The 288,358-nt window shown below is 34.1% G+C and overlaps 11 protein-coding genes, 1 long non-coding RNA gene and 1 pseudogene across 20 annotated transcripts; 5 read left to right on the top strand and 8 right to left on the bottom strand.

Annotated features, from left to right (window-relative positions):
- Positions 1 to 11,018: 11,018 nt before the first annotated feature.
- On the top strand, positions 11,019 to 16,204 carry LOC126706248 (glutaredoxin-C4). Its single transcript, XM_050405588.1, has 4 exons — positions 11,019 to 11,278; positions 12,776 to 12,849; positions 13,416 to 13,514; positions 15,913 to 16,204. Exons 1-4 carry the CDS (start codon positions 11,103 to 11,105, stop codon positions 15,987 to 15,989), a joined length of 426 nt encoding a protein of 141 aa, XP_050261545.1. The 5' UTR covers positions 11,019 to 11,102; the 3' UTR covers positions 15,990 to 16,204.
- A 940-nt stretch (positions 16,205 to 17,144) lies between these two features.
- LOC126706889 (WAT1-related protein At5g64700-like) lies at positions 17,145 to 22,639 on the bottom strand. Of its 2 annotated transcripts, none has more exons than XM_050406464.1 (6): positions 22,322 to 22,639; positions 19,867 to 20,017; positions 19,332 to 19,662; positions 18,800 to 18,961; positions 18,433 to 18,585; positions 17,145 to 17,510 (listed from the first exon to the last, which is right to left on the bottom strand). In XM_050406464.1, the coding sequence occupies exons 1-5, from the start codon at positions 22,404 to 22,406 to the stop codon at positions 18,502 to 18,504; spliced, it is 813 nt and encodes a 270-aa protein (XP_050262421.1). In that variant the 5' UTR covers positions 22,407 to 22,639; the 3' UTR covers positions 17,145 to 17,510; positions 18,433 to 18,501. The 2 variants fall into 2 exon arrangements, with proteins under 2 accessions (XP_050262421.1, XP_050262420.1); XM_050406463.1 differs by having other exon boundaries at positions 19,955 to 20,017.
- An 18,109-nt stretch (positions 22,640 to 40,748) lies between these two features.
- LOC126705841 (uncharacterized) lies at positions 40,749 to 42,543 on the bottom strand. Its single transcript, XR_007648439.1, has 3 exons — positions 41,451 to 42,543; positions 41,174 to 41,287; positions 40,749 to 41,007 (listed from the first exon to the last, which is right to left on the bottom strand). It is a non-coding gene; the product is annotated as an uncharacterized LOC126705841 (long non-coding RNA).
- A 13,441-nt stretch (positions 42,544 to 55,984) lies between these two features.
- LOC126705839 (protein NRT1/ PTR FAMILY 5.4-like) lies at positions 55,985 to 65,540 on the bottom strand. Of its 2 annotated transcripts, none has more exons than XM_050405055.1 (4): positions 65,000 to 65,540; positions 64,640 to 64,869; positions 62,554 to 63,095; positions 55,985 to 57,451 (listed from the first exon to the last, which is right to left on the bottom strand). In XM_050405055.1, the coding sequence occupies exons 1-4, from the start codon at positions 65,082 to 65,084 to the stop codon at positions 56,380 to 56,382; spliced, it is 1,929 nt and encodes a 642-aa protein (XP_050261012.1). In that variant the 5' UTR covers positions 65,085 to 65,540; the 3' UTR covers positions 55,985 to 56,379. The 2 variants fall into 2 exon arrangements, with proteins under 2 accessions (XP_050261012.1, XP_050261013.1); XM_050405056.1 differs by having other exon boundaries at positions 55,985 to 57,448.
- A 47,251-nt stretch (positions 65,541 to 112,791) lies between these two features.
- On the bottom strand, positions 112,792 to 113,328 carry LOC126704653 (uncharacterized). The gene has a single exon (XM_050403686.1). The coding sequence runs from the start codon at positions 113,326 to 113,328 to the stop codon at positions 112,792 to 112,794; it is 537 nt and encodes a 178-aa protein (XP_050259643.1).
- A 2,612-nt stretch (positions 113,329 to 115,940) lies between these two features.
- LOC126705840 (WAT1-related protein At3g30340-like) lies at positions 115,941 to 120,109 on the bottom strand. Its single transcript, XM_050405057.1, has 6 exons — positions 119,772 to 120,109; positions 118,803 to 118,865; positions 118,285 to 118,615; positions 117,114 to 117,275; positions 116,873 to 117,024; positions 115,941 to 116,197 (listed from the first exon to the last, which is right to left on the bottom strand). The coding sequence occupies exons 1-6, from the start codon at positions 119,972 to 119,974 to the stop codon at positions 116,074 to 116,076; spliced, it is 1,035 nt and encodes a 344-aa protein (XP_050261014.1). The 5' UTR covers positions 119,975 to 120,109; the 3' UTR covers positions 115,941 to 116,073.
- A 30,331-nt stretch (positions 120,110 to 150,440) lies between these two features.
- LOC126706526 (uncharacterized) lies at positions 150,441 to 151,317 on the bottom strand. The gene is made up of 2 exons (XM_050406048.1): positions 150,905 to 151,317; positions 150,441 to 150,785 (listed from the first exon to the last, which is right to left on the bottom strand). The coding sequence occupies exons 1-2, from the start codon at positions 151,092 to 151,094 to the stop codon at positions 150,664 to 150,666; spliced, it is 312 nt and encodes a 103-aa protein (XP_050262005.1). The 5' UTR covers positions 151,095 to 151,317; the 3' UTR covers positions 150,441 to 150,663.
- A 5,283-nt stretch (positions 151,318 to 156,600) lies between these two features.
- LOC126704652 (uncharacterized) lies at positions 156,601 to 157,605 on the top strand. Its single transcript, XM_050403685.1, has 2 exons — positions 156,601 to 157,305; positions 157,465 to 157,605. The coding sequence occupies exons 1-2, from the start codon at positions 156,601 to 156,603 to the stop codon at positions 157,603 to 157,605; spliced, it is 846 nt and encodes a 281-aa protein (XP_050259642.1).
- Positions 157,606 to 162,257: 4,652 nt separating this feature from the next.
- Positions 162,258 to 162,794, top strand: LOC126704651 (vinorine synthase-like). Its single transcript, XM_050403684.1, has one exon. It carries the CDS (start codon positions 162,258 to 162,260, stop codon positions 162,792 to 162,794), a length of 537 nt encoding a protein of 178 aa, XP_050259641.1.
- A 2,242-nt stretch (positions 162,795 to 165,036) lies between these two features.
- On the top strand, positions 165,037 to 236,203 carry LOC126707597 (lysine--tRNA ligase, cytoplasmic-like). Of its 5 annotated transcripts, none has more exons than XM_050407324.1 (18): positions 165,037 to 165,209; positions 166,217 to 166,314; positions 167,071 to 167,146; positions 171,100 to 171,168; positions 171,288 to 171,453; positions 171,546 to 171,639; positions 172,539 to 172,624; positions 173,521 to 173,645; positions 173,724 to 173,786; positions 177,462 to 177,587; positions 177,699 to 177,981; positions 178,095 to 178,191; positions 178,281 to 178,437; positions 179,079 to 179,222; positions 179,326 to 179,394; positions 179,485 to 179,628; positions 235,830 to 235,881; positions 236,015 to 236,203. In XM_050407324.1, exons 2-18 carry the CDS (start codon positions 166,229 to 166,231, stop codon positions 236,188 to 236,190), a joined length of 2,013 nt encoding a protein of 670 aa, XP_050263281.1. In that variant the 5' UTR covers positions 165,037 to 165,209; positions 166,217 to 166,228; the 3' UTR covers positions 236,191 to 236,203. The 5 variants fall into 5 exon arrangements, with proteins under 5 accessions (XP_050263281.1, XP_050263279.1, XP_050263283.1 ...); XM_050407322.1 differs by having other exon boundaries at positions 165,042 to 165,209; positions 166,200 to 166,314; XM_050407326.1 differs by lacking the exons at positions 235,830 to 235,881; positions 236,015 to 236,203 and adding exons at positions 179,746 to 179,797; positions 200,643 to 200,684 and having other exon boundaries at positions 165,042 to 165,209; positions 166,200 to 166,314.
- LOC126707602 (protein transport protein SEC13 homolog B) lies at positions 189,286 to 267,238 on the bottom strand. Of its 3 annotated transcripts, none has more exons than XM_050407332.1 (3): positions 267,204 to 267,238; positions 191,149 to 191,191; positions 189,286 to 190,472 (listed from the first exon to the last, which is right to left on the bottom strand). In XM_050407332.1, exon 3 carries the CDS (start codon positions 190,467 to 190,469, stop codon positions 189,564 to 189,566), a length of 906 nt encoding a protein of 301 aa, XP_050263289.1. In that variant the 5' UTR covers positions 190,470 to 190,472; positions 191,149 to 191,191; positions 267,204 to 267,238; the 3' UTR covers positions 189,286 to 189,563. The 3 variants fall into 3 exon arrangements, with proteins under 3 accessions (XP_050263289.1, XP_050263288.1, XP_050263290.1); XM_050407331.1 differs by lacking the exon at positions 267,204 to 267,238 and adding an exon at positions 200,726 to 200,760 and having other exon boundaries at positions 189,286 to 190,484; positions 191,149 to 191,190; XM_050407333.1 differs by lacking the exon at positions 267,204 to 267,238 and adding an exon at positions 200,736 to 200,752.
- Positions 265,310 to 267,262, bottom strand: LOC126707603 (protein transport protein SEC13 homolog B-like; annotated as a pseudogene).
- Positions 267,263 to 276,031: 8,769 nt separating this feature from the next.
- LOC126704650 (uncharacterized) lies at positions 276,032 to 278,472 on the top strand. Its single transcript, XM_050403683.1, has 3 exons — positions 276,032 to 276,691; positions 276,778 to 277,295; positions 278,278 to 278,472. Exons 1-3 carry the CDS (start codon positions 276,190 to 276,192, stop codon positions 278,470 to 278,472), a joined length of 1,215 nt encoding a protein of 404 aa, XP_050259640.1. The 5' UTR covers positions 276,032 to 276,189.
- Positions 278,473 to 288,358: the final 9,886 nt, after the last annotated feature.

Raw genomic sequence — 288,358 nt, 5'->3', positions numbered from 1 at the left:
ATACCAGTCAAGTGGTAGAATAGCAATTGAAAGGGCATTGACAAAAAAAGGTAGACAAATATTATGGACTCTCATAACTGCAAGAAATGTAGTGAATCCTACCCATCCTTATTTGTGTAGAAAAATGGTACCTATGCATCCCCTCTTAGCTCAGATTCTCACCATCATGCTATTGCTTCACATCTTTTGGCTGTCCTGGTTCAATGTGAAAGGAGTTGAAGATGTTTCAGTAACCTAAAAACAAACACAATACAACAACTAAATATATAATTAAAGAAATACAGTATGGAGAAGCAAACTTTACTATTGTTAAGCTCTCTAATCAAAATCTAAAAAAATGCAATACAATGAAACAAACTATATAACTTTGTTAAGCTCCCTACTCCAAAAGAATTGAGAAAGATTTACCTTATCTTTAAAGTTTTTATTAACTTAAAAACTAATGGTTAATAACTAAAATTATAGTATTAATAAAATATTTAATGAGACTATCTTAAAATAATTATTACACGCAACGCGCGGGTATGCGACTAGTGATTGTTAATATTTAATACACATGTATACTTGAGTAAAAGAAAAGAAAAGAAAAAAATAAATTCCTAATCTGACAAAACTAAAAAGCGGTGGAAAGGCCTAGCTATATGCCTATATATGAATCTCTCTCCTCCCCAAACAACCAAAACTAAAATAGTATTATGGTGTTGCAAATCCAAAGCTAGCATTTGGAAGCAACTAATTAAGAACACAAAATAGGAGAGGAAAAAAGAAAAAAAATGGGTAGTTGTCATTTGCTGCACTTGCCATTAGGGGAGTGCATCACAACATTCAATCTAGAGGATGCCGTGTGCAACCATGGCTTTTTCATGATGGCTCCAAACTCATGGATTCCATCTACTAAAACTCTTCAACGACCATTACGACTTGCAAACTCCACCACCTTTAACGACCATATAACTTCGTTAAGCTCCCTACTCCAGAAGAATTGAGAGAGATTTGTCTCATCTTTAGTTGTTCAAGAAAATTCAACGTCAAACTCAAGAACGGGTACCAACCTTTTGATGTCAAGAATCATGACAATAGTCTCAACGCCATTTTTTAGCAGCACCCCTTTTGATGTTAAGCTCTCTAGTTAAGAAGTTATATAGTTTGCTTTTCTATGCTACATTCCATTTATTAGATTTTCATTGGTTGTTGTATTGTTTTTGTTTTCAGTGTATGTGTATATATGTACTATACTTCTCTTTAAATGTTAGAAAAAACATTCTATGAAAATGAGTTGTATCAATTTTGTTTTCAGTGTGTACTATACTTTCAAAGTAGTACTATACTTATTTTTAAGTGTAAAAACCATTCTATGAAAATGAGTTGTTGTATTGTTTATGTTTTCAATATATGCATGTATATACTATGCTTCTAGAATAAAACATTTTATGAAAAATGAGTTGTTGTATTAATTGTTTTAGTTATATATATATATATATATATATATACTATATTATACTATATTTCCAAAATAGTACTATATTCTTTTTAACTAAAAAAAAAAAAATCTATAAAAATGGGTCTTGCATTTAATGGAAAATCCACAATATTATTGCAATCAAAAAACCATTGCAATAACATTAGAGTCATTGTAATAGTTGCTACAAGGTGTTGCAATAAAATTTAAGGTAATAAGTTTGATGCAATAAAAAAATTTGTTGCAATAAATTCCAAATATTTTAATAACAATTTTGATGCTATATATATATATATATATATTGTTGCAATGAATTAACGTTTCGAATATCTTGTAGGTATAGTCTATTACTTCAAGAAATACCATATAAATATATCAAATTATTGTGCCCTATTAGGGGTGTTCGCATTAGGATCGAGCTTGGTATTGCACCTAGTGCAATTACCTTATTCTCCTCTCACAACATCGTTTTAATATAAAGCACAATTCTAAAATTTCTAACATATCTAAAAAGTAGAAATTATATTGCAAGAACAAATCATACTGTAAAACATAAAATACTTTAGAACATATAAAGAATAGAAGAATATAAAGAAAATGAATAAGAGAGAGACATATTTAAACCCACTTATTCAATAAAATCCAACCACTTAGACATAATATAAACTTCAACAGATAATAGTTAGTAAACTAATCAAACAGTAGAACAGTAATTCCACTTCATAGTCAAAAACTCAAATAAACTTGAACAGATAATAATGCATTGTACCAGTCAAGTGGTAGAATAGCAATTGAAAGGGCATTGACAAAAAAAGGTAGACAAATATTATGGACTCTCATAACTGCAAGAAATGTAGTGAATCCTACCCATCCTTATTTGTGTAGAAAAATGGTACCTATGCATCCCCTCTTAGCTCAGATTCTCACCATCATGCTATTGCTTCACATCTTTTGGCTGTCCTGGTTCAATGTGAAAGGAGTTGAAGATGTTCCAGTAACCTAAAAACAAACACAATACAACAACTAAATATATAATTAAAGAAATACAGTATGGAGAAGCAAACTTTACTATTGTTAAGCTCTCTAATCAAAATCTAAAAAAATGCAATACAATGAAACAAACTATATAACTTTGTTAAGCTCCCTACTCCAAAAGAATTGAGAAAGATTTACCTTATCTTTAAAGTTTTTATTAACTTAAAAACTAATGGTTAATAACTAAAATTATAGTATTAATAAAATATTTAATGAGACTATCTTAAAAAAATTATTACACGCAACGCGCGGGTATGCGACTAGTGATTGTTAATATTTAATACACATGCACACTTGAGTAAAAGAAAAGAAAAGCAAAACAATAATTCCTAATCTGACAAAACTAAAAAGCGGTGGAAAGGCCTAGCTATATGCCTATATATGAATCTCTCTCCTCCCCAAACAACCAAAACTAAAATAGTATTGTGGTGTTGCAAATCCAAAGCTAGCATTTGGAAGCAACTAATTAAGAACACAAAATAGGAGAGGAAAAAAGAAAAAAAATGGGTAGTTGTCATTTGCTGCACTTGCCATTAGGGGAGTGCATCACATCATTCAATCTAGAGGATGCCGTGTGCAACCATGGCTTTTTCATGATGGCTCCAAACTCATGGATTCCATCTACTAAAACTCTTCAACGACCATTACGACTTGCAAACTCCACCACCTTTAACGACCATATAACTTCGTTAAGCTCCCTACTCCAGAAGAATTGAGAGAGATTTGCCTCATCTTTAGTTGTTCAAGAAAATTCAACGTCAAACTCAAGAACGGGTACCAACCTTTTGATGTCAAGAATCATGACAATAGTCTCAACGCCATTTTTTAGCAGCACCCCTTTTGATGTTAAGCTCTCTAGTTAAGAAGTTATATAGTTTGTTTTTCTATGCTACATTCCCTTTATTAGATTTTCATTGGTTGTTGTATTGTTTTTGTTTTCAGTAATGTGTATATATGTACTATACTTCTCTTTAAGTGTTAGAAAAAACATTCTATGAAAATGAGTTGTATCAATTTTGTTTTCAGTGGGTACTATACTTCCAAAGTAGTACTATACTTATTTTTAAGTGTAAAAACCATTCTATGAAAATGAGTTGTTGTATTGTTTATGTTTTCAATATATGCATGTATATACGATGCTTCTAGAATAAAACATTTTATGAAAAATGAGTTGTTGTATTAATTGTTTTAGTTATATATATATATATATATATATATACTATATTATACTATATTTCCAAAATAGTACTATATTCTTTTTAACTAAAAAAAAAAAAATCTATAAAAATGGGTCTTGCATTTAATGGAAAATCCACAATATTATTGCAATCAAAAAATCATTGCAATAACATTAGAGTCATTGTAATAGTTGCTACAAGGTGTTGCAATAAAATTTAAGGTAATAAGTTTGATGCAATAAAAAAATTTGTTGCAATAAACTCCAAATATTTTAATAACAATTTTGATGCTATATATATATATATATATATTGTTGCAATGAATTAACGATTCGAATATCTTGTAGGTATAGTCTATTACTTCAAGAAATACCATATAAATATATCAAATTATTGTGCCCTATTAGGGGTGTTCGCATTAGGATCGAGCTTGGTATTGCACCTAGTGCAATTACCTTATTCTCCTCTCACAACATCGTTTTAATATAAAGCACAATTCTAAAATTTCTAACATATCTAAAAAGTAGAAATTATATTGCAAGAACAAATCATACTGTAAAACATAAAATACTTTAGAACATATAAAGAATAGAAGAATATAAAGAAAATGAATAAGAGAGAGACATATTTAAACCCACTTATTCAATAAAATCCAACCACTTAGGCATAATATAAACTTCAATAGATAATAGTTAGTAAACTAATCAAACAGTAGAACAGTAATTCCACTTCATAGTCAAAAACTTAAATAAACTTGAACAGATAATAGTGCATTATACCAGTCAAGTGGTAGAATAGCAATTGAAAGGGCATTGACAAAAAAAGGTAGACAAATATTATGGACTCTCATAACTGCAAGAAATGTAGTGAATCCTACCCATCCTTATTTGTGTAGAAAAATGGTACCTATGCATCCCCTCTTAGCTCAGATTCTCACCATCATGCTATTGCTTCACATCTTTTGGCTGTCCTGGTTCAATGTGAAAGGAGTTGAAGATGTTCCAATAACCTAAAAACAAACACAATACAACAACTAAATATCTAATTAAAGAAATACAGTATAGAGAAGCAAACTTTACTATTGTTAAGCTCTCTAATCAAAATCTAAAAAAATGCAATACAATGAAACAAACCATATAACTTTGTTAAGCTCCCTACTCCAAAAGAGTTGAGAAAGATTTACCTTATCTTTAGCTGTTCAGGAAAATTTAGTATCAAACTCAGGAACAGGTACCAACCTTTTGATGTTAAGAACCATGACACAATCTCAACGGCATTATTCAGCAACGCCCCCATTTGATGTTAAGCTTTCTAGTTAAGAAGAAATATAATTTGCTTTTCTATGCTACATTCCTTTTATTAGATTTTCATCAGTAGTTGCATTGTTTCTGTTTTCAATATATGTGTGTATATGTACTATACTTCTCTTTAAGTGTAAGAAAAAACATTCCATGAAAATGAGTTGTATCAATTCTGTAAAGCCAGAGATTGAGTTCAAGGTAGATGCTACACAACATGTAGCTTAGCTATGAAACTATGAAACTACATGTAGTATAAGTTTGTTACAGTTTAGAGTGTGGGTTTGGATCCACGTTCATGTCCACGTATGAACAATGCACCAAGGCATATGAGTAGTAAAAAAAGAGTGAACAGTAATTTTTTACATTAAAAAATTATTTTGCTACAATGTTTTCAGTTTTTAGCAAAATAAGTTGTATTCAAACGGACCCAGAGTCCAAGTGTTAGCATCCTATGCTCTTGTCTACGTGTCATCATCTGAGCTATGTTAGTTAGGGTATTCCACATTATACGGAAGTGGTTAATCCCTATATATTGGGGTCTGTAACCGATATTGAGGCATTGAATCAGAACTGATATTTTCTCCACAAATTCTCTATCTCTCTTTTCTCTTTTCTCTCTGTGCTTTTCTTCTTTCTTGTATTGTTTTTGGTTTCTCTTTAGATTCTATTTTCAATATATGTGTATGTACTAAACTTCCAAAGTAGTACTATACTTAAGTGTAAAATAAAACATTTTCTGAAAATGAGTTGTATTGTTTCTATTTTCATTATATGTGTAAGTACTATACTTCTAGAATAGTACTATAATACTCTTCATATGTAAAAAAAAAAAGGTTCTATGAAAATGAGTTGCTGTATTGTTTCAGTTTTATATATATAATACACTATACTATATTTCCAAAGTAGTACTAAATTCTCTTTAACTACAAAAGTAGTTTTATACTTAAGTATAGTACACTTAAGTATAACATTCTATGAAAATAAGTAGAAAACGTTAAATTCTCAATGCTACATTCCTTTTATTAGATTTTCATCAGTTGTTGTATTGTTTTTGTTTGCAATATACGTGTGTGTATGTACTATACTTCTCTTTAAGTGTAAGAAAAAACATTTCATGAAAATGAGTTGTATCGATTATATTTTCAATATATGTGTATGTACTAAATTCTCTTTAACTGCAAAAGTAGTTTTATACTTAATATAGTACACTTAAGTATAACATTCTATGAAAATAAGTATAAAACGTTAATTTTTTTTAATATATTTAGAGTTTCGTGTCTTTTCTAACTAAATAAGGGTCCTAGAGTCCTTTCAAGTAGAGTTTCTTTGTGGAGTTATATTGGATAGTGAATAGTGAAAATGAAAAAGAAAACTAGAAAGAAAGGTGTCTCTTTGCAAGCTTTCTCTGATATTTATTTCAATTTTCAACTCTTTTCACTAGTGTTAGGGTTTTTTGTTGTTACGGTTTCAATTCCAAAAAAAACTATATTTAATCTATTAGGTTCCCCTTTTAAGATTCTGTCATGTAGATTTTTTCTCATTGGATAGGAGTGTATTTTTTAGTTAGGTAGTTACATGACTGAATGTTAACAAGGGAACCTAAGGAAGAGTACCTAAGGAAATTTTTGTCCTTATTTTAATGTGATGTCTGTTGAATGCTGGGCTTGCTTAATGATTAAACATTAATAGTTTTGTGAATTCTGGTGTGCTAATTTGATGCCTTTGCTCATTGTTGGGTGTTGAATTTGGTATAGGAGTGAATATAATTGCTAAGATAGTTTATTTCTTGTTGTTTGAATTGGTCTTATTAGATGTTGATTGGTGGGTTGCATGTTGATATAAAATGTTAAATAGTTTGTGACTTGGGGTGTACTAGGTTGATAATGTTGCTCAGTGTTTGGGTGTGGTCTGGAAACCACGGGTGTGCCTCCAGGGGTGGATCACTTGCGTCCAGCATGCATGGATGCGCCATGTGGCCATCGACGCGGTTGCACATGCATCTATGACGAAACTTTTTTTTCCCTTTTCCGATTCGGTTCGAAACAGGCCTTGATTCAGTTCAATTTGGGGCAAAATAAGTTTTTTAAAAAAAAGTAAAAGTAAAAAAATTCGGCAAAACACACTGTTTTGACTCTAGTTTAAACTTTAAAGAAAAAAAACACTAAAATCTATCTCAAATTGTAAAATCTATCCACAATTGCTCTAAAATCTATCTACAATTGCTCTAAACGTATCCCGCCGCACCTGCACCCGCACTTGCACCCTCACCCTATTTTTTCAAAAATTTTCGATTTGTCGCACCGCACTCGAACCCAAATCCGCACCTATGCTTACTAGGGTGTGGTATATATAGGAGTATAATATATTTGGTCTACTTTGGGCTTGCCTATTGATATAAAATGTTAAATAGTTTGTGACTTGGGGCGTACTTGGCTAATATTGTTGCTTAGTGTTTGGTATGTTATAGGAGTGTAATATGTTTGGTCTACTTTGTGTCACAGTGCTCTGATTGTGGGAAGTGCACTGGTGTGCTTTCCATTGTAAGCCAAATGGGAATGCCACTAGCAAATGGCATTAAGACAGCCGTCATGGAACTAGACATCAAGGGGATGGTACCCGTTAATGAGTTTGACACTGGGTTCTTTTGGAGAGCTAAAGACAAGGTAAATCTCTTTCAACTCAGCTTAATTCTGCATTCCTTTTATTATTTCTTTTACATGGATTGCTGTATTGATTTTTCTGTTTTGAATATATACATATATATCCACACACATACTCCTCTTTGGGTGAAAAAGGTAAAAAAGAAAAAGAATGAATTCTGTGAAATGGACCTTGGAAGTAACTAGCTATTTTTTGTTTTCTGCCATTTTGTCAATGTTGAGGGTCTAAACCCTTTTTGCTACCTAGACTATCTGTTGTTAAGTTCATTTTTATTACCTAAACTTTATCTGGTTGGATTTACGGTATGACTTGGTTTAAAATTTTAAATATATCTTAACTCTCTTATTCAATTTCTCTATATTCTATTCTAAAGTATTTAATTTTTTACAGTATGATTTTAATCTTGTAATCTAATTTCTACTTTTTAGATATGCTAAAAATTTTAGAATTGTGCTCCATAAAAATCCGCTCATTACCTAGTGAATGGAATTGTTATACAATTCTCGCGAGCAAGTTAATGTTTGTATCTCAATGCTCAAGTGATGTACGGCTGAGTTTTGTATCAATGGATGCAAAGCTGTAGAGTGCAAATCCATTATTATTTAACTCAGCAAAAAAAAAAAAAAAAAAAAAACCATTATTATTTAGGATTAGTAAGGTTATGGATTATTTATTTTATTAACAATTTCTTTTATTAAATTATAAATTGTTATATTAGGCAAGTGCTAATATAAAGTTTCAATTCATCATGTACTTATTCTATCTTCCCTTTCTTTCAGCTGACCTAAACTAAATTATTCTTTTCTTAAAGCATAAAAAAAATAAAAAAAAAGAAGTAGAAAAGAAATAGGGGGATTCTTCAAGAGGAAAAGTTTTTGCATGTGAACATTTGTAGTGTCTAGAAATATAGTTGATGTAAGAAAAACTTGAGTAACTTCCAAACAAGCAACATTAAAGTAGTGGTGGAGCCAGAAATTTATCTTTAAGAGAGCCATATATAAATTTTTTGTAATTGTTGGAGCACCTGTTTGATGTTCTTAGTAATTGATTAATTAAGAAAAGTGGGTATCATGCAGTAAATGGCTACTTTGTTCACATGAGGTAGATCCATGGGCAACAAGCCTAACTTTGCACACCGATAAAATATATGTCTTGTAGTGGCTGTAGTGGTGGTGGTGGCTGTGGTAAGTGTATGTCTTGTGGTGGTTGTAGTGATGGTAGTAGCTGTGGTTGTGAAAGAGGAGGAGAGAGAAGTTGAAAGAAGTAATAAAATGAATATTATATTGAAATAAAATTTTAAAATAGATAGTCTGATATGGGTGATTTTAGAAAGTGGTTGTGTAAAATAAAAAAAAATAGGTTCTTATACTAAAATAGATAAACAATTTTGCACGAACTAATGTGAATGCTCTAAGTTGATCTTGACTTTATAATTAGCCTTAATTGTTACTAAGCTAGTATGTGTATGTGTTAAAATATTTAGTATTCTAATAAAAAAATAGGTGTAGTTCAAATGTAGTTAATACTTTTCCTTAGGTCATTACAATTAAGTTTTTCATTTTTTAGTGACATCATACACACACACATATATATGGATAATTACAGATTATCTCCTGGAGGTTAGAATTGAATTCACTTTGCCCACATGTTTAAAATTTGTCACTTTATCCACTTGAGATTGACTCCATTATGTAGTCGTTACCTACATCATCACTTTCATGGTTTTTTTTTTTTTAATTTATAAATAAAATAAAAAATATAAATCAAGATCTAAAAAGAATATTTGTGAAAATTGTGAAGATTTGGTTCAAGAATAGTCATCGTATTTTTTAATATTTTATCCCCAATTTGGAGAGAGACAAAAATGGTGGGGCCGGTGGAAAATCTAACAAATAATGGAATATCAAATTTTCTTCTCTCCCTTTTCACTTAATCCAAACAATGGAATATCAAATTTCTCTCCCTTTTCCTTCCCCCTTTTCCATTATCTTATTTTTATTCTCAACCAAACATAGTATAAATCTTAACATGCAAAAGGATATTTTGTGAAACTTGTAAGAAAATTTATATCCAAAATATTTATTCTCAAACTTAAAAAAAAAATGATTTTTTTTCTCTCTCCAAAATCTCTAAAAACTCAATAAAGCTTATGTTTAGCTTATTCAAACTCATGTTCAATTTTAAGTTGTCATGCTTTTACCCAATGTTTGAGGTTCGAATTCCCTTCCCCCTCCCCATTATCTACCTATGTTAATTAAAAAAAAAAAAAAAACAGAAAAGGTTTTTACCCAAAGTGTAGGTGCAGCTTGAAAATTTTGCAAACTTTGTAAAATCTATGAGAAGAGAGATACCACACCCCACACAATAATGAAGTCTAAAGGCCATTTTTAAAAAAACTATTCATTGGTTTGTTCCTTTAAATAAAACACTAGTCATTTTGATAGCAAGGGTGTTCCCTGGGAGACATCGGCTAGTTGTTTTAGTCATTTAATGTATCTAAAGGTCGAATGGTAAGTTTGACCAAAGTTTTTTTTTTTTTTTTTGGAGAAAGAAGTTTGACCAAAGTTTAGAACACTATAATTAGGCCAAAATATTGTTTTGGTCTTTAAATTTTATCAAAAGTTTTTTTTTTTTTTTTTTTTTTTTTTGTCTTTTAAGTTTAAAAAATTTGTTTTTGTCCTTGATCTATTGAAAATTTTGTTTTTTCTCTAAATTATTGAAAATGTTTTATTAAAAAATTGTTTTTGTCCTTGATCTATTGAAAATTTTGTTTTTTCTCTAAATTATTGAAAATGTTTTACTTTGTGTCCTTAAATTTTTTTTTTAAAATATTTTTTTTATCCCTAAACTTTGAAAAAGGTTCTTTTTAGGTCTCTAATTTTGTCTATAAACTATGACTAAAATAGAACTTTATTTAGAGACAAAAGATAAATTTTAGGCAAAGTTTAAGAATCAAAATAATATTTTATCCTTAACTAAAAAAATTAAACTATTATTTATAAAAAAATTGTAAAAAAAAAGAATGAAAAAAACGAAAAGAATATAAAAAAGCCAAGACTTCCAACATATTCAATTAATTAATAAGAGAAGTACTATTTACTAAGTCCACGATGTTTTTACAATAAATATTAAATGATAGAGTATAGTTTTTTTATTTGAATTCATTGTTAAAATAACTTTTTTTTGTCTATTAGTAATAGCAAGTAACAACCTGTTATACATGTATTATAAAAATGTTATAAACTTAGCATTTATCAATTAATAACTACCCAAAAAAAAAAAAAAAAAACTACCGAGAATGAAAAACTATGAATTAAAAAAAAAAAACTTTATTTATTTATTCATTTTTTAGGCATAAGACTGCGTAGCATATTTGTTACTCATTTCATTTCTGTTGGTGTTTAGACTTTTACAGAGACATACTATCCTACACACAGAGAGACAGAGAGACAGATAGAGTTTACTTCAATGGCGGCCGCGAGAACCACAATATTGTCAATTTTAGTAATAACAACAGCTGCATCTCTCTGGTGTGTTTCATCGTCATCATCATCGTCATCTTCAGCTGACGCTGCTGCTGTTGAATTTGTGAAGAAGACCGTTTCTTCCCACAAGATCGCCATCTTTTCCAAGTCCTATTGCCCGTACTCTCTTTTACTCTCTCTCCCCTCCAATTTATTCTTTGTAATTCCAAGATCTTACATATATATATATTTGATTTCATTGTACGTATGTGTCTTTCACTTTTATTATATTCTATTGCTCTTATTACAATACAATTCATTTTGGTTTCATTTTAATGCACTGGAAGAACCGGGATTTATTTCAACTAAGATTAAAAGATATAGGTTGAAAACATAATTAAAAATGTGGGTTTTAATTAGCTCAACTGCTGAAGTCTCTTATTTTCAAATAAAAGATCTGGGTTTGGATCCTGTGGAAGAACCAGGATTTATTTCAACTAAGATTAAAAGATAAGGTTGAATACATAATTAAAAATGTGGATTTTAGTTAGCTTAAGTGGTAAATTCTCTTGTTGTCAAATAAAAGATCTGGGTTTGGACCCTGTGTACACAAAAAACTGATTGCTGTCTTGGCAAGGTGATTAAGAAAAATCATCATAGAGCAGACGCTATAGCCATAGGTTAGGAATTAAAATTAAATAAATAAGGAATTAAGCAACAATTTCTTAGGCTGATAAACCCACATTATGTAAAAAAAAGGTTTGATTTTGAGTTAAGATTGTTCAGCGAAATCCTGGGGATTTTAATAGCAGCAAAGGAGGGAAGAGATTGGTTATTCAAATATTTTGTTTGCTTCTTTTGTGTCGGTTTGGAGATAGAGAAAATCAAAGCAAGAGTTAATCAGGGGGACCTTTTTGACACAAACTTAAATAAGGACTAAAATGAAACATTTCAAAGGATGAGTACCATTTTGAAACATGGGGCAATGAGGATCAATTAGATCCACTTTTCGATCAAATCCTGTATAATTGGTAGTAGGAAGCATGGTCTCCATGTAATTTTACGTAGAAATTATTATCTTGATTTGTCCATGATAGGGTCTGTTCAATAAAGGATCATATATTATTTTTGGTAAATGTTCTCTTTAGTCTCATTTTTATCTCTTCTAAAATGTAATTCTCGGCCTTTCTATGGGTTATGAAAGGCACTGAAGAATGAACTTTTTACCACAATTAACTGCAAAATATTTTAAAGAAAGTTCAGCAGATTCTAAATTACCAACATCTAAACAATTGCAAAGGATATCAAATAGAATCATAAATGCTATGGACTTGCTATGCATGCCTTTTGAATTGTAAAACTAAAGTGAATTGATTCTCTCTACTTTACACCTAGAAGCACATAAAATTTCCTTCAAATGTTATTTAATAGCTTCTATCCTAAGACAAAGAACTTATGCAGTAATTTTGAGATAAAAATATTGTGTATACATAGTATGATGAATGTATACGTATTTTGTGTATGTTTCCGCCAGTGAGTAAAGTGAATTTAAAGCCAATAAAGGATTTCAACAATATTGCTTGCATGTGCAAGCTAAATAATTTATATTTATTTTTTAGTTGAATATTTCATCTCCTTTTTTTCACTTTTTCTAATTTTCCCCTTTTGGTAATGCAGGTACTGTAGAAAGGCAAAAAATGTTTTCAAATCATTAAACCAAGTCCCACATGTTGTTGAACTAGATGAGAGAGGTATGTGTGCAAATACCTTACTGATCAATGGTTGGTAGAAAAAGGAAAATAATGAAGGATCTTGTGTATAAGAAGCTGGTAACAAGTAAAGTAGAACCAAAGGCATACAATTAGTAGCAATTAGCAAAGGTTATTGAATAGACTAGCAAACTTTTCAAGTTATATTAGTATGAATTGCTCATTCTTGCATATTAAGTTCCAGTTTTGGTTTTTAGGATTAGCATCTCAGCACTATTTACTGCAAATATAATGTAGAAGCTCAAACTTATTTGGGGTTTTATGCATTGTATTTCCATTTCTGATTTTTTAATTTCTGTTCGTTCTTCTCTTTGATTTACTTGTATCTGTTTCAAGTGCAGTGGGTTTACTATCGGAAACACATTGCACCTTTCCTATCAATAAAACTTCTATTACCTATCAATTTTTTTTTTTTTTTTGGTAGAAGCTCAAACTTGTATTCTGATAAACAAAGTTGAAAATTAGTTGCTCCCATTAAATGAAAACTGTGTAATTGTGTGTGCCTATGTATGCGCATGGTTTGAGTATGTTCACTCTGTATCTTGTAGATGATGGCTCAATCATTCAGGATGCCTTAAGTGAGATTGTTGGGAGGCGCACAGTACCACAAGTGTTCATAAATGGAAAGCACATTGGAGGTTCAGATGGTAAGTTTGTTTTCTTTCAGCAACAAATTTATACTGCCTTTGTTTGTAACAGTTATATTTAATTTAACAAGAAATCACTGGAAAACCTGTGATCTATGGACATTGAGTGTCATGTTTGTACACAAACACAGGGTTCTGACTTGATAACCCAAAAAAAGCAGGAGGCAGGTAAATTCAAAGTATAGGAGTTGTCTTGTGAAGGAAAGATGGTGGGCTGGTTGTATTCTGTGGTAATTGGGATGAGTGGATTAGGTTTGTAACAGCTGTTTTGATTTGTAGGTTCTTTTAATACAGAAAAAGAGAGCAGTTGCACAGAGATTAGAATAGACTAGACATATAGATGGTAAAGAGATAGAAGGAAGGAAAAAGAAAAGGAGACTAGAATAGAGCAGAAGAAGAAACTAAGGAACCTGCCATAGAACTCTGAATTTCATAGTTAAGCTCTAAATGTTTTGAGTACAATTGATCATAGTGAAAGGCTCTATTAAACTTGGTTGGCTAGTCATAAACTTCCACTGATAAAGCTTAATTCTTAAATAAAATATAAAATAAAAAAGCTAATAAACTGACACAGTCTACAAGAAGCTTAGGTTCATGTTTCAAGTTTGATGTGGGGCCTCATGGGCATCCCCTTAGGCTACTGTACTCATTACGAGGTCTTTTTTTTTTTTTTTTTTCCTTTGTACTAGTTAACTGCTAGATTAACTTACTTAGTGTTCATTAGTTTTAAGAGTCAGTGAGTGTACACCATAATGATCACGATGTTCAGTTCTTTCAATAAAAGTCTTATTATCTATATATATATAAAAGGAGTCAGTGTTTCGTAATTTTTGAAGTTCTAGCCATGGGCTGTGCATTTTGCCTCAGTCAGGGTCAAGTTCTTTTATAGGTCCCTATCAAAGGTGAGCCAACCCCTTGTCTAGCACCCCTACAATGGATGCTCAGTGTGAGGCACTTATAGTATGGCACTGGCAATATGTGCCTAGCCAAGTGACTCATGCAAGCTGCCAAGCATTTCTGGTGAGCATCATGTTATAGTACAGTTATGTTTTGTAAAGATACAGTCACCTAGGCTGATAAAGTTCTGCATGAACAGTACGACTACGGTACTCATGAGTAAAAGCTCAATAAACTAGGTTATTTGATGATAAGTCCTTTTATAGAGTGCTTTATGCTGGAGGTATGTGTTCTTTTCCGTGGTGGTGGTCTTTCTTCTCCTTTTATTAAAAGAGAAGATTTTTTAATATGGACTTATCTTACTTATCAAAAGAAGAAGTATTTGGAGTGTCAAAGTTCCTACTAAAGTAGCTTTTTTTTCTTCACTTGGACAGCTGCTTTAGGGGAAATTCTTACAACATATAACTTAAGAAAAAGAAATACAGTTGTTGTGGAATGGTGTTTTATGTGCACAAAGGATGGGGAGTCTGTTCATCATTTACTTCTACATTGTGATATTGCTAGAGTTATGGTCTCTAGTGTTATGTTCATTTGGGGTGCAGTGGGTTATGTCTAATAGGGTGGTTGATTTGTTGGTCTATTGGAAGGGGCACTTTGCTAGTCACCACATTGGCGATATTTGGATTACAATCCCTTTATGCATAATGTGCACTATTTGGAAAGAACACAAAAGCAGGAGGTTTAAAGGACTGGAACGTGCTGTGACAGATCTTCAGCTAATGTTTTACATTCCTTGTATGATTGGATGATTGCTTTAAGTTGTCATTCATTTTCTAATCTCCTTGACTTACTAGATTGTTGTAATTCTAGTTGATTTGTGATGCCTCTCAAGTACACAACCTGTGTACTTGGAGGTGGTCTTTATTCACTTTTAATAAAATTTCTTACTTATCAAAAGAGCCCAAGAAAGCAAAACGAGGACAACTTCTAGGAAACAGTAGAACTGTAGTTACACAAATTTCAATACTGTCTAGGAATTAGACTAAGTTGCATGTGGCACCACACATGTGCTCTTTTTTGGCAAAACTAAAAATGACATGGAAGAATTTCAACTAAGCCACTCTCGATGGGTGAATCATACGGACTTGGCACTATGTATATGTCTGATTGCGAATTCAATATATTATTAAACATCTACATGTGTTTGGGTAGTTTTTGCATGCATAAGAACCATAAATAGTAGTCACAGTAGAGATGTTGAAACAATTATAACAATAATAATTAATAACTACATATAACCTTCTAAACAAAAATCGTTACACCCTTGCAATTATGTTGCTTTATAAGTTAGTGTCCCTAGCAATTCTTTTGTTAGTGTCCATTCAAATGTTGGACATGGCTTTGACACGACTCCATGTTGTTAATTGTCCAGCATTGCCATACTTTCAATAGAAAAGTGCTCTATAACTCAGTATGAAACTCATTGATGTATTGATTTCAGATACTGTTGAAGCATATGAAAGTGGAGAACTGGCTAAGCTTCTCGGCATTGAGGTGGAAGGAAAAGATGATCTCTGAACCAAATCATTGATAATAAGAGACTTATAGACTTATAGTTCATTGTGGAGTAAATGCAGATATGCATTAGTGCTTATATTTTCTCTCTTTGTTTCAAGGGTACAATAATGACTTCGCATTTTAACTTGTAGTCTCTTTTGTTCATCATGTGTTTGTAAGTCAAGCAGGATTGCTACTTTTGTGATTTTATGTTATTGGGATAAATTTAGTTTCAATTTCTCCCATCAAATTTTACTAGGATTGGAGCAACAAGCTTGCAATAGTATGTAATGGTGGAAAATACTAGCTCAATGCTTCAAGTAATCTTTTACAGTTTCTTTGTTCTAGAATGCTGGCATTTCAAATTAGGGGTCAGTTGTGCGCGTTAGGCTTTCAGAATCCTCAAAAAATAAAAAAATAAAAAAAGAAAAAAAAGAAAAAGAAAAAGAAGAAAGGCTTTCAGAATCCTCGTATTTGGTTGATATAGGGACATAAATTATTTGCTAACTATTTTATTCCTACATAGGATTGATGGGCTTACTTTACCATGGTGAAAAGATGTGTAAGCTGGACTTTCTGTGTACCGTAGGTCCTGTCTATTAGCATTTCTAATTCACGGAATTTAGGAAAGCCTATAACGTATGAAAGTTCAAATTGTCTGCTTTTTGCCAAAGAAATTATAAAACCCAAAATAAAATTAGCTATAATGATTTGAATTAATTACTTTCTCAAATGTCACCAAGAGTTTTGTGATTTAGTGATACTGTCTGATTCTTTTTATAAGGGGAATTTGTGTTCAAATCTCGTTTCACTTGTTTGTAAGAAAAAGAAAATACTATCTCAGTCCCCACTTTGGACAAGTTAAATCTCAAAACTACGAAAAATTATTATTATTATTATTATTATTATTATTATTATTATTATTATTTCTGATAAACCAAAAAAGCATCTTATATTTATAATATAATGCATATTACATATGCTCTTTATATAATATTTTCCCCTTACAACAAGTTAGGGTAGGAGCATATGAACGCATTAAACATATACTCCCTAAACTAAGTAGTACCACTGAACCATAAGTCTCTTCTCTATATAATATTATTTGGTCATGAATTTTTTTCAATTCCTTCCATTTTTGTCTTGTATGATTGTATCCGTTTATTTTAAATCTAATGACATCAAAATATTATTTATCACAATTGCTCAACAAAATTATAATACAAAAGTCATTATCAAAGCTTAAAGTTTGCTATTTTTGGAGTTAAAGATAGCCCATCCACTATGAGATGGAATGAACAGAACAAAAAAGAAAAAGAACAAATAGAACAATCTGCTTTTCCATATTACCAAGTCACTTAGCCATAGGAATGCCATGTGAATTACAGCTTCTTGTTGAAATCTGGCTTCTCTCTCGTTCATGGTTGAATTAAGGGAGAGTAAACAGAATCATCAGTCACAATTCCTTTGTTGTCCATGTCATTGTTTTTTGCCCAGACAATTAGGTACAGGCCAAGTATAACCAAAACAGCTCCGACGATGCTACAACACAAGAAGGAATCAACAAGCAAAACAATTTAAACGAAAAAAATGGTCTGCATCTTTTATTTTCTTACTTAGATTGGAAAGTTGTAAGGTTTAATAGAGTAATACCTAAGCACTCTTTCATATGCTAATTAGCTATTAGAATAAACTTGCCACTAGAAATAGGCATCAGGTTGGGGCTATACTAGAGGCATGCTTTGCCCTTTTGCAAAAGTGTGTTAGGAACTAGAGATCACTTGCATTCTCAGTGCTCTTATACAATGTCAATTTGGAATGTAGTGCTAAGAATATGTTTGTTAAGCAGGCAAACTGGTTTTTGGGATGATGAGCTCAATTGGTGCTTCTAGATTATAAAGAGTAAACTTGCTTGGACAAATTCTTAATGTAGATTAAAAGTGAATCTGGTATCTTGTAATCTTGATTCTAGAGTGACATACGTTAGATTAGATTATCTGTTAGGTAGTGTGTCTAATATGTACATAAAGATCTTCACTATTGGACTCTCTGGTATTAATCTCCACAACAAATTGGTGTTGGAGCTTCGTGATTATTATTATGCAATTAGAAAGAATGTTCAAAAAGAGTTCAGATGCTGGCAAGAATCAATAACAATGCTTGTCAAGAAAATCCAGTGAGGCTGTGTTAGCAAGAGCATGCTTCCAATGCTTGCTACTAAGGAGATTTAACATGGCTAGTATTAGGAATGCATTCTTAGATAGATGAAAAAGGAATGAATCCTCTAACTAGATCCTATTAACAATAAATGCTTATGTTAAGATCTGTGGCTCAGATTATGAAAAAAATAAATCCATGCCAGTCCTTATTTTTCCATTAGCAGTTTGACCATGTTATAGTGGTAGAGATATGGGGGTCACTAAAGAAAGGGGACATACACTTCAGTGCATCACTATAGACATACCTGCCCAAATATGCAGAATTTCCCAGTACAAATGTCTGTAGAAAAAATGAGAAAACCACTAAAAGTGGGTCAAATGCTGATGTGAAATACAGGACCCTTCTTCTTAATGGACCAAGTCATCACATAATATGATAATCCCGTCACCACAATTCCCTGAAATTCCACACACATGATCAGTGATTTGTTTTGAAGAATGAAGATGAAAATTGTATTTTTCTTGGAATGTAGCACACTTACCTACTAATCTTAACTGTTCATCTAATATGTATATATATGGCAGTGTCCTATGTTTAACGATGGAAATTAACTAGCTAGCCATGGTACATTTGAAAAAGAGTATAACTCTGTAGGTATGTATATGGCTTACTCCAAGTAATATGGTAACCAAGACAAGCCCTTTTTCCCACTTTAGATCCCAAGATGACCATGATATCACAAATGCAGAGACTACGGCAGTTTGGATGGTGCCAAATAAGCTCATCATTGCGGTTAAGGATAGTTCTGCTGGGTAAAACTGAATGACCTGACCCTGCAATACTACAAGACTACGTCATCCAATAAAACAATGATGAGTTGAGTGTGAAAAAGATGCATGCTTTTGCGTGACAATGTTAATCTCATCATATAAATAGTCCTGTCATCGAGTGCCCTACATGCGATCATTAAGGTAGAATTTCCAATGTAATCAAATAATTTTTTCTATGCAATTGAGCCACTTTCAATAAAAAAACCCAACTTGTTAACTATTGCTGTTTTCTAACGTTGGGGATTTGTTTTATTCTCCATAATGATTGCCTTAAGACCACCCGTTAACATACTCCTTATATAAATACTCAAAGTTTGAAGTTGAAGTAAAATCATTGATCAAATTACAAAGAGTTTTATTCTTTTCTTTTTACCACCAAAATATTGGAAAAGCTTTTTGCAAGTACGCCAACAATTATCATTGTGCTGCCAGTGACAACATCACTGGTTGCTTGAATGTTGAACAACATAGAGTTTAACACAACTGGCCCCTTCCACAACAGTACAACCAATGCCCCGGCAGCCGAGAGTGCTAAACCCCATATCTTGGCTTGCCCGTAGATGCTCCAACATTTGAGCTTTTCTTGATGGAAAATGAGGGCCATTACAAATACTAGTGAGGGGATCAAGTTCAGCCCAACGCTTTGATAGGTTGATGCAACAAATTGCAGGGACATTGTGAATAGCACTTGGCTAAGAGAAATCCTAGACACCAATTTACAAAAGTTGAAAATAATTAACCATATTGCTCAAAGTAGGACAGGAGTTAGCTTTCAATATGTCGCATCACATTGGTATGTTTCCTATAATGATAATTAAACCAAAAAATGGTGCAATCTTTCATGAAGAGGTGTGCCAAGTGCCAAATTTGGTTAAATTGAGCTTCTGTGGAGCAATTAGGCCTCTTACCATATGTGTAAAATTATCAAGTGATCTGAACTAATCTGATCTGAGAAAAACTTCAAGCTTGTAGAACAAGAAGAAGTGTTATACTTACTGCAACAACCCCAACAGGAATGCATAACATAGTATCTTGATGGAGAAAGGAGGCCTATTGTTCCTGCGACCAAGGACAGCTAAAGGCTTAAAACATGGACATAAATCGAATACAAATAATAAATTTTCATGTAATAAAATAGCACCAAAGGTATGTTATTTTATTGTGAAATAGTATTTTATTATTTTATCTAATATTATTTCTATTATTATAAGTTACTGATCATAGGCAATGCTTTAAAAACCAGACTGTAGAAAATACTAAAACAGAGAAGTTCCACATTTTGTTGCAACCATGTGGATAACATGTATCATTTAGTTTATGTATCCGAGTGTCTTTTAATTATCATTAACATCCAATCAAAGTTGTTTTGGTATTGTTAGTAATTGATTGGCCAAGGAACTGTTTCCAATTTTTAGATTTAATGAATTAATTCACCATCTTCAAAGTCCTGGGTTCAATCCCCAGTCACCACTTTACTTCTCATTTAAATTTTGGAAGAATTGTTGATTTAACACCTATTATGTTTACACTCTAGGTGACAAAAATTAACTTTTAAGATCTGTTAGAGATATATTAGACATATTAGCCTCAGTGGCAACTCCAGGAATTTTGTTCAGGATGTTTCTTAGGAAGCATAAATTACACAATTTTTTTTTTTTTTTTAGCCTTTAGGTAATTAGGTTTGATTCAATATTATTAATTTTATTCCGTTCCGGCTAGAAAATACCATGCCGGTAAACAAACCGGAACAGTAACCCACCCTATTCCATTTCGGAAAAATTTTTGGGTCATTCCGGTCTATTTCAGGTGTTTCGGTAAATACCAGCCGAAATTCAAGATTTGGTCGGCATGAAGTTTGTGCTTAAAAAAAAAAAATTGTTCTCAAAACTAGAACAAATTTGCATTCTGTAAACCAAAAAACCTCAAGAGGAAAAAAAAAAAAATGAAAAGAAATGAAATGAACAAAGGTACTTGTACAGCTAAAAAAAAAATCATATTGAAAAATTTAAAACTCAAAACTTGAGAAGAGGCAATGCCGCACTGGTATTGGTAGAAGACACAGACGAACAAGGAGGAAGGCAAAACGTAGATGTAAAAGTGTAGATGAAAATGTGATTAAATTTAAAAGTATGAAGTGTAAAAATCAAGAAGACAGAAGATGTGTGTGGTTAAGAATAAACAAGAAAAAATAATTAAAAATGAGAAGTAAATAATATATGTCTGGTGAGGAAAAATAATACTGTAATAAAAAATAATAAAAGGTTGAAAATTGTGTTGTATTGGACAGTGTGTTGAGTTGAAGAAATCAAACCACTGCCTAACCTGTAGCAGTTCTATTATAATTTTATTTATTTTATTTTTTATTTTTCAGATTTTAGTTCAAATTTTTTTTTTTTGAGTTTTTCATTTTTGCTTGAAAGACTCCAATATATATATATATATATATATATATATATATATATATTTTTTTTTTTTTATGAACTCAAAACGATAGATTGAAACGAAATAGAATACAAGTAAAAGACTGGGAATTAAGCTCAGATTTCTTTTTTTCTTTTCTTTTTTTCATTGGAAACGGGGGGAACAGTAAACCATTAAAACAAGTGCCTAGGGAAAAGACCAAAACAAAGTGTTGCCCAGAGGCATTACACCCTTGTCCACTGCGAATCTATCAGACCTGTTCTGCCATCATCAGTTGAAAGACTCTAATATATTGTTAAGTTGCTCAAATTATGGACCAAAATTTAATTTTATTGACATAAAAAAATTCAGGGTATTCCTAAAATTTTTTTTAAAGGTAAATAAATATAAAATTTTAAATTATTATATATAATTTTTTTTTTCAGGTCAGGGTGGTCCTGGGACCACCCTGGCCATAAGGTGGCGTTGCCACTGATTAGCCTAATGTAATAGGCTCAAGCCCAGTCTTACTTGTACTAGTAGTCTAATGTTTAGTCGCCTATATATACTCATATTAGGGTTCGTTGTAACACAGGTTTTTGTACAAGGGATTCCTTCATGAATGTAGGTTAACAAGGCTGAACCATGTAATCCTCGTGTTCTCGGTGTCCTATTCTATACTTCTCCTTCCGCATCCACTCTAGCATATACAATATAGTATAACACATCGCGTTGCTAATAATATATTTAACAAGAATATCGCCTTACTTGATTTTATAGTATTGTGAGATTGTTTATAAACTTTAATTCAAGTTTGTTTTAAAAAATATTTTGGAAGATATATTTTGTGCCTATTGTTAATTTTTCGGATTGAACTTTGTTTTTTTGAAAATGAAAAAAAATCTGTGCATTGTTGGAAAGATAAAATCTCCATATACGTGGAGAGATGAAAGCAGCACTGACCTTTCAAGGAAGAAAGCGAGAAATGACAAGAGAACGGTGGCGATGACATGCTCGTAGACCACAATGACGAGGGCACTGACGCCATTGGAGGTTAGTGACTGTACCAAAATCATGAATACAGCAAGGAAGAGTTCGTTCAAAGTGAGGAACAAGAATGCCTTGCTTGCCTCAAACCCCAACAACAAACACCTTGTCATCTCCATTTTTGTTGTACGTCTAGCTAGCTACCACTGTTGTGTTTTTTTTTCTTGTTTTCTTATATATGGAATGTTCTACTATTTTGGTTTCACCATGTATAGAACAGTCCTAGCTACGTTGACATTGGAGAGGGAAGAAATTGGATGCCTCTTTGAATGCTAGATTGACTGTTAGATTTTAGAAGTACTGGAAGCACGTGATAGGTTCGGTCAAATGTAGAACGATTTCATCTAGATCAGATTTTTTTATTCCAAAATACCCCTACACCCTAAGATTAAGTAGAGACAAAATTAAAAGATAGTTAGGTAAAAATATATGTATAATTTGCACTAAAACATTGCCTACAAAATAAAAATTAATTTATATATATATATATATACACATATTAACACTGCTCTTATTTTTTGGATCGATAATTAAAAAAAAAAAAAAAAAAAAAAAAAAAAAAAAAAAAAACTCTTTGCCTTGACGACATGAAAGTTTCATCTCAAAAAAGTTTGTAACCATAAAACCTCTGCACGTAAAATTCAGTGGAAGAAAAAGAAAAAGAAAACTAATTTTTATTATTATTTAATTTGAGGTCTCAAAGGCGATGGTTTAGATGGTTTTTATTTTTATTTTTTATTTTTTATTTTTTTTATTTTAATTTTAAAGATCACTTAAATAATATTTAGTTTATAAATAATTAATTGAGACATCACTAATTAGAAAAAGGTGATTAAAACATTTACTTATTATACTTTTTAAGTAACATTAATAATATTCTTGTTAAGTTTGTAAATTTTTCATTGTAAAATTTGTAGTAGTTTTGACATTTTTTTTAGATAATGCTAAGAGTGTTCGGATCAGTTTGTCTAAAATTTACATCTATTTTAGCATAAAAACCTGTTTTTTCAATTTTACACACTTACTTTTCCAAAACACTCACATCAAATTATCTATTATTCACTATATATTATTTAAATAATAATAATTGTAGGGATGCGTTTTGTAGCCCAAGCCCAAAATGTATGGGATCTTGGCCCAGTGAGCTTAGTACAATAAATTTGTAGAGAATGAGTCGAAGAACTAGGCCCTAATGAATTTGACAACGGTTAGTATAGATTTAAAAGATGATCAAGCAAGAACAAAGAAAATAGAGCTTAATGAATTCACTGTCCGAGGAGGTATTTTGTCATACAAATCAATAACAGTTGGGTACAAGTATAATTTTGGTTGCTACAATATTCTTTCTCTATTTTTCTGGATCCCCTCCTCATGGGAGGTCTCTTACATTATATATCTCCCTCAGGACCATCTTGATCTTACACTTGTTAATCATTTGAGCCTTCACTTGAGTATCTGTCCTATTAGACATCCATTTTTGGCTTTCTGTGAGTTGTAGTTGCCAAGACAGCATTGTTCAAGAGTCTTCTCCACATAAGTGCGGCCTAAAGAGTAGTTGCAGTGCATTTAATGTGGTGGTAGCATCTTTTTCTTAGATATTTTTGAGTTCCCATCATCCTTGTACGCTTATGACGCACGTCTCTATCACTGGAGCTTCCTGGAAGGTCACTTTAATCATTAGGATTTATGTCTGATCTGTGTTTAGCTTATCCAAGGAGATATTCCTCCTCGGAATGCCTTCCCCTTCGTATATTGCTCATTAAGTCTTGAGTCTGAACCATTCATCACCATTCGTTCGTCCTCGGACTTCTTACGCTCTTGGCCAAGGTCCAAGGCCCAAAATATAATTTGGGCCCTTAACCCTACAATAACAATAATAATAATAATAATAATAATAATAATAATAATAATATTATTATTATTATTATTATCATCATCATCATCTATCTCTTTTGTAAGCTATCTCTCTCTCATCTCAATGACCTCTCTCAATTCCAATTCTCACCTTTGGTCCTTGCTCCCTTAACTCTCTTCCTTTCTCATATCCCAAACCCAAACACACGTAGCGTGACAATAGCACATTTGGCGGCAATAGTGGTGGCAAATCTAGGCAGTAGCGTCAATAGATTTGTCTGTTTTTTCGTTGGTTTTTCATGTGGGTTTTCTGTTAGGTTTGGTTTGATTTTGATTTGATTTTGGTTTGGGTTGATTTGGTTTTATTTTCCATTAATTTTGGGTCAATTTTGTGGTGGATTATTAATGGTTGAAATGGGCTGCAGTGGTACGTGGTTGGGTGGTATTGGGTTGGTAGTTGGATGTTTCTATTGTTGTTGCTACTGCTAGGGATGTCGGGGAAGAGAGGGAGTTTGACAAGAGTAGTGGTGAGAGAGAAAGAAAAAAATAATAAACTATTATTATACACAACAATAGTAACAACGTAAATATACACGGTTAGTGTAGCAAATGTGTAAATATCATGGTTTTAAAAACTGGACCAAAGCAAAAATGGTTTTTGCCTTTGGTTCTTGGTTCAACCCAATTTTTGACCGATTTTATCCGGTTTTTTGATCATATTTTACCGGTTTTGAGGATTTTTACCAGACGGGATTGGTGCTTGGTTCCCAGATGAACTAGTCAAAACAACTAGTCTAGTTTTTAAAACCATGGTAAATATGCATTTTTATACACCCACTAATGTGGGTAGTTTTTGGGGATAATTGTGTAAATTATTCCACTTTTTCTATTTTAGAAGAACTGCTAGTGTGGATGCTTTAAAGCTACAATAAATTGAGATATCACTAATTAGAAAAAGGTGATTAAAACATTTATTTATTATATTTTTTAAGTAACATTAATAATATTCTTGTTAAGTTTGTAAAATTTTCATTGTAAAATTTGTAGTAGTTTTGACCTTTTTTTTAGATAATGCTAAGAGCGTTCGGATCAGTCAGTCTAAAATTTACATCTATTTTAGCATAAAAACCCGTTTTTCCAATTTTACACACTTACTTTTCCAAAACACTCACATCAAATTATCTATTATACACTATATTTTATTTAAATATTATTATTATTATCATCATCTATCTCTTTCATAAGATATCTCTCTCTCATCTCAACGACCTCTCTCAATTCCAATTTTCACCTTTGGTCCTCGCTCCCTTAACTCCCTTCCTTTCTCATATCCCAAACCCAAACACACACGGCGTGACAACAACATATTTGGTAGCAATAGTGGTGGCAAATCTAGGCAGTAGCGGCAATAGATCCGTTTGTTTTTTCGTTTGGTTTTTCATGTGGGTTTTCTGTTAGGTTTGGTTTTGATTTGATTTTGGTTTGGGTTGATTTGGTTTTATTTTCCATTAATTTTGGGTCAATTTTGTGGTGGATTATTAATGGTTGAAATGGGCTACGGTGGTGGTGGTTGGGTGGTATTGGGTTGGTAGTTGGATGGTTCTATTGTTGTTGCTACTGCTGGGGATGTTGGGGAAGAGAGGGAGTTTGACAAGAGTAGTGGTGAGAGAGAGAGAAAAAAAGAATAAACTATTGTTTTTTTTTTTTTGAGGAAAGAATAAACTATTATTATACACAACTATAGTAAAAGTGTAAATATACACGGTGAGTGTAGCAAATGTGTAAATATCATGGTTTTAAAAACTGGACCAAAGCAAAAATGGTTTTTGCCTCTAGTTCCTGGTTCAACCCGGTTTTTGATTGGTTTTGGCTAGTTTTTTGATAATTTTTTTACCGGTTTTGAGGATTTTTACTAGGCTTGATTGGTGCTTGGTTCCTAGTTGAACTGGTCAGAACAGCTAGTCTAGTTTTTAAAACCATGGTAAATATTCAATTTTATACACCCACTAATGTGGGTAGTTTTTGGGGATAATTGTTTAAATTATTCCACTTTTTCTATTTTGGAAGAACTAGTGTGGATGCTTTAAAGCTACAATAAAATTTTGTACAAAAATACTTAAAATTGATATGATAATGGATGTGATTGATGACACTTCAACAAGATAATAAATTAGTATATAAAATTACGTTTTGTCTTGTGATTGATGACATGTCAATTTGTAAGACCTATGTAATAAAATTGAGTATCACTCAATTTTTTGGACATTTTTAAGTGTGGAGAAAAAAAATGTACCACTTATATACATACATATATATTAAAATAAAAAATTATTTATTATCTCAAAATTTAGGGGCCTTTCTCTAGTAGGGGCAAGGACAGAACTAGGTGAGGGCCCAAGGGGGCTAGGACCCTCTAGTCTTAAGAATTATATATATATATATAGGTATTTTTTTTTTACAATTTTATATTTGGGTCCCTTCCCTTACAATTTTACATTGATTTCATTGTAACAGCATTTGCATTTGTTGAAAAATAACATAAGGCCCCAAATTTGTCCAATCAACCCTAAAATACACCCACATCAATCTATGTATCATTGTACAAAAATACATTTGTGCTACAGTAACCATGTAAATTTACACAATTACTGTAACACAAATGTTATTTTGCACATTTACACAATTAGTATAGCACAAATGTATTTTTGTACAATAATACATAAAGTCGTTAGGTTCTAAGGAATTAGGAACTAATGTATTAGAACTTCAATTTGTAATGTTGACAAACCATGATCAAAACGTTTTTAGTTTTGTTTTAGACTTGCTCAAAGTGTGTTAATATGTAAAGTTGGAATCGAGTGTTCTACAGGATTTACTGTGTAAATCTGCCTGGCTTGATTGATCGAAAATTAGACTTGATCGATCGAAGCTCGTGCAGATTGTTTTTCTGCAGAATTTTCCAACTCAGCCCAAGCCCGTTTGACATGTAGGGTTTTATGTTTTGTCTTAAGTATAAAAGGAAAAGCCCTAGCCACGTTTAGAGGTAGCTTTTTATGCTATGTGTGTGAATCTTTTGTGAGATTTAAAGGTGTTTGCCATCACATACACTTAGGGTTATCAAGAATCAAGATTATGTCAAGAACTTGATGATCAATTCAGTTGCTGTTTCAAGAGCTTAAAGATATACAAGCGGGAGTGCTTGTGCTTGCTGGGAATCCAAGAAAGAAGTAGTCCGTGGATTCGGAGCTGTCATATGGTTGTGGTAGTAAGTTTCCTACTCGAGGTAGCAATAGAATGTTAGTGGTCTAAGTCGCTATTGTGTAAACTTCAATTATTTCATAGTGGATTCGTTTTACCTTGAAGATAGCTAGGTTAAATCCTCCCCAGATTTTTTACCGGTTTGGTTTTCCTAGGTTATCATATTGTTGTGTTCTTTATTTTCTGCACTTTACAATGATATGATATATTTGTGTTAACCTAGATTTGATAATTTGACTTATTAATCACTTGGCTAATTAACTAGGTTAATCACTTGGCTAATTAACTAGGTTAATTTGGTTGTGTTTTAAGGGGTCTAAAAACAAACAGGTGTATTTTGGAGTTAATTGGACAAATTTACACAATTACTGTAACTATGTAAATGAATGTTTTAGAAATTATTTAGATTGAGGGCAATGGCTTTTAGTTGAGGAAGAGAGAGGTGATTTGAGATAATAATAAAAAAATGATAAGAAAATAGTATTTTGATGAAATGTTGTGTAAAATAAATAATTTGATGTGAGGTATTTTGAAAAGTGGGTATTTAAAAAAAAAGGTTATTATGCTAAAATAGACATAAATTTTTGCTTGAGTTGACGCAAATGCTCTAATGTACTAAGAAATAATGATTGCATTATAAATTTTTTGTTTTTGTCATTGTTAGTAGATGATTGCATTATAAATTTTTTATGAAACAATGATTTTGTGCATTTGTCTTTGTTGGTAGTTTGTTAATACTAAATAGATACTTATTTGAGATTTCATGACTTTTTTTAATTTACTTATACTCCGCCCCACTAACTCGTAATCTTGGGTCCGTCCCTAGGAGGCCCCTAGACCATGGCCTAAGTGGGCTGGGCCTAGGGCTAGCCCTAAAACCATCAATTTCATGCTTATTAGATTTTAGGGTAAATTATTTATTTGGTCTCTAACCTCTATGACGTGTCTCAATTTAGTACATAACTTTTCAGATGCGTTAGTTTAGTCTATAACGTTTAGGTATTATGTCAAAATAGTCACTATCGTCAAGTAACTAGATTCTACTAATAAAACTAACTTTTTTTTCTCTGCGCTAGGGCGGCTTGGGGCTTCCAAACCGGTCATAGGCAGTAGAATTTTGTTCCTTCTCTGATAGGATTGTTGGTCCCTAGGGTAACGTGGATTACCTTGAGGCGATGGGTTTCTTGTGTGGATTATGGTTGTAGCTTTATCCCTTGCGGCAATGAGGTTCTAGTGTGTTTTGTGGTTTTTAGTTTTTGCGGCTGTAGGTTTTTCTTGGTGATCAGGTTTCATGTGGTTTGGTTAGTGCTTGCTACTGTGAGTTGCTTCTTCATTCAGTCATGGAATCTCTTACCAAGCACTGGAGTAATATGTCGTTGAATGATAGGGAGGGGGAAAAGGTGAATTTGAACAAAGAATAGAGCTCGGCGGAATATTTTATCGCTGCAAAATTTTTGACAAATCGAGCCCTGAATATAGATGCTGTTGCTAAGACTTTCAGTCCTCTGTGGAGAGCTGTGAATAGATTCAAAGTTCAAAACGTGGGGGATCACATCCTCCTGTTCGTTTTTGATAATAAGAAGGAAGTTGAGAAGATCTTTGCGAGTGAACTGTGGAGTTTCGATAAGCACTTAGTGGTGTTGCAGAGGTTTGAGAACAATGTGCTGATACGTGAGTTAAGTTTTACATGGACGGCAATGTGGGTTCAAATACATGATATTCCATTTCGCTATCTGAATCGAAGGGTTGCAGAAGAGATTTGTGAGGTGGTTGGAGTTGTCGATCATACTACTTCGACTGATGAGATGGAAGGTGGAAACTTTATGTGGGTAAGGGTATCCATTGATATCTCTCTTCCATTGTGCCGTGGTCGGATTCTATCCTTGGAAGATGGGGGTGACGTGTGGGTAAAATTCAAATACGAAAGATTGCCAAACATTTGCTATTGGTGTGGGTGCTTGACTCATAGTGATAGGGATTGTGAGGTTTGGATCAATAGTGATGGTACTTTGAAAGCGGGTGATCAAGAATATGGTCCATGGCTGCGTGCTCCTTTCACTCCAAATCCTAGGCGATCAATGATGGTAGTACCAGGGTTTTATGAGATTTGAAAGAAGAATTTGGCTGGGGGATCTCGAGCTACGAAGATGAATACTGAACCGGTAGTAAGTCTTGTCCATTCTGTTCCTCCGGCAACAGTTCAAGTGCAGCGTCCGATTGTCACAAACAGTAAGGAAGGGGTGCAAACTCATTTGGATTCACGGTCCAGAGATGATTCTCTGATAGGAGTGGAGGTTGAGTCGGTACAGGTGCCTCACGATCTGGTTGAAGTTCAAGCTTCGTGCTTAAACTTTGGGCCTCTGGTGGTGTAGGGAGAGTATCTTGATAATCAAATTGAAGAGATTGACAGAGGGCTTTCCTTTTTTGATGAAGATATTGGTGTGGCATCAAATGGTACCGGGTTGAATGTGAATATTCCTCATGGACAGGATTTGAGGAGTGATATGGCTCCTTCCTCTACTCCCTATGACACTAATTTAAATTGTTTTTCTACCACTAACAATTCTTTAGTTGTTTCTGGTGATGTTTCTGATTCAGGTTGTCTTTCAGGGGGTGGTAAGGTGGTTGCTACTAGACGTAGAAGAGTCGTGAGAACATTTTTTGATTTTGTTATCTCTAATGAACCTGGTGGGACTTCGGTAAAACACCCCAGCGAAGAAAATACCCTTGAAGAATTACCGAGGAAGAACATAGTGGTTTCTCGAAAACAAAAGGATGGTGATTTGTTAATGGCGGAGGTTGGTGTCCAGCCTTGCCAAGAGCCATGAGTCTTTTATGTTGGAACTGTCGGGGGCTTGGGAACCTCCAGACAGTTCAAGAGCTCAGTGATTTAATTCGGGCACAAGATCCTGCAGTTGTGTTTATAGCCGAAACATGGCTGGTTGAAGCAAGGCTAAAAGTTTTCTTGAAAAATTTGAATTTTGGGAATATGCATTTTGTTTCCAAGGAAACTCAGGGAGGTGGTTTGGTGCTCTTGTGGAGGGGGGATGTTCAACTTAGGGTGGTTTCTTCTTTTCTTAATCATGTGGATGCTATTTTAAATGAGGGTAGGGATAATACTTGGAGGTTCACTGGATTTTATGGTGCTTCTGAAACTTCTAATCGCCATATTACTTGGAACCTTCTTCGAAACTTGAATGCCCAATTTGATTTGCCATGGTTATGTGCGGGAGATTTTAATGAGATTCTTAAGTCTCATGAGAAGATGGGTGGTAGGCCTCGGCCTATGGCTCAGATGCAAGAATTTAGAGATGCAATTGATGAGTGTGGGTTCCGGGATCTTGGGTTTATGGGAAATAAGTTTACTTGGCACAGGACTGTGATGGATGGTGAGACGGTTTGGGAAAGACTAGATAGAGCTGTTGCAAATGGAGATTGGGAGGCTTTATTTCTGGCTTTAAAGGTTTCTCATTTAGAGTGTGGATGTTCTGATCATAAGCCCATAGTTATTCATCCCTTGGGTATACCCATTAGGCATAATAAACCATGGAGATTCGAGCAAGTTTGGTTACAAGATGATGGCTGCCATGCGATTGTGGAAGGGGTGTGGGGTTCGGCTCAGGGTTGTATGTCTCCTTTAGTTTCAGTCAAGACAAAATTGGAGAGGGTTCAGGTGGGATTGAAACATTGGAGTAGAAATTCTTTCGGCAACATTACTGAACAACTTGCCATTGTTTGGAAAAATTTAAGGGAGGCTGAATCAAAGGCCGTGCATAGTGGGAGAGGTCAAACGGATCTGGTTCTATCTCTTAAGGAGGAGTTGTAGACACTGTTGGTGCAAGAAGAAAAATTATGGTAGCAAAGGGCGAAGACTGCATGGTTAAAGGATGGCGATCAAAACTCAAAATTTTTCCATAGTAGGGCCTCGCATCGTTTTAGGAGGAATGAGATCTTGAAACTTCAAAGGGATGATGGCAGTTGGTGTGAAGGGGAGCATCAGATAGTGCCTTTGTTTGTGAATTATTTTACTTCCTTATTCCGATTTGATGATCCTGATATTGGCCACATGGATGAAGTACTGGCTGTTACTCCACGGGTTGTGACTCAGGAGATGAACCATGGATTGTTGGTTGAATTCACAAAAAGTGAGGTGGATGTGGCTTTGAAGCAGATGGCACCTTAAAAGGCGCCTGAACCTGACGGCTTGCCTCCTATTTTTTACCAACATTACTGGAATCAGATTGGTGGGGATGTGGCAAAAGCAGTTTTGACATGGCTTAATTCAGGTACTATTTGTCCTTCTTTTAACCATACTTATATTACTTTGATTCCTAAAGTAAAACGCCCCAAGCAAGTTACGGAGTTTCACCCTATTGCCTTATGTAATATCATGTATAAGCTTGTGTCTAAGGTTTTGGCAAACAGGCTAAAGAGGTTGTTACCAGATATTATTTCTGAGTCTCAAAGTGCCTTCCAATCAGATAAGGCTATTTTTGATAATATTCTTGTGGCTTTTGAATCTCTCCATCATATGAAGCATAAGAGGGTGGGCAAATCGGGTTTTATGGCTATGAAACTTGATATGAGTAAGGCATATGACCGTGTAGAATGGAATTTTTTGTGTAGGCTTATGGAGAAGATGGGTTTTGAAGACCGCTGGATCCAGTTAATTTACGGTTGTATTAGTTTTGTTTCTTACTCTATCTTAGTGAATGGGGAACCTCATGGTGACATTAAACCTACTAGGGGACTTAGACAGGGTGATCCCTTATCTCCATATCTATTTCTTTTGGTGTCTGAAGGTCTTAACGGCTTAATCCAGCAAGCTGTGGGAGTGGGTGATATTAGAGGCTTTTCCCTTTGTCGTAATGGCCTTCGAATATCTCACTTATTTTTTTGCAGATGATACTTTCCTTTTTTGTAGAGCAGAGCTTAGGGAGGTTCAGACTATTCAAAATATCTTGTAGAAGTATGAACTTGCTTTGGGCCAGAAGATTAATCAGGGAAAGACCACTCTATTCTTTGGACGGTTTGTTTCTCCTGTGTCAAAATTTGCCATTAAAAATCTGCTTGGTGTTCCTGAGATTAAGGAATATGAACGCTATTTGGGGCTTTCGGCTGTGGTGGGGAAGAATAGAAGGGCTAGTCTTAATTATATTAAAGAGAGGATCTGGGGTAAGCTTCAGGGGTGGAAGGAGAAATTACTTTCTCAAGCGGGTAGGGAGGTGCTGTTGAAAGTGGTTGTGCAAGCTATTCCAACTTTTGCAATGAGTTGTTTTAAACTTCCTGTTGGATTATGTAATGATATTGAAGCTATGATTCGAAAGTTTTGGTGGGGTCAACGGGTTGATTGTAGGAAAATACATTGGAAGAAGTGGGAAATCTTATGTCAACCAAAATCAAAAGGGGGCCTTGGTTTTTGGGAGTTGAGTAAGTTTAATGAGGCGATGTTAGCAAAGCAGGTTTGGAGATTGGTTCATGACACTGATTCCTTATTTTTTAGAGTGTTCAAAGCTAAATATTTCCCTACGGGTACCATTTTTGATGCCAAGGCAGGTTCGGGTTGTATGCCTAGAGGAGTATTCTCAAAGCTCGCAAGGTGATTTTGTTAGGTGCTTGATGGCGGATAGGTGATGGCTCCTTGGTAAAGATTTTTAAAGACTCTTGGCTGCCTGGTGCCTAATCAGGTAGAGTTCTTTCTCCTGTGTTTGTCTTGTCTGAAGAAGCTACAGTGGACCAGCTGATTGATAGAGACTCACGGTGGTGGAATTCAGCTTTGGTGGATTTGATTTTCATTCCCTTTGAAGCACAGTTGATAAAATCTATTCCGGTATGCCTCTTTGCCCAGCGGGACTTTCTGGTGTGGCCTTATTCATGGACTGGTATGTATCAGGTTCGCTCCGCGTACCACTTGTTATGTGAGTCACATGGTAATGGGGTGGCTTCATCCTCGGATACAGATGGGCAGAGGAAGTTTTGGAACAGCATTCGGAAGTTGAATATTCCAAACAAGGTGAAATTCTTCCTTTGGCGTGCTTGTACGGATTCTATTCCGACTAATGCTTAATTTATGTAAGCGGAAAATTGTTCCATCCTCGGCATGCAATCATTGCCATGTAGGGGAGGAATCTATTCTTCATGCCCTCTGTTCTTGTGAGGCTGTATGTTCGGTGTGGTGCCCCTGTTTCCCAGTTCTACCCTCTGAATTTTCCAGGGTCAGTTCATTCAGGAAATTGCTTGAGTTGGTGGTCTGTTCCTCTCTAAATTCTGAAGTTTTTGCGATGGTTTGCTGGGCTCTTTGGAATCGTCGAAACAAGATGCGGGTTGGTGAGGTGGTTTGGCCGTTGAATCAAGTGGCTGGCATAGCAAGGCGTCATTTACAGGAGTTTCAGCAGGTTCGGCACTGTCCCAGTAAGAAAGTCGTGCACAGCGACCTCGATGGAAACCTCCTGATACGGGTTTTGTGAAGGCAAACTTTGATGGGGCCATTTTTGAGGATATAAGTGCAGCGGGTATAGGAGTGGCTGTTCGAAATGAGCATGGAGAGGTCGTTACAGCTATGGCTGAGAAAATCCCAATGCCCGATTCAGTTTTTACTCTTGAGACCTTGGTAGCTAGGCATGCGGTTCTGTTTGTTTAGGAACTTAGCCTTCGTAATGTGGTCTTTAAGGGTGATTCAGAGTCTTCCATTCAAGCTATTCGTAATAGACTTTTTACTCATTCGTCTTGTGGTCATATTATTCATGATATTTTATTGTTTGTAAACTCATTTCAGAGCTTTTCTTTCTCTCATGTGTGTAGGCAAGGTAACGCTTTAGCAGATGTCCTAGCTAAGAGAGCTAGGTTATTTTGTCCTTTTGTGGTTTGGAAGGAGTCTGTTCCTCTGGATCTTTATAACTGTTATTTGTCGGATTTTCCGTTATTTAATTAAGTAGCCTTCTTGGTTGGTTTCTAAAAAAAAAAAAAAAAAAGATTCTACTAATTAAAAAAAAAAAAAAAGCTTATGTTAAGATTTGTGGCTCAGATTATGAAAAAAAAAAAAATTAAAAAATAAAATCCATGCTAGTCCTTATTTTTCCATTAGCAGTTTGACCATGTTATAGTGGTAGAGATATGGGGGAATGCAATTGCACCATGCAATTACCCCATTTTCTTTGCAATTTTTTTTTTTTTTTTTAATTTTTAACTTTAACTTTTTACTTCTTTTAAATTTTTTATTTATTTATTTAATAGTTGAGATTGAAAGTTGCTTTTAATATCAATTGTTTATTGCTATTACATCAGGTACAATACCCTAACGTTATCTCAATCCGAGATATGGGGGTAAAAAAAGGGGACATATCAGTACATTACTGTAGAATATAGACATACTTGCCCAAATATGCAGAATTTACCAATACAAATGTCTAGAGAAAATGAGAAAACGACTAAAAGTGGGTCAAATGCCGATGTGAATACAGGACCCTTCTTAATGGACCAAGTTATCACATAATATGATAATCCTGTCACCACAATTCCCTGAAATTCCACACGCATGATCAGTGATGTGTTTTGAAGATGAAACTTGTATTTTTCTTGGAATGTAACAGTACCTAATCTTAACTGTTCATGTAATATATATATATATATATAACTCTGTAGGTATGTATTTGGTAATATGGTAACTAAGGAGTAATTCTTAGGTACTCGAAGTATAGAGAATGGTGCTTGCTCCTCTTACATTTGTAGAGAGTTCACTCAATAAATTCATGGTAAGATTCTCCTTAAATGTGAGAGGAAAGAATATCATTTATCTTTACTCTGAAAGTACCTGACAAATTTTTCGAAACAAAGACACCCTTTTTCCCACTTCAGATCCCAAGATGACCAAGATATCACAGATGCGCAACAATGCAATAAAGAGACCCTACAATGAGTATAAAAAAGACGTGTGCTTGTGCGCAACAATGTTAATCTCATTATGTAAACAGTCCTGTCATCATCGATTGCCCTGAATTTCCAATGTAATCAAATAACACTTTCTACGCAATCGATCCACTTTTAATAAAAAAATCCAACTTGTTAACTTTTGCTGTTTTGCAACGTTTGTGGGATTTGTTTTATTCTCTGTATCAATTGTCTTGAGGCCATCCTTCAACATACTCCTTATATAAATACTCAAGTTCGAAGTTGAAATAAAATCATTGATCAAATCATGGGCTGCGCTAGATGTATTTCAGGGCGTTCATGCGCTGGATGTATTTGAACCCCCTGACTTTTTATTAAAAAAATATTATATATATATATATATATATATATACACACACACATACATAATATTTTTTTACTTGTTTAATTTATCATTAAAAATATTTTTGCACACCGTGACTTAAATCTTACACACCCTGATCACATATTAACTTTACTATTTTTTTTTCCTCAAATCACTAACTTTATAATAAAAAATTATTATAACATGATAACAATACGCATACATATATCAAACCCTCTGTATTTTCTAATTATTAAATTATATTAAGTTATATTATATTTACACTATACATTCACATATTCATACATATCACAATTCACACAAATTACTTTATAACAAAAAAAAAATAATAATAATAATAAAGCACATATCATACACATACGCAAAACTAACAAATACTCACTTTTTACTCTTAGAATAAGAGATATTGAGATAGTTAAATAGAGAAGAGAGATGAGATGAGATTCATGAGAGAGATTCAAGCATTTGATTAGTTAAGTAGACACTTAGTGTATTATTGATATATGGATGTGTGGTTGTGTTAGTCATTAATTCCTACCATGTAAGTGAGATGAGTTTTACCATTTAGTTTAAAATATTTTTATAAAAATAATGACAAATAGACAGTGACAATTGCATAAAAATAAAAATGTTATACAAACTCAATAAAATAAAATGGTCATATCTACCCACATTGACAATAGATAATTACGATTGAAAATGAATTATCATATGATGATTTCAAAATATGAAAACTCATAGAAAGATATTGTAACATTTTATGTATTTGCAATTGTTTTTTTTTTTTTTTTTTGATAACTAAATATATTTAAGTTTTCTTTTTATTAATTTTTTTTTTAAATTTAACTTTCTAAATGACCCCCTAAAAAATATTTTTGGAGCCGCCACTAGATCAAATTATAAAGAATTTTATTCTTTTCTTTTTACCAACAAAATATTGGAAAATATACAATATCAACAGGTGGATATGTTGTAGATGTTTATTGGTAGAGTATAGAGTGGAGCAAGAAAAATAAGAGAAAATTTGGACGCCAACTATCTACACGTGCTATTCCTTTTTTTTTTTTTTTTAAATAATTTTTTTATTTAAGTTTTTCATTTTCATTAATTTTACTTTTCCTTTTTTTGTGTGTATGTCTTAGATGTCTTTGCCCTCTGTCACTTGCTGCTCACACTACGGCCTTTTATTTTTTTTCACTTTTCTTTGTCTCTCTAATAAGTTATGTTTGCTTGTTCTTTATGTTCATAACACACATGTCAAATTTCATGTTAATCAAATGTTATTTGCTATTCAATCCATACGTTGATTTTTTATGCATAATTTTAGACTACAACAACTTGAAATTTAAACATTTAACCTCTAGTAGTTTTTTAACTAAATATCTCCTTTTGTTTTAATAAGGAATTGCCATATTACCCATTAACTAAACATTTGGTAGAGATTAAAACTCACTATCACATCATTTTATCTCAAAAAGAAACTAACTTAAATGTTCATTTGAAAAACTACTAGAGGTAAGCCAAATCCAACATTTAATTGATGATATAGTTATTGATTTTTGATCTTCTAGAAATTTTGCAAGCATGGAGATTATAAGAAGAAAATGTAATCTAATAGTGAATTTATCAAAATTCACATCTAATAAAAAGGTATTGAATGAAGTTGTAGCCATTAGTTACAATTAAGTTTGTAGCCAAAATTTTTCATTGTCAAATGGAGTGTTAAAATAAATAAATTAGGTTTTTGAGATGCTAAAAGATAAATTTTTTAACACCATTGATGTGAATGCTCTCATAAGTCTCTACCCTATTTTAGACAAAAATATACATTTTGATAAAAAGACAACAATGTATTTTTTTATTTTAATAAAAATTTTCTAAAATACATTTACATTCCATTCCATTTATTTTCATTCTTTTATGATCATTCTATTCCATTCCATTTCTTTATGAAATCTCAAATGAAGACTTGGGCTTTGTTGGTTGGAGGGTAGAAAATTTGAAGGATAGAAATTGGGAGAGGGATAGAAAGTGAGAGGATAGAAAAAATTTAGTTTTCTCTCATATATGTTTGGTTGAAAGGATAGAAAAGTGGAGAGATGAGAAACTTAGGGTATGTTTGGAAACTGTTTTTTCCCCTTATTTTTTGTTTCCAAAAACAATTTTCTATTTTTGAGACTAAAAAACTTGTTTGGCAATTCAAAATGGACAGAAAACAAAAACTGTTTTCAAAACTCAATTTGTGAAGGAAATTGAAAACATACAAAAAACTGTTTTCAATTTCTAATTTTCAAAAATCAATGAAAACACGCATTTAATTTAATGAATCTGTCTCATTTAATGAGTTAGCACTAGAATTCAAATCCTAGTAACAACATATTTTAGTATTTTTTTTTATTTTTTTCTTCAAAAAAGAACTTTTTAATTTCAGCTAAGCAAACATGTTTTTGATTTAAAAAATACAAGAAAATTGTTTTTTCTTTATATTCCTAAAAACAAGTTTTTGAAAATACAAAACAAAAACTGTTATCAAACATAACCTTATTTGTTTAGTTGAGAAGAAAAATGAGAGGGCAGAAATTGAGTTGGTATAAATTTACAGTTATGTCCCTATTAAATAAAACAATAAATAACACATTTTTTAATTAAAAAATTGTGTACTAATTGCACTTCATTTATACATTAAAAAAGGAAAGACATAAATACAAGAACCCAATTTTTTTTTAAAAAAAAAAACCCTACTAACTGTTTGAGAAAAGAAACATTCTGCACATGATAAAAGAAAAGATAAAATTACATAAAAAAAAGAAGAAGAAAGGATAAGCACAACAGAAAAAGAAAAAGAAAAGTGAAGATAAGCACCAAAGAAAAAAATTTCCCTACAGATCCATGATTCATGTCCCTTGAATGGGAGAAAGATCCTTATATCAAATTCCTTACTTTGGTAGGTCTAATATGTTCATTATTATTATTTTATTATTATTATTATTATTATTATTATTATTATTATTATTATTACTACTTTTAATGTTTAGCTTACCGGATTCCGCTATAACTCATAGCATCAACCAATATTAATTGGTTCTTTCCTAACTGTTTTCCAAGCACCAAAATAGTCTTCTCACAATATGGGTATGATGAGAAAAGGTTTTGACTAATGTACCTCTCAAGAATGTAACAATAGAGAGGGTGAGAGTTGAGGAATTTGAAGAGTCACTGTGTAAAAATTGTGGATGAGTCAATCTTGTTTTTCTCTAGGATTTCTCTCTCAAAATTCTCTCTGGAAGCTCTCTATATTTCGTGGGTATAAGGAGTATTTATACTGGAGTAAGAAAGGAATGTGAAGAGTCAGTTTTTCCATAACAAAGTGGACTGGCGACTTGGCCTCGCGACTTGACTGAGTCGCAGAGTCAGTTTTTCCATAACAAAGTGGACTGGCGACTTGGCCTCGCGACTTGACTAAGTCGCGAGTCCAAGTTGCGAGCTAACTAAATGACCAGTCTGGACTTTTTGTCCTGTAGTGCTACAGCTGGCATGACGGTTCAGAATCTCTGCATGCTTCACTCGTGTGCATCTTCTGGCGGCTTACTAGCCGTGAGCCACTCGTGAGATCCAACTTCGAGTCCCTGTTTCATTGCACAGTCTTGAACATTTCTTCACACTATCTCACGCACTACCCTTACATAATTCCCACCTAAACATAGGGTTACTAATTGCTAAATTACAAGCAAATTTGGCACGGAATAAAGCCAACAAGATGGTTGATTAAATTCAACCTTACAAAAAAATTATTTGAATTTTTTAAATTAAAAAAATGGATAATTACACTTTATCTACATTTGATTTATAGGCCGATTTCATGTTGAATATCCGTAGTTTGAAAAATATCACTTTAATTACTTAAGATTACTTCCGTTATACAATCATTACCGAACTCATCACTTTCATTGTCAAACAATTAAAATTAAAAACTAACCTCTAGTGCGTGCTAAGTGTTTTATTATTTTATATTTAATTGTTAATACTTTCCATTAATCCCATTTTGAGGTTTATGCATGAGATTTATATATTCTCCAATCATCGAAATGCCTACATTTCATTACAGACTATTTCAATGATTAGCTAACACATAAACCCTACTGGACAAATGCTTAAATCATGAATTAGGAAAAATGAAAATTTTGATTTAAAAAAAAAAAAAGATTCTGAGAGCACGTGTAATAAGACAAGTACTCTTTTAAAGAATTTGAATAAGAAACATCGTACAAATTCATATGAACTAGTAGGGTTAATGAAAATATCTAATGACATAACTATACAATGTAACCCTAAATTAGCAGGGTTACTTAGAATACAAAGATGCATCTACAAAATTTCATCCAACCAAATTCCATAATGATTCAGAACATTTAAAACTTGGTACAAATTCATATGCAGCTATATTTGCAGAATTCATTCTCAGATATTACAAAAGATTAGTGTATCATTGCATAATTTTTACATATTATGAACACTTTCAACAAATTTAATTGAAAAATTATTATGCCAAAATATCGGTAACACGAACGATCTTCATTGAGGGAAGCACCATAAAAAGTACTGTGTTTTTCTCTAGTGCATCACCACTATCACTAATCAGGCTAAGCCCCTCAACATAACGTTTCCTGTGGTGAGCACTTACCAGTTACCAGTTACCATAATTGTTAGATTCTTATCGGTTCCTATGGGACACGAAATGCCAAATACCTAGATTTCAATGATATTCCATAATTATAAGGATGATGATACAATTTTATTTCAACGAAATCACAAAGCAATTTCCTAATCAAGTATGGTGGTAGGTTAAGTAATACAACATAAGCAAATGTTAAATGAACACCGAACATCGTTTATGAAGCAAATCTTGTGAAGATTTAAAGATCAATTGTCATCTAGACTTCTTCATGAAAGATGGTCACCTAGTCTACGGTCATTGTCATCTTTTATTTATCGATTTAATAAATAAACATTATAATCTTCATCATGTTTTCTTGGGTTCACAAGAGTTAAAGATCAATTTACAATGAGATATCTTTATATTGCTCTATGACACAAAAGAAAGAGGACGCTGAAATAATGAAGTTTACAACATGGTACTAGCGCTGATTAGAGGTTATATGCACCCTAACCAGACTAGAAAGAAACTGCTTGTGCTCATCAGGAAATGCCTTAACCAAATCTGCATGTACACAGTAAAACAATAGTAACAATTACATACGCAAATCAAAGAGTGCTCAATGAAGTAACATCATGTTAATAATAACACATTGTAAAAAAGAAGGGGAAATATAGAATATAAATTAAAAGAAAAAGACTTGTGATTAGAGATGAATATTCTTGCAAACCTATTTACATGGTTGCTTAATATGAATGGATGCTTTTATGAATTATCACAGAGTGGGTTGGAGATGATTCCTCTAAACCGATTTGAAGGAGAATTCAATCTGATTTTGCAACACCTATTCAAATTAAACTCTTTCTAGTGACACGTTTAATGTGAACAATAAAAATTCAAGAGCAGAAGATACTAGAACATGCAAGGTACAGTATTATACAAACTCAAAACTTTTTTTTTGGGTGTTGGGGTTGCATAGAATTCACACATGAATTTATCATATTTACCTCTCAGTCCATCCAAATTTAGTCTTCGTGGTGCTTTGGCTCATCATCGAGGACTTCCCTAATCAAAGGGAGGCCCTCCACAAATTCAGGGGAGTCTATATCTGTGGGTGATTGACTGAGAACCATTTTCATTAAGCGACGGTAGAAGCGAGTGGCAGTGACTACTGTAGCCACTTTTCTCCTCCATCCGGAGGAAGAGAGGCTCCCAGTTGGGTGGAATTCAGTTATGTCATCATTGCCATCTAGCACGATGTCTTCTAATTCCATATCATTCGATGCACTTTCCATGTTGAAGTACCACGATGAAGCATACTACGCATAAATGCAAAGGAACACGAAATTCAATATTGCTAAAGCCAGATAATACCTGTCTAGATGACTCGTGTTTATGGTATCCTTGAACCAGCTTTTAAAAAGTAAAACTAAAGCAATGCTGATGAAATTTCCAAAACCTAATACACAATCACTGAATGGTGGGCCGTAACTCCTCATTGATGTAGCGACGTGGTTATAGAAGAATTCCTGAAGACCGTCACTGGCAAGTCCTTCCATTAGTCCTAACAAAGAAAATTGTGGAACTAACCAGAGGACACTCATAGAGATAATCTGAGTGGGATCACTAGGATCAATTCTCTCTATTAAATTTAGTCTATGGACCTCCACCCGCCGAGCTGCAATGCAACTTAGTATAGAACAAACCATACCAACACCAATTCTGATCCGTGTAACACTTTGTTGTCTTGCTTTTTTCGACCAAAACAAGAATGGTATTATGAAGCTTATAAAGGACTGGAGTACAACAAAACTAGATATAGGAACCTGAACATTATTGCCAATGTAAAAATCCATGTTGCTACTTTGTTCTAAAAAGAAAGTGCTTCCTGTAGCTACTAACAAACTATAGCCGAAAAAGGTTATCCAAATAGGTATCAACGTGAAAAGGCCTTTTACCTCCCTCACTTGTTCAACCGTGCAAAGCTGCCCACGATCCTCTTGTACTTCTAGACTGATAGAGGGTGTTTGTTCATCAATTATTGCAGCTTTGTCTAACCACCTGTAGTGTATACAAAGAGTCACGAGAAAGACACTATAAATTTAAGGTACTATTAACATATCCCTTGGGGCACAAGTTAAAGGTTAATAAATGTTTAATTATGAGTTATAATACACACTTTTTAGAAAATAAAATATACATGTTATTGATTCTTTGGGTTATATGCGCAAATTATTTGTGGTTAATTGTGTGATTTTTTAGATACTTGTGTACAATTTTGACTTTATTTTTAGAAAAATGTATAAAAATATTGTTTATTAAAGTATAAAAAGCATCTTAACTACTACTCTTAGGGTATTTGTTAACAAAATCCTTCAGATAATGCTATATTTACAAACTGTTATTGTGAAAAATTTTTACTAGTTTTTATTTGTGTCCACTATTTACATCACTTTTCAGTTACTTATAACCATTAACTACATCAATAGCTTGTAAAATAGTTTGTAGTTCTAGCATTTTTCAAATTGTAAATTTTACTATCCTCATAACTAATGTGTCATTAACAACAAATAGGTAATTCAAATATTCATTTATTAGGTTATTTAAACTCACCCTTCACATTCATTGCTAGATTAATTTATAAACATTTATTAATATAAACTTTTTTGATACAATATAGAAATTTTACTATAGTTTAATATAAATGTATATGTGTATAAAGTTTTCTTTTGGTAACTTGAACTCTAACTCTTACCCCCTCTCAACATTCCACAAACACTTATACTTGGGAGTGACCATCGTTCCAAGATTGCGCGGTAGTATCAATAAAACTTGTACTAACTAATTTTAGTATGCATTAAAAAAAAAATAATTCTAAATGCGTTATATTGAATTATACTCTACCCGAGAAATAGAACTCTTGGCAACAAACATGTTTGACCAATATGGTTCTTGTAGAACCGACTTGGTGTATGGTTTTTCCAGTGAAACCCTTCTTCTGTACGAGGGTAGTTGAGATGCCGTTTTTATATAGCTGCCTTGAAAACTCTTACAATAATTCCAACGGGGCTCCTTTCTGGTGTTTTGCGGTAGTAAAAGGTGAAGCCAAACAAGAATAGCAAAAGATTTGCTCCCATCACCAGGGCAGAAACTAGGAAGATTTTTTCCCATGTAGTATTTTGGTATGAAAGGCAAAAGAAAGCAATGCTGACTCCAGAAAACCAGGCAATCCGCCACCAAACATTTGCACGACTATCTATTTTTTCCTGCTCTTCTATGTTGGGATTTTTTTTCTCAATGAACTGATCAGCAAAAAAAGCGCTTAGAGGTGGGTCTCGACCAGATTTACCCAGTGCTATCATTACCGTTGCAACATAGAACATTCTAGTTTCTTTACTTGGACTAAGGAACTTGGCCGAATACCATAAGAGCACCAACCCTGCAACAAAAAATACTTTCTGATATGAGGATTTTTGTGAAACATCATTGGCCTAGGCGTCTGACCCACAAGTGGACAAAACCCACTTTGAGTGGGATATGCAGTACGAGACATGGTATATGGTGTACCCCACACGCACGTAACTACTCTAACATAGCATATTCGCGCATGAAAGATAAGTGACCGTGGTGTTATTAATGCTAGTTTGAATTATTAAACATATAAGAAATTAGTTTGATTAAGATATTTGAAAGATCATTGCACACATTTGGTGTAATAGTCATTTCATAAGTATAAGTACTTGTGGGGTATGAGGGGTAAGGGCCGGGATTCAAGTCTTTAGGAAGGAGTTTCACACATGTAAATACTTATATTAGAGTAGAGTAGATACTCTATCTTATATATATATATATATATATATATAAAATAAATAATAAAAAAAAGATATTTGTAAATATTAAGTGTGAGTTTGGCATCAGATTAAAAAATCAGCTTATTTTACTATTTAGCTTATTTTTCCTATTATTTATGACATCACTGCACTTTTTGTTACTATTCATGGGTCTCACTGTATTATTTCAACAAATTTTTACTTTTATGTAAAGTACTTTTAGCAAAAAATTTTTAGTTTTAGCAAAATAAGCAGATCTCAAACAAACACTTACTGTAGATAAAGGTAAAAGTTAGTTGAAATAGTACAATGAGACCCATGAATAGTACCAAAAAGTGCAGTGGGACCTATAGATAGTAGCAAGAATAAGCTGAATAGTAAATAAGTAGGCAAAAATAATTTTTTCCAAACACACACTAAGAGTCTGTTTAGGATTCACTTATTTTGTTGAAACTGAAAACTTTTTATTGAAAGTACTGTAAATAAAGGTAAAAGTTAGTTGAAATAGTATAATGAGACCTATGAATAGTAACAAAAAGTGCAGTGAGACCCATGAATAGTAACAAAAATAAGCTGAATAGTAAAATAACTATTCAGCTAACTGCACTTTTTGTTATTCATGAGCCTCACTGCACTTTTTGTTACTATTCATAGGTCTCATTATACTATTTCAGCTAACTTTTACCTTTATTTACAGTACTTTCAGCAAAAAGTTTTCAATTTCAACAAAATAAGCAGATCCCAAATAGACCCTAAGATGATTTTTTCTTGCAATTTTCATGATATTGGTTATGCCAAGTTTCTTATTACACTACTATTATGTATATAATTTTAAAAATCACTATTGGATATAACATATACTATATTAATTCAAAATCATTATTTGTGAAATTCTACTAAATACAACACAAAATGAAAGAATAAATTGGTCTAATAGTATCTCTGAAATTGAATGGGGAGAGGTTTATGAAATCGTTCAACTTAATTACAGTTTATTACGACCAATATCTTTGCATGCAAAATATTTGAATAAAAATAGTATAAAAAATATGTTCATTAATTCAGAGAAAAACTAAAAGAAAAAATCTAAACAAATTAATTTGTATGGAAAACTAACAAAAACAAAATCTAATTTTGATTCTAATTGAATTTTCTCTCAGCTTTGGTTATATATATACATATATATATATATATATATATATTACCTAATTAGTAATGGACCATACATAATCATAGTATATTACATAAATGACTTATAAATTTGAATTATTTTTAGTTATACAAAAAAGTGCTTATAAATATAAAATCATTCAAACTCTCTCTTCCTTTAATTTTAAATATAGAGTTAGATATATGATTAAGTTTTATTTATTTATTTATTTTTTATGGTTTATTATATTAGACTTCTCATTTTCTATACTGAATTAACTTACTTAGTACAAAAATTTAAAAACTTATATTAGAGATGAGACACGTGACGCAAACTGAAATTTTATCTAGACTAATTTGAAAATATATCAATAATTTATTTCATATTTTCGTAAATGATACTTTTCCTCTTGATTTTGTTTAATTAATCTTAATTTTTATATGACCAAATTCATCAATAACCATTATTTGAAGGGAAAATTTAGACATCTTAAGTGTGGTAGCCAGTAGGTTATACCCATTTACATTTAAACACATTTTTTTACATTATGAGTACTTTAAATACGTATTTTCATAACATTTTTTAAATCACAGTTTTAACATTATTTTGGACAACAATACTTGAAAACCGTTACCAAACATGTTCTTAATCTTATGTTTTTCATGGACAAATGAATTCAATGCAATTGTGTTTTGATTTAATTAGATTTTAATATTATGTTTTTCATGGACAAATGAATTCAATGCATTATATTGCATTTTAGAAACTATACCTAAGTTTTACCCTTATCTCAAATAATATTAAATGCCAACATATTTAATTTGGAAAAGAGTATTTTGTCATAATTTATAATTAATGGCTCATGAACAGTCCTAAAAAAATGTTATACGGATCATATAACTTATGGGATGGAGAAATTTTTGAGAATAGGAAGTAAATCTTTGGTTTTTATTTATTTATATATATATATATATATATATTTATTATTTTCTGTATTTTTTGGGCAAACTTCTCGAGGGTGTATTTTACCCTAAAGCATACTCCTATTATATAAGCTCAATCATGGACATACCGAAATATAGGCAATACTGGTAAAGACAATCATCGCAAAGCGACCTATATAGGAATCTGCTATATGAGAGAGAACAACCGCTAACATAGTCGCTACGCCGTCCTGGAGGTTCACAATTAGTACAGCTTTTGGTAGATGTTGCTTCTCCCAATTATCTGTGAGATAAACTATCAAGATTTTCGCCACTGCTAACTCGACCAGGCTATGGCTTAAAACAAAACCTGCAGTTCAACAAATTAAAAAAAGAAAAAGAAAAAGGTATATCAATTATCTGTAAAACCCAACAAATATTTAAGCATATGTTGATACTATTTGTCCCCTAAAAGTAAAATTAACATGCAGCCAAACCAATTTTAGTTTCAGGAATCATTACCTAAAATGAACAGGGCAGGTTTTGAGAAGAAAATATAGTAGTGGTACCATTCCTTGACTCCATGGTAGATCTTTGACACACATCTATTACTCATTATCAATTTCAGTGGGGTCAAGAAGGAGGTTTTGCCCAAAAAGAAAGAAGTGCTGAGATTCTTAGAAAGGCCAGTAACAGTATTGCTTTGATAGGAAGAAGACAAAAGGTAAAAATTATTCTTAACCCAAAACAGGAGAAATAGAAAAAGGTTTTGAAACAATGTCTAGAGTTTTATCGCTCAACCCAAAACAGGGGAAATAGAAAAAACAGGGGAAATAGAGAAAGGTTTGGGCTTGCAAAACAGGGGAAATAGAAAAAAGTTTGGGCTTGAAACTATGTCTAGACTCTAGAGTTTTCATCACAGATAAAAGCAGCATGGTTGCTCCTTTCTTCGAGGTAACTTCCTAATTTTTGTCTTACCTCTAAATATATATCAGACTTGCTTGGAAACAACCAATGTAATATTTTTATATTTATATAAATATATAAATATTACAATTTATTTTTTCAGTGTTTAAAGTATAATTTCTAGTAATATAAAATTTATTTTATTTATTTAATAATTTATGTTTTTTTGCTAAACTTTTTAAATAATTTATGTACATAGTACTCACAGCAACTTTAATATTTAAAGAATTCCCATTAAAGATTTAAAAAAAATTTAGCATTTAGCATTTTAAAACCCAATTTTATAATATATAACACATCACTTTATAATATTTCTTACATCAAAACTTCTATTTTTTTATTACTTCATTTAAATATTCTTTCTTTATCATTATTTATTCTTCCTCTCTTGGTCTCTCTTTCTCTTTCTCAACCCAGCACTGTTGGCCACCACTCCTCCCACCCATACCACAACCACCACATTCACCCACCATCACCGTCACCAGCCACCAACTAGATCCACCGCAACCACTGAAAACTCACTTAGTGTATAAAAAACTTGTGAATGTATGGACCCCAGAAAACAAATTTTCCAATACAAACTTATATTCAAACAATATATGAATATGAAATATAAGCAATACCCAAATTATCAAACTACTCTAAGCCATTAATTAATCACAACCAACTAAAATTAAAAGCTAAGAGTAAGGGAAAGAGAGATGCAAATACAAGACAACACTGATACGTGTTATCGAAGAGAAAACTAAAGAATTTAGCGAAAAACCTCTTTGCCACCCTTCAAGCGGTACAAGATCCACTAGAAAATCAGTTGGGATACATGAATAGCAATAGACCCTGCTATAGTTGCTGTCCAGCAAACCTCAATTTGTCAGGAAAATTGTGGGAAAAATAATGAAATTAGCCAATATAAGTGCATCAACCAACCATAAAAATGGATTTTCAATTCCAAATTTTCAATAAATGATAAGCTATTTCCAAGTCCAACCAAAGATAAGTTGCAAAACAACAGGACTTTGAACATTTACATTCCAAGTTATTTCCAATCGGTCAGTGGGCATGGTTGCCTAAGCCAGAAGGTACAATTTCACCACAACTAGTTGGGTATTAATCTCGCCTATAACCTATTTCATAAATTGAAACCTCCCTTAAGCATAAAAATAAGACACAAAAAAGAAAAATGGTAAAAAGGAAAGTATAAAAATAAAAGAACCTAGGAAAAGTCCTACTATGGCTTTGTGACAACTTGCAAAAGAAAATGCAAAGGTATAAACATTGTGTTGGGCATTTTTCTTAAGGTTTTGTTAGTATGAAAATACAATGTAAAAGACAATGTCTTGGATGAAAGTTTGTGTCAAGATTCAATGTTTTGGATAAAAGTTGACCCATAATTCTCTGATTTGCCAAAGCACACTTCTTTAAACCTGTGAATTACAAGAACAACGTAGAGATGGAGATAAGACTATCTGTATCAATTTTCCTAGGCTTCTCTCTCTCTCTCTCTCTCTCTCTCTCTCTCTCTCTCTCTCTTAATCAATTATATCTCTATCAAAGACTCAAATTCTCAGACCAATAATAAAGACAATTTTGAATGTGTGTTTGTCTTCCTGATAATCTCAGAAACTGAGTTGTGTGTTCAAAACTGAGTAGCAAACCACTACTACCAATCCATATAAATCAAAAGACAATCTATTGGCAGTCTTTCTGCAGCTTCTGTCAGTATTAAACCAAAAGCCAGAGCACCAATTAAAAACCACAGCAACCATAACAATCATCCACAGCACAAGAAGCAAAATGTAAAAAGGGAAACAAAAAACATCAAGCAAAAGAATGGAGCACAAAAAGAACTGGGTTTTAGAGATACCTTAACCGAATCAGCCAGGTTTCGTCAATATTTATATATTGTGAGGAGAGGAAGACAGGAAGGAAGGAAGTCAGATAAGCGGCCATTATTGTGAAACCGTAGAGCAGGAAGGTGGGGAGATTTTCACAGTTTCAAATGGTATTAGATTCCTTCCCTTCACTATTTCAAACTCTCTGGTTTTCCTTGAAACGATATGTAATGTAGAACAGAAAGGTGGGAGAAATTTAAATTGTCTATTTTGAACTTTTTGGTTGTCCTCACGATGTACTTCTCACGTAGAACCCTTCGGGGTTCCATGGTTTCAAATTTTTCCTTTAAGTTGAAAAGGCCTTGGGCTGGGCTTTATGGTGGAAGTAAATAGATAAAGAGTGGGCTGGGATTTATTAGATAGATTTGTTATAGGGCTGGGATTTATTATGCAGATATATTTACTATTCTGAAAGTAGGGAAAAAAAAAAAAAAAAGACTGGAATGACATGGCCGCTGACGTGGCACAGTGTGAGTACAACAATATTAAACGCTACGCTTCAGTTTTTTGTAATATATGGATGTGGGATCAAACAATGTAAGCTCTACATACATATTCATATTGGTATATTTAATTTGTATTTGCCAATGGGGTTTGTGTTTGACCTTGGGTCCTTGCTATCTAATTGTTACGTTCTCTCTCTCTCAAAAGGTTGAATACTTTGTTTTGTTGAGTTATTTGCGTTTTTTTGCAAGTAGACTTTGGGGTAGTAAGTGAAGGGTTTTAGTGTTTATTAGTTCATTTTTTTTTTTAAATTTTTAATTTTTTTTTTGTAGGGTGCATATATTTTATAGGAATTTGTAAAATTTTTGGTGTTTTGGCTGCTTTTAGTTTAGGTGAATTTCAAGTAAATGTGGTTGAGATAAAATGATACCTCTGATGAATATAGGATCATATATCTTAAATTTGTTTTCTCATGTTTGTGTTTCGACTAAGGGTACTTTTTTGGTTTTCTTTTTGATTCCACAGACATAGGAACAATTTAGAGTTAAATACTTTTGGTATGCATTTTTGCAAGAAATTTGAACCAGGGAGAGTGTTTAGTATAAATAATTATTAATATGAGAAGTTGCACATTAGTCCTTTGACTTCATTCACTACAAATATTCTGTTTCCTATTATTTTTATTTTTTATTTTTTTTTACAAGTGATTTTGTTTCATGCAATGCTAAGGACACAAAAAGTTACACAATTTTTGTCACAACTCATCACCTAGCGAGTTGTGAGTGATAAAAGTGTGGATCCACTATTTGACCTCTATCGTTCATAACTTGCCATGTGAGGAGTTGTGACAAAAATTATGAAATATTTTGTCTCTATTATTTTCCTTATGTTTTGGACCATTATTTTAGGTTTCTTTAAGGAGTGGCAAGTGGCAACACATCTGTTCTTCTTCCATGGTCCAGAGGCAGCTCTATAGCCAGCCTAGGGGTTCAAATGAACCCCTTAACCTGGCCAAAAACCAAAAACTATATATAAATTTTTTTAATTTTTTTTTTTGTTTTGACCCCTAAAATACAATTTTGAACACCTCTAACTCTAAATTTTATTTAATCCCAATTGAAATAAGCTTGAATATGATCATTTTAGTGCTATTTTCACAATAAATTTACAATAAAGGTTAAGTGGCAAGTTTTAATTGGTTTTTATCTAGACTCACAAGTTTTACATATCTTTAACAACTTACCACCTAAATTTTGTTATGAAAGTCTTGTGTCAGTAGCTCTAGTCTTAAAATTGCTGCTTCATTTTTAAAAATAAATAAATCTTCTCTCCTGACTCTGTCTTATTTTTCCATTGGTCACAGAATGAAATTGTTTTTTCCTACATTTTTCTTCTTCATTAGCAAAAAAATTACGTAACTTTTAGAACACAAAAATTACAACACTATTGATCCCCCTAGAAAAAAAATCCTAGAGATGCCACTGCCATGGTCACATCACGTTGATGCTGGAACCTTCACAGTTCCTTTCAATAGAAATCAAACCCGGTCGGTCTAGTGCACGTGTGGTCAAGTTCACATTGGAGCATTAACAACTCTTTCAAATTTTTTATACCTTCAACGTATTAGAGTATCTCCAGCCGCCTCTCTAAATTTTTGTACTGTTTTGAGAATGAACCGTGACTTTTACCTTTTACTTAGGGCACATTTGGTAGACTGTAATAGACACTGTAATATAATAGTTTGGTTATGTTTTTATTACAGGGAATATTCATTTCTTATGAATAGCTATTCTTTAAAATGAGGAATAACTATTCCTCTCTAAAAGGGTTGTAATAGCTATTCCTTAGTAGATGTAATAATTTCTAACATTAATATATTTCCAAATAAATAAACTTTCCATATCCACCTAACAATTATGGAAATAAAAAATCATCAAAAAATAACTCATCTCTCTAAAATTTAAAATATATTATTTTCTAGGAAATATATTTGTATGAATGAGATATTTCCTAAAATAAATCATAAGTTTTATTCTAATGTTACAACTCACAACCAAATTAATGAATATGTTTAGTTATTCCATTACAACACCTTTTATTCCTGGTAATAAAGATTATCATTCCTGTTGTAATCCACATTCAGTGTATCAAATGTACCCTTATTTACTTTTTCAAAAAAAATTTCCAACGGACTCTCTATTTTTTTCTCTATCCAATTAAAATATTATTTCTTCATTATTTTTTTATTCTTTTTTTAATATTTCTTCATTCATTCATAACAGCTATATTTTTCAAATTCCTGACAATTATATTTTTAATCTTCCAACGGTAATATTTTTAAATTTTCGGATGATATATATATATTTTAAATCTCATGGAGCACTTTTTGCAAAGATATAGTGAGTTGTAAGATCATCTAAATTTAATAAGAAGTGTTACGTCCACAAAATTTTTCGCAATATTTTTATAAAAAAAATCATATGTGGTAAATTGTTACTAGTTCTAATTTGAATCCATTACTAAAATTATTTTTTTACTCACCAATATTAGCTAATAAAAATCTATCACTTAAGATTTATTATAAAAGTATTGTGGAAATATTGTGGTAGCATTCTCAATTTTGATTTCTTACTCTTTATATTATTTTTCATTTCTTTCTTTAGTTTATTTTCATCCATATATTTCTTCTTCTTCTTCTTCTTTTTTTCTTTTTTTTTCTCTTGTTTTTTCTCCTCCACACACATACACCCATTCCTATCTCTATCTTCACTTTTGTTTTACTTTTTGTTTTTCTAGTTCTTGATCTCCAGAACATATCTCCAACTCCCACTCTTTCTCTTTCTTCCTCTCTCTTACACACACAAATCTCTCTCCCTCTCTCTCACAAGCAAATTCTCACTCTCTCTCTCTCTCTCTCTCTCATACACACATAGATTACCGGCAGAGAACAAAGACTAAAGAGAGTTGGCCTTTTAAATCGGCGTTCATGCACACCGCTTGGTTCGCTCCATCGTCACTTGTCCTCCTCCCCACTTCTAAGAACATGCAGCTTAGTCACCATATGGGTTAGTTTAGTTCTACATTTTTTATTTATTTATTTTTCTGGTTTGATTAGTTTTATTTTATATGAAAGATTGTATTTTCACTTTGTTTTGATTGTATCTCCCTCTGAGAGAGAGAGAGAGAGAGAGAGAGAGAGAAATTTGGGATGAGTATGTAGCCGTTGTGAATGTGAAGTAAAAACTGAATACTTTAATTGATTGGTTGAATTTTTTATTTCCATAAATTGTTTTGCTAATGAATAGTAGGTCATCAAACCAAGAGAGCTACTGCTCATTAGCAAACAATTTTTTGCTAATAAACAGTGATTTAGAGAGACTGTTAGAGCAACATTTTGTTGGTTTACTTTCCAAATTTTGGGTTTCAAGAGCTTATTAGAGATGCTTTTACCACATTATTCTCCTTCTAAAATTTAAAGTAATGACTAATTGTTATTTTTTTAGAAGATGAAAAAGGTTAGCGGGTGCTTGGTTAAAATTGTAAGAAAGAATCGAGCGGTAATATGGTATTAGTAAAAACTAATAAATAAATATATTTTTAATTAAATGTTGTACACTTATTACATAAAAGTTTACCGATTGCAATAGAAACCTTGACTTTAACCAGTGCACTTCAACACTGGATAATATAATCCATTAATTAATAAATAAAATTATAATTGTGTGAAATTACATTTTAAACATTGCGAAAAAAAGTTTCATTATTTATATACATTTTGGACTCTGACAAATAGATTACAAAAATTATTTTTTATTAAGATATCCCAACATTTGTTCCCAAGCAAATCTGATAATTAGAGGTTTAGAGAGTCATAGCTCATAGGTCAATGACATTGCGCTAATTTTAGGAGAATTAGAGCTTATATTTTCCTTCTTCCTTTATAGTAACTAGTTTGTAACCCCATGCATATGCACAAATACATTTTTTTTATAGAAAAAAAAACACACACAAGGGAGAGGAAAATTAGTTCTAACACAAAGACACACCACAACTCCACTCAAAAGTCATGATAACTTTTAAGGGAGGGTGAAACAAATTATACTACACATAACACACCCTCTTAAGTAATGTGGGGCAATTACCCATTCTTTTTTTTTTTTTTGAAAAACAAACACACACACACATAAGGGAGAGGGAAATGGGTTCTAATACAAAGACACACCACAACTCTACTCAAAAGCCATGACAACTTTTAAGGGAGGGATGCATATATGTATAATTTCTATATATATAATTTAAATATTATTGATAGCCATTCTTACATTTTTGTTAGCTCTTTAAAAAGTTTTGTAAGAATATATATTAGGTATAAAATGTAAATTGTCCATATTTATTTATTTATTTTTATTACTTCTTAATTTTTGTTATTGTGGATTTTTTTTTTTTTAGACTTCATTTATTCTAGACTCTTTGAATTTTGTACTCAATAACTCACTTAGATGAATATTTATGATGTGGTCCCATATTTTATTCTAAAACTAGGAAATAAAATTCTCTCTAAAAATAAATAATTTAGGAAACATGTTGCAAAATTGGACTCTAATTTGAAATTCTAATTGAACTTTCTTTGAGTTTTACCTATTAATATATATATATATAGATTATCAAGTTATAAATAAATCTGATAATTAGAGATAGGACAAAATTTTGGAAGTTATCTCGAAGATATTAGGAGTTATACCACCATGTACCTTTGGCGCGATGGTCACTCTACATATTTAAGTGCTTGTGGGGTGTGGAGTGTGAGAGGACAAGGGCCAGGGTTCAAGTTTTTAGAAGAAAGCTTTAAACACATATATATTCACTTAGATTATATTAGAGTAAAATTTTTATTTGTATTTAAAAAAAAAAAAATCTTTTCAGTGTAATTTTTGTTTTATCTTCTACTTATCAGAATAAATCAGCTTGCCAAACCAAAATTTTACTTACTGGCTTTTCTAAGAATCCTAAGTCCCAACAGTTCTTTCTCCAAAAAAAAAAAAAAAAAAAGAAGGTGAAAAGAATCCCAAAACTACTTATTTCTATTTTCTATTTTAAGGCAAAATATATATTGGTTCTGACAACCACTATTATTGATAAGATAATGAGTGGTGGTGCGTCTTTTCAAAAGACAAAAGCTATATTAGGTATTATCTTTGGTTTTGGGATTTTTTTGTTGAAAAAAAATTTAGAGAGAATTTAACCTAAATAATTTTTAAGATAATATATCCATTAATAGAATTGAAGTTTGTACAATATACTTAACCATAAATCTATTGCTACCTCGTGTAGTATTTATTAACGTGACTGCACGTAACTATGAATCCACGGATTTTTCTATTATGGATTGTTACACACGAAATCTATTGTTCGTGACTCTGAGATTTTTGCCCAAAGATTTGATAAAAAATTGTAGTTAACTAGTCGAAACAACTTTTCTTTATAATTGGATTGATGTTTGCAAGTAGTCTCCAATTATAGCTTCAAAAGGGTTTGGAAAAACTCTAAATCTATGTACAGAATACTAATCTCTTGTTTCTTCAAAAACGTGTTCTAGGGTTTGTATTTATATGTACTTAAGATCCATTAAAACCCTAAATCAAACGGTTGTGAGAGAAAGTTGAAATTCTAATATGTACGAATCTCAATCGATCGAGAAGTACAGTTCAACCAATGAAGATAAATGACTTTCGGCTTGTCAGGCCTGCAGTCGAAATGCAGTGTTCTAGCACTATATTTTTTGCATTTTTGAGTTTTCACCTTTTTTTAACTTGATTTGTTTTGTTCCAATGATTAATTCAACGCTAATCAACTAGACACACTAAGTTATAAAAATGTTACATTTGTTAATGGTTGCCAACCTAAAAATATAGACTCTACAATTTTTTTTATTTTTTTATTACAAAAACTGAATATTTGGCAAAAAGTGTCCCAAAAACACTATTGCAACTTTACTTAATAATAAAATTACTCAATAATCTTAACCTACTCAAGCAAAGATGGATTCAACAAATAATTCAATGAATTGATACTAACCAATCCGAGATTAATTTTATATAGAAAATTAAATATCATAGAGTAGTTCAAGTATAAAATTTAAGAAAATTTGTTATTATAATAATAATAAAACATACCTTGAGAAAGATGATAAATGGTGAACATAGAATCTAATTTTCAATTTTATTGAGAGCTAGAGGGATTCTTTCAAATCTATTTGGGCGAAAAACTTTTTTCGATTTTGCGCGCAACACCTATATTTAAATTAGATCTTGGCTACACTTCTAATGTAACGATTAATTGAAACATGCTAATACTTGTAAATCCAATTTGCATGGTGCCAACAAAAATTCAAGAGTATAGGATTGTTAAAAATACAGGGTTCTATTGACCCCCGCGGGTGGGGAAGAGTTTTTTAAACCACGAATAGATACTATCACCAATACTACATAAATTAGCACTGATACTAATATTATTTTCAGATGCGACAACAATGCGTAGTGAGTCCTAACATCATTTAACAGTTAAGGGTTTAGATTGACCTCAATCCATCCAAATTTAGTCTTGTTGGCTCCCTGGCTTATCAACAGGGACTACCTTAATCAAAGGGAGGCTTCTGCACAGATCATTCAGTAGCAGTGGCTACTGTAGCCACTTTTCTTCGCCGTTCAGAGTAAGAGAGGCTTCCTGGCTCATCATTCAGAGACTACCTCTTCAGCTCCAGTCGATGCATGGGATTGCAAAAGGGGTTCCTCCGTAATTTCAGGGGAGTCTGCATTTGCGGGTGATTCCAAAGCCAATTTATCTTTTAGGAGCACAAAAAATCTAACGGCAGTGGATGCTGTAGCCACATTTTTTCTCCTCCGTAGGGAGGACGAGAAGCTCCTAGTTGTGTAATCATTGCCATCCTTGATCCCGGTTAATTCCACTCCCTCTGTTGCATTTCCCCTTTGATCTTCCAAGCTTTCGTTTGATTCCTCATCATTTGATGGACTTCCCATGTGGACAGACTCTATTGAGGATGAGGCATTCACATAAAAGGCAAAGAACACAGAACTCAGTATTGCCAAAGTCAGATAATACTTGTCGAGATGACTTGTGTTTATGGAATCCTTGAACCAGCTTCTACACAGTAAAACGAAAGGCATGCTGATGAAATTTCCTAAGCCTAATACACAATCACTGAACGATGGACCGTAACTCCTCATTGATATAGCGACATGCTTATAGAAGAATTCCTGAAGCCCATAAGTGGCAAGTCCTTCCATTAGACCTAACAAAATAAATTGTGGAATTAACCAGAGGACACTCATAGAGATAGGATCAATTTTCTCTTCCTCAGTTAAATATAGTCGGCGGACCTCTACCTGCCAAGCTACAAAGCAACATAATGCAGAACAAATCATCCCGACACCAATTCTGATCCGTGTAACTTGTTGTTGTCTTGCTTTCTTGGACCAAAACATGTATGATATTATGTAGCATATAATGGACCTAAGGGCAAATAAAACTTTTAAAGGAACCTCGATATTACTGGCAATGCGAACATCCATGTTGCTTGTTTGTTCATAAAAGAAAGTGTTTCCGGTAGCTGCAACCAAACTACAGCCGAGAAAGCTTGTCCAAATAGGTATCAAAGTAAAAAGGCGCTTTACTTCCCTCACTTGTTCAGCTGTGCAAAGATGCCCAGGAAGTTCTTGTTCTTTTTGTTCTTTTGGACTGACTGGGGGTGTTCCTTCATCAATTACTGCAGCTTTGTCTAACCTTCTGTATTCAATATAGAAAAGAGTGATGTTATAGATGTCACAAATTTTATTACATAATGTTTATAATTGAAGTATTATAAAATAATAATATATATTCATTTTTTTTTAATATTCATTATTAGGTTGTTTAAGTTCACTAATCATGCTCATTACTACGACTATGTGAACAAATATGGTTGATGTCATTGCACGTATATGTCAGCTTCTATTATTATTTTTTCTGTGAGAGAGTACTAGGGTGTAATTGGGATTTGGGTTTCTTGAGAGTGTTCTTGTGCACTATTGTATTCTCCCTGATAATAGTGAAATCCCTGCAACTCCGTGGACGTAGGCAAATTGCCGAACCACGTAAATATTGTCTTGTGCGTGTGATTATTTTCTTTGACGTGTGTTTTCTCTATTTATTTTGTTTCTCACAGGTTGGGATTTTGGTTAAATTCCCTACAACTGGTATCAGAGCCTAGGGTTAGGTTTGAGTGGGAGCAATGACAGAGGAAGCAGGAAAGGCGTCTGGAATAGAAAAGTTTGATGGCACAGACTTCGCGTATTGGAGGATGCAGATTGAAGATTATCTCTATGGGAGGAAATTACATCTGCCTCTTTTGGGAACAAAACCTGAGGCTATGAAGGCTGAGGAATGGGCTCTTCTTGACAGACAGGTACTAGGAGTTATCAGGTTAACTCTGTCTAGGTCTGTTGCACACAATGTTGTAAAGGAGAAGACCACAGCAGATCTGATGAAAGCTTTGTCTGGTATGTATGAAAAGCCGTCAGCAAACAATAAGGTGCACTTGATGAAGAAACTGTTCAATCTGAAGATGGCAGAGAATGCATCAGTAGCACAACATCTGAATGAATTTAATACTATCACAAATCAATTGTCGTCTGTAGAAATTGATTTTGATGATGAGATTCGTGCTCTGATCGTCTTGGCTTCTTTGCCAAACAGTTGGGAGGCAATGAGGATGGCAGTAAGCAATTCTACAGGAAAGGAAAAACTCATGTACAATGATATACGAGATTTAATTCTAGCTGAGGAGATTCGCAGAAGAGATGCAGGTGAATCCTCAGGATCTGGTTCTGCCCTAAACCTTGAGACAAGAGGCAGAGGTAATAACAGAAATTCAAATCGGGGCAGATCAAAATCCAGAAATTCTAATCGGAACAGAAGTAAATCTAGATCAGGCCAACAAGTACAATGCTGGAATTGTGGGAAAACAGGTCACTTTAGGAATCAATGCAAAAGTCCTAAGAAGAAGAATGAAGATGATTCTGCTAATGCTGTAACAGAAGAGGTACAGGATGCATTACTTCTTGCAGTAGACAGTCCACTTGATGATTGGGTTTTGGATTCAGGAGCTTCGTTTCATACCACTCCACACCGAGAAATCATACAGAATTATGTTGCAGGTGATTTTGGTAAGGTGTATTTGGCTGATGGTTCAGCCTTGGATGTTGTGGGTATGGGAGATGTTCGAATATTATTGCCCAATGGGTCTGTTTGGTTATTGGAGAAGATTCGACATATTCCTGACCTGAGGAGGAATCTGATTTCTGTTGGACAACTTGATGATGAAGGACATGCAATACTATTTATTGGTGGTACTTGGAAGGTTACAAAGGGAGCTAGGGTATTGGCTCGTGGAAAGAAGACTGGTACTCTGTACATGACCTCAAGTCCAAGAGACACAATTGCAGTTGCTGATGCAAGTATTGATACAAGCCTATGGCACCGCAGACTTGGTCATATGAGTGAGAAAGGGATGAAGATGCTGCTGTCAAAAGGAAAACTACCAGAATTGAAGTCCATTGATTTTGACATGTGTGAAAGTTGCATCTTAGGAAAGCAGAAAAAGGTGAGCTTCTTGAAAACTGGCAGGACACTGAAGGCTGGAAAATTGGAGTTAGTACACACTGATTTGTGGGGGCCTTCTCCAGTTGCATCCCTTGGAGGTTCAAGGTACTACATCACTTTCATTGATGACTCAAGTAGAAAGGTATGGGTTTATTTTCTGAAAAATAAATCAGATGTATTTGAAACCTTTAAGAAGTGGAAGGCCATGGTTGAGACAGAAACAGGTTTAAAAGTAAAATGTTTGAGGTCAGATAATGGAGGAGAGTACATAGATGGAGGGTTCAGTGAGTATTGTGCTGCACAGGGAATTAGGATGGAGAAGACCATTCCTGGGACACCACAGCAGAATGGTGTGGCTGAGCGCATGAATAGAACTCTCAATGAGCGTGCTAGGAGTATGAGGTTGCATGCTGGACTACCAAAAACTTTTTGGGCTGATGCTGTTAGCACTGCAGCTTACCTGATAAACCGAGGACCTTCAGTTCCCATGGAGTTCAGACTTCCTGAGGAGGTTTGGAGCGGTAAAGAGGTAAAGTTTTCACACTTAAAAGTTTTTGGTTGTGTTTCTTATGTTCATATTGATTCTGATGCTCGTAGTAAACTTGATGCAAAGTCTAAAATATGTTTTTTCATTGGCTATGGTGATGAGAAATTTGGCTATAGGTTTTGGGATGAACAAAACAGGAAAATCATCAGAAGTAGAAATGTGATATTTAATGAACAGGTTATGTACAAGGACAGGTCAACTGTAGTGTCAGATATTACAGGGATAGATCAAAAGAAATCTGAGTTTGTTAACTTAGATGAATTGACTGAAGGTACTGTCCAGAAAAGGGGTGAAGAAGACAAGGAGAATGTAAATTCACAAGTAGATCTGAGTACACCTGTAGCTGAAGTCCGTAGATCTTCCAGAAACATTAGACCCCCACAGCGTTATTCACCCACTCTAAATTATCTCCTGTTGACTGATGGTGGTGAGCCAGAGTGTTATAATGAAGCCTTGCAAGATGAGAATTCAAGCAAGTGGGAGTTAGCCATGAAGGATGAGATGGATTCCTTGTTGGGGAATCAAACATGGGAACTGACTGAATTGCCAATAGGAAAGAAGGCTTTGCACAACAAGTGGGTATACAGAATAAAGAATGAGCATGATGGTACCAAACGTTACAAGGCCAGATTAGTTGTTAAAGGGTTCCAGCAGAAGGAAGGCATTGACTACACAGAGATATTTTCTCCAGTTGTGAAGATGTCAACAATCAGACTAGTACTGGGAATGGTGGCTGCAGAAAACTTACATCTTGAGCAGTTAGATGTGAAGACAGCATTCCTTCATGGTGACTTGGAGGAAGACCTTTACATGATTCAGCCAGAAGGGTTCATTGCTCAAGGACAAGAGAATTTAGTTTGCAAACTGAGAAAGAGCTTGTATGGCCTAAAACAAACTCCTAGACAGTGGTACAAGAAATTTGACAGTTTTATGCATAGAATTGGGTTCAAGAGATGTGAAGCTGATCACTGTTGCTATGTTAAATCTTTTGACAATTCTTACATCATATTACTGTTATATGTGGATGATATGCTTATTGCAGGGTCTAGCATTGAGGAGATTAATAATCTGAAGAAGCAATTGTCCAAACAGTTTGCAATGAAGGATTTGGGAGCTGCAAAGCAAATCCTTGGTATGAGAATCATTAGAGACAAGGCTAATGCTACATTGAAACTTTCACAGTCAGAGTATGTGAAGAAAGTTCTCAGCAGGTTCAACATGAATGAAGCTAAACCAGTGAGCACACCCTTGGGTAGTCATTTCAAACTAAGCAAAGAACAATCACCGAAGACAGAAGAAGAAAGGGACCACATGAGCAAGGTGCCCTATGCCTCAGCTATTGGCAGCTTGATGTATGCTATGGTGTGTACAAGGCCAGACATTGCACATGCAGTGGGAGTTGTGAGCAGATTCATGAGTAGGCCTGGAAAGCAGCATTGGGAGGTAGTCAAGTGGATTCTGAGATATCTGAAGGGTTCATCAGATACATGTCTTTGCTTCACAGGTGCAAGTTTGAAACTGCAGGGTTATGTAGATGCTGATTTTGCTGGTGATATTGATAGTAGAAAGAGTACTACTGGGTTTGTTTTTACTCTGGGTGGTACAGCTATATCATGGGCTTCAAATCTACAGAAGATTGTTACTTTGTCTAGTACAGAAGCTGAGTATGTTGCAGCAACTGAAGCTGGAAAGGAGATGATTTGGTTACATGGTTTCTTAGATGAATTGGGTAAGAAGCAGGAGATGGGCATTCTACACAGTGACAGTCAGAGTGCAATCTTTCTTGCCAAGAATTCGGCTTTTCATTCAAAGTCGAAGCACATACAGACAAAATACCACTTTATCCGTTACCTTGTTGAAGATAAGCTGGTAATGCTTGAGAAGATTTGTGGATCTAAGAACCCGGCAGACATGTTGACTAAGGGTGTCACTATTGAGAAGTTAAAGCTGTGCGCAGCTTCAATTGGTCTTCTAGCTTGAGGACAGGAGGATGAGTTGCAGGGATGAGGGATTGTGTTATGGAGGATTGTGGCTGATGTTTGCAGCTTGTGAGCCCTTAAGGGCTAAGGTGGAGCTGATGGAGGAGTTTGCTCGTGTAGCTTGATCAATTCAAGCCAAGGTGGAGATTTGTTGAAGTGGGCCGTGTGGCTTGAATTGCCACAAGCCCACGTCGGTCACTATTGACCAAATCCTATTTGTAATAGGAAAGATCACTCCAGCCGGCTTTGACCTTAATATATATATGTATTATAGTTTTTTTAAGGGCTGCCGTGAGCATATAGATAAATCCTAATTAACCTAGTGAGCAAGCCACATGAGAGAAAATAGAGAAAAGAGAGGCAGTCAGCTTCTATTATTATTTTTTCTGTGAGAGAGTACTAGGGTGTAATTGGGATTTGGGTTTCTTGAGAGTGTTCTTGTGCACTATTGTATTCTCCCTGATAATAGTGAAATCCCTGCAACTCCGTGGACGTAGGCAAATTGCCGAACCACGTAAATATTGTCTTGTGCGTGTGATTATTTTCTTTGACGTGTGTTTTCTCTATTTATTTTGTTTCTCACAGGTTGGGATTTTGGTTAAATTCCCTACAGTATATGCAACATATATATATAAATCTTTTTTACGAAAGATAGGGATAAATACACCTGAAACAGGGTATAATTCCTCCGAAAGATAAAGTGTGTGTGAGAGATACTTTACCTTAGAAATGGAACTTTAGGCTTCAAATGTGTTTGACCATTGCTCTTATCGATCAGTCCTGGTTGTGTAAGGGTTTTCCAATAATACCCTTTTTCTGTCTGAGGGTAGTTGCGATTCCGATTGTGTATGGCTGCCTTTAAAACTCGAAGAATAATTCCAAAGGAGCTCCCGTCTGGTTTGTGGGGTTTGTAACAGGAGAGACCTTTGCCAAACAAGAATAGCAAAAGATTTGCTCCCATCACCAGGGCAGAAACTCCGAAGGCCATTTCCCATGTAGAATTTGGAAGGGAAACGAGAGCAATAGTGGCTCCAGAAAACCTGGCAACTCGCCACAAAATATCTGTACGATCATCTATTTCTTCCAGCTTTTCTTCTGTTGGATTTTCTATCTCATAACTTAATTGATCAGCAAGAAAGGCTCTTAGAGGTGGTTCTTGACCAGCCATACCCACTACTAGAATCACTGCTGCAGCATAGAACACGTCAATCTCTCGAATTGGACTAAGGTAATTATTAGCTGAGCACCATAAGAGCATCAATCCCTGCAATATACATAAAAGACAATCTGATGTGTGGATATTTGTGAAACGTCATCACTAATATTGTATTTTGAAAGGTGGCTCCATTGAGCGAGTAATACTACCGTTATAAACATTTTTACATACTATTATGCCATAAATTATTACTAATTTTAATATGGACTTATTACAAACATCATACTTTTTCCTACCAATAATTATTTAGAGAATAATAAAGTGTTTGTAAAAATGTTTGTGTTTGTAACATTATTTTTCTTAGTTTCACCACATGGGTCTTGCCCATGAGTTAAAAATCTTTTGAGTGTGATTTGCACAGTGCATGCTAAGAAAATCTAAAAAATTTGTGAACACAATTTTTATCATAATCCTGATTTATCAGTGAATTATGAAAAAAAAAATGTGATACAAAATGATTTCTGTTTAGGATTTTGTGTGACAATTTTTTTTCTTTTACTTAGTAGGAATTTGTGTGAATAATAAGGTCTTTTTATCTTGTGCTATTTGATTATAAATATTTGTGTGAACCGTAAAAATGTTTTATATAAACACAAAGAGAGGTGCTAGCTATTGTTTCAGTTTGAGGGCTTAAAGTTAAAGAGTTTGAGAGGCTTAAAAGATCTTATTAATTGAGGGTTTTCATCGATTACATAGATACTTTGTAATTTCTATTTGATATATAGTAGATTATTCTCATTGTCCTTTGGCATGATTTATCACTGAACCACATAAAATGTTTGGTGTTTTTCTCTTGTTTATAACCAACAGATGCATGTCCGGCATAATACGCGAATACATTATAAGTTTTATATAAAAATATTTTATAGAAGGTTATTTTTATAGTTGCATAATACTTATTGGGTGGTATTATATTGGACAATAAATAAAATAAAAAAAGTTATATCACATGTCATTAAAAAGGAAAGAAAATATGAATTACTATAGTTAATATAATTCCGTAAAAGAATATATTGTGTGAACGAATATATTGTTTCAAAGAATTATTAAAAGAATATATATATACATATATATATTTGTAGAATTATTTTATATTTTTAACAATAGGTTTATTTATTTACTAAAAGTCATTACATGGAACTTTTTTTTTTGTTTTTTTTTTGTTCATTTTATACAACTTACTTTTGAAAAATTCATACTACTTTCAATTTATCCGAAATTCATGAAAAATATTGTAAATTATACCCATCTTTCTCTAGACTAATTTGAAAATATATCAATAATTTAAAACATATTTTCATAAATAAAACTTTGAATCTTGATTTAATTTGTTTAATTAATTTTCATTGTTATCTTGCCAAACTAACAATTTTCGATCTAAAATAATATTAGATGTGAATATTTAATTTAGAAAAAAGAATATTTTTGTCAGGATTTATAATGACACCTCAAGAACTGTAATACGGATCATACAAGTTATGGGATGGAGTGGTTTTTGAAAATAAGAGGTTACTCCTCGATTTTTTTTCAAACTTCATGGAAGCTAGGTTTAATATACCTCTGACTGTGAGCTCAATCATGTATGGACTTACCAAAATATAGGCTAAAGTGGTACAAAGAACCACTTTGAAACGACCCATAGGTCCCATACAGGAATCTGCTGCATAAGCGAGAAAAAGTGATAATACAATTTTTACGCCATCTTGGAGATTTATAATTGCCACAGCTTCTGGTAGATGTTCCTTCATCCAATTATCTGTGAGATAATCTATCAAGGTGGACACCACTGCATATTCAGCGAAGCTATGGCTTAAAACTAAACCTGAAGTTCAAAAAGTAAAAAAGGAGAAAGATATAAATATCAGTTATGTTGAAATCCAACAAAGCATTGTTAATTTGTCCGCGAAAATTAAAACTAATAGCCAACCAACTTTAGTTTCAGGAATCATTACCTAAAATGAAGAAGGCTTTTGGGTTGAAGAAAATATAATCGCGAAACCATTCCTTGACTCGACGGCATCTACCGCTCATTATCATTTTCCGTGGGAGTCAGTACGGACGGTTCAGGAAGACAATTCCGTACTGTAGCGGCCGGTATATTTCGTACCGGTGGTGTTTCGTACCGGTTTAAATACCGGTCTACCGGACCGGTTTTGCCCGTACAGGGATATATACCGGGTTTCGGCCGGAAATTAGATACCGGACCGGGAAAAAAAGGTTGATTTCGGCCGGAAATTAGATACCGATTTGGGATCTCTTCACCTTGGCCTCACACTGGTGATAGCAAATCTGGCTGGCAGTGAACAACGGCACCGGCATTGAAGCAGTGAAACGGAGTTGAATGCCTAATCTAAGAAAGAGGGAGAGTGATCAAATCTGAAAACATATTTTGGCTAATGGAAGGGAAGGGAAATACTCTCATATATGTTGGAGAGAAAAATCTGAAAATATGAGTTGCGGGAAGTTTAAATGGTGTGAAATAGGTAGTTGTGCTAGTCAGTAAGTTAACGCGTATGGAGTAAATAGCTGACAAAAAGTACTTCAAGTACTTCAAAGATGGAAAATTTTTGGAGTTATTGGGTTTTATCTGCCGACTCCCTCTCACGTAATATCTCATTCCTCACCTACTGCTCCTTCTTTCTTAATTTCTCTTTCCGGTCTTATACTTTTATCTTTGTTCATTTTTTTTATAATAAACTTATAAATAGTTTATTGGCCTTATACTTTTTGCTCCTCTTCGGCCTTATACTTTTAATTGCTTAACAAATTAACTTTTACCAAATAATTAAAATTATAAATATACAACTGATATTTATTTATTTTAAAAATATATACAAATAATTTTTATTTAAATAGCGGTAAATTCGAAACGGCATTAACCGGTATTGAAATATATCGTTCTGTTAACCAAACTGGTATAACCTCCAATACAAGATTAACTCTTTTGATAAGAAGAAGACAAAAAGTAAAAATAATTCTTAAGAGAAACTTTTTATGATTACTCCTTTCTTTGAGGTAACTTCCAAATTTCTATCTTACCTCTGATTATATATCAGACTTGCTTAGCAACAACTGCTATATCTGTGTGAGCTTGAGACATTTCCATTTGGCATTTGCCACTAATAATTCTAAAGAGCCTGATAAACAATACAATCTTACCTTGGATGAGAAAGGATGTCATGAAAGTACTCAAAGAAGATCAAGACATAGACATGGTCAAGGAGAAGGATCCAAAGCAACCTACACTAAATTATTGGGTACCTGGGAGATCCACAAAGTCTCTCTCCCTACCCAGAAACTAGTCATTGACAACACCTCAAACTCAATATAAAAAGGCATCTCATTAGCTCAAAAATGGCTAATTACATTTTACCCTTGGAGCTGAAATTAAATTTTAAAGCAAAAGTCCATTAAAACAACATAGATTCTTATTATTCAGAAACTTGTGGGTGGAAATATTGATACAAAGGAAGCTTCCTCTTTGCAGTTTTTCTCAATTTCCTCTTCTTGTTGCTTATGAGTCAAAATTTCAAACATGAAGTTCTAAGTGTATTTTATTCATTTTTGTTATTGTAATTTCAATTTCTCTTTTGTTAAAGCACTATTAGCCTTTGTTCATCACACATTTAGAATTTTGAGCCTGATTTTCAACAAATAGTCACTTCTGAAAAACCTAAGGGACATTTTGGGCCCATTCTTAAATTTTGGTCTTTGTCGTAAAATGTCCACGACAAGATTGTAGGAGGAAAATCCCTAAAACAAGCTTAGAGTGAAAAAAGCCAACGATTTCCCATTTACTCATGCTAGGGAACACAATTGCATATATATGCATGTGTCAGATCAAGAGATGTTCAACATAGATGACAAGAGTGATAAGTATGTGTTCATCATCTATGATCCAAGCTCTAAGAACTATACCAAACAATCCAAGAATCAAAAATTCATTGTTAGTAGAGATGTGGAATTTGATTAAGAAATGACATGGAATTGGAGCACACAAAAAGAAGAGAAGTATGATTTGTTTCCTTTATGAGAAGAGGAAGAAGAATAGGTGAATAAAGTTCAAGAAGAGGCTACCACTCCACCTCTATTACTAACATATCCTATTCAAAAAGGTCTAACTCATCATCATCACTAGAAAGAAATTCTAGTGAAAGACCAAGGAGATTGAGAAGTCTCTAGAATCAACTGATAATATATATGATCTAACTCTCTTATATCTATTTACTGATAGTGAGCTTGAAGGTTTAATTATCCAATACAAGATAAGATATAGAGATATGATATAGGTGAGGAGATTAAGACAATAAAGAAGAATCATACATGAGAGCTAGCAACTCTTCCGCATGGGATAATGTCAATTGGCATGAAATGGCTATACAAGATGAAAAAGAATGCAAAAGAAGAGATATAGTGATTCAAAGCAAGATCGGTAGTCAAAGGCTATATCTAGCGTCCATTTATTGACAATGTTGAGATATTTGCCCCAGTTGCTTGTTTAGCAACTAAACGACTTATAATTTCTTTAGCTGCACAGAATAAGTGAACAATTGATTAGATGGATGTTAAATATACATTTTTCACTGGCTAGAGATTTGTATTGAGAAACCATAGGTTATGTTGTCAAGGGGCATGAGGACAAAGTTAAGTTGAAGAAAAACCCTATACAGTTTGAAACATGAATCCAGAGCTTAGAATAACATAATTTCCAGATACTTTTAGTAGAATGAGTTTTGAAAATGCCCGCACAAACATGCACTTTATTGTAAGGTTTATGAAAATGGAAATATATTGATTATTTGTTTAGATGTATGTGATTTGATTTTTATAAGCAATAATTCAAGATGAAAATGGAAATATAAAGGTTCGGGATTTTGAAATGACTATTGGACTTATGACCTGCTATCTTAGAATTTAGATGAAGCTAACAAAGGATATGATTTTCATTTATCAAGAAGTTTGGGTTTCGGAAATCCTTAAGAAATTTAAGTCGTAAGATTGCAAGCCAATAAGCACCTCCGTGGATGTAACGTTAAACTGCTAAAGCTTGATAACAAAGACAAGGCAAATCCAAAAATTTTCAAGAGTATGGTTCAAAGTATGGGATGCCTAACATGCATAATACCATACATTCTCTTTGGTGTCAGACTCGTTAGTCGCTACATAAAAGCATTGACTATGATTCGTATGAAGATTTCCAATAAAATTCTTTTCTACTTGGAAGCTATATTTGATTTTGGATTGCATTAATCACCTTTTTTAAACTTGTGGACTACAGTGATAGTATTTGGGGGCAGAGATATGGATGGTAAAAATAGTATATATGTCTGTGTATACGCGACACATACTACATACACATGAACTTCTAAGAAGTAACAAATTATAACATTCTTGTCAAGTTGGGTATGTTGCTACAACCGCTAGTGTTTGTCATGGGATTTGCCTCAGAAGTTTATTAAAGGAGTTGCATTTGCCGCAAGTAGAAGCCATAAATATATTTGTTGGACCCACATTGTAAGGTTATATTTAAGGATTTTGTTAATGTTTGTTCTTAGGACACATAATAATTAATTATTTTTAAAAATATTTTCTCGAAAATTGAAAAAATTTCCATACTTTTTCAATTTTTGAAAAAACATTTCTAAAAATGAATGATTTAGACCCTACATTAATTGGATCCTATTTTCAAAGAACAAAAGAACAATAATTATAAAGTGAACCATCTTTTGTACTGGTTTACAAAAAAGAAAGGAATCTTTTTTTTAATAATTATAAAGTGAACCATCTTTAAAAAGAAAGGAATCTTTTTTTTAATAATTATAAAGTGAACCATCTTTTGTACTGGTTTACAAAAAAGAAAGGAATCTTTTTTTTAAGGAGTTGAATTTGCCGCAAGTGGAAGCCATAAAGATATAATTTGTTGGACCCACAGTGTAAGGTTATTTTCTAAGAGCAAAAGAACAATAATTGTAAAGCCAACCATCTTTTGTACTGGTTTACCAAAAAGGAAGGAATTTTTTTATTTTATTTTTTAATGAGAATAACTTTCATTAGAGTTGAAATTGAAGTACAACAAAGTGAAGGAAGCAGCACCGTTCAAGCAATCTATCTGGACCAGATTTCTCACTACTGGGGGAGACACACGTCTCCACACCTAACTAATATTATTACATCTAACAAACCGAGCAAGCTCATGTGCCATTGTACTCCCTTTTCAGACGCTTGACCTGCCAGCTACTAAACCAATCAAGAAGAGAAAGAATTCCTTGGACAGTATAGCCCATTTCTCCTTTGACTTCCTTGGATAAAATTCCCAAAATTCTCTATTTTAGGATGAAAGCTTTTTTTTTTCTCCTTTAACTAACTATTTTTTCTTTTTACCAGCATCAAATTCACTGTAACTAAAACTCTATCTTATGAGGGAAATGGGTAAGCTAATTCGATAGGTTTTTAAGGGTTTTTTTTTTTTTTTTTTTTTGGTTACCTATATTCACCCGTTACTCTAGCTATTTTAGGAAATCATGATTTAACCCATATAATTACTGATCAATATATATGCACTGGAAGAATTTCAACAAGTAATATATATTTTCCAGTGCATGCATACGCTTCATTTGTTCTCTGCCAAAGGTTAGTTTCAATTTTTAAGTTATTTACTTCAGCCTTATGTTTAATTAGTTTGAGTTTTTGATTCATCAGATTCTATATGGCTATGGAGGCGGAACCTTATGAAAATGGAGATGGAAGAGCAATGGAGGAGAGAGAAACGTGTAAGGGATGAGAAAGAGAGAGTAGAAAGAAAAATATACCTATTTGGGATTAGAAATAGGTATGAAATGTTATAAATAAGGATAATAAATAAAATCTTTATCAGAATATCAGCATTGAGTGCATTTTTTTTACCGTTGAATTAACTTAAATCTAAGGGTTTAGAAAATATGTAACTCTTTACACCAAGTGCAACTTGAACTCATTTCTATATATAAATATAAAAGTAGTGGTCTCATATATAAAAGAACAAGATGTTTTAGTTATACCATGTGACAAATTCTATGACATTTTTATTTAGACTTTCACCTTATCATCAGAGTCTAGCATTTATGTCAAATTATTAATTAATGACATATACATTTAATTCGATATTCTCTCTCTCTCTCTCTCTCTCTCTCTCTCTCTCTCTCTCTCTCTCTCTCTCTCTCTCTCTCATAAGTTTTGTGAATTTTCATTTTAGTCCACTATGTTTAAAGTTTGTCATTTTAATCTATTAACCTCAGTAGCCTAAAACTATACCATGTGACACATTCTTAGAGAATAAAACAAATTTATACAAAATCCAACATAAACAATTTAACTCTAAATCAAGAATATACAAGAATAATAATATTCTTAAATTAGAAAAGTAACTAAATATATGCCAATTTAAGCATACAATATTACAATAGTTTCATATTCCAAATTATATTAATCTTATAAATTTACATTTTCCTTTTTCTAATGACATGTAAATATTTTTAACTTCTTCCTCAAATATTAAATATTTAATGATATTAAAAATTGGTCATAAAATAATTTCTTATCAAATATTGCAAAACTTATAGCATAAATGCATATTCTACTAAACGGGACATTAGCTAGATTTAATAAAAGCTGTAGGCAACCACTTAGCAGAGTATATATATAGCATCTTAAATTACTAGCCAACATGTAAAATTGTAAATACCAATTATGAAATCTAACGTGTTGGCCAATAAATCTTCAAAATAAAATGTTTCAAGTATATATTATCCCAACTAATAATTTTGTTCCACTCATTTTATTACAAGATGCAATAACCTAAGGTATTTCCATGTGATGTGCATTCTTTGAAGGAAATAGAATACTCTTCATTTAATCTTCTACCTCAAACAAAAAAAAAAAAATTATTGTTGCTTTAATTATATTTAATATTCTTTTCTATTCAGCAGAATTTTTTTTTTTTTCATTTTTTTGACAAAATATTAATTTATTTTAATGTGTGTAATGAAGCACATGTATTCTTTTTTAAGTATTAAATTTTTATAAGTTATATTCTAATTATTAGTATAATCCCTTTATATGATTTTTTTTTTCTCAAAATAGTTGGGAATTGGGAGGGAGGATTTAAATGTGGGTTTTTTTTTCCAAAGCAATGCCAATAAAACACTGGAGTGTTTATAATTTTTATGGATATATTTTTTATTATTTATACTAAAATCAATTAATTTGAAACATTACATTCTTGATCAACTGTAATTATTATAGCAACAATTGATTGAAAGAAAGAAAAAAAAAATTACACAGAAGAAAATTAAATGATATACACAATAAAGAATAAGAAAATAATTATGTGATTAATTTAGTCAAAATAATTAAATAATTGTAAGTTCATTCAAACAATATATTCTTTTACAGAATTTTATCAATTATAATCTATATATATATATAAAACCGAAACTTTTGCTAGCACCACAATTTTCCATGTCAGCATTATTTAAAAAAAAACAAATATTTTGATTTTATATTTCTATATATATACTAAAGAAATATTTTCCACATCACTAATTTATTTTCAAATTTTATATAAAAAAAGAAAAAGAAACATCAAGCTAAAATGTGAAACCCGACTCCTATTTTATAACACCAACAAACTCAAAACCCTAAAGAGTTCATTCTCTTTGCTTTGAATATTGGCATCAATGCGGCTGAGGCATTGGCGGTGCCACCTTGAAGGCAAGGTGAACCCTTTTTTTTACACCTTAAACGCAGACCAATGACTCCATTAGTATGAAAAACTCAGATTTATCATCCACTAGGAGATATAATAGATGTAAGTTTTTCTTCTTCTTCGAATTTTCTTCTTCTTTTCCTCTGTTTATCTTCTTCACACGCAACCCAGCTCTCTCTCACTGTATTGTGCATGAATGAATTTGAATCAAACAAGTTTGTGTCTTGCTCAAATGGCACTTTACCGAGAGAGTATTTGAGTAGCATAGGAGGGAACAGGACCAACTAAAAAGGCTGCAACCACTTTTCAACGTGTGGTGAAAAAGCATGCCACGATTTTAAACTATTTAAGTGTTTTTTTTTTTTTTTTTTTATAATAGCTATACCCATTTTAGTGTTTTCGACTACCCCGCTAGCACCAGCCTATTTATTGTTTCTTTTTACTGATTTTTGAAATGAGTTTTTTATAATGCCTGCAGATTTCTCCAAATAGTAACACCTGTTGCTACAATATGCTGTGCTCAGGCTTTTGGCTAAGATCAAGTGGATCCCTCAGCCCTATTTCCAACTATGGTGGTGATCAACAGATGCTCAGAATCCTTATTTGGAAGGTAGTGCAATATTTCAATTTAATTACTTCATCAAATACTTCTAATTTTTGGTCTCACTTATGATTGTATCATATGTAATTTTTTTTACCCAAAAAAATTTAGAATAATAAATGTTACAGATATGGCTCTAGCCCAAGTCCTAATGCATTATATTGTTCTTATTTGAGTTGATATACTAATTTAGAAATATTGTGAAATTGTTTGGGGCATTTTATTGTAGATTATTATAATTTTTAATTATGAGTTAGGCCATGTACATCTATTATATTATTATTATTATCAATTAATAAAAATTGATATATCATTTATTGTATGTAATTATTTTGATACAACTGAAAAGAAACATCCAAACTGAAACATAAAACCTTGACTCCTATTGATACAACTATTCTTAATTAAATTCAAAAAAATCATTATTTGCTTTGCCTTTATATGTTTGTATCATTTTTGTTTATGAAGTTATTCAAAATTAGGTTACAACTAATTTTGTAATTAAACTTTGTCTCATATTTAATAGTTTTCCCGTGCATCGCACGGATTGGCGACTAGTAAATTATATTTCCTTTCTTTTTTAATGACAATATAATTCTACCTAATGAATATTATACGACTATAAAAATAATTTTTTACAAAATATTATATATAAAACTTATAATGTATTCGCGTACATGAGGGAGATCTGTTAGTTATAGTAGACAAGAGAATAACATCAAACATTTATGTGGTTTAGTGATAAATAATGTCCAAGGACAATGAGGATAAATCTACTGTATCAAATAAAAATTACGAAGTATTTACGTAAACTAAAAACCCTCAGAGGTAATATGATCTTTTAACTCTCTGAAACTCTTTAAGCCCTCAAAATTAAAAACAACAGCACCTCTCTTTGTGTTTACATACTTTTTACTGTTCACACGGATTATATATTTATAATCAAATAGGGCAAGATAAAATGACCTTATTATTCACAGTCCACACAAATTATACTGAGCAAATTCATGTTGAAGCTATCAAGCATAATAAACATATTCCTTTATTAATTTATGTTTATATATAGTAGCAATCAGCCAATTACATTAAATTTTAGGAGGAGAAGGTGCCATAACGTGTTGAAGATCCGGAACTCATCACCTTTAGAAAGGAGTTACGCCTCCTTTTGTAGCCTCTCTTCTTCAATCTGATATGTTGTAATGTGTTGTTTTCTGCCCTTCTTTGCAGGCTGCTCTGTATGACTCTTCTATTTTGGTTAAATGCCAAATCATTTCCATTTCAAAAAAAAAATAACGTGTTGAAGCTATCAAAAATGAAAAATCTGAAAGAGCTGTGAACGTTCCAATGTGAACTTAATTCACCACACGTACAGCTGCACTAAAAAAAAGGAATCGTGAAGGGTTCACTGCGTAAACGTGATGTGACAACAGAAGTTGTTGGGTATATTCATCATAGCACCGTGTCGGTCCAGCCCACTTGCTTAACAACTCATCCCTCCACCAACTATTAGGTGTGTCAATGTTCGAGCCAGTCCGCATCATCCGCACTAAACACGTTTGACACGTCAATTTATTTGTGTTAATCTAAAATGACATATTTAACACAACTCGTTTAACTCGTATTACAAATAAATATTTATTTTATTTTAAATTTGTCAAATACCTATCCAACATATATTTTTTTTTAAATAAAACTGAGTAATTACAAAAACTTATAAAGGATATAATTGAAAATTGAAACTTTATAAATCCTAAATCTAACATTCTTTAAAATAACTAATTTTATTTTTTTATTTCAGCTGGACTACTCACTCTACTATCTTATAAACTCATGCCCAATTCTCAAACTCAAAGTCTCAAATCGGTTATTGCTCTCTCTTTCTCTCTCTCTCTCATGTGTTTAGTGAGTTTAGAATTAAAGAAAACTGTTTTCTTGATGTTTCAAAATTTTGTAGTAATTTTTTCTGCATAATATTTTTGTTCTATAAACTTTGTGTTGGAATTATACTTAAAAAGTAATAATTCAAGAGAAACAAATATAATACATCTATCAATTAACAATTATATCATGTGCATATGTAATAAAAATCAACAATAAGATGTGAGAAATTTACATACTAGATTATGTTATTCTAAGACCTCACAAGTAATCAGGATGCTCTCCCCAACTGGTCAGGATTAACAAAAGCTTTATTTTCTCTTTCACACCCCCTTGCAAGTGTGGCCTTGACAATATTTATAATATTCAAAAAGGACATGACCAGCCATAAAATCCTTCCTATCGTAATAACACTTCATGTAACAGAAATGTTACATTTATTAATTAACAACTTTATTAATTAGATTCATTAATGAAGAAGTTCATTAATGTGTTATTACTTTTGTAACTCCATGCTAATACATGGATTCATCTATTGTTCATATCCAGAACTACTATAATAACAACACCTTTAATAGGAGTTCAAGTTACTGGTATTGACACAATAGATTTATCAAAGCCAACACTCAACATGCATGAATCTCATTATAGTAGGACTTCCGAGATTATTATGCGTTAACCATCGAAAGATTAGCCCTTATTGTCTTCCATAGTCTGAGCAATTTTAACCTGCACCTTCCTTCCATCATGGTCCAACAATGTACCTATCAGAATAGGCTACATCATGATGGATATGGTCAAGTCAAGGACTACAATGAATGCATTCATAATCTTAGTGTACTAAATCAAGTAGACCTATTTCAATATATCAATATCTTACATCATAATAAAAATATTGCATAATTTCACAAGAGACTGAATATTTATTTGTTAATAATAGAGGCATCATATATATTATGTTGGGCCACATTATTTTAATACTTTGAACACATATGCTGTTATTAATATATGGGATATATTAATTGTTAATTAAGGCCACAGTTGTAGCTTTTGTCTTGTGCCGTGTGTTTTTTTTAGAGTTGGACATCGTTTGTATATCTTGCAAGTGGGTTTATTGAGACAGTTTATAAACTAGATTTGATGGGTATTGCTTTTAGAACTGTTAAGGCATGATCACATTTTGTAACTACTAATACTTTTATATATATATATATATATATTTATATTTATATTTATATATTTTGGCTTAGAACTTGCACAAATGAAATTGGATGAGCTTGTGGAAGATGTTATGAATTTGGACATCAACAAAGAATCTATGGATGATAATCGTAGTCATAGTCAAGATAAGTCTACTGTTTGCTCTAATATTTTCCATATTGATACTTAGCATTTGGCGAGTTTCAATGATATTATTTTTGTTGAATTATGTTATTTCATTTTTGTTAAACTATGTTATTTTGAATTTGGGTTGAAATGTATGCACTTCTTTTAGAGTGTAAAGAACTTATTTCTAGATGAATTTTATATTTTTGTTAAACTATATTATTTTGAATGTGAGTTGAAGACTTAAAGTGTATGCACTGCTTTTAGGATGCAAAAAAAAATTATTTCTAGATGAATGTTATATTTAATATTATGTAAGTTGAAATGGGTTGTCTTACATTCGTGTTAACCCAACATGACTCGTTTATTAAGCGTGTCAAATGGGTTGGGTCAAGTCAACCCGCCTTATTAACAGGTTGAGTTAGAGTTGAAAGATCATGACACGATTATTAAATGGGTCAGGTTAGGGTTGAGCCATTTAGTCGAATACCTCTATTTCAACACGATACGAACCTGACACACTAACTCGAATTGACACCTCTACCAACCACAAGTTATGGCACAAATTGTGCCATAAGTTGTGAACACCAAAATTATCCTCGACAAAGTTCATTTACCAGCTCATCTCCAAGTCTTGTCATGGGTGGCTCCCATCTCCAAGTCTTGTAATGGGCGGCTCCACTTAAAGCCTAGGGGTCCTCAGAATGGCCAAAATAAGAAAAGATACATATATATATATATATATATATATATATATATATATATATATATCATTTTTGTTTTGTTTTTGTTTTGACTCTTAAAATAAAATTTTGAACACCGTGACCTTTTTTTTTTTTTTTTAAAAAAAAAAAAAAATTCAACTGAAACAAACTTGAATATAATCCTTGTAACAACATTCTGGTCTTTTTAAACACATACTAAAAAAAAACCATAATAAACCAATTTGATTTAAAATCTTTAAAAAAGAAAAAGTTCAACAACAAAAGTAGAAATTTGTTAATCCTAAAGATTAGAAAAGATCCTTTTAAATCTTAAAATTTTTGAAATAAATCAATTAAATAAGAGATCAGTTGATGAATAATTGATTGACTATGTAAATTAAAAGAGATATAAATAGAAGGATTTTTTTTTTGATAGGATGTAAATCATAAGATTGATAATAAAGTTATCATGCAACAATTTTAAAATATGAAATATCATGTATTTGGGTTTTTGTGTATGTATGTGTTTGTGTTTTTCTCCTTCCTTTTTTTTTTTTTTTTTTTTTTGTGTGTGTGTGTGATATCAATATATTTAAATTCCTTTTTGTTTAAAATTTTGTATAATTTATGTTTCTTATTGATCATCTTAGAAAATAATCCTCGATCATGTTCCTTTGTTTTGAGTGGCACTCTATAGCCCTCCCCCCCCCCCCCCCTTTCAATATGCCCTATATATAAATAGGGACAATACATGATGGGGAAGTGCTACACTAAATAGGGACAATCCATGTTCCTTTGTTTTTGCATGCTTTGGTTAGCTTTTGGTAAAGATTAATAATTTGCATTCATGTATTGGAAGTGTTGGAAACTTAACCAAACCAGGGAATAATAAAGAATGAACAAAATGAACATAACATGTAAATAGAAATTATGATTGACTTGGAGGCAAAATTGAATGTTATCCTTAGACAATATTAATTTGTCCCCATACGCAAGTTGCTAAAGGGTTTCAACAATTTGTCTCTAAGATACAACTAAGTTATTAGGTTCTATAAATAGCAATTTTGGAGAATACTCACAGGATTTCGTTTGTTTCTTAGAAATTAACTTTTGGGAGGGAAAAAAGTAGTTATCAAGTGAATATAAGCCACTATTTATTCCTAAATGATTTTAACCCTTCAATAGGTACTTTTTCATTTAGTAGGTACCTTTTGGTCAAAAGGCACATTTGATATCTATATCTGTGGACACAAGGGATGGAGTTGAAATGGAGTCACCACCTAATTTTTGCAATGGTCTAGAAACCATATATATAGCGTCCTTTCGAGGAAGGACCTTTTGATTTTACTACCAGAGATATGGGTTTGAAATTAAAGTACGGTCTTAGGAAGGTGTTAGGCACCCAAAACCACCCCTTAAGGTTGGCTCCTCATCATTTTGTCTTATGTCTTAACCCTATTAAAGGCATACTCAACATTGTTATCTAACTCACACACACACTAATCATGCATCTATCAATCAACAGGGCATCAAATATCCCTAACCATACATCTATCATGCTCACAAACAAAGGCTACCGTACATCTAATCATGCATATCACTTCATCAAAAACCCTAACATTCATCTAGCATGGCATCTCCTAACATTCATCTAGCATACATTTCAACCAACCTAGCATTCATCTAGTCAAGGTGAAACTCACTTAGTGTATAAAACACTTGTAAATGTTTAGACCCCCCAAATACAAATTTTCTAATACAAGCTTATATTCAGACAATATATGTGTAGAATATGAAATATAAGCAATACCCAAATTAGCAAACTACTCTAAGCCATTAATTAATCACAACTAGCAGAAATTAAAAGCTAAGAGTAAGGGAAAGAGAGTTGCAAACACAAGATAACACTGACACGTGTTATCGAAGAGGAAATCGAAGAATTCGGCGAAAAACCTCTCTGCCGCCCTTCAAGCGGTAAATGATCCATTAGAAAATCAGTTGGGATAGCTGAATAGTAATAAACTCTCCAAGCCTAATCTACCTAATGCACCTAAACCCTCCAAGCTTCTTGCTCCAACAACTTTACACTAAATCATGTCTTCTCTAACTTTCCAGATCCCACAATTAGCCCATTGCATCAACCAATATGAATTGGTTCTCTCTTGAACTGCTTCCCAAACGCCATGAACCTCCTCACTACTCTGAATTTGGTGAGGTAAGGATTTGGTTTATGATCCTCTCATGGGTATAACAATGGAGAGGGTGAGAGTAGAGGAATTTGGAGAATCAAGTATATAAGATTGTGGATTAATTAATCTTGTTTTTCTCTAGGGTTTCTCTCTCAATATTCTCTCTAGAATCTCTCTACATTTTGTGGGTATAAGGGTATTTATAATAGGGTATGAGATGGAATGTGAAAAGTCACTTTTCAGCAAAACAAGGTGCACTGGCGAGTCACTCGCAACTGGGATGAGTCGCGAGTTCCAATCGCCAGTTACCAGACTAAGCTAGACTGTACTTTTTGTCCTATTTTAATCTAGCTGGCCTGACTCTTCATCTTCTTGCATGCTTCACATGTGTGCTTCATTCTGGCGAGTCACCACTCGCGAGTCACCTTCTTGTTGCACACTCTTGATCAAATCTTCACACTCTCTCACACACAACCCTTACATTATTTCCACCTAAATACAGGGTTTCTAAATGCTAAATTACAAGCAAATTTGGCACAAAATAAAGCCAACACATAGTTAAATAAATTCAACTTTACATAAGGCATCAAAGCATATCAAACTAGACAACAACAAAACAAGGTAGCAAAACGTATAATTGAACCAAGGTAGAAACATGTGAGCATTAAAGATAAAATGGAGAAACAAATCTAAACAAAGCATGTCATCATCCAAGGCATCAAGATCACCAACATAAACATGAAACCTAAGCAAGATCATATCACAATGCATGAGCATTCCCAATGCATAACTTACCTTTACTTACCTTGCAGCAACTTAGCACCTATGGCATTATGCATAAGCATGTGAATGCATGATTATGACATTGAAACAAAGAAAACACTAAATAAACCCTAATTCTAACATGTGAGAGCAAACAAGAAATTAAACACATGAAGCATAGACATTAAGAGCATAAAAACATGAAAAAGGAAGCTAAACAAACAAACATGTGAAAGTAGAAACAAAACAAATAGAAAAACAAAAATTATTGTTTCTAGGCAACAGCTTGCGCACGCAAGAACAAGCTTGTGTATGCATAATTAAGCCTACATATGCATGCAAGATTATGCGTACGCTGGCTTGTTCTTGCCCGAAAACCCTAAAAACATGAAAACATGGCAGAACCTTAAAACAAAAATTCTAGCAACCTAACATGCCTTTTAAACATACAAAAACGCAAACCTATACTAGAAAAGCATATCAAAGCATGTTATTAAAAAAAAAAAAAAAAAAAGACAAACAGAAGAATTAAAAGCAGAAAATAAAAGGAAAGAAAAAGAAAGGTTTAAAACTAATACCTCAAAGAAAAGCTCTTTAAGCTTAATTTTTTACCATTTCCCTCAGTCAAATCTATTCACAATTTAATAAAAAAGTGATTAGTAAATATTAAACTCAAAAATCAAGGCCAGAAAAAGGCACTAATTAAAAGAAAATTGACTTGAGGGTGGTTTGTGAAAAACTCCCTTTTGATTCACTATTTCTATTGAATCTTAGTGTTTTCTCATGGGATTTCTATGTGTTTTCAAAAATATATCATGTAAGGCCTTTTATAGTGTGAAAAAAGGGGGTTTTGAATGATCCCCAGAAAATGTGGGATTCATTCCAAACCTTAACATAAATGCAAAAAACTTGTGTTGTTTAGGTTTCTGGAAATCGCTATGCGTGTGCAAGTTCAAGCCTACGTACGCATGCAGAAAGCCGCATATGCAAGCTGATTCATGTGTATGCATAGCGAGGGTTTCCTTTGCTCTTATCTTTCAAATTTTGATTTATTTGCTCATTAAAATTTATATTTTTCATTTTAACACTTCTCAAGCCAATTCAACTTCTGATTGTGCCCTAAACCAACCTATAAGGTTTTTCCATGTGATGTGTATTCCTTGGGAAGGAAATAGAATACTCTTCATTTAACCTTCTACCTCAAAATAAATATATATATATATATATATATATATATATATATATATTTTGCTTTAATTATATTTAGTATTCTTTTCTATTCAGCAGAAATAATAGTTTTTTTTTTTTTTTTCCAGTTTTTGAGAAAATATTAATCTGTTTAATGAAGCACATTTATTCATTTTTAAGTATTAATTTTTCATAAGTGATATTCTAATTATTAATGTAAGGATTGGATATAGTTCTCAACCCAAATGATAGATGAACTCAAGCCCAAAAAGCCCAAAATAATGAATTTGTAGAGAGTGAGTTGGAAAATTAGGCTAAAACGAGTTGGATGACAGATAAAGTGGATTCCAATAACAAGAAAAAAAAAGACAGATTGATTCAACTAAAGAAAACTGTCATTGGCACAGTCTGAGAAGATCAGTTCTTATATATTTCTCTTAAATTTGATTACAATTTTGCTCCTTGATTACTACAATGTTTTTCTCTTGATTTCTCGATACCTTTCTTTTAGGGTCTCCCCTTTAATTTATACTATCTCTCTCTTTTCATCTTCACCCTACACGTGGACGGTCAATTGCTTATCTTGATCCTTGTCCCATCAGCACCATCCTAAAGTCTTTGGAGGTAGCTGTAAGGCTGAACAAACACTGTTTAGAGATTACTTCCTAATTAATGCGACTAAAGAGTTAGCTACGGAGCATTCAATGCAGTGATAGCAACTTTCTTTTAGATATTTCTGATCTCCCATCTCCCCTATACATTCGTAATGCACGTCTCTATCAATGGAATTTCCTGGAAGGTCACTTTAAATGATAGAATATACATTTGATCTGTGCATTGTTCATCTGAGGAGATACTCCTCCTAGGACCAACTTCCCCAACCTTTCCATTTGCAACCTACTCATGGGATTCTGAGCCTAACACCCTCACTACTGTTTATTCGTCTTCGGACCAACCAACATCTTCGGCCAAGGCCCAAGGCCTAATATATAATTTAGGGCCCTTATCCCTACAATTAATATAAAGGTAATTTATATGATTTTTTTTGTTTTTGTTTTTTTTTTTTTTTTTCCTTAAAATAGTTGGAACTTGGGAGGGAGGATTTAAATGTGGGTTTTTCCAAAGCAATGCCAATAAAATACTGGAGTGTTTATAATTTATATGGATATTTCTCTATTATTTATACTAAAAATAATTAATTTGGAATATGACATTCTTGATCAACTTTAGTTATTATAGCAACGAAAAAAAAAAAAAAAAAAAAAAAAAAAAAAAAAAAACAGTCCACAGGAGAAAATTAAATGATATACACATGCAACAAAGAATAAGAAAATAATTATGTGGTTAAGTTAGTCAATATAATTAAATATTTGTAAGTTCATTCAAATAATATATTCTTTTCTGGAATTTTATCAATTATAATATATTCTAATGAATATTATGCAACTAAAAAAAAAAATTACAAAATATTTATATAAAACTTATAATATATTCGCGTATATGAGAGAGGTCTGTTAGTTATAAACAAGAGAATAACATCAAACATTTATCTGGTTTAGTGATAAATCATGTCCAAGGACAGCGAGGATAAATCTACTGTATCAAATAGAAATTACAAAGTATTTACGTAAAGAAAAAACCCTCACAGGTAATAAGATCTTTTAACTCTTTGAAACTCTTTAGGCCCTCAAAATTAAAAACAACAGCACCTCTCTTTGTGTTTACATACTTTTTACTGTTCACACGGATTATATATTTATAATCAAATAGGGCAAGATAAAATGACCTTATTGTTTATACTTTCACATAAATTTTACTGAGCAAATTCAAGTTGAAGCTATCAAGCACTCATAATAAACATATTCCTTTATTAATTTATGTTTATATATAGTAGCAATAACATTAAATTTTAGGAGGAGAAGTTGCCATAAGATGTTGAAGCTATCAAGAATGAAAAATCTGAAAGAGCTGTGAACGTTACAATATATGTGAACTTATTGACCACAGCTGCACTAATTAAAGAAGCCGTGAAGGGTTTCCGTGGAAGAATATCGTGATGCGTTCCCACTTGCCAGTTGCCCCTAGAAAACAGAATCTTTGCAGTGATCGGATTAAAGGGGAATATACGTTTAGAGGTGTGGTTCAGGACTAATGTGCAACTTCTCATATATGGACATTAAGTCATAAACTATGGACCCAGACTGCAATAAAGAATAAGCAAGCCAGCTTGACTGAGTAAAGAAGTCAATTAATGAACAAATCTGATTCACTGATGTGGGAGGAAGAAGTTAGGGTCGTGGATAAGATGCAGGAGGCAGATAATGGCAATGAAAATTATTTTGCAGCCTTTAAGTTAATGAAAGGGATGTATTACTCTTACCAACAAGAAGAAAGGGATGTATTGCTAAGTTTTATCTTTTGAGTCGTAGTGAAATTGTTGAGAGGAAACTAATAAGGACTTTGAATTCAAAATCGATTCCCTAACTAATATTTAAGTATTTTAGCACATCAAATTTTTTCTTTAAGAAGTAGTGATAATGTGTAGCAGATAGGTTTGGATACTAGTATTTTGGGCGAGAGAGTCAACTTCGTACATGTGGTCATTTCTGTTTTGCCAGAAGAATGAAACTGACAGTTTTTAGACCCCTTAAACAATTGATTAAACCTAGGTAATTAGCCAAGTTGTTACTTAGTCCAATTAAACAAGTCTAGGTTATCACAATATAAAAGATCAAATCATGCAAAGTAGCGGAAAATAAATAACACACGATATGATCACCCAGGAAACCAAACCGGTAAAAACCTGGGGAGGATTTGACCTAGCTATCCTCAAAGTAAACTTGAATCCACTATCAGAAAGACTCGAAGTTCATACAAAAGGACTTACAAGCACCCCCGCTCGACTTCCTAATGCTACCAACCAGTAGAACTTACTGACACGACCACGTGCAAGCTCCGAATCCACGGACTCCTTCTTTCTTGGATTCCCACCAGCTACAAGCACCCCCGCTTGTGTATTCTTTAAACTTTAATGGTAGCAACTGTTTTGATCATCAAGGTGTAGAGAATATCTCCTCCTTGAAAACCCTAAGTTTGTGTAAAGGAAAGCTCCTCTAGATCTCACAAGAGATTTACACAAACCGCAATATGAGCAACACTAAAACGTGACTAGGGTTTGCCTTTTATACTTAGGACAAATAAGAAACCCTAAAAACGTTTTAAAACAACTAGGGCTGAGTTGAAAAATTCTGCAGAAAAGCAATCTGCCCGACGTTCGATCGGTCGAGCCTAAGCTTTGATCGATCGAGCCAGGCCGAAAGCCATAGTGCTTTCTGCTTTACACTCGATTCCAACTTTACATTGACTTACAACTTTGAGCTAGCTTTAAACACTCTTAAACACATTGTTTTGATCATGGTTTGCCAACAATACAAATTAGAGTTCTAAATACACAAAGTCCTAAACTTTAGAACCTAACAAACTTCCCCTTTGACAATCCGTGACAAAACACAACATATAAGCTCAAAGTTTACAAAATGAAAAGCCCTTTACAAAATAATGCTCATAAACAAAAATTCAATCCTAACTACTATCCATCAGTTGCAAGTGTAGACAGCAGCTCAATTGAATCAACCTGTATATTTCCTGAAACACTAAACAAAATGCATAACCGCATGTGTGGAAAAAATACAAGTAAACAAAATAATTTCTTGAAATCAAACAACACACAAATAAAGACATATATCAATGAATAACTCATAGACATAAATCAATAAGCAGTTTGAAACAAGAAACAAATAAAGTACCAACAAAAACATAAAAACTCCCCCTAACATGAATATCCCATCAAAAACAAGGTAAGAGCTAAAAATGTTAAGTACATAGTGAAGCACCTAGATACAATCTAAAACTCCACAAGCTCCAACCAAAAACAAAAAGTCTCCCCCTGAAAGCAAAAACTCTACAAGTACTCCCCCTTTTTGTGACGGAATGCCAAAGGGCAAACAAGATATCCATCATCAAAAGGGAGGTGGTCTAAACTGCGCCAACTCCGCATGCAAGGCACGGATCACATCAAGCACGTCCACCAAAATCTGACCTTGAGCCGCCTGAACGGTCAAGACATGATCCAACGTGCGACGAATGTCTGAATCATCCGTAGCAGTCGGTGGAGGAACAGCAGCATCAGCATCAGCAGCAACACCTGAAGTCTCAGCAGCAGCTGTACCTGTAGAAGAGGGAGGAGGGGGAACACTACTAGATGATGCACCTCTAGGACGAAAAGGAGGGACCCTCAACTGAGTAGCCCTCTGACGAAGAAAGGTGGCACCTATGGGAGCTATCACATGAACAGGCTCACCTTACGGAAAACCATCTAGACTTAATAGAGCAGAATCCTATGAATGAAAATAGGATGAATCAGTACATGCCCTACGGCAGAACTCCTATGAACCTCGTTCAAAGAACGAAGGAACAAGTGAGGAAAACTGATAGACGCTCTAGAAGCAAAGGCGTACAAAAACACACATCGCTCTAAATGGATGGTGTGGAAGTAAGAGATAGGCCACAAGGAATGACACGCAATCCTAAAGAAGAGATAGACAGTCTCGGTAAGCTCAGCGGACGTAATCCGAGGATCAGAACCCCACTAGATAAATGACCCAGTGATGTAAGACATGACTACATCTAAAGAGGGTGACTCATCATAGGGATAGACAGCATCCCGAACTACCGCCACCCCAAGAGCCTCAGCCACCACCCGAGGGGTAATGGTGAACTCTACACCTCGTATCCAACTCCTAACAAGGGTGTTGGAATCATAGATGTGGCAAGAGAGGTTCGAGTAGAACTCTCTAATCAGGGCGGTCGGAGGTGGATGATCTATTTGTACGAGAGGCAACCAACCCCTAGACTCAAAATTGGCCCTAATGGCCGGATCAAGCGCATCTAACACAACAGCTCGCTCAAACCAAATCTTACGCCTACAGTTCAAGGTGTCATAGGCTTCTCTACACTTATCATTCTTAAACAGCTCTACTCTAGGTGGAGACTCAGAGGAAGTGGAAGTGGTCCTATTAGCTCTAGTTTTCCTAGGCATGGTGCTAAGATAAAGATCAAAACACAGAGCGAAAGAACAAAAACCACAAAACCAAAACCAAAGGCAGACTGCAAGTTAGCACAAAAACAAAAAATAGAAACAAAATCTATATGATGCATGAACAAATTTAAATGTCATGATGCATGTGCTAGTGTAGTGAATTGAGTCAAAAATATTCAAATTACAAAATTGGCTTGCACATAAAGGTTTTTTTAACACAAAAAACCCCAAAATATAGAAACCACTTGATCAATTTTTTTAAAAATTGACGAATTGATCATTACACATGATGGAATAACCACAATAATGACCAATTACATCAATTGGAGAAGCCAATTTCATCAATTTAAGCCAATTTGACAAAATCCCCAATTCGGATCAAATTCAAAACCCTAGAATTTTCAATTTTTCAAAAACCACCAAATTGATCAAATTAAACTATAGGGAACATCAATATAACATCATGGCACAAAAACCCATTGATCAATTACACAAGAAAAGTCTTGAATCATCAAAAACCCCAATAATTTTCAAGATGCCGAAAATAGCCATGAGAATGCATGAAAAATGCATGAAAACAAGAAATAAACTAGAAAAAGAAGGGCAAAAGGGTCTTACCGGCTTCTAAGGACAAAAACCTTGCAAAAATCTTAAAGGAAAACGACAAAAATTGATGGTGGAGCCAAGAGCCAACGCGGAGAGAGAGAGAAACTTGAAAAAGTTTGAATAGTGACTTTGAAAAAGTCCTATTTTTCCTTTTTTTAAAAACCAGATACACGAGTTTCGATCGGTCGAAAATCAGCCTCGACCGATCGAAACAGACAGAGGCTCCCTCTCTCAAAAAATTTAAAATTTTAAAAATTTCGATCGGTCGAAAAACAGAATGGATCGATCGAATCAGGCAGAGGCACACCAAATTTTTCTGGAAAAACACAATTTTTGAAAAACAAATTGATTTAACTCAAAGCATTGAAATTCAAGAACAAAAATGCATGAGTATGAGATGATATGATTTTCCAAACAAGAATTTTAAGCCCAATATTCCCAAAAACAAAATTTTGCATTCTCCACAAATTTTCAAACAACAAATTTAGTTTGCACATAATTCAAAGTGATTGCAAAAACTTGGTTGGTCATACCATAAACACACACAATAACATGTACAATGTTTAGCAACGAGTAACTCATGTAGTGTGTGCGACTAGCAAAGACATGAAATACATGTGAGGTGATATGTGAATAGTAATCAATCACAAAGTCTACAAAATTCATCACAAAGAATTTAAAAGAAACTATCACCTAAAGAGTTACATCATATAACTCCCACATCTCCTAGATCATAAGCTTGCAATCATGTAAGTTTCTTGTATTTATGCCTCATAATATACATTCCAATTTTAAGTTTATGTGAGTTTGGCATCAAGCCTAATAGTACACACCAATTAGATTTTAAGAATTAAGCACTTTTACCGAGGCTTCACCTTATGTTCTTTTTGTGCATGTGCTACACTTTCTCGAGTATAAAATCTTATGATATGCACTAAGGTGTTCATAATTGGCTAGTGAACAGTGGTGAGATGGTTATTTATGCCTTTCTTTAAAAGTTCAAGTTCAACATTTAAAAACAAGTGACTTCAAGATTAAGACATAGTAATAAAAAACCATACACATCTTTCCCACACAACATGCACTACAAATCTTCAACTAGTAGAGTGCAATAAATAAGCTCATCAAAGCTAAACAAGGTACAAAAAACATGTTATGTGAAAATAAATTGACCAACCTTGTTCTTAAAAACCAAGAAGAATAGTGCAAAAACAAAATGTGCTTCCTTTTTCCCTTTTTTTTTTATTTATTTTTTTTTATTAAAAATAAAAACACCTAGAATGATATGCATGAATGTTATGCTATGCAAATCCTAGAGACAAAAAAAAAAAAAAAAAAAACCAAAGAACAATGGTCACAAAGGGTAGAGCAATGAAGCACAAGGACCATGTTAGAAAGACTCAGTTAGGTCGAGTCTTTTGCATCCAAAACTTTTTAGATGCACCACGAGCATTGGAGTTCTTATTCACTTGAGAATGATTACCAACTCCAGGATTGGAATAAAGGTTTAAAGCTTTTACCAAATCACCAATAAGTACCATAGGATCAAGTGCTTGAGGCACAGGTACTTTTGGTTTGTTTGCTCTCTTTGCAGCTTGCAGCTTGTAGCAATTTGGACATATGTGTCCAGTCTTTCCACAAAAGTGACAAACCCATGCAGGTTTATCATGTGTCTTGTCCTTAGATAGGGTAGGCTTCTTAGACTTAGATTCTTTCAGATCAACCCTAATCTTCCTAGATGATGAGCCTTCTAAGGGTTTAGCAACCTCACTCACAGGGGGTTTGATAGTTTCACTCACTATCTTACTCGCAGAAGGTTCAGAAGAAGAAGATGAAGGAACAAACTTAGTGGAATGGGGAGCGGACACACAGATGCTATCAACATAACCTAAACCAGTTTTGTCAGAAGATGACTTTTGAACACTTAGCATTTGATCAAGTTTAGAACTAGCAATCTAGCAACAGATAAATCAAGTTCCAAAGATTTAACTTTATCAAGCAACAGCATGTTTTCAGTTTTCACATTGTTCAAAAGATCATTAGCATCAAACAATTTAACAAGCAAATTTTTCTTTTCAAGCTCAAGAGATTCAATTTTCTTTAGGCCAAGTTCAACATTCATAGCATCCTTTGCAGCAACTTTGCAAAGTTTGTTATAGGCCTCTTGAAGATCTGCATCTTCAGAGAGTTCCCCATCAGAAGGGTTCTCTTCAACAGATATGCTCTCATCAACTACAGCAGTAGCAGTGAAAGCAATGAAGTTTCCATCCTCATCACAATCAGAATCATGATCAGAAACTTCACCATCACTAAGGGTTACAGTCATAGCCTTACCCATAGACTTCAAATAGGTTGGACATTCAGATTTCAAGTGTCCATACCCTTGACATTCAGATTTCAAGTGTCCATACCCTTGACATCCAAAACATTGAGAGCCCAAAGAATTATTGGAAGATTGACCTACTCTCTCTCTAGGTTTATCATTGTTATTAACCTTAGTGGGATCATACTTCCTAAAATTTCTAGGTTCAGCAGTGTTTGTGCCTCTTGCCTTTCTATTGTTATTCCTGAGAAAATTTCTAAAATTCTTGGCAAGATAGGCAATCTCTGTAGCAGAGAGCTCATCATCAAATCCACCACTATCAACATCATCAACTGACTTAAGAGCCATTGATTTGGATTTGGAAGTTTTGGGTAGATCCAACTCATAGGATTGAAGAGATCCTACAAGCTCATCAATAGGGATGGAGTCCACATCCATACTTTCAGTAATGGCAGTCACCTTGGGTCTAAAGTCTTCAGTCAAAAATCTAAGAATCTTCCTAACAATTTTAGGTTGATCATAGATTTCACCCAAGTTAAAAACAGAATTAACAATATCGTTCAGTTTTGCATAGAATTCATCAAAAGATTCATCATCAGACATCCTAATGCATTCAAATTTAGAAGTCAATTGCTGTAGTTTATTTATTTTGACAGCCTTTGTGCCTTCATGCACAGTCTGGAGGATATTCCAAGCAGTATGAGCAATCTCAACATTCGAGATTCTCTTAAATTCCTCCATAGAAACAGCATTAAAAATCGCATTCATAGCCTTGCTATTAAACGAAGCTGCTTCTTTCTGAGAAGTTTGCCACTCACTAACAGGAGTAGTGGGCTTCTCCCATCCGTATTCAATGGAGTTCCACACCCTTTCATCAATGGATTTCAAGAAGGCTTTCATCCTTACTTTCCAATAAGCATAATTATTCCCATTAAAGTGAGGAGAAATAACTAGAGAGTGTCCATGTTCCATGACAACAGGGGTCAAGGATCAGCTCAGAGATCAAAGGATCAAAAACAAAAGAGCAACCCGCTCTGATACCACTTGACAGTTTTTAGACCCCTTAAACAATTGATTAAACCTAGATAATTAGCCAAGTTGTTACTTAGTCCAATTAAACAAGTCTAGGTTATCACAATATAAAAGATCAAATCATGCAAAGCAGCGGAAAATAAATAACACACGATATGATCACCCAAGAAACCAAACCGGTAAAAATCTGGGGAGGATTTGACCTAGCTATCCTCAAGGTAAACTTGAATCCACTATCAGAAAGAATCGAAGTTCATACAAAAGGACTTACAAGCACCCCCGCTTACAAGTCTAGGTTATCACAATATAAAAGATCAAATCATGTAAAGCAGCGGAAAATAAATAACACACGATATGATCACCCAGGAAACCAAACCGGTAAAAACCTGGGGAGGATTTGACCTAGCTATCCTCAAGGTAAACTTGAATCTACTATCAGAAAGACTCGAAGTTCATACAAAAGGACTTACAAGCACCCCCGCTCGACTTCCTAATGCTACCAACCAGTAGAACTTACTGACACGACCACGTGAAAGCTCCGAATCCACAGACTCCTTCTTTCTTGGATTCCTACCAACTACAAGCACCCCCGCTTGTGTATTCTTTAAGCTTTAATGGCAGCAACTGTTTTGATCATCAAGGTGTAGAGAATATCTCCTCCTTGAAAACCCTAAGTTTGTGTAAAGGAAAGCTCCTCTAGATCTCACAAGAGATTTACACAAACCGTAATATGAGCAACACTAAAACGTGGCTAGGGTTTGCCTTTTATACTTAGGACAAATAAGAAACCCTAAAAACGTTTTAAAACAACTAGGGCTGAGTTGGAAAATTCTACAGAAAAGCAATCTGCCCGACATTCGATCGGTCGAGCCTAAGCTTCGATCGATCGAGCCAGGCCGAAAGCCACAGTGCTTTCTGCTTTACACTCGATTCCAACTTTACATTGACTTACAACTTTGAGCTAGCTTTAAACACTCTTAAACATATTGTTTTGATCATGGTTTGCCAACAATATAAATTAGAGTTCTAAATACACAAAGTCCTAAACTTTAGAACCTAACAGAAACATTTCAGAATTGAGTAATATTAGTGTACCATTTCAATGTTACAATTATATATATAATTAATTGACAACCCACATATTTTTATAATCCTAATAGTAAGATTGTTCATAAACTTTAATTTAATGTTTTTGATTTTTGGAAGATTTATTTTGTGCTTATTGTTAATTTTTGAATTAAACTTCATTTACTTTAGAAAATATTTCCAAAACCTCCATCCAACTTCAGTAGCTGAGTCAACACGAATACCAGCGTAAATGAGGTACTTCCCCATTGCAAGCCACTTTTCTCCATCCTAAAACATTAGGTACTATGGTCTACTATTTGTTTCACTAGCCAGAATCTCTAAGATCAGTATTAGGGCTCTCAACACCCCGTCATGACTTGAAGGAAACACTGAGAGTCTGAGAGGTTGCATATGAAGCGGGGTGAGGAGGTACATGGAGACTGGAGAAATTTTTGCAAGGTTCAAATTAAAGTTATGATCTCTCTTCTGATTTCTTCTCTTTTGCTTTTCTCGTTCAAATCAAACACCTAAGAATAGTTTAAATTCATCTAAAAGGTGAAAATGGCCAAATACCACCATTTTCAGAAATTTGTAGCAAAAAAACATTGTTTTGGAACTATATAAGGAAATACCACTTTTCTAGAACTCGAGTTTCAAAAACTCGAGTTCTAAATGGTACTCGAGTTCCTCATCAGTTTTGCCACCGTGGCACTGCTGAGCTAGAAATTGGGTGATTAAAAAAAATAATGTGGTACCCGAGCTTGGTAAACTCGAGTACCACACAATACTTGACTATACCAGGCTTGAGTACCATTTAGGAATAAAATGCTGTTTATTTTATTTCTACACTACTCGAGCTCTGTGAGCTCGAGTACCTTGTAACTTCTTTTTTTTGGATTATCGACAAATAAACATAAACATAAAATGTCGTTTATTTTATTTCAATAGTACTCAAGCTCACCAAACTCGAGTACCATGTAACTTTTTTTCTTTTTTCTTTTTTGGGATTATCGACAAATAAACATAAACATAAGATCAAGTAGCTTTTTTATGTTTTTATTTATTTAAATAGAAGCATTGTAAAATATAGAGATTTTAATTTCAAAATATGAATTTAATTTCTACATTAAGTAAAATTGTTCAATGTTTTCTCATAAAAATTGTTCACTATTTTCTGTATAAACTATTTCTGGCATTCTGCATAAAATTATTTTATGTTCAACATTATTTAAAAAATTGTTCACTCTCTTTTCTACGTAAATTATTTTCAATTCACTCTTTAAAAAATTGTTCCCTGTTTTGTCATAAAACACCTAGTGAAATTGTGTTTTCTAAATTTAAACGCCAAATCTGAATGTTTTTTCATGTTTAAATTTCACAATGAACGAATTTGTTTTCCTACATTGATAAAATCTATTTCTACAATAATAAAATTTGCTCTCTGCACATCATGCTAACAATATATTCGAATCTGCTTACTGCATTCATAAAATCTGTTTTTTGCATTAAGTAAATCTGTTCACAGTTTTCTGCATAAGCTATTTCTAGCATTCTGCATAAAATTATTTTCTGTTCAACATTATTTAAAAAATTGTTCACTCTGTTTTTCTGTGTAAATTATTTTTTGTTCACTATTTAAAAAATTGTTCGTTGTTTTCTCATAAAACACCTAGTGCAATCATGTTTTCTAAATTTAAAAGCCAAATCTGAATGCTTTTTCATGTTTAAATTTCACAATGAACGAATTTGTTTTCCTACATTGATAAAATATATTTCTACATTAATAATTTTATGTAAAAAATAGTAAACAATTTTTATGAGAAAACAGCGAACATTTTTACTTAAAGCAAAAAACAGATTTTATGAATGTAGTAAGCAGATTCGAATATACAGTAAACATAATGTGCAGAAAGCAAATTTTATTAATGTAGAAAGAGATTTTATCAATGCAGAAAAACAAATTCATTTTTTGTGAAATTTAAACATAAAAAAGCATTCAGATTTGGCTTTTAAATTTAGAAAACACGATTTCACTAGATGTTTTATGAGAAAATAGTAAACAATTTTTTAAATAGTGTACAGAAAATAATTTACGTAGAAAAGAGAGTGAACAATTTTTTAAATAATACTGAACATAAAATAATTTTATGCAGACTGCTAGAAATAGTTTATGCAGAAAATAGTAAACAATTTTTATGAGAAAAAATGAACAGTTTTACTTAATGTAGAAATTAAATTCATATTTTGAAATTAAAATCTCTATATTTTACAATGCTTCTATTTAAATAAATAAAAACATAAAAAAGCTACTTATTTTTATGTTTATGTTTATTTGTTGATAATCCAAAAAAAAAAGTTACAAGGTACTTGAGCTTTGTGAGCTCGAGTACTGTAGAAATAAAATAAACAACATTTTATGTTTGTGTTTATTTGTCGATAATCACAAAAAGGAAAAAAAAATTACATGGTACTCGAGCTTGCTAAGCTCCAGTACTATAGAAATAAAATAAACAGCATTTTATGTTTTTGTTTATTTGTCAATAATCCCCCCAAAAAAAAAAAAAAAGTTACAAGGTACTTGAGCTTGGTGAGCTCGAGTACTGTAGAAATAAAATAAACAGCATTTATTCGTAAACGGTACTCGAGTCTGGTATACTCGAGTATTGTGTTGAATGATACTCAAGTTTACCTTGCTCGAGTACCACAATATTTTTTTTAATCACCCAATTTCCAACTTAGCAATGCCACAATGGCAAAACTGATGAGGAACTCAAGTTTCGTAAACTCGAGTACCGTTCGGAACTCGAGTTTATGAAACTCGAGTTCTAGAAAAGTGGTATTTCCCTATATAGTTCTGAAACAGTGTTTTTTTGCTACAAATTTCTGAAAATGGTGGTATTTGTCCATTTTGGCCCATGTAAAACGTATAATATATTGTAGGGAATATAGTTTCTTGACTAAATTAATTTAATCCCAATGATTTGACCTTAGCCTCGTGAATCTTTATAACTAGTTTTATAATATAACCACAACATCACAAAAAGAAAGAGGGAACGAGAAGAATAAATATTTGTAATGATCTAAAAGCATCTCCAGCAGCTTCTCCAAATTTTTGTACTGTTTAGAGATTGAACAGTGACATTTAGCTTTTACCTATCCACTTTTTCAAATACACTTCCAACAGATTCTCTATCCCATTCTCTATCTCATTTAAATATTATTTCTTCATTCATTCACTACAACAAAATGTAGTTTCAGTGACGAATTTTAGTGAGGAAAATTTTTTCCTCACAAAAAAGTACTATATAGTGACGAAATTTATATTTCGTCGCTATACATAAAAAAATTAGTAATATTTAGCGACGAAAATTAGATTTCGTCGCTATATGTTATGTTGAACTCAGGCGCCAAGCGAAAAATGATGGCGCAAAACTAAATTCAGCTACAGTGACGAAATTTTTCGTCGCTAAAAGTTTAAGTTTTTTGCGACGAAAAATTCCGTCGCTAAAGGTGTTAGTGAGAACACTATTAGTGACGAAAACTATTTCGTCGCTGAATATAACATATAGTGACGAAAATAAGTCGTCGCTAAAAATAAAATCATAAATATCAGTACATTATTAGCGACGAATCCAAGTTCGTCACTATAAGTAGCCAATAGCGACGAATCCAAGTTCGTCACTAAAAGTTTTATACTAATTTGAACACAGGCGCCAAGCGAAAAATGTTGGTGCGAAACTAAATTCAGCTACAGCGACGAACCTTTTCGTTGCTAAAAGTTTAATTTTTTGCGACGAAAATTTTCGTCGCTAAAGGTGTTAGTGAGAACGTTATTAGTGACGAAATCCCTTTTCGTCGCTGAAGGAGACAATTAGCGACGAAAATATGTCGTCGCTGAAAACAAAAACAAAAATTAAAAGTAAGTATTTGCGACGAACTCGGATTCGTTGCTAAAGACAAGGAATAGTGACGAAACCCAGATCGTCACTATAGATTTTCTATATATATATTTTACTCAGCTCATTTTTTCCCTCAAAACCCAAGTCGACACTCTCTCCCTCACACCGATACCCAAATCCCAAATCGACGACCCTTCGCATTCCCGGCGACCCTTCGCCTTCCACTCCAAATCACCGACGACTCTTCACATTCCCGGTGACCCTTCGCCTTCTCGATACCCACTCCAAATCGCCGACGACTCTTCGCATTCCCGGCGACCCTTCGCCTTTCCGATACCCACTCCTAATCGCCGACGACTCTTCGCATTCCCGGTGACCCTTCGCCTTCCACTCCAAATCGCCGATGACTCTTCACATTCCCGGCGACCCTTCGCCTTCCCAATACCCACTCCAAATCGCCGACGACTCTTCGCATTCCCGGCGACCCTTCGCATTCCTTCGAACCGGCGACCCTTTGCCTTCCTTCGAATCGGCAACCCTTCGCCTCCCTTCGCATCGGCGACCGCCTCCCTTCGAATCGGCGACCCTTCGCCTCCCTTCGCACCGGCGACCGCCTCCCTTCGCATCGGCGACCGCCTCGGAGATGAGCACCACGCCTCCCTTGGTCGACGAACGGTACACTTCTCATCCCATCGCTTTCTTCATTTCTAAATCCCCTTTTCTTCTGTTTGATTATTCCTTCAAATCTCAGTTGGAAGAGATTCGTCAAAAGAGAGCGAAGGGTCACAATTGCGTCAAAGGACAAAAACTAGGTTTGAATTTTTTGAATTATCATGGAAATATGAAATTCACCGATTAGAGTTTACCATAAAAAAAATGTCTTTAATTTCTTAAACTAACCATTGTTTTCCCTTAAAGGTCATTAAAGGTCATTTCTGAAGAGTTACAAGAGTTTTTAGGATTGCGGATATTGGGTAAGCTGCTTTTTTGTTTTTTTGACTGATTAATTGTTTGTTTGCGGATTTGGGTCTTGGTTTTGGATAAGCTTGTGTTGTTTTGACTGATTAATTGTTTATGGATTTAGAAGCAAAAGAAAAAAAAAAATTGTTTATGGATTTGGGTCTTGATCAATTGTAATTTGTTTATTAAAAACTAGGCCCATTACTTTGTGTTCTCATGCCAATTTACTGTTATCTTCCTTCATCATAAAAGTGATATTGCCATATAATTGCTACCGCGTGCACAAAGTTAATTTGACACTACAATGCTAATAAGGCTGTATGTAAACTGGGCATGGCTGCTGCCATTGTTTACCATATTTAGCTTTCAAAGAAATTCTTGGGTATGCAGAGAGCAGGTTAAATCTGAAGATGTCATTGTAGTGGGTCATGACCCATCCAATTTTTATTTTTATTCTAAATATAGGTATTTTTTATAAGTCTTTAAAAGTATTATGAAAAAAATAGGAGTTGGGCTCCCAAAAAAAACACATTGATCAACTAATCTAGTAATCTTTTCCAAAAAAAAAGTCAGCCAACGACTCTTCACATCCCCTTTTCTAAATATTTTACTGAGAGATTGATCAAAACTTCTTCAAATTTTATTTTTTAGACTCACAGAGGTAGGGAAAATAATTTCAATTTGGAGAAATTTCCTCAAATTTTATTTTTTAAGCCTTAGTTTTTGATTGGTTGCTTACTTGCTGTTTTGTTTTAGTCTTTTTTTGTTAATATGGTTTCTAATTGTTTGGTATATTATCTTGTAAAAGGCTTTCATCTCAACCAAATAGAGGGCTAGGCAGTAGATTTGCTTGTGTGTGCCTCTTTGGTTAGGTTCTTTTTTATTATGTGGATGCTTGTGATTTGTTATGTTCTTTTCACAGGTATAATTTTTTCTTTCTTATTGTTTCTAGTAGTTGTATCATTTTCAAGATTGAAGGACTTATAAATTTAAGTTTTCTTTTGCAGGCTAAATACACATTATTTGCAATAACTTTGGATTTCTTTTTCTGAAAGTTGTAAGCTTAGCTTGAGCAAAGTAAGTAAATTCTAGTTAAAAACTTATAAAATTTTATATTTGTGATGTTGGAAATTGGATTTGTGGTGGTATGTTGTGTTGGAGCAAGCGGGTGGCTTGCATGGTGTTATAAGGTGGTTTAAATACATATTGGGAGTGTTTTACATTCTTTTGAATTATGATTCGGTATTGTTGATTAGATGTAATGAATAGTAGAATTTAATACTTGTAAGCATTATAGTTGTGATGTTTGTATTTGGTTTTCTTGTGGATTATTGGTTTGAATGAGTATTGTTGATTAGATGTGATGAATAGTATTTTATTTGATTTAAATACCTATAAAATTTTATATTTGTGATGTTGGAAATTGGATTTGTGGTGGTATGTTGTGTTGGAGCAAGCGGGTGGCTTGCATGGTGTTATAAGGTGGTTTAAATACATATTGGGAGTGTTTTACATTCTTTTGAATTATGATTGGGTATTGTTGATTAGATGTAATGAATAGTAGAATTTAATACTTGTAAGCATTATGAATAGTAGAATTTATGTATCACTTGAAACTAATATTTGTCACGTGATAGGTTATTCAATCTTTAGTAGAATTATATTTGACTAAAGATTTATATTTGTGCAGATATCTTATTGGTGGCTTTAGGGGATTTCCTTTAGGCATTATTTGAAGATATATGAGGACATCTTCCGTTGGTTTTAATTATATTATGCAACATTTTTTGTATTGTTATAAAACATCTTAAGTTATTGTATGTGTTGCAAACAATTATTGTATGTGTTGCAAACAATTATTGTATGGAAGAAGTTTAAATTGGATACTTATTTTAATTTTAACTTGTGGAATGTATGGATCAATTTTTTATAAATGTGTTGTTGGAATAAATGTGTAAATCAAATGTGAGGTTTTAATAATGTAATGACAGGTTACAGGTTAATATCAATTCCATGAAAATAATAAAAACAAAAATTAGTTTTAGTGACGAATTTTTCGTCACAAATATAGCAACAAAAAATTTTTTTAGTGACGAAATATTTCGTCACTAAATGTAGGGGAATTTTGTAAGAAATGGTTTTAGTGACGAAACTTTTCGTCGCTGTATGTGTATGAATTTTCCTAAAAATAGTTTTAGTGACGAATATTTTCGTCACTATATGTACCCAAAAAAATGTTTTAGTGACGAATATTTTCGTCACTAAATATGATTTAATAAACTGAAATGGTTTTAGTGACGAAATATTTTCGTCACTAAATACTGTTTTTAGCGAGGAAAACATTTAACGACGAAACGTTTTCGTCGCTAAAAGTTTTTTTTTTTTAAAACAAATCGGACTTTTAGTGACGAAATTTTTCGTCGCCAGGACTTTTAGCGACGGGGCTACAGCGACGAAACGAATTTCGTCACTAAAAGTCCAATTTCGTCACTAAAGGTTCTTAGTGACGAAAAACAGGACTTTTAGTGACGAATTTTTTCGTCACTCAAAATACATTTTCTTGTAGTGATTGTTTATTCTTTTTTTAATCATCATTTATTCTTTTTTTAACAACTATATTTTTCAATAAAAAGTGTTATATTCACAACATTTTTCACAATACTTTCACAAGAATCACATCAAAATCTTATGTGGAAAGTTGTTACTAGTTCTAATTTGAACCTACAACTGAAATTATATTTTTACTCACTAATATTAGCTAATAACAATATGCTACTTAAAATTTAGTGTGAAAATATTGTAATAGCATTTCTAAATTGTATTTTTCCTTTGTTTCTTTCAACCCGACCATATGTTTCCTTTTTTTTCTCTTTCTTTTTCTTTTCTCTTGATTTTTCTCCACCACACACGTATACCCTTATCTCCACCCTCTTTTTTTTTTTTTTTTTTTTTTTTTTTTTTTTTTTTTTTTTTTTTTTTCTGTACTTTCCAGTTTCCACTTCATTCCAAAACCTCCCTCTCTCTTTCTTTCTCCAGCTCTTTTTCTCTACTTTTTTTTTTTCTTTTTCTACTTGATTCCAAATGGAGAAAGAGGTAGAAAGAGAAAGAATAGATGGGTTAGATGGCTCGGCTCCACCGCGCCTTCACTCCACTCTTTGTGCCGCCATGCCTTCCGCTCCGCCGCCATCGCTTGTCTTGCTCCCAACGCAGCCCAGATGGTAGATAGCTTGTGTCTTTTTCTTTTTTCTTTTTTTCTTTTAGCTTTTATTGTTATGGTTTGATTAATTTTAAGATTAGGTTTTTGAGATGTATTTTGATTATGCTTGAGTTTTTAGAGATGTTTGAGAGAAAGAATTGTTATGAATTTTTTTTTTTTTTTTTTTTTATATTTGCTTGTTCTGATTCATCTTTATTTTAAGAATTGGATTTTGTTTTGTGTTTGGATTATGTGAGAAACAGAGAGAATGAGAGGGAAAAAAAATCCGGAGGAGAGAGAAAGAATTGATATAATAAGTAGCTGGTATAATTTTTTAATCCAAGAAATTCAATAGCTAATGAACAGTAGCCCATCAGGCTTGATGGCCTACTGTTCATGAACCCAAAAAAAATCCAGGTTTACTGAATTTGCTGGAGCATGAACAGTGCACAAATTCTCCAAATTTTAGCTAATATACTGAGATACCGAACCTGTTAGAGATGCCCTAAGAAGGTAAAGTATTCCTTGCTTTCCTCAAGCCCCTACCTACGACAACAACTTGTCATCTTTATTTTAATTTGTTGTGTACGTCTAGCTAAGCTAGCATTGTCTTTTCACAAAGATACAAAACTAAAGTTGGACCCATCATTTCATGTCTGTTACATTTTACAATGTACACAATAATCACTTCTAGTTCTAGACAACAATTATCAAAAAAAAAAAAAAAAAAAAAAAAAAAAAAAGATCATTACAACAATTCAACTCGTACTACGTACGTCAGAGCTATCTGGCATATTTTGGTCATATTGAAAGTTTTCGGTGGTATTTTGACTATTTTTTACATTTTAAAGGTATTTTAGATGTTTTAGGAGTATTTTAATAATTTTGTACTTTAAAAAAAATATTTTTATCATTTTAAAGATTTTTATGTTGATTATTTTAAAGTTTTCGAGTAGCATTTTGGCCATATTGGGCGCAATTCAGACATATTTTGAATAATTTGTAGCTTTACAAGGTATTTTGTAATTTTAAGCGTTTTAGGAGGACATTTTTGATCATTTTATAGGTATTTGCTGTGGACTTAAAAACAGAAAATATTTTACAGTTTACTTTTGGTCACGAAAAACTTTACAGTTCACACCCATCAAATTTGCATTTTCTAATCAACGGATTTTTTTTTGGTTCGACTAGTATTTTATGCCCCACCAAATGTTTCAAAAAATTGAAAATATTTTTTTAAGAAAATATTTTAAGTCAAAATAACCACGGTCAATTTCTTTTTCCTATTGCACTTGTATTTTGATTATTCTTATAAGTGTAATTTTCAATAGTTCTATTTTGGAGGATTAAAGTTATTTTGCATTTTAAGTTCCACTTAACTTAATTAGTAAAAATTTTTGTTGTCGAATAAGAGATTTAGAATTCAATATATGTTTATACCAAAAACCAATCGATGTCTTGACTTAATGAGAAAAAGTAATCAAAATGAAACAGATGCTATAATTTTGAAATACTATCATATCTATCAAAAGTTATTTTACCCTTTCAAGAACAAAACCAAATGCTAGAAAACAAATAATTTCGCCTAAAAAATTTTTTAACTAAAAACATTTTACCTGAAAATAGTGTTTTAGTGCACATCAATTTTTTTTTTTTTTTTTGGGGATAACTTTAGTGCACATCATTGATTCACCTATATATGCAGAGTGCACACTATATGAGCACATCCATTATATATGTACAACAACTATTGGCAAAGTCAGAATTTCAATTCAAGAGGCAAGATTAAAAGCAAAATTAATATGAAAAGTATTATGGATATTAATAAAAATAAATAAATAAACCATTCTAAACTAATGGAATTGTCACACAAAATCTACTATACATGTAAATTGTTATTAATTTTTCCTACCTAGTTTAATTTACTCAAATTAAATCATTCCATGATTTCTTCATTCCCAATAATCTTGAATATACTTGAAAATTTGTATATATGTCTTAATGCCTTGATTGCTTTTAAATAAGTCAGTATTTCTTTCTATGTTCTTCTCGGTATTGAAATTTTGGGTTGGTAGGAAAAACCTAGAGTTAGAAACTTAAAAATTAAAAAAATAAAAATAAATAAATAAAATCCAAGAGATGGATCATGGAAGAGAAAAAATATAGTGGAGACTTAAGAGGTTTTGTGTATTGCAAAGACAGTAAGTAGTTTTTTATTATTATTATTATTATTATATGGGATCCACCAATTGAAATGCCGTGAGAGAGGGAAAAAAATTGGGGGATAATACATTCTTTTTTTTTTTTGCTTATTAAAAAAAAAAAAAAAAATATATATATATATATATATATATATATATATATATTGAGTTAGATAATAAGATATTCTTTTAAGTTTTAACTTTTAATTGACTTGTTTAGTTAAAATAAAAAATAAAAAATTTTGAGTGCTGTGAAAGAGGTGGGTCAAGAAAAAACTAGGAAAAGGAGTGTCTGCTTGGTTGAACCTCAAGTATCTACCGTACCGTCCTGACTCTTAGCCCTACGAAACTCTGGATTGGCAACCATTTCAAGCCTCTATGATCAAGTTCCCATCCCAGGATGAAATTAGTAAAGCCTTATTCAAAATGGGCTCCTTCTAAGCGCCATGCCCAAATGGTTTTCAGGCTCATTTTTACCAAACAAGTTGGCATGTTGATCTTAAGGACGTCTCTAAATTTACCCAAACCATTTTCATAAGAGTGATAATTCTGCATCTTTCAAACCACATCCAAATCATTCCTAGAGAGGTCCAACTTATGGCATCCGCTCTTATCATTAGACTAAGACACCGATCGATTTTTGGTGTAGACAGAAATTTAATCCCCAAATCTCTTATACAACCATCAGAGATCAAGACACCCAAATCATTCTCATTCTTAAAAATAATATTAATAGCTCAAAGCTCATCACTCATTTTAGGCCCATCAGCCTATGTAACACATCATATAAATCAGTACCAAAATTATAGTCAACCGCATTAAACCTTATATCACTACTTCCATTCATGCAGCCAAAATTAATTCATCACATCAACCAAAAGAAGGAGAAACAGGGTTATTTTGCAGCCAAAACTCATCTAGATAAAGCCTTTAATAGGTTTGACTGGTTTCAACCACGACTCTTTATTCTTCTACTGATATCCCCCGCCACAATTGGGCTTATAATGAACTGTGTTACTACAGCGACTACGAATATTTTATGGAATGATCAAGAATGAGCGCCCCCCCCACCCCCACCCAAAAAAAATAAAATATATATATATATATATTAGAATATTTATATAAATATTGGTACTAATTTAAAATTTTGGTTCAATGAAATTATACTTAGCCCCCTTTAACAATAGCAAGCCCAAAAAAAAAAAAAATCCAATCACTAAATCACCAATAACAAAGTTAAAAAATTTAGCCTAATCAACCAATTTTACCCCCCAAAAAAAAAGCCCAGGCTTTAAAAAATTTTGAAAAAAAAACTAATTTATGAATTAAATCTTTCTATCATTCCATCAAATACCAAAAAAAAAAAAAAAAAACCCTAATTGAGAGAGAGTGAGAGAAGCTGAACTACAAGGAGAGCCAAAGAGGTAGTGTCACTGCCGCATGACTAACTAGCACAGCACATAAACAACAGAGTAGTGCCCCAACCCTAAATTTGGTATTTCTGTGTGTCTCTCTTTCATTTGAGCAACAAGTAGATAGAGAGCTCTATTGGTCTCACTTTCTTAGTTTTCCTTTTACTGTTCGAAATAGAGAAGAGAGAGGGGCAGAGAGATTATGCCTCTATCTTTCTCTCTTTATCTATTTTAATAATGATCCATGTGCATTGTGCAGAAGTCATGAGTGTCACTGAAAGATATTTGCTTTGCTCTACAATAATTTTTTTTTTTAGAAAAATCTAGTGGATCAAATGGGTCCAAAATTACAATTTGGATATTTTTACTTGCGTTCCATCTAAGAGTAATTGCATCCGTCCTTGGAAAATAGAACAAGTGTTAAATTTTACACATTTTTGCTAAAAACTACCCATATCAGTAGGTCTATAATACTGTTCATATAGAAAAATGTTACAGTATCCATGTAAATATACACAATTACTGTAGCTTTGCATTTGATTATTTAAAAATAATTTCTCTCTCCTCTCTCTCTCTCTCTCTCTCTCTCTCTCTCTCTCTCTTCCCTAACTCAATTCAATCCAGAAAAGGAAGGAATCAACCCAAAACAAACCAACTCAAACAAATCTGAAAATTCTTCATGAATCCAACTCAAAATCAACCCAACATAAACTGATTCAAAAAACCCACATCAACCCTAAACCTAGTCTGATGTTGTTGTCGTTGTTGCCATAAAGGCTCTAGTGGAGTGCTTGTCACTGCCATGAGAGAGAAAGTGAAGAGTTAAACCTTTGATTTGTCTAAAAATGCTGAAAATGGATTCGGATTAATATGGGTTTTGTGTTGAAGTGAAGTTTGGAGGTTTGTCTACGGGTTTTTTTTGGGGTTGTTTATGGGGCTTCTGGTGTAGAAAGAGGGAAGCAAGAAGAAACTGAACGGTAGAGAAAAAAAAAAAAATTTCAGAAAGTCAAAGAGCAAGAGAGAGAGAGAGAGAGAGTAGTGTTAAAAAAAAAAAATTAATATAAAGAGAGAGAAAGTGTGCTTTTGAGGTGAGTTGTTGAAATAATAAAAAAAAGAATATAAAATATTTATTTAAAGAAAAGAGAGTTGGGATATTTTGGATATACACAACTGTCAGTTTCTTTAAAATCTTCTCTCTCCCCCCTGTGTGTGTTAAATACTTAGTATTCTAAAAAAAAAAAAAAAAAAAAAAACAATGGGTTAACCCCACATTAGAAAATGAGTGCGAGTTGAAGAAGTTTAAAGTTTGTGCTATGTATCCAAAAGTTAGGTCATGTTGGATATATACCACTATCAATTTCTATAAGACATTCTACTCTCTCCCTGACCCCATGTGTGGGTTAAATACTTAGTGTAAGGACCAAACTTGAGTTCCTAACCCAGTACGTGGACGGACTTAGGCCCAAGAGGCCCAAAACAATGAATTTGTAGAGGAATGAGTTGGAAAAATGGGCTTTAGTTTATCAAACAACGATATAGATAGGCTTGATGACAAAAAGATAAAAATGGACTATTATGAAATGAAGAAAGAACGTCATCAACGAAATCTGAGGATGATAGTTCAAATATAATGTTCTTAGAAAGTGTTACAAATTTGATTGTGGATTGCTATAGTATTTCTTCTCTCAAATTTTCGATCTCCCTCCTTGTTCTTTTTTGTCTTCTTTTATACTCCCTTCCCTTTTCACCTCCACCATCCATCGGTATGCTAGATGGTTAGAGTTGATACTTGTCCCATCAGCCCTTCTCATAAGTCCTCAAGTAGTAGCTCTAAGGCTGAAATACAATGTTTAGGTATCACTTCTACATTAATGCGACCAGGGGATTAGTTGTAGTGCATTTAATGCGGAGGCAGCAGCTTTCTCCCCAAATATTTTAGGGCTCATCCTTATCTTATATCTCTGCTGTGCTTGTCCGCCCCAAATGAATTTCAAAGATTGTCATCTTTCCTGTTAATCCATTTTCCAGGACCTCGGCTAAGTTCGACCGAGGAAGTTTTCATCCTTGACACACTTTCTGGAACCTTTAGGACCAAACCCCACCTTTTATTCATCTGCGCAATCTCCTCTGATGAAGACATCTCATCCTTGGGCGGATCTTTGTTCTCGGCTTGGGCCACAGGCCCAATATATGAATAAATAATGCACTTCTGGGCCTGAAGACCCCACAATAGCCCCTCGAGATTCCCCTTTCTGGTTCCTTGAGAAGAAAGGAGGATTTCGATGTCTCAAAATTAGCTTCGTGCCTATTTCATTCTTCCTCTGCTTATGAAGATGCCTTTTTGTCTGCCCAAAACGTGCTCCTGGCATTGTAGCATTCGAGGCATGTCCTTATTAAATTCTGGCAGCTCTTTGTCTCCCACGTTCTACGACATGATGCGAATCATAAGGTTGAAGGCCTCGTTGGGAATTAAGTGGGAATTTTCCTGCTCTCTGCTCTCTCCTTGGTATAAATACCTATTTAATCAATTTTTTCCCTCACTTTAGCATTCATTCGTTCTAGCACTCATACCTTGAACCTATACACTTTTTCAACCTTCCTGAGCCCTTACAAATACTAAGGACCCGTCCGAGGACAGCTATACTCTCCCCGTAAGTCTTCTTAAACTTTTGCTCTTTAATTTTCTACATCCTCCTCTTTCTTCACGTTCTTTCTTTTTCAATCTCTTTAGTTTTCCCAGCCTCTTCTAGAAATGGGTAGATTTAAGAATTTAGTAGATCCCAAGGAGGGGATAGAAAGCTTTAGGGCTCGTTATAATATCCCTCCAGGAGTAGGAATTAGATACTGTGATGAGAGTCAATGGCATGAGGATAGGCAAGTCGGGGAGGTAGTGATCCCAATGATTGCATTCATAGAAGGAGGGATGAAAATCCCCATGGGTGGAGTCACTAGAGACTACCTTAGAGCTTATAGGTTAGTTCTCACTCAATGTGTCCCTAATATATTTAGGATCTTAGGCTCCGTGGATGCTCTCAATGAAAAGATGGGTTTAGGTCTAACCCACCATGATGTCAATTGGGTCTATAACCTTCACCGCCTAAAGGGACAGGGATACTACTTGAAATCAAGGTATCCCGAGATTAGGCTCATTCAATGCCTCCCCAAATCCAACAAGGGGCTAAATAAAGACTTCCTGATCTTGTCAGGGGAGTAGAGTGATGGTCTCCCTTACTTGACGAGAGAAGGAGAACCAGGTGGGGTACTTAGCCTAGGGTATTCATTTACAAGTCCTTTCTTTGATTTACTATATTTTTATATCTGACAAAATTTTATTTCACTGATGGATTTGCAAACAGACGCGATGCTGAACCGAATTTCAACCTAGTCAACAAGGATAGCCTAGACAAAATCCTTAAGGCTGAGGTATTTGTAAATTTGGTTGGCCAGTTATGAATGGCTCACTTGATCCTCGGATACACGTCGATCTCGTCCAGCTTCCAAGCTCTGAAGTTCGTCATAAGGGCTAGAGACCCCTACCTACATCGGATAAGCGTAGCTGCTCCAGGTTTCCTTCTTCCTGGTCCAAAAGTAAAGATCAAAGAAATTACAACCCCCATTCCTGAAGGTATACCAACAATAGGGGCCTTGTCGCTATAACAGACAACCAATGTGGCCACTTCATCTTACCCCCCCCCCCATGTATACAAGAAGAAGAAGTGGTAGAAGTAGCTGATCCCGAGGACAAGTTTGAAGTTTTCAACCGACTATTGTCCCCGAAAGTTTCAAATCCTAATCTCGGCCCTCCATTCTCACCAATAATCGATGAGATGAGGATACAACGCAAAACAAAGTCCAGTTTACTTGACTTAATAGAGTCTCAACCTAGGAGGGATGCACCTGGGAAGGCTGCCTAGGCTAAGTTTCCCACTCTATCCCAGACTAGGATCCCCATTCCTCCACTTGCCTTACCCTCTCAAGTAGCATAACTGAAAAGGAAGAGAGTGTCAAAGGGGAAGGAGGTGATCGGAGCTAGAAAAACCCTTCCCCCTAGTAAGGATGAGGTTCAAAGGGCATCCAAACAAGCCAAAACGAGGCAGAGGGGCAATGAAAAGGTTGCCGAGAAGAGGAGCGACCCCCAGATGGGGCCTCTAGCCTGGCTATCTTCCCCAATGCTGAATGGGGAACCTCTCCTTACTAATGCCTTAATTCATGATTTTCAAAGAGGAGTAGCTGGTTACATGGCTAACGCAGTGGAGCAAGCTTTGCTGCTCTCTGAGGGCATGGCCGAGCTACAAGACATAAGGAGACATGAGGTTTTTCTCAGTCTCTAAAGACATCTGGCTATGGTACATTCCTCTCCTTTCTTTCTAACTTATTCTCTTCAATTTCCTCTTCTGATTCTTTTTTCTTTCCTTGGCAGGCTGTTCAAGCATCTTTCCGAGCTGAAGAGATAGCCAACTCCTACCATCGACAGATGAAAGAGGAAAAAGGGAGGCATAACGCTATTATGGACGCCTTTCATGTGGTCAAGAAGAGTATTTAGAAGCTTAAGAAGAAGCTACAAAAGGAGGAGAAGGAGAGAAAGTACGCAGCAGCATCCTTGGACAGTGCTGAAAAACATGCTGAAAGTCAGAGGTTGCTGCTGCGTACTGCTGAGGACAACCTGGCCTCTTCCAAAACACAGATTGCTGCATTAAAAAAGAAGCTAGAAGAGGTCAAGAAGGCCAAAGGTCTCACCGAGAAAGCTTAAAAGGAAGCAGAGAAAGCCAAAGACGAAGCAGAGTAATATGGCTATGATGTAGGCATGGCTGAGACTGAGGACACCCTTAGGGCTGAGGTCCCTGCCGTTTGCAAAACTTACTACACCCAAACATGGGAAGAAGCCCTCAACCAGGCTGGGGTTGAGGCCACTTCCATGCTCAAGAGGGCAGAAAGTGTCTACTACCCGCCAACCATACGCCTTGTGAGCTTTTCAGATTCTAAGGCCGACCCGACACCCTCGGAAGCAGCTGAAGCCCAAGGAAGTCCACCCAAAGCCCCTCCTGTAGCTAACACTTCTTCTGAGGGTGGGGAGCAGGCTGAGGACACTATAAAAGCTAGGGATGCCAACCAAGGTACAGTCCAAGGCGCTAACTTAGCTCCAACTGTTCAAAGGGATTTCCTCAAAGAAAAGGAAACTTCCCAGAGCATGGAGCTGGTATTGGCAACCCTTGCCATACCTCCAAAAGTGGACCCTAAGGATAAGGCTCAAGTACCCCCCATAGCAGTGGATACCTAGCCTCCCAAAGATGTGAAGGAAAAACTTGTAATAAAGATGAAAAAATAATTGTATCTTTTCCTTGTTATTTAACTACCTTTGTTAGAGGCCTAAACTTTAATGGAAGTTGCAGATTTTCTTTTTATGATTTTGCTTGTTATGATGGAATATATCTTGAGTGACCAATCTGTCTAAGTAACAACACGTACCTTACGCAAAAATATGATCAATATTAAAATAACTTGAATTTGCTAAGTTAAACACCTCAGCCATGCCTAATTTTTTTTTTTTTGAAAAACTTACTCAACATTGTGACGTGAGCAAAGTTTTTAAAGTTGCAACTTGCCTTACTTAAAAATAACTTTACAGGAGCTGAGTGGCAGACCACTTTCATACAAACATGGGTATGCTTGCAAATGCTTTAAGTGATGCTCATGAACATCTAATTGAGACCATTGTAACTATACCCAGAGTATGTCATGCTTAGTCACTTGGGTAATGGTCAAGTCGTGTTTACTTTCTGAGTATTAATTTTCCCAAAGCAGATGGTCTGAAGAACCAGGCATAGATAAGGTTCTGTTTAATACTTAGAATAATGAATAAAGTTATCAATTTTCCCAAGGCATGTGATCCTAGGAGCCAGGCATGGCCAATGTTCAATTTGATACTTAGATAGATGCCAATGAGTATTAATTTTCCCAAAGCAGAGGGTCCGAGGAATCGGGCATAGCTAAGGTTCTATTTAATACTTAGAATAATGAATAAAGTTATCAATTTTCCCAAGGCATGTGGTCCAAGGAGCCAGGCATGGCCAAGGTTTAGTTTAATACTTAGATAGATGCCAATGAGTATTAATTTTCCCAAAGCAGATGGTCCGAGGAACCTGGCATAGCTAAGGTTCTATTTAATACTAAGAATAATGAATAAAGATATCAATTTTCCCAAGGCATGTGATTCGAGGAGCCAGGCAAGGCCAAGGTTTAGTTTGATATTTAGATAGATGTCCAGAACACCTGACAAGCAATGTAACAAACCCAAACTGAAGTAAAGAGAATCTTCAGTAATAATAATATCTCCTTAGATTATATACATTCCAGGGGCGTGGTACGGCCCTTTCTTCTAGATCTTCTAGATAATAAGCACCAATCTCGGCCACTGATGTAATACGATAGAGCCCTTCCCAATTAGGTCCTAACTTCCCCCATGTTGGGTTCTTAGCAGTCCCCATAACTTTTCTTAGAACCAAATCTCCAGGTGCCAGTGACCTTAGCTTCACATTAGCATCGTATTTTTGTTTGAGCTTGTGTTGATAATAAGCTAATTAGACCCTAGCATTTTCTCTCCATTCTTCAATTAAATCTAGGCTTTTTTCCAACAGCTCATCGTTGCCACTTGAAGTGAAAGAACTTGTTCTAAGTATGGGGAAACCAGTCTCCAAAGGGATGACAGCTTCGGCACCATAGGTCATTAAGAAAGGAGTCTCTCATGTAGATCTATGAGGTGTAGTCCGGTAAGTCCAAAGGACGTGTGGCAATTCTTCTACCCATTTCCCTTTTGCATCGTCTAGTTTTTTTTTTGAGTCCACCCACTGTAACTTTTTTGACAGTCTCGACCTACCCATTTCCTTGTGGATAGGCTAGAGTGGAATACCTATTCTTTATTCCCAGATTGCAGCAATACCTCCTAAAGGTTTTACTATCAAACTAAAGCCCATTATCCAAGATGAGAGTGTGAGGAATCCTGAACCGTGTGACAATATTCTTCCAAACAAATTTTTTGGCGTCCATGTCCCTGATGTTTAATAGGGGTTCAACTTCAACCCATTTAGTGAAATAATCCGTACTGACCAACAAATATCTCTTATTACCTACTGCCTTAGGGAAAGGCCTCACAATATCTAAGCCCCACTGAGCGAAAGGCCAAGGGTTGGTCAAGGGATTAAGAAGGTTGGTGAATGTTTGGTGCAAATCTTTGGCATTGATCACACTTCTTTACATAGTCTTGAGCTTCCTTTTGCATGTTTGGCCACCAGTAGCCTTGTGTGAGGGCCCTGTGAGACAAAGATCTACCACCCGTATGGCTTCCATAAATTCCTTCATGCAATTCTTCTAGGACCAGCTCCATTGCTTCAGGGTGCACGCACAACAGATACGGGCTAGAAAAAGATCTTTTATACAGTTTTTGGTCCTCGGACAACCAAAACCAAGGTGCTTTTCTTCACACCATGTCAGCCTCGGATTTATTCTTGGGCAAAACATCTTCTTTAAGGAATAGCATAATAGGGTCCATCCAGCTAGGCCTCACCCTGACCTGATGAACTTGAATCACATTCCTTACCTCTTCGGAAGGTTTGTGTAAGTCTTCCACAAGGATTACCCGGGGTAAGTCCTGTGCCTAGGAGGTTGCCAGTGTGGCAAGAGAATCCGCATATGCATTCCTACTTCTAGGAACTTGTGATAAAGCAAAAGACTCAAATCCAAATTGCAAGTGTCTAACCTAGCTCAAATACTCCTGCATTCTGGGATCCCTTGCCTCCAACTCCCCTTGGACTTGGCCTACCACCAGTCTTGAATTAGAGAACATCTCCACTGCCTTTCCACCAATTTTTTGAATTATGGTCATCCCTACTAAGAGGGCTTCGTACTCAACCTCATTATTTGTAGCCGAGAATCTCAATCTTAAGGACTTCTCGATTGTGATCCTTTCTTGGGATACTAGGACTAGCCCCACTCTAGATCTTTTGTAGTTAGGTAGACCATCAACGTAAACCTTTCATGACAAAGGTTCTTGCAAGGAGATTATGCCAACCAGTTTTTCATCCATGTTTTACTCCTCTAATTTATCTTCTGATGGAGTCTCTGCGAACTCAACTACCAAATCAGCGAGGACCTGACCTTTAATCGAAGTGCGAGGCATATACTTGATATCAAAAGCCCCTAGGATCATGCCCCACTTCACAATTCTCCCTATGTAATCGGCACTTCGAAGTAAGGATCTAAGCGGGAGTTAAGTCAAAACAACAACCGTGTGTGATTGGAAATAATGGGGGAGCTTACGTGTGCCATGCACTATTGCAAAAATAGCCTTTTCAAGTGGTAAGTACCGGACTTCCGCTTCATGTAATGACTTGCTTATATAATAGACTGGTTTCTGTACACCACAGTCGACACGAATTAAAACTAGACTTATCGCATGAGTGGCCATGGCAAGGTAAGCGAACAAAACCTCATTTATCTCAGGCCTTGACATAATTGGTGGCCGAGAAAGGTATTCTTTCAATTGTTGGAAAGCCCAGGCACATTCATCGGTCCATTCAAACCCTTTCCACTTATTTAACAATTTAAAGAAAGGTCTACACCTATCAACTGACCAAGAAATGAACAGGTTCAGGACAGCAATCATTCCTGTAAGCTTCTGGACCTCTTTAAGATTCCAAGGTGGTTGCAAGTTGTTGATCACCTTAATCTGGTTGGGATTGACTTCAATTCCGTAGTTTGTGACCATGTAGCCCAAAAACTTGCCAAACCCGACACCAAAGGAACACTTGGAAGCGTTAAGTTGTAGTTTGTGCTTCCTCAAGATATCAAAAATATTCCCGAGATCACTAACATGCTCGAACTCTGCCTTGCTTTTTACTACCATATCATTGATATAAATCTCAATGGTTTTTCCCAACTGTGGTTCAAACATCCTGGTCATCATCTTTTGGTAGGTAGCCCTGCATTCTTCAAACCAAATGGCATCACTTTGTAATGATAGTTTCCTACAAGAGTAACAAAAGCTGTCCTCTCTTGGTCGTCCAGGGCTAGAGGCATTTGATGATACCCTTGAAAGGTATCCAAAAAGCTCATTCGAGGGTGGCTTACAGTGGCATCCACTAACAGATCAATCCGAGGCATAGGGAAAGTATCCTTTAGGCAAGTTTTGTTCAAGTCTATAAAATCTACGCATACACACCACTTTCCCATCTTCTTCTTAACCACTACGGTGTTAGCTAGCCATTCAGGGTAAAAAAAACCTCTTTAATAGCCCCAGCTGGCTTAAGTTTCATCACCTCATCCTTTACAACATCCTCGGATGAAAGCCAAGGTGGTTGTTTCCTGGGGATGACAGATGGATTGACATTTAGATGACGGCAGATGAAGCTCGGATCCACTCCCGGAGCCTCGTAAGCATCCCAAGCAAATACATCAATGTTGTTCTTAAGAAAAACTACCACCTCTTCCTTCTCCTGAGATGGAAGCTGAGCCCCAACCTAAAAAAACTTGTCTGGGTTGTCACCAATGGGGAATTTCTCCAAATCTTGATATTTAGCATCCTCGACAGGCCCCCTCATTGGTAATTCCGAAGACATTGACTGCTATAAACCTTCTTTGACTATGGCCGAGGACTCAGCTGCTGGCTAATGCAAAATTGCAGACACGAGGCACTGCCTAGCCATAGCCTGGTTCCCTACTAGTTCCTCAACCCAGTCTCTGGACAAATACTTAACCTTCTGATGTAGAGTTGAAGAAATGGCACCCAAGGTGTGAAGCTAGGGTTTGGCAACAATGGCTGTGTAGGGGGAGTATGCATCCACCACTATGAAATCCACTTCCACCACATCTAAACCGGCTTGCACTAGTAACCTAATTTAACCCTTTGGGGTAACAAGTTTTCCATCAAAACCCGCCAGAGGTGAATCGTAAGCTGTCAGGTCTTCAAGTTTCAAGTTCAATCCTTTATATAGGTTAGGATACATGACTTCTACATAACTGCCTTGATCCACCATTACCCTCTTTACATCATACCCCCATATCCGAAGGTGACCACCAAAGCGTCACTATGTGGTTGGATAGTTCTGATCTTGTCTTCATCCGAGAAACTCAATGAAGGTCAAATCTCTAATCTAGCTCTCTTCGGCTCGGAGTTTAGGTCCTCGACTAGCGACCTAGCCATAGACATCACCCTGGCAGGTTGAGAGCCAGTCCTTCCAGGTGTGGTAAATGTAACATTGATTATGCCCAATAGGGGCCTTGAAGAAGCACTCCCCTGGCCCTGTGACCTTGACCGGTCTCCCTATTCATTGGGTCAATACAGAAATTGTTATAGCTTCCCCTCCTTAACCAATTGTTCCAGATGATTCCACAATGTTCAACAATCTTCAGTGGTATGTCCTCGGTCCTAATGATATTGGCAATGGAGGCTTTGATTACGCCTTGAAGGATCTCCACTTATCTTGTTCGGCTATATAAAATACGGCTCGTTCTTGATCTTTTCCAAAACTTGATGCACCAGTTCTCAAAACACGGTGTTTACTACTTATGGGGCTGCAGGTCCAGATTGTCCAGCAAAATCTCGCTGGGGTTTGTTATTGTTGTAACGTTCTGACCTGAAATTCCTCCTCTCCTGAGAGATAACCTTGCCCTTCCCCTTATCTTGCAGCTGGTCTTCCTCAACCCTCTTATACTTGTCAATCTGATCCATTAATTGACGAATACTGGTGACAGGTTTCCTCGCCAAAGCCTTCCTTAGACCATGCCCTGCAAGCAAGCCAAGCTTGAAAGTACTGATGGCCACGTCCTTAAAATCACCTTCTATCTCATTGAACATCTCCCAATATCGATTCGAGTATGTTTTCATAGTTCCACCATCTCTTATGGACAGAGATAGCAAAGACGCCAAAGGACGAGGTGCTCTACTACACGTAATAAAATGGGACCCAAACATCTGGGTGAGTTCCTTAAAGGAACTGATGAATCCTGCCCTCAGACCATCAAACCACCTCATCGCCACAAGCCTCAAACTGGACGAAAAAACCTTGCACATCAAGGCTTCGTTCTTAGAATGTACCGCCATCTTTTGATTAAAGTGACTAACATGTTCAACAGGATCCGTTCTACCATTATACAAGGTAAAAGTGGGTTGAGTGAACCGCCAAGGAAATCTTCCTTCCTCAATCCAGAAGGTGAAGGGTGATTTAGAAACTTGGTTGAGTATCTTATTCATAGCATCATTTACCAAGCCTCTCAAAGATGAATTGTTGTTTCTGCGACTACGGCAATAATCTTCATCATACAAGAAAAATTCACTAGGAGGAGTTCTTGACCTTTGCCTATAGTCTTGATCCTCCTCATCATCGGAAGTGTAGTCAGAATTGGAGGGAGCTCACCTTCTGCGCTCATGGCGTAAGCTTCTTTTTAGGTGATCAATCTCCTTTTGCATGTTTCTGGCATTTTCCTCATGAGAGATATGGTTTTTACCTTAAGATTGACTCTTGCTAGTGTGTGTAGTGTGCACACTTCCCTCCCAGTCTCTCTTTCACTCAAGTTCATGGAAATCATCTTAATGTTGAGAGCCCATAGATTCTACTAGATTTGGACCTAATCCTACCATCGTTAAGCGTCTAACTCACTATCGCACCAGTAGTCCCCATAGACGGCGCCAATTATAAGGACCAGACCTGAGTTCCTAGTCCGTCACGTGGATGGACTTAGGCCCAAGAGGCCCAAAACAATGAATTTGTAGAGGAATAGGTTGGAAAACTAGGCTTTAGTTAATCAAACAACAATATAGATAGATTTGATGACAAAAAGATAAAAATGGACTATTATGAAATGAAAAAAGAATGTCCTCGGCAAATTCGAGGACAATAGTTCTAATATAATGTTCTTAGAAAGTGTTACAAATTTGATTGTGGATTGCTACAGTATTTCTTCTCTCAAATTTTCGATCCCCCTCCTTGTTCTTTTTCGTCTTCTTTTATACTCCTTTCCGTCCACCTGTATGCTAGATGGTTAAGGCTGATACTTGTCCTATCAGCCCTTCTCATAAGTCCTCAAGTAGTAACTGTAAGACTGAAATACACTGTTCAGATATCACTTCTACATTAATGCGGTCAGTGGATTAGCTGTAGTGCATTTAATGCAGAGGCAGTAGCTTTCTCTTCAGATATTTTGGGGCTCATCCTTATCTTATATCTCTGCTATGATTGTCCACCCTAAATGAATTTCAGGGATTGTCATCTTTGTTGTCAATCCATTTTCTAGGATCACGGCCAAGTTCGGCCGAGGAAGTTTTCATCCTCGGTACACTTTCTGGAGCCTTTAGGACCAAACCCCACCTTTTATTCATCGACGTAATCTCCTCTGACATAGACATCTCATCCTCAAGTGGATCTTTGTTCCCGACTTGGGCCACAAGCCCAATATCTGAATAAATAATGCACTTCTGGGCCCAAGGACCTTACACTTAGTATTCTAAAAACAAAAAGGGTAACAGACAATTTGATGTAGGTGTTTTTGTAAAATGTCCGTCTAAAATAAAAAAGTAAGGTTCTTATACTAAAATAAAAAAATAGAAAGGCCGATATGAATGCTCTAAGTATAGCAATAAATAATTATTATTTATATTACAATAATTGTGAGTTTAGACGGGCCCACTACTGTTTGATACATAAGAGTTGTTTAAGTTTTGTTTGGATGTGAGGATTAAATCAGTCGGTGATTTTTTATTATTATAATATGTCTATATAAATTAAATTTGTTTCGGTGACAAATGATACAGAATATATGAATGGTATAGTGAGTAGTTGTGTCTTTGTCTTTGTTGGCTGTCCATTAATACTAAATGAATGATTATTTGGAATTTCATAATAATTTTTTTTATACTACCGTCCCTTAATTTGAAGTTCTGGATTTGTTTCTGGGTGACACTCTCTCTTTTCATATTCAATTTTTCCATATTACGACACTTTTTAAGTTCAAATCAAATTCATTTTTCTCTTGGCATTTTAACTCACAGTAGTTATGTCTTATGGCACTAAATTCTTACCTTAATGTCTTCACTAATCTTTTTTCCTTCAGTATTTCGACTTGTTCGCGGTTTCAAGCTTTTGACTTTTGCTATAAACTTAAAATTTATATAATTAGAAGAATAGAAAAAGAATTATACATTAATTTTTTAAAACAATCAAAGCAGTGAGATTGCATATAACATTCCAGGTATTCCTATACTTTTAACACCTTATGTACTTAGATAATCGCTTGAATTTATTTTAGGATTAAATAATGTAAGCAAAATAGCACTAAGTTCATTTAATAAAATAAAAAGCAAAATAGCACTAAGGTATTGGACCAATTATGCATTTGTAAAGTCATTTGTAAAATTCTATGCATTTGTGAAGTCATTCTTTCTAGGATCATTTTTAGAACCTTCACCCGTCAATTGTTTTCATGGGTAAAAGCAAAATTAATTCACTGCTTTTAATGGGTATAGAATTGACGGGTGTATTTAACATTCCAGGTATTACTATACTTTTTTTTTTTTTAGTAAGTATTACTATACTTTTAAGTCCTTATATACAGTTTCGTAGCTGCTTTTGATTGTTGTCCTTATATCCGTGCGTTGACATATTATTTACCAGAATTGCTCAACCAAAATCTAAAATTAGCTTTGTTTGGGGTCAAAGAAGCCCATCAACTATTAGAGTGAATGAATGAAACAATACTACTGTTTGACATTTGATCACAAGTGATTTGAGTCACTTAGCTGAAGAATTGCCATGTGAATTACAGTTTCTTATTGAACCGTTGCCTCCCTCTTTCAGGCTTGAATCAATGGATCGTAAACAGAATCATCAGCCACAATCTCTTTCTTCTCCATGTCGTTGGCTTTTGCCCATAAGAGTAGGTACAAGCCAAATATAACCGAAACTGCTCCCACAATGCTACAGATCAAGGAATAAGCAAAACATTTTAAATTATAGATGGTCTTTACCTTATAGTTTCTTACTCAACGTACTTTGTCAAAACTAGATTCATCTTTTATCGCCAAGCAAGTTAATAGGGATAATGCCTTTATTTTAATTGGGATTGGACTTTGGAGTCTTGAAGCAAGTTAATTTGGTATCTTGTAATTTTAAGTGAGATATTTGATTTAGATTAGCCCTAAGGTTCTCCTTCTAGGGAAAATTCTAAATTATTTTCGGAGTATAGAGAAATCGTGCTCTCTTCTTTTATATTCTTGGCAAATTCTACTATGAATTTAATGAGTTGACCTAACTACAAATGTGAGAAAAATGAGAAAAAGGAGCATTATTCTTTATATTACGAGAGTACCTAAAAAGTACTTCCCTTCTAGACCTTATTCTTCAATTAGCCTTTAGCACAATGTCATAGTATAAAAGATATATGTGAAGGCCTTGGCAGACCTTATTCTTCAATTAGCCTTTAGCACAATGTTATAGTATAAAAGATATATGTGAAGGCCTTGGCCCATGTGTTTAATGGGCCAACCCCATCCATCATGGGTGGGTACTGGATAGCCATAAAAAAAGTATATTATATAAAATTTGAGACACACAATATATATTGAGACACACAATATATGAATATAGACATACCTGCCCAAATGTGCAGAATCTCCCAATACAAACGTTTGTAGCAAAAACGAGAAAACGACTAGAAGTGGGTTAAATGCCGATGTGAACACAGGACCATTCTTCTTAATGGACCAAGTCATCACATAATAGGATAATCCTGTCACCACAATTCCCTGCAATTCCACAACACATGGATCAGTGATTTGTGAGGAAGAATGAAACTTGTGTTGGATTTTTGGGATGATATAAAATTTAGGCTTACTCCAAGTAATATGGTAACCAAGACAAGCCCTCCTTCCCACTTTAGTTCCCAAGATGACCACGATATCACAAATACAGTTACTATAGCAGTTTGGATGGTTCCAAAGAAGCTCATCATTGTGCTTAAGGATAATTCTGCTGGGTAAAATTGAGTGACATGCCCCTGCAAGATTACATGAATTTGTCATCCAAATTATGGTCCAATATATATACATTTTTGATATATAGATAAACTTCAAAATTATGAGGTCCACTTCAGGACAGCTTAAGGCCTAGGCTTAAGGCCCCAAAAAGGCTCTCAGTACAAAAAAAACAATGACCATCTTGTAGCTGAATAATTGGTTTGAAGAAAAATAAGTACAATCTCAATTCAAAAAGGCACCCTACTAATAATTGTTTTGGTAGAAATAATTTTTTAAGGGTTTTACTAATGTACGCCCTAAATGCATATGTTAGTAAACTATTTTAGGAAAATTTTTATTGGAAATTAAAAAAGCTGTCAAACTTTTTTGATAGCTTTTTTAATTCTCGATAAAAAGTTTTCTAAAATAAATTGTTAATGTATGCCCTAATGATATATATTAACTGGACCCATTTTTTAAAACTAAAATCAATAAAACCATACTTTTAATTGATTGAGTTGGCCATAATGCCATATTATCAATTGAAAAATAGAATGTTGATAAAATCTATATCACAACAACTTAATTAATAAATTTGTACCTCAACTCTCAAGCAGCAATAAACATTTAAATATTGTATTGACTATTGAGATGCAAAATTAATAATTAATAATAAAAAAATGTCCATTTAATATTTATTGTCTCATGTTGCACTATAATAATTATATCATGAAGACAAAACAACAATTAATTTCTTTTTGATATGAATGAGATTCAAACTCAATCCCAAGCCAACCCTATTCAGCACTATAATAATTATATCATCAAACCAAAACAGTAATAAATTTCTTTTTGATATGAATGACATTCAAACTCAATCCCTTTATTAAAAGGTAAAAGACTGCTACTTAAGCAAACTTGAACACACAATAATAGTCCAATATGAATGCTCTATAGTCAATACCAAGCTCAGGCTTATTATAAGAACGCTCTATAGTCAATACCAAGTTCATGTAAAACCATTGATAAACTTTGGAGAAATTTTCTTACCACCATAATATTCCAAAAGCTTGTTGCAAGCACTCCAACAACGATCATTATGAAGCCAATAACACCATCACTAGTTACTTGAATGTTAAACAACCTAGAGGTTAGCAAAACTGGACCCTCCCACAACACTAAAATCAATGCTCCGGCTGCCGATAGGACTAGACCCCATATCTTGCCCTGCCCATTGATGCTCCAAAACTTGAGATTTTCTTGACGGAAAAAGAGGGCCATTACGAATACTACAGAGGGGACCAAGTTAATTCCAATGCTTTCATAACTCGATGATACAAATTGCAGGGCTATTGTCATTAGCAGCTGACAAAGTGTAATCCTAGATAACAATTTACAAAAATTAATATTATTAAAAAAATTGTCGAAATAGACTTGGTTTAAATTGAATCTATATGGAGCAATTAGGCTTTTTCCCGGAATTTAAAAAATTATCAAGTGCTTCTGAAAAAGTCTAATTTGAGAATTTACCTCAAGTTTCTATAACAAGAAGAAACTTTATACTTAACTGTAACAACCCCAACAGGAATGCATAGCATAGTATCTTGAAGGAGAGAGGAGGCCTTTCGTTCCTGCAACCAAGGACAACTCCAGGCATAAATTTTGGATATGGATCAAATATGTTTTTCACTAGGAAAATAAAAGATTAAAAATAAAGAAAAATTATATTTTAATTCCTACATTTTGGGCTATAATTTTTTTTTTAATAATTTATGAAATTAAAGGGTATAACACACACACACACACATATATATATATATATATATATATATATATTTATTTATTTATTGAAAATCACAACACACAACACACTCTCTTAAGTAATGTGAGACAATTACTCATATTTTTTAATTTAATAGCTAGGCACTTTGGGCTTAATTTTTTAAGTTATTCATTTATTTTCTATAAAAAAAAAAAAAAAAAAACTTATTTATTCATTTTATTATTACTGCTATAATACAAGTTTCATTATTTTGTGATTCTATCCTATTCCTAAAAAATAAAAAAAAAATAAAAAAATAAATGGTCCTAGCAGTAACCACTAAAGAAGAATATATATAAAATCTTTTTATGCGGTCAAATGGCAATGACCAAATTGGGCAGGGTCAAAGTTGCCAAGCCCATGACCCAATTCAAATGGGTCTCAATGCCACCTGCCTAGGCCCACCGATGACCCATTCTGCAGTGAGGAAATGAAAAGAGGTTATACCACTTTTTTTTTTTTTAGTAGAGGTTATATACCACTTCTAATTTCTATGATGAACCAAAAGTGTTTAAATTGTGACTTTTTCGAACACGTGGAAAACTGTATAAACACAATTGAGCACCATTCTAACCAAAACTGTATAAATTGTGACGGTATAAACACCATATTTCCATGATAAACCAAAACAGTTATTATGCATGTAATAAACACAATTCTAACCGAAATCTCTCAAGGCAGTCTCCATAGAGATGAAGATGAAAGCAGCACTGACCTTTCGAGGAAGAAAGCGAGAACTGCCAAGAGAATGGTGGCAATGACATGCTCGTAGACCACAATGACGAGAGCACTGACTCCACTTGAGGTAACTGATTCTATTAAAATCATGAACACAGCAAGGAAGAGTTCGTTCAAAGCCAGGAACAAGTATGCCTTGCTTGCCTCAAACCCCGTCAATAAACACCTTGTAATCTCCATCCTTCTTTCTCTAAATGCCTACCAATGTTCTTCTTCTTCTTTTTTCGTTTTTATTTTTCTTTCTTCGTGTTAAATAGCTCTGCAGATAGCTACTAATGATCTGCTCCTTCTGTCTCATCTCCATTATTCAGATAAATGTTTCAAAGAGGTGACATGGAAGAGGTAGGCTGAGGATGCCTCGTTGAATGTCAGATTGACTATTAGATGTTAGAAGTAGAACTGAGCACGTGCTGGGTTTGGTGAAGGATATATGCTTTTATTTTTAATTTTTTTTGTGGAGAACTGCATTTTTTTTTTTTTTTTGGGGTGGGGGTGGGGGGGAGTTTGATTTATGCAAAGTTGCAATTGTAACCACTAAATATGATCACTAAATGCCAGACTTAAAATTTCTTGCGACTTTAATTCAAATTCAGAAATTAGTAAAGACTTACCAAAGACATTTTTTCTTTTTTCTTTTTTACCTCTTCTAATATTACATTATCTTCTTTTAAATTAGTTTCAACTTTTAAAGATGCAGATTCCAGTTAGCTCAACTAGTAAAGTCTTTGTTGATTGAATAAGAAATCCGGACACAACAAATAAAATCAACACATAAAATTCAATTACACTTTATTTTATAAGAAAAACAAATCCTTCAACAACATATATTGACAAAGAAAAGAAAATCTTTTATCATGAATTTTTTTTCCTTCAATTCTTTGGGATCATTCTGGTAATTAGTTTATGTTTGATGACAGGATTGCATATATTTAAAGACTATTCAACAACACCTTGCGGTTGACTTGCCTTTATTTGGACAATGCTTTGGCAATTTTTCTGTTTGGACCAAGAGTTGAAATAATTAATGAGCACCAAATTGGAGAATAAAATGGTTCCTTTGGTCCAAACAAAAACTAGAGCCTTTAAAACTAGATTAATGAAGTCATATTAGAATGAAATGATGGAGCAGGGTTCCGAATCTGTATAGTATGTTGAAGTGAAAGGTCCAAAGGCTTCTTTTTTATTTTTTTAAAGTCCAAAGGCTTTGTTTATTTGTTGCAAGGTCCAAAGATTTAAACTGGATTCTAATCTACATATATTTATATAAAATCTAAAATATATATAGTTATTAAAAAATAATCTTCTCCTGAGGCTCTGCTATTTGTCAAATTTGGAGCTTCCATCATATTATCTATATGGTTAAAAAATAATCTTCTCTTGAGGCTTTGCTATTTGTCAAATTTGTTGCATTAATCATTTAAAATGAGGACTTAATAAAAAATTAAATTATAAATAATAAATTTACTCTATTTCTTATTAAGTGTTAGTTCAGTTAGATTTTACATTTTTAATTTTGTGACATGTGCGGCTTCCATTTAAAACTACTTCAAGCAACATTTAAAGCTAACTTTTAGTCCATCAAAAACAAATTTAACCCGTTCTATTTGACCCGAAAAATACTTAATCCGAACCCAATTTTTTTTACCCGAAACAAAAATGGGTTGACCCATGACCCGACCTGTGTTTTTTGCGGGTCAACCCTACCCAACCTGTGACCTAACCCTAACTTGAACCATTTAAAAAAAAAAAAGTTGTTTGGTTAAAAAATAATAAAATTAAGACAATATTGGTTTAATTGTTTGTTGTGAGTTTTAAGGAAACAATTAAGACATTTATGTAACTACATACAAATTAATTGAAAGATGAATGGTTGAGCATTCTGTAATGAGTAAAGAGTTTTAGATATCAAATAGCAAAGTATATGCCAAGATAATCTAATTACAATAGAGTTAAAAACATAAATCTAAAATTGTAGACATGTATGAGAAACATTCACAAGTGTGAGAATAGTGAAGTCAAAGTATCAAACTAGCATAAATTATGAATGCTTAGACCTATTTTTTAACAATTTATATCCAAAATAAACTGTTTTTCAAAATAAATTATGATATTTCCTAGAGTGTGTGTTGCTTAACAATGATATGATATTCATAAAAGAGACTATGTATAAATAAGTAAATAATCAAACTTTAATGTATATCTCAAAATGAAATAGTGTCAACCACAATTGATAATAGATAATAAATTTTCCAAATCGTAAATTTCTTATATATTTTTATTCTTTATCAAATGAGTTATCCAATAAGTCATTTGTAATTTTGTTTTATTTTTCGAGATGTTGATATTGTGTAGAAATAAAATTTGTGTATTTTTTTTTTATGGGAAAAACTTGTATATTTGTTTTACTTATCTTTGTATTATTTTGACTTAGATAACAATGTTAGGATTTGTATAATTTTAAAATTAGTTAATAAGTTTAACTGAGTTCATTCTTAATATAAGTGGTAAATTCAAAATAATATATTTTACGTCAAGTAATTTGTTGTATGACTTTCCAAATGACAAATACATGTTGTTTTCTTTATATATATTAAAAAAAAAAATTCATGTGAAAAATACAAGTCAATCGACTCGGCCTAAAACCCGAACCCCTTTTTAACCTGCTTAAAATAACCTGTTTTTTACCCGCAATCCGTTTGACCCAACCCGATCCGCCCGTTTTGCCATGTCTATTTGTGACCTTGCTTGTCACATCAGATGGTAAGTCAAGATCACAAATGATTGTGTCTAGGTAAAATATGATTGTAGGCTTTGTAAGTTTTTTCCCTTCATTTTCTTACACTTCGGTCATACAGTAGGACTAATCACAGTTGATTGAAACTTTGTCACGTTTAATGGCAACGATGCTACACCATTCCCTCCCCACCCACCCCGCGCCCCCCTCTCAAATTCTTGATTTCGAGGAAGGAAAAAAAAAAAAAAAAAAACCTAATTTGAACCAAAAATTGTATAAGCACCAAACATGGTCAATTGCCTCAATTCGATAAAGATTGGTAAAATTAGGCTAAACCCCAAAGTTTTACTACAAAATATGAAATTTAACCCAAGTTCAGCAAAAATATTTGATTGTTTGATCGAAGTGAACATTTGACCTACACGTATTTATTTCATATCACAAAAATACATATAATTTCACAACTTGCAAATTGATTTCGCTTTGAGTGTTGGAAAGTTTGACTAAATTTTAGCCACATTTGGTAAAACAACATCAAAATCGCTCATCAGGATCGTTGGAAAGCTTGTGTGACAAGCTTCGTTTCAAGAGGTCACGTACAAGAAAATTATAAAGAATGTGCCCGAAATAATGAAAATAAAACATTAGAACATATGCATGTGGGCATGTTCTCGTGATCAAAGCTCAACAAAAAAAATTGTGTTTCAAGCTTTCCAAAGACACCTCGTTTGCTCAATTTAAAGCTCGAGAATGCATTAAAATGCTTGCCCCAAAATGGAAAGTTCTTAAGCTGGAAAAGTGATTCGAGATACTTAGGAATGTTTGGTAGAGAAGTTTGAGTAATGTTGTTTGAGTGTTTTTGATATATGTATGGGTGAAAAAGTGTGTAAGAGTGTTTGAAATGCTCAAAAAGCTGCTCAAAATAATGCAGAAAATTCAAAACAAATTCACGTGTAAAATGTGAGTATGTAACAAAATAAATTATTGTGTTTATGAAATTTAAACAAAGCTGATTTATATTTTAGTATTTTTATAAAGCCATATACAAGAAAACATTTATAATGTGTTTTATATTTAAAATATATAAAACAATGTGATTATCATTATTTGAGTTTCATACTATAAAGAAGACTTTTTCCCCCCATTTGGTAAAAATACGTTTATATATACAGGCATATATGTATCTATGTTACGTATATCTACAATGATATTTCCTTTTCAACTCAGTCACCAAGTATTTAATGATTGATTTGGGTAAATTCAAATTGTTTGCGTATTGCGTATTGCGTATTGCGTATTGGTAGGTAGGTTATATGTATGTAAATATTCGTAGCTTACAACCATGTAACTAAATATTCGTACGTAGTTTACATCGTCATTAGTGAGTAGTGACCGACAAATACAATTACTCTTTTTTTCCATATGAACCCAAAATACAATAACTTAATTGCTTTATAATTAAATTTTTGTAGCATAAATTACATTCTAAACTTGGTGGAAAAGAAAACCTTCTCCCCAAAATAAAACAAGTCCCCTATAAAAGGAGAATAGGGCACCACATTGTGCTCGATCATATATCGACATGGCAAAACCTACTGTCTTCTTCTTCTTTCTTGTCCTCCTTGTGATCAACTACGGTAATTATATTAATATTTTCTAGGGGTGTCAAATGGGTGGGTTTGGGGTGGGGATAATTGAGTTGGGTATATAATACCCATTTACCCATTAAAACTCATTTAACTAATTTTTTCTAACCCAAACCCAACCCAACCCAACCCAATTCTAATGGGTAAACCCCAACCCACCCAATTATCAAAATTACCAAAATGCCCTCAACATAGTAACAGCACAAAGACAGGAAAATGGAGGAATGCCCACCGTTTGGTTGCCGAGAAAATTTAGAAAAATAAGGAAATGAATTTTGAAAATTGGATTCCAGTTATTTACAAACCGAAAACCAACACACACAAAAAAAATAAAAAAAAAATAAAAAAAAGCTTTCTCCTCCTCCAACGAAACCCTCAAGCTCATCATCCACCCTAACCCAGCCCGAACCCGAATCTATGGCATCGCGTGTCGAGTCAAGTACCTTGTAGACTCGCCGGAGAACATTTGGGGATGCCATGACGAGTCCACGTTCATCGAGTCCGCCGAGTCCATGTTCTTCGAATTTTCCTATGCTTCACCATCAATGGCAGATTATCGAGAGCTTCAAGGTTTGAATCTCACAGCGGAGCCACGAGCGGTTGCTGGAGCAAGAGCTTTCGATTTTGGCTTACGCCGATGCGTTGGCTGGCGTCGCCGTCATCGACGAGATTCACCCCAACCAGGTTCTTCCTGTCAATCATCCAATTGTTTCCCGCTTCGATTCCATCTTGAATTTCTCTCAAGGTTTGGAAAATGCTTCCTTCGATGCTTCGAATTGCTAGAAATGGACTCTGGTGAGCTCTCTTTTGCTTTTGTTTAAGATATTAACGAAATTGGAATGTGTTTGGTTGCCAAGAAAGTTAGGGAAACATAAATAAGAAAATTAGAGTCTAATTTTGTCTGAGGGCTGGTTTTTTTTTTTTTTTTAATTAATATATGAGTGGAGTTGGGTTAAATTTGGGTATATTGTTTTTCGATTAAATAGGGTTCAATGGGTTTTTAGTTAAAACCCAATAATCATTGGGTCTAATTGAATTAATGCCCATTTAACCCAACTAATAATTAGGTGGGTTTGGGTTCAATTAGAATGGGTGAGTTTGGGTGGACAAATGGGTTTGAGTGGACAAATGGGTTTGAGCTTAGTTTGCCGCCCCTACTATTTTCTTACTAATTTCTCTTTTATAAGTGTTTTACTTGATTTGCTCTGAAATTCCATAAGAGTGCTACGTTGTTGGTGGAGCTTTTGTGACTTTAGTGTCATTATCTCTTCTCCACCAATGAGAATTTTGATTCAAATGACTCTTCTCTCTCTCTTGTTGTAAGTCAAAAAAAAAAAAGTTTTTAGTAGCTAATGTCCTAATTATGTAGTTACAATATGAATATTTGTACCTTAATTAGGTTAAATTTTTGTTTCGTTATAAATATTAATTCTTGTTTTGGTATGATAGCGCAAAACTCATGCAGGAGAATGTTAAAGAAATTAAAAAAACCTCTTTGGTTTTTACTTGTAACATTAGTTTGTAATTATTTGACTATAACTAGTCGATTTAGGATAATTATTAGATATTTTCAAAGTAACATAAATACGTACTTCTTCCTCAAAATGATTTCTCTATTTGAAGTATTGAACTCACAAGAACTATACATACCTTTGATTTAGATTCAACTTTGTCATAGACTTGTACAAAAATTCAAACCTAATAGAGAAATTAACAACGTGATTTTAATGATAAATTTCTTTATTAGAAATATAGTGGTTAATGGCTGTTGTGTTTGTTCAGGTGAGAAAGTTATACCCATGGTCGAAGCAGCAGAGTGTCGTACTGCTTGGCCTTGCACAACTAGGCTCCGTTGCGGCGTTAATTGCACAAAACGACACAATGGAATAGGAGACTGTACTGTTTTCCCATCACCTGGAATTCCTAGTCAGTGTGTTTGTGACTGGACTGCATCGATTTGTCCTCCTAATTGATTCACTTGGCAATATGTACTACATTACAATAATGGCCACAACAACTTCTACATTAGAATAATGTGGATCAACATGATATTTTATATTTCTCTATTATATAAAATTATTATTCAAAATAGACATTTGAGAGATTTTTGTATTTTATTCATTTATATTTCTAATTGGATCGATGAAAGAATAAAACTACAAAAATTAGCTTTCACTTCTAACATTTGTCCATAATTGTGGTAAATTTCGCTAACCAACTTAGCTCTTCTACGTTCTCTTCTCATAACCACCATTTTGAAATGTCATTCATCATTAGAAACCCATACAATATTATATTGTATGTTCTTTTCTTTTTGTGAAGATCTTTGGGCTGCAAATTTCTTCGAGTCATGAATATAGTTCAATTTAATTTTAAGGGTCTTTTGTTGCTAAATAATAACTTTTCAAGAATTATATAACTAAAAAGTCACTTTAGCAAGTTATTTAGATATGTACCCTCTTTTTTAAACTCAATTTTGACTACTTCAGGAACATTTCGCAAATCTGCCTACTTTAGGAACATTTAAAGTTGCTTCAAGTCTTCTTCTCTTTCTTTCTTTTTTTTTAAATCCCCTATAAAGGGAGAATAGAGCACTACATTGTGGTCATGCATGTATCAAAGATTGCAAAACTTCTTGTCCTTTGCTTCTTTCATACAAGTATGTAACAAAACATTTCCCTCTTACTAATATATCTTTTTTAGATGTTTTACATGATTTGCTTTTTAATTCAATACATTAATTTTCAACTTTGGTAGAAAAGAAACTTACTAAAAAAAAATCCCATATAAAGGAGAATAGAGCACCACATTGTGGTTATGTGTCAAAGATAGCAAAACTTCCTATCTTACTAATATTTCTTACAAATATCTCTTTTTTAGATGTTTTACTTAATTTTCTTTTTAATTCCATATGTTAAGTTCAAATCTTGGTAGGAAAGAAGCTTATTCCAAAAAAAAAAAATCTCCTATAACATGAGAATAAAGCACCACATTGTGGTCATATGTTAAAGATGTCAAAATTTCCTGAATTTTGATTCTTTCCTTTTTTTTTTTTTTTTTTTTTACTATTTTCTCTTTTATAGGTGTTTTACTTGATTTGCTTTTTAAGTCCATCAGTGTCAATGTCCGTAAAATATGAAACTATCACATTTTAGACAACCAACCCAAAAAATTACCCACATCAAGTCATGCAAATTTGTGTAAAAATACATTGCTACTATAGTCACGGTTTAAATTTATATGGCAATATTCATTTTGCATTTTGTTTTGTATTCTTTCATTATGTATCCCGAGAAAGAAAAAATAGAGTAAATAGTGGTTGTTCTATATCAAGAAAGTGAAACAATTAAAAATATCAAGAAAATTTGATATTTTAATAAAATGTTGTGTAAAATAAATAAAATTGATGTGGGATGATTAGAAAAGTGAATATATAAAATAGAAAACAAATGAGGTTCTTAATTCTTATGTTAAAATAGACATAAAATTTTGCACGAACTAACATGAATGTTATAAAAAGGGCTGCGCTGTTGAGCATGCTTTTGAGATTTAGTGTTGATAATTTTTTGTAGCATACTTTTTGGTTGTCTAAATATAGGAGGAAATTTCTCATTTGTGCATAAGAATTTTTATTAACATGTGGTTTTTTGAGATCAACATACAAGCATTCATCTCTCCTCCCGTTCTGATTAATTTCATTAGAGTATTTAGGCGGTGGATATTATGTGTTTTGTTCTTGCAAGAAACTCTACCATTCAAGTCTCAATGATGTTTAATTTATGAGAGACTTTTGACATTTTTTTTTAACATATAGCATCACTAAAAAAAACAAAAAACAAATAAAACAAGTATCAATTTTCTACAAACCAATAGAAATTGACGTGAAAATATATAAGATCAGTTCCACAATAAAAAATATTAAAGAAATTTCTTAATTATTTTTTTGTAGTAATTTTAAATGTCAAACAATGATTTGTAAAATCCCCATAGAAGGAGCAAAGAGCACTACATTGTGCTCATGTATCAAAGATCGCAAAACTTCTTGTCTTTTGCTTCTTTCAAACTAGTATGCAGCAAAACATTTCTCTCTTACTAATATCTCTTTTTTAGATGTCTTACTTGATTTACTTTTTAAATCAATACATTAATTTCCAATCTTGGTAGAAAAGAAACTTACTATAAAAAATCCCCTATAAAAGGAGAATAGAGCACCACATTGTAGTCATGTGTCAAAGATAGCAAAACTTCCTGTCTTTTGCTTATTTCTTGATTTCTTACTAATATCTCTTTTTTTAGATGTTTTACTTAATTTGCTTTTTAATTCCATACATTAAGTTCAAATCTTGGTAGGAAAGAAACTTATTCCCAAAAAACAAATCTCCTATGAAAGGAGAATAAAGCACAACATTGTGGTCATATACCAAAGATGGTAAAACTTCCTGTATTTTGCTTCAATCATATTTTTTTTACTTTCTTCTCTTTGCTAGGTGTTTTACATGATTTGCTTTTTAGGTCCATAAGTTTACAAGTGTCAACATCTGTAAAATAGAAAAACATTTTAGCCAACCGAACCAAGAATTACCCACATCAAGTCATGCAAATATGTGTAAAAATACAATGTTACTATAGTAACGCTTTAAATTTATATGGCACTATTCATTTTGCATTTTGTTTTGTATTATTTCATTATGTATCTCGAGGAAGAAGAAAGAGAGTGAATAGTGATTGTTGTATAAAAAGAAAGAGAACAATTAAAATCATCAAGAAAATTTGATATTTTAATAAAATGTTGTGTAGACATAAAGTGAGTATGTAAAATAGGGAAAAATGTGGTTCTTAATTTATGCTAAAATGGACATAAAATTTTGCACGAACTAATACGAATGCTCTACGTTGTTGGACGAGTTTTTGAGATTAAGTGTTGATAATTTTTTCTAGCATACTTTTTGGTTGCCTAAATAAAGGAGGAAATTGCTCATTTGTGCATAAGAATTTTTATTAACAGTGAGATCAACATACAAACATACATCTCTCCACCAGTTCTAATTAATTTCATTAGAGTACTTAGGTGGCGGATATTATATGTTTTGTTCTTGCAAGAAACTCTGCCATTCAAGTCTTAAAAATGTTTAATTTATGAGAGGCTTTTAACTTCTTTTTTTGAACATATAGCATCACCAAAAAAATAAATAAAACAAGTATCAATTTTCTACAAAACAATAGAAATTGACGTGACAATATATAAGATCAGTTCCCCAATAAAAAAATTAATTTTTTTTTTTTTTGTAATGGTTTTAAATATCACACAATGTTTTGTAAAAGATACTTATTTTGGGCACAATAACTTCGTAATTATAGCTATCTTTTATTTTTATTTGAAATATTAAATATAAAACTTGATAGTTATTAATACATATTTATAATGATTGTATTTGTATATTAAACTATATATTTGATAATTTATTTGGGGTTTTAACTTAAAATAAATTCTTGTTTGTCTTTTATTTTTGATTTATGAAATATTAAATAAGAATCATGATAATTATTCATAAACATTTATTATGATTGTATTTGTAAATAAACGATCTATTTGATAATTTATTTGGGGGTCTAAATATAAAATTGAAGCATGGCTGCCTATTATTTATTGTCATCATTTGAATTTATACAAGACAGACATAAAAAGTAAATCAAGATAAATTCTAACTTCATCTAATCTATCAATAAAAATAATCCTAATCCATACTTATCTAACTAATCCTAATCAAAACGAATTTATTTTTTTAAATAAAATATACCTTTACCATTATTCATCCAACACTAATTAAAATAAAGTAGGCATGTAAACAAATTCCCCTTTAAAAAGAGAACAGGCAACACATTGGTGCCATATATCAAAGATGGCCAAACTTTCTATCCTTTGCTTCTTTCTTGTCTTCCTTGTGATCAACTGCGGTAATCATATCAATATTTTTTTTTTTATTCCTATCTCTTTAAGGAGAATTTGGATTCTTATTCCTCCTCTTTCATTTGCCGTACAAAAAAAAAAAACACTAGATTGTTATTGGCTAATGTCCTTATTATATAGTTACAATAGGAATATTTGTACCTTAAGTTAAAATGGTTTTTTCTTTTTGAATCTCACTTGATATTCTGTGTTTGATTCTCGATTATGTATGATAGCACAATAATTTTTGCAAGTGGATGTTTAAGAAAAAAAGCTAGAAATTTTTTTGGTTTTCATTCGTAATATAAGTGTGTAAATATTTGAGTAATAACTAGTCGATTTATGGTGCGATTTAATAGTTGTCGAATCAGAAAACATGGTTTCTCAATTTGAAGTTTCGAACCCACTTATCAGATTACTTTACGTGCCCTTGATTTAAAATTTTTTTTCCATTCTAAAGAAATAAGAATCATGGACTACCAAAAAAAAAAAAAAATTCTTTGCAATTGACTTGTACGAAAATTCACGCTTGAGAAACTGTAAATATCCATCAAAAACCTTGTATCTCAACCAGCACCTTTATATATTTTCAAGGAGATATTCATAATTTAAATTATTTATTATTAAAAAAAAAAGCCACACAGACAAAATATTCAAGTGATTTTGAGGATTATTTTATTGTTATTATAAATGGACTATTTCATATTATTTACGCATAGTTTTTTTGGGCTAATTTTGTATTATATAGCGATTAATTAGTGGCTGTTGTGTTTGTTCAGGTGAGAAAGTTATACCCACGGTCGAAGCAGCAGAGTGTCGTACTGCTTGGCCTTGCAAGACTAGGCTCAAATGCGGCACCGAATGCACTAAACGACATAAAGGAATAGGAGATTGTACTGTTTTCCCTCCACCTGGAATTCCTAGTCAGTGTGTTTGTGACTGGGTTGCCCCGATTTGTCCTCCTAATTGATTCTCTGGCCAACATGTACTGATGTACTACGTTAAAATAATGTGGGTCAACATAATATTTTATGTTTCTCTATATATTGTCAAAAATAAATTATTCAAATTAGGCGTTTGAGAGATTCTTCGTATTTTATTCATTTATATTTCTATATGGATGATAGAATAAAACTACAATAGTTAGCTTGCTCTTCAAACATTTGTCCATAATTGTGGTAAATTTAGCGCTTCTATGTTCTCCTCTCATAACCACCACCATTTCGAAATGCCATTCACCATTAAAAACCCACAAAATATTATATTGTATGTTCTCTTCCTATCGCAAAGGTCTTTGGTCTACAAAGTTCATGAGTCATGGATATAGTTCAACATGATTTCATGGGCCTCTTTAGCTAAATAAAAACTTTTCCAGAATTATATAATTGAAAAGTCACTTTAGCATGTTATTTAGTTAAGTAGCCTTTTTTTAGAGCTTGTTTTTTGCTCGAGTAAATAGATTTGTTCAGGAGAAAAACATTTTAGTCATTGTTTTATTATATATATAAGGAAATAATAAGTTAATTGAGAACTCGTAAATAAACTCAAGTTTATTCTACAAGAAAATAAACTAAATCTGAACATATGATCTTATTTGGTGATGTGCTCAAACTCAGCTTATGGTTGAAATAAAATTAATTAAACAAATCTGAACTTTTAATTCTTGGTATGCTATGTTATCATAAAACTTATGTAGGAGAATGTTTACAAAAAAAAAAAAAGACTACAAAACTCCTTGGTTTTTACTTGTAACATTAGTTGGTAATTGTTTGACTAACATGTACATTTATGGTGCGATTTAATAGTTGTTGAATGAGAAAACATGGTTTCTCTACTTGGGAGTATTGAACCCACAATAACTATACTTACCTTTTATTTAGATTCTACTCTGTTATAGACTTGTACAAAATTCATGCCTAATACAGAAAATTACCAACTTGATTGTTTGGATTTTTGGTGCTTATCCTGTTTTCTATAATAAGGAGGTTAATGGTTGTTGTATCTATTCGGGTGAAAAGATGATACCAGTGGTTCAAGCAGCAGAGTGCCACGATGTTTGGCCTTGCAAGACTATCCATTTTCTGGATTATCAATGTTTGATTGCCTCAGGCTGGTAAATGTTCCCCAAATGTTGTAAATGGGAGTGAAGAAGATCTCCCAATTGTCAAGACAAACCAAGGAGAGATTGTGATGGTTGAGACGTATAGTTGTGTTGGTTGCATCATGCGTTTATTTTCAGCCAAATAAATGAGGGAAAATGTTAATTATGTGTTGCAAATTTTTCAAAAAAATACTTATAAATTGGCGTAACAACAAATTCGATTGATGTTAATTTTAACAACCTAATAAATAAATGTCTAAATTACTATAATGTTGTGGGTGATGGAATGTTGCTACGTAGCATATATAGGTCAGGCATGGAAACACATCAGCAAGAGGGTGGTAGCAAGAAAAAGTGATAGGAGGGAAGGGTTAAGAGTGGACAAATGGGGGAAGAGGATAGCTCTCGATGGTGGGAATCAGTGTGAGAATACTAGTGAAGGTGGGAGTGTGTGTGAGAGAGAGACTTTGAGCCTCTGTGGATCAAGTGTGGCAGACTTGTGCTTATTTAATTTTAATTTAGTAACATAACTTCTTCGTTTTAATTTATTAAAACTAAACATCTTCTTTTTTATTAATTTTTTGTAAGGTAAAAAATTTGTGATATAAAGGTTTTAAATTTTGGTTTGTATAATGTTTGGAATGTGAGTAAAAGAGGTTCGTAATGTTAGGAATGTGAGTAAAATAAGACAGGCTGCAATTGATGAAATTTGTGTTTCAATGGTGATTGGCTTATTGGTTTGAACCACCTAAGGATCAAAGATGCTCTCCATTTAGGGCTATAAATGAGCCAAGTTTTGTTGAGTAGTGTGTGTTTGAGCTTGGCTCGTCAATAAAAATCAAATACTCAAACTTAGCTTGAGCTTAAGACAAGCCTAAAAACAATGTTTGAACTCGAGCTTATGAGAGTACCAAAAAGCTTGAGCTCGGTTTGGCTTAACTTGATTAATTAGTCAAGCCAAGCTTAAGCTTAATATCAAGCTTAAACTCGAGCTCAAGTCAAGCTTTTTAGCTTTGGATCCAAAAAAATTTGCATCATCAAATGCTTATATTACCAAAAATCAAGTAAACAATATATATATATATATATATATATATATAAAATAATATATTCATTTTATCATGCTTCTAACACTCGTGATTAGAAATTGTCTAAATTACAACTTTACATAATTAAATCCATCCATCATCATTCATTGTCTATAGCTTAAGTAATTGTTCAAAAAACAATTTTTACATCCACATTTGTCATTCATGCAATTATAATCTTCACAAATCTAAATAAATTAATATTCCAAAACATATATGAATAAACAAGTTATAAATTAATATTCCAAAACATATGTGTAATGTCATAATAATGAATTTATTTAGTAAACATATATCAAGCTATAAACAAGCCTAAGCTTGGCATGTTTTGTATCGAGCCTTATTGTTTACAAGCTTGTTCACGAACAATTTTTTTTGCTTGAGCTCGGCTTGTTTATCAAACAAACCTAAAACCAAGGCTCAAGCTTGGCTTATTTGTAAACAAACGAACATGAACAAGCTTTTTATCGAGCCAAGTTCGAGTTGTTCATGAATAGCTTGGTTCTTTTACAGCCCTATCTCCATTAGTACATCCTGCAAAAGCACTTCTCTTTGTTAACATTTAAAAAAAAAAAAAATAGAGTGCTGTATATATAATCATGAATTAGTCCACAATATAGAGTGTGAATGCATGCATATGCACATATTTAAGGAAACAAGTGATAGGATTATGGGAAGTTATTTATAAATCATGCTTAGCGAAAGACCAACAAGCAAAACCAGAAGTGTATCATTAATCAAAAGTAGGTGGTGATTCTCTGATGTAATTACACAGAGACCTTATATTATAGTTTCAGGTTTAGTGCTAAAGGAGGAATATGGTTGGCCCCTTTTAGAAGCATGGGCTTGAAGTTTGAAATATAAAGAAATAATGTGATTAGAATTAAATTGCATAAACTTATCATTTATAGAAATTAAAAGAGGTACAACCATCTTCACTTGTGCCAGAGAGAGAGCTACAGGAGAGAAATGACAACAATACCATTTTCCTTGTATTGTTAGCCTAATATTAGATCTTTAAGCAGATATATTAGGAACCATCCCATTAAGGTGAGAATTAACAATAGAAAAATGCACAGCTTTTCGATTAAGCCCATAAGTTGAAATGAGTGAATATTGCCATCAAATAAACATGGGGTCAAGATCTTGGCCATTGTGCAATTACTCTTCCTAACGTGTAAACTTGCATCTCTACTTAATTTTGCATTATGCGTACCTACAAATCAAAATTAAGCCACCACTGCCAAACAAAAAAAATTAAATCTTGCATGCATTTAAGTTTCAAACAGAATACTTTTGCGCGCACACGAAATTAACTAGAGATCCAAACAATAGGCATGGCAACTTAAATAATTAATATAACATATAAAGCCACTCTTTAACCCAAAAGGCCTAAGTCCAATGGATATGTGCTCAATTATATTATATTAACCACTCATTCTTTTTATCTTTATTCAATGTGAGACTTCACTCATAAGTGTAACCCAACACTTAACAAGGAAATTAAGTATATAATGATGTTTATAATGAAAATTCAAAGGCAACTTTTTTTTTTTTTGAGAAGGAAAACCCGATAATATTAATAGAACAAGGCTGAAGAATCAGCTAATACAAAATGGGAAATGTCTGTTGGATAGGAATCCAACCAAACTGAAATAGGAAAACACAGTCTAGCTCTCTGAGCCAGAGCATGAGCAATGGAGTTGCCCTGCCTGCAGACATGAGAGACCGAACTACTCACAAAGGTGTTTACAATGCAGAGAAAATCACGGATAAGATGGCCACCTGGAGCGAAGTCCTAGCCACCCCATTGAAGGGCCTTCATTACCTGCTCCGAATCTCCTTCAAAAGTCACCTTATCAAGGCCCAGGTCTTCTGAAAAGAGAGCAGCCCTTCTAGCAGCCAGCAGCTCTAAAACTTCCACAGACAGAGGTTTTTTAATCTTTTCTGCCAGAGCAGCCATAACCTCGCCAACGGAATTTCACACAACCACCCCAATCCCCGCTTCATTAGATTCATTAAACATCGCACCATCAAAGTTTATTTTCCAACCGTCATTAACCACTCATTCTTTTCATCTTTATTCAATGTGAGACTTCACTCATAAGTGTAACCCAACACTTAACAAGGAAATTAAGTATATAATGATGTTTATAATGAAAATTCAAAGGCAACTTGATTTGTCAATTAATAGTGAAAATGAAGATTCTTTAGGAAAAGGAAAGCTTATCAAATAGAGGTCCTATTGTATAGCTTTGGTGTCTATGAATTACCGAGAAAGCCATAAATTCTCTGTTTTTGGCACTCTGATGAGGACAGCATTCCATCTTAATCAATCAAGCTGATATCTTTCACCATAATTGTATTCCTATTGAGAGCTTCTACTTCTAGGAGTACTGGAAGAAAAATAGTTTTGATAAAATGAAGAGGAAACTAAATTTGCAGGATTGAGTTGCAATGGATGAATTTATAAAGAGATTCAAAAACAAATTGACTTCATATAGAGGTGACCCTGGAAGCATAATGTAACTGACAGGAATAGGTGATGACACATGCCAAAGACATTTCTATAATGTAAACATAGAGATAACACGTGACTGAATCCGGTCTACGGTGTCAATCATCAGTTCAAAACAGCCCTGCAAGCTGCATGTAACCAACAGACTTAGGTGATAACACCTGCCTAAGACATGTCTGTAACGCTAGTCATAGAGATAAACGCGTGCCTGAGTCCAGTTGGTTGTCAATCACTGGCTCTCAGCCTATGCTAGCTATCCATCATTAAGAATGTAACGCAAAATTTATCAAATGGTGGCCAAAACTTATGCGTTACAATGACAAATGGGGAAGTTGCAATCAATTCATTCATGCATATTTTATTTGTCATTTTATTAATATATTTTACCATGAAATTAGAATAGCATCACTTAAAAATGTCTACATTTTCAATCATATTCTGTTATTTAAAACTAAATGTAGTATCATCATTAAGTTAGAATTCATTGGCTTGAGAAATATAAATCTATGTGGAAACCTAAACCAGAGAGAGGGAGATTACAATCCTTGCAATGGTGTTAAAAGTCAGCAAAGGATTTAATAGTTCAAAATTTGGATCAAAAGTTTTGGATATCCTAAAAATGCAATGAAGCATTAAAAAAAGGAGTTATGTCAATCAAGAATGTTGGTATACGAAGTAGAACATAATCAGTCTCTTAAATATCAGAGTACATAGAATGTAAAAGCATCCAAACTCTACTACTGATCAAGAGTTTTGGATATCCTAAAAATGCAATGAAGCATTAAAAGATATTAGTTATGTCAATCAAGAATGTTGGTATAAGAAGTTGCACATCAGTCTCTTGAATATAAGAGTATACAGAATGTTAAAGCATCCAAACTCTACTACTATGAACTAAGTTGAGAATCAATCTTATGTCCCAAGATTTAAGTGTTTTGTGAATTCCATCAGAGCGTGAAAGGATCTTTTTTGCTGGAAGGTTTGAAAGACATATTAGTGAATCAACAGGACACCACTCCGAGAGTCCAAGTATAGGTTTAATTAAAAAAGCAAAATGATTTATATAAGTTCTCATGAAGGAGAAAATAGATTCAATTTTTTCTTTATGGGAAACAATAACATTGTCCTTCATTAATAAGGAACTATTTAATTGCCCTTTCAAATGAAAATTGAATCAACACCAGCTTATTTCTTTTATAAAGAAAAACTTGCTTAGTTGTTCATCAATCTGCCCTAGCTTTAAAAGAAGAGCTCATGAATCATGATGCATTAGTTCTCCAAGATTTAGCACTATGGTAGAAATTGGTCACGTAGACCGGTTTGAGGATCTTTTTATAAAGGGTTGCAAGATAAAAATTTGAGATGTTAAGGCTGTTTGAATAGTTTGAGTGTTGAATTTAGGAACGTCTAAAACAGATTAGATCACATATATGTCAAGGAGAAGAAAAAAATATGGCAATGATCATGTTGTCATTGACTTACTCGAAGCAGAAGAAAGCAACCAAAACATATATTCCTGCAATACTTAATTAAGCTTAGTATTCTGAGTTCCGTGTCTATTCACTCATGAAAATGAGAACTTTTGAATAAAGACATTGGACTCAGATTTGTATTCACAATATGTTACAAATCAAAACCAAGTTTCAGAGTGACCAACCTGACCAAACCATATAACGCAGAGCTGTTTTATGAATGTTGAGGCAGGCCTACCTGAATATCTACTTACAGCAGTCCCTTCTAACACCTTCATACAAACATAAGTAATAAAACCTTGAAATATTTTTTATTGGATGAATCAAAATTATATTCACTCAAAATATATTTTACTGGATGAATCAAAATTATATTCAATCCAAAAGTGATACATATAAAGAGTATTCCATTGAAAACACAACACTTGCAGCTACAAAAAAAAAATATCAATCAATAATCATCAAAAAAAAAAAAAAAAAAGATTGATGGAGATTAAAAGTGTGCGTTTTTAGATCCTTTAACATAAGTTAATTAACCTAGTTATTTAGCCAAGTGATTACTTAGATAAATTATTCAGATCTAGGTTAACACAACAAAATCATATCATGTAAATAATGTGGAAATATAAAGAACACACAATATGATAACCCACGAAAACCAAACTAGTAAAAAACCAGGGGAGGATTTAACTTAACTATCCTCAAGGTAAAATAGATCCACTATAAAATAATTGAAGTTTTTACAATAGAACTTAGACCACTAACATCCTATTACTACCTAGAGTAGAAAACTTACTACCACAACCACATGACAGCTTCAAGTCTATGGACTACTTCTTTCTTTAATCCACTGCAACCACAAGTTCTCCTACTTGTGACTTTGAGACTCCACTCAAAGGTTTCAGGTCTTCTTTAAGTTCTTTATGCAGCAACTAAAGCGATCACCAAGTTTTTGACATGAATCTTGATCTTGATAACCCTAAGTGTGCATGAAGGTAAACACCTCTAGATCTCACAAAAGATTCAACACACAACACATCAATGAGCTCTAAAATGTAACTAGGGTTTTTCCTTTTATACTTAGAGTAAAACATAAAACCCTACATGTCAAACCGGGCTTGGGCCGAACTGGAAATTCTGCAAAAAAATAAATCTGCACATGGTTCGATCGATCGAGTCTAATTTTTGATTGATCAAGCCTTGCAGATTTAATCCAATAAATTTTGCAATCACTCGATTCCAATTTTACACATAAACACACTTTGAGCAAGCCTAAACCTAGACTCTATGTTTTGATCATGGTTTGCCAACATATTACAAATTGAACTTCTAATACATTTAGTTCCTAAAGTCTTAGAACCTACAAAGTGTAGAAAACATAAAATCTTTCGTCTTTTATGATTGAGCTCGTTATGTAACTTTGCAACAGAAACCATGCTAGTGTGTGAAAACATGCTACAAAAACCAAATTTAGGGGTCACACCAGCTGAAAAATATTTGTCACTAAACTCTGAACTACATGTTAGAGAAGAACTTGTACATGCACACCATCAGCATTTCTTGTTTATGGCATGCGCATACACGTAAGAGTTATGTCAATCAAGGTAATGGTATATGAAGTAGCACATTATCAGACTCTTAAATTTTAGACTACACAAAATGTTTAAGCATCCAAACTCTACTACTAGTGAGCAAAGTTTAACTCAATCTGATGTAACAAGATTTAAGTGTTTTTGTGAGTTACACCACAGTGTGAAAGGGCTTCTTTCTTTTTTTCTGGAAATTTTAAATGGTATGTTGGTTGATCAAAAGGACACCATTCCAAGTTTAGAACTTCAGGTCCCATTGTTTCATTTAGGTGGAATGTAGACCAGCTTGAGGATCATTTTATAAGGGTTTTGGAATTAAAATTTGAGCATCATAAGGCTGTTTGAATAGTTTTGAGTGTTCAATTTAGGAACATCTAAAATAAATCTGTTCACATAGATCTCAAGGATAAGGAACAAAAAGATGACAAAGAAACGTTGACAAAACACATGCACAAAAGCGCACACATATTAAACATTTATCATTCATATTCGGAAGAGGTATTTTATCAAACAGTTGAACTGTAAATCAAAAGCATAATTTGTGCATAAAATCACTTGCAGTCTCTCAATGCCTAGAATTTTTAAGACTTGGCCCAATAGAATGCTTTGAACTTACTAGATATTGTATTTGTAGAGACCAATTAAAATTTAAAATCCACACTGTAAATACTCTTTCCCTAATCCAATTGTAAAAAATAAAAAATAAAAAATAAATAAATAAAAAAATTCACCTCTCAACAAGTTCTTTAATGAGGTGGGACTTGGCAGCAAAAATTTTTTTCCCCTCTTACAAAATTGGACCCAGATCCATTAATCCGCTTTTGAACCCAAAGAAACAATTATGTATATGGGTCTAGATTTAGACTCCAAGAAAAATGGGTCAAACTTGTACTCTACTCATTGAATTACTAGGTGATGGGTCGGGTTAGGTCAACAAGAGCATCAGATGGTTAATTTCTTTTTAGGTTGCGTTTGGGATAAGCTTATATTGGGCAGCTTCCTTTACTATGTAGCTTATTTTTGTTATTATTTATAGGTTTTATTATACTTTTTAGTACTATTCATATGTTTCATTGTAATATTTCAGTTAACTTTTAGTTTTATCTATAGTAGTTTCGGTAAAAAATTTTCAATTTTAGCTAAATAAGTTATTCCCAAATGTTGAAAAGAAAAATAAAGGAATTTTTTTTTCACTTTCCACTCTTTTTATTTTTATTTTTAAGCCTTCTTCTCTGCCTTACTGTGTCATTCAATTTACACTCTACATTCACTCACAGTCACACGTCACGATTTTCTGTTTTATTATTTTATTATTTTCTTAATTTATTCAAAGACGAGAGATTTTATTACTCTAAAAAGTTTGTGATTTAATGCTGATATTTAAAAACCCCCTCCCCCACCTCTTGTTATGAAATAAATTTTCTTTAAAAAAATATATATTTGCTCTATCTTTTTAAAAATAAAAATAAAAATTCTACCTCAAAACTATTCCATCACCATTTACTAGCATAAATGTTACAAATTACATATATTTAGAAATAAAACAAAACTTAGGTACAGTACTTAAATACTATTCCTTAAATTCTCCTCTTAAAATTCAACTATGTGACTTTTTTCTCATATGATGAAAATATATTTTTAACTAAGTACAGCTACATGATTGAATTTTAAGATGGGAACTTAATGAACAGTGCGTATCTAAATTTTTCCCTTAGAAATATACAAAAGATCACTTTGTGGATACCATTCATCAAAATTTTAAACAAACTCCTATACTCTCTAAATCTTACCTAGAATTAGATGTCTTAACCAAATCGGAAATCACCAATAGAAGTAGGTTATTATACAATAAATAGTCAATATTGGGACAATCAATTTACATCAAACATTCATAGAAGGATTACACGGTAAAATACTAAAAGTTAAAAGTTATAAAATGGGTTTGTGACAAAATAAGGACATCTGAGGAACTTAAGATGTCTCATTTTATAAATGATTTTGAGGATTAATTGATGTGATCCTATTAAAAAAAATTAAATTGATCTCCCTATGTAACATTTTTTATGATAATTCAAAAGGTACAACTATGGAGGACGAGAGATTTGAACACTAATTCTCCTTATAAAAGAAAACATGATATGTTATCGCGTGACAAGGCTCATCTTACCATGTAATTTTAAGTTCTCTTTAGAGCATTGTGGGGACGCAGGCCCAAATATATATATTGGGCCTTGGACCTTGTCCGAGGAGACACAATGGTCCGAGAATAGATCAATAGTGAAGAAGAAGTAAGACTTTGAACCTCACAAGCAAGCTATGACTATCAAGGCTGGGAAAGGTAGGCTGAGTAGGAGTGTCTCCTCAGCTAAACGAAGAAGGAGTCAAAAAGTATGTTCTGTCATCTAGAATGGCGTTCCAAGAAGTTCTATTAATAAGGATGTGTACTGCTAACGTACAGGACAAATGGGAGTCAAGGAATATCTAAGAAAAAGCTGTTATCACCGTATTGAATACTCTGCAGCTAACTCTCTAGCCACATTTATGTGGAGAAAACCCCTGAACAGTGCTACCTTGGTTGCCCTAACTCACAAAGGACCTATAAGGGTGTCCGATGGGACAAGCATTCAAGTAGTGGCTTGGACGATCAACAAGTGGAGGGCCAAGATCATTCAAAGGGAGATATATAATGTAAGAGACCTCTAAGGAAAGGGGATCGGGAAACAGAAAGAAAAAACAATGTAGCAATCAAGAACTGAACTTGTAATCAAACTTGAGAGAAATATATAAGAACTAATCTCCTCGGACTGTGCTAAGGACAGTTTTCTTTAGATTAAACTATTCTATCGGCATTTTCTTGTCATCTGAATCTACTTTGCTTGTTGTCTAATTCATTAAAACCCAATTTTCCAACCCACTCTCTACAAATTCATTGTATTGGGCTTTTTAGACCTGAATTCATTTACAACTTAGGCTAGGGACCCAAATTGTGCCCTTACAAGCACAATAAAAAAAAATTACAAAAAGTTATGATGAATAATCCAAGCCAATTTTTATTTTCAATAAAAATGGAAAAGATAATGGAATTGGTGTAATGATGCAAATTTTTCAGGAAGAATTTCTCTAATATGATTTGAATTAGTTCATCATTCAAGAAACCATATCTCTTTGTGTTTTCAACAAAGGTGTCCATGATTCAAATTCCCCCTCTAATTATTGAATATTACATGTGTGTGCGTAAAATAAAAATATAAAATATGAAATTGATTTTCAAACTTTTCGGTTTGGAATGGACCAAAAAGACCAAACTAGACTGAAATGGATTGAATGGGACGAACTGGACCAAATGGACCACATGAACCGAATAGGAACGAAATGGACCAAACTGGACCTGAATGGACTGAAATTGATTGAACAATATCTATATGTGGGCGACTCATGCATGGTGATAAAAGAGTATAGAACAAAGTTTATGAATTTCAAAATTTCAAGAGAGTGTCTAGTAAGGAAAAGCAATGTTGGTAGCTAGAGTCAACTTCTTTTACTCTAACAGTAAGAGGCACTTAGGGATTATGTAAATTTGAGGGTGGAGCAGCTGGAGCCCCATATCGTAAGTTTGTAGAAAAGAGTCCATAAAGCAAATGGGGAGTACATTGGGCACGGGGAGTTTTTTATGGAATGAGATATATTCGAGTAGTCCAAAACTCCAAATGAAAGCTTAAGGCATGAAGTGAAAAATGGAAAGCTAAGGAAAACTTTGAGAAAAAAGGCATAAAAATGGTGGAGGTGACAGCCTAGAGAAGACCGTCAGAAAAAAACAGATGACTACGGGAATCCATGATTGGAATTGCTTAGGATTTGGAAACCTTTGGACACTTATAAAACACTTTCGGACCTATCCCAAATTGGCCTGCCTCAGGAACATTTAGGGTCCGTTTGGATTGAGCTTATTGTTGCTGAAACTGAAAACTGAAAACACTGTAGCAAAATAATTTTTAAATGTGTGAAAAGTACCGTGGGACCCATTTTTAATATTTTTTAATGCGTGAACAGTGTTGCTACAGTACATGAACAGTACTAATATAGTGCAAAACAGTAATTTTTGTGCACCAAAGTCAACATATGCGGGCAAAAGAAAAAAAAAAAAAAAAAAAAAAAAAAAAAAACAAAGAAAACGCAGAACGGAAACGTAGACGCAGGAAAACACAATAGCCAAACGCCCTCTTAAAGTTGCTTCTAGTCCTTTTTTTTATTCCTTTTTCTTTTTTTTTGCCTAGGTAACTATGGGGATAGAACCTCCCAGCTCATAGGTACACATAGTACCGGGTACCACCAGGCTACAAGGCCCGGTGGTAAAGTTACTTCTAGTCTATTTAAAATTATTCTAAGCGCTTTTATTTTTATTATTCGATAGCTATAACAATCGGTCACAACAATCTTTTATGACTGCATTACATAGGATAATAACTCACCCTACATTGAGTAAAAACTCCCACGTTTTTTTTTTTTTTTCTTTTTATTTTACATTAGATTGTGACCAGGTAAGAAAAGATTGTGTCTAGGTAGAATATGATTGTAGGCTCTAAGGAAAAAAAATTCCCCCCGCCCAAAGAAAAAAAAGAAAAAAAAAATTTTTTATTTATTTCTAGAGTTAGGCCTCCCTCTTCCAAAAACTTAGACCCCCTTAGCCTATCCCAACTAACAATTACTCAACTCAAAAACTTAACAAAAACAAAACTTTAAAATAAAAAATCGTAATCAGCCCAATATTAGAGTACTAGCATCAAGTGTTCTAAATGCTGAATATTTATTAGTATTTAGAACACCAAATACCAAAAACACTACTGTTCAAGACATTTCAAATGATATATTAAAGTAGCAAAAGTAATTTTTGGTTTGTGAATTTTTTTTTTTTTTTTTTGGCAATAACTTATGCTCTTAAAAAAACAATATTATTTAGTGTTTTTTGTCGTTGTTGGTAGATGATTACATCTTAATGTATTAAGAAACAATGATTTTGTGTATTTATCTTGGTTGATAGTTTGTTAATACTATATGAATACCTATTTGATTTTGTTTTCTTATACTTCGGCCCCCCTAACTTGAAATCTTAGGTTCGCCCCTGCTTTGATGTGAGTTCAATTTTTCCCTTTCTTTTTTAATTGTAATTTTGTTGAGTTTTATTATTTTTTGATTTTTTGAGATATATTTTTTGGTGTTTTGGATTGTAGGATAGAAAAAATTGGGTTTGAGAAAGTTTGTTTAAAACTTAAAGAATAATTTCCAAGTTCTATATACTTTTTAATGATACGCAAAATGTTATAAATAAATTTTATTAAAAATGAATATTTAGGCTAACTTACCATGAGAGAACGCGCTACTTGAGGGGTGCTCTGAAAACGAGATTTGGGTGCTTAGGGCACCTCCCTTTTGGGTAATTGTGTGGAGTCGCCACTTATTTTTTATAATAAAAAAATAAGAAAAAATAAAATACAATTCACAAGTCTAAAAATTCTTCAAATTCATTAATGAATTATACAAAGACAACTGGGTAGAATAACTTTACAAGGCTTTGTTCCTAAATACAATCTATGTAAATATTACAAAGTTTTGATCCGAGTTACAATCTACAAGAACAAAAGATAAAACACTAGTCTATTATCCAAAAACCTAAGTTTAGGAGCTAGGTTACGGAATGGAAAGGTGTTGGGCACCTATTCCACCCAGACGGAGTCTGGTTTTCTAGACTCTAATGACCATTATGTACCCTTTTTGTATGATGTTAAATGATATGCTATAATACATGTAACAAACACTTACTTGACAAAATTAATTTAAACAAATTCGTCTTATGAATATGCCCTCTTCTTAAAGAAAAATCAGATATGTTTTTTGAAAGTTAAGTAAAATGAAATTTGATGAATAAAAAAATCAGATCTGTTTTGTAAGGGATAAAAAATGGGATTTGATTAATAAAAATCAGATTTGTTATGTAAAGGATTAAAAAAAAATGATTTTTGGTTAACAAAAATCAGATCTGTATTGTAAGGGATAAAAAAAAAAGGATTTTTAAAAGAGATTCATAATTCAAATCTATTATGCATGCATCACATATTTATGGAATTAAAAAAAAAAAAAAAAAAAAAAAAAAAAAAAAAAAAAAAAAAACTTAACCTAACTATTAATTCATTCTTTGAAAATTCAAAATCTGCAGTTTTTTTATTTAAGATGAAAACTATTTCAGAAAAATTTTTAGATTTGTACTTAATGAAAATACAGATCTGTTTTGTATGCTTGAAAAATTTGGATCTATATTTAATGAAAATATAGATCAGTTTTTAGCCAGAAAAATTTCAGAAATTCAGATCTGTATTTAGTGAAAATATAGATCTATTTTGTGACCAAAAAAAATTTCAGTTCTATATTTAATGACCTAAAAAAGTTTTCAGAAAAATTTTCAGATTTGTATTTAATGAAAATACAAATATGTTTTTTTACCAGAAAAAGTTTTCAGATCTGTATTTAAAGAAAATACAAATCATTTTTTTTTTTGGTTATTTTTTAGAAAAAAGTTTTGGTGATTAATTGCAGATCTTGAATTTAAAGAAAAATTAAATCACGACAAAGTTAATCAATTAGAGAAAATCCCCAACCAAACATGTGAACATGGCATATATAAATTGTGAACAAGATCATAATGAAATCAAACACATATTAACAAAAACCATGCAATGAATAACACAACATATCAATTAAGAGAAAAGAAAAATGAGCACAAGATCGAAATTAAATACCTACTTGCATTAGCGTACCCTTCAATGGAAGAATATTTTAGAAATCAAAGAAATTTTCACTTCTCTGAGGTCTAAAATATTTTACTTACAAAAAAGAAATTCTTAAAGTCAAGGCTTCCAGAACATAAAAGTAGCAGAGAAGTTAGAAAAAGAAGACCCTGAATTCTGATCTTTTTCCTCTATTTATAGAGGTTGGGATGCTTAAAAAATAAGCTGAATGAGATTAGATATGAATTGGAACGCGTCCTTATCTCTAAAAATTCGAAAAAGATAGGTTCTATCTTAATCAGAAGGTTCTCAGACCGGGCCACACATTTGGGCCAATCGGCACTTAGGAAGTGCCGACTGGCCCTCTTGGGTGCCGAGCCCCCTTTTCAATTTTGGTTCAATTTGAACTCTTTTTTTGAGGATTTTTTAGCCTGGAATTGCACCTAGACACGTTTTTAATTCATATTCTAAAAATTAATCCTTTTTTTCTTGATAATCAGGTCTTTAAAGTAATAATTATCTAATAGATAAATATTCTAAAAAAACTTAATTATCCACAATTTCTTTATTATCTGATTATCCACTTTATTCCCATGCAAGCAGGCTTATTTTTGACAAAAACCAACAACCAATCACAGAATTATTTAATTAATTTTAATTGTTTAACCAATTAGATTTAATTTAAATTAATCACGCATGATTGGTTCCACCCAAACAAAATGCATGCAAACCGTGAAAACTTGATTATGTGATATCTTTTAATCCGACATATCGTCGCTACCGTTAGAATCTCAAGATCATTTTTATGATATGCAATGAAATAATTAATGCATGTAATGCAACTATGATTTTTTTCGGGTATATGAATGGTCATTCTAACTATCTTCCAAGATGATTATAAGTGCAAAATCGAGTGTCTACATTACCTTTCTTGAGAAAAAATGTATTGTTTTCATTTTGATACGATATAAATTATATATATTACATTTGTGATTATTCTTATAATAAATGAAACTATAAGTATAAAGTATATTACTTCTTTTATTAAATTAGTCTAAATTGCAAAAAAAAAATAATAATAATAATAATAATGAGACCGCCCTAAAAAAATATCACGCACAATGCGTGAGTCTATGACTAGTTTGTATAATAACGCGTACATGATTGAACCACAAGATGCAAATATTAAACCAATGAAAGATGTAAAACGGGGGCAGTTGCTTGACACTATATGTCTCTTTTGTAATCAACATCAAGAAGCAATCTAGCATGTTCTTTTCTATTGCCCTTTTGCAATAATTACTTGGTCCTTCACTAAGGGTCATTAAATTTTAGAGATGTAAAATTCTTTCCCATTCATGAATGGGCGAAGAATTTCATTTACCTAATAAAATCTTTGGATTCCCCTTAATGATGAACAGAAAATTAATCATTTTTCAAAAAGAATTTTCTAAAAAACAATCTTATTTTTTTTATGTTTTATAGTAACCTTAAAATGAGTTGGAAAACTATCTCTTGACTTTCTTTATTTAGCTTCGCATGAGATAAAGTTGTTTTTAAGAAAATTTTATCAGGAAACAACTCTATCTCATATTAAGTTAAATAAGGAAAGTTTAGTTTTTCATTGACCCTTTTTTTTTCCTGGTAATACCAAACACTGGAAAATGTAGAAAACTATCGATTTTTATTAAATCAAACGGAGCGTAATGTTCTCATTACCTGTGATTTGTTATGGTGGTGCAGAAATAGAGCTGTTTTTGAAAGTACTCAATTTAATCCAATGGAAGTAGCTGATAGGATCGACAAATGGTACGCATATCATATTAGTGCTTCGGTTCTAAGTCATTTAACATGAGTCCCTTGAAGAAATCTGTTGGGACTAATCAATCTGGTTGGGTTAAATTGAACATTGCAACGGTGTTCAATGACAAGACAATGGTGGTTGTGGTAAAGAATTATGGGGAAATGCAAAAGATGCATGGCTAGCTATTAATCAAGCTTTGGCTTCAAGGACACAAATTTTAGTGATTTGAAGGGGACTCACTCATCATTAATCCATTGAAAGAAGATCCTCTAGATATACATTGAAGAATCAAATCTCTCGTTACAGAAATGATGGGCCCATAACTGTCTCTGCTTTCCTCATCTAGGCTTTTGTTCAAGAGGGTAAGATAGCCTGGGCATTGGTTTGTTTTTAATTACATAAATCAATAAAACAAAATCAATGTTATCCTTTATACAAATAATTAAATTTAATTAAAAAACATAATATACTAGAATTCTACTAAAGTTTTTTATATACTGGTGGCTAACCAGTGGTAAAAATTCAAAAATAAAAAGTTAATATATGATATACATTTAACTCATAAGTACCAATAAAGTCCTATTAAGGAATTTATAATAAGTTCTCAAATAAAAAAAAAAAAAAAAAAAAAAAGGAATTTATAATAAAAATATTCCTAATTTAATTAGAATTTATTAAGAGAATATCAAGCCCAATTTAATTAGGATTTGTTGGGTGTTTGTGTTTGGTTATTTCATCTAAAAAGACTGAGTTGTTGTATTAAGAGTTCTGATTGATTAGTTTAAAGTTTAAACAAACATGATTTAGTACCATCTGTAACTCTAAAACCAAATTATAAATATAAATTTTCAAGAACTTATGTAACAATTTTTGTTTTTTAATAAAATTTTCGTTACTTATCAAAAAAAAAAAAAAAAAAAAAAAATTATGTAACAATACTAAAAAAAATTGACAAAAAAAAATAAAAACTCCATTTTAAAGTTTTATATATAGATATATTATTATGTTTTGCGTGCTCTCAGATTTTTTTTAACCTATGGCAAGAAAAGAGAACTTCTAATATATCTATATAAAACTTTAAAATGAAGGGTCTCATGTGCTTTGAAAACAATAATTAAAAAAAAAAAAAAAAAAAAAAAAAAACAGAGAAAATACTTATCTAGCATAGATCGTGTAACCTTATTCCTTATCCAACTAATAAAATGGTTGTTTCTTCAAAATAAAATAAATTTAAAAAAAAAAAAAAAAAAAAAAAAACTAATAAAATGGTTTATTTAAATAAGGTTAGGCTTCACACGGGTTTCGTTTTATAGCATATATAGCCCATAGACACAAGCTCAACGCAAAATATAGGATAGATCTCCCCAAACACACTGCAATTGACCTTAGAAATGATACCTTGAGAACCTTGCTTTGACATGGGAACTTCACAGACAAACATTTGCCTAGAGAAATTTAGAATGTGTAATGACCAATCAAAAAGAAAAAAAGTTAAGCTGTTTATTTTACCAATAAAGAAATTTAATGATGTTGAAAAACCACCAAAAACCTTTTGCCCTTCTTCTACTCTCTCTTCTTCCTCCCTATTAGGATTCTAATGGTCTTCTCTCAAATCTCATCTAAAACCTCACAAAGTTTAAACTGGATTTCCAAAGCATATAACCACAGAATTCAGCTGCAACAGTTAATTATGCATGAGATGTGTCCAACATCAAACTGGGTATAAGATGACTGCACAGAACAAAGCATTCCAAGGCTCTAGTAAAAACCATGATTTTCCCACAGCCGTCATTAAATCAAGCTTTCAAAACTCAATTCAACATAAATGCTCATTCCAAACAACTGCAAGTAGGAACAGCATTCACCAATTACTACAACCTTTTAAAAAGAATGAAAGAGTCAAACCCAGTAGAAAGCATTCCCATCCTGCTCCTTCTAATCAAAGAAGTACCATGATCACAAATCTATAAAATGCCTCAGAAAAGCAAACACCCACTCTACGGTTCTTTTATGAAATGGAGACTACAAAGCATTCTTAAACCCCCCACCCCGAACTCCTCCCTTTCTCTGTTTAGATTAAGAACATACTATTCAGAGTTGTTATATAGTCTAGAGCAAGCTAAAAGTAGTTAAGCACATCACATGCCAGATGCCACCTCAAAGTCTCATGCTTTTCCCATTTTCACCATGATACATAAACATTTATTAGGTGAAGGAACTTTGGCAATATTGTTTTGAGACCATTGCCATTCGGATCAAAAACTAGCAAAAGAACACAGTCAAGTATTCTAAACATGAACTTTTTTCTTTTCCTACTAATTCAATGGATAAGAAACCCAGATCCAGAAATAAATAACTTTAAGTTTACCAAATTAATAAGAGTTCAGACTTTGGTGCGGGGCAGGTTCTACTGAATCCCGCAGAAAAAAAAAAAGAAGCAGGACATTTATTAGGAATACCATAATAATCATGATTTAATATAGCCATATTGGTACTGGATACACTGTTGGGATATTTAATCACAGACTAAATGCTTGAAAATAAAACAGATTTCAAAGCCAATTCTATTAGTAAAAGCAGCTTAAACCAAACTAGAAAAAAAAAATCTACAAACTTAAAATATGGCATCCACACCCCCCACCCCTTTCTTATCAACAAGTAAACACATAAAAGGGCAACAAGGAAAATGCTATAAAACTACATCAAATATTACTGCCACAAATTGATGAGACAATGAATGTGATCGATGTCACTTCAACAACTACAAAATAAATAAATATCCAAATAACCTTTATGTGATTGGTAATACATTCATTTGTAAGGCAATAAAATTAGTGGTATCTAGCATCACTCAATGTAAAATGACATGCAATAAATGTGCTCAATTTAATAGATCAAATCACAGCAACAGATACTACCTAATCCAAAAATAAAATCACAGCAACATATACAAATGCAAAATGTAAAGTAAGCATAATATAATTGCATAGATTCATAAGATCACTAATTGGTCCATGACAAAACACAATTCCACTATATTCATAAAAAATAAAAATAAAAACTCTCTTGTTCGAAACTAGTAGCAGCTAATTCACATTAGAATCAATAAAATTCTTTAAAAAGTAAAAAGAGTAGAACTCAGAGAAGATATGTACAGGAACATGTGAAAGTTTGGGCAAGCTAATGGAGGATTACACAGCAGGTATGTTGGAGAAAGAGAAGCCTTTGTAACCCTTATAAGCATAGTAAGCAATCCTCGTATAGTAAAACCCCGGAATGAACAAGATCGAACCCAATATTGCAAAGAACACACCTAATCAAAAAAACAAACCCAACAAAGAAAAATCAAAATAATCTCAGACCCAGAACACAAAAAATAGTCAAAGTAGAAAAACACAAAGTGGGTATTGAGTGAAAAAGCTAAAAAGGTACCGTGGGCACGGTCGCCGCCGATGTGGTTGATGGCCATGAAGATGCCGATGATGATTCCGAGAGTGCCGAAGACAAGGAGAGACACGGCGAGGGCGATCTCTTTGATTGGAGCCTTGTTGTTCATCGTGTACGAGGTTTCCACCATCATGTCCTCGTCTGTGATCGAAAACGCGTGGTCTACGTACGCCATTTTTTTTTTCTTCTTCTTCTTCTTCTTTTTTCAGATAGAGAGAGAGATAGATAGATAGACACGGAGAGATTTTGGGCTTGAATTGAACAAGGTGGTGTGATGTGGGGTTGGTGACGTTGACACGGCTCCTGATTTTGATTTGAGTTTTTTTTGCTTGGAGTTGAAGATGTTGAGAAAAGTACTGTAGAAACAATGACTTTTCAAAGAGTAAAGAAAGTTCTTTTGATGGTTGTTTTTTTTTTGAGAAGTTTTTAATGGTAAGAGATATTAGTTATGCAATGATGTTATCTGTATATGCGTGGACTGTACCTCTGGCTTATTCTTTACTTTTGTGTGCGATTGTCCAATCCAAAGTCCAATCCTCACCTAGTATTCTCATACTGGGTGACCCACTCTGCCACTAGGCTTCCAGCCCACAGAAAATTGAAAGTTGGGTCCAGAGAAAGAGGTCCAAAGAGTAGGGAAGGATTGAAATTCTAGTTTTTGTCAGGGGCACAATAAAAATTCTTAACAATTTTCAAAACATCCCTTAATTTGGGTTATTAAAAACAAATCTTAAATGATAAATGTGGAGGGTAGGAACCCGAAAAGAGGGAATCATTAACAGATCCATTCAAGGTATACTGGGGCCCAACTGTTCATCAAATCAAGCCTGATTCCATCAAGACAACCAAAATAATAGGTGGATTAGTGCACTGAGGAGGTCAATCTGTCCGAGGAGGTCGAGGAGCAAATACTTCTTAGGAGTAGAGAAACAAGCCCAAAGGATTGTGAAGTTGGAAACTGAGAAGGATCGTTATGAGGTATGAATAAAAGCGAGAGGAAACATCCAGGTAAAGCATCTATCATCTCTACATTCCATGCACTGCACCAACTCAATCTGTCATATTAATGGTAGAATAACTCCTAAATAGTGCCTCCATTGCATACCTGTAACACCCCATAATTTTGATATCAATTAAATTATTATACATAAATTATAGAGGAAGCCTATAATTAAATGGATTAAATTGATTTGGGCCTAAGATATTAAAAATAATATAAATACTATAGAATATGAAGCCCAAATAAGATGGCATAAGTAAATATATGGGCCTTGAAAACCCTAGCCTTTTTCCTCTTACATTACATGTGTATATACATAAAAAGTCCCTTTTTGTTTTCAGCCGCAACATACAAGTAAGCTGTTTCTTGTCTTCTCTACGGCTGTGTAGGAGAATCAGGTCAGCTCTCCTCTTTATTTGGGTTCTTTTATTTATGTGATACCTAGCATGTGTCTATCTAGCTTAAGAGCATCCGCACTGGAAATTGTAAATGCCAAATCTAAGGAAATTTTGGCATTTCAAGCCTAAAAGAGTCAGCAGCTGGGATTGTAAAACTGAAGAATTGTAAAAAAATTTAGAATTGTGCTACAGTGCCATTCTAAATGTAGAATGGCACTGTAGCACTATTGTATAAATTTTTTAATCACTTTTATTCTCTCTCTCCTCTGTCTTCTCTTTTTCTTTGTCTCTGGGGCTGATACGTTTTCTTCTTTCTTTCTCAACTCTCTCTTTCTGTTTTCTTATCTACGCTCTCTCACTCTCTAACTCGCTATTGGTCGAAGCAAGGTCCGTTGAAGGCGTGGCGGTGATGGCATTTGCTGATCGGTGATGGCGTGGGTTTCGAATTGGCGGCGTGGTTTCAAATCGGTGATAGAGTATTTTCGACGACCTGGGTTTCAAATCGGTGGCTTGGGTTTGCTAATTGGTGGCTTAGGGTTGCTGATCGGTGGCTTGTGGAGATCGGCGAGTCGGCGTGGTGGGTTTGAAGTGATTTCCTCGAGCGTGGGTTTGAAGTGGTTTTTCTTCTTGGTGTGTTTCTGGAAATTTTTTGTGTTTCTTGGCAATTTCCTCGATCGGTGGTGGTAGTTTTTGGCAATTTTTTGTGTTTCTTTTCCTCTTGGTGGTTGTTTCTTGTGGTTGTTGTTGGTGGTGAGTTTGGTTGAGGTGGTGGTTGCTAGCCGGTGGCGTGGTGGTGGCAAGGTGGGTTCTGGGTTTTTCTTTTTTAGAACAGGGTTTCTGGGTTTTTCTTTTTTGGAACAGGGTTTCTGGAAATTTTTTGTGTTTCTTGGCAATTTCCTCGATCGGTGGTGGTAGTTTTTGGCAATTTTTTGTGTTTCTTTTCCTCTTGGTGGTTGTTTCTTGTGGTTGTTGGTGGTGGTGAGTTTGGTTGAGGTGGTGGTTGCTAGCCGGTGGCGTGGTGGTGGCAAGGTGGGTTCTAGGTTTTTCTTTTTTGGAACAGGGTTTCTAGATTTTTCTAAGAGGAGTGCATTTTGTTGGTTAATATATTTTAATGGGCAAATATATTATTTTAATGAGTAGAATAAGAAAATAAAAGTTGGGATGCTGGATGTATGGTAAAATTGTATTGTATAATTGATAAAGTGGCTTTTTAGGATGGTAAAATAGGATGAGATAGGAATTCCAGCTGTGGATGCTTTAAGGACTATTGATATATCACATAGTTAGGATGGAGGACTTCTGCGTATATGAGTCTTTGTGCTGCATAGAACACAGGGGTAGGTGTGTACTTGAAATTCAACGTTGTCATCATGTTGATAAATAAAAAATAAAATAAAATAAAACCTGATTATGACTAGAAAATCATCCCACGTTTTCAACGAGGAATTGTGCATGAAATGGCTTTAGTAGCTAATAGGACAAAAGGCATGACTTCATAAAGTCTAACCTTTCAATATATTAAAGAAAAAGGAAAGTCTAGGAATAGGTTCTGATCTCAACACCCCCCACTTATCCGTATTTTATGGGAAAGGATATCCTATGGTTATTATTATATTAGATTAGGGTGATGGATATAGCTACATGGCAAGAAAGGATGTGAATTGTAAAATGATGAAATTTCACTTATTCGGTCATTTTGAAGCCTTGAATATCCATGATTATATCAATGGAAAAATCAGAGTAGGCAGCAATATTTTTATGTCAAAAAAAAAAAATCTGATCAAGCCGAAAGTGTATTGGATAGTTAAGTGAATAATTAGAGGATTTTGGATAAATTAATATTGTTTAGGATGAAACCGTTTAAGTGTGAAAATAGATTTTTAAGTAGGAAATTGTGTATTGATGAACCTATTTTTGGTGTTGCTAGGTTCTAATTCTACTGAATTGTTGTGATTCAAGAGAGGTTGATTTCCTTTATTTTGCAACTAAGAGGTAAGTGATGTTTACTACTTTTGGGGGTTTTCCCAAACATTGTTGGTTATTAAACTATTATATATATAAGAGATATATTGTTATTCTATACATATAAATGGATATTTAATAATTTCTTGATGTGCACATTAATTATTCATTTTATGAAAAACTTGTTGAACAACCTAAATTTATTTAAATTTTGTATGTGTGATATATCCTTATATTTTCGAGAATTATGATTGGATTATTTTTGTGAGCATCTTGAATGGATTATTTATGTGAGTATCTTGTATATGTTTTGAAAACCTATGGCAAGTCGTGATTAGAAGCTCAATATGGTGTTTAGTCCTTAGCAAGGGACAATCATGCTGCAGCTAGTCCTTAGCAAGGGACCGTCCCAAAAGGGGACAGTGCACATTTGATAGCTCCTTAGCAAGGGAGCATACTATTGAGGATCCAAAAGGAAGCTCCTTAGTAAGGGAGTGTACATTTAGGTTCTAAAGGAGCCATCCTTAAGAAATAGGATGAAAGGAGGTTCCAGTCCCAAAAAGGGGACAACACAACCCTGTCAATGGGGCATAAATGTTGACTATGAGAAAAGTCTAGGAAATTGTTTATGTGATGGTATCAATATATATATTATGATGGCTCACAATATAAAGATATTATTTTCTTTTACATGAAATAGTTGATGACAAAATATTGATGAGTTACAAGTTGTGAATGTGTTGAAAGAATTATTTATTTGAAAGGTTTGTTCCCACACCCCAATGTTAGTGAATTCCACTTATTGAGTTATCTCACCCTCCCTTTATTTCCCCATTACAGATACATTAGGTGGATTACTGGAGTAGAGATTCTTAGGAGATAGAAGTTACAAACTATTTTTGTGAAACGGAGGATTTTATTATTATTTTATGGCATTAAACTTTGTATTGGAGAATTACTTTGAGGATGTTTTGTATTTAGTGAATTAGAGCTCTGACTTTTGTAATCAGATTCAAGGTTGCTAGTTTCTTTTATTTAATATTTTTTATGAATTATTTAGATTAAATAGACTTTTATTGCCTATGATTTTAGGGCATTACAAGACCACTCTACCACCACCAACAAGGCAATGATGGGACAAATATCCAAAGAAAGATCAACAATCCTCCAATTGAAAGGCTACAATGCAATTCCAACTACTATAAATATGAAGTAAGGTCCTCCTTGAATGGGGATCGGAAAAAAGTGATAAGAGAGAAATAGAGAGCTAGAGAGAGAAAGAGATCAGTATAATATCGAAATGTGTATTTCTTAAGAATAATTGCTCCTCGGCCAGCCCGAGAAAGGACTTAAATAAGAATCTCTCTTTCCTTGCTATAATTATGTGCATGTGTTGTCATTCTTGCTAACTCCCTTTCTTTAATTATCGAACCATAGTTCTTACTTCTTAGGAATCAAGTATTGGCCTTAGCCCTTAGTTACCCATCTCTACAAATTAATTGTATTGAGCCTCCATCTCAGTTCAGTCCTAGTCGGGTTGTGCCCAATTGTTAGTCTTTGCCCCTACAGTTGATATAATTGTTGTTAATTTTTTCCATAACTCTATTGTTGAAACTATCTAACGTGGTCAAATATTTTTGGTTCCAAAAGCATATAACATCTTTGACAGTCTCACACACACACACACACATATATATATATATATATATATATTTTTTTTTTTTTCCTTCAAAAAATTGACTGTTAAATATAAAACTAAAATAATTTTTTTCCCTTTTTTCACTATTATACAAAGATTTTGGTATCACAATTCACAAAAAGTTAATTCTCTATTATCTGAGGGAGTTTGGATTCGAATTATAAGTGGTTGTGTTTGTGTTTTTTGACTTTTTTTTTTTTGGTTCCAGCCGCACTATTTGACCAAATCAACCATAAACAGTGCATAAGTGGCTGCATTTGCGTTTTCTGACTTTTTTTTTTTTTTTGTTCCAGCCGTATTATTTGACCAAGTCAACCATGAACAGTGCACGGATGCACTATTCATGGACCCACAAATTCCACTTTTTCGTCACTTTTTCATTAAAAATGGGTTCACAACACTATTTACACATTTAAAAATTATTTTGCTACAGTATTTTCAGTTGTCAGTTTTCAGTTTCAGCAAAATAAGTTCTATCCAAATAGACTCTCTATATCCCTGCTCCACTATTATATACCATTCGCTTCTCTTCATAATTCATTTCCATCTTTTCTCCTAGTTTATTCATCCCCTCCAACAAGAAATCAAATAATCCATTGAAGAAAGCTCTAGCTAGCACACCATGGATAGGGAACAAGAAGAGATGCAATTTCTCAGTCTCTTTGGTATCTACAAAGAAGCTTGCAAGATCATGTACTCATGGAGGAGACTCTTAGGCCAAATCAGCTTGGTCTTAATCCTTCCTCTGTCCGTAATCTTCTTGGTTCATATGCAAGTATCTGAGGTTTTTTTCTCAAAGGTCGTCCACAATGAAATTGTCTTGGATGATGCCCGAGCTGTGTCTCCTACATACAACAAAGTCTCCAATGTTCTCTCTTCAGAATGGACCACTTTTTGGCTTTTCACAGCTGCATACTTCACTATCCTCCTCATCCTTTCACTCCTCTCTACCTCAGCTGTGGTTTACACCATTGCATGTATTTACACAGGCCGTGAAGTCGATTTCAAAAAGGTTATGAGTGTTGTCCCAAAGGTTTGGAAGAGGCTTATGGCCACGTTTTTGTATTCTTACCTATTCTTCTTCGTTTACCACATTCTGGCTATTGTCATCCTCGTTATTAATATTTGGATACTTGGATTTGGGTCAACCAAGGCTTTTATTCCCATATCAATTGTTTTTATGATCTTTTACTTTGTGGGGTTTGTGTACATGACCATAGTTTGGCAATTGGCTAGCGTTGTGACCGTGTTAGAAGACACTCATGGATTTGGGGCCATGATTAAGAGCAAGGCACTTATACGGGGAAAGATGGGTGTGACTGCTTTGGTATTTTTGAAGCTCATTATTTCACTCACAATCATACAAGGTTTATTTAAGAATCTAGTTGTGCATGGCGTATCATTGGGCATAGTGATTAGGGTAGGCTTTGGGATTCTATGTTTGTTATTGCTTTTCAATTTGTTTCTTTTTGGGCTTGTGGTTCAGACAGTGCTCTATTTCGTTTGCAAGTCCTACCACCATGAAAACATAGACAAGTCAGCCCTTTCGGATCATCTTGAAGTTTATCTAGGGGAGTATGTTCCTTTGAAGGCCAAGGATGTTCAGCTTGAGCAATATCATGTTTGATTGGGTCTAAAATGTTTTTGTACTCTATTTTATGTAATAGCCGCCCTCGGGCATTATTATAATTAGGTTTCTTCTGTTTGCATTTTTTTTTTCTTTTTTTTTTTGCTGAATTAGATTCTTTTGAATTGACAGCATTTTTATTTATTTATTTCCTGAATGAATTATTAGATGTTTTATTGGAATGGCCAATGACATATGATATGATATGATAGCGTGTGTTGACTTTGGACCTTGGGTCTTCAGACCGAAAATAAGATAATTAGGAACCAAATGTGCATGTTGCTCCTTGTAATAACAATTATAAATAAATAAGAAGTTCCGCCTTGTAACTAACTGATTATTACAAAAAGAGAGAGAGAGAGAGAGAGAGAGAGAGAGGGAGAGAGAGTCAACTTAAAAAAAAAAAAAAAAATTATAAACCCAAGATGACCTTCGTGATCATAGAAAAAAATAAATGAAAATTGAAATTCCAATCTTCCATTTTTTTTTTTTTTTTCCTGCCCTGTGTGCTAACTTCTAAAAGCATCTCCAACGGTTTGGGCATCCGGCTCCAGTAGCTAAAATTTGGAGAATGAGGTGCACTATAGATGCTCCAACAGCTTCGGTAGACATGAATTTTTTTTTGGCTAATGAACAGTAGCCCATCAAGTCTTGATGGGCTACTGTTCATTCTTCAAATACATTTTTTCTATTATAATAATGATGTGTTGTATAAAAAAATGTTGGAAAATGTGTAGTTGTTAAAAAAAGAATAAATAATGAATGAAAAAATAATATTTAAATGAGATAGAGAATCTATTGGAAGTGTATTTGAAAAAAAGTGGGTAAGTAAAAACTAAATGTCACTATTCATTCTCCAAACAGTACAAAAATTTGGAGAAGCTGTTGAAGATGTTATAATCTAACTAAAAAAAAATCTGCTTTTTTTTTTTTTTTTTTTAATTATAACCCAAGATCATGATGGTTATTCTTTGTCATGATGATCATGATGGTTTAGGCGATTAGCCCAGGTGCTGCCGTGCTGGAGAAGAAACAATCATGGGAAGCATGTTCCTATCCAAAAAAAAAAATCATGGTAAACATGTAGACCGGTTTCTAGCCCACATTAGAGGGTTTAAAAGCCCAATATTGTTTTATAATGCATCACAATGACACAAGTAGAAATAGAAGGGATTCACTTGACAAATTATATAGTAACTATATGATATATAGTATAATTTGGACATGACCTTACGTAATATGCAATTTTATTGAAAATTTTTTGTAATAATAACTAAATGACTAAAACTAATTCTCATACAATGAAAAGAATCTTATAGTCTCACATTGAATGAGGTTTTTTTCTTTTTTTTTTTTTCTTTTTTTTCTTTTTTCCTATGATGAGATAGATTTTAGTTAGAATTTATGTGAATTTTGTTACTTTTAGACTTTTAGTTAATAGAGACCCATTTAGGAAAAAAAAAATAGACTCATTTAGGATGTAAATTGATTTAAAGAGTTAATGATTTAATTAAAAATTTAGGCTTTAATTTGAATCATCTCAAACGATAAAAGAATTATGTAATTTACATTTGATAAAGGCTAGCCACTTGGTAAAAAGAGGGTGTAGCCACATGTTGCATACAAAAGATAGTGGCTTGGTACAATTACAACTTATGAAATTCATCTTTTATTATATAGTAGATGATTTATTTAATTAAAAGTATTTAAAATACAAAATATAAAAAAGAGCAAACCGTAAAGTAATTAATTTTTTTGATTGAAAATGTAATTTAATTAGAATTTTATGACAAAATTATAATTTTAAGCTTTAAAGTTGGGGTTGTTTTTGTTTTAGTCCCTTAAGTTTGAGATTTTCCTTTTGGTCCATTGAGTTTGATTACATTTTCAAAATGATCATTCCTTTGATCTCTTATTACTAATTTGAGAGAGGGAGAGAGAGAACAAAAACAAAAGGTTTTATTGGCATTTAATGATCATATCACTCATGGAGATGGATGGAAGGGAAATTTTGAAAATTGAAAAAAAATAGTGAACTAAAATCTAAAATGAAAAATCTCAAATTTCAAGAACCTAAATAAAAACAACTCAAACTTTAAAGGTCAAACATGTGTCCAAAATGGATGAAAGTATCTATCTCATTCACTTAGATCTTTGATGTTCACGTTAGGGCCCACATTACATGGTAGAAACCTCGAGCCACATAAGGTTTTCAATTTGGGTCTAAAGACTAAAACCATTTGTTACAACTTGAGGGAGCACGAGTCACATCTGAGAATTTCTTGTGATCACTTATTTAGCCCAAATCTACCTAGTAGACTCATACCCACCCATCACACACTCATACTCCAACATGCCAATCTTTGAAATCTCATGTAGGCCAATCTAATCCCATTCACACAATCCTATCTATCATGCCCATAGACTCAAAGAACTTCTACTTCTACACTTTCAAATTTATAGAACATTTCAAGAACACAAAAGGATGCAAAGACCTAATCACTTCTAAACAAGTACAAGGCCGAAAGTAAAACCATTACTTGGTTGAATAATTTAAGGATAATTTTAAAGTAATCTTCCAATTAAAGAAAGTAAAATCTTAATTCAACATTGAAAATGTTTTTGCAAATGTCCACGCAATATTTTTTGTGTTCTTTCTTGGTCTCTTACTAAAATAGTTACAACTTTCGTCAATATAATTTTTAGTGAGATATATTAGTTAATATATTTATAACTAACAAAATTTTATTTATGAAATTATTAGTAGTCTATGGAGAATTTTTTTTATTCAAAAGTTGAATATTGGACATATAATACAAACTCAATAGAAATAAGGCGAAAAACCCATTTTCGTCCCTACATTTTCACGCGATTCCCACTTTAGTCCCTATCTTTTTTTTCCACCGTTTTTAGTCCCTATTTAAAAAAACACGTTTTGTTTTAGTCCCTACCGTCAGTGCCCTAACAGCAAAGTCCTAGGTGGCATACGGAACACCCTATTAGCTGATGTGGCGATTAAGTGGCATTTTTATATGCCGCGTCAGCATTTTAAAATAAAATAAAATTTTAGTTATTATTTAATTATTTAAATAATAATTAATAATTAACATAAAATTTTCTTTTCTTTTCATTATTTTGTTGGAAGATCATCTTTGTGTTCTTCGTGTTTTTACTGTTCATATTCTTCATGTTTTTAGTAAATTAATTCCTAGTTTCTTGTCTTTTCTTTTCTTTACCTTTCCAGTACTTTCTCTGTGACCAAACAAATCGAAATTCAGAACTTAGATCAAACAATAATCAACATACACCAACCAAAATCCAGAAATCAACATACACCCACCAAAATTGAAAACCCAGAAATCAACATACACCAACAATCAAACCCAGAAACAGATCTACATATTCAAAAATTTCAACCCAACATACACCCACTAAAATCAAAAGACCTGCATCCTCTTTGTTCACAAAATCAACACCAATCTCCAAGTTGGAAACCCGCCAATCCATCAAAACACAAAATCAAATCCAACTTAGAAACCCACTGATCTCCACCATCCTCCAAATCCCACCATTCTCTCAAACCCAGCCTTTGAATCATAACCCACAAATTCGCCACAGATCAGTGTACTAATCCGCCACAAACCCAGATCAACAAATCTCACAAACCCACGAACCCACAAATCCGCCACAGATCAGTGCACCAATCTGCCACAAATCCACAAACCCAGATCAGCAAAACTCACAAACCCACAACCTACAAACCCAGATCCACACCACTGAGCTGAGAGATAGAGAGATGAAAGAGAGAAACTTGCCTATCTGGGAGAGAGAGACAACGATTCATGAGAGTGGATCGGTCACAGGTGGTCAGAGAGAGACTTGAGCGAATCGTGAGAGTGGGTCGGTCAGATGTGGTGAGGCAATGAACCACTGTTGGTTTTAGTGGCGGCGGCGGTGGAGATGAGCAAAGAGGCCGGCAATGGAGTTAGAAAGAGTTGTGAGAGTTTTGGAAGAGAGAGAGGAAGGTTTGAAAATATTAAGGGAGTCCGGTTTGAGTTTTGTGTTTTCTTTTTGTGTTTGGTTTCAAAGCATAAGTTTTGATTTTCTGGGCAAGCATAAGAATTAACTAATTTTTTGGGCAAGCTTAAGTTTTGATTTTTAATTTATTTTCTTTTTTTGGTTTAAATTTTCTGACGTGACTTTTTAAAAAAATTAAAATGTTGACATTGTATATAAAAATGTCACTTAATTGCCACATCGGCGCCACGTCAGCTAATAGGGTGTTCTGTTTGCCACCTAGGACTTTGCCGTTAGGGCACTGATGGTAGGGACTAAAACAGAGCGTGTTTTTCTAAATAGGGACTAAAAGCGGTGGAAAAAAAAGTTAGGGACCAAAGTGAGAATTGCGTAAAAATGTAGGAACGAAAATGGGTTTTTCGCCTAGAAATAATTGTGTGATAATTGTGATTAAATCTACAAACTTTTGAAGGAAAGTTCAATAGTTTATTTTGTGATAATGCCATTATTTTTTATTTATTTATAAATAATTCCATGATTGAAACAATATATTAGTGGAATATTGGACATGATTTTTATTTTCCGAATGTAAGAAGTGTAAGCTCAAGTAAACACTTGGGTCCCTTTTCAACTCGATGCTCACTAATGTAACATTCGGGGTCCAACTCAATGTGTTTAAGTGCGGTGCAATTGGTATTGGAGCTTGCATAAAGGACTTATCCGGATATGTTCCTAATTTTGGTATCACAAAGGAGAATATATTAACAAAGAGGCATGTGTTTGATGCTTCCATGATAGGAACTCTTAGAGCAAAATATGCTGACAATAAAGGCCTTGAGAATCAGAAACAACCTTCAAGCGTTGAAACCTTATCAACCTTATCAACCTTCATATGGACACGCTTTGTTGCTATAACTAAGGATGAATTAGGACTAGAGAAGCTATACATAGTGTATCTGCGTCCAAGAACCGACTCACCACAACCACAATCATCTTTCGGAAATCTTTTTTCCATTGCCATAACAATACCGATTTTGAAAAATGGGAATAAGGGTCAAGGTCTCGTGCACCAGGTTCGAGAGGGAACAAGTAAAATCGACAAAGATTATGTGAAGAAACTCAGAGAAGGAAGTCAACACTTGAGTAACCCAACAGAGGAATGCTACACTTGACTTTTTCATACTTGAGAAGGAAGTCCCACATTGAATAATGATAAAAATAATTAGTAGTTTATATAACGTAATTGAGCATATACTATTTGAGCTTAAGCCTTTTGGGTTTTGGGTCACCCAAAAGGCTTAAGCCTTTTTGGGCTTTTTGTGTTCTTTCTTGGTAGTCTATGGAGAATTTTATTTATTGAAAAGTTGAATGTTGGACATATAATACAAACTTAATAGAAATAATTGTGTGATAATTGTGATTAAACCTACAAACTTTACAAACTTTTGAAGGAAAGTCCAATAGTTTGTTTTGTGATTTTTATTTTCCTAATGTAAGAAGTGTAAGCTCAATTAAACATTATAATATATTTGTTTTACAGCCATTATTTACTAAATATTACAGGTCGTAAACTTATTATATATTAAATTATTTATATTATAATTTTAAAATTATTAATTAAATTTTTATGATATTGTTGGTTTGACCATCAATCAGATCAGAGAATCAAGAACCACCTTTTTTTTTTTTTTTTTGGTGAGAATACTGAGTATTTTTAATATACACATAAGAAGAAAGGGAAGAAGGTTTTTTAAAGATCCAAAAGGGCCTGAACCACTCTCCTTTCTAATTTTTTGACCAGTATGATTTTTAAAACAATAAATAAATCTAGCCATAAGGATCGATGAGTCAACCTATGGTCACCTACCTGATTAGATTCACACGAAAAAGAAAATATCATATGAGCTCTTAATGCTTGGTTTCGCTCCTCATCTTCTCTAACTTATCGACCATAGTGACTTTAATTGTTAGGACAACCTTAACATTACTTTGACCTTATTTTTTGTTGGTAGGATAGAAAATAGAGATCATGGAGCAAAACGATAAATTTGGGCAGTCCACTTTACAATTTATGCCTTGAAGTAATTACAAGTTATAACCAATAAGGGGGATTTTTTTTGAGAAATAATTATACTCTATCATAATCTAAGTGTATATGTGTGTGTGAAATTTCCTTTTAGAGACTTGAATCTTGACCTTTGTCTCCTACACCCTACATGTACTTATTTTTATGGAGTGATTATTGTGCCAAGGATACATGATGATACCAATAGGGGAGATTTTATTTATTTATTTATTTATTTATAAATTTTTTTATGGGACCAATAGGAGAGATTTGAATATTGGATGTCATGGAAATTCTATAAAGGGTCACTACTCAAGTCATAAATGCAATGCTACTTTATAGTTTTTATTTTGTGAACTCATTGATGCAATATTAGAGATTACGATGGATTATGGATTATGGTTCATGTGTAAATGAATATCCAACAGTAATGATTGATATATATATATATATATATATATATCATTTGTTATATCTTATATGTGGTTTGAATTACACATTAAAAAATGTTAAATTACAAATTGCACCTTCTATCTTTACTTAAAATTTAATTTAGTCATTTGACTTCACTTTTATTCAATTCAATAATTTAACTTTCAATTTTCTTCAATTCAGTTATTTGTTAGTTTCAATTAAAATTGAGTTGTTAAGGACCCCTTAAAATGACGTAGTTTTATATTGCACAGAGTTGAACGTCAATTCTAACGAAGACAAATGGGAGGATTGAATTGAATAAGAGTGAAAGTTAAATATTTGAATTGAATTGGGTGTGTTTTGTAATTTAAGCCAAAACAAAAAATTTATATGTTTAGGGAGGTATTTATCAAACCGCACAAACCACACTATAAACACCCGCAAAATGGCATAACCGCACCACACCACACCCTCTATATATATATATATATATATATAAATATATATATTATTACATTTATTTTATATTAAATATATATAAATATATATTATAAATTTATAATATCAAATACATTATACATTCTTCTAAAAAAAAAATTATACATTAATAAGTTAATACCCTTCTCTAAAAAAAAAAAAAAAGTTAAATTGCAAATTATACTTTTAAAGTTTAGAGATGATTGACTTTTACATACTGAAATTTCAAAAGTTACATTTTACCTTTTAATATTTAGAGTGATTGGATTTTATACTTGATGTTTTAGAATTTAAATTTTACCCTTATATTTTAGGGATGTTTAGATTTTACTTCTTAAAACTTCAGAATTTGATGATAAAATCTAAATACTTACAAACTTTAAGGAATAAAATCTAAATTCTAGAACATAATGATGTAAAATCTAATCATCCTAAACATCCGGGTAAAATCCAAAAAAAAGAAAAAAAAAAAGCGCATCACTCTTCCTCTTAGGCTTTAGCGTCTCAGCCCTAAGACCCTAGCCGTATCTATAAACCCTAATATTGGACCGGGAACCTCTATTTCTCTCCGCTTTCTATCGACGCAGCCACTCATCTCATTGTCTCCAGCAACGACAGCCATTTAACTCTGGTAATTTCTATACGAAACCTTTTCCAAATTTTTGATTCGATTTTATTAATTTCTATTTAAACCCAGAAACATCCAAGTCATTCATTTTTGTATGTACCATGCCAGAAGCCGAACCCTTTTTCTTTGGATCCGGCTTCTGTCATGTAGAAGAAATTTCAGCAATAGCCCGTATGGACCAAACTTACAATTAAAAAAAATTCCAAAACCCTAGCCGCTCACCCTCACAATAAGCTCTGTCTCATAAATTAAAAAAAAAACTTCTAAACTCTGTAACTCGGCATCTCTTTCTGTAAGTTTCGGTGCCGTTCGGTTAGCATCGGAATACAACACCTGTCTCCGACGACCATACCTCACCGGCGTCGGAATTATCTATCCTCTCCGATCGTCATCTTTGGTTCAATCGGTCGGCCTGTGGAGCGGTGGATCGGTGTAGTTCGGTACTTGCACACCCCTACTTTTTCGGTTCTGGGTTTTAGTTAAAAATAGTGGGTTTTGTGTAAAAGTTCAATTTTGATGGTCCATGTGCTTGGAAACTAGGGAAAAAAAAAAAAGCCATGTCAGTGCTGGATAAACCCTGATTGAAAATAATGACATTCAACTCTATAAAAATCTGAACTTTTAGTTAGGATAAACAATACCCAAGTGACCCCCATTTTGTAATTCTTGCTGATATATCATAACTTTTTTTGCCTGCCATGTGTTTGACGAAATGCCTCTGTAAAAAATCCGGAGTTAGATGGCGGGTTTGGTATCTGCGGTAAAAATAAAATTCCAATCCAGTCTGGTTTGGGGGCACAAAACTAACCCCGTTTACATCCCTACCTCCTCTCTCTCTTCCTCTCAATATAATTATTCTCTTGGTTTCATGATATTGTTCTTTGCCCACTGTTTGGTTGCCAAGAAAACTGGAAGAAGAGAAAGTTATTATTTTTTATTTAAATATTTCTGTTATGATGTCTTATACTTGTGATTTATGGGATTGTGATGCAGATTTCTGATTGGTCTAGGTCTTATTAAAAATGGAGGGCTCAGTCGATGAAAAGGAGAAAGCAGTCTTGGGTTCGGTGACAGGCTCCCCTGCTGCTGGAGAAACTGTCAGCAAAAAGTAAGTTTTGGAAAAATGTATCTTATTTCGCATAAATTTTTGTATTTTTAAATTTTTAATGGAAAAACAGAGGAAAAAGAATGACAACCATTTTTCATGTGATGTAGGGCAAAGTCTTTTATACTGTTGTGGGTCTTTGTTTCCTTCTTGGATGTGTGCTGTTTGTGTGTGTTGCTATACTTTATACATGGACATAAAATACACTCACAATACCATATTAATCTTTTCCAAAATATATTTTTCTCAACAACTTTTGCATATAACAAAAAAAAAAAAGAGAGAAAACAAGTTATATTATCTTTAATTTTTTTTTTTAATATAAAAAAATAGGATAGTTATACCCGCCTGCATAACAAAACCTGCCAAAATGGACTGAAACAAGCTGGAACAACCTGTATTGACTGAAAAGGCCAGAGAATTTGGGTGACACCATACACAGGCGTTATATACAAAAGCAGTATGTGTTGCTTTTGTTATTGGTGGCCAGTACAAAATTTGACCACTATAGATCCAAATTCTTCTAAAAATATTATTTTTGGTGTTTTATGCACATAATTAGTTTCTTATTTTTATTGTTTCTTATGCATTATTTTCGTTCAAAATATAGTGCAAGTAGACTACGATTACTATGTAGGATAAGTTGAGGAAGATATGAACATAGCTTTCTGAAGCTTATAAATTACCCCCACCAATAAATGAAGAAATCAAACCAGTTTTGGGTTTTTAATTCCTTTGTATTTTGGGGAATATTTACAGTGCACTCAAGAAGGAATTGAAGAATAAGCAAAGGGAAGAAGAAAGGCGGCGCAAGGAGGAGGAGAAGGCAAAACAGGTACTTGCATGCGTGAAATGCTAATGTTATATTCAGTTTCTGAGAAACTAAGAAAATAATGAAGAAAGGATTTGAATTATTTTCTGCCTTGAAGATCCCTTCTAATCGTTAACTTCATTAGTATTTTTAATTTATTTTATTTTATTGGGGAATGTCATTTGGACTAGCTATTTAGTATTTGTAATTCTATTAGAATATCATGGCTTTGATATTTGCATATAGGTGCTATAATTAAATATGATTGTTTACTGTGTTTGCTAATTTTAATAAGTTAGAAACAAAATTTGACATGTGAAATTGGTAGGACCTTCTTGTGTTTGGTTATGGAAGGAATAGAAGAGCAAAGAAGTGTAGAAAAAAAAAAACACTGCTTGCTTAGTTTATGTCATTAGTAATTTGTACGATACGCTTTAAATGTTGACTTGTACACGAACACTTCTACTGCCCAAAGAATCTGTTGAAATTTTGATACAAGTATCATGGGGGTATATATCTTTTCACTTTTCTTTCTCTCTCTCATTACATTTCCAAACATGAGAAGTGATTAAAATTGTAACTGCTTTACTTCATTTATTTCTGCTTCTTATAATTGTAACTGCTTTGCTTTACTTATTTTTGCTTCTAATAGTGTATAAACGCTGTTAGTTTCTTGAATAAGGTTACTGGATTGTAGTTAGGTTGATTCATTTGGGAATTTGTTTCAGAATTTTACATGAATGATTAATTGGTAGATAACTAAACTCAAACAGATCTTTTAGGGATGATGCTGAAGGAGAAAAAAAAAAAAAAACTAACAATTGAATTGCTGAAGAGTTGTCATGTAGTTTTGTTATGTATGAGTAAAAATTCCTGGTTAGAAGTCTATGAAATTGACAGTATTCTAAGTCTTTATAATTGCTGATTAATCATACAGTATTCTAAATATTTTTAATTGCCGAAAAGATGCCAAGAATTAGAAGTGTTTGTGAGGAGCAGAGTTAGTAGACTAAAAAATGCTGACTATGCGCACTTTAAGAAGTATGAGTCTATGAGAGCCTTCTATAAACACTTAATGGGAGCTTGTGATACCAGAATTCCAAGATTTTGAAGGATAATACGGATAAAGGGGCTGTGTTTAAGTGTGTTAAGATCCTTTCATCTTCTTTTCATACAATAATTGAGATGCCTATATAGATTAGTGCTCAAAAGTTTAGTGTGCAAGTTGTTAATGTAGTCACATTTTTTTGATAGTAGATGATTTAGAATGTTTTGGACATCATTGAAACCGGTTGGTTGAACGTGTATGGGAGCCAAGGCTTGGCATTCAGACTAGATGGTTATTTGACATTTAAATTATTATACCTTTTTTTGAAAAGTTAAAGTTTACCACCTTAGTTGGATCTAGTTTCAAATTGTCTGCCCCCCCTTCCCCCCACCTTGAGCTTATTTTGTATTGCCTAGCTTTGTTGTGGCCATGGATTCAAGTGTATTCTTAACTAATCTGTTAGATCCACAGTTGAAGTGCACATTGGGGAATGTAGTCAACAATCTGGCTAGATCTTCAAGCCACCAACAGCCATCAGTCACTGTCTTTGCACCTTGGCCAGTCTCACACAAATCTCACACAAAATTTGCACACACTTGTGATTTGTTGGCGATGGTGAGTGGGTCAAATGAGATGCCTCTTGCCAAAAATCCCCAAAAAGTAGTAGAAACCCAGTTCATGAATTCACACCAAAAGGCAAAACTAACAATGAATGTTTGAATGGGAAATGAAATCTAACATGTACCCATTTTTTGTGTTAATTTGGCTATATGCTCAAGCTATCTTGGATTTTAATTTTTCTTTGGAAGACGCATCTCACATGCCGGCATTCACGTATGGATGTGTTTGGTTGGATGCTGCTGTGAACATTTTTTTTGTACACCTCAGCTTCTTACGTTAGGCTCACTGCTACGTCTTGTTTAGGCATGACATGTTAGCAATCCACTAGACATGTTAGCATTTTCCATGAGTAAGATGACGGTGAGGGCAAAATTGAAATGATATTAAAATTCCAGTTACTAAATTTACAATTGAATTTTCGAATGACCAAAATCAGTCATCTCATATTTATTGGGACCTGAAGTGATTGCTTGCCTTAAAAAAAAGGAAAATGAACAAACAATCAAGCATTTGTAAAAAATTAAGTTAATTGAATACCTAGAAAGCAATTATTTGTAGAAGTTATGATGTGGTTGCACTTTGGATGTGACTGAAGTAATCTATATACAATCATCATGCCATGTGCTTCTCAACGGTGCTTTGGCTTTCACATTTGATGGAATGCTAACTTTTCATTTTAATCTATAATAGGGGGTTGGGGGGGGGGGGGGGGAGGGGCTAAGTGATAAATTTCATTTTATTGAAGATGAAAAACACTCTATGTTCACAGTAATGAAAACAAAGTATCTTAAAAAATTATAAGATGATCAATTAGAAGATCTAAAAGAGTGTTGGAATTCAAAAATAGAAGTACAATCTGAAAAACAACATGCCCGAAACTAGTCAAACAATGTATGGATCAACAATGATTTCAATTGGTCAAGAGGTCTCTCAATGTCCTCAAACATATGGCTATTTTGTTTCTCTTCCACTCTAGCCACATCAAGCATGCTGGACCAAATTCCATACATTTGAGGAGTGTTTACCAATCCTATTTTGCCATCCAACTAAAAGAAATGCTACTGTCCCCAGCATCACTCACTGAATGCCAAACGTCATAAACACTTCACTCCATAAAGCATAGGCAAGCTCGCAATGGAGCAAAAGATGATCCACTGTTTCCCCATTACACCTACACATACCACACCAATTTACTAGGGATAAACCCCTCTTGATTAGGTTATCAAAAGTAAGAATCTTATCCCATGCTACTTACCACAAAAAGAATGACACCCTCTCTTTGGGGCCTTAGCACCCCAAATGCTCTTCCAAGGGAAAGAATGAGCATTTCTGCTACTAGTAGCATTATATTAGGAGAGAATATTGAAATTACCTCTTGTATTTAATTGCCATGTCATCCTATCACCCCCCTCCCCTCGGTATCTTGGAATAAATATGATCAAAGAAAGAATAAGCTGCCTGCCTCCATATCTTGATTATGAAAATCTCTGTGGATCCACAGAATTTAATTTTCTGCAGTTCTATTTATTCTTTGTGCTCTTCCATTCTTGCGGACTATATAGTGAAATATCTATATATTTTCCTATTCTAATCTAACCTTGTTATAATTTATGCCAATGAAATAGAACTTAAGAGTTGGAATGTTATTGTTCCCTTGTAAATTTTGAGGAAAAGAATATCTTGTAGTATTAGAATGAGCAACAACTTATTATGATTCATTGGCTACATGTTTATCTCATATATTGGCTTAAAAAAACAATCCACCTCTTATAATTTTTATTATGAAAAATTTTCATATGCAAGGATGGCCATGTCTTAATTAGTTAGGACAAACTTGGAGTATTTAAAATAGTAATTAGTGTTGTTTGTTCATATATTTGACTTCTTTTTTCTGCCAAGAGCCTTGTAGCTCTACTAACATCTCTTGGTATTTACAATTGAGACATCCAGGGTTACTTATCAAAAAAAACTGAGACATCCAGGGTTCAAATGCCCTCTCCCCCCATTGTAACTATCTAATTATTTTAAAAAAAGACACATTCTTTCCTAATTGTGATGAAAAAAATTTCAAAAATCCTGAAGTAATTGTAGGTGCTGGTTTCTTGGATTACTCATTTTAATATAGAGAATTTTAAATGTTGGTGCCATGGAATGTATTGATGTTACTATATGAATGAATCTACATTGATCATCATGTTGTGGAGTTTGAACATGATGGAGTATGATGTGTTATTGGCTGTTATCTCTAAGGTACCTTACCACCTTGTTTTGAAATCTTATTAAGAATAAACTTGTGTTTATGTTCCAGGCTGCTTCTATGGCAGATTCCCGCAGCAAGAAATCTGCAGCAGCTGACGATGAAGATATGGATCCAACGGTATAAGTCCATTCTTGTCCTGCAATAGTTAGCATTATTTTCCTGGATCTTTTCCACAAAGCTCTTGATTATAATCTCAATCTCCTGCTTTTAATCTTCCTCGTTTGTTTTTCCTCCAGCAATACTTCGAAAATAGACTGAAGTATCTTGCAGCTCTGAGGGCAGCTGGTGAAGAGCCATATCCTCACAAATTCCCTGTTACAATGTCTAACCCTGAATATGTAGAGCAGTATAAAAACATAGGCAATGGGGAGCATCTTGAGGATGTTACTGTAAATTTGGCTGGTATTGAAATCAGGGCTTTTATTTATTCGGTTAGTATCTATCATGTTTCTTTTGGTGAATTTTTTTTTTTATAATTTTCTTTCCTATGCAAGGGCGTATCATGAGCAAACGCTCATCTTCTTCAAAGCTATTCTTTTATGATTTACATGGTGGTGCTGCTAAAGTCCAAGTTATGGCTGATGCTAGGTATCTTATCACTGTATCTTTTCTTTTCCCTTATTCATATTTGATTTTTCCTTATGATTTTAGTATTGTTATTTCTTTAGGTACGCAATGTCTTTGACAAATTATCTTTCTATTAGTTTTAATTTTTTTTTTTTTAAATTAAAATTTTTATTTGTAAGTTATTCATGCAACCATGTGGGCCTTGAACCTATGACTTCTTCCTCCACCTTACCCTTGTAAGAGGAGGTGAAATTTGAGATGCAGCTCATTGGCATCTTTCCATATTAGTAGAAGAGCCTTTGTTTTTGCTTTTGGACTCTTTCTTTGAATGGACACAAATTGCTCTCTCTGTGATCTTCTATAGTGGAATAGGTGATTAGTTTGGGAATTTGGATTTTCTTGTTACATAGCATTTCATGTCAAATTTCTTATCTTAAAAAGTTAATATTTTTGGGTAGTGATTCATCAATTAGTTGAATGTCAATATTTTGCCCAAGTTCCTTGTAAGAGAAACTTTGTTTTTTTATTTTTATTTTTTTTATTGAAATTATTGCTAATTTCGTGTTTTTGAGGCCTGATTAGTTGTATGTAGAAGGCTTAGGTAGATTGGCAAAAAGAATGATGTAGGTCATTTTACTTTATCGCATCTTTCTGTACCACTGCCTAGTTTTCTCAACTGCGCTTAAAAAAAAAAAATTATAAAGGACCTATATAAACAAGATGATGAATATGTATGAATGAGACTTTCCACTTGGTACTATTTGGGAAATTTTGGTTCTGATATGAATTAGTTTCATGGACAATCACCCCCACCACCCCACCCTCTGGCTGGGTGTCCCCCCTAAATTGCACCACCTTTAAGTTTTGCTGCACAGATACCAAATTTAATGATAAAGATATTCTTCATTTCCATTATGCAGCAAGTCGGATTTGAATGAGGAAGAATTTTCTAGGTTCCATTCGACTGTGAAGCGTGGTGATATTGTTGGTGTCAAGGGGTTTCCAGGTTTGTGATGTTACTACAATTGGGTAGTTACGAACACCTTTTGACTTATATATATATATATATATATATATAGCTGCTCCTTACTGTGTTGACACTTTTGAGTTTACAGAAGAAATCACCATCAGTTTAATTACTTAATTTGGTTTCTCTCACTCTCTCTCTCTCTTTCTCTCTCTCTCAATGTTTGATAATGAATTGAAAATTTTGTGGCATAAGGAAAAAATTATGGAGTGTAGGTAGAACTTCAAAATACAAATTTAAAAGAGACCACTTGAAAATTCCCTTAAATAGGTGCTTCATTTTGGTCTTTTTCCCTATGGTGAACTGTTTTAGTTTTCTATGCTGCATAATTGGTTTATTTTATTTTATTTAAATTTTTATCAGTATGCCGCATGATTGTTGAAATCTTCTAGAAATGGGTCCAGTCTTGTGATATAGATGTACATTTTTTTTTACTCATAATTACATACAGATTTAGTGGGTCTTGAACTCAAACTCGCTCCCAACCTTTCTCTTACAAGGGAAGGAGGTGCCATTTGAGCTAAGGCATAATTTATTTTTTTTTAATTTCAAAGTTGAGTTGTAGGTTTTTGAGTCATTGTTTCTTTAAATTATAAACTTCCTGGTTGACCTAGATTTTGTTAGAATTATGGTCAAATGATTAAATTCACTATTTCCTAGCAGCTTAAACTTTTGGGAGAATTTGTAATTGAAATTCACTCTACCTCCCATTTAAAATGTGAAAAATCACACATGTTTGGCCCCACTTATTAAGGGGGAGGTTGGGCCCATGCGTGAGAGGGAGTGTTAGAATTATGTTCAAATTAAATTGACATTTTCTAATGGTTTTAGTTTCTAGGAGAATCGGTAATTTAACACATTTTCTTTCAATTCAGGGAAAACTAAAAGGGGGGAGCTAAGTATTTTTCCAAGATCGTTTATAGTCTTATCCCATTGTCTCCATATGATGCCAAGGCAAAAGCCTAAGGCTGGTTCTGTGTCTGACAATGCCAATTTGAAGGTGAACATGGTTTCTCCCTGAATGATTTAATGCTGGTTACAGTCTCATCCTGACTTCCTTACTTTCTTATTGTTGCAGAAAGAGGAGGCTTGGGTCCCAGGATGTACCAGGAATCCTGAAACATATATTTTGAAAGACCAGGTATTGATTAATATCCTAAAATTCAACCAAATTCCTGTTGCACTGTTTTAAACTGTATTCTTTAGCACACCCAAAATAAAATTTTTATGTACATATGATCTGGTACTGATTAATATCCTGAAGTTCAGTGAAAATGAATTGCAAACCTTCATTTTTGGGCTTGTGATAATATGTTCCGAATACTTGTGTGGTAATCTTTGGTAGTTTTTCTTTTATATAATTTATTTCTTTATATTATAAGGACCCATTCAGAGAAATACATCAGTTTAGTTGTCAGCCGGAAATAGTTTCTGTTCCCTTTCGCTTGAACCTGAATGGTAAATGAATTAATTTTTTGGGTAAATGTGATTCTTTGAACAAGGTTTCTTTAGGTTTAACAAACTGAATCTTTCAAACCATTTCTTTGAAAGTGATTTGATGCTTATATCCTGGGGCTCACACTATAGGTTGGCCTCTGGAGAAAGCCTAAAGTAACTAGTAGGCTTAAAGGCATTGAAGTTTTGTAACACAAAGCTCTCGTTACACAATTTCTAAAAGCTGGTTATGTTTTGAATTATTCCACTTAATGCTTTTTTGGTTTTGATTTTTTTCTTTTATTAGAAATTATCCTTTTCTACGTAGTTTTGGTGTTGCATTATTTTGAATTCAAGTAGCTAGGAGACTTACATGACCTGTATTGCTGAGGAATATTTTTCTAGTTTTTTTTTTTTTTTTTTTTTTTTTGATAGGTAAGAAAATATATTATTGAAAAAGGAATAGTATGAAAAATACACAAGGTACATGATAGTGAACTAAGAGAAAAAAGAGGAAAAAAGAAACAAACAGACACTAAGCTATTCTAAGAGACAAAAGAAAATCCATGAGTGCAGAACAATCTGAGAGACCCCAACACCAAGACCAATCAAAGAGGGTCTGTTGGCATAAATCTAAAAATTGAGCCAATTATTTCCCAGTATCCTTAAAAGAACGCCGTCTCCGTTCAGTCCAAATATTCCACATTAAACAGCCCAGAACCAGATTCCAAATATTAGAATTATGTTTCCCAAGCCAATGATACCAACAAAACAAGAAGTCTGCAATGGAACTTGGCATGTCCCAATCAATCCCAAACAACTGAAGCATATACATTCGCAAAAAATGAGCAATTGGATAGGAAATCAGCAGGTGATCCATAAATTCCTCATTACAACAACACATAAAACAACAATTTGCTAAAGTGCGACCACGGAGCATTAGATTATCCAAAGTTAGGATCTGGCCATGAGCTGCTGTCCACATAAAGAATGCTACCCTTTTAGGAAACTTTACTTTCCAAATGCCCTTCCAAGGGAAAGTAGAAAGAGTTACATTTTGAATTTTATGATAAAAAGATTGAATGTCAAACTTTCCAATTCCATTGAGACGCCGACAAAGTTTGTCACTACCTCCACCCCTAGGAATCTGAGTTTGAATGAAGTGAAGTAGGGAATAGGAAGCCGCTAACTCCCAATCATTAAATTCCCTATAAAATCTTAAACTCCATACTCTATCATTACGACCAATTGGAGGAATTAACACTTCAGAAATACAAGTTTCCTTATTGGCTGAACACAAATAACTGAGGATAAAGAGTTTTAAGAGAATTATCTCCAGTCCAATTATCATGCTAAAAAAGAATATGAGAAACATCCCCCACCACAAAAAACAAATGCTTAGAAAAACTTTCCCACCCTTCACTAATATTTTTCTAGTTTCTTATCCTTGAATGCATGCATCTTCTCCTCACAAGTTTGTGTGATGGGCGGTTGTCTTCCTACTTAATAGTTGGCTAAGTACCTAAGCTTTTCTGCTCACCAGTATGGGTCGTTTAATCCTAGATGGCTTATTAAAGAAATTTGCTAGTTTCATTCACATGCTTTTGGATGGTTGCAGATTTGGGTTGGAATATAACTAGGAGCAGGAAGAGAGAGAATAAGCTCTTCACAATGCATTTTTAGGCCATTTACCCAGAATACAGTTACACATTTTACTGTTTAATGCTGTTTGTGAATGACATTTCTAGTCCTTTAATTTCTATCCTGGGTTTGTGATGTAGTAGAAGTGGCAAGTCCTTGAATTGAAAGGAGGAAAACTTTGGAAGACATCAGAATAATAGATAGCTATCCAAAATAATTTATTGAAGAAAGTGAGTGCTTTTTTCACATGTACTATTCACAGCCTATTTATAAGCTCAATAAAACTAAAACCACAAATAGTTCCATCTTAAAATTGATTGTGAACCCGAGTCTCCTTTCAGGACCTAACTTTGACAAACAAAATCCTAAAAATCACTAAAGGATAGAAATAAAGGCTACCTAGACCACTGAACCTTTTATGGTAGTCCTTGGGTTGTAGGCCGTGCATTCCCATGAGTCGATGGCTAGAAAGCTGCAAGCAACACTTTTTAAATATAAGACTGCGTGTTGGAGTCTTTGACGACCTTCATGGATACCAGACAAGAGAAGTGGCTTCAAGATTGGTACTTATTACCGACTTCTGGGTGCCCCTTCAAACACCAGTGGTCATTCTTTCCCTTGGGAAATCATCTGGAGATCAAAGGCCCTGTTGTGAGTAGCCTTTTTTGTATGGACTGCTGCTTTGGGTAAAATCTTGACAATTGACAACTTAAGGTTGAGGAAGGTAAGGATTACAGATTGGTGTTATATGTGCAAATGCAATGGTGAATCTGTTGATCACCTTTTGCTACATTGCTCTATTGCTTCAGACTTATGGTCCATGATATTTGGTTTGTTTGGAGAGTTGTTGAGCTTTTAGCCTGCTGGCAAGGATGGTTTGGTAGTCATCGGAATAGTCATATTTGGATGGTTATACCCCATTGCCTGACGTGTTGTATTTGGAGGGAAAAGAATAGCAGGAGTTTTGAAGACATTGAAAGTTCTATGCCTGATCTCAAGTTGTTCTTTTTCAGAACTTTATTGGATTGTTATCAGCTATGATGAACCTTTCTTTATTTTCTATTGTTGATTTATTAGATTTATGTAACTTTTGTAAATGATAGTTTACCCTAGTATACTTCCTGCATGCTTGGGTGATTCGTTTTTTATGATTTATATAATTTTATTACATTATAAGAAAAAAACTTTAAATATAAGAAACTAATAAAAAAAACTAAATTGAATAAAAATACAAAAATATGAGACAAAACTTTCAGACAGTAATGGTTGAGCTTCATATCTTGTTTCACATCAGTTTGGGTAGGTTTATGGTTGAACTATGCACAAGTGAATCATACTACAAGAAGATTTGTTGCAGCACACATGCTATGTTATATTTATAAACCCGGTTAATTAATTTAAATGCACCACTCTACTCCCGTCATTGTCCACAAGAAATTTTGGAGATTGTAGTCATAAGTCTGCCCTTGTGATCCTTATTAATGTTAGGTTCATCTTTTGAATTGGGAACACTTTGATCCTTTTTTTTTTTTAATTAAATGATTCCTTTAATCTACGTCTTATTGGTTGCTATTGATGTTGTGGGGGGTGATTTGAACCTGATGAATTGGATTATTTTTTCCTGATGCAGATAAAAGTGAGATGGGTCCATTTATTTTATTTTCTTTCAGTTTGGACTGTGTTTTCACTTCTCCTCTTCTTTTCCTTTTCTGGTGTTTTATTTTATTGTCTTCAATGCTAGGAAACTCGTTATCGGCAACGCTATTTAGATTTGATGTTGAATATGGAGGTTCGACAAATTTTTAAGACAAGATCTCAGATCATTTCATATATTCGGCGCTTTCTTGACAGTCGTGATTTCTTGGAGGTTAGTTGTTTGTTTTGATTTTTTATTTATTCAATTCATTCAGGTGGTTTCTACATATGGCACTTGACTTTATTTTCTTTTCATTACCTTCAATGTTCTTTTCACTGTCAGGTTGAAACACCAATGATGAATATGATTGCTGGTGGAGCAGCTGCCCGTCCGTTTGTGACCCATCACAATGACCTGAACATGAAGCTATTCATGCGCATTGCGCCTGAGCTCTATCTTAAGGAGCTTGTTGTTGGTGGACTTGACCGTGTTTATGAGATTGGAAAGCAGTTCAGAAATGAGGGCATCGATTTGACGCATAATCCTGAGTTCACCACCTGTGAGTTCTATATGGCTTTTGCTGACTACAATGACTTGATGGAACTCACTGAGACAATGTTGAGTGGTAAGGGTCATTTGGATCATGTTGCAAACAACTGCTTCAATCCACTTGTGTAGTGAAGTTATTTTTATCCTCCAAAATACTTGGATTTTTCCTGACACAGTAATGTGTAATAGGGATGGTAAAGGAACTTACAGGCGGATATAAAATTAAATATCATGCAAATGGGCTGGATGAGGATCCAATTGAGATTGACTTCACTCCACCTTTCAGGTTTGTCATCTATATAGTATCTCTCACAAATTGTATGACATTAACATGAATATGAAAATATATGAAATTGGTTGTTTTAACTCTGGCAGAAGGATTGACATGATAGAAGAATTAGAGAAGATGGCGAACCTCAATATTCCCAAGGACTTTTCCAGTGATGAGGCCAACAAATATTTGAAAGACGTATGCACGAAGTATGAGATCAAATGTGCCCCTCCTGAAACAACAGCGCGTTTGTTGGACAAAGTCAGTTCTCTGCTTAGTCCTTTTTAAATTTTTTTATTACTTTATTTATACATAGGTAGTTACTGGCATTGTGATCCTGTGTTATGTACTAAGTAGATACAATATCTGTGACGAAGGTTCTGAGCTTTATGCTTAAGGAGGTGAATGAGAGGCTAGGTATGAGCAAGGGCTTAAGTTTTTTATTTGTGAGAAGGGGGGGGGGGGGGGGAAAGGGGGGGGTTGGGGGGGGGGGTGTTGGGTGTGGAGCAATGGATTGGATAGCTCTTGCTGGAATACTGGTTTTTCCTTAGATGGCTTTCTGCTATTTGGAGTAATGGTTCAATAAGATTGCTTACACTGATAAGCTGTAGCAGTTGGATAAAGTAGAAATTGTAGCATTTGTCTGTGGGAGAGATAATTGGAGGTTGGGAACAGTGAAAAGTGGTTGATTGGAAATGCCATTAAAAGAACAATGTGATGGCGTCCCCAATATTTTACAATAATTAAGTAATTCTGCATTAGAAAAAGTGTGTAATTTCTTTTGTTCTGACAATGGTGTTTTCTGACTTGATCTGATTTTGTTCCTTAAGGTAGACTATTCTTGCTTGCATGCTCAGACAATTTATGAGAATTGGTTATTTATATTTTTTCTGTTACTGCAGCTTGTAGGACACTTCTTGGAAGAGACTTGTACAAATCCTGCTTTCATCATTAACCACCCTGAGTTAATGAGTCCTTTGGCAAAGTGGCATAGAACGAAGAAAGGCCTTACTGAGCGTTTTGAGTTATTTATTAACAAGCATGAAGTATGCTTTTCAGGATATCTTGATTTCTTTTTCTTTCTATGTATCATTTAATTTTCAGCTTTATAATTCATGATTCTGACTTAATTTTTCTGTAACCGCTCAGCTCTGCAATGCATACACTGAATTGAATGACCCTGTGGTACAACGCCAGCGATTTGCTGAGCAGCTCAAGGTTCACGCATCAGTTTTTAAGTGTGCAGTGGATTTATCCTTAAATAAATTCCTCTGGAACTCTTCTGAATGATATGTGGTCTGCATGCAGGATCGGCAATCTGGTGATGATGAAGCAATGGCTTTGGATGAAACCTTCTGTACGGCTCTTGAGTATGGGTTGCCTCCAACAGGCGGTTGGGGATTGGGTATTGATCGGCTAACAATGTTGTTAACTGATTCACAAAACATTAAGGTTCTCTTCTCTCCTCTCTCTCTCTTGGGTCTCTGCCTGTTTGCATTTGTCTCATTTATACATATGTGTACGCTCTATGTTCTCAATGGGCTCTCAACATATGCTATTTGGTAACAGGAGGTTCTTCTCTTCCCAGCCATGAAACCTCAAGATGAGCCATCTGCTAAAGGTACTCATTTTCAGTTTGGCCCATGTTATGCTTTTGTCTTAGTTGATGCTAGTCTTTTCTGTCTCTTTCGTAATTTTTTTTTTTTTTGAAGGGTGTCTCTTTCGTATTCAGTTACAGGTTTCATTCCTGTATATTGTGCTGATGGCGTTTTTGTGTTCTGTCTAAGGAGTATGCAGTTATATCTATATTTATTAAAGTCGTACCGAACTAATTGTCGAACTTTCAAATCATTTATGTAGGATTTTGGTTTGGTATGAAAGAAACACTGGATTTGCAAAATAAATTTTATTTTTTAAACTGAGTTTTTAATTATAGGTTGTTTTAACCAAATAATCATGCTTTCTTTCAATATTTAATTATAATGAAATACTTTTTAAGTCTTTTACTTTGAAACCTTGATTGATTAACTAAGGTATCAATTCAAGGCTCTATTTTTTGTCTTCGTCTATATAAATTCATGAATTCTATATTTCAATGATGCCTATGTATTCTATGAAATTATACTTTTTTTAATTTCAACATTTAGTATGCTTTCAGCTTACATATTTATTTAATTTAGTACTGGCTAATCAGATTTTTTTTTTTTTAATTTATTTTATTTTCAATATTTTTTTCAATTTAAAAAATATATATAATTAAACACTGACTATTGGTTTTCACCCAATGACTCAATTATTGAACCAATTAACCATTATACCAATTCATTGGTGGTTTGATGTTTGGTGCAGTTCACTTTTTGTTCCTGTTTTGATAACTATGGTTATGTTGTCCATGTCCCAGAGTATTGTATATTTTGACTGACTTAGTTGGTCCCTTGGTATTCCTTTAGGCAATGCAGGAGCTTAGGAAATTTTCAAAATTCTGAAACCCAGAGCTCTCATCCCAGAAAGTTGGCATGAACCTTTGATCGATGTGATTTCCGTCATAACTGAATTTCTTGGGGATTTTGTCACTTTTTATGGGTCGAAATACCATCCATCCTTGTTAATTCAGTTTACTAATTGTGTAATTCTTCATATATCTTTTTATTTTAAGTTTTTGGCAAATTCAAAATATCATGTGAAATTAAATGAAGAATCAAGTTATTAGAACTGTTGTTGTCTCTCTCTCATATATTTATGCATAATTGGGAGTTTGGAGAAAAACTCTTGAAACTCTTATATTTTCTTATTGGATTCGAATTTTGAAAATCTAACTATTAGTTTACATGTTATTATATCCTCTATGCTTGCAAAATTTCAAGAAGATCAAAGATCAACAATTATGTCATCAATGACATGTTTAAATAATGTTCAAGTTTTATGGTAAACAATTAAGCATAAAAAATAGATGTATTGATTTAATAGTAAATAACATCTGATATGAACGAAATTTGACATGCATGTTATGAGTATAAAGAATATGCAATTTAATGGTTAAAAGGAGTTTATAGGGTTTTTTCAGAAACTTTGTCCGCATAATTGTGTAAGGATTATTGAATTATGCGGCTTTAGGCATAGCATTAAGCTTTAATTTCGGAAATGCAATTAAATAATACTGAAATGAAAGGCAAGAAGCCTATTGCTGACTCAGAAAGATTTTTTTTTTAATTGTCTCAAATACCCCCAATTTTTCAGCTTGTTTTTGACTCGTAAACGTATTTTTGGACACTAAAATTCTGGCTCGGTGAAGTGCAGAGTAGTATTCTACTGTCCACACCATAAATATATCATAAAATTCTATTGTTTTTATTGCAAATTTGTGCTTAGGTAACCGTGTGTGAGTCTGAATTTGGTTGGTAAGGATAGGTTATAAAATCTATATTTTACAGTTTATATTATTTAATAAGAGATTATCATATCAGTTTTTTACTTAAAACTTAATACATCTTATTACACATAGTAACATCTCAATAAACTCATAGTTAAGTTAGATTTTTAATTGAATATTAGAATTGATTAAGTGTGGTTGTATCTATTCTTTAATATGTAATATGATAATGTGGCATGTTGGGATTGGAGGGGTAAAACTTAGATTTTACACTACATCCTTATAGAATTTGATCTCATAGTATATATATTGGAAAATAGTATATATATTGGAAAAGTATCGGTGGGTTAAGATTAAGTTATACATTACGTCACTTTTTTCGATGTTACACAAATTCATAACACTTCTAATTTCGTGTTAATTGAATGCTATTTATTATTTTATTAAAAAACTCAGGCATAATTTTAAAGTTAATAATATTCCAAAATTTATTTTTTTGAATGGGTAATTGAAGTTTTGTTGATTAGAAAAGTTCAATATGTTTACGGTAGTGTAGAATACAATGCAGCTCAATGGTAAGTTGTTAAAGTATTTGTTCAATAAAAAAAATGATGGGACGGTGTAACATCTCAAAGAGTTACATAGTGTTTAACTTTAACGTGGTCTTATTAGGATATTACTATATATATATATATATATATATATATATATATATCTCGTAAACCATGTTTTTTTATAAAGTTTAAACTTAGGTATTAGGTTGGTAAGCTTAGATATAGTTTGTAAACTTAGGTATAATTGATTAGGTATTGTACCTTTGGTTCTCATTTAGATTATGTCATGTCATTGCATTGACGCTAAGAGCCTAGTAACACAACTGATATTTCATTGTGTTTCAACAAAGATATTTAGGGTTTAAATCCTCTCATCCCAGCTATCAAATTATAAATTTTTTTTTAAAAAGTGATTGAATTGACCAATGCACAAGGTAAAATTAAATTAATTTTTTTTGGAAAAGATAACATTGTTTTTACTAGTCAATACAATCATGTGGTTAAATTCAATTAGGGACCCTATGTACAACATTTGAGAATTTGTTCTTAAGTTTTGCCCTTTCTAGAATATCAGGGAAACCATGTTTATTTTTATCACTAACTACTACTATCTTAAGACTATCATACTAATCCTAATATATCATATATTGGATTCATTGTAATACACAATTTAATATAGCATAGATGTACTAGCTTAGGACTTTTCCACTGTATACATAGGCCATCAGACTAGATCATGTTAATTAATTCTTTTTGCTTTCTTATTCTCTCTAAATCATTTTTTTCTTCTTCTTTTTATTATAACTTGGTATTACAGTCATAATCTTTGTCCCTTACCAACCTTCATCGTTGCTTTTGCTATCAACATTAGAGATCACACTAAAGATATGATCTTTAGGGATCCCATCTATACCTAAGCTTCTCAAATTTGCATTCATGTCCTTAAATAATTGTCATTTTGGTGTCACACACACCCTCAAGCATTGAGTCTCAATCGTGCATTTCTTGTGATGCGTGAATTGCCTCTTACTCTGAAGACACCCACCATATATCTCACATGAGCTTAGAGCCCTCACATGTCAATTTTGTTATGACGACATGCTTGACCTACTATCTGACTTCCATAGTTCATTAATGCTCCACACAAAACACTTGTTGGAGATACACCTACTTGTGCTGTTGCTCCAAATCTCTTTATGTTATTGTATCGAACAATGCTAGGACCACAACTATTTACACAATTTTTACCGTAAACAACTCGTAATGTGATAAATTGTAAGTGGTGGAAGTGTGGACCCACTACTAATAACTTGTCACGTGACAAGTTGTGTAAATAGTTGTGGTCTTAGCATTTTTCTATTATGTCGGGTCTCTCTATTTAATCGTCTTCTTGATGTTTTTCTATTCAAGTAGTAGAGTAAATGCTCCTTAAGACTACTCTTACACGTCCCTAGTGAGATAGAGTCTTTCGCATTCATCACCTTCTTCACGAGCTTTTTCCTCTTTAATGGATATATATATATATATATATATATATATATATATATATATATATATATATGAATTTCGTTGTGGTTCTCGATTCATGCGATGATCATTAAAGACCTTCATTGTATTGAAGAATTAATGTATGCTCTTTGAGACTATTCCTACAGGTCCCCAGCAAGATGTAGTCTTTCGTGCATCACCTTCTTAATGGGCTTCTTCCTTTTCGGCGGTGCTGTTGTCTTAGGCTTTTCTTGGTAGTTTTTGATTCATTCTATGGGAACTAAAGACCTTACTCGTGAAGATTGTCTATCCAAAGTTAAGATTTTCATCTAGCATCCACATTGAGATTGACGGGGATTAATGGTAGAAGATATTAGGGTATTTTTATCAGAATATTACCATAAATATTGTAGACCCTGATTTTTTAGAACATTATGGGCTAATAAGATTTTGTAATACCATAGGCTGTCATGATTTGCAGGGTTATCATACTAAGCGTATTGTATTTGTATATATACTCAAGATTAGGTTTATTGTAACACACAATTCAATATAGTAAAGATGTAACTATTTGAAGTTTTCTATTGTTGAGGTAGACCGTTAGGTTGAATTGCATTAATTCTTTTTACTTCTGCTTTCTCCTTCCACATTATTTTGTTTTTGTTTTTTTCTTTCTATTTTAACATGGTATAAGAGTTATAATATCTTCAACTTTTATTCTTGCTTCCATAGGTAAAATTAGAGCCCACACTTGAGACCTAGATTCATTCCATCTATTCCTAGATTTTTCAATTATGCATTTGGGTCCTCTTAGAATTGTTGTTTTGACGTCACACATGCCCTCAAGTACCTTTGTCCTAAAATGTTGGTCATGTTTAGAAAATTCAATTTTTTAAGGAAACATCATTTAATGTATTGTATCTTAGTTAAAAAAAGTACAATTTTCCAAAACTACTGACTTTTAAGATAAAATAAATGGTAAGATAGGAATTTTATTTATTAATTTTAGAAAGAGGACTTCATTTTAAAAAATCTCAGAATGAAATAGAGAACCAACAATTTGGGATTGTGGGAGTAACATACAATTCAATATTGCAAAGATATAGCCATTCAAAACTTTCTGCTGTTAATATAAATCATGAGAACAAACCATATTAATTCTCTTTGTTTTTTCCTTCTCAAAAAAAAAAAAAAAAAAAAAATCCCTTTGCTTTCCCTTTCTCTTTCTACGTCATTTTAATATATTTTAACCAATATTAAACTTAATTCAACTTTCCCGTATTTGGAATATTGACTTAAAAAAAAAAAAAAAAAGAGTGAGCTTGATTAGCTTAGCTCATATTTTCTCTTGTTAATAACATAAAGGCTGGTCGTGCTTAATAGGGCTGTGTCATGCACTTTGAACTCAAGACCACGACACATTATTTTAGGAATCAAAATGCATGACTCTTCTCTTATAGGGGGAGTTGTTAGTTTGTTTAATGATTAGAAATGTAGTTTTACAAGCTTAGGAAGGTGCTCACTGCTCGCTTCCTAACCTTATTTTGACATCTGTTAGGCCTCTACTTTCTAAAATACATAATGATTTTATTTCTTTTGTAAAAATATTAATATATTTTTGTCTTATCTTCCAGTGTCCCCGATTTGGACGTTTCTGTTTGGTACCTTTGACTGCTAAATGATATCATTTCTCCATGAATAATATAATGAAGCTCACACCAATGACCTCTTTGTCAAACTAAGGTGGTTGATATCTTGTTGTTAACCATCAATTTCAAAACAATTTATGTTGTCAAAGAATCTATTAAACATGCTGTTAAAAAGAATGCTGAAGGTTTGCCTATTTTTGATGTAAGTGTTGGTCGAGGTATTCTTGATGGTGTCAATACCTTGATCTATACTATTCTCAAACATTTTGCTGGTACTCCATCTAATATTTCGTCTCGAATTTCTGATTATTTGAATAATTTGAGATGTCCTACTATGTCTGATTACAGATGGTACCAAGATGTTTTCATTTCCAGAGTTATGCTTCGGAAAGATTGTTACAAGCCTTATTGGAAAGAAAAGTTTATTGATCGACGGTCTGCCTCTTATCTTTGCTCATAAGGTAAAACAAGAATTAATGGGTAAAAATGATTCTATTGATTATGATAATTTAACTTATAGTGATATTTTGAGCATTATTAAAAAACTTGGTATTAATATGTGCAATGATGAAAAATTGTTAAAACACCAATTAAAGAATAAAAGAAAAGCTAAATATAAAATGGGTAATTTCTGTGAACAATATGATTTGCCTCCTATTGCTCCTTCCAGGCAAAATGGTAAAAAACATGATGAAAGTCACAAAAATTATAGCCATAAAAAATATAAAAAAAATACAAACCTAACTTTGTTAAACCTAATGATTACTATGCTAAAAAGAAAAATGTTTCTAAAAATTATGCTAAACAAAGATCAGGTATAGGCAAATGTTTTAATTGTGGTAAACTTAGACACTACAGTAAAGCTTGCAAACAAAAACTTGGTAAGTTAAAAAATAAGTTTAACATGTTAAATATTGAAGATAAAGATTAAGAAGAATTATTTAGAATCCTTGAATCAAACAATTCGTCTGATTCTTTGGAAGTTGATTTTTCTTCTTCATCCTGATTTAAACTTGAGGGACAACCCCCCTTAAATTGGCAAAAATTCGGAGTAAACAGTCTCATGAACAGTAAAAGTGAATAGTAAATAGTAATCGGTGAACAGTAATCTGTGAACGGTGCTTTTTTAAAATATTCAATAACGGGGGCCTTGTCTGATTCTCCAAACCAAAGAAAACTTAAAAAGACAAAAAGCCAAAGGAATCTCTTTGAATAAAAACATCATCTTTTACGCATGGAATAGTAAAGCAATAGACTTTGAAATGATTGAAAGCCAAAAAAATCTCTTTGAACATCATCATTTACGCATGGAGTAGTGGAGTAGTGGTGTAAGAAAGGGAACCACCAACATTATGTACAAGTTTAAAGGATTTCGGACAATGAATCTTAATTATAATGTCAATGATCTTACTGATTATTATATCCATGGAAATAAAACCTTAAAACTCCAAAGCTACTGGTTGGCTTTCAACTGTCTAGCATTCATTCATGGGCTCTTTTTGAGTGAGAGGGAGATAGTTGGAGAGAGAGAGAGAGAGAGAGGCAGAAAGTGGTTCTCCTGTAAACGGCATATGCCTCTTGATTCCCATTTCCCACAAAATTATTAAGGCCATAGCTAATTCAAAGACCCAATTAAACATATAGCTAAAGAAACCTCTGCATTGTGGTAAAAGACCACAGGATTTCAAATCTGTCATATCTGATCATTTTTCGCAAAGAAGCCCAAGCATGCATAATATTTTCAAAAATCTCTATCATGAGGGAAGACTTATACACCATACCATCAAAAAAGTATTGGTAGACATAAAAGAGTGGGTACAACTACAATCACTTATTGCAATCCTCCAAAGAGATTTTGGTCTCTTCATTGACATGAATTCCCTCTTAGTCTTTCTCTTTCATTCCTTCCTCGTAGTCATCTTGGGGTTTATCACTTTACATTTAATAATAGACCTAAAAGTCTTTTTTCTTAGTCACAATAAAGAGGTCAGACAGTGGAACATATAATGCATGATTGAATTTGCAAGTGCAGGTGTCCTCAATTGTTGAAAGTTGAGTGGAAATTATGATGGTCCAACATAAGACAGGATTAGGCAACATACCATTTGGCATTTGCATAGTCTTGCACTGATTGAGTTCATGTGCTCATCCTTAAACCATGCATTTCTTGTAAGTATATGAGGTTAATCTCACCATAATTTGGTGCATTCTCATATAATTTATTCCATCTTTTAAAGGATGATTAGCTTCTTGAGTAATATGGCTGTGTGGTTTGATGACAAGTTGTAAAACTTTAATAGAGACATTCTATTCTCTCCACACATGACAAACATCCTCATAGGACTACCATCATTTGCCTATAGGTATTGTGAGGAAAACACTATTCGATCCTCCTTCCCCTACTCACTCCAAAAATGTCCTTCGGTGTGCTTTATGAGACCATAACCAAGCAAATCCTAGGTTTGTTCACCACTGGGGTTAGTTCAATGTATTTAGGGACTAAAGCAACAGCTTTATATTGAGACTTTTCTACTATTTAAATATTATCAAAAAAATAAAATTATTAAATTTCTATATCATATATTTTTCATATTACCTGCTAAAAAATGAAATTAATAATTAATGATGTGAAATGAGATATATATGGAAATTGTGAAAATAGCACAATTCATTTACTCATTGACAATTTTTTTTAATCATATAGTAACTGATTTTGCGAAGAGTATTTTTCCTGGTTTTGAATCTCCTTCCTTAGTCCTCACTTCTAATATATATAGAACAAAAAATATTTTAATTGAAAAAATATAAAATTTCTGAATTTCATATCAATGGGCTGGCATTTGGTGAACAATAGCGGTGTTGAGGGCCAATAGACCATGTCTCTGTGAAACATGACAATTTTTTTTTTTAACATATAAAATGAATCTGACAAATGTTTATGGTACCTTTGTAAAAAGCCTTATAACTCAATTAGTAACCTCTATGTTTCCAATGGAGATGTACAAGTTCAAATCACCCACCTCGGTTATAACCATCAAATTATAAAAAAGGAAAGATACAAGAATACCTGGTTTCTTGAAACCAATTTCTTTTGAATCCAGCTTCTAATATATATTTACCCCAATTATCTATCTTTGAAAGTAGTAATGAATATACACACACTAGGAGTATGTTTGGATACCGTTTATTGCTGAAAACTGAAAATACTGTAGCAAAATAATTTTTAAACGTGTGAATAATGTCGTGAGACCCAAATTTATATTGAAATCTGTATTTGGATGACTTTTGTGGGTCCGTAAACAGTGCTGTGGGACCCACCATTTTTCAGCAAAATGTAGAAACGCACGTTCTCAGTGCTATCCAAACTCACACTAGAGTTAAAGAATCATTGGATAACTGAATATTACTTGTATGTGCTGATCTTTAGGAAGAGCATCTTAACTCATTTTTGCAACATCATAGTTCCACACATAGAATAATAATCCATTACCACCTAAAGCAAAGCACAAATGTACAATGCATCAGTTGACCATTGCCCAAGTGAGCACATTAGCCCCTCAAAGAGGGAATGTCTTTGTTTAGTCAATAATACTTGAGGGAAGAAACTTTCACGCGCATCTGTCATCTCAATGTGATCAAGTTTATCATCACAGACGATGACAGTATCATAGTAGGGTTTGACTATGATAACTTAAGTGGATAACTCATTTTTGCAACATCATAGTTCCACATAGCAGGGTTTGACAGATGCTACAATAACTTAAGTCCCTTTTACGGCAAAAGAAGGGAAACTAGACCAGTCTACAATTCTTACCACAGCAATAACCCTAAATAAAACCAAACATTCTATAGATATCCAAAAACAAAAAATTTCCCTAAACTCATTGTATAATTCGACCAAGAAAATACACTTCAGCTCAATGATAAAGGGTGGGATGGCATTTGGGTGGATTCTATGTGGAATCATATAAAGACATGTATTTATTTTAATTGATCAGCAAACGGTTGCACTCATAAATGTAGATTAGCAGAAAAATAACTAAAAGACTGACAAAATTTCAAACTGATATTAGAAATTCACCATGACCAAAATCAACAATTTCAAGAGAATTTTGACAAACTACAATCGACAATTGTTTTTGGCAAGTCTAGGCATTTGATATAAACTCCCAACTTTGAAACTTTCGACAATATCAAGCAAAGCAATAAAATGCATGTATATGTAAACAAACAATAAGTCCTAATACATGTAAATGAAAAATATTCAGAATGGAATCCAGCACTTTAGGAGCTAACTGTTTAAAAAAAAAAAAAAAAAAAAAGATTCTAAGGCTCAACTGTAGTCACCTGTTGCCACTCCCCATCTACTGCTTCCTTCCACAATGTCACACTGTTGTTTCCATCAGCCACAGCCAATATGTTTCCTGTTAGTGACCAGGAGACCCTCCAAACAGGAGTCTTGAAATCATTCAGAACCTTGCCTTCCCATTGATCCCCCTCCTTGGCCACAGTCCATATGATGACTTTGCCATCCTGTGAGGCACTTGCAATTGTAGATTTCGGAAGTCCCAAGTTAGGTGCCCAGGCAACATCACGAACCCAATCTGTATGCATCTGAAGAGCTGGAAAGCAATCCATCTTCCATGTCCCATTATAGAGCTTCCACACCTTCACAGTATTATCACAACCACCCGAGCAGAGCTTCTGAACAGGATCAAGCAAGCCAGAACCAACAAGAGCCCCGGGAGCTGTTGAGGGAGCCCATGAAACAGATGTCACACCAACTGGGTGAGCCTGGTCAATCCTTGAGGTGTCCCAACCACCATCCGGTCTTGCAGTGAAAACTGACATATTCCCATCAGAGGAACCACATGCCAAACAAAGTCCCAATTCATGAGGAGCCCAAGCAACAGAATTGACAGATGACTTGTGGTCATTGAAGACATGGGCTTGAGTCCACTCATTCGGATTACCCTCCTTCCATATTATCACTTGCCCATCATAAGAACATGAAGCAAGTAAAGACCCAAATTTTGGGTGAGCCCATGCCACCTGCCAAACAGGTCCTTGGTGACCAGTTAACGTTGCAAGCTGCTGAGAGGCCGTATTGCTCACCCCAGTTATCTTAATGGAGTGGTCTGATGAGGCTGTGGCAACACGCTTACCATAGTAATCCATGGCTACATCATGGACCACATCTTGGTGACCAGTTTCAATCTTTTGCGAAGGCATTTCCTACCGTTAACACTGCTCAGAACAGAAGAAGTAAACCTAAATTATAACTGATTCATACTCCAATTGATTTTGCACATAATTTCAAACCCTTCAAAAAGTGAAATCATCTAAAATTTTAAACATAGACCCACTATTTGATTCCTAAGAATGTGCAAGAACATGAAAAACAAACTAAAATAATAAAAAACTCGAAATTCTAAGTTTTCCGCAAATCTTTAAAAATACAATATTTGTATAAATTTCATGAGCTACCCATTATTTCTAAGCTAACAAATCATAGAAATCTGATCTCAGTCTCATATAACAAGTTGCATTATTGAGTTATAAAAGTAGCTATGAAATCACTGCTATAGGGGAATAAGATCAAATTCCATATAGCAAGTTGCATCATTTGCAAATATTGCATGAAATTGACTAATCTACAAGTAGCTATACAAATTCATCAATCAAATTAAGCATACCCCAAGTGCTACAAATTCACAGACAATGAAATGAAATTCATCAAATCTTGAACAAACCCCACAAAAAATCCAAATCCCATTTATCATTTTTTTTCTACAAAATCTCCTCATAAACCACACACCTAATCTAAATCTTGAACTTACAAACCCAATAGAATCAAATAATCAACACACCAACAACAAAAGGAGGAAAACGTTAATAAATCAAAACTCACCGACACAAGTTCAGAGCACAGCGGAGCGGCGGCGGCGGCGGCGGCTGCGTCGGCGTTGTCTCTTGCTCTCCCAGACTCTCAGCCTCTCCGATTCGGATTTGTTTCGTTTTTTTATTGGATTTGTTATTATTATTATTATTAATTTTCTTTTCGGATTGGATTTTAATGAGGTTTTGGGCTGGGCTCATTAGAACAATAAGCAGAGCAGGCCGCTTTTTTAAAAAAAAACTATAATTTATTGATTAATTTATTTTTTAATTATAATTTTGGGCTCAAATTGGAGAGAAATTATTAGGTCTAGTTGGAATAATAATAATAATAATAATAATAAAGATTAGTGTTACAGGTACTACAAATTTTAGTCCATTAGTATTACAAACTGATGTGTCACAAATCAAAAAGACGCAATTCAAAATTCAATTATAAGGTAATTCAAACTTACAAATTACATTTACTAGCTTGTAACCTTATGTACATGCATGGATACACTTAAAGATATATAATAAGATGCATAATATAATTCTTATATATATATAATTTAAATACTATTGATAGTCATTTTTATATTTTGTTAGCTCTTTAAAAAAATTTGTGAGGATATTATTAGATATAAAATGTAAATTGTTCATTTTTATTATTATTATTGTGAAACACTTTTTTTTTTTTTTACACGATTCATTTATTCTAAACTTTTTGGTTTTCGTATTTAATAATTCACTTGGATGAATGTTCATGATGTAGTCCCACATTTGATTATAAAATTAAGAAATAAAATTCTTTAAGAATAAATAATTTAGGACACATGCGCAAAATTAGAATTCTAATTTGGAATTTTAATTTGAGTTTCTCTCCGTTTTACTTATTATTATTATTATTATTATTATTATTATTATTATATATAGATTGGCACATCAGATGTTTTATTGGTTGGAATTACTATTTATGTAGTCTTCCCAATGGATCTAATAATTTCTCCAAATTTGAGGATCGAAATAAATAACCAAAAGAATGGACATTTTGTGCTAGCAGTAGGATCAGTTGGCATAAGAGCAGGAGGATCGAGATTCTACATGCTTCGGAGCGAAAACAATTTTTTGTTGTTGGTAGATACAATAGAATTTAAATTTATGACATTTATTCTATGATAATTGCCGAAAAAAGACTTTACTAATGAAGCAAACTCGAACCTACAAAAAACTTGTGTACAGTGTGCACTCAGGGCTCATGATAATACTGTTCATTTGCATAAAAAAGAAAGCTACGACATGGGCTCATGGCCCATGAAATTTCAAGAAAGCTCCGACATCTCTATATTATCATTATTATGTACATATTGTATAATTATATTAGAACAGATGGGGATATTGCCAAACTATCGTTACAAATTGTGCCATAAGATGGGAATACAACATGTGTTGTGTATCCAAAAGTTAAGCTTTTTTGGATATACATCATTGTCAATTTCTTTAAAACTTTCTCCTATCTCCCCATGAGTGCATTTTAAAATACTTACTATTCTCAAAAAAAAAAAAAAAAAATTGTGCCATCATTGCATTCCATTACATAGTTCTAGCAGTTAATATTAATCAATATCACATGGTGTCTCATGTACTGTTGAACCTGATTAGCATTTTTTTAATAACCTGGAGTTGAAAATGGTCCATATCTTCATGCGTTAGGCACGAAAAGATAATGGCTTTTCATATATATACACATATAAAACTATTCATTGTTAGAACTTAGAACTTAAGAAGATTCACATGGGAAGAATGTGTATTAAACTTCAAAATAATCAGTGGTGCTGGTCGGCAATGATGTTCATTATTCATCAACTGTGTTATTTAATTAGCTTAACTTATAAAATTTTTTGTTGTCGGATAAGAATTTGAAAGCAAATCTTGTCAACATAAAAAATAAAAAAGTCATTAATGTGGTAAGAGCAATTATAATGCTGTAAATACTATAAACTCAAATCCCGTTGTTTTTATTTATTTATTTTTAAATGATCATAGAACATTTAGGTTGCATTTGAAATTAGAGTTTAAAATCAGTTTATTTTATTATTTAGCTTATTTTTGTTATAATTCATGGGTCTCACTGTACTCTTAGGTGTTATTCATGGGTCCCACTGCACTTTTTGATATTATTCATGGGTTCCACTGTATTATTTCAGTTAGTTTTTACCTTTATTTACAGTACTTTCAGCAAAAAGTTTTCAATTTCAATTAAATAAACTGTTTCCAATAAGACCTCTAGTATACTCATTTTTTTAAGATTGAGAAACATAGCCTGTCTATCTCTATTATGACTAATTTTTATAGTCTGAGACAGAATTATGGCATAATATATTTCTGATTAGGACCTACTGAACTGGTTCAGTGGTTTTCACGAGTTGCACCCATGTTAAACCTATATATAGACTTCTCCATCTTATTTCTCGTGCTTCTTAAATTAATTCAACTAATTGTTTCTAGTAGTAGTGAGACCTATGAATAGTAGCAAAAATAAGCTACTATTATTGAAAAGGCAAGATTGCTTAAGAAACTGCTCAAGAAAAGCTGAAACAACAAGTCTCAATACCTGGCTCGGTGCCTGTCGATTTATCAAGAATAAATGAATCTCGATTCTTGGCTTGAGACCTCTCGATTTATTGAGCTTCGAGAAAATTGAACAATAAATTTTTGTTTCAGCCCGTGATGACTTATCCTTTCTAGGGATCGTTTACAAGGGTTCTAGAATATATAAAAGATATTTTATAGTCATCATCATAGACATAAAGAAACACACGCATAACAGGAGTTGCTACGACGTTTATGTGCCTAGGGTTTTGTACCAAGTTATTACCGGTTAATCGAAGTGTGGATTGGAGAACTTTGCAAAACTATAACAATCAAAAGGGTTCTTGTGCTATTAGTCACAAATAAGAGATTTGTGCAAAAGAGAAGTTTTTGCAAGTAGTCCAATTGGGGATGAAGCTTCCTTATATATATATTAGTAGGTTCTACTGTAGGTAAGTACTTCTAGATAGGGTAAGATTTCTTGTACTTATAACCTCTATTCTTGTTAGTAGTTTCCTCGGGAATGGTCACTTGAATTTTACTTGGTGGGGTTTTACTTTCGAGGGTTTTCCCCCATCGTGATCAAATCATTGTGTCAAACTTATTTTCTACTGCACTTATTTTAGTTTGGTGATTTTATTGTTCTTTAATAGGTTTTGCATATAATTGGACTAATTAATCAACATAAGTAATTGGTTAAGTAACTGGGTCAATCTATAACCCAACATATTTGAATTACACACTGTGATGATAGGAATCGTGTAAGGGTCAATTGTCTCCCTTGTTATATAAAAGGGAGCAGTCACAGCAATTAGGAGGTAGAGTTCAGCCAGGAAATTCTTGCTAAAATTAGGCTACTAGGAAGAATAAAGAGTCGAAGTGTACCCGTTTTGTAGGATTCAAATCTTCTAGATTTCCTAGGATACTCTATCAAATAGATTTCCTTAAATCTTAATCATTCTTTAATAATTTAATACTCTAGATTTTGCCATGTCAACATTCCACTAATAATAATTTTAATTGTTTTGTTTGCAATATTATTTTATTATTTTAAGAATATTGTGGAATGCTGGCATAGCAAAATCTAGACCATCAAATCATTAAAGTGTGGTTAGAATTTAAGAAAATCGATTGATAAAGTATCCTAAGAAGTCTAGAGGATTTGAATCCCGTTTTGTATCATTCTTGTCTTATTAAAATCTTCTTAGGGGCATAGGTTTCATCCTTTGTCCCACCGTAGCTTTTCACCCCATTAAAAGGGGTTTTCCATGTCCTTGGTGTGTATTTTGCATGTTGATTTCTTTATTGTTCATTTGCATCAATATCCAACACTATATCTTAATGTGCTAAGGATTTAGCTTAGGGAGCGGAGAGAGGGGAAATTTACTAGAGCCGAGGCTCTAATACCATGTAAAGACTATAAGCTTATATATTTACTAGTGTGTAAAATTGTACAAAAGACTGGCGTTAAATATGTAGACATATGTGTAACTTAGGGAAAATTTTCATATGCGCTGAGTGCAGGAGATACGATCTCGTGACTTAGAAGTAAAAAGGGTATAGTAAAAGTATAGTACAATGGGGTTAGGTCTATTGGACTTGTATTCTATCCAAGGTGGTCGATATCGTACCAGTATCGGCCGGTATGTATCGTACGGTACGTAAACTAGTATCGAAACACCAACGTTTTGTACCAGTTTAAATATTGGCCATATCGGCCATACTGGCTGATTTCAGGCATTACCAGCCGGTACAGAAAAAGCTTTTTTTTTTTTTTTTTTTTTTTTTTTTTTTTTTCTTTTTTTAGTTTTGTAATTTTTGAATTTTTGTAAGGGCAGAATAGTAACTTACTTGCATTAACTGATTAGTATTATTTGTTTTCTTAGTATGCAATGAACATGTGATACCCTAATTTGATTGATTGTGTGACGTGTGTGGGTGTGTGATGAGTCCCATATCGGGTATTTACTAGGTAGATCTGGGCTTTATTAACAACTATAAAGGGATTCAATTATGACTAGTTCTTTTGAGGTATAGCGTAGATGTGGCTAGCGCTTTTCCTTGGGTCGTTACATATGGTATCAGAATCGGCCTGGTAATCCTGTGTGGGCTCAGAGACACTACCCCACAAAGTGGGCCCTAACGAGGACGTTAGGGATTTAAGTATGGGAGATTGTGATACCTTAATTTGATTGATTGTGTGATGAGTCCCATATTAGGTATTTACTGGGTAGATTTGGGCTTTATTAACAACTATAAGGAACTTCAATTATGACTAGTTCTTTTGAGGTATAGCGCAGATGTGGCTAGCGCTTTTCCATGGGTTGTTACAGAACAATTAAGTTTTCTACCTTTTATATTGTGTTTTTTTCCTTTTGATTGATGCTAAAGTCCAAAACCATGAATAATTTGTTCTTAATTGAGATAATATTTTATGGCAAACTTTTATATTTATTATAACACACACACACATATTTTTTTTTTTATAAATATAAAAAATAACAGTAAACCTGAAACGGTATACCAGTATTGACCGGTGCCGAAATATATTAGAAAGATATTTGAAGAAGTCTTTATGAGACAATCACATTAGGATCCATTGGGATCCCCTCTTCCTTCCACTCAAAGAAATGGATTATGTTTAAATTATCTCTTAATTAACTATAATTTTACCTATTTATTACAATATTTAGGTCAATATTTTGTGAGGCTAAGTAAATGAATTGTTCAACCAGTGGTAATTAGGTGAGTTGATGTCATGCCTACATATAGCAATTTCTTTGCAAGTACAAAGGATCGAATCCATGTAGTTGTTGGGAGGTGCACGACACCTAATAGAAGTCCAGCCCATGTAGGATTTGTGCCCAAGCTAAAATGCTTGCCATGCAAGCATTGATGGAATTCTATTTATATTAGAAATAGGTGAACGTGGTTGACAAGTCCTAGAATCCTACTCCAAATGTAAGTAGGAATTGTGTTTAATAATTAATACACGTAAGAATCCTAACTCAAGTCATGTTAGGAATTCATATTATGCTAGGAAAAGAAGTCTAAGGCCGCTGAAGCTTTTTTGTTTATAAAAAGCATGTGGGTGTGCCGCATATTGAAGTCTTATTAAGAATAAACTTGTGTTTATGTTCCAGGCTGCTTCCATGGCAGATTCCCGCAGCAAGAAATCTGCAGCAGCAGACGATGAAGATATGGATCCAACGGTATAAGTCCATTCTTGTCCTGCAATAGTTAGCATTCTTTTCTTGGATCTTTTCCACAAAGCTCTTGATTATAACCTCAATCTCCTGCTTTTAATCTTCCTCGTTTGTTTTTCCTCCAGCAATACTTCGAAAATAGACTGAAATATCTTGCAGCTCTGAGGGCAGCTGGTGAAGAGCCATATCCTCACAAATTCGATGTTACAATGTCTAACCCTGAATATGTAGAGCAGTATAAAAACATAGGCAATGGGGAGCATCTTGAGGATGTTACTGTAAATTTGGCTGGTATTGAAATCAGGGCTTTTATTTATTTGGTTAGTATTTATCATGTTTCTTTTGGTGATTTTTTTTATAAAAATTTTCTTTCCTATGCAAGGGCGTATCATGAGCAAACGTTCATCTTCTTCAAAGCTATTCTTTTATGATTCACATGGTGGTGGTGCTAAAGTCCAAGTTATGGCTGATGCTAGGTATCTTATCACTGTATCTTTTCTTTTCCCTTATTCATATTTGATTTTTCCTTATGATTTTAGTATTGTTATTTCTTTAGGTACGCAATGTCATTGACAAATTATCTTTCTATTAGTTTTAATTTTTTTTTAAAATTAAAATTTTTATTTGTAATTTATTCATGCAACCATGTGGGCCTTGAACCTATGACTTCTACCTCCACCTTACCCCTGTAAGAGGAGGTGCAATTTGAGATGCAGCTCATTGGCATCTTTCCATATTAGTAGAAGAGCCTTTGTTTTTGCTTTTGGACTCTTTCTTTGAATGGATACAAATTGCTCTCTCTGTGATCTTCTATAGTGGAATAGGTGATTAGTTTGGGATTTTGGATTTTCTTGTTACATAGCATTTCATGTCAAATTTCTTATCTTAAAAAGTTAATATTTTTGGGCAGTGATTCATCAATTAGTTGAATGTCAATATTTTGCCCAAGTTCCTTGTAAAAGAAACTTTGTTTTTATTTATTTATTTTTTGAAATTATTGCTAATTTCTTGTTTTGAGGCCTGATTAGTTGTATGTAGAAGGCTTAGGAAGATTGGCAAAAAGAATGATGTAGGTCATTTTACTTTATCGCATGTTTCTGTACCACTACCTAGTTTTCTCAACTGCGCTTAAAAAAAAACTATAAAGGACCTATATAAACAAGATGATGAATATGTATGAATGAGACTTTCCACCTAGTACTATTTGGGAAATTTTGGTTCTAATATGAATTAGTTGAATGTCAATATTTTGCCCAAGTTCCTTTTAAAAGAAACTTTGTTTTTTATTTTTTATTTTATTTTTTATTGAAATTATTTCTAATTTCTTATTTTTGAGGCCTGATTAGTTGTATGTAGAAGGCTTAGGTAGATTGGCAAAAAGAATGATGTAGGTCATTTTACTTTATTGCATCTTTCTGTACCACTACCTAGTTTTCTCAACTGCGCTTAAAAAAAAACTATAAAGGACCTATATAAACAAGATGATGAATATGTATGAATGAGACTTTCCACTTGGTACTATTTGGGAAATTTTGGTTCTAATATGAATTAGTTTCATGGACAATCATACCCCCCCCCCCCCCCCCGGCTGGGTGTCCCCCCTAAATTGCACCACCTTTAAGTTTTGCTGCACAGATACCAAATTTAATGATAAAGAGATTCTTCATTTCCATGATGCAGCAAGTCAGATTTGAATGAGGAAGAATTTTCTGGGTTCCATTCGACTGTGAAGCGTGGTGATATTGTTGGTGTCAAGGGGTTTCCAGGTTTGTGATGTTACTACAATTTGGTAGTTACTAACACCTTTTGACTTATATATATATATATATATATATTTATCTGCTCCTTACTGTGTTGACACTGTTGAGTTTACAGAAGAAATCACCATCAGTTTAATTACTTAATTTGGTTTCTCTCTCTCTCATTTGATGTTTGATAATGAAATGAAAATTTTGTGGTATAAGGAAAAAATTTATGGAGAGTGTAGGTAGAACTTCAAAATACAAATTTAAAAGAGATTGCTTGAAAATTCTCTTAAATAGGTGCTTCATTTTGGTATTTTTCCCTATGGTGAATTGTTTTAGTTTTCTATGCTGCATAATTGGTTTTTTATTTTTTATTTTTTATCATTATGCCGCATGATTGTTGAAATCTTCTAGAAATGGGTCCAGTCTTGTGATATAGATGTACATTTTTTTTACTCATAATTACATACAGATTTAGTGGGTCTTGAACTCACAAACTCACTCCCAACCTTTCTCTTACAAGGGAAGGAGATGCCATTTGAGCTAGAGGCATAATTTATTTATTTTTGAATTTCAAAGTTGAGTTGTAGATTTTTGAATCATTGTTTCTTTAAATTATAAACTTCCTGGTTGACTTACATTTTGTTAGAATTATGGTCAAATGGTTAAATTCACTATTTCCTAGCTGCTTAAACTTATGAGAGAATTTGTAATTAATTTAAATTCACTTTACCTCCCATTTAAAATGTGAAAAATCACACATGTTTGGCCCCACTTATTAAGGGGGAGGCTGGGCTCATGCCTGAGAGGGAGTGTTAGAATTATGTTCAAATTAAATTCACCATTTTCTAATGGTTTTAGTTTCTGGGAGAATCGGTAATTTAACACATTTTCTTTCAATTCAGGGAAAACTAAAAGGGGGGAGCTAAGTATTTTTCCAAGATCGTATATAGTCTTATCCCATTCTCTCTCTCTCTTCTCTCTCTCTCTCTCTCTCTCTCTCTCTCTCTCTCTCTCTCTCTCTCTCTCTCTCTCTCTCTCTCTCTCTCTCTGTGTGTGTGTGTGCCTGTTTGCATTTGTCTCATTTATAAATGTTTGTGTACACTCTATGTTCTCAATGGGCTGTCAACATATGCTATTTGGTAACAGGAGGTTATTCTCATCCCAGCCATGAAACCTCAAGATGAGCCATCTGCTAAAGGTACTCATTTTCAATTTGGCCCATGTTATGCTTTTGTCTTAGTTGATGCTAGTCTTTTCTGTCTCTTTCGTATTCAGTTACAGGTTTCATTCCTGTATATTTTGCTGATGGCATTTTTGTGTTCTGTCTAAGAGTATGCAGTTATATCGTATATTTGTTAAAGTCGTACCGAACTAATTGTCGAACTTTCAAATCATTTATGTAGGATTTTGGTTTGGTATGAAAGAAACACTGGATTTGCAAAATAAAGTTTATTTTTTAAACTGAGTTTTTAATTATAGGTTGTTTTAACCTAATAATCATGCTTTCTTTCAATATTTAATTATAATGAAATACTTTTTAAGTCTTTTATTTTAAAACCTTGATTGATTAACTAAGGTATCAATTCAAGGCTCTATTTTTTGTCGTCGTCAATAGAAATTCATGAATTCTATATTTCAATGAGGCCTATGTATTCTATGAAATTATACTTTTATTAATTTCAACGTTTAGTATGCTTACAGCTTACATATTTATTTAATTTAGTACTGGCTAATCAGATTTTTTTTAAAAATAATTTATTTTATTTTCAATTTAAAAAATATATATAATTAAACAGTGACTATTGGTTTTCACCCAATGACTCAATTATTGAACCAATTAACCATTATACCAATTCATTGGTGGTTTGATGTTTGGTGCAGTTCACTTTTTGTTCCTGTTTTGATAACTATGGTTATGTTGTCCATGTCCCGGAGTATTGTATATTTTGACTGACTTAGTTGGTCCCTTGGTATTCCTTTAGGCAATGCAGGAGCTTAGGAAATTTTCAAAATTCTGAAACCCAGAGCTCTCATCCCAGAAAGTTGGCATGAACCTTTGATTGACTGCGTCGGCGTTGTCTCTTGCTCTCTCAGACTCTCAGTCTCTGCAATTCGGATTTGTTTCTTTTTTTTTTTTATTGGATTTGTTATTATTATTATTTTTTTTTTCTTTTTGGATTGGATTTTAATGAAGTTTTGGGTTGGGCTCATTAGAACAATTAATAAGCAGAGCAGGCCTTTTTTTTTTTTTTTTTTTTTCTTTAAAAAAAATTATAATTTATTAATTATAATTTTGGGCTCAAATTGGAGAGAAATTATTAGGTCTAGATGGAATACTGATTACTGATACCTAAGCAAGTGTCATCTTCCTAGCGCAAAACAACAACAATAATAAAAATAAAAATAAAAATAAAAATAAAAATAAAAGTAGTGTTATAGCTTATAGGTGCTATAGATTTTACTACATGTATTACAAACTGAATTGTCACAAATTAAAAAAATGCAATTTAAAATTCAATTATGAGATAATTTAAACTTACTAATTATATTCATTGTCACATAAGGTGATGCTACACTAGGTGTTAGTGTTTTATTGGTTGGAAGAGTCATTTCAGTAGCCCTAGTATATCTAATAATATGTCTGAATTGGAGGATCAAAGTAAATAACCAAAAGAAAAGACATTTTGTGTGAGCAGTAGGATCAACTGCATCAGAGCAGGAGGATTGAGATTCTACATGCTACAGTAGAATTTATGACGTTTATTCTATAATAATTGCTCTTAATAGCAAAAGATTTTACTAGCTAAGCGGGAACCAACAAAAAAACTTGTGTGCAGTGTGCACTCAGGGGCTCATGATAATACTATTCATTTACAACAAAAAGAAACTTGGAATAAAAATGTGCCTTTTTTAAATTTCAAGCAAGCTACGACATAGGCTCATGGCCCATGAAATTTCAAGAAAGCTACAACATCTCTATATTATCATTATTATGTACATTTTGTATAGTTTTATTAGAACAGATGGCCATCATTGCATTCCATTACATAGTTCTAGTAGTTAATAACTTAATATTAATCGAAATCACATGTTGTGTCGTGTACTGTTGAACCTGATTAAGCTTTTTTTTTTTTTAATTTTTTTTTTTAATTTTTTTATTTTTTTATTATTATTTTTTTTTAATACCTGGAGTTGAAAATGGTCTGTATCTTCATGCGTGAGGCACGGAAAGATAATGGTTTTTCATTGTTATACACATATAAAACCTATTCATTGTTAGAACTTAAGAAGATTCACATTGGAAGAATGTGTATTAAGAGTCTATTTGGATACTGCTTTTTGCTGAAAATACTATAGCAAAATAATTTTTAAGTTATGAATAGTATCATGAGACTCAAAATTTACCTCGAAATCTATGTTTTCACAAGTTTGGCTGGGTCATGAACAATGCCGTGGGACCTAGCCAAAAACGCAAAACACACAATAATTTGTACGCAAACGCATGCTTAGCTAAGCATGCGTTTGCCAATAGATGTTTGTGTGTTTTGCGTTTTTTTTGCCTAGTCCCACGGTATTGTTCACGGACCAGCCCACTTTAATAAAACGTAGCAACAATGTTTTGTCTTTTAAAAATTATTTTGCTGTAATGTTTTTTGCAATAAGTTTTCATTTTTCAGCAAAATAAACGGTATTCGAACAGACCCTAAAGTTCAAAATAATTAGTGGTGTTGGTCGTCAATGATGTTCATTATTCGTTAATTGAGTTATTTTGTTAGCTCAACTTATAAAATCTTTTGTTATCGAATAAGAATTTGAAATCAAATCTTGTCAACATAAAAAATAGTCATTAATGTGGTAAGAGAGAAATTATAATGCTGTAAATACTATAAATTCAAATCCCGTCATATTTATTTATTTTTAAATGATCATAGAACATTTAGGTTGTGTTTGAGATTAGAGTTTAAGGTCAGCTTATTTTACTATTTAGCTTATTTTTGCTACTATTCATGAGTTTCACTGTACTTTTTCGTATTATTCATAGGTCCCACAGCACTTTTTGGTATTATTAATGGGTTCCACTATACTATTTTAGCTAGACTTTACCTTTATCTACAGTACTTTTAGTAAAAAATTTTAAATTTTAGCTAAATAAAGCTAAGTTTGGTAACTGTTTATTTATTTATTTATCAGTTTTCTGTTTTCAAGGACCATTTTTAGTTTCCAATCACAAAAAACTTGTTTGGTAAACTCAAAACAATAGAAAAGAGAAAAAAAAATTTGTTTCTAATTTATAACGAAAAATGAAAACAACCAAAGGGTTCTTTTCAATATTGTGTGTTTTTAGGCTTGTGAAAACACAGGAAAAACATGTCATTTTACAACTTTAATGAACCAGCTCGCAAGTTCGATTTGTGTAACTCTGATTCTTATTTATATATATTTTTTCTCCCTGCCGCTACTTCATGTAATTTTTTCCCTTCCTTGCCGCTACTTTCTGCTGAAATTTCCCACACAAAGACCCTTGAGAACGAAACTAGAGACAGGTGGTACTAGGTACAGTAAAACCCACTCCCTTTCACTCTCTCCCCTCTAGTTTATTCTCTGCGCCTCTAATTTATCTCTCTCTCTCTCTCTCTCTTCCTAATTTCATATTTTTATTTTTCTATTAGCGATTTACGTAATCTTTTACAGTTTTTGGGGATCCATCAGTCAAAGGTACACATAAAATTGTATTTTACCATCTACATAAATTAAACTTGCTTTAACTTTGAATAAACTAATGTTACAAGAACAAATAGTTTTACATAATCCATCTTAGGGATTGATGTGATAGAATGGTACGTTTGGTTCCGCTACTTTCTGCTGAAATTTCCCACACAAAGACCCTTGAGAACGAAACTAGAGACAGGTGGTACCAGGTACAGTAAAACCCACTCCCTTTCACTCTCTCCCCTTTAGTTTATTCTCTGCGCCTCTAATTTATCTCTCTCTCTCTCTTCCTAATTTCATATTTTTATTTTTCTATTAGCGATTTACGTAATTTTTTACAGTTTTTGGGGATCCATCAGTCAAAGGTACACATAAAATTGTAATTTATCATCTATATAAATTAAACTTGCTTTAACTTTGAATAAACTAATGTTATAAGGACAAATAGTTTTACAGAATCCATCTTAGGGATTGATGTGATAGAATGGTACATTTGGTTTTTATTTTATAGTTATATAAAAGTGTTAGCATAGTTGGCTTTTATAACATTTAAATGCTATTTTTCTTACAACAGTATGAAACTTTCATTAATATACTTCCAATCTTGTATGATTAAAGTTTCAAGCTTGAATGTTATATACAAAGCATTTGATTTTATAATTCCTCAAAGTATATTGATTTTAAATACTTTGAAGCAAACGTATTTTTGAATTAGAATGAATAGACAAAATGTTTTAAATTAGCCAAACAAAACAAAATTCAACTTTTTCAAAAATAAATACCAAACAAATTTCCTAAATTTTATTTTTGGATTTTTTTTTTCTTTTCAACTAACCAAATGTGTTTTTCATTTTGATTTTTTTTTTTCTTTTTTCCTTAAAAACAGGAAAACGAAAATAGTTACCAAACATGACCTAATTAAGTTGTTCCTAATCAGACCTAGGTGTTCGTTTGGAACAACTTATTTAATTGAAACTGAAAACTTTTTGCTGAAAGTGTAGAAAAAATGTTAAAAAATAAGCTGAATAGTACAGTGGGACCCATAAATAGTATTAAAAAGTGCAGTGAGACTCATGAATAGTAGCAAAAATAAGTTGAAAGTAGAGATAAGTTGAAAAATTCAACTCATCCCAAACGCACACCTAGTATACTCATTTTTTTTAGATTGAGAAACACAGCCTGTCTATCTCTATTATGACTAATTTTTATAGTTTGAGATAGAATAATTGCATAATATATTTCTGATTAGGACCTACTGACTCATGAGTTGCACCCATGTTAAACCTATATATAGACTTCTCCATCTTATTTCTCATGCTTCTTAAATTAATTCAACTAATTGCTCCTATTTGCATTTATAGCTTGTTTGGATGGAGGGGGAGTAAAGGGGAGTAGAGTAGAGGAAGGGAGAGTAGACTAAATTACCTTGTTTGGATATTTTTTAAGGGAGGAGGGAGAAGGATTTGAAGGGGTTTGGAGGGATTCTAACTACTTCTAACCCGTCATTTTTAATTTCCCCATATTGGAGAGATTTGGAGGATGAGTAGAGCATAAAAATACTTGACCAAATGAATTACCAAATTTACCCTTACCATATTAACAAAATTACAAACTATGAAAAGGCTAATTATTTCTCTACCCCTTACTTAATTTTAAAAACATCCAAATAAGGTGGAGGATAACCATTCCCCTCTACTGTTCTCCCCACTACTCTCCTCCCCTCTACTCCCCTTTACTCTTCTCTCCCTCCAAACTTCCAAACATAACATTAGATTTGTTTACCTCATTTGGTAATAAAGAAAAGATATATAGCCTTATATTTACACGCTACCATTATGATAGCCTGCCACATTTTTTTTTGAACAAGTTGGGGTTCATTATTCTTATGCATGTAGTCTATATATTATGAGTAGTGTTACGGCCACAATTTTTTCATAATGATTTTATGACAAAATTTAGATGAAAAACTGATGTTAGTTTTTAATTAGACCTACCACTGATATTACTATTTTTTTCTTATCATTACCAATTTGTCACATAAAATTTGATTTGAAACTTTTGTGAAAATATTGTGTCAATAACTTTATTCATATATTATTTTCTTCTTACGTGGATAATGTATTTGTTTATGTTTCTGTCTTTTCTTGGGTTTTGACTTAACTAGCACATGGAGTATCATAACATAAGCACATGACTTCATTTTCGTCTCTAGCTCTAGCTACCATGCTGACCCAGACGCTTAGTGAAAACGACTCGCACCTGTAAATACAAAGTGGACCACAAAAATGGCATCTTAGGTCACTTCATTGACTACTTTTTTTTCAGCTCAAACACTAAGTAGATAGAACGTGTTAGTTTTTAGACCCCTTAAAACACAATTGAATTAACCTAGGTAATTAGCCAAGTTGTTACTTAGTCCAATTTAACAAATCTAGGTTATCACAATCACAGAGATCATATCATGCAAAGCAGCGGAAAAATAAATAACACAATGATATGATAACCCAGGAAAACCAAACTGGTAAAAAACCTGGGGAGGATTTAACCTAGCTATCCTCAAGGTAAAAAGCAAATCCACTAGAAAGAATCGAAGTTCATACAATAAGACTTACAAGCCCCCACGCTCGACTTCTTATTGCTACCCACTAGTAGAACTTACTGACACGACCATGTGCAAGCTCCGAATCCACGGACTCCTTCTTTCTTTGGCCTTTGCAAAGCACAAACACCCCCGTTTGTGACTTTGAGATCCCACTTAAAGGTTTAGCAACACAAACTCTCTTGTTTGTGACTCCAAGACCACCCTTGAAGGTTTAGATCATCAACACTTTTGATGACAAGAGAAGGCAACAATTTCTACAATATCGGATCTTGAGATTCTTCAAGGAATAGCACTGGTAGAAGACATAAGAGAGCTTTTTAGAAAAAAACCCTAAATACAAAAGAGGCACACTCTTTTCTCTTTGAAAAGCCACATAAAAACGTGCTTAGGGTTTCCTTTATATACTGGGAGAAGTAGATTAGAAACCCTAATCCTTAATGGGCTTGAACTGCTGTTTGGGTTTAATTAAAATTCTGCAAATACGACTTTCGATCGATTGAGCCTGTCTTTCGATCGATCGAACTAGACAGATTATGAAATTTTCTTCCTGCAGCTTGTATGTTCTTGAATTTTGACTTGAATCACCTTGAGCATTGTCTAATAAAACCTATAGACTCTAAGATCTATATCTAGACAAGTTTGTGTTCATGATTTACCAATTGTTCTAAACATTTAGAACCTAATAGAACGGATAAAACAGTTGTGAAAATTTTTGTTACCATCGAAAATGGGAGCTCGCAGTAACCACACTTACAAATTCCCTTTTACTTTCGCTAAAAAAGTCAACGGTCACAAAATTTTACGACTCTTAAGTGGTACGTTGTGAATTGTAGATGATAAAGTGATGTTAGTGATTGATCGATAAAATCAATAAAAATCTGCTAACTTAACTGCTTGTGAAAATTTTTGCTCAAGGACTGATCGATTAACACAAAACACACACTTTGTATAGCATCTTTTGGCATGGGTGATAAGTCAGCATTTACCATTTATTAAATAATCTAATTCACTATACTTGAACCAAATTAATGTCCAAAGTATAACATGTAAATGTCAGGAAATACTACTTTAATTTGGGTTGTCATTATCTGAAAATGCCAAGAAGATACACATAATACATATTTGTTGTCATTTGACTATAATTATATATAAAAACATAATTAATAATCAGATTTTATAAAATAAGGCGTGCCGTAGTGCTTTAATCAACATGCTTTGTTGTCTTCATCTTTCTTTTTTTCTCCCACCAATCTGTGATGTCTTATTTGTTAGTAAAAAATGGCTATGAGAAGACTGACTATAACAAATTAATAATTTAAAAATGAATTAAACTCCATCTTATCAATTTTGTCAAGTAATTAAAGTCATTATCTCATATCTTATATATGTCTTGGTCCTAAAGAAGATTCATGGCCAAACTTTTTTAATTATGTGAAAAATTAATAGTCTTTTTTAATTATGTGAAACATTATCTCCAGCCTCTCTCCCAAACTCCCCTCCCCCTTTTCTTTTTTCCATTAAAAAAAGATATCTATTTGGTGTCCATTTAATGAATGTTGTTTCTTCAACTAGAATAAGGGTGATGAAAATTTTGGATATATTCACTCTAGCTAAATACATCTTAATACTGAAGGCTTATAATTGTAAATGAAAAAGAAATACAACGATTGAAAAAGAGAAAAAAACTCTTTGCTCTGACCAAATTTTTAGGAAGTGAACAGCTTTCATCTAAAACAAAGCTGAAAACCTGAGGGATAATACTCTCGGAGAATCTAGCCTTTTGCCCCTATTTGGCAAAAAATTTGGCCATATGCTCCTGTTTGCAAACTATATAGGTGCGTGCCCTTGTTTCGAAACTCGATTACCTTAAAATCGAGTTATGCCCGGTCAAACTTAAAAAAAAAAAAAAAATGCATAGAACTCGATTTTATGGAAATCGAGTTCCAAAACGCTACTATAGGGCTTCCTCAACCTGCCATGGGACAATCACATTAGAAATATATATATATATATATATATATTTTTTTTTTGCAGGAAAACGCCGTTATAGGGCTTTAAAACGTCACTATAGGGTTTAAAAAACGCCACTATAGTGCTCTCTAAACCTGGCATGAGGTAATCACACTTATTAAAAAAAATTTGCAAAAAAAAAAAAAAAACGCCGCTATAGGGCTTAAAAACGCCACTATAGGGCTCCCTGAATCTTGTGTGGGGTGATTACACTAATTTTTTTTTTTTGTTTTGCATGGAACTCGATTTCCAAGAACTCGAGTTCCATGCATTTTTTATTTATTTATTTATTTTTTAAAGTTTGATCGGGCATAACTCGATTTTCTACAAATTGAGTATTTAATTGAAACTCGATTTTAAGGTAATCGAGTATTGAAACAGGGGCACACTCCTATATAGTTTGGAAACAAGGGCATATTGCTAATTTTTTTTTTTTAAAAGGGGGTAAAATGCCAAAATCTCCTAATACTCTCAATAAAAGGAATATTTCCCTAGCTATATTGAAGGAATTTAAAGTTTTAGAACCAATGTAGTGGGTGCCTATAGGTCGTTTGGTAAGGTTGTAAAGAGAATTTAGGCTACAAATTAAAGGTTTGTAAGTTTTGACTATTTTTTTTTTTTGTAAGAAGTTTTGACTATCATAACTTATAGGAATGGTCTCTTTGCCAAACAACTAAGATTCTTCCAACATCACAACATGTTTTCCCATGCAAATGAGAATCGATGGATGAGGACACCTAATATTGTGACTTTTTCAACTAGGGCGGTTTCAAGAATTCTCTTTTGAATGATCATTAAGAAATCTAAATTATAATAATTTAATATAAAAAAAACTTTATATATTGACGAAAAAAAAAAACAAAACACTCATATACATAAAGCTTTACACTTTCCTTACATATTTTAAAATTATTGCATATATGATAATCTCATTATTAATACAGCAAGCTATATCGATCTCTTTCAAATTTTAGTTCAATAAAAATTTTCGTGGGCTTTTATTTTTTTTTGAAATGGCATAATATATTGCTAAATGGACCAAAGTTTAATTTTGTTGTGCCTAAAAAAATTTAGGGTGGTCACAATTTTTTTTAATTAAAGGTAGACAAATCATAAATGTTTTAAAATTTATATATAATTTAGATTTATTTTTTAGGTCTAGGTGGTCTTGTGACCACCCCCTTGGATAGCTCGTCCAACTGGTGCCTTGAGTTGTTTGGCATGTATTGTAGGTGGTTCTCATCGTGGATCGTCTGATATCTCTATTCACTCACCCTAGGTGGTTCTCTTCGACGAAAGTGTACTCATGGGAACCTTGGTTTACAGGCACAAGATTTCTACCCACCAACCTAAATTCCCATTTAAAGGGTACAAATCCTGAGAATCTCCATGTCTTCAACTTCAAGCTTTCCATCACACCCTACAAAGGAAAATGGTGAAAAGTCATGGAAGGTGGTTAGCTCGTGACGTCCCAAATATAAACACCAGGCCCTTTCCATTATGAGGCATGAGTTAAAAACCCTAATAACTCTACTGTCATTTGAGTTCATTTGGAGTTTTTTGCGTGTTCTTAAGTATTAAAGAAGTTTAGTTCAGTACCATACTGGTGCCTTCCGACAATACATTTCCTTCTCCCAAAACCATTGTTTGGACAATTGACTCATTGATTTTTCTTGCATCATCAATAATTATTTCTTCTATAATGAATTTCCTTGAGGTTTTATTCGTTTCAAAGGGTTTTTACAACGTCATCAATTCCTAGTGTGCTTTTGACTACTTTAATTGTCTATATTATTTTTGGATTGTGGTGATATTTCTCAGATAATTCATTACTTAAAAAAATATGGGATCTAAATTAGAGTTTCATAAAATAACTCATTCATTAAGTATACATTGAATTCCAAAATTCCACAATAGCGTTTGCAGGTAACTTTTTACTCTATTTCAACATTAGTTCTTTTTTTTTTTTGTTCTTTTTTTAACTATATTTCAACAATGGGTATAACCTTTTTTTTAATCTTATTTTGTCACACATAAAATGTATGTGGACAAACAAAAACACGTGCTCAATTACCATATATTACACCGGGCCTTCTGGCCAGGTGGTACCCGGTCTCCTTGTGACTTAACAGCTCAGGGGTTCAATCCCCTGCATAAACACTTACCCAGCAAAAAAAAAAAAAAAAAAAAAAATTACCATATATTATGTACGTATATTGCACTATGGTGCCGCAGCAGCTAGCGTCAGTGCTAGTAGTATTCTTCTTCTTAAAATTAAATAAATTTCTTTCTTACTTTTGGCAAGAAATACTATGATTGTGGGTTTCAATTAATTCAACTAGTAAAATATTTGATAGTTGAATAAGAGATTTGGGGTTTAATCCTTACTTTCACTAAAAATCAATTAGTGTTTTAGTTTGATGATTTCATAAGTTGAAACTCTCTAAAAAAAAATACTATGATTACAATATTTTTATAACAACTTCATAATAAAACTTTTTTTTTGAGAGTTTCAGCCTATCACGTCCATTCCTAATAATAGCTCTTTATCATCAGATAAGATGTTAGCAATTCTTATTTGGACTCACCATTAACATTTTTTTTTAATAAACAGTAATACTTATTAGAATACACATGAAAATAATAATAGTGTTTTAAACCGAATTTATAATATATTACCACTAATATTATTTATAGTTAACAATTTGTTATCTAAATTCTATTTAATTTTCAATCATATTTTAGTAAAAAAAAAAAATGTACATGAGGAAACGGATGCAGAATTACCTTTATGCACAGTGCACGACGGCGCAGGCTTTACTGTATTATGACATTTACTACGAACTGACTACTAAGCTGGTAGATAATTGTAATATAATTTTAATATTATCACATTAGCAACTTGCAGAATAAATAAGAGTTTATTACTAAAGAGGTGAATTTCTAGGAGGGTGTTATAGGGCTTTGGCAGACTCTGAACAGGTGAACAGGTGAATAAATAATAGTGTCCGTTTCTTCTTGGCTGCTAGCTACTATTCTTGGTTGACATTTTGTAACGACCCCGCCCCAACTGTGTAGATATTGTCCACTTTGGAGCCCATACTCCTCATGGTTTTGTTCTTCCCCAGGTTGCGCTGGGGAAAAGGCCTCTACACATTGAAGGGAGGTCATTCCTTATAAACACATTCCCATGTGCTTCCCTAGGCGATGTGGGATTCCATGGAATGCAAGACCCCCCTTTTTGGGTCACTACACATTTCCTAACTCGAGCAGGCTTTTATTTTGTTAGCTGCCAAAGTTGAAGGGGGTAAAGCACTGTGTTAAGGATCTGGATCAACTTTGTTAGGTTTTAGATGTTGGTCAAATTTCTGTCTCAAATTCAAATTGTTGTAAGGAGGTTGTAATTTAATAAATTCTAGGTATGAATAGAATTGTATTAGGTTTGAGTTGGGAGTAGAAGCTATTCAAAAGATGATGAATTAATCAGTTTTTATTCATATATTTTATGCTATAAAAAATTTACGAATGAAACTTGTTTAATTGGAAAGTATTTTGAGACTTCAAGATGGATACAAATTAAACCAAATTTGGATTTTAATTGAGTGAAATATGATAATTTGAAGTTTCCACAACTTTGTTGTCCTCAAGAATTTTCTCAAGCCTTGCTAGACACTCGCTTGAGTGAAATTTCAGCAAATAGTAAACTAATTTAATCTAGTGATCAATATATAAAATCAATCATCGTTACACATGTACAATTTGAATGGAAAGAGTTGCTAGGTCAATATTACACTGAAAGTAAACTTTCTTGAGCCTGAACAATTTTAAATCTCTCACTAAAGTTTTCTCTTTGTGAGATATTTTTTGGAGTTTTTCTTAAGTTACGTGTTCTACAAGTGCATATACCTACAATTAGTTTGGACTACTTGGGCCACAATGTGTCTAACACTAGCTAGGATCTAAATTTGAGGTTCTGGGATCTTATTTATTTGATTAAATTATAAATAACATACAATGTAATGACTTTCAAGTTTAGAGTACTCACAACAGCCTCTCCAAAACAACCTTTAGTAAAAAATATAACTAAACCCAACTTGAAACCTCACGCATTAGACTTGATAATTTGTCAAAAATTGTTAACAATGAACAATGCCATCACTAAACATATTGAGACACTGCTCATCGCTACTCAAAAGAGAATTATTTTTTATTCATTTTCTCCCAATTATCTCTCTCTCTTTCTCTCTCTCTCTAGCTTTGTGGCTTTCCCTTTTCTCTCTCTACCTATAGAATCATAGATCAGCAGGTTTTTGGTGAGCGACAATAGTGGTTGGGCATTGGGTTCTGATGGAGGTTCTGGATCTCGGAGCTTAGAGTTGGGACATGGTGGTGGCCTTACATTGGTTCTCTCTCAATTTGATTTTGATTTGGTTTTGATTTTGAAGTGGGTGTTTATGGATCTTTGGTTGGGTTGATTTTGATGTGGGTGTTTATGGATTTCCAGTTGGGTTGATTTTAATTTGGTTTTGATTTGGTTGAAACTAATTGGGTTGTTTTGATTTTGAAGTGGGTGTTTGAATCTCCGGTAGTGGTAATGGTGATTTGAGATAAAATATGAAATTGGTGATGACGGGTTAACAAAATATATCTGAGAAGATAAAATAATATTTAAATAGGATAGTGATAAAGTAAGAGCACTTGCACTAGTCAATGCAAAATAGAAAACGTTGTCAATTTTGCACATTTTTGTTCAAAAACTACCCACATTAGTTTGTCTATAACACTATTCATATACACAATTGCTATGGTAAATATATACAGTTACTATAGTTTTATATTTTATTTTTTAAATATTTTTTTTCTCTCCTCTACCATCGAATTTTCTCTCTCTTCCACTACTCTCTTCCTTGACTCTATTTCGTTGTCAAACACATCCTAAATCTAGATCCAAAGTGTTTGTTATGTTTAGACTCCTAAAACTAGATTGTTTAACCTATTATATTAACCAAGTGATTACTTAGATTAATTATTCAGATCTAGGTTAAACACAAATAAATCATATCATACAAAGATGCAGAAAAGTAAATAATGCCACGATATGATGACATAGGAAAATCGATGATACGAACCGTTTCAAGGTAAAAACATGGAGAGGATTTAACATAACTATTCTCAAGGTTAACACATCCACTACAAGAGAATTGAAGTTTTTACAATCAGATTTAACCATAAATCTATTGTTACCTCAAGTAGTAACTTATTGACACGACCACGTGCAAGCTCTGAATCCACAGACTCTTTCTCTCTTTGGATTTATTGCAACACAAGCACCCAAGCTTGTGACTTTGAGATCCCACTCAAAGGTTTTAGATCACCTTCAGTTGTTGATCTTTGTAGCAGCAACTAGGTTCTACAACCGCTTGATTGTAGATCTTGCTCCAGTAGATTCTTGTGTAGTTAGAAGGTACAACACCTCTCAGATATCACAAGGAGTAACATACAAGTCTTTCAAAAGTCTCCAAAACGTAGCTAGGGTTTCCCTTTTATAGGTGGACAAGTTAGAATGAAACCCTAAACGTTTTTGTGGACTTAGGCCTGATTTAAAATTCTGCAGAATTTCTTTTTTTGTGATTTTGGATCGATCGGACCTAATTCTTGGTCGGTCGTGCTTGTCAGATTGTGACTTCTCTTTTCCGCAATCAAGTCGAACTTGAAACTTAAAACCTACACCTTTGAGCATTGCCTAACACATAGACTAGACATGTTTTGTTCTCAGTTTGCCAACACATACAAAATATGATTCTAAACATTTTATCCTAAATCTTTAGAACCTAACATAGTAGATACCTATCTTTGGATGACATGGTTGTTAATTTATGGATCCTTTACTTTTAGTCGATCAACCAATACAATTATCCTAAAAAAAGTGTTCATTGACTAATGTCAGATCAATATTTATTTTACCCTAACAATTGACCATCACATTTATGGTTTGTTTGGATTGAGTGGGAGAAAGGGGAGTAGAGTATAGTTGACCAAAAATTCCAATTTTTGGTCAACTATACTCTACTCCCCCTTTCTTCTCCCTCAATAAGAATTAAATAAATTTACAAATTTTTTACTAATACTTTATCTTAAAATTGTTAGAAGTATGTGGTTATAAAATGTTAAATTACCAATTGTTTCAAAAGTTTTAAGTTTTTGGGAGAATTGGTAATTTAACATGGTATCAAAGCAAATTCCAATTTTTGGTCAACTCTACTCTACTCCCCCTTTCTTCTCCCTCAATAAGAATTAAATAAATTTACAAAATATTTACTAATACTTTATCTTAAAATTGTTAGAAGTATGTGGTTATAAAATGTTAAATTACCAATTATTTCAAAAGTTTTAAGCTTTTGGGAGAATTGGTAATTTAAAATGGTATCAAAGTAAGGAGTCCTAAGTTTGATCCATGTCTCGTCCACTCTACCTCTCATTTTAAAATCCCACTTATTGGGTCTCACCTATTAAAAAGGAGTTTGAGCTCACATGTGAAAATGAGTGTTATAAATATGTGATTATTAAATGATTTACTATTTTTTAACAACTTAAATTTTTAGGAGAACTAATGACTTAACAAAAACAATTTTCTACTAAAATAAATTATGTTCTTAAGTAATTTTACATTTTCCATCAATTGAGCCAACAAAATTTTAGTGGAAGGATCAATTGATTTGGTCATGTCTGAGATATTAAGGACTACTAATTTCAAATTATAAGACCATGAGGTCAATTTAAAATTTGACCTAAATTTTACGGGGTATTTTGGTCTATTCCCTTTATTAATTTTGTTAATTCTCAATATAACAATTTATTTAAGCATTAGCTTTGAGTTTTATACTGGATAACACATATGTACAGTTTAAACATGTACAATACATGTTTTTTTGGGGCCTTGGGGAGAGGGGGGATTTGATTAATTGGCCTTGATTTTTTGGTTGATATGATTTTAATTTTGTTTTATCAATGAGGTTGCAAGTGTATCGATGACCTTTGTTACGTGTCAATTTCCTTACTTGCGATCTTAATTTGATTATTTGACTCTGTTTATAAAAGGAATATGGTTCGGTAATGCCTCAATTGAGAAGACTTTTCAAGATCGATGTGATTTTTCAAGAGAATGCAATTGATGTTGACTTAAGAACTAACAGAGCTTCAAAGTCACTTGTACAAGGAGGCTGAGTTATTCAAAGTTGTACTAAAACATGAAGCTAACAAGGCAAATCGATGCAAATTTGTTTATGTTAATGCACACATCAAATGAAATCAATAACAAATATCTAAGGATCTAGCATGCTAACAACTAAGAACTTAATGCTAATTCAAAGGAACTGGAATATAATCAAGAGTAGCAAAGTAACAAATTAGAAGTAAGCTATATAATTGCACAAACACCTTACAAAACCCTAAAAACTAAAAGAAAATACAATAACAATACATAATTCTCTGTACAAGCAGTCAATGAGTGGAGATTTGTGTCATTTCTTCATGAGAATATATATTTTTTTAATGGATTAAGATCAAGTGCTATAGCTCTTAGTGGCTAAGATTAAGAGTTGAATTTTTTTTTTTCAATCTTAACCATTGAATAAAAAAAGTGAAAGTGGTAAAGAGTTTTTGTGAGTGGGGAGGGGATAATTACACTGGGTATTGCACTCAATCTTGATCCCTCTTTTATAGGCAAAAATAGTATTTCTAGGCAATAACTACCCCCACAAAGCAAGGAAGAAGTTTCTTATAGTTTCCACCTAAGTTACAAGTTTCTTCAAGCCTTCTATGCAATGGACAACTGAGTAGGAAGTTTTTTCCAACAAATTTACCAATCGTCAATGAATATTTGGGTTATTTGCCGCATGGCATAATTTGTCAAATTAATCACATGCAGTGTGCCTACCAAATTAATATTTAATACATGCATGGTTACCAATTTACATGTGTAATCATCTTTAAGATTACAAGTGACTCTATGCCAGATATAATTCTAACTATTATTCACTACAACAAAATGTATTTTCAGTGACGAAAAAATTTGTCATTAAAAGTCCAGTTTTTCGTCACTAAGGACCTTTAGTGATGAAATTGGACTTTTAGTGACGAAACTCATTTCGTCACTGAAACCTCATCACTAAAAGTCCTGACGATGAAAAATTTCATCACTAAAAGTCCGATTTGATTTAAAAAAAAAAAAAAAATTTAGCGACGAAAAAATTTCGTCACTAAATGTTTTCTTCGCTAAAAACACTATTTAGTGACGAAATACTTTCGTCACTAAAGACACTTTAGTTTATTAAATTATATTTAGTGACGAATAATTTCGTCACTAAAACTATGTTCGGGTACATATAGTGACGAAAAGGTTTGTCACTAAAACCATTTTTAAGAAAATCTAGGCAGATATAGTGACAAAAATTTTCATCACTAAAACCATTTCTTACAAAATTTTGCTACATTTGGTGACGAAATATTTTGTTACTAAAACAATTTTTTGTTACTATATTTGTGATGAAAAAGTTCGTCACTAAAACTTATTTTCTGTTTTTATTTTTTTCATGGCTTTGATATTAACCTGTAACCTGTCATTACATTATTAAAACCTCACATTTGAATAACACATTTATTTCAACAACACATTTATAAAAAAAGATCCATACATTCCATAAGTAAAAAATAAAACAAGTATCCAATTCAAACTCCTTCCATACAAGTATACAATAATTGTTTGCAACACATACAATAACTCAAGATGTTTTATAACAATACAAAAAATATAGCATAATATAATTAGAACTAAAGGAAGATGTCCTCATGCCTCTTGGTGTTGGAAATATTTTAGTGAATAAACAAGTTTTGATACAAAAAATAATATCCCAAATAATTAGCAAGAACATAAAATAAAAAGGAGTTTAGAACAATCTCACAATGCTATAGAATCACACTGCGAAAGCGTTGTCCTTAAAGGTTGATTCGTGCCACCCAAAGTAAAACTCGGTGCGATTGGTTCTCTTGGCCAAACAACCCCCTAGGATTAGACTATAGCGTCGACCTTTGTGATGTACGTACTTCCACTCACAAAAGGTTTAAGAACAACCCTCTATTGCCTTTCCTTAGAACAAATATTCTTGTAGAAAAAATATGTGGGAGAGAAAGATAGTAGACTTGTGTATTTCTAAAATATAGAGTAGTAAAAAAGACCCCTTTAGAAAGTGTGTTATGATGAGTATTATATAGGCTACTTATGAAGATAATAGTTTATAGTTATTGGTTACTAATAACCCTTAAAAGCCCAACGGCTATATTATCAATTATTGCCTAATGGCTATTTTTCTCATAATTGCCCAACGGCTATTTTACTAATAAATTTCCAACGGCTAGAAAATAAATAAGAATAAAAGTGTTTAGAACACACACCCACACCAACACTTGGTCCCTAGCTCGCTCCTCTTGGTACAATTGAAGCCTTCTAAAACTTCATTTACTATTGGAATCACTGTTTGATCATAAAGATCTCTTTTTGAGCTGAGGGACCAAAAACCTACATATTACCACAAACAAAATCTTAGCATCTACCATCAAATATGAAACTAGATTCTCAAAACTAACATTGTTTAACATTTCTGACATACACGTTCAAGGTTTTTTTGTGTGTGTGTGTGTGTGCGCTAACATTAAGTGGGGGAGGGAGATTCAAACTCAAGTTCTCCTGCCTTTATAGAGATCTAGACAATGTGCCAATGCCGCTAAGTACAAGGCTTTTGGTGACATATTCATTCAAATTATAGGACTCCCTTATACTTTCCATTTCAATGTTCGGATGTAAAGGTGTACATGGTGGCACATCATTTAATATTCTATTCTTACTACACCAAGGAATGAATACTTATTTTAGAGGACAAGACACCATGCACACCATTAAATGGACATTTTCCATTTCAAAGACAAATGAAGAGGACCCTTTTCCTGGAAAAAAAAATTACTTAACAAGAACACGCCTCTTTACCTACTCATTTTACCCTTTTCTATCCAAGTTTTATGTATATAGCCCTTACATTAGATCACCTAGAAATAATGTGAAACCAAATAATCCCCCATAAACAACTAATTAATCTTTGAACCTTAATTCTTGAAAGCAACAACCAAACAATTATAGGTAAATATTAAACCGCACTTTGAAACAAACACCCAAATGCCAAAACATCAAAGTCTAAGTAAAACCCAATACCCCATTTGTGAAAATCTACTCATCACACTTTAACCCTCTGATAGTTTTTAGGCCCCTTAAACAATTGATTAAACTTAGGTAATTAGCCAAGTTGTTACTTAATCCAATTAAACAAGTCTAGGTTATCACAATAATAAAGATCAAATCATGCAAAGTAGCGGAAAATAAATAACACAAGATATGATCACCCAGGAAACCAAACTGGTAAAAACCTGGGGAGGATTTGACCTAGCTATCCTCAAGGTAAATTTGAATCCACTATCTTGAAAGAATCGAAGTTCATACAATAAGAATTACAAGCCCCCACGCTCGACATCTTATTGCTACCAACCAGTTGAACTTACTGACACGACCACGTGCAAGCTCCGAATCCACGGACTCCTTCTTTCTTTGGCCTTTGCAAAACACAAACACCCCCGTTTGTGACTTTGAGATCCCACTCAAAGGTTTAGCAACACAAACTCTCCTGTTTGTGACTCTAAGACCACCCTTGAAGGTTTAGATCATCAGCACCTTTGATGACAAGAGAAGGCAGCAACTTCTACAATATCGGATCTTGAGATTCTTCAAGGAATAGCACCGGTAGAAGACATAAGAGAGCTTTTTAGGAACAAAACCCTAAATACAAAAGAGACACACTCTTTTCTCTCTGAAAAGCCTTATAAAAACGTGCTTAGGGTTTCCTTTATATACTGGGAGAAGTAGATTAGAAACCCAAATCATAAATGGGCTTGAACTGCTGTTTGGGCTTAATTAAAATTCTGCAGATACGACTTTCGATCGATCGAGCTTGTCTTTCAATCGATCGAACCAGACAGATTATGAAATCTTCTTCCTGTAGCTTGTATGTTCTTGAATCTTGACTTGAATCACCTTGAGTATTGTCTAATAAAACCTATAGACTCTAAGATTTATATCTAGACAAGTTTGTGTTCACGATTTGCCAATTGTTCTAAACATTTAGAACCTAACACCCTCCTCAAAAAGTTCATACAATTTTCACCAATCTCAAAAATCCACATCCCATATCATATATATACAAACTAATTGAAATGAGTGAAGTAGTACATAATCTACTCATCACGCTTTAACCTTCCTCAAAAGGTTCATACAATTTTCACCAATCTCAAAAATCCAACACAACCCACCTTATAACACCATGCAAGCCATCCTTTTGCTCCAACACAATAACCCACCACAAAACCAGTCACAAACATCACAAATATAGAGTGTTTACAAGTATTGAAATCAATTAAAGTACTATTCATCATATCTAATCAACAAGGTCCATTCACATTTGCAAGAAATTAAAAATACTCCCAATATAAATTTAAACCACCTTATAACATCATGCAAGCCACCTGCTTACTCTAACACAACATACCACCACAAATTCAATTTCCAACATCACAAGTATAGAGTTTTATAAGTTTTTAACTAGAATTTACTTACTTTGCTCAAGCTAAGTTTACAACTTTCAGAAAAAAATCCAAAGTTACTGCAAAAAATGTGTATTTAGTCTGTAAAAGAAAAGTTAAATTTATAAGTACAAAAGTTAAAGAAAAGTTAAACAAGCAGATAAGACAATAATTAGAACCGCCAATGAAGAAAGATATTTACAGGGGAATGAAAAGCTTGTAAACAACCAAATGTCAACACAAATATCTAATTCTTCAAAATCACTACCCCACATGAAAACTAGCAAACAAAAGCCACAATCCAGAAACAACACTACTTGTACTATAACGGAAAAATCAGATTCAAAAATCAACCATTCAACTGAACAACTCTTTAGAGACACTACAACAAAATGTATTTTTGGTGATGAAAAAGTTCGTCACTAAAAGTCCAGTTTTTCGTCACTAAGAACCTTTAGCGATGAAATCGAACTTTTAGTGACGAAACTCATTTCGTCCCTAAAACCCCATCACTAAAAGTCCTGGCGACAAAAAATTTCATCACTAAAAGTCCGATTTGTTTAAAAAAAAAAAACCTTTTAGCAACGAAAAAGTTTCGTGCCTAAATGTTTTCCTCGCTAAAAATACTATTCAATGACGAAATATTTTGTCACTAAAAACACCTTAGTTTATTAAATCATATTTAGTGACAAATAATTTCGTCACTAAAACTATGTTTGGGTACATATAGTGACGAAAAAGTTCGTCACTAAAACTATTTTTAAGAAAATCTAGGCACATATAGCGACGAAAATTTTCGTCACTAAAACCATTTCTTACAAAATTTTGCTGCATTTAGCAACGAAATATTTCATCACTAAAACAATTTTTTGTTGTTATATTTGTGACGAAAAAATTTGTCACTAAAACTTATTTTCTGTTTTTATTTTTTTCATGGCTTTGATATTAACCTGTAACCTGTCATTACATTATTAAAACCTCACATTTGAATAACATATTTATTTCAACAACATATTTATAAAAGAAGATCCATACATTCCATAAGTAAAAAATAAAACAAGTATCCAATTCAAACTCCTTCCATACAATAATTGTTTGCAACATATACAATAACTCAAGATGTTTTATAACAATACAAAAAGTGTGGCATAATATAATTAGAACTAACGGAAGATGTCCTCATATGTCTTCAAGTAATGCCAAAAGTAAATCTCCTAAAAGCCACCAATAAGAAATTTGCACAAATATAAAAACAATACTACATTAAAATCGTAATGTAAAAATATTAACTATGTTATAAGAAACATTTCTAACAATGCATTAGATGTTTTAAAGACAAAAATGTAGATAACCTTAACTATATTTGCTTAAGCTGCTATTACGAGACAACTAAAAAAAGTAAACCAGGGAAAATAAACTTGGTGGAGTCCGCCTTGCTGGTTTACTGGCAATAAATTACCAGCTTTTAAGTAGTTAGCAAGCCATGTTCTAGATCATAAGTTTGTGTCAGACTTTAAAATTCTTTCTTGAACCGAAATATAAGAATTTATATGTTTATGGAAGAACTATATGAGTAAACAAGAGAAGGAAACTAATAGTAAATAATTTATAAAATAGAGGTACACTGTAAGATCTAAAAGAAAATTCAGCCTTACAACCTCAGACATCACAAACCAGATAGCATTAAAAGTTTACCAAAGTCACCAAAATGGAAAAAGAAAATAAGAACTTAATTCAATTGATTGATGCCCTAACTAAATACAATATCTATCCACCACATTTATGGTGTTTCATTGAGATTGTCAATGAAAAAGAAAATTGTATGCAAGTAGCAAACCAATGAATGCAAGTTAAACCAACTTCCAAACCTTAATTAACATAATTGAGTTAGAGATCAATCAAAAATTTCACCCATATTAAATAAAGCTAAATCTTATTACACAGGTGTATATACACGTGTTTTGTAACTAAAAACATGGGTTTAACCCACGATTTCAAACACATATATACACACACGTGTGTAACCAACAGTGCTCATCAAATAAATAGCTCAAATAGGAAGCTAGATGAAGTGTTACACATATGGTTTTACAAGTATTTAAATCAAAGAAAATACTATTTTTCACATCTAATCAACAATACTCATTCACATTTGCAAGAAATAAAAAACACTGCCAATATTAGTTTAAACCATCTTATAACACCATGCTTGCCACCCGCTTGCTCCAACACAACATACCACCACAAATCGAATTTCCAACATCACAAGTATACAGTTTTGTAAGTTTTTGACTAGGATTTACTTACTTTGCTCAAGCTAAGTTTACAACTTTCAGAAAAAATCCAAAGTTATTGTAAACAATGTGTATTTAGTTTGCAAAAGAAAAATTAAATTTATAAGTACAAAAGTTAAAGAAAAGCTTGTAAAAGCTCATTAAATATCAGACCATAACCAAATCTCACAATACCTTTCAATCAAGATGGAAAGCTCAAATTACACCTATTATGCATCAATTTTAAACTTTTATGTTAAGTACATATATACCCAAATCCTTAAACTTCTACCTTTTAAGTGCATTGGCAATATTTTAAGTAACATTAAAGTGCTTCTGTTTAAACTAATCAATGCCATCATGATCCTCATCAATACTAGTGTTAAATTCTAATTGCACAAAACCATTCACTTCACCTGTAATGTCATTCATATATCTCTATAGTCTATATCCTCATTCTATGCTAATCCCAAAAGATAATATATATAACAAAGGACCCCACCCCCGAAAAAAAACAACCTTCATCAACCTAGTTTTAGAGACAATGCCATCCTAATATTCCTTTCTCAGATTGAACACTCATTTTTGTCATCAAAATGGATGATAGAAAAAACTAGCAATTAGGGAAAAAAAAATCTCATCTTTTGTCTTGCAAGAAATATGAATAGAGTAGCACAATGTATCTAAAACATAATCTAGAGAACAATCCCCCATTAAATTAAGTAAAATAACAATCAGAGGACACAATTTCATTGTGAAATCAGAGTATCATTACTTGAGCAATAATCAACACAAGAAAATTTAGAAGATGGGTAATCTCATTTTGAGTTCATACATTACACCTAATGTATATGAACTTGTACACTACATATATCTAACACTGGTATCAATGTGGAAACCAAACCAAGAGAGTGAGGATCCAAAACTAGAATCATCCAAACAATAAGAACCTAGAAATCAAAAAGAATTACAGCAATTGACAAGTACATATATAAGAAACTTTCTTCACAACCATTACACAGTAAATATCAAATACCCAAACTAAACAAAAATGCATATACCCATTACTGTATCAAACAAAAAAAATACCCAAAGGAACTAGAATCATTAAACAAAAAAATTAACATCAAGCATTTAGAATCATTAAAAAAAAAATACCCAAAGGAACTAGAATCATTAAACAAAAATTAACAAAAAAATTAACTCAAAAGGGAAAAAAAAATACACATTACACGTTTGGGGGAGGCGAAGGGTTGCCAGCTGGGTGGGAGGCGAAGGGTCACCGGCTGGGTGGAAGGCGAAGGGTTGCCGGAAGCATCACGAACAGAAGGATGAAGCGTCGCGAACTGAACATCGCCGGCGAGTTGAAGTGTTGCCAACGATCGGCGACTTGAAGCGTCGCCAACGGCGAGTAGAATCGTTGCCAACGGCGAGCTGAAGCATCGCAATCGACGAGCTGAGCGTCGCGATCAGCGAGCTGAAGCGTCGTCGTTGAGCTTCATCTTAGCTTGCCGATCAGCGAGCTATAAGCATCGCGATCGGCAAGCTAAGCGTCGCGATCGGTGAGTTGAAGTGTCGCCGTTGAGCTTCATCTCAGCTCGCCAACTGGCAAGCTGAAGCGTTGCCGTTGAGCTTCATCTCAGCTCACCGATCGGCAAGCTAAAGCGTTGCCGTTGAGCTTCATCAGCGACGGTTGGCTCAACGGAGCTTATTGGTGACGACAGGTTTTTTTGCTTTGGGTTTTTTTTGGTCCAGCTTGGTTTTTTTTTTTCTTTCTTTTTTTTTTTTTGACCGAAATGCTTGGGTTGAAATGTTTTGTGGTTAGCTAGGTATTGTATTGAAATTAGGCTTTTAAGTTTTTAGCGGCGAATTTCAGTTTTGTCACTAAAGACCCAAGCTTTGTTAAGATTTTTAGAGACGAAATTCTATTTCGTCGCTAAATCATACTTTTAGTGACGAATTGTGATTTTGTCACTAAAAACATATAAGTGCAAAACTATTATTATTTTTAGTGAAGAATTTTTTTCGTCACTAATTCTTCCTTATAGCGACGAAAGGATTTTCATCACTAATACTATCCACAACAATACCTACAGTGACAAAATATTTCGTCACTAAAAATTTCAACTTTTAGTGACGAAATATTTCGTCACTATAGATTAATTAAACTTACACCAAAGTTTCCCTCCACTAGTGCCCATTTTTCATATCACAATAGCGACGAAATTTATTTTTCGTCGCTAAATGTTATAATGTTTTTCATTATTGGTGACGAAATTCATATTTTGTCACTAAAGCTGTATTTTTAGTGACGAAAAATATTTCGTCACTAAAAATACATTTTGTTGTAGTGAGAAACAACACCAACCATTCACCCAATTGTGAAGATTCACCCAATTCAACACCAACATATAGATGGTGCAACTAACATTGTTTAACTAGAGATTTCCCCCTGTTCAACAACCATTATCAACATACCAACTATTAATACAAAAGCTTTCACAAAAAATCCCACATTTATATCACTAAAACTTGCAAAAGAGTAACACACATTATTATTATTATTATTATTATTATTATATCATAGAGTCCAGAATGAATCCAAATCCTGTAAAACACTGCCTTAAGTTTCTACTAAAAAGCAAGCAATTGTTTAACATTTTCAATTAAATCAGTCAAGCAACACAATACAACAAACAAGTAATCTTTCCCTTATTTTGGAGCAAACACATAAGTAATCACCCATTGCTGTTTCAAAAACTAAGTGTTGTATATTTACTTCCATACTATTGTAACACTGTCAGGTACTACATTGTTGTATTGTTAGGCTAACTTCCCTTTTATATACAAGCCCCATGCATAGTTTCTCTATGTGATTCAGTAATACATTCCTGATTCCATCAAAGTTAAAACAAACGACTACTCACATAAGCAATTGAAAACCATTACAAGCATCAACTAGAAAGAATCCAGGCAAAAGAAAATATCTAATAACTTAGTTACCATATCTTTCTCCCAACAAAACCAATCCATCCCGAGTAATACCGGATCCTGCAAGTACATCAAATAATATTCAAACTGAACATGCTACACAAATTTAACCCACTGAAGGAGTTTAGTACTTACCATCATCCTCCACTTTCACATAACACATGCCAACCCCTACATAAACTGATACCTAAAACCACAACAACAACAAAAAAATTATCAATTCTCAAAATTTCAATAAAAAAAAAAACAAATTATGTATTTCCAACATGGAAAAACAAACTCAAATTTGAATCATTAAACAAAAATTAACAAAAAAATTAACTCAAAAGAAAAAAAAAATGAAAAAAATACCCATTACACTAATTGATGCGTCACCGATTGTGGTGGGAGGTGAAGGGTCACCGGTTGGGGATGGGAGGCGAAGGGTCACCGGCTGGGTGGAAGGCGAAGGGTCACCAAAAGCGTCACCAGATGGTGCGAACTGAAGTGTCACGAACGTTTGGCGAGTTGAAGCGTCGCTATCGGCACCAACGTCGAGCTGAAGCGTCGCTATCGGTGCCAACGGCGACGCTTAAGCGTTGCGATCGGCGCCAATGGCGAGCTGAAGCGTCGCGATCGGCGCCAACGACGATGCTTAAGCGTCGCGACGGTGCCAACGGCGGCATGGCAAGCTCGATCGGCGGCGACGGTTGAGATCCGGTGAAGGAGCTGTGAGGTATTGATTGAGGGAAAGAGAGAATCGGGTAAGGGAAGGAAAATAAAGTGGAAAAAAAGGGGGGGGGGGGGCTAAAGTGTTTTAAGTATTAAACTTTTAGTGACGACTTAGGCTACCTTTAGCGACGAAAGTTTGGATTCGTCACTGATACTCCCATTTGATTTTATGTTCCTTTTTTTAGTGACGACTTATTTTCGTCACTATTTGTCACATTCAGCGACGAAATGAGTTTCGTCATTAATAGTGTTTTTAGCAACACCTTTAGTGACGAAAATTTTCATCACAAAAAACTTAAACTTTTAGCGACGAAATAATTCGTCGCTGTAGATGAATTTAGTTTGGCTCCTACATTTTTGTTTGACGCCTTTAGTTCAACAGAACATATAGTGACAAAATTTAATTTTTGTCACTAAAAGTTACTAATTTTTTTATAAATAGTGACGAAATATAAATTTTGTCACTATATGGTACCTTTTTGTGACGAAAAAATTTCCTCACTAAAATTCGTCATTGAAAATACATTTTGTTGTAGTGATTGATCAATAAATCGCTTCCTCGTTTTTATTATTATTGAGCCTTTGATATCGAGACTATAGTGGTTTAATTTTGTTCACAAAACCACATTTTTTAGTCTCCACCAAATCAATATTTTCTTTATTATATGTACAAATTTATGGTCTTAATGATCCTTTACATAAAATGTTGCACTTTGAAGCATGATACAGTCCTTTATAGTGCACATAATGTCTCATTTGCACCACATGCAATAGACTCATACCCAAAGAAATAAGGTGATTTTTGAATCAAGTGATGCTATCTTTCATGAGGAAAAATTTCCTTTTAAATCTAAAAATAGTGGGGGCAAAGAAGTTGGAGAAAATGTGTTATCTCACCCTAGTTCTTCTACTCTTCATTCACAAAATCAAGAAAATCTTGAAATTGAACTTAGAAGGAGTAAAAGAGCTAGAGTTGAAAAAGATTTTGGCTTTCTATGTAAGGTATGGACAATCGGATTGTGTTTTGCTATTTATGGACTGATGTAAAATCAAATTCGTTTGTGAAAGCAAAGCATTGCCGACCTTACGTCAAAAACGTGTAATGTAAACCCCTTGTTAGTCATATCCACTTTAAATTCAAAAGTGTAGGAGTCTTTAATTAAAGTGAAAGGGCAACAACTTTAAAGGGCAGATTGAAAGGTGTATTCTATGACTTTTTCAGCGGTTGCATATAGTGTCCAAATCTAACTGCCTAATTGATCATTTAATTAATATATTCCAGGCAATGATAATCTTGTTTAGCATGGGGTTCAACTAGTTGTAGATCTTGTTCTTCTATCAACTGTGTGCCATGCACACCACTAGCCTTGCTGTTGTCTGTCGGCATACTCGTGTTATTGTTATAATTATAAAGTAATGAGATGCAAATCTGTTTAAATTTCTAATAGCATTTTCAATAATAATAATAATAATAATAAGGTAAAGGGACCATATAAGTCTATGTATTGAATTCTATGTGAAACTTTATAAATAATTTCCTATGAGCAAGGGTTATATTTTTATGTAACTGACCTATCTTATGACAAAACACATTTTACTTGCAATTGGGTAGTTTCTAAGTGGTTCAAGAATATCATGACAAGTAGTATTGTTGAGGACACGAAGATTACTCAAGGTACAATGCAAAAAAGACAAAATATAAAGTCTCGATGCCTAGCTCGACATTTCTCGATTTATTGAGATATGCAGATTTTGACTGTTTAGATATGTTTTTGGCCCATGATCACCAAAGCTTTCTAGGGTTTCATGCCTAAGATTTTCAGAGATATAAAATACATATTTTATAGCCATCATCAGATAGAGAGACAAACACGGAGACATATACTGTGATACACGCTTCTGTGAAACTGTTGCAACTCTTGTGCGTCTTAGGGTTATGTACCAAGTTGCTTTCAAATTTACAAGCATGGATTAAAGAACTTTGCACCCAACAACTCTCAAGTTGTTGTGTTAGTCACGTATTAGGATCCATGCAAGGGGAATAAGTCTTCTACAAGATAAAGTCCAGCGTAGCCTTGTACAAGTGACGACACACCTTCCCCTATACCACTTTCTATTTTGTAAGTATCATATTTTTATGTATTGGCATATCTGAGGTCAAAACACACTTTATATGTAATTAAGTCTTAACTTCTAGTGTGTTCAAGAAGATTTTAGTTGAATAAACAAGTAGTATTTTTTATAAAAGGCAAGATTGCTTAAGAAATTGCTCAAGAAAAGCTGAAACAACAAGTCTTGATACCTGGCTCGGTGCCTGTTGATTTATCAATAATAAATGAATCTCGATTCTTGGCTTGACACCTCTTGATTTATCGAGTTTCGGGAAAATTGAACAATATATATATATTTTTTCAGCCCGTGATGACCTATCCTTTCTAGGGATCATTTACAAGGGTTCTAGAGTATATAAAAGACATTTTATAGTCATCATCATAGACACAAAGAAACACACGCATAACAGGAGTTGCTACGACGTTTATGTGCCTAGGATTTTGTACCAAGTTATTACCGGTTAATTGAAGCGTGGATTGGAGAACTTTGCAAAACTATAACAATCAAAAGGGTTGTTGTGCTATTAGTCACAAATAAGAGATTTGTGCAAAAGAGAAGTTTTTGCATGAAGTAGTCCAATTGGGGATGAAGCTTCCTTATATATATATATATATATATATATATATATATATATTTGTAAGTTCTACTGTAGGTAAGTACTTCTAGATAGGGTAAGATTTCTTGTACTTATAACCTCTATTCTTGTTAGTAGTTTCTTTAGGAATGGTCACATGAATTTTACTTGGTGGGGTTTTACTTGCGAGGGTTTTCCCCCATCGTGATCAAATCATTGTATCAAACTTATTTTCTACTACACTTATTTTAGTTGGGTAATTTTATTTTACTTTAATAGGTTTTGCATATAATTGGACTAATTAATCAACATAAGTAATTGGTTAAGTAACTTGGTCAATCTATAACCCAACATATTTGAATTACACACTGTGATGTTAGGAATTGTGTAAGGGTCAATTGTCTCCCTTGTTATATAAAAAGGAGTAGTCATAGCCATTAGGAGGCAGAGTTCAGCCAGGCAATTCTTGCTAAAATTAGGCTACTAGGAAGAATAATGAGTCGAAGTGTACCCGATTTGTAAGATTCAGATCTTCTAGATTTCCTAGGATACTCTACCAAATAGATTTCCTTAAATCTTAATCATTCTTTAATAATTTAATGATCTAGATTTTGTCATGTCAGCATTCCACTAACAATAGTCTTCATTGTTTTATTTGCAATATTATTTTATTATTTTAAGAATATTGTGGAATGCTAACATAGCAAAATCTAAACCATCAAATCATTAAAGTGTGGTTAGAATTTAAGGAAATCGATTGATAAAGTATCCTAAGAAATCTAAAGGATTTGAATCTTGTTTTGTATCATTCTTGTCTTATTAAAATCTTCTTAGGGGCATAGGTTTCATCCTTTGTCCCACCGTAGCTTTACACCCCATTAAAAGGGGTTTTCCATGTACTTGGTGTTTATTTCACATGTTGATTTCTTTATTGTTCATTTGCATCAATATCCAACACTATTTCTTAATGTGCTAAGGATTTTGCTTAGGGAGCAGAGAGAGGGGAAATTTACTAGAACCGAGGCTCTAATACCATGAAAAGACTATAAGCTTATATATTTACTAGTGTGTAAAATTGTACAAAAGACTGGCGTTAAATATGTAGACATATGTGTAACTTAGGGAAAATTTTTATATGCACCAAGTGCAGGAGATACGGTCTTGTGACTTAGAAGTAAAAAGGATATAGTAAAAGTATAGTACAATGGGGTTAGGTCTATTGGACTTGTATTCTATCCAAGGTGGTCCATACCGTACCAGTACCAGTCGATATGTATTGTACCGGTATGTAAACCGGTATCGAAACACCAACGTTTTGTACCAGTTTAAATATCGGCCATATCGGCCATATTGGCCATACTGGTCGATTTCGGGCATTACTGGCCGGTAGAGAAAAAACTTTTTTTTTTAATTTTTAGTTTTGTAATTTTTGAATTTTTGTAAGGGCAGAATGATAACTTATTTGCATTAACTTATTAGTATTATTTGTTTTCTTAGTATGCAATGAACAATTAAGCTTTCTATTTTTTATATTGTGTTTTTTTCCTTTTAATTGATGCTAAAGTTTAAAACCATGAATAATTTGTTTTGAATTGAGATAATGTTTTATTGTAAAATTTTATATTTATTATAACACACACACGCACATATTTATTTATAAATATAAAAAATAACGGTAAACCTAAAACGTACACCGGTATTGACCGGTACCGAAATATATCGTTTCACTAGTCAAACCGGTACAGCCTTCGATACGAGATTGACTCTCCTGATTCTATTAGAAAGATATTTGGAGAAGTCTTTATGAGACAATCACATTAGGATCCATTGGGATCCCCTCTCCCTTCCACTCAAAGAAATGGATTATGTTTAAATTATCTCTTAATTAACTATAATTTTACCTATTTATTACAATTTTTAGGTCAATATTTTGTGAGGCTAAGTAAATGAATTGTTGAACCAGTGGTAATTAGGTGAGTTGATGTCATGCCTACATATAGCAATTTCTTTGCAAGTACAAAGGATAGAATCCATGTAGTTGTTGGGAGGTGCACGACACCTAATAGAAGTCCAGCCCATGTAGGATTTGTGCCCAAGATAAAATGCTTGCCATGCAAGCATTGATGGAATTCTATTTCAATTAGAAATAGGTGAACGTGTTACGTGGTTGACAAGTCCTAGAATCCTACTCCAAATGTAAGTAGGAGTTGTGTTTAATAATTAATACACGTCAGAATCCTAACTCAAGTCGCGTTAGGAATTCATATTATGCTAGGAAAAGAAGTCTAAGGCGGCAGAAGCTTTTTTGCGTATAAAAAGCATGTGGGTGTGCCGCATATTGAAGTCTTATTAAGAATAAACTTGTGTTTATGTTCCAGGCTGCTTCTATGGCAGATTCCCGCAGCAAGAAATCTGCAGCAGCAGACGATGAAGATATGGATCCAACGGTATAAGTCCATTCTTGTCCTGCAATAGTTAGCATTCTTTTCCTGGATCTTTTCCACAAAGCTCTTGATTATAATCTCAATCTCCTGCTTTTAATCTTCCTCGTTTGTTTTTCCTCCAGCAATACTTCGAAAATAGACTGAAATATCTTGCGGCTCTGAGGGCAGCTGGTGAAGAGCCATATCCTCACAAATTCGATGTTACAATGTCTACCCCTGAATATGTAGAGCAGTATAAAAACATAGGCAATGGGGAGCATCTTGAGGATGTTACTGTAAATTTGGCTGGTATATATTGAAATCAGGGCTTTTATTTATTCGGTTAGTATTTATCATGTCTCTTTCGGTGATTTTTTTTTTAAAAATTTTCTTTCCGATGCAAGGGCGTGTCATGAGCAAACGTTCATCTTCTTCAAAGCTATTCTTTTATGATTTGCATGGTGGTGGTGCTAAAGTCCAAGTTATGGCTGATGCTAGGTATCTTATCACTGTATCTTTTCTTTTCCCTTATTCATATTTGATTTTTCCTTATGATTTTAGTATTGTTATTTCTTTAGGTACGCAATGTTTTTGACAAATTATCTTTCTACTAGTTTTAATTTTTTTTTTTAATTAAAATTTTTATTTGTAAGTTATTCATGCAACCATGTGGGCCTTGAACCTATGACTTCTTCCTCCACCTTACCCTTGTAAGAGGAGGTGCAATTTGAGATGCAGCTCGTTGGCATCTTTCCATATTAGTAGAAAAGCCTTTGTTTTTGCTTTTGGACTCTTTCTTTGAATGGACACAAATTGCTCTCTCTGTGATCTTCTATAGTGGAATTGGTGATTAGTTTGGGAATTCGGATTTTCTTGTTACATAGCATTTGATGTCAAATTTCTTATCGTAAAAAGTTAACATTTTTGGGTAGTGATTCATCGATTAGTTGAATGTCAATATTTTGCCCAAGTTCCTTGTGGAAGAAACTTTGTTGTTTTATTTATTTATTTTTTATTGAAATTATTGCTAATTTCGTGTTTTTGAGGCCTGATTAGTTGTATGTAGAAGGCTTAGGTAGATTGGCAAAAAGAATGATGAAGGTCATTTTACTTTATTGCATCTTTTTGTACCACTGTCTTGTTTTCTCATCTGCGCTTAAAAAAAAAAAATTATAAAGGACCTATATAAACAAGATGATAAATATGTATGAATGAGACTTTCCACTTGGTACTATTTGGGAAATTTTGGTTCTGATATGAATTAGTTTCATGGACAATCAAACCCCCACCCCACCCCCTGGCTGGGTGTCCCCCCTAAATTGCACTACCTTTAAATTTTGCTGCATAGATACCAAATTTAATGATAAAGAGATTCTTCAATTCCATGATGCAGCAAGTCAGATTTGAATGAGGAAGAATTTTCTAGCTTCCATTCAACTGTGAAGCGTGGTGATATTGTTGGTGTCAAGGGGTTTCCAGGTTTGTGATGTTACTACAATTGGGTAGTTACTAACACCTTTTGACTTATATATATATATATATATAGTTGCTCCTTATTGTGTTGACACTGTTGAGTTTACAAAAGAAATCACCATTAGTTTAATTACTTAATTTGGTCTCTCTCTCTCTCTCTCTCATTTGATGTTTGATAATGAATTGAAAATTTTGTGGCATAAGGAAAAAATTATGGAGAGTGTAGGCAGAACTTCAAAATACAAATTTAAAAGAGACCACTTGAAAATTCCCTTAAATAGGTGCTTCATTTTGGTCTTTTTCCCTGTGGTGAACGGTTTTAGTTTTCTATGCCGCATAATTGGTTTTTTTTTTTTTTTTTTTTTTTTTTTTTTTTTTAATTTTTTAATTTTTATCATTATGCTACATGATTGTTGGAATCTTCCAGAAATGGGTCCAGTCTTGTGATATAGATGTACATTTTTTTTTTTAACTCATAATTACATACAGATTTAGTGGGTCTTGAACTTACAAACTCACTCCCAACCTTTCTCTTACAAGGAAAGGAGGTGCCATTTGAGCTAGAGGCATAATTTAATTTTTTTGAATTTCAAAGTTGAGTGGTAGGTTTTTGAGTCATTGTTTCTTTAAATTATAAACTTCCTGGTTGACTTAAATTTTGTTAGAATTATGATCAAATGATTAAACTCACTATTTCCTAGCAGCTTAAACTTTTGGGAGAATTTGTAATTGAAATTCACTCTACCTCCCATTTAAAATGTAAAAAATCACACATGTTTGGCCCCGCTTATTAAGGGGGAGGTTGGGCTTATGCGTGAGAGGGAGTATTAGAATTATGTTCAAATTAAATTCACCATTTTCTAATGGTTTTAGTTTTAGACGGAATCGGTAATTTAATACATTTTCTTTTAATTCAGGGAAAACTAAAAGGGGGGAGCTAAGTATTTTTCCAAGATCGTTTATAGTCTTATCCCATTGTCTCCATATGATGCCAAGGCAAAAGTCTAAGGCTGGTTCTGTTTCTGACAATGCCAATTTGAAGGTGAACATGGTTTCTCCCTGAATGATTTAGTGCTGGTTATAGTCTCATCCTGACTTCCTTACTTTCTTATTATTGCAGAAAGAGGAGGCTTGGGTCCCAGGATGTACCAGGAATCCTGAAACATATATTTTGAAAGACCAGGTATTGATTAATATCCTAAAATTCAACCAAATTCCTGTTGCACTGTTTTAAACTATATTCTTTAGCACACCCAAAATAAAATTTTTATGTACATATGATCTGGTACTGATGAATTGGATTATTTTTTTCCTGATGTAGATAAAAGTGAGAAGGGTCCATTTATTTTATTTTCTTTCAGTTTGGACTGTGTTTTCACTTCTCCTCTTCTTTTCCTTTTCTGGGGTTTTATTTTATTGTCTTCAATGCTAGGAAACTCGATATCGACAACGCCATTTAGATTTGATGCTGAATACGGAGGTTCGACAAATTTTTAAGACAAGATCTCAGATCATTTCATATATTCGGCACTTTCTTGAGAGTCGTGATTTCTTGGAGGTTAGTTGTTTGTCTTGATTTTTTTATTTATTCAATTCATTCAGGTGGTTTCTACATATGGCACTTCACTTTACTTTCTTTTAATTACCTTCAATGTTCTTTTCACTGTCAGGTTGAAACACCAATGATGAATATGATTGCTGGTGGAGCAGCTGCCCGTCCATTTGTGACCTATCACAATGACCTGAACATGAAGCTATTCATGCGCATTTCGCCTGAGCTCAATCTTAAGAAGCTTGTTGTTGGTGGACTTGACCGTGTTTATGAGATTGGAAAGCAGTTCAGAAATGAGGGCATCGATTTGACGCATAATCCTGAGTTCACCACCTGTGAGTTCTATATGGCTTTTGCTGACTACAATGACTTGATGGAACTCACTGAGACAATGTTGAGTGGTAAGGGTCATTTGGATCATGTTGCAAATAACTGCTTCATTCCACTTGGGTAGTGAAGTTATTTTTATCCTCCAAAATACTTGGATTTTTCCTGACACTGTAATGTGTAACAGGGATGGTAAAGGAGCTTACAGGCGGATATAAAATTAAATATCATGCAAATGGGCTGGATGAGGATCCAATTGAGATTGACTTCACTCCACCTTTCAGGTTTGTCATCTATATAGTATCTCTCACAAATTGTATAACATTAACATGAATATGAAAATATATGAAATTGGTTGTTTTAACTCTGGCAGAAGGATTGACATGATAGAAGAATTAGAGAAGATGGCGAACCTCAGTATTCCCAAGGACTTTTCCAGTGATGAGGCCAACAAATATTTGAAAGACGTATGCACGAAGTATGAGATCAAATGTACCCCTCCTGAAACAACAGCGCGTTTGTTGGACAAAGTCAGTTCTCTGCTTAGTCCTTTTTAAATTTTTTTATTACTTTATTGAACATAAATTAGGTAGTTACTGGCATTGTGATCCTGTGTTATGTACTAAGTAGATACAATATCTGTGACGAAGGTTCTGAGCTTTATGCTTAAGGAGGTGAATGAGAGTTGAATGGATAGCTCTTGCTGGAATACTGGTTTTTCCTTAGATGGTTTTCTGCTATTTGGAGTAATGGTTCAATAAGATTGCTTAAACTGATAAGCTGTAGCAGTTGGATAAAGTAGAAATTGCAGCATTTGTCTGTGGGAGAGATAATTGGAGGTTGGGAACAGTGAAAAGTGGTTGATTGGAAATGCCATTAAAAGAACAATGTGATGGGGTCCCCAATATTTTACAATAATTAAGTAATTCTGCATTAGAAAAAGTGTGTAATTTCTTTTGTTCTGACAATGATGTTTTCTGACTTGATCTGATTTTGTTCCTTAAGGTAGACTATTCTTGCTTGCATGCTCAGACAATTTATGAGAATTGGTTATTTATATTTTTTCTGTTACTGTAGCTTGTAGGACACTTCTTGGAAGAGACTTGTACAAATCCTGCTTTCATCATTAACCACCCTGAGTTAATGAGTCCTTTGGCAAAGTGGCATAGAACGAAGAAAGGCCTTACTGAGCGTTTTGAGTTATTTATTAACAAGCATGAAGTATGATTTTCAGGATATCTTGTTTTCTTTTTCCTTCTGTGTATCATTTAATTTTCAGCTTTATAATTCATGATTCTGACTTAATTTTTCTGTAATCGCTCAGCTCTGCAACGCATACACTGAATTGAATGACCCTGTGGTACAACGCCAGCGATTTGCTGAGCAGCTCAAGGTTCACGCATCAGTTTTTAAGTGTGCAGTGGATTTATCCTTAAATAAATTCCTCTGGAACTCTTCTGAATGATATGTGGTCTGCATGCAGGATCGGCAGTCTGGTGATGATGAAGCAATGGCTTTGGATGAAACCTTCTGTGCGGCTCTTGAGGATGGGTTGCCTCCAACAGGCGGTTGGGGATTGGGTATTGATCGCCTAACAATGTTGTTAACTGATTCACAAAACATTAAGGTTCTCCTCTCTCTCTCTCTCTCTTGGGGCTGTGCCTGTTTGCATTTGTCTCATTTATACATGTATGTTCTCAATGGGCTCTCAACATATGCTATTTGGTAACAGGAGGTTATTCTCTTCCCAGCCATGAAACCTCAAGATGAGCCGTCTGCTAAAGGTACTCATTTTCAGTTTGGCCCATGTTATGCTTTTGTCTTTAGTTGATGCTAGTCTTTTCTGTCTCTTTTGTATTCAGTTACAGGTTTCATTCCTGTATATTGTGCTGATGGCATTTTTGTGTTCTGTCTAAGGAATATGCACAGCGGAGCGGCGGCTGCGTCGGCGTTGTCTCTTTCTCTCTCAGATTCTCAGTCTCTCCGATTCGGATTTGTTTCGTTTTTTTACTGGATTTGTTTTTATTATTATTATTATTATTATTTTTCTTTTTGGATTGGATTTTAATGAGGTTTTGGGCTGGGCTCATTAGAAGAATAAGCAGAGCAGGCCGCTTTTAAAAAATATTATAATTTATTGATTAATTTATTTTTTAATTATAATTTTGGGCTTAAATTGGAGAGAAATTATTAGGTCTAGTTGGAATAATACTAATAATAACTAGTCGCTAACCCGTATTATGTACGGAAACCTACTTATTAATAGTAATAATAACTAGACGCTAACCCGTACTATGTACGGAAACCTACTTATTTATGAAGTAGACTAAAATAATTTTATAAAAAATTTAAAAACTACATCATTACATGATTTGGTCTTGTATGACTTCAATTTGTGTTACAATTTGATGAAGAAGTCATTGCTTGAATGTGCAATGGATTAATTCAGATATTAAAACTTCTGAAAGATCAAAAAAATTTAAAGAATCAGATATTTCACTGCCTAGAAATTATTCAAACAAAAGAAAATTTATATGACTAAATAATAGAGAAATATAAGAGAAAGATGAGTTACATTCAAAAAAATAATTTCAATTATTGCAAGTTTTTTTATCTTGTAAAAAACGGCTAAAGAGAGTTTGGTAGTTCATGTACGAAAATTACTTTTTAAAAAATACATGAAAAATCATAAAATAATAAATTTTTTTTTTTTTTAACAAAGTAGAGGAATAGAAAATAACATATGAAAAGCTCATACCACTACTCGGCTTAAAAAAAAATATTCGGATTTGCTTTGCTTTTAAATTATCAATATTTGAGTTTGAGTTTAAAAAAAAAATGATAATGATGAGTTTAAATTTAAGTTGGACTTGTTAGAGAGATAGAGTTTCACTCCTTATTTAGTTTGGACTTAACAAAAATAATTTTATTTAAATAAAATGATAATTTTATTTAAATATTGTGCTAATATGGAAAATTGTAAGAGGTTCAAAGGCTTCAGTTTTATAATAATAATAATAATAATAATAATTATTATTATAATAATAATTGTGGGGCCCAATAATTTATGGGCCCGGCCCGCTTGCTTATGGGGAGTCCACAGGCCTAAGCCGAAGAAGGCCATGGCCCAAGCTCAAAGATAAGAAGCTCAAAATGGCACGGGGATACAGCCGAGGACAGCTTGGTCCTCGACAGACCCAAAGTCTCATTGATGAAAGTGGCATACGGGCAAACTCTAAAGATCAGAAAATATCTCAGGGAAGTTGTCCTTAATACCCTTCACTGATAAGACTCTGCAGCTAACAGAACCTGATTTTTAGGCTTTATTAACCATCCCCAACAAAGTGGCATACGGGCAAACTCTAAAGATCAGAAAATATCTCAGGGAAGTTGTCCTTAATACCCTTCACTAATAAGACTCTGCACCTAACAGAACCTGATTTTTAGGCTTTATTAACCATCCCCAACAATTCTGGGATTAGATTGACGGGACAAATATCAGTCCTGGAAAAGTTGACCCTACACGTGGACGAGGGACAGCAAACGTAGGCTAGTATAAAAGGAAAGGTAAACAAATTAGAAAAAGGAGGCCCATCTCACTTCCTGAAAAAAAAAAACTCCAGGGATGAGAATGCCCGGATAATATATGTACACCACCACGAAAAACCCACCGCCGGGTAACCGGAGAAAGGCATTAGTGCTCCTCGGACATGATCCGAGGAGTCCAATCCCTCAAGTTACAAAGCTGTAGGGCTTGGATATCCAGGCTGAAGCCTTTTCTTATCTGAGTTTCCCTAAAGTCCGGTCTGGCTCAACGCCCCGTGACCAAACGCTAGCCTTTCAAGCCCACTCTCTACAAATCTTATTGTGAGGGATCCTTCACGTGTGAGCCCAACGTCTTTGCTGGGCCGTTTGAGAATCGTGTCCCTACAATTGGCGCCGTCTGTGGGAAGGCTTGCGCGTTGGCACGGGTGGCGCATGAGTCAACTCTCTAGCAAGCAGAGATTCGCGAGTTTTTCCCATCTCCGGCGACGTGCAGTTGTTATTTTGACATAAGCTTCTGCTAGGGGCTGCGCCTTGCACTGCTAACAGCGCGGGCAGCTCTAAGGGCTTCCGGCCTCAAGCCAACTCTCCCCTCCCTGGCCTAGGGGTTAACCTTCGAAAAATAAATAAGTATAGAGAAAAAATTACTTAAAAAGAAATCTTACAAGTTTTGGACAGAACCAAGGCCTTGTATGGTCCTCAGACCCAAGCCTATGGGGAAACCAAGTACAAAAAAGATATCTTACAAGTTTTGGACAGAACCAAGGCCTTGTATGGTTCTCGGACCCAAGCCTATGGGGAAACCAAGTACAAAAAAGATATCTTACAAGTTTTGGACAGAACCAAGGCTTTGTAGGGTCCTCGGACCCAAGCCTATGGGGAAACCAAGTACAAAAAAGATATCTTACAAGTTTTGGACAGAACCAAGGCCTTGTATGGTCCTCGGACCCAAGCCTATGGGGAAACCAAGTACAAAAAAGATATCTTACAAGTTTTGGACAGAACCAAGGCATTGCATGGTCCTCGGACTCAAGCCTGTGGGGAAACCAAGTACTCTAAAAAGTTTTGGACAGAACCAAGGCATTGCATGGTCCTCGGACTCAAGCCTATGGGGAAACCAAGTACTCTAAAAAGTTTTGGACAGAACCAAGGCATTGCATGGTCCTCGGACTCAAGCCTATGGGGAAACCAATTACTGGAAAAAGTTTTTGGACAGAACCTGGGCCTTGCATGGTTCTCGGACTCAAGCCTATGGGAACGCCAACTACTCGGACGGGAAAGTCCTCGGCTCCAATACTGTAAAATGTTAAGGCCAGTATGTTAAGATGGCAAAATGACCCCCTATTCAATAGCAGATATCTTACAAGTTTTGGACAGAACCAAGGCCTTGTATGGTCCTCGGACCCAAGCCTACGGGGAAACCAAGTACAAAAAAGATATCTTACAAGTTTTGGACAGAACCAAGGCCTGGTATGGTCCTCGGACCCAAGCCTATGGGGAAACCAAGTACAAAAAAGAAATCTTACAAGTTTTGGACAGAACCAAGGCCTGGTATGGTCCTCGGACCCAAGCCTATGGGGAAACCAAGTACAAAAAAGAAATCTTACAAGTTTTGGACGGAACCAAGGCCTTGTATGGTCCTCGGACCCAAGCCTATGGGGAAATCAAGTACAAAAAAGATATCTTACAAGTTTTGGACAGAACCTAGGCCTTGCATGGTCCTCGGACTCAAGCATATGGGGAAACCAAGTACGTAAAAGAAAAACCATAAGTTTTGGACAGAACCTAGGACTTGCATGGTCCTCGGACTCAAGCCTATGGGGAAACCAAGTACACAAAAACACAATCGAAGTTCCCTACTTCCCAGTCGACTGCTCGCATGGATTATTTAGAGATTATCAGTCTTGGACGGCATTCACGCGCTTATCACAGAATATTCAACTGTTACCCCGGTTAGTTTCCTAAGTTTGATTTACTAAGAATTATCGATATAATGCCTGGTAGTATTGGTAAATTAGAGTTAGTTAGATTATGTTTCAAGGTATCTTGCTCTAAATATTCTTGAAGAAACACACCCATGGAGCACACCCATTCACAAAGTAGTGTTGCCAAAAGATCAGTACTCAAAACATGTAAATAGATTTCTATTTTTACTAAAACAAAGAAATAGTACAGTGTACAATGAAAAGCTGGAATCAGCTTATGTCAGAGCTCACTACGTAACTGAATAGGAAGATACAAGAAAAAGTATATAAAACAAAGCCGAGGAGGTGGCACAGAAAAGAGGTTGGCTACTGCTTCAAGACCTCATTCTTCCTCAGTGCTTTTACATGCCTATAACTCAGGCAGCAAAAGAACCCAGCCTAGGGCCCGCAACCTCGAAGCTCTAGAGTGCAGAGAGAACCCAACTTGAGCCTGACACCGCTGAAGGAAAGGCGCAGGGAGCCGGAAGTTGAGGGGCTTTCTCTAAATATTTGCCTGCCACGAGGCAGAGGCACTGATGGCGGAGAATCTTTCTTCTGACACGCCAAGATTCTGGCATGAACAGAACCTGCTTCGGATTTTGACTAAAAGGGGGAGAAACACCCTTTCCCCTCGGTCGAAATGGAGTATTCCCCTGAACTTATGCTTCTTGCGCCCATACCTTACTATTTTGAGTCTCATGAGGACACGGTGCTTCTGTGGCGGAGAGAGTTCTTCCTTCCCAACCTTTGCCTCAAACATGTTATGTTAAAGGAGGACAGCACTGAATATAGGAGTTATGATTTGGGAGGAAACTGAAGGAGCTGTGTGTATATAAAGCAACTCTCTCTCCCTCCTATTTATTTGAAAAGACAAGATGGTGGCAGTCAACTCACGCAGCGTCCCAAGGAACGCTACAGACAAAATGGCTCTGGCCCAACTTCCAACGTCAACTGCAACCACAAGATTAAAGGAGCCTCGTAAAGGCGCACCTCGAACACTGGGACATCAGAAAGTACCGCGTGGCCAAAGATTGCATAAATACCTCTTAATTCGTGGGCCTAGTGAATTCGCGGCCCAGGCCCGTTCTGCATAAGGGCCCAGGGACTATGGCCCACGCCGAGGAATAGCCGCTGCCGAGGGCAACCTCCTGCTCGGCGCCTCGTGATATACCTGAAGAAAGGAAGATATTAAAGGCATGCTTCAGATAACCAAACGACATGAACGCATCGCGCGTAAATTGAGGGAAACGTCTTGTAGACCAGCGCATTCCCTGGGGAGGTGAAGAGTCGCCAACGTCGATCGAGGGCTGAATTAAATGAGCCACCATAAAGGCTCGGTATTACCAAAACCCACCTTTCCAACCAAGATGTTGGACAGTAGGGTTTTGAGGGGCTATTGTGGGGCCCAATAATTTATGGGCTCGGCCCGCTTGCTTATGGGGAGTCCACAGGCCCAAGCTGAAGAAGGCCATGGCCCAAGCTCAAAGATAAGAAGCTCAGAATGGCACGGGGATACAGCCGAGGACAGCTTGGTCCTCGGCAGACCCAAAGTCTCATTGATGAAAGTGGCATACGGGCAAACTCTAAAGATCAGAAAATATCTCAGGGAAGTTGTCCTTAATACCCTTCACTGATAAGACTCTGCACCTAACAGAACCTGATTTTTAGGCTTTATTAACCATCCCCAACAATTCTGGGATTAGATTGACGGGACAAATATCAGTCCTGGAAAAGTTGACCCTACACGTGGACGAGGGACAGCAAACGTAGGCTAGTATAAAAGGAAAGGTAAACTAATTAGAAAAAGGAGGCCCATCTCACTTCCTGAAAAAAAAACTCCAGGGATGAGAATGCCCGGATAATATATGTACACCACCACGAAAAACCCACCGCCGAGTAACCGGAGAAAGGCATTAGTGCTCCTCGGACATGATCCGAGGAGTCCAATCCCTCAAGTTACAAAGCTGTAGGGCTTGGATATCCAGGCTGAAGCCTTTTCTTATCTGAGTTTCCCTAAAGTCCGGTCTGGCTCAACGCCCCGTGACCAAACGCTAGCCTTTCAAGCCCACTCTCTACAAATCTTATTGTGAGGGATCCTTCACATGCGAGCCCAACGTCCTTGCTGGGCCGTTTGAGAATCGTGTCCCTACAATAATAATAATAAAGAGTAGTGCTACATGTACTACAAATTTTACTACATTAGTATTATAAACTAATGTGTCACAAATCAAAAAGACGCAATTTAAAATTTAATTATGAGGTAATTCAAACTTACCAATTACATTTATTGCAACATCAGATGATGCCACACTTGCATAGGTGATAGTTTTTTATTGGTTGGAAGGACTATTTCAGTAATCCTCCCAACGGATCAAATAGTTTCTCCAAATTGGAGAATCGAAATAAATAACAAAAAGAAAGGACGTTATGTGCTGGTAGTAGGATTAGCTGGCATCAGAGAAAGAGGATCGAAATTCTACATGCTTCAAAGCAAAAACAATTTTTTGTTGTTGATAGATACGGCAGAATTTAAACTTATGACGTTTATTCTATGATAATTATACTCTTAATGACAAAAGATTTTAATAGTGAAGCGAACTCGAACCTAAAAAAACTTGTGTGCAGTGTGCACTTAGGGGCTCATGATAATACTACTCATTTACAACAAAAAGAAACTTGGAGTGAAAATGTGCCTTTTTTAAATTTGAAGAAAGCTACGACATGGGCTCATGGCCCATGAAATTTGAAGAAAGCTACGACATCTCTATATTATCATTATTATTTACATTTTGTATAGTTATATTAGAACAGATGGCCATCATTGCATTCCATTGCATAGCTCTAGCAGTTAATATTAATGCAATATCACATGTTGTGTCGTGTACTGTTGAACTTGATTAGCATTTTTTTAATAACCTGGAGTTGAAAATGGTCCGTATCTTCATGCGTGAGGCACGGAAAAATAATGGCTTTTCATATATACTAGCAATGGCTGTACATGCAAGGCACGTGCTGCCCCAATAGTGAGAAAATTAATATAGATTTTGTGTGTGAAACCGTGAATTTTTGTTCACCCAATTTGACTATATTAAAAAAGAAGTCTAAGAATACAACAAAATTTCACAATATCTTCATTTTTAGGATCCAAATAGATATTTTTTTATTTTATTTAAGAGAAATGCTACATTCATAACATTTTTAGAACAAATTCTAAATGACAAGTTATTATTACTTTTAAACTGATAACATTGTTATTGTTATTCTCAAAACATTTATTTTCAGTTGTGGTTGGTTACATTCTCATATTTTATTATTTTATTTCGACTTGTAAGAAATTGATACTTCAATATTTGTAAAAATATTGTGAAATTTGTTGTGTTGGTATAACCATATATATGCTGGCTTATATAAATATTTAAAAGAAAAAAAAAAACACAAACCGATTACTGGGAAAAAAAAAAACTTTAGGCATGGAAGAAATTAATGTTAAAATGTTGTGGACTTAGCATTTTTTTATTTGATCTATAAGAAACTGAGATCTCAACAATTGTGAAAATATTGTGATAATAATAAGTGTTGTAACACTTTCTCAAAACATTTATTTTCAGTTGTGGTTAGTCACAGTCTTATATTTTATTATTTTATTTCGAAAGAAATTGGCATGTCAATAATTGTGAAAATATTGTGAAATTTGTTGTGTCAGTATAACAATATATGTTAGGACATATGTGTTTCACATGTTTAAGAACATATGTCATGATTTTATGTAATTGGCTTATCGTTTGACAAAACGCACTTTACTTGTATTTGGGTAGATTTAGGATGTTTTAAATACTTCAAGAAACCTTATTTCAAGATCGAGTATTGAAGCTTTTAAGAAAACAAGTTCAGAGTGCAAAATCATTAAAGCTCGACAGCTGGTCGACAGCTGCATCTATCGAGCTTAAGGAAGCTGTTCTTCATTTGGTGTGCTCGACACCTTCTCGACAGCTTCTCGACACCTGCTATTTGTCGAGATTTAAGATTTTCAGAATTTCAATATGATTTTCTTGGGATCCGTGAATATGTCTTTGGGCCTTTTCTTCTTCTAAACCTAGACATATAAAAGGATCAGTTTAAGGGCCGTCAAAGTGTTCACAAGTTGCACAAGTTTTGAGCAAACTCTGTTCAAGCAAATTGTGACCGGAGACGAAGTTCTTGCCCTAGTTCATCTCTTTCTCTTGAAGAAGTTGCTGTGTATATGCACCGTAGGGTTTTATGACCAAGCATCTTCGTGATTTTCATTGTGTGGATGAACTGAAGAACTTTGCAATCAACAACCTTCTTAGTTGGTGATTGAAGTCGCGTACTGGGATCCGCACAATTGGTTAGTCACGTACTAGGAGTCGTGCATCTGAAATGGGAACTGTCACTACAGAACAAGTCTAATTGGGTATTGGGGTAAGGGTTCAATTGTAGGTTGGTAAGGTACTTGGATTCATTTACTTGTAATCGCTTGTTGTGATAATAGTGGAGTTTCGGGAGTGGTGACCTGAAAATTACCCGGTGGGGGTTTTTACCGTTAGGTTTTCCCCATTCGTAAACAAATCACCGTGTCTTTTATTTTCCGTTGCGTATTTAGTTTATTGTTGATTTGTTTGTGTTACCTCGCGTTTGCATGTTAAATTGATTAATTAATAACTTGACTAATTAATTAATTAATTTTTATCACAATGGGTCATTCAGTTTATGGCCTATCAATATATATATCAGCTTACATAAATATTTCAAAGAAAAAAAAAACACAAACCGATTATTGGAAAAAAAAAAAAAAAACTTTAGGCATTGTAACTACAGTGCCAGATGAATAAACCAAAAGCACTATAGCTCCAGTACTATTAATTAATAATACCTTACTTATGATTTGTTGTGAAATTAATGTTAAAATATTTTGGATTTAGCATTTTTTTATTTTATATATAAGAAACTGAGATTTCAACAATTGTGAAGGGAAAACAATTGTGAAAATATTTTGATGTGATAACAATAAGTGTTGTAACATTTTTTTAAAATATTTACTTTCAGTTGTGGTTGGCTACAGTCTCATATTTTATTATTTTATTTCGACTTGTAAGAAATTGACACGTCAATAATTGTGAAAATATTGTGAAATTTATTGTGTCAGTATAATAATATAAATGTCAGCTTACATCAATATTTAAAAGGGTAAAAAACACAAACCGATTATTGAAAAAAAATAAAAAATAAAAAAAACTTTAGGCACTGTAGCTACAGTGCTAGTTGAATAAACAAAAGGGTTGAACAAACGAAAATATATATATATATATATATTGTGAAAATATTTTATTTTATTTCGACTTGTGAAAATATTATTTTAGTTCGACTTTTAAGAAATTGACACATCAATAATTGTGAAAATATTGTGAAATTTGTTACGTCAGTATAACAATATAAATGTCAGCTTACATCAATATTTAAAAGAAAAAAAAAAAAACTCAAACCGATTACTGGGGGAAAAAAAAAAAAAACTGTTGCAGCTATAGTGCTGCACAGTGTCAACATGCTGGATGCATAGTACCGAAGCACTGTAGTGGTATAGCCGCTTTTATTATAAAGAAATAATGTGAAATTTGTTATGTCAGTATAACAATATATATGCTGGTTCTTATAAATATTTAAAAGAAGAAAAAGTACAAACGGAAGATTGAAGAAAAAAAAAAATGTTGTAGCTACTGTAGCTACAGTGCCACTTGAACAAACCAAAAGTACTGTAGTTTTTACACATTCACCTAACAAGTGTCACAATATTTTCACAAAATATTTATTTTCAATTGTGGTTGGTCACAGTTTCATATTTTATTATTTTATTTTGATTTATAAGAAATTGACACCTTAATAATTGTGAAAATAATGTGAAATTTGTTATGTCAGTATAACAATATATATGAAAAAAGTACAAATAGATGAAAAAAAAACTGTAACTACTGTAGTTACAGTGCCGCATGGTACTGTAGCGACTGTTCGAAACTTAAAAAAAAAAAAAGGGAAAGTGCTCACCAAATTTTCACTGTAGATGAACAGTGATTTAACACTGAATGCACAGTGCTAAATCACTGTAGTGGCATAGCCGCTTTTTATATATAAGAGATACACATATAAAACTGTTCATTGTTAGAACTTAAGAAGATTCACATTGGAAGAATGTATATTAAACTTCAAAATAATCAGTGGTGCTGGTTGGCAATGATGTTCATTATTCATCAATTGTGTTATTTAATTAGCTCAACTTATAAAATCTTTTGCCGTTGAATAAAAATTTGAAATCAAATCTTGTCAACATAAAAAATAAAAAAGTCGTTAATGTGGTAAGGGCAATTATTATAATGCTATAAAATACTATAAACTCAAATCCCATCATATTTTATTTATTTATTTTTAAATGATCATAGAACATTTAGGTTGCGTTTGAGATTAGAGTTTAAAGTCAGCTTATTTTACTATTTAGCTTATTTTTGGTACTATTCATGGGTCTCACTGCACTTTTTGGTATTATTTATGAATTCCACTGTACTATTTCAGCTAGTTTTTACCTTTATTTGCAGTACTTTCAGTAAAATGTTTTCAATTTCACTAAATAAACTATTTCCGATTAGACCTCTAGTATACTCATTTTTTTTAGATTGAGAAACACAACCTGTTTATCTCTATCATTCCAGTTCATCATTATGGGTTTTTTTGCGAGTTTTTAAGTATTAAAAAAGCTTAGGATAGTACCACATTGATGCCTTCCGACAGTACATTTCCTTCTTCCAAAACCATTGTTTGGACAATTGGCTCCTTGATTTTTCTTGCATCATCAGCAATTATTTCTTCTATAATGAATTTCCTTGAGGTTGTATTGGTTTCAAAAGGTTTTTACAACGTCATCAATTCCTAGTGTGCTTTTGACTACTTTAATTATCAATATTATTTTTGGATTATGGTGATATTACTCAGGTAATTCATTACTTAAAAAATATTTGGGATCTAAATGAGAATTTCACATTTTTAACTCTCTCATTAGATTACAAATATTATTATTATTTTTTTGGGGGAAGAAGATTACAAATATTATTGAAATGAGGTTACTGCACATTTGATTAGGCAAAAGAAAAAAAAAAAAAAAAATCTCGTCAACCGCTAAAAGCACACAAAATCAAGTAGCAATTGCGTAATTTGCGTGTGTAGCAACTCTTCCCTTACATTGAGCCAAAAAATAAGATAAGATAAAATAAAATAACTCATTCATTAATTACGTATACATTAATTGCACAATTCCACAATAGCATTCGCAGGTAACTTTTTACTCTATTTCAAAATTAGTGTAAATTGGGTCCGGTCATGGCGTAAAAACCATGTTTTTTGCCACCCAATGTACCCAATAATTAAATGCCACGTCATTGTCTTACCAAAAAAAAAGTACAACTTACCACACACAATAACAACTAAATTATAACCTATTTCAAAATTAAAAATTAAAACCTCTTCCTTAGAACAAGTAACACCGATTCAGCAACCCACCCCAAATGCCGCCACCAACGCCGGAGATGCTATTGTCAACACTACCCAATTTACTCCCCCACGCACAATAACATCTGTTAGGTTCTAAATGTTTAGAACAATTGGCAAATCGTGAACACAAACTTGTCTAGATATAGATCTTAGAGTCTATAGGTTTTATTAGACAATGCTCAAGGTGATTTAAGTCAAGATTCAAGAACATACAAGCTGTAGGAAGAAGACTTCATATTCTGCCTAGTTCGATCGATCGAAAGTCGTATCTGCAGAATTTTAATTAAGTCCAAACAGCAGTTCAAGCCCATTAAGGATTAGGGTTTCTAATCTACTTCTCCTAGTATATAAAGGAAACCCTAAACACGTTTTTATGTAGCTTTTCAGAGAGAAAAGAGTGTGCCTCTTTTGTATTTAGGGTTTTGTTCCTAAAAAGCTCTCTTATGTCTTCTACTGGTACTATTCCTTGAAGAATCTCAAGATCCGGTATTGTAAAAGTTGCTGCCTTCTCTTGTCATCAAAGGTGTTGATGATCTAAACCTTCAAGGGTGGTCTTGGAGTCACAAATAGGAGAGTTTGTGTTGCTAAACCTTTGAGTGGGATCTCAAAGTCACAAACGGGGGTGTTTGTGTTTTGCAAAGGCCAAAGAAAGAAGGAGTCCGTGGATTCGGAGCTTGCATATGGTCGTGTCAGTAAGTTCTACTGGTGGGTAGCAATAAGAAGTCGAGTGTGGGGGCTTGTAAGTCTTATTGTATGAATTTTGATTCTTTCTAGTGGATTTGTTTTTTACCTTGAGGATAGCTAAGTTAAATCATCTCTAGGTTTTTTACCGGTTTGGTTTTCCTAGGTGATCATATCTTGTGTTATTTATCTTTCCGCTGCTTTGCATGATATGATTGTTTTGATTGTGATAACCTAGATTTGTTAATTTGGACTAAGTAACAACTTGACCAATTATCTAGGTTAATCCAATTGTGGTTTTAAGGGGTCTAAAAACCAACAACATCAAAAATAACATATTTGAAGCACGATTTGAACTGATGTCCTATAAAAAAAAAATTAAGGAAAAAAAAATCTGGATGTTGATCAAGGCGAATGGGTTTAGGAAGCAAAAATTGGTTGAGAATATCGATTTTGAATCTTCGAAAAAGAAGCCCAAGTACACATAATACTTGGAACCCATAACCACCATCAAGACCAAATTCATTTTTTCTTAAAAATTCATTTTTTAATGGACTAAAATTTATGCTAAAAAAATTCATTTTGTTAATGTGAAACACAATAAATGACAAATCCAACAACATAATTTCATTGAATTCTTGTTTTTTAATTGTACTTTCCAAGCCACAATTAAAGCCAACAACATAAGTACTTTTTGAATTTAGGGGGAGAGTTAGAATTTACTTTTGTTTTTTATATTCTGTTTCATATTATTATTTATATGTCTTTCTTTCCACAAGTGCGGTGGTGTGTTTATGGAGTGTTTCAGGAAGGACAGGTGCATTTTGATCAAGACCTTCTACCTCTTCTTGCAATGTCTAGGTTAGGAGTCTTAGATTGGGATTTGTGATGTAATTGGGCATTTTATTGTATTGGGTTGTTCTTGTATTTGAGCATTTCACTTTGTATGAAAGTTGTCATGAATTGCCAAGGGAGAGTTTGTTAGGTTCTAAATGTTTAGAACAATTGGCAAATCGTGAATACAAACTTGTTTAGATATAGATCTTAGAGTGTATAGGTTTTATTAGACAATGCTCAAGGTGATTCAAGTCAAGATTCAAGAACATACAAGCTACAGGAAGAAGACTTCATATTCTGCCGGGTTTGATCGATCGAAAGACAGGCTCGATTGATTGAAAGTCATATCTGCAGAATTTTAATTAAGCCCAAATAGCAGTTCAAGCCCATTAAGGATTCGAGTTTCTAATCTACTTCTCCCAGTATATAAAAGAAATCCTAAGCACCTTTTTATATGGCTTTTCAGAGAGAAAAGAGTGTGCCTCTTTTGTATTTAGGGTTTTGTTCCTAAAAGCTCTCTTATGTCTTCTACCGATACTATTCCTTGAAGAATCTCAAGATCCGGTATTGTAAAAGTTGCTGCCTTCTCTTGTCATCAAAGGTGTTGATGATCTAAACCTTCAAGGGTGGTCTTAGAGTCATAAACAGGAGAGTTTGTGTTGTTAAACCTTTGAGTGGGATCTCAAAGTCACAAATAGGGGTGTTTGTGTTTTACAAAGGCCAAAGAAAGAAGGAGTCCATGGATTCGGAGCTTGCATATGGTCGTGTCAGTAAGTTCTACTGGTGGGTAGCAATAAGAAGTCGAGTGTGGGGGCTTGTAAGTCTTGTTGTATGAATTTCGATTCTTTCTAGTGGATTTGTTTTTTACCTTGAGGATAGCTAGGTAAATCCTCCCTAGGTTTTTTATCGATTTGGTTTTCCTGGGTGATCATATTTTGTGTTATTTATCTTTCCGCTGCTTTGCATGATATGATTGTTTTGATTGTGATAACCTAGATTTGTTAATTTGAACAAAGTAACAACTTGGCTAAGCACCTAGGTTAATCCAATTGTGGTTTTAAGGGGTCTAAAAACCAACAACATCAAAAATAACATATTTGAAGCACGATTTGAACTGATGTCCTATAAAAAAAAAAATTAAGGAAAAAAAAATCTGGATGTTGATCAAGGCAAATGGGTTTGGGAAGCAAAAATTTGTTGAGAATATCGATTTTGAAACTTCGAAAAAGAAGCCCAAGTACACATAATACTTGGAACCCATAACCACCATCAAGACCAAATTCATTTTTTCTTAAAAATTCATTTTTTAATGGACTAAAATTTATGCTAAAAAAATTCATTTTGTTAATGTGAAACACAATAAATGACAAATCCAACAACATAATTTCATTGAATTCTTGTTTTTTAATTGTATTTTCCAAGCCACAATTAAAGCCAACAACATAAGTACTTTTTGACCCACAAGAGTTTGCTCTTGAACTTCCTTTCTTGCTTCCAGTCCAAACTCTTCGATGTCCCTCTTTTCCTTAAGAAGCTTAGCTCTCTCGGGCAGCATGTGCGGCGCCATCTAATTTTTTATTGATGTGGAGGGTGGGAAAATAGATTAGACGGTGGTGATGGTAGCGTCTCCAGCGTGACGACATCTGTGGCCGTGTGGTGGGGTGGCTGGATATGTGCAACCTCTTCTAAGGAGGAGATTCTGATTTTTATTTCTGAAATATGTTATAAATAAGTTGTTATTGTGTGTGGTATGTCGTATGGGTTATTTACTAAAATGTTGATATGACATACAACTATTGGATGGTGTAAACTAAAGCTTTTTTGCATCCTGACTGAATTTAAACTCTTTCAACATTAGTTCTTATTTTGTTCTTTACTATTTTTAACTATATTTCAACAATAGACTAGACACGTTTTGTTCTCGGTTTGCCAACACATACAAAATATGATTCTAAACATTTTTTCCTAAATCTTTAGAACCTAACACAATAGATACCTTTCTTTGGATGACATGGTTGTTAATTTATGGATCCTTTACTTTTAGTTGATCACCCAATACAATTATCCTAAAATAAATTGTTCATTGACCAATGTCGTATCAATATTTATTTTACACTAACAATTGACCATTACATTTATGGTTTGTTTGGATTGAGGGGGAGAAAAGGGAGTAGAGTAGAATTGATCAAAAATTCCAATTTTTGGTCAACTCTACTCTACTCCCCATTTCCTCTCCCTCAATAAGGATTAAATAAATTTACAAAATTTTTACTAATACTTTAACTTAAAATTGTTAGAAGTATGTGGTTCTCAAATGTTAAATTACCAATTATTTCAAAAGTTTTAAACTTTTGGGAGAATTGATAATTTAATATGGTATCAAAGTAAGGAGTCCTAAGTTTGATCCATGTCTCGTCCACTCTACCTCTCATTTTAAAATCCCACTTTTTGGGTCTCACCTATTAAAAAAGAGTTTGAGCTCACACATGAAAATGAGTGTTATAAATATGTGATTATTAAATGATTAAATTTGATTATTTGACCTTTGTTAGGTGTCAATTTCCTTACTTGCGATCTTAATTTGATTATTTGACTCTGTTTATAAAAGGAATGTGGTTCGGTAATGCCTCAATTGAGAAGACTTTTCCAGATCGATGTGATTATTCAAGAGAATGCAATTGATGGTGACTAAGAACTAATAGAGCTTCAAAGTCACTTGTACAAGGAGGCTTGAGTTATTCAAAGTTGTACTAAAACATAAAACTAACAAGGTAAATCGATGCAAATTTGTTTATGTTAATCCACACATCAAATGAAATCTATAACAAATATCTAAGGATCTAACATGCTAACAACTAAGAACTTAATGCTAATTCAAAGGAACTGGAATATAATCAAGAGTAGCAAAGTAACAAATTAGAAGTAAGCTATATAATTGCATGAACACCTTACAAAACCTTAAAAACTAAAAGAAAATACAATAACAAAACATAATTCTATGTACAAGCAGTCAATGAGTGGAGATTTGTGTCATTTCTTCATGAGAATTTTTTTTTAATGGATTAAAATCAAGTGCTATAGCTCTTAGTGGCTAAGATTAAGAGTTGAAAAAAAAAAATTCAATCTTAACCATTGAATAAAAAAAGTGAAAGTGGTAAAAAGTTTTGTGAGTGGATAGGGGATAAATACACTAGGTGTTTCACTCAATCTCGATCCCTCTTTCATAGGAAAAAATAGTATTTCTAGGCAATAACTACCCCCACAAAGCAAGGAAGAAGTTTCTTATAGTTTCCACTTGAGTTACAAGTTTCTTCAAGCCTTCTATGCAATGGACAACTGAGTAGGAAGTTTTTTCCAACAAATTTACCAATCGTTAATGAATATTTGGGTTATTTGCTGCATGGCATAATTTGTCAAATCACATGCAGTGTGCCTACCAAATTAATATTTAATACATGCATGGTTACCAATTTACATGTGTAATCATCACTAAGATTACAAGTGGCTCTAACTATTATTGATCAATAAATCACTTCCTCCATTTTATTATTATTGTGCCTTTGATATCGAGACTATAGTGGTTTAATTTTGTTCACAAAACCACATTTTGGTCTCCACCAAATCAATATTTTCTTTATTATATGTACAAATTTATGGTCTTAGTGATCCTTTACATTGTATGCACAAACACAATTCCGGTACCATGGGCTTTATGGCTCTTAAATTGGATATGAGTAAGGCATATGATAGGGTTGAGTGGTCTTTTTTAGAAGAGTTGATGAGGAAGATGGGTTTCAATGAGAGATTTGTTACTTTGACTATGCTTTGTGTAAAAACAGTCACCTATTCTATTTTGGTTAATGGGGAACCTAAGGGTTTTACCCAACCCTGAAGAGGAATTAGACAAGGGGACCCCCTTTCCCCCTTTCTTTTCTTGTTGTGCACTGAAGGATTAAATGGCTTGATTAAACATGCAGAAATGAATGGCGATATCCATGACTTCTCTCTTTGCAAGAATGGACCGAAACTAACTCATCTGTTATTTGCAGATGACAGTCTCTTATTTTGTAGGGCAATGGAGGAGGAGTGTGGCAAGGTCTTGAATATTTTAGAAGCATATGAAGATGCCTCGGGGCAGAAAGTTAATAGAAGTAAAACTACCCTATTCTTTAGCAAATCCACTTCAGATGCTATTAAATCCAATATCAAATTAGCCCTAGGAGTTCCGAAAATTGTGCAATACGAGAAATACTGGAGCCTTCTATCTCTTGTTGGTAAGGGTAAGAAGGAAAGTCTCAATTATATCAAAGAAAGGGTATGGGAAAAATTGCAAGGATGGGAAGGGAAGCTACTCTCATAAGCAGGAAGGTAAGTTTTGATCAAATCTGTGATTCAAGCAATACCCACCTATACTATGGGGTGCTTCAAGATTCCGTTGGGTTTGTGTCATGAAATTGAAGCCTTGGTTAAAAAGTTCTTTTGGGGACAAAGGGAAGACCGTAGGAAGATTCATTGGGTGAGATGGGATGAACTAATGAAGTCAAAGTTGGTGGGTGGAATGGGGTTTCGAGATTTGGCTCTTCATAATGATTCACTCTTGGCTAAGCAAGCATGGCGACTACTACACAACCACTCATCCTTATTCTACAAGGTGTTTAAAGCTCGCTTTTTCCCACATTGTTCTATTATGGAGGCAATGGATTCAAGATCTACCTCATATGCATGGAGGAGCATCCTCAAGGGTAGAGATCTCTTACAAAGGGGTGTTAGATGGCGAGTTGGAAATGGGAAATCTATCAAAATTTGGCAAGACTATTGGCTACCAAGGAAACACCCCCCTCAGGTTCTGTCCTATCCATATGAATCTATGGAAAATGCAACTGTCTCTACCTTGATTAATGCAAGAACACGGCTATGGAATGAGGAGCTGATTGATGGAATTTTTGCGCTTGAGGAAGCTACTATGATAAAAAACATTCCATTGGGCCGAGCTGAATCAGATGATGTTCTAATGTGGCCTTTCTCACTTGATGGTCGCTATTCTTGCAAATCGTGCGACAGGTTTCTCAAGGAGGCAGCTAACATGGGACTCTCATCTAGGAACACAAAAGCTGATACCAAGTTGTGGAAAGGCATCTGGTCTCTTCAGGAACCAAACAAAGTGAGGAATCTATTATGGCGTGCTTGCCGCGATGCTTTGCCGACGAAAGCAAACCTAGTCCGTCGCACAATAATTGATGATCCATTATGTGCTCGATGCCATGATGTTCACGAAACACCGCTACATGCTCTATGGTTGTGTAAGGAACTCGACTCGGTATGGGATAGATCAGACTCATCGAGTTTTTGTCACTGTGTTCACTTCCTGGACTTCAAGGAGTTGTTGTCTTGGATAATAATGTAGTAGCAACACAAGGAGCTCTTTGGGTGGATGGTTTGGATGATTTGGTCTCAGAAGAACAAAGTTCGCCTACACCAGCCAACTTGCTCAACTCACTAGATTGCACAAATGTCGAACGAGAGGTTATCCAAATTTCTGGCAGCCCAGGTTGTCACGCCCCAAACTCCAAAGGGTCCAAAGCATGAGAGAGATGTCTCAAGTACCTGTAAATTTTTCCTTTTTGATAATTCAATCCACATAATTCTTATCAAGTGCCAACAACAAGAATTATCATAATAATCCCATAAAATATACTCTCAGAGTAAGTCAGAGCTCTAAGCATTAAGTACAAGGATCATAGGCCACAAAATAATAGAGGTCTGAATAAACAATTACATACCAACAACTTATCCCATCAGTGGGAATACAGTCATGACCACTATAATATACAAAAAAATGAGTCAAGCCTAATCTAAGATGTACACCATCTAATATATCCATTACAAAAATTCAGCCTCCATCAGTAGTTAGTCTAACTACAATAAGCCATCAAAAAGCTGTCTCAAAAGATTGTTGTCTACTCTGAAAAGTTTATAAAAATAATGGAATGAGATAGAGCTCAGTAAGTAGCACATTAATAGGGGTGGGGGAAGTGCAAGTTTCATCTTTAATAATAATAATATGACAAGAATGATTACATAATGAAACAAAAAGTTTCTCAAAGTAAATACCTTGAAACTATATACTATAATCTGTGAGCATCAACAATATAATTTCTAAAACCATAATATCTAACATAAGATAAATTATCACAAATCTACCACACTACCACATAAACCAGTCAGGGGATCCACCCATTCACAGTTGGCATGATATTATCCTTTCTGATACGCAGACTCTTGGCCCCATGGACAACAGCCTCACCCATACCCTCAAGGTTTTTCTCTCCTCCCATGGGTAGCAGAAAGAGTGCGTCAAATAGGACCTCTCTTGCATGTGGTCTCTTGGCTCCATGGATAGCAGCCTCACCCACACATAATCAAGGACCCTCTTCCCCCCATGGACAGCAAGGAAGAACGCGTCATCCAAAGTGAAAGGGCACTGACCTAAATTTGATTCCATTGTCACAAAGACTAAGGGAACCAAATTGGGTGATCACCGGGAAATCACACATGACATAGGGCTAAAATCACATAAACTCATAGGTTACCCTACTTTGAAACACATAGTTCATATCCAAGTAGTTTCAGAAAACCTTAAATAATCTAATTTCTACAACGTTTGTAAGGTTTTCAAACTTCATTCTTGTCAAAAGATTTTCTAACAATTTCTCAAATAATACAAGACAAGATAAGCATCTTTAAATTTTTCAATACACCATAAAATCAATGATTTTCTTATCAAAGATTAAATAAAAGATGCTTATTTTTCCATATCAACAATTCATGCATTTCCCCAAATGCAATACCAAATATGATGCATTTTTCATATATAGTAAGGGTCACAACACAATACTTTTAAGAAAGCATATATCCATATATATCATTTTCCAAAATGTGTTTGACTCAAAAACAACATTTATAAGACATGGTTATTTTCCAAAAATACCCATTAACAAGCTACTTACCTCGCAACCGCAAAATCCTAATTCTCCAAGCTCCAAGGGGAGATTAGTTAGAACCTAAACAATGTCAAGCAAATCTATCATAATGAGCACAAAGCTTGAAATTGTGTCTAACTACAAATTAGGAATTGCCAGGTAAGAACTTAATTAGGCAAGCCTAGTATTCAACCTCACATATAATGTATTCTACTTCCAAAATTTCTCAAAATGCTTTAATTTGCAAGGCATAGACTCCCATTTACACTCATAAATCTTTCAAGGTGTCATATCTAACATCAAAACCTCCACACTTTACAAGTGCTTCCCACAAGATTTTTATAACATCATCAAGTGACCCTTGACACCAAAATCATAATTTTCTCCAAGACAACAATTTAAATCTTTAACTAGCTCCAAATAATCAATAAAAAATTATATTCATCATCTATCACATGTTATAACTCAAAACCTCTAAATTTTCACCATAACAAGCCTTAGATAGCCATCATTGTAAAAATCATGAACTCACTCATCAAATACATCCACCAAGACCAAAACCCATACATATAAACACATGAATATCATTTCCAAAGCTCTTAAATCACATGAATATCATTATTAAAACTTGGGTAAAATAACCTCAAACAAGAGCATAATACCCATAAAAAAAAAAATTAGAGCTTTTACCTCAAATAAAATGATGAAGATGCTTTTGAGTTCCTAAGTATTTTTCCGGTGATCTTGCCGGAAAAATGATGGTGAGATGGTGTGGTTTGGAGTGGAGGCCGGCGGGTGAGTGTGTGTGTGTGTGTTTCAGTAAAATGAAAAGAGAGAAAATGAAAGAAAGAAAAGAGAGAGCCGGCTAAAAGAGAGAAGAGAGGTGGGTGAAATTGAGTGGATGAGAATGATGGGTAGTGGGGTTAGGTGGGGGCACATGTGGTCCACAAAAATGCTGACTTACATTTTTTTTTTTTTTTTTTTAAACTGACGGGATGTTACACAGGTAATGCACTCTCATCATCAAAGCCAACCCAGACACAAATGGCGTCTGCCACCAAAAAATTATGTCAAAATCAACTTCGATGGAGCTATTTTTTCTGGCGCAAATAAGTCAGGTATTGGGGTTGTGATAAGAAATAATAGGGGCCTTGTTATAGATTCTTGTTCTCAGGTTTTGTATCAGGAGTTCAACAGTAACGAAATCGAGGCTATGGCTGCTACAAAAGCATTGTCTTTCGCTGCAGAGTTAGGACTTTCAGATGCAGTGTTGGAAGGTGATTCGATTGTGATTATAAAAGCTTTGGAGGAGGAATACAATCAGTTGTCCCCAATAGGTCCATTGATTGTGGATGCAAAGTTTAATTCTTGTTTTTTTACTCATTTACTTTACTCTCATACAAAGAGAGAATGTAATTCTATTGCTCATGGTCTAGCAAGATTTGCTGTTAACATTCCCATTTTTTAGTGTGGATGGAGGATGTTCCGCCACAATTTGATTTTGTACTCCAGGCTAATTTGGCTAGTAAATTTTATTACGACGTAGTTTTGTTCCTCAAATAAAAAAAAAAAAATTGATCCTTTACATAAAATGTTGCACTTTGAATCATGATACAGTCCTTTACAGTGCACATAATGTCTCATTTGCACCACATGCAATAGACTCACACCCAAAAAAATAAGGTGATTTTTGAATCAAGTGATGCTATCTTTCATGAGGAAAAATTTCCTTTTAAATCTAAAAATAGCGGGGGCAAAGAAGTTAGAGAAAATGTGTTATCTCACCCTAGTTCTTCTACTAGTAAAGTCTGTAATGGTTGAATAAGAAATTTGTATTTCAATCCCAACCTACACTAAAAATTAATTGGTATTTTGGTCTGATGATAATAAGTTATTATTAGATGCAAACGCTATAAGTTGAAACTCTTTCTCTTAAAAAAAGAAGATAAGGTTTCTATGTAAGGTATAGACAATTAATCTGATTGTGTTTTGCTGTTTATGGACTGATGTAAAATCAAATTGGTTTGTGAAAGCAAAGCATTGCTGACCTTATGTCAAAAACGGGTAATGTAAACCCCTTGTTAGCCATATCCACTTTAAATCCAAAAGTGTAGGAGTCTTTTATTAAAGTGAAAGGGAAACAACTTTGAAGGGCAGATTGAAAGGTGTATTCATATGACTTTTTCAGCGGTTGCATATATTGTCCAAATCTAACTGCCTAATTGATCATTTAATTAATATATTCCAGGCAATGATAATCTTGTTTAACATGGGGTTCGATTAGTTGTAGATCTTGTTCTTCTATCAACTGTGTGCCATGCACACCACTAGCCTTGCTGTTGTCTGGCGGCATGCTCGTGTTATTGTTATAATTATAAAGTAATGAGATGCAAGTCTGTTTAAATTTCTAATAGCATTTTAAATAATAATAATAATAAGGTAAAGGGACCATATAAGTCTATGTATTGAATTCTATGTGAAACTTTATAAATAATTTCCTATGAGCAAGGGTTATATTTTTATGTAATTGACCTATCTTATGACAAAACACACTTTGCTTGCAATTGGATAGTTTCTAAGTGGTTTCAAGAATATCATGACAAGTAGTTTTGTTGAGGACACAAAGATTGCTCAAGCTACAATGCAAAAAAGACAAAATATAAAGTCTCGATACCTAGCTCGACACCTCTCAATTTATTGAGACATGCAGATTTTGACTGTTCAAATATGATTTTGGCCCATGATCACCAAAGCTTTCTAGGGTTTCATGCCTAAGATTTTCAGAGATATAAAATACATATTTTATAGCCGTCATCATATAGAGAGACAAACACGGAGACATATACTATGATACACGCTCCTGTGAAATTGCTGCGACTCTTGTGTGTCTTAGGGTTATGTACCAAGTTGCTTTCAGATTTACAAGCGTGGATTGAAGAACTTTGCACCCAACAACAACTCTCAAGTTATTGTGTTAGTCACGTACTGGGATCCATGCAAGGGGAATAAGTCTTCTACAAGATAAAGTCCTACGTAGCCTTGTACGAGTGATGACACACCTTCCCCTATACCACTTTCTATTTTGTAAGTATCATATTTTTATGTATTGCCATATTTGAGGTCAAAACACACTTTATATGTAATTAAGTCTTAGCTTCTAGTGTGTTCAAGAAGATATCAGTTGAATAAACAAGTGGTATTATTGAAAAGACAAGATTGCTTAAGAAACTACTCAAGAAAAGCTGAAACAACAAGTCTCGATACCTGGCTCGATGCCTGTTGATTTATCAAGAATAAATGAATCTCAATTCTTGGCTCGACACCTCTCGATTTATCGAGCTTCGGGAAAATTGAACAATAAATTTTTGTTTAAGCCCGTGATGACTTATCCTTTCTAGGGATCCTTTACAAGGGTTCTAGAGTATATAAAAGACATTTTATAGTCATCATCATAGACACAGAGAAAAACACGCATAACAAGAGTTGCTACGACGTTTATGTGCCTAGGATTTTGTACCAAGTTATTGCCGGTTAATCAAAGCGTGGATTGGAGAACTCTGCAAAACTATAACAATCAAAAGGGTGATTGTGCTATTAGTCGCAAATAAGAGATTTGTGCAAAAGAGAAGTTTTTGCAAGAATTAGTCCAATTGAGGATGAAGCTTCCTTATATATATATATATATATATATATATGTATGTATATTAGTAGGTTCTACTGTAGGTAAGTACTTCTAGATAGGGTAAGATTTCTTGTACTTATAACCTCTATTCTTGTTAGTAGTTTTTTCAGGAATGGTCACTTGAATTTTACTTGGTGGGGTTTTACTTGCGAGGGTTTTCCCCCATTATGATCAAATCATTGTATCAAACTTATTTTCTACTGCACTTATTTTAGTTTGTTGATTTTATTGTACTTTAATAGGTTTTACATATAATTGGACTAATTAATCAACATAATTAATTGGTTGAGTAACCGGTTCAATCTATAACCCAACATATTTGAATTACACACTATGATGATAGGAATTGTGTAAGGGTCTATTGTCTCCCTTGTTATATAAAAGGGAGCAGTCACAGCCATTAGGAGGCAGAGTTCAGCCAGGCAATTCTTGCTAAACTTAGGCTACTAGGAAGAATAAAGAGTCGAAGTGTACCTGTTTTGTAGGATTCAGATCTTCTAGATTTCCTAGGGTATTCTACCAAGTAGATTTCCTTAAATCTTAATCATTCTTTAATAATTTAATGGTCTAGATTTTGCCATGTTAGCATTCCACTAATAATAATCTTCATTGTTTTATTTGCAATATTATTTTATTATTTTAAGAATATTATAGAATGTTGACATAGCAAAATCTAGACCATCAAATCATTAAAGTGTGGTTAGAATTTAAGGAAATCGATTGATAAATTATCCTAAGAAATCTAGAGGATTTGAATCCCGTTTTGTATCATTCTTGTCTTATTAAAATCTTCTTAGGGGCATAGGTTTCATCCTTTGTCCCACCGTAGCTTTTCACCCCATTAAAAGGGGTTTTCCATGTACTTCATGTGTATTTTGCATGTTGATTTCTTTATTGTTCATTTGCATCAATATCCAACACTATTTCTTAATGTGCTAAGGATTTAGCTTAGGGAGCGGAGAGAGGGGAAATTTACTAGAACCAAGGCTCTAATACCATGTAAAGACTATAAGCTTATATATTTACAAGTGTGTAAAATTGTACAAAAGAATAGCGTTAAATATGTAGACATATGTGTAACTTAGGGAAAATTTTCATATGTGCTGAGTGTAGGAGATATGGTCTCGTGACTTAGAAGTAAAAAGGGTATAGTAAAAATATGGTACAATGGGGTTAGGTCTATTGGACTTGTATTCTATCTAAGGTGGTCGATATCGTACCAGTATCGATATGTAAACCGATATTGAAACACCAACGTTTTGTATCGGTTTAAATATCGGTCGTACCGGCTATATTGGCCAATTTCGAGCATTGCTGGCCAATACCAAAAAAAAAAAAAAAAAAAAAAGCCTTTTTTTTTTTTTTAGTTTTGTAATTTTTGAATTTTTGTAAGGACAAAATGGTAAATTAATTGCATTAACTAGCTAAGTGGGGAACCTACAAAAAAACTTGTTGTAGTGTGCACCCAGGGCTCATGATAATACTATTCATTTACAACAAAAAGAAACTTGGAATAAAAATGTGCCTTTTTTAAATTTCAAGAAAGCAACGACATGGGCTCATGGCCCGTGAAATTTCAAGAAAATTACGACATCTCTATGTTATCATTATTATGTACATTTTGTATAGTTATATTAGAACAGATGGCCATCATTGCATTCCATTACATAGTTCTAGTAGTTAATAACTTAATAATAATCGAAACCACATGTTGTGTCATGTACTGTTGAACCTGATTAAGCTTTTTTATTTTAATTCCTGGAGTTGAAAATGGTCCGTATCTTCATGTGTGAGGCACAGAAAGATAATGGTTATATATATATATATATATATATATATATATATATACACACACACACATATAAAACCTATTCATTGTTAGAACTTAAGAAGATTCACATTGGAAGAATGTGTATTAAGAGTCTATTTAGGTACTGTTTTTTGTTGAAAACACTATAGCAAAATAATTTTTAAGTTATGAATAGTACCGTGAGACCCAAAATTTACCTCGAAATCTGTGTTTTCACAAGTTTGGCTGGGTCGTGAACAGTATCGTAGGACACAACCAAAAACGCAAAACGCACAATAATTTGTACGCAAACGCACGCTTAGCTAAGCATGCGTTTGCCAATAGATGTTTGTGCATTTTGCCTTTTTTTTGGTTGGTCCCACAGTATTGTTCACAAACCAGCCCACTTTAATAAAACACAGCAACAATGTTTTGCCTTTTAAAAATTATTTTGTTGCAATGTTTTTGGTAACAAGTTTTCATTTTTTAGCAAAATAAACGGTATCCAAACTAACCCTAAAGTTCAAAATAATCAGTGGTGCTGGTCGTCAATGATGTTCATTATTTGTCAACTATGTTATTTTGTTAGCTCAACTTATAAAATTTTTTGTTATCGAATAAGAATTTGAAATCAAATCTTGTCAACATAAAAAATAGTCATTAATGTGGTAAGAGAGAAATTATAATGCTGTAGATACTATAAACTCAAATCCCGTCATATTTATTTATTTTTAAATGATCATAGAACATTTAGGTTATGTTTGAGAATATAGCTTAAAGTCAGCTTATTTTACTATTTAACTTATTTTTTCTACTATTTATGAGTCTCACTGCACTTTTTGATATTATTCATGGGTTCCACTGCACTTTTTGGTATTATTAATTGGTCCCACTTTACTATTTTAGCTAGTTTTTACCTTTATCTACAGTACTTTCAGCAAAAAATTTTAAATTTTAACTAAATGAAGTTAAGTTTGGTAACTATTTTTTTATTATCAATCTTCTGTTTTCAAGGACCATTTTCAGTTTCCAATCACAAAAAACTTATTTGGTAAACTCAAAACTACAGAAAAGAGAAAACAATTTTTGTTTCTAATTTATAACGAAAAATGAAAACAACCAAAGGGTTCTTTTCAATTTTGAGTTTTTTTAGGCTTGTGAAAACACAGGATAAACATCTCATTTTACAACTTTAATGAACAAGCTCGCAAGTTAGATTTGTGCAACTCTGATTCTTATTTATATATATATATATATATATATATATATATATATATATTTTCTCTTTGCTGCTACTTCACATACTTTTTTCCCTTCCTTACCGCTACTTTCTGCTGAAATTTCCCACACAAAGACCCTTGAGAACGAAACCAAAGACAGGTGGTACCAGGTATGGTAAAACCCACTCCCTTTCACTCTCTCCCCTCTAGTTTATTCTTTGCCCCTCTAATTTATCTCTCTCTCTCTCTCTTCCTAATTTCATATTTTTATTTTTCTATTAGCAATTTACGCAATCTTTTACAGTTTTTGGGGATCCATCAGTCAAAGGTACACATAAAATCATATTTTACCCTCTATATAAATTAAACTTGCTTTAGCTTTGAATAAACTAATGTTGCAAGGACAAATAGTTTTATAGAATCCATTTTAGGAATTGATGTGATAGAATGGTACATTTGGTTTTTATTTTATAGGTATATAAAAGTGTTAGCACATTTGGCTTTTATAACGTTTAAATGCTATTTTTCTTAAATAGTATGAAACTTTCATTATGTCTTAGTTGATGCTAGTCTAAGGAGTATGCAGTTATATCTATATTTATTGAAGTCGTACCGAACTAATTGTCGAACTTTCAAATCATTTATGTAGGATTTTGGTTTGGTATGAAAGAAACACCGGATTTGCAAAATAAATTTTTATTTTTATTTTTTAAACTGAGTTTTTAATTATAGGTTGTTTTAACCAAATAATCATGCTTTCTTTCAATATTTGTCAAACTAAGGTGGTTGATATATTGTTGGTAACTATCAATTTCAAAACAATTTATGTTGTCAGAAAGGGAACCAACATTATGTGTAAGTTTAAATGATTTCGATGGTCAGTGGATATTGTAGGATAATGAATCTTAATTATGATGTCAATGATCTAATTATTATATCCATAGATATAAAACCTTAAAACTCCTTCATGGGCTCTTTTTGAGTGAGAGGGAAATAGTTGGAGAGAGGCAGAAAGAGGGTTCTCCTATAAACGGCATATGCCTCTTGATTCCCATTTTCCACAAATTATAAAGGCCATAGCAAATGCAAAAGACCCAATTAAACATATAGCTAAAGAAACCTCTGCATTGTGGTAAAAGACCTCATGATTTCAAATCTGTCATATCTGATCATTTTTCGCAAAGAAACCAAGCATGCATATTTTCAAAAATCTCTATGATGAGGGAAGACTTATACACCATACCATCAAAAAAGTATTGGTAGACATAAAAGAGTGGGTGCAACTACAATCACTTTGCAATCCTCCAAAGAGAATTTGGTCTCTTCACTGACATGAGTTCCCTCTTAATCTTTCTCTTTCATTCCTTCCTCGTAGTCATCTTGGGGTTTTATCACTTTACAATTAATAATATACCTAAAAGTCTTTTTTCTTAGTCACAATAAAGAGGTTAGACAGTGGAACATAATCAACATATGATGCATGATTGAATTTGCAAGTGCAGGTGTCCTCAATTGTTGAAAGTTGAGTGGAAATTATGATGGTCCAACATGAGACAGGATTAGGCAACATACCATTTGGCATTTACATAGTCTTGCACTGATTGAGTTCATGTGCTCATCCTTAAACCATGCCTTTTTTGCAAGTATATGAGGATCTCACCATAATTTGGTGCACTCTCATATAATTTATTCCATCTTTTAAAGGATGATTAGCTTCATGAGTAATATGGTTGTGTTTTTGGTGAAATTAATAATTAACAATGTGGAATGAAATATATATGAAATTATGAAAATAACACAATTCATTTAATAATCGACAAAATTTTTTTATCGTATAGTAATTGATTTTGCGACGAGTATTTTTCCTGGTTTTGAATCTCCCTCCTTAGTCCTTACTTCTAATATATATATAGAACAAAAAATATTTTAATTGGAAAAAATATAAAATTTCTGAATTTCATATCAATGGGCTGGTATTTAGTGAACGGTAGAAGTGTTGAGGGGCAACTGTGAAACATGATAATTTTTTTTTAATATATAAAATGAATCTGACAGATGTTTAAGGTACCTTTGTAAAAAGTCTTATAGCAATTAGTAACCCCTATGCTTCCAATGGAGATGTCCAAGTTCAAATCCCCCACCTCCGTTATTGCCATTGAATTATAAAAAAGGAAAGAAATACAATACCTGGTTTCTTGAAACCAATTTCTTTCAAATCCAGCTTCTAATATATATATTTACCCCAAACATCTATCTTTGAAAGTAGTAATGAATATACACACACTAGACTTAAAGAATCATTGGATAACTGAATATTACTTGTATGTGCTGAGCCTGATCTTTAGGAAGAGCATCTTAACTCATTTTTGCAACATCATAGTTCCACAAGTAGAATAATAATCTATTACCACCTAAAACAATGCACAAATGTACAATACATCAGTTGACCAGTTCCCATGTGAGCACATTAACCCTCAAAGAGGGAATGTATTTGTTTAGTCAATAATACTTGAGGGAAGAAACTTTCATGCTCATCTGTCATCTCAATGTGACCAAGTGTATCATCGCAGACAATGACAGTATCATAGTAGGGTTTGACTATGATAACTTAAGTGGATAACTCATTTTTGCAACATCATAGTTCCACATAGTAGGGTTTGACAGATGCTACAATAACTTAAGTCCCTTTTAAGGCAAAAGAAGGGAAACTAGACTAGTCTACAATTCTTACCACAGCAATAACCCTAAATAAAACCAAACATTCTATAGATATCCAAAAACAAAAAATTTCCCTAAACTCATTGTATAATTCGACCATGAAAATACACTTCAGCTCAATGATAAAGGGTAGGATGGCATTTGGGTGGATTCTATGTGGAATCATATAAAGACATGTATTTATTTTAATTAATCAGCAAACAGTTACACTCATAAATGTAGATTAGCAGAAAAATAACTAAAAGACTGACAAAACTTCAAACTGATATTAGAAATCCACCATGACCAAAATCAACAATTTCAAGAGAATTTTTGACAAACTACAATCAACAATCGTTTTTGGCAAGTCTAGGAATTTGATATAAACTCCTAACTTTGAAACTTTTGACAATATCATGCAAAGTAATAAAATACATGAATATGTAAACAAAAAATAAGTCCTAATACATGTAAATGAAAAAGATTCAGAATGGAATCCAGTACTTTAGGAGCTAACTGTTTAAAAAAAAAAAAAAAAAAGATTCTAAGGCTCCACTGTAGTCACCTGTTGCCACTCCCCATCTACAGCTTCCTTCCACAATGTCACACTGTTGTTTCCGTCAGCCACAGCCAATATGTTTCCTGTTAGCGAACAGGAGAACCCCCATTCAGAACCTTGCCTTCCCATTGATCCCCCTCCTTGGCCACTGTCCATATGATGACTTTGCCATCCTGTGAGGCACTTGCAATTGTAGATTTGGGAAGTCCCAAGTTACAGGCCCAGGCAACATCACAAACCCAATCTGTATGCATCTGAAGAGCTGGAAAGCAATCCATCTTCCATGTCCCATTATAGAGCTTCCACACCTTCACAGTATTATCACAACCACCCGAGCAGAGCTTCTGAACAGGATCAAGCAAGCCAGAATCAACAAGAGCCCCAGGGGCTGTTGAGGGAGCCCATGAAACAGATGTGACACCAACTGGGTGAGCCTGGTTTATCCTTGAGGTGTCCCAACCACCATCCAGTCTTGCAGTGAAAACTGAGATATTCCCATCTGAGGAACCACATGCCAAACAAAGTCCCAGTTCAAGAGGAGTCCAAGCAACAGAATTGACAGATGACTTGTGGTCATTGAAGACATGGGCTTGGGTCCACTCATTCGGATTACCCTCCTTCCATATTATCACTTGCCCATCATAAGAACATGAAGCAAGTAAAGACCCGAATTTTGGGTGAGCCCATGCCACCTGCCAAACAGGTCCTTGGTGACCAGTTACGTTGCAAGCTGCTGAGAGGCCGTATTGCTCACCCCAGTTATCTTAATGGAGTGGTCTGATGAGGCCGTGGCAACACACTTACCATAGTAATCCATGGCTACATAATGGACCACGTCTTGGTGACCAGTTTCAATCTTTTGTGAAGGCATTTTTAACACTGCTCAGAACAAAAGAAGTAAACCTAAATTATAACTGATTCATATTCCAATTGATTTTGCACATAATTTCAAATCCTTCAAAAAGTGAAATCCTCTAAAATTTTAAACATTGACCCACTATTTGATTCCTAAGAATGTGCAAGAACATGAAAAACAAACTAAAATAATAAAAACCTCGAAATTCTAAGTTTTTCGCAAATCTTTAAAAATATGATAATTGAATAAATTTCATGAGCTACCCATCATTTCTAAGCTAACAAATCATAGAAATCTGAGCTCAGCCTCATATAACAAGTTGCATTATTGAGAGATATCTGAGATTTGATGCTGCATATAAAAGTAGCTATGAAATCACTGCTATAAGGGAATAAGATCAAATCCCATATAGCAAGTTGCATCATTTGCAAATATTGCATGAATATGACTAATCCACCAAGTAGCTATACAAATTCATCAATCAAATTAAGCATACCCCAAGTGCTACAAATTCACAGACAATGAAATGAAATTCATAAAATCTTGAACAAACCCCACAAAAAATCCAAATCCCATTTATCATTTTTTTTCCTACAAATTTCCTCATAAACCACACACCTAATCTAAATCTTGAACTTACAAACCCAACAGAATTAAATCAAAACGGAGGAAAGCGTTAATAAATCAAAACTCACCAACACAAGTTCAGAGCACAGCGGAGCGGCGGCGGTGGCGGCTGTGTCGGCGTTGTCTCTTGCTCTCTCAGACTCTCAGTCTCTCCGATTCGGATTTGTTTCGTTTTTTTATTGGATTTGTTATTATTATTATTATTATTATTATTATTATTTTTCTTTTTGGATTGGATTTTAATGAGGTTTTGGGCTGGGCTCATTAAAACAATAAGCAGAGCAGGCCTCTTTTCTTTTTTCATTTTTTTTCTTTTTAAAAAAATTATAATTTATTTTTTTTATTTTTTTTAATTAGAATTTTGTCCTCAAATTGGAGAGAAATTATTAGGTCTAGATGGAATACTAATTACTGATAATAATAATAATAAGTAGTGTTATAGCTTATAGGTGCTATAGATTTTACTACATTGGCATTACAAACTGATATGTCACAAATTAAAAAAAAAAAAATGCAATTCAAAATTCAATTATGAAGTAATTTAAACTTACTAATTATATTCATTGTCATATCAGGTGATGCTACACTAGGTGAAAGTGTTTTATTGGTAGGAAGAGTCATTTCAGTAGCCCTAGTATATCTAATAATTTGTCCGAATTGGAGGATCGAAGTAAATAACCAAAAGAAAGGACATTTTGTATTAGCAGTAGGATCAGTTGGCATTAGAGTAGGAGGATCGAGATTCTACATGCTTCAGAGTGAAAACAATTTTTTGTTGTTGATAGATACAGTAAAATTTAAACTTATGATGTTTATTCTATGATAATTACTCTTAATAGTAAAAGATTTTACTAAGTGAAATGGAACCTACAAAAAAAAGCTTGTGTGCAGTGTGCACTCATTTACAACAAAAAGAAACTTGGAATAAAAATGTGCCTCTTTTAAATTTCAAGAAAGCTACGACATGGGCTTATGGCCCATGAAATTTCAAGAAGGCTACGACATCTCTATGTTATCATTGTTATGTACATTTTGTATAGTTATATTAGAACAGATGGCCATCATTGCATTCCATTACATAGTTCGAGCAGTTAATAACTTAATATTAATCGAAATCACATGTTGTGTCGTGTACTGTTGAACCTGACTAAGCTTTTTTTTTAATACCCGGAGTTGAAAATGGTCCGTATCTTCATGCGTGAGGCACGGAAAGATAATGGTTTTTCATATATACACACATAAAACCTATTCATTGTTAGAACTAAAGAAGATTCAAGTTGGAAGAATGTGTATTAAGTGTCTGTTTGGATACCACTTTTTGTTGAAAATACTTTATTAAAATAATTTTTAAGTTATGAAGTGTCGTGGGACCCAGGATTTACCTCGAAATCTGTGTTTTCACAAGTTTAGCTAGGTCGTGAACAGTGTCGTGGGATCCAGCCAAAAACACAAAACGCATGATAATTTGTACACAAACACACACTTAGCTAAGCGTGCGTTTGCCAACAGAAGTTTGTGCATTTTGCGTTTTTTTTTTTTTTTTGTTGGTCCCACGACATTGTTCACGGACAAGCCTACTTTAATAAAACACAACAACAATGTTTTGCCTTTTAAAAATTATTTTGCTGTAGTGTTTTCAACACTAAGTTTTCAGCAAAATAAGCAGTATCCAAATAGACTATAAACTTCAAAATAATCAGTGGTGCTGGTCGTCAATGATGTTCATTATTCGTCAACTATGTTATTTTGTTAGCTCAACTTATAAAATCTTTTGTTATCGAATAAGAATTTGAAATCAAATCTTGTCAACATAAAAAATAGTCATTAATGTGGTAAGAGAGAAATTATAATGTTGTAAATACTATAAACTCAAATCCTGTCATATTTATATATTTTTTAAGGTAAAAATGCAAAACCAACCCTCTAACTTTCACTGTTTTTCATTTCAATCCTCTAACTTTCAGTTTTGTAAATTCAGTCCTCTAACTTTCAATTTTTGTCAATTCAAGGCTCTGTTACAACTCAATTAGTGCTGCCATTAGATATGCTTGAAATGACTCCGTTTTGCTCTTTTTTTTTTTTTTTTTTTAAATTTAGAATTAAAATAAAATAAGAAAAATCTTTAAAAAAAAAAAAAAAAAAACATTAAGGGGAACAACTCCCCTAAATCAAAACAAAACAAATCCCTAAGAGACCCAAATCCCTAACGTAGAGAATTTGGGGAAAAGGAAGAGAGGCTGAGTTGGATTTGAGAGAGAGAGGGGGTTGGCGGTTTGAGAGAGAGAGAGACTGAGCCCGTTTGAGAGAGAGGTTGAGTCGGATTTAGAGAGAGAGACTGAATCGGTTTTCCGAGATGAAGGTGACTGAATCGGTTTTGAAGGTGACTGAAGTCTTCTCACTGGACTGAATCGGATTTGAATACGTACATGAGGCTCCTTTCGGCCTCTACAGCTCGATTCCCTTCATGATCTCGCACGGTAAGTCTCACGGAACTTCTGGATTCTTCTGGCTGAATGTGGCGAAGATGCAGATCGATGTGTTGATGGCCGGTTGGGACGTAGATTCCGTGATCTCATTACAGTCGGATAGGTCTAGAATTGACACATTGTGGATGAGCGAGGCCGGGATTGTTGATGCTTTCTTCTTCATCGGTCCAAAGCCTAAAGACGTGGTTAGACAATACACTAGTGTGACTGGAACGCTTGCGATGCCTCAATTCTTTTTTCTTTTTATTTTCTTTTCTTTTCTTTTTTTTTTCTCCAGATTTTTCTTTTTCTTTTTAATTCCAAATTATAAAAAAAAAAAAAAAAAAAAAAAAAAAAAAAAAAAAAAACGATATCTAACGGCAACACTGACTAAGTTGTAACGGAACCTTGAATTGACAAAAATTAAAAGTTAGAGGACCGAATTGACAAAACTGAAAGTTAGAGGACTAAAATGAAAAACAGTGAAAGTTAAAGGGTCAGTTTTGCATTTTTGCCATTTTTAAATGATCATAGAACATTTAGGTTGTGTTTGACATTAGAGTTAAAGTCAGCTTATTTTTGCTACTATTCATGAGTCTTACTACACTTTTTTGTATTATTTATGGGTTCCACTATACTATTTTAGCTAGTTTTTACTTTTATCTACCATACTTTCAGTAAAAAGTTTTCAATTTCAACTAAATAAAGTTAAGTTTGGTAACTGTTTTTTATCAGTTTTCTATTTTCAAGGACCATTTTCAGTTTCCAATAAAAAAAAACTTGTTTGGTAAACTCAAAATAACAAAAAAGAGAAAACAATTTTTGTTTCTAATTTATAAAGAAAAATGAAAATAACCAAAGGACTCTTTTCAGTTTTGTGTTTTTTTAGGCTTGTGAAAACACAGGAAAAACATGTCATTTTACAACTTTAATGAACCAGCTCGCAAGTTCAATTTGTGCAACTTTGATTCTTATTTATATATATTTTTTTTCTCTTTGCCGCTACTTCACATAATTTTTTCCCTTCCTCACCGCTACTTTTTGCTAAAATTTCCCACACAAAGACCCTTGAGAACGAAACCAGAGACAGGTGGTACTAGGTACAGTAAAACCCACTCCTTTTCACTCTCTCCCCTCTAGTTTATTCTCTACGCCTCTAATTTATCTCTCTCTCTCTCTCTTCCTAATTTCATATTTTTATTTTCTATTAGCGATTTACGCAATCTTTTACATTTTTTGGGGATCCATCAGTCAAAGGTACACATATAAAATCATATTTTACCATCTATATAAATTAAACTTGCTTTAACTTTGAATAAACTAATGTTACAAGGACAAATAGTTTTACAAAATCCATCTTAGGGATTGATGTGATATAATGGCATGTTTGTTTTTTTTTTTTTTATAGGTATATAAAAGTGTTAGCACATTTGGCTTTTATAATGTTTAAATGCTATTTTTCTTACAATAGGATGAAACTTTCATTAATATAGTTCCAAACTTGTATGATTAAAGTTTCAAGCTTGAATGTTATATACAAAGCATTTGATTTTATAATTCCTCAAAGTATATTGATTTTAAATACTTTGAAGCAAACGCATTTTTGAATTAGAATGAACAGACAAAATGTTTTAAATTAGCCAAACAAAACAAAATTCAACTTTTTCAAAAACAAATACCAAACAAATTTCCTAAATTTTGTTTTTGGAAATTGTTTTTTTCTTTTCAACTAACCAAACGTGTTTTGCATTTTGAAAACAATTTTTTCTTTCTTTTTTCCTTAAAAACAAGAAAATGAAAATAGTTACCAAACATGACCTAATTAAGCTTTTCCCAATCAAACCTAGGTGTTCGTTTGGAACAGCTTATTTAACTAAAACTGAATTTTTTTTTTCTGAAAGTGTAGAAAAATTGTTAAAAAATAAGCTGAATAGTATAGTGAGATCCATAAATAGTATTAAAAAGTGCAGTGAGACTCATAAATAGTAGCAAAAATAAGTTGAAAGTAGAGATAAACTGAAAAATTCAACTCATCCCAAACGCACACCTAGTATACTCATTTTTTTTAGATTGAGAAACAAAGCCTGTCTATCTCTATTATGACTAATTTTTATGAGAGATGCTACGTTCACAACATTTTTACAACAAATCACAGGTGGTTAGTTGTTATAGGTTAAAATTTGAACCTAACACTAAGATTACTTTTTGGCCCCAGTAATAACAATCAGTAACAACCTGCCACTTAGGATTTATTGTAAAAATATTGTAAAAATGTTATGGATATATCATTTCTCAATTTTTATAGTTTGAGATAGAATAATTGCATAATATATTTCTGATTAGGACCTACTGAACTGGTTTAGTGGTTCTCATAAGTTGCACCCATGTTAAACCTATATATAGACTTCTCCATCTTGTTTCCCATGCTTCTTACATTAATTCAACTAATTGCTCCTATTTGCATTTATAGCTTGTTTGGATGGAGGGGGAGTAGAGTAGAGGGAGGGAGAGTAGACGAAATTACCTTGTTTGGATATTTTTTAAGGGAGGAGGGAGAGAGATTTGAAGGGGTTTGGAGAGATTCTAACTACTTCTAATCCCTTATTTTTAATTCTCCCAAATTGGAGAGATTTGGAGGGAGAGTAGAGCATAAAAATGTTTTACCAAATGAATTACCAAGTTTATCCTTACCATATTAACAAAATTACAAACTATGAAGAGACTAATTATTTCTCTCCCCCTTAATTTTAAAAACATCCAAACAAGGTAGAGGATAACCATTCCCCTCTACTTTTCTCCCCACTTCTCTCCTCCCCTCTACTCCCCTTTACTCTCCTCTCCCTCCAAACTTCCAAACATAGCATTAGATTTGTTTACCTCATTTGATAATAAAGAAAAGATATATAGCCTTATATTTACACGCCACCGTTTTGATAGCCCACCACCTTTTTTTTTGAACAAGTTGGGGTTCATTATTCTTATGCATGTAGCCTATATAATATGAGTAGTGTTATGGCCACAATTTTTTCATAATGATTTTATGACAAAATTTAGGTGAAAAACTGATGTTATGGCACGTTTGGTAGACTGTAATAGGCATTGTAATATAATAGTTATTTTTATGGTTTAGCTATTCAATAGTTTGATTATATTTTTATTACAGAGAATAGTCATTCCTTATGAATAGCTATTCTTTAAAATGAGGAATAACTATTTTTCTCTAAAAGGGTTGTCATAGCTATTCTTTAGTAGATGTAATAATTTCTAACATTAATATATTTTCAAATAAATAAAATTTCCATATCCACCTAACAATTATGGAAATAAAAAATCATCAAAAAATAACTCATCTTTCTAAAATTTAAAATATATTATTTTCTAGGAAATATATTCGTATGAATGAGATATTTCCTAAAATAGATCATAAGTTTTATTCTAATATTACAACTCACAACCATACTAATGAATAAGTTTAGTTATTCCATCACAATACCTTTTATTCCTGGTAATAAAGATTATCATTTCTATTATAATCCACATTTAATGTACCAAATGTACTCTTAGTTTTTAATTAGACTTACCACTGATATTACTATTTTTTTCTTATCATTACCAATTTGTCACATAAAATTTGATTTGAAACTTTTGTGAAAACATTGAGTCAATAACTTTATTCATATATTATTTTCTTCTGACATGGATAATGTATTTGTTTATGCTTCTGTCTTTTGTTGGGTTTTGACTTAACTAGCACACGGAGTATCATAACATAAGCAAATGACTTCATTTTCGTCTCTAGCTCTAGCTACCATGCTGACCCAGACGCCTAGTGAAAACGACTCGCACCTGTAAATACAAAGTGGACCACAAAATGGCATCTTAGGTCATTTCATTGACTACTTTTTTTCAGCTCAAACACTAAGTATATAGAACGGATAAAATAATTGTGAAAATTTTTGCGACCGTCTTGACTTTTTTGATGACAGAAAATAAGAGCTTACAGTAACCACACTTACAAACTCCCATTTACTTTTGCCAAAAAAGTCGATGGTCACAAAATTTTACGACTGTTAAATGGTTCGTTGTGAATGGTAGATAATAAAGTGATGTTAGTGATTAACCGATATAATCAATAAAAATCTGTTAACTTAACTGCTTGTGAAAATTGTTGCTCAAGGACTGATTAACACAAAACACACACTTTGTATAGCATCTTTTGGCATGGGTGATAAGTCAGCATTTACCTTTATTAAATAATCTAATTCACTATACTTTAACCAAATTAATGTCCAAAGTATAGTATGTAAATGTCAGGAAATACTACTTTAATTTGGGTTGTCATTATCTGAAAATGCTAAGAAGATACACATAATACATATTTGTTGTCATTTGACTATAATTATATATAAAAACATAATTAATAATCAGATTTTATAAAATAAGGCGTGCCGTAGTGCTTCAATCAACATGCTTTGTTGTCTTCATCTTTCTTTTTTTCACCCTCCAATCTGTGATGTCTTATTTATTAATAAAAAATTGCTATGAGAAGACTGACTATATCAAATTAATAATTTAAAAATGAAACTCCATCTTACCAATTTTGTCAAGTAATTAAAGTCATTATCTCATGGCCAAACATTTTTAATTATGTGAAAAATTAATAATCTTTTTTAATTATGTGAAAAATTATCTCCACCCTCTCTCCCAAACTCCCCTCTCCCTTTTCTTTTTTCCGTTAAAAAAAGATATCTATTTGGTGTCCATTTAATGAATGTTGTTTCTTCAACTAGAATAAGGGTGATGAAAATTTTGGATATATTCTCTCTAGCTAAATACATCTTAATACCGAAGGTTTATAATTGTAAATGAAAAAGAAATCCAACGATTGAAAAAGAGAAAAAACTCTTTGCTCTGACCAAATTTTTAGGAAGTGAACAGCTTTCATCTAAAACAAAGCCGAAAACCTGAGGGATAATAATACTCTCAATAAAAGGAACATTGCCCTAGCTATATTGAAGGAATTTAAAGTTTTAGAACCAATGTAGTGGGTGCCTATAGGTCGTTTGGTAAGGTTGTAAAGAGAATTTAGGCTACAAATTAAAGGTTTATAAGTTTTGACTAATTTTTTTTTGGTAAGAAGTTTTGACTATCATAACTTATAGGAATGGTCTCTTTGCCTAACAACTAAGATTCTTCCAACATCACAACATGTTTTCCTATGCAAATGAGAATAGACGGACAAGGACACGTAATATAGTGACTTTTTCAACTAGTGGCGGTTTCAAGAATTCTCTTTTGCATGATTATTAAGAAACCTAAATTATACAAAATTTAATATAAAAAAAAACTTTATATATTGACCAAAAATAAAAAAACACTCATATACATAAAGCTTTACACTTTCGTTACATATTTTTAAATTATTGCATATATGATAATCTCATTATTAATGCAGCAAGCTATATCGATCTCTTTCAAATTTTAGTTCAATAAAAATTTTCATGGGCTTTTTCTTTTTGTTTGAAATGGCATAATATATTGCTAAATGGACCAAAGTTTAATTTTGTTGTGCCTAGATCCCTTGGGCTCACAATTTATTTGTAGTGGGTTTAAGGATTTCCTACAATGGGTCGTTCTCGGCAGAGAGACTCAAAGCAACACTCAGCTGAAAAGCTCTCTCTTTCACTCCTTTTCTCTCAATTTTTCTGAACCCCTTCTTCTCCCAACTTTCCTCTATTTATAGCCAAGGTTAGTGGGGAGACCATGATTATGTTCATCGTTAGTGCTATTGAAGGTCCAGTATTATCTGGTTAAAGTGGCTGTTTTAGGTGAGAGGGCGGTGCAGCATTTATGATCTTGGAACTTGGCTCCATTTTCACCGATTATGTTCGGCGACTCACGTTCCCGTGCATATCATGACCTTCCCGGGTATTGACTCATGCGCTCTACCGAGAAATGTTAACCGGTCAACCCCGGGAGCTTAATAATCAAAACTTGTTTTTGGTCCTAAGGCAGTTTTAAGAAGGGCATAAGGTAACGGGAACTATCTGCTGGGCCTGCGCCCAAGGCTGGTATGGGCTTGGGCCCGGGGCCTAGATGGGTCTGGGCCCAAGGCCTGTATGGGCTTTGGGAGCTCGGTGCCGTACAATAGCCCCCCCTTGATTCATACTCGGTTTCCGAGGAGAATCAAGGAACTGCCTGGGCTTCTTGACCTCGGGAATCTTTTAGTCTGGGACTTCTGGCTGTCATTTCTCATTAATAGCCATCTAAAAAGACGCGCCGTTTCGCGGCGCCAGGCGCAGACGTCATTATTGCCTGACGGTTCGTGAACCGAAGCGGTGCGCAAATCGGTTACGCTTGGCATTTGCTGGGTCGCTCGTTCGCTGTGCCCATTTATTGTTTGATCAAGCGTTTCATCTTTCCCCATTTCTTCTGGCTCTATAAATAGTTCTTCTCCAAACGTCACTCCATTTTTTCTTTGCCTCTGATTTTTAGCGCCTACTCTCTGCCGACCACATTTCTGTGTGCTTGCTTGCTCAGCGTTCTTTTCCTCCTTAGAACCCAACGTAAGTCTCTTTTTCCCTTCCTGTTCCTTCAGCTTTGTTTCTTTGATTTTATTCTTGTAGTTTTAGGTTTTGTAGATGGGTTATTCTTACCTTCTAGATACCCCGGCTGCTTTGGCCAACTTTAGGAGTAAATTTAGTATCCCCCGTGACGTGGACGTGGCTTACTGCCACGAGAGTGATATGGAACTCCACCGAGGGCATGGTACAGCCTTCTTTCCTTTGATGTCCATCTTAGAAGGTGGGGTTAGGTTCCCGGTAGATCCCCTCCTGATAAGCACACTTACCTACTATGGGCTGTGCCCCGACCAGCTTCCCCCCAATTTTTACCGGGTAGTTAGTTGTGTCGGCCAGTTAAACCATACCTTTAACTTACAACTAGATCACCATGATATTAACCAAATGTACAGCCTTTGTGGGAGCAAGTCCACAAATTACTACTTAAAGACAAGGGATGCTCGGGTACGGCTGATATCGTGCCTACCCGATTCGAACAGGAACTCCGCCGGGGAGTTTGTCAGGGTGCGCGGCAATTGGTTTGCCGGGGAGATCCCTTGCCCCCTCACACGGCGTGAAGTGGGTTCGTACCTTCCCCTTCTTGTAGTTGTTTAAGTAAAAGAAAATCTTTTATCGTTAGAAGCTAACGTGTTATTTGTTCTTCTGCAGACGGCAAAGTGTTTACTCAGGACCTCAGAGCCGTCCACGTCAAGGACTTAAACTTCGTCCTTCGTTCCGAGATCTTCGTGCACTGGGACGGGCAACTCCGGGCCTCACACCTGATCCTCGGCGTGGAACCGGTTTACTCCACTTGGCAATCATTCAAGCAGGCGTTGTTAGTTGACAGCCCCCTGCTCTCGTACATAGACGTCCGGTACGTGAACTTCTTGCCGCCGAAGCTTACAACCGGGGAAGCGAGGGAATTTGGTAGGCGGTTCACTACCGCGGACGAATTAGTTCCCCTTCGAGACGATTCCGCGGAGCAAGTATCCCGGCGCCTTAGAGAGAGAGCCCACGAAGCTATACAACAAGGGGACCAAGCCCAAGAGCAGGCCCATCCCGAGGATCCACCCGCCGAGCATCAACAGCAAGTGACAGACGCGGCTAACCTGCTAGCTGAAGCGATCCAGCCCGGTGCAAGCATGGTGGCAAGGCGAATAATGACCCTAGACAGGTTCGTGCCTGGTGTCCGGCCGACCAACCAGCCCCCGCCTACCCAAGGTCGGGGTCCAGTTTCTCAACCTCCTCCAACCTCGCAGTCCGGACGTGCCCGGAAAAAACAGAAAGTGGCCGAGCCACATTCCACGGCCCCGGGGGACGCCGCTGTCCGGACTCCTCCCCGACCAACAGGGGGGATTGTCATCCGTGAGCCGCAGACCGAAGCCGGCACGGGGGGCGCATCCTCCTCCCAAGTGGCTCCGGCGTGGGAGCCGAAGTTCCTTCTGGATGGCAAACCATTGCCATCAACGGCCTCTGTTCGGATATGGGATAAGGGCGAGGGCGGCCGCATTGCCCAAACCTTGGCCGGAGCTCTCCAACTTCCCGAGGACGTGCACGCGTTTGAGGACGGGTCCGAGGAGTCCGTGGGGCGCCGGTTAGAGTGGCACGCCATTGCGGTAATTCTTTTGTCTATTTGCTCCATGTAAATTTCCTTTTGCCGCTTTGCTAACCTTCACGCTTGCTAGGCCGCTCAACTAGCTCACATCGTGGCTGCCCGGGCACGGGAGCTTGACGAGGAAAATGAGCGCGAGAAGGTGGCGCGGGAGGCAGCAGTAAAAACGGCTAAGAAAAAGGCCAAGATTGCTGAGTCTGCCGAGAATAAGGCTGCTGCCGCGGAGAAGTTCAACATCTGCCGAACAGAGGTGTACTGACCTCCTGGCCAGGCAAAATGAGACGGAGCTTAAACTGGCCCAAGCCCTCAGTCTCAACACTTCTCATGCCGAGGAGATAGCTGATCTCAGGGCGGGCTTGGCGGCCGCGGAGCAGAAGTGGTACGACGTGGGCTTTGCCGACGCCGAGAACTCCGTAGAGCCGGTGGTGGCTCGGGCTCGGCATATGGGTTTCGAGGCCGGGTGGTTTGCTGCTCTTCAAGCAATGGGAGTTCCTGAAGACTCGCCGCTGAGAGACCCCGGCCAGATTCCATTTCCGAGTCCTTTACCTGCCGTCCAGAACGCCCCGGCTGCTCTAGATGAGGAGGAGACGGCCAGTATGAGGGAGTTGGTTGAGCAAATAGACTCTCATGCTGAGCCCGAGGAACTGGAGGCTACGAGCACACCGACCGTGCAGGAACTTCTTGACGAGGCCCAGCCTTTCTCCCTGATCGTCCAACAGGAAGTGCCACCACCGACTCAACCCCCTAGTTGATTTTATTTTAGCTTATTTTTATTTCGTTTTTATTTGCCTATGTCACCGGGATGTGGTGATTGAACCGTTGTTTTATTTTATTGGTTTTATTTGCCTATGTCACCGGGCTGTGGTGACTGAACAATTGCTTTTACTCTTTTAATTGGAAGTCCGCTTTCTTTTCCTGTTTCAATTTTGTTGAATGGAATTATATCCGTTTGTGCTCTGCTTGAATCACACCAATGCTATGGCCGCTTAATAGAATGTACCCCCGAGAACCTGTTGTACGGAGCTGTGAGTAGTTTTGAGAGCGCTATTTGGACTTAGTTTTTGTAAAAGGGGTTAAGTTTTTATCAGGTTTTGGTTTAATCGAGAATTGAGTTTCTGTCCTTCGAGCATTTGTTTGCAAAGTTTTCGTTTGTCCGGATGTTTGATTTTAACCGAGAATCAATTTTTTTTTTTTTTGCCCTCATAGATTTAATTACAGGGTTCACACATGCTCGGTGATTTTGACCGAGTCGAAAGTCAGGTTTCTGCCCTTAGGGTTTTTGTTTGTAAGGTTTTCACCTGCTCGGGGATATTGATCTAGCCGAGGGTCAGGTTTCTGTCCTTAGGATTTTGTTCGTAAGGTTTTCACCTGCTCGGCGATATTGATCGAGCCGAGGGTCAGGTTTCTGTCCTTAGGATTTTGTTTGTAAGGTTTTCACCTGCTCGGCGATATTGATCGAGCCGAGGGTCAGGTTTCTGTCCTTAGGATTTTGTTTGTAAGGTTTTCACTTGCTCGGCGATATTGATCGAGCCGAGGGTCAGGTTTCTGTCCTTAGGATTTTGTTTGTAAGGTTTTCACCTGCTCGGCGATATTGATCGAGCCGAGGATCAGGTTTCTGTCCTTAGGATTTTGTTTGTAAGGTTTTCACCTGCTCGGCGATATTGATCGAGCCGAGGGTCAGGTTTCTGTCCTTAGGTTCTGCTGGCGATTCTCTTGGTGTGCGGCTACAGGGTAAAAAACAGCAAAGACAAAAAAGTTCATCATACTCTTAATCTTCATAGAATACAAGTTTCGGCTTACATCGATGGTTACGCGTAGAACTTCTTCAGGTTGTTGGCGTTCCATGGTCGGGGGAGCGGCCTCTCGTCCAGGTCCTCCAAGTAGTAAGCCCCTGCCCCTGCTACGGCTGTGACTCTGTATGGTCCCTCCCAACTCTGAGCAAGCTTCCCTGCAGCCACGTCCCGCATGTTCCCTACTACCCTTCTTAACACCAATTCCCCGGCACTGAATTCCCTGGTCCTTACATTTCGGTTGTACCTTTGCGCTAGCTTCTGCTGATACTCGGCAAGACGTACGGTCGCAGCCTCCCTGCATTCTTCTAGCCAATCCAACTGCTCCATCATAAGGTCGGCGTTTTGTACAGGGTCAAACCCAACGACCCGCGCACTGCATAAGCTCACCTAGGTCGGTATCACTGCTTCTGCTCCGTATGCCAGAGAAAATGGGGTTTCCCCCGTGGATCTCCTGGGGGTCGTGCGGTAGGCCCACAAGACACTGGGTAGTTCTTCTGCCCACCTTCCTTTCGCTCCATCCAACCTTCTCTTGAGCCCGTTCAAAATCGTCTTGTTTACTGCTTCAGCTTGGCCGTTACTCTGGGGGTATGCCGGGGTTGAATACTTGTTCTTGATGCCGAGCTCGCCGCAAAAGGTCCGAAAAGCGTTGCTGTCGAACTGTAGCCCGTTGTCTGTCACTAGTGAATTCGGCACCCCAAACCTTGTAACTATGTTTTTCCACACAAACTTTTTCACGTCGATATCCCGAATATTGGCCAAGGCTTCAGCTTCAGCCCACTTTGTGAAGTAATCCACGGCCACCAATACAAAACGGCGGTTCCCCGTTGCTCGGGGGAATGGCCCGAGGATGTCAAGCCCCCATTGTGCAAATGGCCACGGGCTGCTGACAGGATTTAGATGTCCGGCAGGCTGATGGATCATTGGGGCGTGCCTTTGACATTGTTCGCAACTCCGAACGTATTCGGCGGCGTCCTTCTGCATCTGTGGCCACCAAAACCCCTGCGTCATTGCTCTGTGTGCTAGAGATCGTCCCCCGGCATGCCCGCCGCATACTCCTTCATGCAGCTCGGTTAGAAGCTCCTTAACTTTTTCAGGATGCAGGCACAAGAGGTAAGGGCCCGCGAAGGACCTTCTGTACAACTTTCGGTCCGAAGACAACCAGTACCTGGGCGCCATTCGTCGAATCTTATTGGCCTCGGCCTCATCCTCTGGAATTTTATCTTCAGAAAGAAAGTCTATGATCGGGTTCATCCAGCATTTTCCGGCCACCGCCACCCGCGCAACTTCTACTCCGGCCTGGTCGAGGGCAGTCTGCACACAGATGCTTGGTTCCCTTACAAGTTCAATCGTGATAAGCCTCGGGGTGTCCTCGGTAGCCGATGAGGCTAACGTCGCAAGAGAGTCGGCATGCTTGTTCTGCGACCGGGACACCTGGGATATCTTTACCTTTCCAAACTGACCGATAATCTGCTTTGCCGTACTCAGATAAGCTTTCATTCGAGGATCCCGAGCCTCGAAGTCCCCAGTGATCTGATAAACGACCAGCCGAGAGTCTGAGTAGATTTCTACGTCCCTGGCGCCCAGCTGCAATACTGCCCTTAGTCCGGCCAACAGGGCCTCATATTCGGCTTCATTGTTCGAGGCTTTGAACCCCAATCTGAAGGAATGTTCCAGTCGCATACCCTCAGGGGTGATTATGACAATACCAGCCCCGGCCCCCATAGCGTTTGATGCGCCGTCCACAAATAACCTCCACGGGCGAATCTCCGCACTACAGATTACCTGGCCTTCAGTCTTAGGTGTGAATTCCGCGATGAAATCAGCGAGAATCTGCCCTTTCACCGAGCTTCTAGGTCGGTATCTTATGTCAAACGATCCCAACCGAGTCCCCCATTTAGCAATCCGTCCTGTGAAATCGGATCTCTTCAACAGTGATTGTAATGGATACTCGGTGAGGACGAACACGGTGTGTGCCTGGAAGTAGTGTGGTAACTTCCTCGTGGCGTGTACCAAGGCCAAAACCAACTTTTCAAGAGGCAGGTACCTTGTCTCGGCATCGACCAAGGTCTTGCTTACGTAATACACCGGTATTTGCACTCCCCGGTCCCTTAGTAATACAGCACTTACGGCATGATTGGTCACTGCAAGGTACATAAACAAATCCTCTCCGGGCTCCGGGGCCGTCAACCTCGGCGCCTTTGCCAAATACTCCTTTAGTTCTCGAAAAGCTTCATCGCAGCTCTCGTCCCACTGAAACCCCTTCCACTTCTTCAGAAGTTGATAGAATGGCCGGCAGCGATCGGCAAACTTGGAGATGAACCGGTTTAAGGCGGCCAACATCCCGGTGAGCACCTGCACCTCCTTAGGGTTGCTCGGTGGTTTTAGGCGATTGATTGCCTCTATTTGGTCGGGGTTAGCCTCTATTCCCCGAGTGGAGATCAGATAACCCAGGAACTTGCCAGCCCCAACTCCGAAAGTGCACTTTTCGGCATTGAGGCGCAGCCTGTGTCGCCGTAGTATCTCGAACACTCCCCGAAGGTCTTCAGTATGCAGCGACTCTTTTCTGCTCTTTACTACCATGTCGTCGATGTAAACCTCAACCGTGCAACCAATTTTCTCCCGGAACATCCTTGTCATCATACGCTGGTAGGTAGCTCCGGCATTCTTCAATCCAAACGGCATGACCTCGTAGTGGTAGTTTGCGTTCGGGGATATGAATGCTGTCTTCTCTCGGTCCTCGGGTGCTAAGGCAATCTGGTGGTAGCCTTGGAAAGCGTCCAGGAAACTCATTCTCGGGTGCCCGTACGTGGCGTCCACCAACTGATCAATCTTGGGCATCGGGAACGGATCCTTGGGACACGCTCTGTTTAAATCGGTGAAGTCCACGCAAACTCTCCATTTACCGCTCTTCTTCTTTACTACGACAGTGTTTGCTAGCCATCTCGGGAAGAATATTTCTTTTATGGCCCCGGCCTCCTTCAGCCGCTGGACCTCCAGGTTTACTACATCGACGTGCTCCTTTGACGCTCTTCTCGGCTTCTGCTTTTTCGGAGGAAATGATGGGTCCACATTGAGTTTGTGAACAATGAACTCGGGGTCTACGCCGGGCACTTCATACGGGTTCCACGCGAAGACATCTATGTTCTGCAACAGGAACAACAACATCTCTACCCTTTCCTGGTCATTCATGCTTGTACCTATCTGGAAGTATTTGTCACTATCTGGGAGAATTCTTACCTTCAGTAACTCCTCGGCAACGTCCGCCCCCTTTTCCTGAGGTATCTGTAATTGCTATGCAGTCTCTTTCTCGGCGTGCTCAGCTTGGCCGAGCTGTTCCTTTTCCCACTGGACCGCGGCTATGAGGCATTGCTTCGCCACCTGCTGATTCCCCCTTACCTCTACAACTCCGTACTCAGTAGGAAACTTTACTTTCACGTGAAGGGTGGACGGAACAGCCCCCATGGTGTGAATCCATGGCCTCCCCAGGATTGCGGTGTAAGGTGCGAACGATCGGACTACTATGAATGTAACTACAACTTCCTTGCCCTCCATGTCCACTGGGAGTGAGATTTGCCCCTCGGGAATCACAATTCTCCCGTCAAACGAGACCAATGGCGTGTTATACTTCGCCAAATCCTGGGTTCTTAACCCGAGCCCCTCGAAGAGGTCCGGGTACATGACGTCAGCCCCACTACCCTGATCAATCATCACCCTCTTCACCAGGAATCCGCCTATCCGGGCTGTCACCACCAAAGCGTCGTCGTGGGGTTGGATTGTCCCTTCGAAATCATCTTCTCCGAACGAGATGTCTAGCCGTCCAGCCCTCTTTTGCTTCTTGGATGATTCTCCCTCCGCGCAAGCCACTGTCATCACCATCCTAGCCGCCGCTGCCCCTCTCGGTGCGGCATGAATGACGTTGATTACTCCCCGGGGTGGTGGAAGGGGATTCCTTCTCTGTGGTGCGCCCTGCTCGGTCTCCCGGTCAGTGGAATCTGCTACAAACTCTTTCAGGTGCCCTGCCTTCACTAACTGCCTGAGATGATCTTTCAATACCCTACACTGCTCGGTGGTGTGCCCCTTGTCTCTGTGATAAGTGCAGTATAGGCTTTGGTTCCTCCGAGATGGGTCGCCCCCCATTTTGTTCGGCCATCTGAAGAATGGCTCGTTCCTTATTCGTTCCAGTATCTTGTGCACGGGCTCTTTAAACAACACATTAACCCCTTCGATCTGCACCTCCGGCTCCTGCATTCTGAAGTCCCTTTTCGGCTTTGGCGGCAAGAAGCTTTGCCGAACTTTCCCTGAAAAAGGGGCTTTCCCCCTGCTTTGCAGCCGGTCATCCTCCAGGCGTTTGTACTCCTCTATGCGTCTCATCAGTTGCCTCATGTCCTCCGGGGGTCTTCTTGTCAGCGACTCCCGTAGTTCAGAATCCTCGGGGAGCCCCATCCTGAAGGTGCTAGCCGCAATTTTCTCGTTTCCCCCACCAATCTCATTGTAGAGCTCCCAGTATCGGCTGGCATAACTCCGAAGGGTTTCCCCGACCCTCATTTTCATGGAAAGCAACGCGTCGACCGGTTGTTGCACTCGGCTGCATGTTACGAACCTGCTGCCGAACTCCTGAATCAGCTCGGCGAAGTTGTGTATAGAACCTTTCCGCAACCCATTGAACCATCTCAGTGCGGTAGAGCCGAGACTAGAGGGGAATACTTTACACATCAATGCATCGTTGTGCGCATGCAACGACATCATGTGGATGTAATGACTGACATGCTCCACGGGGTCTGTCCTCCCCTCATAGGAATTGAATGGTGGACGCGTGAATCTGCTCGGCATGGGTGCCCGTTCAATCTCATCTGAGAATGGAGACCGGGCCGCCATCCGCAAGGCCCTGCTCATGGCATCCATCGCGGCGTTGTGGTGCTGCCGCTCCTCTGGCGACTCTGACCCGTGGTTATCATATCCACGTGACCGGGAACGGTCCCGTCTACGACGAATATCCCGGGAGTGACGACGTGACTCTTGAGAATGGGATCGGTCTCGGTGTTGTCGCGTAACAGGTCGGCTGGAACCTTCCTCGCCACGGTTCCTTCTGGGTTGGGGGTTGTGGTCCCTTTCGTGGCGCCGACCCCTTGCCTCCAGCTCCAAGTCCATTACCAATCTGCGCAACCGCTCCAGCTCCCGGTCTCTATCATCAGGTTGCCGATGTGCTGAGACGTTTGAAATCGTCCGGTGCGTTTGGTCCGATCCTTCTCCCAATCCGGACCCTTCCTCTCCTCTTGAATGCTCCCTATCCTCCAGCCGCTTCTGCCTTCTCTCCCTCCACGTCGATTCCCGGGAAGATCCTGCGGAATTGCTCGGAACGTGCCCTCTTGAACGCTCCTCAGACATCTTCTTTGCTTGAGTCTCACTCGAACCACAGCTTCGTAGGATGGCCCCACGGTGGGCGCCAATTGTAAGAACCAAGTTCAAGAACTCTGGGCCTTAGATCCCTTGGGCTCACAATTTATTTGTAGTGGGTTTAAGGATTTCCTACAATGGGTCGTTCTCGGCAGAGAGACTCAAAGCAACACTCAGCTGAAAAGCTCTCTCTTTCACTCCTTTTCTCTCAATTTTTCTGAACCACTTCTTCTCCCAACTTTCCTCTATTTATAGCCAAGGTTAGTGGGGAGACCATGATTATGTTCATCGTTAGTGCTATTGAAGGTCCAGTATTATCTGGTTAAAGTGGCTGTTTTAGGTGAGAGGGCGGTGCAGCATTTATGATCTTGGAACTTGGCTCCATTTTCACCGATTATGTTCGGCGACTCACGTTCCCGTGCATATCATGACCTTCCCGGGTATTGACTCATGCGCTCTACCGAGAAATGTTAACCGGTCAACCCCGGGAGCTTAATAATCAAAACTTGTTTTTGGCCCTAAGGCAGTTTTAAGAAGGGCATAAGGTAACGGGAACTATCTGCTGGGCCTGCGCCCAAGGCTGGTATGGGCTTGGGCCCGGGGCCTAGATGGGTCTGGGCCCAAGGCCTGTATGGGCTTTGGGAGCTCGGTGCCGTACAGTTGTGCCTAAAAAAATTTAGGGCGGTCACAATTTTTTTTAATTAAAGGTAGACAAATCATAAAATTTTTAATATTTATATATAATTTAGATTTATCTTTTAGGTCAAGGTGGTCTTGTGACCACCCCTTGGATAGCTTGTCCAACTGGTGCCCTGAGTCGTTTGGCATGTATTGTAGGTGGTTCTCATCGTGGATCGTCTGATATCTTTATTCACTCACCCTAGGTGGTTCTCTTCGACGAAAGTATACTCATGGGAACCTTGGTTTTCAGGCACAAGATTTCTACCCACCAACCTAAATTCCCATGTTAAGGGTACAAATCCTGAGAATCTCCATGTCTTCAACTTCAGGCTTTCCATCACACCCTACAAAGGAAAATGGTGAAAAGTCATGCATGGAAGGTGGTTAGCTCCTGACGTCCCAAATATAAACACCAGGCCCTTTCCATTATGAGGCATTAGTTAAAACCCTAATAACTCTACTGTCATTTGAGTTCGTTTGGAGTTTTTTCCGAGTTCTTAAGTATTAAAGAAGTTTAGTCCAATAGCATACTGGTGCCTTCTGGTAATACATTTCCTTCTTTCAAAACCATTGTTTGGACAATTGACTCATTGATTTTTCTTGCATCATCAATAATTATTTCTTCTATAATGAATTTCCTTGAGGTTGTATTCGTTTCAAAGGGTTTTTACAACGTCATCAATTCCTAGTGTGCTTCTGACTACTTTAATTGTCTATATTATTTTTGAATTGTGGTGATATTACTCAGTCAATTCATTACTTAAAAAAGTATGGGATCTAAATGAGAGTTTCACATTTTTAATTCTCTCATTAGATCACAATTATTATTATTATTATTTTGGGGAAGAAGATTACAAATATTATTGAACAGAGGTTACTGCACATTTAATTAGCCAAAAAAAAATCTCGTCAACCGCTAAAAGCACACAAAATCAAGTAGCAATTGCGTAATTTGCGTGTGTAACTCTTCCATTACATTGAGCCAAAAAATAAGATAAGATAAAATAAAATAAAATAACTCATTCATTAAGAATACATTGCACAATTCCACAATAGCGTTTGCAGGCTCTTTTTTTGTTCTTTACTATTTTCAGCTATATTTCAACAATGGGTATATATTACGTACGTATATTGCACTATGCCGCAGCAGCTAGCGTCAGTGCTAGTAGTATTCTTCTTAAAATAAAATAAATTTCTTTAAATAAATTTCTTTCCTACTTTCAGCAGGAAATAGTATGATTGTGGGTTTTAATTAACTTAATTGGTAAAATTTTTGATAGTTGAATAAGAGATCTGGCTTCAATTCCTGCTTTCACCAAAAACCGATTTATATCTTGGTTTGATGACTTCATAAATTGAAACTCTCTTAAAAAAAAAAAAAAATACTATGATTACAATATTTTTATAACAACTTCATAATAAAACTTTTTTCAAAGAGTTTCAGCCTATAGCATCCTCTCCTAATGATAGCTCTTTATTATTAGACAAGATGTTAGCAATTTTTATTTGGACTCACCACTAACATTTTTTTTTTGAATAAATAGTAATACTTATTAGAACATACATAAAAATAATAATAGCATTTTAAACCAGATTTATAATACATTATCACTAACATTATTTATTGCAAACAATTTGTTATCTAAATTCTATTTAATTTTCAATCATATTTTAGTCCAAAAAAAAAAAAAAAATTGTACGTGAAGAAACGGATGCAAAATGACCTTTACGTACAGTGGACGACGGCGCAGGCCTTACTGTATTATGACATTTACTACGAACTGACTACTAAGCTGGTAGATAATTGTAATATAATTTTAATATCATCACATTAGCAACTTGCAGATTAAATAAGAGTTTATTACCGAACAGGTGAATTTCTAGGAGGGTGCTATAGCCTTATTGGGCTATGGCAGACTCTGCATCATATATAGTGTCCCTTTCTTCTTGGCTGCTAGCTACGATTCTTGTTTGACATTTCCTAACTAGAGCAGGCTTTTATTTTGTTAGCTGCCAAAGTTGAAGGGGGTAAAGCACTGTGTTAAGGATCTGGATCAACTTTGTTAGGTTTTAGATTGTTGATCGAGTTTGTTGGTCAAATTTCTGTCTCAAATTCAAATTGTTGTAAGGAGGTTGTAATTTAATAAATTTTAGGTATGAATAGAATTGTATTAGGTTTGAGTTGGGAGTAGAAGCTATTCAAAAGATGATGACTTAATCGGTTTTTATTCATATATTTTTATAAAAAATTTACGAATGAAACTTGTTTTTATTGGAAAGTATACATTGGAGACTTCAAAATAGGTACAAATTTAACCAAATTTGGATTTTAATTGAGTGAGATATGAAAATTTGAAGTTTGCACAACTTTGTTGTTCTCAAGAATTTGCTCAAGCCTCACTAGAGACTCGCTTGAGCGAAATTTCGGCAAATAGTAAACTAATTTAATCTAGTGATCAATATATAAAATCAATCATCATTACACATGTACAATTTGAGTGGAGAGAGTTGCTATGTCAATATTACACTGAGAGCAAACTTTCTTGAGCTTGAACAATTTAAAATTTCTCAGTAAAGTTTTCTCCTTATGAGATATTTTTTGGAGTTTTTCTTAAGTTATGCGTTCTACAAGTGCGTATACCTACAATTAGTTTGGACTACTTGGGTCATAATATGTCTAACACTAAAATCTAAATTTGAGGTTCTAGGATCTTATTTATTTGATTAAATTATAAATAACATATAATGTAACGACTTTCAAGTTTAGAGT

This window comes from Quercus robur, chromosome 11 (assembly GCF_932294415.1).
Source record: "Quercus robur chromosome 11, dhQueRobu3.1, whole genome shotgun sequence".
Classification (NCBI taxonomy): Eukaryota; Viridiplantae; Streptophyta; class Magnoliopsida; order Fagales; family Fagaceae; genus Quercus; species Quercus robur.
The sequence above is the reverse complement of the archived record's forward strand: the minus strand, read 5'-3'. Positions and strand labels throughout refer to the sequence as shown.

Bases quoted from the DNA above. Each gene is read 5' to 3' on its own strand.
- LOC126706248 (XM_050405588.1), top strand. From the start codon at position 11,103: ATGGCGGCCGCGAGAACCACAATATTGTCAATTTTAGTAATAACAACA. The intron at 12,850-13,415 runs GTATGTGTGCAA...TGTATCTTGTAG, and splicing joins TGTTGAACTAGATGAGAGAG to ATGATGGCTCAATCATTCAG. The intron at 13,515-15,912 runs GTAAGTTTGTTT...TATTGATTTCAG, and splicing joins GCACATTGGAGGTTCAGATG to ATACTGTTGAAGCATATGAA.
- LOC126706889 (XM_050406463.1), bottom strand. From the start codon at position 22,524: ATGGAGATGACAAGGTGTTTGTTGTTGGGGTTTGAGGCAAGCAAGGCA. The intron at 19,663-19,954 runs GTAAGTATAACA...ATTGGTGTCTAG, and splicing joins TTCCTGTTGGGGTTGTTGCA to GATTTCTCTTAGCCAAGTGC. The intron at 18,962-19,331 runs GTAAAAAGAAAA...GTAGTATTGCAG, and splicing joins GCTTTTCCAATATTTTGGTG to GGTCAGGTCATTCAGTTTTA.
- LOC126705839 (XM_050405055.1), bottom strand. From the start codon at position 65,084: ATGATAATGAGCGGTAGATGCCGTCGAGTCAAGGAATGGTTTCGCGAT. The intron at 64,870-64,999 runs GTAATGATTCCT...TTTGAACTTCAG, and splicing joins AAAAGCCTTCTTCATTTTAG to GTTTAGTTTTAAGCCATAGC. The intron at 63,096-64,639 runs GTAAGTCCATAC...TGTATATTGCAG, and splicing joins CCACTTTAGCCTATATTTTG to GGATTGATGCTCTTATGGTG.
- LOC126704653 (XM_050403686.1), bottom strand. From the start codon at position 113,328: ATGGCGGTACATTCTAAGAACGAAGCCTTGATGTGCAAGGTTTTTTCG.
- LOC126705840 (XM_050405057.1), bottom strand. From the start codon at position 119,974: ATGGAGATTACAAGGTGTTTATTGACGGGGTTTGAGGCAAGCAAGGCA. The intron at 118,616-118,802 runs GTTAAGTATAAA...ATTGTTATCTAG, and splicing joins TTCCTGTTGGGGTTGTTACA to GATTACACTTTGTCAGCTGC. The intron at 117,025-117,113 runs GTAAGCCTAAAT...GTGGAATTGCAG, and splicing joins TGGTTACCATATTACTTGGA to GGAATTGTGGTGACAGGATT.
- LOC126706526 (XM_050406048.1), bottom strand. From the start codon at position 151,094: ATGGCGTACGTAGACCACGCGTTTTCGATCACAGACGAGGACATGATG. The intron at 150,786-150,904 runs GTACCTTTTTAG...TTTTTTGATTAG, and splicing joins CGGCGGCGACCGTGCCCACG to GTGTGTTCTTTGCAATATTG.
- LOC126704652 (XM_050403685.1), top strand. From the start codon at position 156,601: ATGGATAGGGAACAAGAAGAGATGCAATTTCTCAGTCTCTTTGGTATC. The intron at 157,306-157,464 runs GTATTTTTGAAG...CTTGTGGTTCAG, and splicing joins AGATGGGTGTGACTGCTTTG to ACAGTGCTCTATTTCGTTTG.
- LOC126704651 (XM_050403684.1), top strand. From the start codon at position 162,258: ATGCTCACTAATGTAACATTCGGGGTCCAACTCAATGTGTTTAAGTGC.
- LOC126707597 (XM_050407324.1), top strand. From the start codon at position 166,229: ATGGAGGGCTCAGTCGATGAAAAGGAGAAAGCAGTCTTGGGTTCGGTG. The intron at 171,169-171,287 runs GTATAAGTCCAT...TTTTTCCTCCAG, and splicing joins ATGAAGATATGGATCCAACG to CAATACTTCGAAAATAGACT. The intron at 179,629-235,829 runs GTTCTCTTCTCT...ATTTGGTAACAG, and splicing joins CTGATTCACAAAACATTAAG to GAGGTTATTCTCTTCCCAGC.
- LOC126707602 (XM_050407332.1), bottom strand. From the start codon at position 190,469: ATGCCTTCGCAAAAGATTGAAACTGGTCACCAAGATGTGGTCCATGAT.
- LOC126704650 (XM_050403683.1), top strand. From the start codon at position 276,190: ATGGGTTATTCTTACCTTCTAGATACCCCGGCTGCTTTGGCCAACTTT. The intron at 276,692-276,777 runs GTTCGTACCTTC...GTTCTTCTGCAG, and splicing joins CCTCACACGGCGTGAAGTGG to ACGGCAAAGTGTTTACTCAG. The intron at 277,296-278,277 runs GTCCGGCCGACC...CCTGCCGTCCAG, and splicing joins TAGACAGGTTCGTGCCTGGT to AACGCCCCGGCTGCTCTAGA.